General features: G+C 49.0%; 9 protein-coding genes, 1 non-coding gene and 2 pseudogenes across 47 annotated transcripts; 6 read left to right on the top strand and 6 right to left on the bottom strand.

Moving 5' to 3' along the window:
• Window positions 1-75,782: 75,782 nt before the first annotated feature.
• On the bottom strand, window positions 75,783-82,708 carry LOC110482793 (uncharacterized). The gene is made up of 3 exons (XM_021552307.4): window positions 80,681-82,708; window positions 78,999-79,080; window positions 75,783-78,812 (listed from the first exon to the last, which is right to left on the bottom strand). The coding sequence occupies exons 1-3, from the start codon at window positions 81,761-81,763 to the stop codon at window positions 77,401-77,403; spliced, it is 2,577 nt and encodes an 858-aa protein (XP_021407982.3). The 5' UTR covers window positions 81,764-82,708; the 3' UTR covers window positions 75,783-77,400.
• LOC144247295 (uncharacterized) lies at window positions 81,224-160,744 on the top strand. 10 transcript variants are annotated; one of them, XM_085563405.1, is made up of 10 exons: window positions 81,224-81,276; window positions 82,736-82,873; window positions 94,931-95,010; window positions 96,529-96,577; window positions 96,994-97,083; window positions 97,270-99,130; window positions 100,357-100,503; window positions 104,185-156,372; window positions 156,473-156,516; window positions 158,101-160,744. In XM_085563405.1, exons 1-6 carry the CDS (start codon window positions 81,261-81,263, stop codon window positions 98,430-98,432), a joined length of 1,536 nt encoding a protein of 511 aa, XP_085419531.1. In that variant the 5' UTR covers window positions 81,224-81,260; the 3' UTR covers window positions 98,433-99,130; window positions 100,357-100,503; window positions 104,185-156,372; window positions 156,473-156,516; window positions 158,101-160,744. The 10 variants fall into 10 exon arrangements, with proteins under 10 accessions (XP_085419531.1, XP_085419530.1, XP_085419533.1 ...); XM_085563404.1 differs by having other exon boundaries at window positions 96,928-97,083; XM_085563407.1 differs by lacking the exon at window positions 82,736-82,873.
• Window positions 118,734-137,254, bottom strand: LOC146764937 (sushi, nidogen and EGF-like domain-containing protein 1). Its single transcript, XM_085563408.1, has 8 exons — window positions 137,134-137,254; window positions 136,709-136,812; window positions 136,216-136,346; window positions 135,457-135,744; window positions 135,172-135,309; window positions 129,384-134,750; window positions 127,182-127,672; window positions 118,734-122,255 (listed from the first exon to the last, which is right to left on the bottom strand). The coding sequence occupies exons 1-6, from the start codon at window positions 137,142-137,144 to the stop codon at window positions 134,469-134,471; spliced, it is 954 nt and encodes a 317-aa protein (XP_085419534.1). The 5' UTR covers window positions 137,145-137,254; the 3' UTR covers window positions 118,734-122,255; window positions 127,182-127,672; window positions 129,384-134,468.
• Window positions 138,139-153,857, bottom strand: LOC110482791 (IgGFc-binding protein). The gene is made up of 15 exons (XR_014950451.1): window positions 153,728-153,857; window positions 153,238-153,299; window positions 150,273-150,620; window positions 149,868-150,048; window positions 149,457-149,826; window positions 149,041-149,370; window positions 148,606-148,834; window positions 147,304-147,879; window positions 145,224-145,915; window positions 144,717-144,735; window positions 143,629-144,498; window positions 141,234-141,345; window positions 140,879-141,128; window positions 139,126-140,256; window positions 138,139-138,280 (listed from the first exon to the last, which is right to left on the bottom strand). It is a non-coding gene; the product is annotated as an IgGFc-binding protein (transcript).
• Window positions 160,745-170,056: 9,312 nt separating the features above from the next.
• Window positions 170,057-186,796, top strand: LOC110483998 (histone H3-like centromeric protein A). 2 transcript variants are annotated; one of them, XM_085563412.1, is made up of 5 exons: window positions 170,057-170,126; window positions 170,365-170,503; window positions 171,391-171,482; window positions 171,895-177,172; window positions 182,089-185,514. In XM_085563412.1, the coding sequence occupies exons 2-4, from the start codon at window positions 170,428-170,430 to the stop codon at window positions 171,970-171,972; spliced, it is 246 nt and encodes an 81-aa protein (XP_085419538.1). In that variant the 5' UTR covers window positions 170,057-170,126; window positions 170,365-170,427; the 3' UTR covers window positions 171,973-177,172; window positions 182,089-185,514. The 2 variants fall into 2 exon arrangements, with proteins under 2 accessions (XP_085419538.1, XP_085419536.1); XM_085563410.1 differs by having other exon boundaries at window positions 170,365-177,172; window positions 182,089-186,796.
• A 5,253-nt stretch (window positions 186,797-192,049) lies between these two features.
• Window positions 192,050-195,968, bottom strand: CENPA (centromere protein A). Of its 2 annotated transcripts, none has more exons than XM_085563430.1 (5): window positions 195,896-195,968; window positions 195,478-195,616; window positions 194,499-194,590; window positions 193,231-193,308; window positions 192,050-192,616 (listed from the first exon to the last, which is right to left on the bottom strand). In XM_085563430.1, exons 2-5 carry the CDS (start codon window positions 195,551-195,553, stop codon window positions 192,341-192,343), a joined length of 522 nt encoding a protein of 173 aa, XP_085419556.1. In that variant the 5' UTR covers window positions 195,554-195,616; window positions 195,896-195,968; the 3' UTR covers window positions 192,050-192,340. The 2 variants fall into 2 exon arrangements, with proteins under 2 accessions (XP_085419556.1, XP_021409979.1); XM_021554304.4 differs by having other exon boundaries at window positions 192,050-192,609.
• A 4,986-nt stretch (window positions 195,969-200,954) lies between these two features.
• LOC144247296 (uncharacterized) lies at window positions 200,955-231,213 on the bottom strand. 27 transcript variants are annotated; one of them, XM_085563422.1, is made up of 10 exons: window positions 231,166-231,213; window positions 226,803-230,867; window positions 223,170-223,314; window positions 221,132-221,240; window positions 219,270-219,385; window positions 210,388-218,736; window positions 210,244-210,287; window positions 209,079-209,899; window positions 208,593-208,668; window positions 206,016-208,499 (listed from the first exon to the last, which is right to left on the bottom strand). In XM_085563422.1, the coding sequence occupies exons 6-10, from the start codon at window positions 210,409-210,411 to the stop codon at window positions 208,430-208,432; spliced, it is 1,035 nt and encodes a 344-aa protein (XP_085419548.1). In that variant the 5' UTR covers window positions 210,412-218,736; window positions 219,270-219,385; window positions 221,132-221,240; window positions 223,170-223,314; window positions 226,803-230,867; window positions 231,166-231,213; the 3' UTR covers window positions 206,016-208,429. The 27 variants fall into 27 exon arrangements, 14 of the variants coding, with proteins under 14 accessions (XP_085419548.1, XP_085419545.1, XP_085419544.1 ...); XM_085563419.1 differs by having other exon boundaries at window positions 221,132-223,314; XM_085563418.1 differs by having other exon boundaries at window positions 210,388-219,385; window positions 221,318-223,314.
• On the top strand, window positions 217,146-225,733 carry LOC144247297 (uncharacterized). The gene is made up of 4 exons (XM_085563429.1): window positions 217,146-217,281; window positions 217,905-218,132; window positions 218,859-219,433; window positions 219,725-225,733. Coding segments are annotated over exons 1-4 (831 nt in total). The 5' UTR covers window positions 217,146-217,254; the 3' UTR covers window positions 219,726-225,733.
• Window positions 231,214-231,621: 408 nt separating the features above from the next.
• Window positions 231,622-240,726, top strand: LOC146764936 (uncharacterized). The gene is made up of 3 exons (XM_085563409.1): window positions 231,622-231,760; window positions 232,152-232,233; window positions 232,422-240,726. The coding sequence occupies exons 2-3, from the start codon at window positions 232,179-232,181 to the stop codon at window positions 233,519-233,521; spliced, it is 1,155 nt and encodes a 384-aa protein (XP_085419535.1). The 5' UTR covers window positions 231,622-231,760; window positions 232,152-232,178; the 3' UTR covers window positions 233,522-240,726.
• Window positions 240,727-246,980: 6,254 nt separating this feature from the next.
• Window positions 246,981-252,558, top strand: LOC116183126 (uncharacterized). The gene is made up of 3 exons (XM_077787693.2): window positions 246,981-247,445; window positions 247,859-247,940; window positions 248,083-252,558. Exon 3 carries the CDS (start codon window positions 248,141-248,143, stop codon window positions 249,125-249,127), a length of 987 nt encoding a protein of 328 aa, XP_077643819.2. The 5' UTR covers window positions 246,981-247,445; window positions 247,859-247,940; window positions 248,083-248,140; the 3' UTR covers window positions 249,128-252,558.
• On the top strand, window positions 251,431-252,558 carry LOC144247281 (uncharacterized; annotated as a pseudogene).
• A 23,600-nt stretch (window positions 252,559-276,158) lies between these two features.
• On the bottom strand, window positions 276,159-277,521 carry LOC146764935 (uncharacterized; annotated as a pseudogene).
• Window positions 277,522-284,300: the final 6,779 nt, after the last annotated feature.

The following is a 284,300-nucleotide window of genomic DNA, read 5'->3' as shown; positions in this document are numbered from 1 at the left end:
AGGTGGGGAGGACTTGGGGGTGCTGGTGGATGAGAGGCTGGGCATGAGCTGGTAACGTGTGCTGGCAGCCCAGAAAGGGAACCGTGTCCTGGGCTGCATCTGGTGAAGCGTGGCCAGCACGTCAAGGGAAGGAATACGACACAGCAAGCACTGTTTTGAAGCCAGGAACTCGTGCTTAGTGGCTGATGGAGACTTGATGCATATTGGTGATAAATCCGGGAGCTTTGTCTCTTCCATCCCACACACGGAGACTGACCTTTCTTGACACGCTCCTTCAGTCTTTCAATGTAGGTCAAGTTTTTAATGCCTTTCTCCACTTCCCGTTCCTTGGACCATGCCTCTGTGATATTCGTCTGCAAACCTAATTGCACAAACATCACACACTTCAATTATTTAGAACACTGTAAACATGCCAGTTGTCGAGTGAAGACACTGCTAATGTTTTGAGAAGTTCAATCCAATGTGGATAGAGAAACTTCCCACAGCATTCAAACAAAACACCTCCTAAAACCATACCCCTGAATGACTTCTAAAGAAAATTACCTGAAGCCATAAGCAAGCATTAAGATGAAAATTAGGTAAGAGTTCTTCACCCAGAGGGTGATCAGGCATTGGGACAGGCTCCCCAGAGGACTGCTCATGGTACCAAGTCCACTAGAGCTCAGAAGACATTTGGACAAGTTCCACAGGCACCTGGTGGGATTCTTGGGGACAGAGCTGCACTTGCATATCCTTGTAGATCCCTTCCAAGTCTGATTCTGATTCTCTGATTCTGTGACAAAGCCCAGTCCCTAACTGGTACAGCATGGAGCATGTTGCAAAGGCACCCTGTACCCTAGCAGCAATCAGACCTGTCTCACCTGAGTTTCTCTGTGCCAGCCTAAAGCCAAAGCGGCACCAAGTTCCACAATTGTCTCACTTCTGCCAGTCCTCACACCCCAGTTACTGAATGCTAAATATTCCGTTAGGATCTGTGTAGACCACCACCAAGAATCACACAAATCATCATTCACATGAGAAACAGAATGTCCCCAGTGAGAAATGTGCAGTTTAGTTTTGTCTCTGCAAAATGCCACCATGGCACTAGTTTAAAATGCTCTGCAGTAGGCTAAGGCAGAGCAAGAGCTGCACTTGCAGTGGCAGGGAAGTCCCTGCAGGCAGGTGACTGCAGCCACAGCCAGGTGAGAGCCTGCTTTTCTCAGGGCAGCTGGCTGTACCTGGCTCAGCTCACTGCTGCAGGCAGCACCACTGAGTGCCTGTAAGGGGAATGTGCACCTCGAGTCTGCCTGGAGCCAGGCTCCTAGGGGAAACAGCATTGAGAACAGATTAATAACAAATGACATCACCTAAGCACCTTGTGCTTTGTGGGAAATGATGGAATCCGTGGGGAAGATGACATCAATATCTTTCTTTCAATTTCCTTGAAAAGAACCCAACACAGTGTTGCAGCAACACTCACTTATTTACGACCAAGAGAAAAAATTAAATCAAGCAAAGTTTCTCACGCTGACCTTATGAAATTCTCTATGCAACTGTCTCAAGGTTGCATCAGTTTTCCCAATTAAATTGAAAGGATAATGACAGTGCCTAGATACTCCAAAAGCAAAACCTTAGCTACCAAGGCAGTGAATTTAGGTGCATGGAGTAGTCCAAACCTTGACCTCAATGCTCCAAGTTGCATCCCATCAACCAGTATGCAAACAAGGAAGGACTAGCAGGTTTTCTCAGGGGAAAACAAACCAGTGGCTAAATGCAGTGACAAGAGACTGCAAGGTTGACCTGAGGGCATACCACCTCCAGTCGAGATCTCTGAACAGAAGAGATCCCCTGTCCCAAGAATATGCTGCAAAAATTAATTACCAAGTTGAAAATCTTGCAGACATTGAGCAAAATGTGAAAGGTAATCATACCTCCAGCTGGGTTATACAAGTTGACATTCTGCGCACTTCCATTTTACGATGCCTCGCTGGCATTTGGCTAAAAGGAAAAAGATATTTTCTGTGAAAACTTCAGCCTTCTCTTCATCACTGCTGATTAACTAGGCCCTTTGCTTTAAACAAGAGCTGTATTTGCAAAGGTTTGCTGTCACATCACTAGAAAGGGCTGCTTTGACACAGTTCTCCCTCTGCAAGCAGCCGGCTACAAAACTGCCCTGAGAGAGCAACCCTCACTTGGGCTCTGACGCAGCCAAGCATTCAAGTAGCAAGTCATCCTTTCCCAATTGCTGGAATTTATAGGCACAGGCTTCCCTTGAAATCAAGCGCCTGAGTACAACTGAACTGGCCAGTGTTCAGCTAACAATCCAGGTGAGAGTGGTTCACAAAAATAAAAGAATTTTGGGCACAACCTGATGCTGGGATTTATTTGGTACTAAGGAAGCACATCTTGGAGTCAGCTCCAAGAAGAATTTCATCTGCATAAGGTGAATTTTCACTCTCAACAGGCATGAAAACCCTTTCTCTTGTCCTCAGCTCTAGATGCAATTCTTTGCAGCTGTGAAATGGAAGCAGTTTATCCGAGGTTAATCAGATATAACAAAATTTGGATTGCTTGCCTGATCTCATAATTTAATACAGAATGTTTGACATTCTGCGGGAGGTTAAAAATCGCTTAAATGTTCATCAGCCTAAGTTCATTTTTTAACAAAAACAACTACTACCATGCAACTGCTTCATTCTGTAGGCAAAATTGTCTGAGATAAAATCTAAAAAGCTATGATAAATGGACTGAAAGATGTGAATTAATTACCATGAGAAGGGAGACATCAATACCAAAGAGAAGATAGAATATTACTTAATTGAAGAAACTATGTAATTTAGAACCAATGAAGATTAATTGTTTTTTTTGCTAAAAATGCTAAAATGTCTTTGTTTGGAAAAGCTTTGAAAATGGTGTACATGTGGCTGGAGTTCTCCACTATGCATCACAGCTGAGAATAAATACTAAATACTAATACGAAAAAATACTCTTAGAGAGTTTCCTTTATCCTGACATGTTTGGTGAGTGCAGTGCAAATATGGAACAATGAGAAATGCATGCATTTTGACCAAGAGCCATGCCCAGATCATGAATTTCCTGAGTGTCCCAGCACTGAGAACATCTGACTTTCACTGGCACCTCCTCAGTGCAATCCCTGAGCAACACATCCATCAGAGAACTTCCCCCTTCCACTGGCACCTCTTCCGTGTCATCCCTGCGAGTGGCTTCCCCCGGGCAGCTGCCTCAAAGGGGCCCTTGGAGCACCAGTGGGGCCCCAGCCCTGCCCAACAGGTCCCGCGGGGTCAGCAGCACTGACACCAACACCACGGCCAAGCCCCCACCCGCTGGCAGCCCGCAGAGCCCGACACCTGCCCCTCACCTCTTGGTCCTGGCACCTCTGGGTCACCCTGATGGGCACGGCAGTGCTGTCGGGGGCCCTGCGGGACGCAGTGCAGACCGGGGCCCTGTGGAACGCTCTGGATCATGCCCAGGCCCACAGCTCCGCCATCCTGCTCTGCCTCAACTGCTCTGGCTCCCACACAGCCACTGGTCCTGCTGAAGAATCTTCAAAATGCAAAATATTTGTTAGGAAAATGTGTTCTTTGATGTTTGTCCTCCGTGGCTTTCAAGGCCCATCAACAAGAAGGGAGATTATTCCCATGAAACAAGAGGTAGCCAACGAGGGATGGCCAGGCCTTTGAAAGGCAGGTTACTTCTTGGCTGAATTGCCTTGTTGAGGTGTAGGGCTTGACAGGCTTCAGCTGCCTCAGACACCGGGGAGGTGAGCAAGGCTTGGGAAGAAGGATGTACTACTGATGGTGGGAACAAAGAATGCAGAATTTAGGGGCACAAGGACATTTGGCAGAACCCCCAAGGAAAGGAACAAACTGATAAAGCCAATGCAGAAACTGCGCTGAATCACCTCCTGTGAGGTAAAAGGCCATTCCAGCAGGGGCTGACCTTGGCCTTGTGCTCAAGAAACCATTGACATAAAAGAAGGGAGAGACTGAGCATGCAGACTAATGAACATGAGAAGTGAGAGGATCATTACCCAACAGCAGACAGAATACTAATTATGAAGAGAACTAGGGAACTTGCAGTCAATGAACACTGATTCCTTTCTTTGCTAAAATGTAGAAATACTAAGACACTCTACTTCTTGTGGTGCTTCCAGCACATACACAGTCACTCAAATATCATCTCTTTGACAAAACCCCCCGACCTTTCCTCATCCCAGTCTCCTAAAAGGAAACAAGCCAGCAGCATGCCCAGACCCCATGTGCTCTGCAGGAGGAGCTGACATGGAAAGGCTCATGCTGGCCCTGAGCACAATTATAGGCTGATAATTGTGCTGACTGCAGCTGGCCACTGAAGTTACTGACACATGTAGATAAACATTTTATACTCAGTTTATGATGGTTTTATTATGGTTTTCCCCCTACCCAAGATTATTCCTGATTTAAGTCAGCTGGCACCAAACCTAAGTGTTGTCCAGTCATTACAGGGAGAGAGAATAAGAGCATGTAGTTGAGAATGTGTTGAATATTACCATCCAAAGCACATTTTCAATGACATCTTGTATTTGTTTTCAAGACCATGTCTATATCTACCCACGTCTGATCTCCTGGCTGCCCCACTCACAAGGACAGTGCAGCCTGGGGAAAGAAAGGGAGGAAGCAATTTGTCAAACACCAGAGCCCACATCTGTGTCCCTTTTTGGGAATGACTTGATGGTGTTGATGATGGATATCCAGTTATGAACTATTGGAAAAGCCTGGGTATGATCCATGAAAGGAATCCATGGAGGTGTTACACTGGACACCAGAATGTCCAGCAGCCTTTCTATATATTTTAAAGGTTATTGGTGACAACCCCTGCTCTGGAGCTACCAGATTTGACTGACCCCTTTGCATTGTTCATACATGAGTGCCTTTGCCTTGCACAGTAACTCCATCTTTAGCTCTAAGAATGGGAATGAAGGAAGTAACCCTGTGGTATTTTGAGCCTATTTCTCAAAAAACAGCCAAACAATGTACTACAGGGATGGACAATGCACCTCAGAGCAGGAGCCACCATAGTCCTGATTGATAGAATATACTTGAAAAGAAATGGGCAAAAAAGTGAAAGTTGATGTGCCACACATGGTTATGTCTTGTGTAGAACAAAAAAAATTCACTGGTTATCCCTGAGCAGAATCTGAAAGTAACAGGTGGTACTCCTGGAACAAAAGACCTTGAGACCCAGGCCCCTCAAAAACATTCTTTGTCCTTGCTGCACGTGTGCCTAGAGTGACATGTGTGTCACCTTCCTGCCAATTCAGAATGTGCAGAACTGGACCTAAGTGCTACTTCTGTTCAAAGTTTTCTAAAGGCAAAAAGGGAGCTGGGACATGGGCAGAAGGGGGGGTGTCCATAAGGAATAGGTTGTCCTGAAGTCCCTTTTGCCAGGCAGATCCCATGGGGGGCTCTCACCCAGAGGAAGAGCCAGGACCGCAGGGCAGATCCCGTGTCCTGGATCTGGCCAGGACAGGGGTAATTTTTGCAGCAGCCAGGAGGAGCACGGCCAGGACCTACCTTGGGGTAACTGGATATCACCTGCCACGTGGCAGGGGGAAATGGAAGGGGTTTGTTCTTCCTCTGCTGGTGTGCCGTAAATCGTGGGGTGTGCCCAGTTCTGTATGGTGAACAATCACGTGTGACTCGTTCACCTCTTGTACACTCTCCTTTTAGTGTTGTTATTACCATTTGTGGAGTTTTTTCACTGCTATTTCTAGCAAATTGTTCTTATCTCAACCTGTGATCTTTACCTACTTGTGCTCTTCTCTCCTCCTGCTACAGGAAAAGTGGTGGGGAAATCAGTGAGTGGCACATGGTCTGAGCTGTATCAGTGTGAGCTCAAAACTGGGGAATACCATTCCTACACTGCAACAATGTGGAAAAATCAATTTCCTAAGTTACTTTCCTTGTCTAGTCCTACAGGAAAATTAGCCTGCTGAAAAGCAACTGCTGTAATTGAACTGAAAGCCTGCTAGTTAGTTCTTGTTTTAAAGTAGAGACGTAATAAAATTACACAGAAAGCAAAAATTAAATATTGGTAAATAGTCTTTATAATAACATTTTAAAATTGATGATGGGAGAAACTCCTGTGATGTTTTTTCCAGTCCCACAGTGACAAAGAATTCTATAAAGCAAATTACAACTGAATATTTTCAGCCTCTAAAACAAGTTAAGCAAAATAGTAGAAAGAGTTACATCTGAGTTGCATTTCCAAAGCAATGGTTGACTTTAATGCTTAAGGCTAAAGAAGGGGAAATGAGAGAATCTGTATGTTGAAAAAAACCCACCCATAATGAAGCTGTGCAAATGCATTCTGTTCTTCCCTGAAATGGAAATTCTCATATTCAAAATATCATTGAAAGTTGAGGCCATAATTTCAAGTGATTTAATGGCAATCAGCTGTGTTAAATCATTAAAGAAAGCATTACTGATCTGGCTTCACAGGTGTCTGAATGAATGACGAACAGAAAATCAATACCTTCCTAATCATGTTTTCTTGTATAAGTCAGATTTCCCAGAGGATTCAGAAAACAGGTTTGGGTTTGGTTTTTTCTCCCTCTAAAAAATGGCCAAAAGAGTTCATGCTTTCTCTTAGTTCTGAAGGGTCACTCAGCTATGATCAAGGGCAAAGATAACAGATTCCAAAAATATGTCCTTGATTTTCACACTTTTCACACACAAAATACCATGAAAGAAAAAATTACAATCAGTTGAATTCAGACACCACTTTCCTCTCCATTAAACCACAAACCCACACTCTAACCTAACCCTAAGCCTACATCCACATCTACACTAACCCTAACCCTTCTCATTAATACAAACACAGGAACACTGACAGCCTTGGCTGGCAGAAAAAGGAAAACTGTTATTTCTCGACAACTCATTGAGAGCAGTCCATGTTAAAGCCCCTGCCCTGGGTTTCACTGCCACTCCCCACCTGTGCCCATCCCTGCAGGGCAGGACCAGTATCAGGAGGACCTGTGGCAAGAGGTGGTGACAGCAGCAGGTCCCTCTGCCCGGGGCAGAAGGCACAGCACCTCTGCTCCTGGCTAAAACAGGGGCCCCTTGCCCGGGGGGGACATGGTGTCCCAAAAAGAGGAGGGGCCCCAGCAAGAGGCCAATCCCCCAGCAGCTCTAGCAGGGCTCTTGCAATTCTTTATTCAAGGAAAAGGAAATAAATTGTCATTTCCCTCACATAGACCCTAGATGCTGGTTTCTCTCCCTTCTAATGCCCTTCACCGTCCCCCCATGCCCCGCTGTGGGTGACACCCCTGTGCTGGAGGGCACAGCCATGGGCCCCTGGAGTCCGAGGGCTATGTCAGCAGTGGCACCTCTTCTCACAGGAAATCCTGCTGCAGCTGCCATACCCGCAGTAGAGCAGATGCCAAAGGCAGAGCAGGCAGCAGGAGGAGCTGGTCTGTCAGAGCACCAAGCCCCTAACCTTCCTATCCAAATATCTGGATACGCAGTGACTCCACAACTCGATGTAATCGAACTGGGGGCACTCCCCTCTGATGTTTCAGCCCAGAAAGCAGAACTAATTTCAGTCACTTGAGCTTTGGAATCGATAGAGGAAAATGAGTTTACATTTGAACTTATTCAGAATATGCCTTTGGAGTGGTACATGCACATGGGACTTCTGGAAAGAAAGAGACCTTTTGACATATCAAAGCTCCAATCAAAAATGGAGAACAAATCTTGGGTTTACTTGAAAGTATCCAGTAACCAGAGGAAGTTGCCATCAGGCGTTGCAGAGCACACCAAGTGGATACAACCAAACTGGAATTGGGGAAACATTTAGCCAACGGGACTGCAGAAGAAGACATGTTAGAAAACATGTTAGAAAACAAAGTTTTCTTATGCTGTAAAATGAAATATAGGTATTCAGAAACTAGTTTCCATACAGAACTTTGTCTCAAGAAAAGGGGGGACTTGATAAGGACCATAGAACTGAATGTTAGCATTCAGGAACACACATAATCACAGGATGTGATTATATGCAGGTGCATTATTGAGAGCTCTGGGAATCAGGGGTACAGACCCAAATCTGACTCCCACATGGCTTTTGAGCTGAACATATTTTCTATTCTATCGCTACATGACTTACATAGTAATTATTAAACTTATATTGTTCTATTGTATACATTGACTTGATTCCAGCATAAGTTTCTCATGATCTTTCTAATGCCCCTGAACACAGTTTCTGATGATTATTCTTACAATTAAACAGTAATTATATTTAATTACTAAACAATCATCACATTTCTCATGTACTAGCTACACAGGTGCAGTTCTAGCAAGGTACAAGGCCTACATGTACCTAGGGTATTAATTTTTTTCAGGGCCTACTAAGCTTAATCTGCCTCTTAACCCTAAATCCCCATGATTTTAAAATGCTTTTACTATCACAACCATCATCAGCACTTGGGGGTGGCACAATTCCAGTGGCACAAACAGTGCCTTGAGGTCACTTCTCTCTGTTATAAATGGCTAATGCAATGGTTGGCTCTCTTCACTCTGTTATAAATGGCTAATGCAATGGTTGGCTCTCGCAATTAAGAGATTAATATTATATGTATGTTAAGGAAAGTTTATTGACTTATGGTTATCGTGATTTGTTGTTTAGATGTCCTCTGTTCTCCCCATAGTCCATCTTCCCTACCCTGTATAGTTGCCAAGAGAGGGCCTCAGTAGTCCAGGCATGAGGAAGGAGGGTGTGTGTGTACCTGTGCCTTTGCATAAAACATTTGAGAAAAGGGTGAGCTTGTGTCTAGGAAGTGCAGCATGACAACACCTCACCTCCCATCAAGTGGCAAGAAAGAAACCTCCAGGGATGAACGGCAAAGAAGAGTCGACTGACAGACCTTGGCAGGGGCCAGGGCTGCCTGAGGCAACCCCCAGGGGTACAAAAAGCAGAGCAGCCAATTCATAGATGAGCTCATGGCTGCTGGGGTTGCCAACTCCCAGTATTGCACTGTTTTTTTTCCTTATTCTGTCTTTTGTTGTATTTTGTTAAAGTTTTTAGTAAACCTTTAAAATCTTTAAAAGTGAACGTCGCTTCTCACATCTTGGAGAGTAACATCCTCTGGGAAACCACCTGAATTCTTTGCTGCAATGTGCTGAGGGCTGCATGGAGAGAAACATCCAGGGCAGGGAGGCTCCAGGGGAAATTCTCAGGGCAGCCACGGACTGCACAGAGGGACATTAGAGTGGTGGGCCTGCAGGGAGAAGTCACAGCTGCCTCCCTTCTGAACCACCCTGAGGACCTGGACAGGGCCGTGCTGTGCCCTGGGCACTGACCTGGAGCTGAGGGATGTGGCAGAGGCCTTTGGTGTCAGGGATGTTGAGAAGGCTGGGCAGTGTCACGGTGAGACCTCTCTCAAAGCCCCTGGAAAGGCCAGAGCCATCCCAGAGGGTCCTGGGCACTTGGGAAGGGCAGACATAGAACCAATCTGCAAACAGGGCAGGGAGGGGATGGGGACAGTCACAGCCTGGTCAGGCTCAGCAGGGAAGGGGATGTGGCAAATCCTCCTGCAGCCATTCCAGGCACCGGCAGCACAAGGCAGGGACTGCAGAACCCACGTGGCAGGGAAAAGAAGGGGATGTTGTTTGCCCAGACCTTAGCAGGGTCTGTGACATGGTCTGCTGGCTCTCCTCAGAGCCAGATTGGAGAGAGATGGGCTGAAGGAATGGAATATGGGGTGACTGGGAATTTGGCTGAACAATGAGGGTCAAATGTCGGCCATGGTACAGAGTCCTCTTGGCAGCCACGCCCTGGTGACATCCCGCAGTGACCAGCCCTTGACTACAATGGAATATTCCTATATTCCCTGTGCCATGGGACAAAATGCACTTCCAAGTCTTTTGTGGATGATGCCAAATTGCTGGAAATCCTTGTGCAGTTGCATCTGGTTAATGCTGCCTGCTAGAGTAAAGCTGAGCAAAACGACGCTGGCGGGTTAAATGTGTGTGGCCATCAGGGGCCAGCAAGCCTCTTTCTCCCTCTCCTTCTGTGATCTCCCAAACTTAAGGCAAAGGAAACACTCAGGTTTCCTAGATGCTCATGGCTAAAAGAAATTAAAAAGCTCAGAGAGTCCACAAAGGCCTATAAAGTTTTTTTAATTCATTACACATTTGGAATAGAAATTGGGATGTCTGTTCCTGAGCTCTAAAAGGGCATGTCAGTAGATTTTGTATAAAGGCACAAGAGGAAAGGTGAAAGGGAAGAGAGACAGAGACAGGAGAGACAGAGACAGACATGTGAATCAGAGGGGCAGAGAAAAAGAAAATGAGAGAGAGAGAGAAGAAGAGATCCCCAGCCCTGGTTCCAGCATTGATCCAGCCAATGGGATGTCCAGGGTGCTGGGGCACAAATGTGCCTGGGCTTGGTGGGAGGACCTTTTTACTGAGCACTTTTCCCTGCCCTGGCGATAAGTGTCTCACTTTCTGTGCAAATGACTTATCACGTGCAGTTAGTTCTGCTACACCTTTCTGGAAATGGCTCGGAGGCTTTGGGGGTCTTTGGTGGTGTTGATCCCCCCACAGTCCATGCCCACTTCTCATTCCTGCACTTGGGCCATGTCCTGCTCATGCCCAGGAGCCAGAGCAAGGATGTTTGTCCTGGAAAAGTTCTGCCTTTATCTGCATGGCCCCTTCTCCAGCCACAGCCTGTTCTTCCTCAGTGTGTTATTGCCAAGAAGTCTTGGCTGTTCTCACCAATCCTTGTCTGGTCCCACAGCCATCCATTTTTTGATGTTTGATGTGGGAACTCAAAATGTCTCTCAGACATTTTTAGAGGTTCCAGGCCATGGTCAGAGGCAGTCTGGACCCTGGCAGGCAGCTGGAAACAGCTGTGATTTCGAGTTTGAACCATGGAATGAATTACCAACTTTGAAGGTGCAACAAGCAGTCACAAAGGGTTAGATAGTATAGTAAATGTAGTCACAAAGTAGAGGGGAAATTTTTTTGGTAGTGTACAGGGGGGTTTTAGTGCATGTACAGGGGGGTTTTTACTTTGTACATGGGGGTCAGAAGTTCTAAGATGGAGGGAAGTGGGCTGAACCCATCCTTCTTCTTTCTTCTTCCTTACCTCCATGTTCTTGGTGATGTTGGCACTCACAGATTGGTTTAGAGTAGAAAAACACTTGGCAACGTAGGTAGTAGGTATTGGGGAATAATTGTAAATATGTTATATGTAATATATCATATAAAAGATAGAAGCAGCCCTGGGCGGGGGGAGACAAGAAGAAGACACCAGATAGTCAGGGTGTCAGGAGTGTGTGCCTCTCTGCCTGGGCCGCTGACCAAAGGGCCGCAGCCTGAGAACCTAATCTGTTAGATAACTAGCAATAAATCGCCTTGAGACCAAACAACAAGAGACTGCGGAGGTTTTCTTTGGGAGCACAGGTTGGAGGAGAAACTTTTCCACCACACGAGACCCCAAACCAAACCCGGGGTTCTCACACTTGTTCTTCCTCCTTCTTCTTCCTTGCCTTCATGTTCTTGGTGATGTTGGCACTCACAGATTGGTTTAGAGTAGAAAAACACTTTGTAATATAGGTAGTAGGTATTGGGGGAAAACTATAAACATGTAATATGTAATATATCATACAAAAGATAGCAGCAGCCCTGGGCGGAGAGAGAGAAGAAGAAGAGAGCAGATAGAGAGGATGTCAGGGTGTGTGTGTGCCTCTGCCCGGGCCGCTGACCAAGCAGCCGCAGCCCGAGAAGACAATCTTTTAGATAACTAACAATAAACTGCCTTAAGACCAAACAGCAAGAGCCTGCGCAGTTTTCCTTTGGAAGCACGGGTTGGAGAAGGAATTTCACCACCACATGGGACCCCAGAGTAAGGCTGGGGTTCCCACACTACAGAATCACTACTTCGACAGAACTACATCTATCCATTCAACATGACTGCAACAACCATTTAGACAGACCGCTACCCCCACCCTGACCAACAGGGTGTCAGGTTATATCCTGACTCTGTCAGTTTAAGCCAGAGTTTCAGTAACATTGCCTTGATCCTAATTTTCTTATTAAATTGTAATTCTGATCTCCCACTGGTTTGCTTTCAAACTAGCACAATACCCTAAAGAAATCTCACCTCATCTGTCCAATTGTTTCTTCTGGTGGCGATGAGCACCACTGGATCATCCTTGGAGGTCTTTTCCAACATAAATCATCTCCATCTTTATCCTGTCAAAACACCCAGATTAGGGGTAAAAATAAATAAATGAAACAAAAATATCTAAAGCCTCATCATTTTCCCAGGATTTGGGTGTGAATTTGGGGTTGGTTCAGAGAAATATGCAGGAGGATTTGGGTGTTGTGAGGCCACCCAGGTCAGGCAGACTGGGTCCATGATCTTCTAGTTGTGCCAGCAGAACGTGTCCACCTGAGCCTGTCTGCTCTTAAGGAATTGTGGTTGTCTGTCCCAGAGAGACAATTACCACTGAAGTGCCCGACCTGCTCCTGGCTGTTTGAGGGGGCCAACTTGGAGTAAATGACTTCATTACCTGAAGCTGTAATTGGAAAATTAAACCCCAATATGCAAATGGACCAAACTTATAAAAGTATGAAAACCCGTGACATGTTGTCCATTTTTGGGTGTATCCTCTGAGGGGACTTTGCCTGAAATGTACCTGAAGGCCCTTCAATAAATGCAACTGCTTTTTATCCCCTTAATTTTGTCTGGCCTCTGGTTTTTGGTAGTCCCAAAACGGCTTCAGCACAGAGCAGGGGAGGCCCTTGGTGCTGCCCAGAGCTCAGGGCAGCTGTCAGAGCTGGCAGGGAGCTGGGCTGGGCTGGGAGAGCCTGGCACAGAAACCATCAGTGTCCATCTCAGCCTGGCTGAGCGGGCAGGGGCAGGACTCAGCCCAGGCCTTGTGGGGCAGGGCCAGCGCCTGGGCAGGCATTGAAAACAGGCAAGAGCCCGAGAGAGGAGGCTGCTCTGTGCCCTTGGGGCATGGCCAGAGCAGGGAGGGGCCCAGGACATTTGTCAGCGCCAGCCTCTGTCTGTGCCAGCCCTGGGCAGCCCTGGCTGCTGAGCCCAGCTCTGCCCTGGGCTGAGTTTGGCTGTGGCCCAGCTCCATCCTCCTGTGGGGCTCAGGGCCTGTTCCCGGCCATGGCCAGCCCTGGCCGCCTCTCTGCTGGCCCAGAGGCCGGCAGAGCCCGGGCAGGGCTGTCTGTGCAGCCCCACAGGTGCCACGGGCTCTGCAGGAGCTGGCAGAGGCTGCCCAGCAGGGAGGCCATGGGGCACAGAGCCCCAGGGCTGCTGTGGGCACTATAGCAGAGCGGCCGTTCCCAGCTGCAATGATCCTGTGAAGAACACCAATCACTTGTTTTAAAATTTTAAAAGCTGAATAGTAATATAATAGCTATAGAAATAGTAACAAAAATTAGAGCAAAAGAATTTGGACCATCAGAGTTAGAACAATAAAGGACAATAGAAAGCAAAGAATTACAGACATCCAGGTGCCTGGCATTCTGCCACAGAAACACACCTCGCTATCAAAGAATTAACCCGTAAAAGCAATAGCCTGTTGCATATTCATATATCTCATACTTGATTCAAAAATTCTTTTCAAACAAAGGATAATCTTCCGCTTAGTTTCTGCCCCTCCCCTCATCTTGTAAATCAATTTCTTTGGCTCCTAGAAGTCTGGAAGAAGTCTGGATAGTCCCAATAAGGAGGCAATGATTCTTCTCTTGAGATTTTGTTGTCTTGTTGCTGCTATCTGTATGCAAAGAGTTTCTTGGTTATATTATCAATTCCTTGAGCTAGTTACCAAAAGTATCTTACATCATATAGTTTCCATTTTAATATTGTGCTATAGCCTAAAAATTATATTTACCACACTACTTAAAAGAGGTTAATACAGCATAACTTTCCAATGTAACACATATAGTATTCATTTTAATATTTGTGGAAAACCAATGATATAATATACATCTATAACATTCCTGTCCTGGGCTGGGCTGCACAGGGGCTGTGGCACCATGGCTGGGACAGCAAAGGGCCACAAAGGGGCCACGCAGCCACTGCCGGGGCTGGCAGCAAGGCTGGGCACAGACAAGGAATTGCTGAGCATGGCCTGCGCTGGCCAGGGCTGGCTGTGCCAAAGGCAGAGCTCAGCTGCCCTTGGGGGCTGAGCCCAAAGAGCCTCCATGGCTGGGCTGGATGGAGACCAAAGCTGGAGGAAGGAAATGCAGGGCAGATGGGGGATGGGGAGGGGATTTAATTTCAGCAGACACATCAGCTTGCAAGGTTCTCTGCTCTCCCTCAGCTCCTCTCTGAGAGATGCCAATCCCAGCTCAGTGCCTCAGGGCATCGGGGCCCTACAAGTGGCACTGCCTGTTCATGGGCACACAACTGATGCCTGTCTGGAAAGGGTCACAGGTTTTAATACTTGTACATTTCATAATATACAACCTTCATCAACCACGTCATTGGAGTACTTTTAAGAAATGGCAAAGTTTTCCCACCAGGAACAGAAATTTCCTGGATCTACTAGATTCTTCTACTGATGGCAGGAGAAGAAATACTGATCTTCCCCTCTACTTGAGTCATCAATATTCTGTCTATTGTTTAATCTCCTTTTTCCTTCAGGTGTTTCCAGCTCTCCCGTTTAAATGGACATGTCTATGGACATCCCTCCACTAGACCAGCTGGATCTATGTCCTTCCCATTACTCCCAGATTCCCTCCTCCAGATGCTCTCTGGTCATTCAAGGGCCTCTCAATTGACTGGTTTCATGTTTTGAGGTGTTGCTTAGTCTTTAAGACGTTTAAATAAATATCACATTAGTCAACATAAATATCACATTAGTTAACAATTTAATTGTGTTTATATCTATCCTAGAATTACCTTTTCTTATGTCTTTGTCTAAAACTGTTCCTGTATGATCTTGCAGAAGCAAGGGACCTTATAAACAATATGGAAAGCTGGACAGGAGAAACGCAGATCCAACCAATATGGTTATTCATGCGTTCTCCCTTTATTGTTTAGAAGATGGCAGTTTATATACAACTTCAATATAGTTTACAATTGTGAGAACACTCTCACTGGCAAGCAAACATTGTTTGTCTTTGTCTTAAGGTGGTTAAAGCTTCACACTGCAGACCTATATTAATTCACACTCAGAAAGCCCATTACTTTGTGGTCACACCTTAACATAATTTCTGACTGTGCCACAGACTAATTCCCAGCTGCGCCATAGGCTTCCAAGGCCTCACCGAGGCCTATATCTGAGGCCTAGGCTGGGGGTAGCTCAACCTTCACTCCAAATATAAATCGTGTCCTGTCTCTCTCAGAAATTCTGCTACACCTTGCAGTGACTCTCTGAGTCTGTGTGCACACAGGAGTGCCTGTGCTCGGGAAATGTGGCAGAAATGCTGCTCTCTGAGGGGTCTCAGTGCCTTGGACAGCTGAGTCAGTCAGGCCTGTAAGTGAGGTTAAATCACAAGGCCTAAGCAAAGTTAAATGTTTCTAATAGTTGTTCTTTTGCTAAATCGCTATGTTTAATATAAGCTGAGCTAAATATCATTAAATGTTTTTCCTCTGTTAAATTGTAAAGTCATAGGTTATAAATTAGCTTCAATACTATTAAGTGCTCTTCTTTGGCTAAATTGTAAAGTTTAAGGTAGAAGTTAAGATTAAGGTATAAGTTAAGTCCTGTTAAGTTTGAGCTCTGTTAAGCTTTTAGGCCGTATTCCTTTTATCCTTGCCCTCGCTGTCCTTTTGTCACACACACAGACACACACACACACACACACATACACATACACACACACACACACACACACACACACACAGAGGGACAGCTCTCTGATTATTTCTGCTTTGATTGTCTGGATTTTGTTTGGGTATTTTGTTGTTTTGTTTCCTTGTGTTTCCCTGAAGTGTCCAGTCAGGAGTAAAGTGATGCTTGCCAAGGAGGTTTGTCATGTTGTTGTCGGCAATGGAGAGAGACGGGGAAGACTGATTCGGTGATCAGAATCCATTCAATTGTGGGATACAAATGCTTATATACTATTTTAGGGAAACTAGTAATGTGTACTACAATGATTAGGTTAAAATCACATACACAAACTTATGCATATAATAACATACCCTGCTTTCAGAGTTTGATGAGATTTTCTTTTTCCAGTAAATCTCTCTGATTTAATCTTCTTGCAATCTAGGTCTAATTTTCAAAATTCCGTTTGCTTTTGCCAAGGCATCCTGTTATCAAATCTCTTATGTTAACCAGGTCCAAAGTACATCATCTATCTTGTGTACCCCAACATCCCAACATGTTGTCACTTCATATTAAATCTGGTTTTTGCTGCTCCCTTGCCGGGGATTTTTTCAGTGCTCCCAAGCCCTCGTTGGTAACAGGGTGAAGGAACCCTGGCCCAGGCTCTGGCCCTGGGGGATACGGGGACGCTGCCAGGGGGTCCCTGTCCCCTGTCCCACCCCCCATGGCCCCAGCCCCAGTCCCCGTGTCGGGCTCTGGGGTCGATCTTGTGGAACATCCTCTGGGGGAGGATGTGGCATGGGGATGGGGGACCCAGGGGGACAGGGGACCCTGCTGTGCATGAGCAATGTTGGACTTCTCTGGGGGAACTGGGAGGGGGGGCCGGGGCAGAGTGACCTCCCCAGTGACTTCAAACAGCCCCTGTGATGTCACACAGCTCCCCTGTCATGTCACAGTGCACACTATGATGTTACAGTTGATGCTGTGATTTCACACAACCTGCCCTGGATTGTCAGACAGCCATTCTGTGATGTCACAGCCTGCTCTAGGATGTCACAACACCATTCTGTGATGCCGCAGCCCCTCTGTGATGTCACACAGCCGCCCTATGATGGCAGAACACACTCTCTGATGCCACAGCCTTCTCTGTGACACCATACAGCTGCTCTATGATGTCACAGTCTGCTGTCTGATATCACAGAGCCACCCTCTATGATGGCAGAGTCTGCTCTGTGACCTCACCACCCACTCTGTGATGTCACAGCACACTGTGTGTCACAGCCTGCTCTATGATGTCACACAGTCCCCTCTATCATGCTGTAGCTGCTAGATGACCTCACACAACAAACTCATAGCCCAATCTGTGACCTCTCACAACCCCCTCTGTGCTGTCACACAGCCCCTTTCTGTCATCACAGCTGCTCTGTGCCTCTATGACACAGCCACAGAGGTGCTGCTGTGACACAGCCCCCTCTGGGACATCCCACAGCCCCTGCGGGTGCTGAGCCCCTGTGAGCTCTGTCTGTGCCCTGCTCGTGTCCCTGGGATGCCCTGGCAGTGCCCCAGCCCTGCTGGGCTGTGCCCAGGAGCTGCTCCTGGCCAGAGCTGTCTCTGCAGCGCTGCCCTTGCCAGGAGCTGCCTCTGGGCCAGGAGCCCAGCCCAGCTCAGCAGCACAGACACAGCACAAGGACTTTAATGACCCTCTCAGGGCTTTGGTGCTCTTTGCATCAGACTCAGTCCTTCAGAGTGTGCTCAAAACACTTCTCAAGGACTCAAAGTGAGGTTGAAGCATTGAAGTTTCTCATATTTCAAATAGATCCCTGTGAGGGACAGGACTGAGAAAGTGTCCCCAGCTTCCAGTCAGAGCAGAACACTGGAGGCACTGATGACAGCTGGGGGCAAGCAAGGGAAAGGTGTCTCCGGTGCTGAAAAAACCTGGATGTGTTTCAGGAATGCAAAGAGCCCAGGCCTGAGCCCCTGCTGGCAAGGCAGATCCTGTCCCTCCCTCATTGCTCAGGGCTCTTCCCGGGATGGGCACTAGGATGTGGGGATGTGCAGTGCCAAGGGCAGGACCATGGGGCAGCCCCTGCCAGGCTGCTGAGCAGGGACAAGGAGGCGATGAGGCCCCAGGGCTGCAAGGGTCACTTGTCCCTCGTGGCCTCAGGCCCAGGGCCAGCAGCCATGGCCAAAGGGCTGCACAGGTTGGCTCTGTCAGGGCCTTGCAACTGCTGCACATCCCTGTGTCCTCTGCAGCCCAGGCTGTCCTACAGTGTCCCCTCCCTGTGCCTCTGTAAAAATCCCCTGATCCCTCTGAACACGTGGGGGGAATCCTACATGGACAAAGATAAAAGACAGGAAGCACTCTTCTCTTCGGGACTCAAATCCTGTTTGTTATTAGGAGCCACCTCAGATCCAGGTGATGACTCAGGGGGTAACAGAGACTGAGGAGTCTGGTGGCGTCCAGAATCAAAAAGAGAGACTGAGGGTGTCGTCCAGGGGGGGTTTGAGCCCAGGGAAAAGGGGTAGGGCAGAACCGGGAAGCCACATCCAGTGGTACACAGGTGAGGAAGAGGGCGAGGGGGGAGCAGGTCAGGAGAGACCACCACACCTGAGGCTTAGCGAGGAGGGGAAAGGTGTGTGGAATAGGCCAATGTGACATAAACTCCATAGTGCACTATAAAAACTACTCAGTGCAAATTCCCAGTCACCCAGTACAAATCAACAACAAAATAAGCTATTTAGTGCATCACAACACGCCTCTGTCCCTGGAGGCTTTCATCATCCCCCGGCTGCCCCACCTCGCTGGCCCCTTCCTTTGCTGACAGCTCTGCATCCTGCCTGCCCCTGTCTGGCCACACAAAGCCTTGGGCTGCTCCAGGCTCCTTCTGGAGGACATGTAGCACCACAGCCCTGCCCTGGGAGGGAAATTCCTTTCTCCTTGTGTCCAGTCTGGACCTCCCCAGCTGCCCTTGATGTCATTATTTCTTTTTCAGGCTGTTTTCATCAATGAGGAAAAGATCCAGCATCTCCCTTCAATCCCTCTCAGGCTACTCCTGTGCTCTCCCCTGTCTCCACACCACTGAGCCCAGGGCCCTCAGCCTCTTCCTGATGGCGATTTGACAAGTCCTCCAAACCCAGTCTTGGGAGATTGTTGGGTCCTCTCCAGGGTCTGTGAAAAAAGAAACATAGTGGTCTAAGTCCAAGAAAAATGAAGCATTATTTTCCCCCAAATCTTGCAGTGACAAAACAAGGGTCAATATCTTTAAACTGAATGAGGGGGAATCAACAGGAGGAAGTATTTTACAATGAGAGTGGCCAAAACTGCAACTTTTTTTTGAGAGAAGTGAATGTCCCATCCCAGGAATTATCCAAGTTCAGGAGCTTTGTACAACCTGCTAGAGTGAAACTCCCTCCCCAAGGACAGAATTCCTGTTGTGTGGGTTCTGTGATGTGCTTGGTGCCCTCACAATGCTTCTGGCCAGAATGTCTGCTGAGGTCCAGCTAAGCTGCTGAAGGGGCAGTGACCTCACAGCCATCACCATTGCAGCCCTGTGCCCTGGGCCTGGCTCTCCCCTTTCTTCTGCCCCTGTCCTGTCTCTGCTGGGATGAACAGTTTTGTCATTAATATCTTGTCTCCAAGGTGCTGGGCCCAATTGCTTCCCAGTCAGGCTCCTGGAGCAGAAGTGGTTTTTCAGAGCCCAGCCAGAAATGAGCCCTGAGGCAGCAGCTCTGCAGTGGTGGCCACCAGGCTGGGTTGCCAAGGGAGGCTTCTGGCCATGCCCTGCAAGCAGCTGCTGCTGCCAAGGTGCCTGTGGTGCCTCGGGCTCTCCCAGGCACAGCTCCCACCTCCTCACTCTGCCTGTGGTGTTGTATTTTAGTTACCAAATGCACCGCAAAATCTGCCTTTGTGCCCGAGGCCTTCCCTGTTGGGGCTGGCCTGGGGCTTTTCCTGCAAGGAAAAGGGATCTGCCTTAGTCATGGCACAGGAAAGGCAGTTCTTGCTGGAGCAGGAAGCTCTGCCTGAAATGGGTTCAAACAACTCCAGCAAAGCCTTGTTTGCAAAGCCCGCAATGGGAAATGAAGGCTGGGGGTGTCACTGTGCTTTTAGGGTGAATAGTGCTGAAACCAGCTTGACTCCTTCACCTTAAAGTTCAACATCCTGAGAGGGAGCTGAAGCTGTGGCAAAGCTAGAAAAATCTCCAGAGAAAGGAACAACCAAGTGACACCACTGAGAGCTTCTGCAGAGCTGCTGAGCTGGCCCAGCCTAGGCACATCTAACTGACAGGGCAGCACTTCAGACAAGAAAAGTCTTGTCCCAGATTTTTTCCCAGGCAGCATCTCCTGACATTTCCCTTCTTGAGGGGGTGTGGACATTCCTCTGTGGAGTGGGGATGCCCCTCAAGGTCACTGCTCGAGGCTGAGCCAAAGGGATTTGCACATGGTCATTGGTCTAGGGGAATGACGTCAATCACTGCTTAATAACTGGTTTTGCTTCAATACAATTGCTTCAAAATTGCTTCCTAGACCACTACATATAATAGTTGCCACAGCTCCTGCACAGAGATGTAAATATTTCTAAATAAGGTCTTTTTGTCTAGGCATAATCATAATCAGTTGTATCTATATTTATATCGGTATATCTGGTGTTCCACCAGTAATCCTGTGGGACAGATTCCATAAAGCTTCAACTTTAGACACCTGTCTAATCCTTTGCATATAAACCCTTGACATAGTCTGGGGCTGGGATTGGATCCTGCCACTCCCAGACTCCTCTCACAGAAGTCTAGAAAGCCTGGGGGTCCTGGAGGGGTTTTGGGGTCTATGGGGGGGTGTTGTGGGTCCTTTCTGCACCTCATGACCCAAGAGGAGCTTCTGTAATAAACTTTGCCTGAAGCTCCCACTCTGTCCATGACAGGAAGCATGTGAGTGCCTGTGACACCCTGTCTCTTTGGAGGCCTGGGGACTCCTGGGATATCACCGTGGAGCCCCTGTGAGTGCCTGTGACAGATCAGTGCCTAAACAGCCCAAAGTTCCCTGGGATGTTACCATGGAATGGCTGTGACTGCCTCTGACCACATGGCTCTTTATCATCCCCAGAACCCTCGGGGAGGTCTCCATGTGTCAGAATCTGTGGTATTGATGATTCCGAGATTGTAGAAAGTCTCTGTCTTTCTGCCCTGTTGCCAAAGAAGAAGCCATAATTCGTCTGTGCTGGTTTTCAAGGTTGTTTATTCTGTTTATCTCTAACATGTTCTGCTCCCCTGCTGCAGGTCTGTCCTGCAGGGCAGCGTGTGGGGCTCTGCCCTCAGTGGGATGTTGCAAACATTAAATACCAGAAACGACATGTGCTATATTTACAATAATGTGCCAATATCTATGATATACGTTGAACAGTGTGTCCCCAACCTAAACCAACAGAAAAATGCCAACACTACTGTGGAGTTGCGTTATTTGTATGCTTTATTATCCCTGTATTATGTATTGGTTTATTCCTTTGTAGCCCCGTGTGCAACTTGGTTTATCCCCAGTTTTCCCGCCTTGTCCTCCCTTCCCGCCTTCCCAGTATCTATCCATCACCCTGAAAGAGGCATTTTATCCCCCCCGGGTGCCTTGTCTATCACTCGGTGCCCCTTCCCATCCATCCTGAAGCTTCTACTCAGGGCACCGGGTGATTGGGCGAGGACCTGGGGCTCCCCCCATATCCTTCCCCCATTGGACCACGTTGTATCCCCCCATCCCGGAGCCACCCCCTATCCCTATTCCCATTGGTCGTTGGATACCCCTCCCTTACAGTTTATAAGCCAGTGCAAGCACCTTGTGCTTGTTCCTGTTGGCTGGCACCGTTCTAGGACATTTGGCCCCATTGGGCTACAATAAACTCAGACTTAGCCCCCAGCAGGATCCGCTCTTCATTTACCACCGCGAGGCTTGCTAGCGCTGCCCGGAACCCACAAAGGCACTCTCCAAACACCAGCTGGGAGCGGCGGAGGGTGCCTCCATCGCCCGCCCTCGCCCCACAAGAGCTAGCCGGGGCTGAGAGAAAAGGGATTTGGGGCGGGAGCGCGGCACACTACTGTGAAACATGGAGGGCATGAAGAAGGAGAAAAAGAACAAGGCACACCCAATTTCCTCCATCTTGTCCCCTTTGAACCCCTAATCTAGAATCCTAAAATTTTACTTTTGCACCCCTGCCACACTTAATTATTACTTCTATCAAACACTCAGAGCTTGTAATTCATCCTGTAAGATTGAAAACTCTTTTCCATGGACAAAGATCAGAGACAGTGTCTCTTGGGGCTCTGTACAGGGGCGTTCCTGACTCCCCTCCAGGGTCCAAGACCTTCCAGGGCAGCCAGAGGGAAGCCCTGGATTCCCACATCCATGGACCCCCTGTCTCTGCCTGTGACATTCCAGCTCTTGAACAGCCTGGAGAGCCTTCCCCAAGGAAGCCCTCTGAGTGCTTGTGACAAATTGGCTCCTTAGCAGACAACCATCATCAGGCCCCATTGCTATGGTCAGTTTCCATGGCAACCATCACCAGGCCCCATTACTATGGTCAGTTTCCATGGCAACCATCACCAGGCCCCATTACTATGGTCAGTTTCCATGGCAACCATCACCAGGCCCCATTGCTATAGTCGGTTTCCATGGCAACCCTCACTGGGACCCGTTGCTATGGTCAGTTTCCATGGCAACCCTCACTGTGACCCGTTGCTATGGTCAATCCCTTGGCAACTCCATGGAGACTCGGTGCTGGGGTGGTTGCCATGGACACCAGCTCAGGCCTGGAGCCAGCCCATCGCCATGGCAACCATTTGCTGTCCATTCCGAGGGTCATGGTGAAGCGATACACGGAATAAATAAATAGACTCCACAACTTGGGGTAGTTATGGAGTGGGTATGTATTGTCAGCGCCCGGCACAAGTGAGATATTTCTCAAAGACTTGTGCACTGAGCTTTAGTCTGACCCAAACTTTTATTCCCAAAGTTGTTCCATATGCAGTACATTGCACAACTTTTCTACGCATATTGAACTTCTGGCCCCGCCTGCTCTCGTCTCTCATGCGAAATAGGTCCACGCCCTTCTGGGCACGAGTAGTTTGCTGTGGTGGTCCCACAGGGGTCCCTGCTGGTCTCTGGGGCTGAAGGCTGCAGGTCTTCCTCATGTCGGAACTTTTGAACCCTTCCTCCCTGCGCATGTACTTTCGGTCTCTTGGTGCTTATCTGTGTATCTCTGACAGCTGGGAGACATACCAGTGTCCTTATCTGGGTTTCTTGCATTCTTGGGTACTGTTTATTTATGTAAGAAGCTTCAGAAATTTACATTTCCTTTGGCCTTTGACCTATGGTAAAGATTTCTTAAGTAAAAGGTTAAAATTCAACACATAATTTTACAAGCTAAAATATAAGTGCTTAATTCATTTTGTTAACTTAAGTAAATTCTAAAAATCTCTGTTTCAATGGGATCCCAGAACCACAGAATTGGCTGAGTTGGGAGGGACCCATGAAGATCCTCAAACACAACTCCTGGCCCTGCCCAAAAATGCCAGCCAGGGCCTGACAGCGGTGTTCAAACACTGCTGGAGCTCAGACAGCCTTGGAGCTGTCACCCTTCCCTGGGGATCCTGGTCAGTGCCTGAGCAGCCTCTGGGCAAAAGCCTTTTCCTGAGATCCAAGCACAGCCTGACCCAACTCAGCTGCAGCCGCTCCCTCCACTCCTGTCCCTGGGCACCAGAGTGAAGAGGTTCCCTCAGCCCCAGCCAGGGATGCGCTCCCAAGGCTGCTGCCATGGCCACCAGGGCTGGCACCAGTTGGGATACTAAGGTTCCACTGACCGTGGTCTAGGAATGGGACTCCCCAATTTCCTGCTCCTGCTAAAACTGTGCTGCTGCTCGCTGCCCTCCTGACTCCCATGGTAAACACAAAAGGCAAAGACACTGGGCTGGGATAAGAATAATTTACTGGGAACAGAAACAGGATAAGGAACAAAGAGGAACAGCAACAATATTGATAACAGGAGGAATAAGACAAAGAAATTATTTACAGGGAAAACTGCAATGTGGAGAGTTTTGTGGATAAGTGGCTTTGGGAGAGAGTCCATGACTATGTGCAGTTAGTGAAGCAATAGCTGAAAATGGCATAGTGCAGCAATAGCGGATGTAGCAACAATATCATATGTCCTTGGGTAAGCTAGTTCCCAGCAGCAAAACGGTCAGCAAAAAGATAAGTATAAATGAACGTAGAAAGTCCCCAAGGGAAAACAAAGCAAGCATAGAAAGTTCCCAAAGGCAGGGTTGACCCCTTTAGATACACCAATAAAAAGCTTAAATTTTGCAATATGCATGAGCTTGATTATAACGGGTATAACTGTACATGTGTGCTTGGAATAAACTGAGACTTGTTAAACATTATAGAATGTGCTTGTCTCCTGTCATTTTCCACAAATGGTGACCCTAATGTGATTCCAGGTGGTGTGACGAAGGGGTTCGGGTCCTGATGCAGCAAGGTCGGCAAAAGTGCTGAAATGAAATAGAGTGCACCGTGCCCCAGGTGACTGCAGAGGCAAGCCTGGCTGATACGTGCTGACGACGACCTCAGAGGGCTGCAACAGTGCAGGCAATATAGGTATGGAGAGGCAAGCAGCACTGATTTATTTACTGCATTCTTGCAGAAAAGGCAGATTAAAGGCATTGATTTGCAGAAAGATCTGCCAGGGTTGTTAGCATACGGGTACGCTAAGGGGTTCTTTTTAAATCCTCATGCAGTACATGAGTTGTCTGAGTGGCGTAAGTTTGGGGATAAACTGTGGGAGGAAGTTTTAGATGATGATAAGACAGCCAAAAAGCTGGGAAAGTTGTGGAAGGTAGTCCAGAATGAGTTGTTGCAACATCAGGCAGAAAAGAAAGCTGCTGAGCAAGCGACTTCTGAGCTATAAAAGAATAGAGGTTATAGCAGGGATTGGTTACCTGGTGTTTCCATGCCACCTGCTGTATCTACATTGGAGTTGCCTCCATTGCCACCCGTGCCTGAGGACACAGAAACAGAGTCGCGTTGTGAGCCCACGGCTCCTTCAGCCCCCCCAGAACAGAGATTGCCGGTTTGTCAAGGTTTGTCTGTCAGTGAGCCGACCCCTAGGGCAGAGTCTGACCGAACAGAGGCTCTGGCCAGGGAGCGGAGGGAAGTTCGGGCGACTCTGGTGAGAGAGGAGCTGGACAAAGGAGATGGGCAGGCTTTGGAGCTAGCAGCGGAACCGGCTTGTCCTGTAATTTTTCAGCAGCAAGCAGGCGGAGGGTTAACAGCTCAGATTACACCATTAGATTGAAAGTTACTGTCGCAACTGGGAGCTACAGTGAGTCAATTTGGAGCAACTAGTGAACCGGCTAGGCAGATATTGGATTATATTTGAAGTACTAATATATTACTGCCAGGAGATTGCAGAAGTCTTGCTAAGCTTATTTTCTCACCACATCAGGGGCCTTTGTTTGGTGCACACTGGCAGGCAGAGGTTCATGAAGCTTTAGCTATACAAAGGCAGCCTGGAGATCCTCTTCACGGGGTAACTAGATGAATTGATGGGCTTAGGAGCATATTTTCGCACTGAGGCACAAGCTATGCTAGGACCTGATAAGTGTCGAGAGGCAATGTGACTAGCTCGAAGGGCTATAGAAAGACCCAGGAGGTTTGCCAGCGTACATGGGAATTAAACAAGGAAGGGATGAGACTTTTGGAGCTTTATTGATAAAGCAACTGCAGCTATAGAGAGAGCTGGAGTGCCTGAGTTTATGCGTGGGTCATTGTTGAAGCAGTGTGCTTTATAAAATTGAAATGCTGCTACAAGGAGTGCTCTAAATACATTATGAGCTAATTGGTCTATAGAAGAGGCACTAGAGAGGTTGGCTACTATACCAACGGGGCAACAGGCATTTTTAGTTGAGACTATTAAAGAGCTGGGAGAGGGGTTAAAAGAGCAGGCAAAAGCTTCACAGGTGTTAGTTGCTCTTGCACCCCTCCAAGCATTGGTAGCAACCCAGGGAGGTCCTTATGGTGGCCGTATGAGATGTTTCCGATGTGGAGGGACAGGACACGTTTGGCGAGAATGCTCTGCCGCTGGAGTATGGTGTCCTAAGTGCAAGTCAGATACTCATAACATTGCTGCCTGTAAGAGGAGACTGGGAAACGCCTGAAACAGCGCAAACAAGAGCAGCCGTGCTCCGACACAAATAGCTGCTCCAGCTTGTCCAACAGGACACCTTGCGTCCAGCCACAAGAGGGAGCCTCGGGATGGACTTGGCAGCTGCAGTAGAAGTGACTTTAATGACACCACAGCCGCAGAAGATCCCCACTGGAGTTAATAGACCTATTATAATAAGAGGGCAGGACAATGGGAGCTTTGTTATTGGGAAGATCATCAGCCTCTATGCTTGGATTGTTTGTGCTTCCTGGTGTCATTGATGCAGACTATATTGGAGAGATCATGATTATTGTTCATACCCCATTTCCTCCTATTTGGATTAATAAAGGACAAAGGATTGCTCAATTGGTTCCTCTGGAGCAAATTACTAAGGCTGTATCCTCAGGGAAGGCTGTGAGTCGTGGGGGAGATGGATTTGGATCTACAGGAGGTCTGACTCTATTGACTTTGGATCTGAATGACAGGCCAAGAAAGGAGGTTTTGTTGGAGCATAAGGGACAAAAATGCATGCTTACAGGTCTGTTGGATACGGGGGCAGATTCAAGTATTATTTCACCACAGTGTTGGCCATCACATTGGCCCTTACAACCAGCTGCTACAGCAGTAACAGGTGTTGGGGGCTTAACTCTTGTAAGCCGCTCACCACCTCTTATTGCATCGATAGATGGCAAAACCATAAAAGCAATATTCTCTATTGTTCAGTTGCCACCCACGGTGCAATGCCTAATTGGGCGAGACATTTTGGCACAGCTAGGGGTTATCCTGACAAATGAGCACCCTTTGGGATAATAGCCATTGCTTAGAATTTCTCAATTCCCATAACTTGGAAAAGTGATGAGCCTATATGGGTAGAGCAATGGCCTTTGAAAAGGGAAAGTCTGCAACATGCTCATGCCCTGGTCACTGAACAATATCAACAAGGGCATCTGGAATTGTCTATGAGTTTTTGGAATACCCCTATCTTTGTGATAAGAAAAAGTCAGGGAAATATCGCTTGCTACATGATTTACGAGAGGATAATAAACAGATGGAGCCAATGGATGCACTACAGCCAGGACTGCCTAACCCAGCAATGTTACCTGAAGGATGGCCTCTATTAATAGTAGACCTCAAAGACTGCTTTTTTACAATAGCTTTGCATGAAAGGGATACAAAGCGCTTTGCATTCACTTTGCCAGCCTTGAATAGAGAAAGTCCAGATCAACGATTTGAATGGACAGTTTTGCCTCAAGGGATGCGCAACAGCCCCACCTTATGTCAACTTTATGTAGATTCTGCATCCAGCCATTGAGGCAACAGTGGCCACAGGCAATTATTTACCATTATATGGATGATATTTTAATTGCTCACCCTAAGTCATTTATGAGCCAACAGGTTAAACATGTACAAAATTTGCTTGAATGTTTTCGGCTTGTTGTAGCCCCAGAGAAAATACTGTTAACTCCTCCTTGGAAATATCTGGGATGGACATTGTCTCAAAGCTTGGTAACACCTCAAAAATTAGAACTGAAAACACAGATTGTTACTTTAAATGGTGCTCAGAAATTGCTAGGTGAATGACAATGGCTTAAACCTATAGTGGGACTTCCGAATGAACTGTTGGATTCTCTTAGACCCTTATTAAAGGGCACAGACCCAACAACACTGGTAACCCTTAATCCTCAGCAGAAAAGAACTCTTCAGCAAATTACAGACTGTGTGGTTCAGAGTCGGGTACATCGACGAATACTGGGAACCCCACTTAATCTCACTATATGGTGTGGTGAAAAACATTTGCTGGGGGCCTTAACCCAGTTAGAAACAAAAACAGGGGAGATAAGGGTGTTGGAATGGCTATCCCCTCCACTTCAGCAAACAAAGACTTTAACTCAAAAAATTGAACTGTTAGCAGCCTTGGTGAAGAGGGGTCGTGAGAGGATTTTGCAGGTTGATGGGCGAGAGCCTGAACTAATACAGCTTCCTATGAAAAAGAACTCTTTACAATGGTATTTGGTCAATAGTAAAAAATTTAGGAAGCTCTGTTAGGAGTAGGAGGTGCTGTAATAACTGAAAGTATTAAAAATCCTCCATTACAGTGGATAGGAAAATTGAGCTGGATGGTACGGCCACAGTGAGAAAAAGAGACGATTCCTGGTGCAATAACGGCATACACAGGTGCAGGGAAGAGGTCAAGAACAGCAGCAATGATGTGGCAGGAGGAGGGAGTCTGGAATCATGAAATCCTTACTGCAAATGACTCAGATACCCTTCAGACCTTGGAGTTAGTAGCTGTGGTTTGGGCTCTGACAGTCCTGAAGGGGCCTTTGAATATCGTTGCAGACTCCTTGAATGTAGCTGGTGTGGTGGAAAGAATAGAGGATACTGCTATCAAGGAAATACAAAACCAGAGACAATTTGAACTGTTCATACAACTTCAAAAAGCAGTAAAAATCTGAGAACATCCTTATGCTATCATCCATATAAGAAGTCACAAATGGGAGATTGGCTTAGGAGAGGGTAATGCTTGGGCAGATAAGCTCGTCACAGTGACTCAAACTTCTCCTTTATCAGGGCAAACGCTCGCTAGGGAGGCACATTCTATGTTTCATCAGAATGCAAAAGGGTTACAATGGGAGTTTGGAATATCCCATGCAGATGCTACTGCTATAGTGAGAGCTTGTCCTATTTGTAGTCATCATAATGGGGGTCATGGCATGGGATGGGGAGTTAAACCTCGAGGTCTTTCATCTAACGAACTTTGGCAGATGGATGTTACTCATGTAAATAGCTTTGGTCGCCTAAAATATGTTCATGTTACTATAGTTACATATAGCAAATATCTCTGGGCAACGGCTCAAGCTGGGGAAAAGGCATTACATGTTATAAGGCATTTGTGTAGTTTTTTTGCAGTAATGGGAGTGCCAAAGCAGATCAAGACAGACAGTGGTCCTGCATACATTGGTGGCAGGGTGGATAGGTTTTTGCAGTCATGGGGGATCAAGCACATTACAGGAATAGCACATTCTCCCACTGGACAAGCAATAGTAGAAAGAGCAGATAGAACTTTGAAGAGATATTTGGAAAAACATAGGGAAGTTGGAGATGTGCAGGAAAGGCTAATTGAAAGTGCTCTTTGTTCGTAATCATTTGTGTATATTTGGGGATTCGGAGGTACCAACTGCAATGGTACATTATGGACAAAAAGAAATGAGTAAAAAGGGCAAGGAAGTATGGGTCAGGTATAGGGACCTAAACCAGGTATTTGGCAGAACCCAGCAAAGGTCCTATATTGGGGAAGGGGATATCTCTGTGTTTCCACCCCTACAGGTTCACTCTGGGTGCCAGCGAAGTGGACCAAACCGGCTCTGGATGATTCATCTCGCAGCCCCCCTGACGCATCAGGATCAGAGGAGAATTGAAGAGAGCTGATCCACATAGTGGGACCGCTTCTTCAAGAGATAAGAGGACTTTCCCCAGTGATCGATCAACTTTTGCCTTCAGAGTCAACTTTTCTGGCAATTGTTACGAGTATTGAAGCTTTACAGACTGCTCATATACCGGGACCAAAGAATCCCGAGTGCCTTGGTTGTGGGAGTTTTAATTGTAACAGTTGGGTTGCTTTTATTTGTGGGGGTTGTGGAAAAACGTACTGGGAAGACCAAGTATTTTTGAAACTACATTTGTGGTGTAGAAATTTTGCCTTTCAAGCACAGGGAGAGACTTGGAAGAAAGATTTAATACAAGATACAGGCTTAGGAGTTGCTTTAGCTTTGCAGTTATTTGAAGTGCCAGAACAAAATATATTAGCTTTTTCTAGGTGGGAAGCAGAACACGCTCGTGATAGGTTGATTAGACAGGCAAATTCAAAAATTTTATCAACAAGGTGCCAAAAGCAGGTGAAGGTATCTATAAGACCTTATTTAAGAAGACCAATAGTAGGAAATCAAGACATAGAGTTAGATAGGCTTATTGAAAATGTGCAGGCATTAAAATTAAAATCAAAGTGGAAGTAATCATGAGGGTGATAAGGTGGATAATCTATCTTGTTCCTTTGACTAATCTTTGTTGTGGAATAATGCAATTTAATCAGCCCAGAGAAAATATTTGGGTAACCTTGGCTAACATGACTAATCAAAGTTTGCTATGCCTTAGCTTGGGAGGGGTGACAAGTCCATTTTGCACCTGCTTAACAGGCGTTCCTGTCTCGAGACCAGAGGAATTTTGCAGGTTGATAAAGAATCAAATGCTTTGCAAGAACTTTGCAAAGGTGAAAGGGCCAGACAAGAGCATCGGTTACACAGAAGCTCAGAGAGATGGCTATAGGCAATGTTTGTTGGTACTTTCACTTAAAGAAACATTACAATCTCCACCAGAAGAATTAGATCTCTTTGGAAGTGCCAACGCTAGTTTAGGGAATGTTTTGACAGGAGGATGGTTTAGCTTTGTTCCATTGAACTTGCAGAATTTAAATAACCCAAGAGACAAATGGGCTTCTCTGGACTCTTCACTGGACTCAGGTAGGGTAGCATCACAGTTATATTCCAACTGTGATGGTTCCAAGATAACCAAACCCTTAAGGTTGTCAAAAGGTGTATTTTTGATCTGTGGAGATAGAGCTTGGAATGGAATACCGGTAAAACCACAAGGGGGACCCTGTTACCTAGGAAAACTAGCGCTGTTCCATCCTAATATGTCCTTGCTAATGCAATGGGACAGGCTAGGGAAGACAAGAGAAAAGCGTGGCGTGCACGACTTACAATGTGATCAGGTTGGACAACCTCAGTTTTGGAGTACCTTTAAACAGGTAATAGTGGTAACCCTGTTACCGGGAGGAGCTGCCAGAAAGGCTATGGTTTTAGCGGAACAATTGGGATGCTGGGCTAAAGATGAACTTAATAAAACATCAGAGATTTTAGCCATGCTTGCTATGGATGTAGAAAGTGTAAAACATGCAGTACTGCAGAACAGAGCAGCCATTGATTTTTTATTATTGGCCCATGGACATGGATGTGAGGAATTTGAAGGTATGTGTTGCATGAATCTCTGACCATTCTGTATCCATACATGCTAAGATTAAAGAACTACAACAGGGCCTTCATCAAATAAAAGAAGAAGGTGGTCTTGGGATAGAAGAATGGCTTAAAAGCTTAGGAATTGGTCCTTGTCTAAGAACCTTTATTATGTATGCAGTGGGAATCTTGATTGTTGTTTTACTGCTCTTGTTAATCTTGCCCTGCCTGTTTAGCTGTCTTCAGCAGCTAGTAGATTCAAAGATGTGGACAACTAATTTAATGGTTCAAAACAGAAACAGAGGAAGTGTGGAGAGTTTTGTGGATGAGTGGCTTCGGGACAGAGGCCGTGACTATGTGCAGTTAGTGAAGCAATAGCTGAAAATGGCATAGTGCAGCAATAGTGGATGTAGCAACAATATCATATGTCCTTGGGTAAGCTAGTTCCCAGCAGCAAAAAGGTCAGCAAAAAGATAACTGAACATTGAAAGTCCCCAAAGGAAAACAAAGCAAGCATAGAAAGTTCCCAAAGGCGGGGTTAACCCCTTTAGATACACCAGTAAGGAGCTTAAATTTTGCAATATGTATGAGCTTGATTATAACGGGTATAACTGTATATGCGTGCTTGGAATAAACTGAGACTTGTTGAACATTATAAAATGTGCTTGTCTCCTGTCATTTTCCACAAAACGCTGTGCAGAAAGAAGTAGTTACTTTGTACCAGGGGATGGGAATGAAGCACTTTCTAGAAATCAGCAAATTTAGCAGAACAAGCTAACTGCAAAAGGCTAATTAACCACTGCCTATTTGAGCAGACAGTCTTGCAAAGCATGTGCAGAAACAGAGGTAAAAAAGTTGAAGCCTGAGGAAGCCTTCTGAGCCTTCATCTAAAATGACCAGCAGGAGGCTGGCAACTGTCATCATTAAGCCCAGAGTTACACAAGCTCACCAAGAGACTGAATTGCAGAACACAAAATTTTAGTACAAAAGCTCTCTCTTTTATAGACAGGTTTGACACCTTCTACTTGATTGGCTAATTAACAAAAACATCTTTCTCACAAACAGTCCTTAAGAAGAACAGAAAATCAGAATAGAAAAACACCACCTGCTGGTTGTTTATACTAACAAGTTCTCATTGTTTCTGCAACTCCCTAAAAGGTCTCACAAGCTGCTGTGAAAAACGAATGTCGTTTCTCCCTCTCTGGCCAGGCTGTCATCCCCAGATGACCACCTCGTGCAGAAACTGCACATGTGCTACAAGGGCTCATATAATGATGTAATTGGAATACATGTTGCAATATGAAGGTTAGGAAAGTATAATGTGTACATTAAGTTAAAAAGTTTAAAAGCTTGTAGTGTGCAAGGAATGGACAAGTGTGTTTTTGGTGGAGCTGTTGCCCTCACTCTGCTGTCAAATAAACCAAATAGCCGCTCTCTAGGCCCTACACCATGGAGTACTGTTTTCTTGCCTTCTTTTTGGGTGTCATAATTACAGCATGTTTCTCATTTTCTTCTTAGAACCTTCTAAGCATAAAGTGAGTAAGACAGCAAGTTGTGTATTGACAAGGTGGAAACAGGGTAAGTCAGGACAGAAGAAACATTTCCAAGTCCCCTGCTTGGAAGGGAAAAGTTGGGAAACAGTTCTGGCGAAGAGTGTCCCTGCCACAGCTCTCAGCGCTGCCACCATGCACAGGATGGTGGCTGGGGCTGAGGCAGCCTCTGGACTCGGTGGAGGCCTTCCAACACAGAACATTGTGCTGCTCCGAGGCAGTTCCCCACTCCTGGTGTGGCGCCGGAGTTCTAAGAGCTAGACTGAGTTCTGGTACTGACTTCATTAATCTACAGAATGCCCCTTCCACAGTGCCTGCTCCAGTGCTCTGCCATCTCACACACAAGAGTGGGATTCACATCCTGCAGCCCAGAGTTAGGTTTTTGCAACACTGAAATGGGTGTGGACAGCAGGATTGCTGGGGATAAATCGCTGCAGAGCTAAACAAAATGTGTGCACCATCCCTGGTGGCTGGATTTAAATAGGCACAGGAATTTTGGAAAGATGAGGATACGATAGCAGAGAACAAAGTAAAAATTGGCTGAAAATAAAAGGCGGAAAGGCTAAAGGAGTGATTTGTGCACGTTTGGGGGTTTGTCTTGCGTGCAAAGCAAAATCGGAAGGTTCTAAGTCCCTGAAAGATTGGCAATGTGAATGTTCTCCACAGCATAGTGTTGGACCTCTGGATCCTTAAAACAATTTTATTGTGGTGAAACAGTGGCAGTTTGAGCTGGTGCCTCTGGGGGATCCTGAACAAAGAACCTCTGGGCTTTAATACCCTCCCAGCTGAAGTATGATAGTCTGGGGCCTTCCTGCTGTGTCCGAGTGGCTGTTCGCGGGCTGGCACCACAGGTCCCCAGGTCCTCTGCTGAGCCACCCCTCTCCTACAGTCAAGTTTAGTCTGTCACCTTTGGCCTTCCTCTCTCTGATCCACCACCAGGACCACAAGAGCACATTGTCCTGAGGATGTAAAAATGCCTGTCCTTGCTGGAACATTGCTGTTGTGTGACACCCCTGCAGGCAGAGCAGGCAGCTGCAGGGATGGTGACTCGCTTCCCTGGTGCCAGCCCTGCTGCATGCATCAGAGCTCCTGGGCCTTGGTGCTCGCTGGGATGCAGCCCGGCACCACAGGGAGTTACAAAGCATCTTCAAGGAATCCCCACACGTTGAACCACATGATTTAGTCTGGGATTTTGAGTTGTTTCTCAACTTGAAGAGACCCTAAACATGTCTGTAAAAGGCCTAAACAAGTCCCTTATGAATTGTCTCCCTGGCAAGTTCAGTTCCGCCCCTGAATGGCCCTCGGTGTTCTCAAGGCAGTGGCAGGAGCCGGGTGCTGACCCGGAGCCCTGTTGGGCAGGGAGAGCGCGGCACAGAGCGAGCCCTTGGCGCCCGGGATGGCCACAGGCCCGGGAGAGCCGGGCAGGCAGCGCCAGGGCCCCGCTCAGGGCCCCCCGGGCTCCTCTGGCATCGGTTCCGTCCCCTCGGGCGCTGAGCGGTGCCGGTGCCGCCGCTCTGCCTGCGGGGCTGTCTGTGCCCGGCCCCGATGGAGGCAGGGCCGCGGCTGTGGCCCCTGGGCTCGGGGTGCCGCCTGCCCGGCGCTCAGCACCGCCCGTGCCGTGCCCGTGCAGCGCGACCCGGCGGGGCAGCTCCGCCTCGGCCCCTCGCCACAGCCGTCCCGGCACGGCGGCTGCCCCTGGGCCGCGGCAGCCCCGAGCCAGACTGTTATGAACAAAACAGCCTGGCTGGGACACTTGGCTGGAACTAAGTACTGACATTGAAATGTTAATTACCTAATTGCTCCGGGGAATCACCTACACCCCCACCCACACTAGGACTAGGATGCAAAATAATCCAGTGGAATCATGGGAGGGAGTTTTGGGGATGAAAAACACCCCAAAATGAAAAAGAGGGGCACAGTGGAGGGGGCTGGATGGGTGTGCTGGTTGGGGAAAAGGGAACCCCATCCCTAGTCTGTGTTTGACCTGTCACCATGACCTGCTGAGCACCAGATTGGACTGGGCTGTGGGAAGCAGGCACAAAGAAAACATACATTCTTCCTGCTGTTACCAGGAGGGAAGGAGAGGGATAGCTGCTGCTGGACCTTGGCAGCAGGCTCTGCACATCCCCCCACACTTTGGCTACCAGTGTGCCAGGAGGAAAGGAGAGAGGATGGTCTGCTGATCGGGACTGCAGATACGGACTGGACGCCTCTTCACCTCTGGCTACCAGCGTGCCATGGAGACTCCAGGGACAGACTCTGCACGACTTCTCGCCCTTAAGCTACTGGAAGAAGCTACAACACCCCCCTGCCGAGCTGACTTTTTAATAAAGAGCTGAACACTAAGAAAGGCATAAAACCTGTTCATTTCAGTCCGGTGCTCAGCAGAGACCCCCAGCGCCCTGCACACCTTGGCAGAGATCCCAACCCCCATGCATGCCTCACATAGGATTCCAAATCTCATGCATGCCTTCAAGTGGACCCCAGTGCCCTCCATGCCTCAGAGGGAACCTAAAATGTCCCTGTGTGTCTCACAAGGGACCTGAGCCTTTCGTGCAACTTATGGGGTCTCCAAAGCCCCCATGTGCCTTATGGGGAAGCCCAGGCCAGCAACGCCAATTGTTTTGACCTGTAAATCAAGTGTGGTTGCAACTGTGTTTTTGTGCCTCTGGGGCTGTTCATCAGCCCTATCAGGCCCCAAGGCCACACAGACCTTCCTTTCCCTTTCCTTCTGGCCCTTGCCCAGAAGAGCAGACCCTGTGCAGCACCCTGGATTGGTGATGGCCCATCAATTAGGTCCTACCAAGTGTGTGTTAACTGGGGAGGAGCTTTGTTTTGCCTGCTGGCATTGCTGCTCAGGCTGTGTCCCTGGAGATGTTCTTGATGGCTTCCCTCTTTTCCTGGGCATGCCACTGGAGGATGTCCAGGCCCAGATGATCCCACTGAAGGAAATGTGCCTTCAGCCCAGGGACACTCAGTATGGGCTCCCCCAGCCCCTTGGGGCCCTGCTGCTGGTCACAGCAGCCCCTGCCTGGCTCCTGCCTGCCCTCACCGTGGGCATCCACGGCTGCAACTGGGCATGGAGCTCAGCCAGTGCTGGTGCCGGGTGCGCTTTGCTGCTGGTACCACCCAGACACTGGGGTGACAGCTCCATCTCTTTATTGCAATGCAAGAAGGGGTTATTGCCTCCCATGGCAGACGGGGGGAGGGGGTCACCTACAGTGTTGTTTAGAGGGCAGGGCCAGGGGGCTCAGGGGCAGAGGAATGTCCATGTTGGTCTCAGTTGGGGCTGGAGGGTTCTGGGCTGATCCTGGGATTTCAAGAACAACTCGGGAATGGGCTGGGATGGGACAGAGGGAGATCAAAAATGGATGAGGGCAGCTTGGGGATACCCATGGGGAGAGGAAGAAGCAGTGGGATCTAGAGGGTGATAAGAGGTTTCCTCATAGATGGTTGTTCTGGGGTCCTCTTCTCAGAACTTCTAGAAAGGGCTGACCACATCCTTACTACTGCCAAAGTTGCTGCGTCGCTGTCTGAGAGTGAAGTGTAGCCACTGTCTTTCATCTCCTGTCCAGAAGCGTGACTGTGCAAAGAAAGAAGTGGCTGAGGCCCCCAGCTGCCAGTGGCACACAGGGACCCTCGTGCACAGCAGGGCCCAGAGCTGGCAGGGCTCCCCAGCACAGCTGGAGCAGCTGGCACACCTTGGCCCAGCTGCACAGCTGCCCCTCGAGGCCCCGGCGAGCAGGGGACGGCTCTGGGCAGGCTCCCTGGCCAGGAGCGGGTCCCAGAGCACCTCTGCCTTTCAAGGCCATCTCATCCCCTCACTTTCTCCTCCCCACCTTGCTGTGCCTCTGCCCTGTGCCCCTGGGGCTGCTCTTGGCCAGGTAGCCTGAGGGGGAGCCAGCACTGGCTGCAGCCCCAGCAGACCCCCGGGACAAGACCCAGCAATTGGGAGGCCAAGGAAAGCACTGGGCAGCAGCAGAACCCTCAGCAGAGTGCTTTGGACAGCCATGGACTGGCCACAACTCCACTGCAGCCTCACTGGGAATCCTCCCTGACTATCAGCAGCCTTTTAAAGGAAGCTGTTTGAGATTGAGATCAGAAAAACACTCACCATTTGCTCTTCCAGCAATACCAGATTCTGGCAGAGCACATCATCAGGCCAAGTGCTGCTCCACCCACAATGGCCATCAACTTCACCAAACAAGATGTTCCCCAGCAGAAATCTCTTCTCATGCTGTTCCAGATTTTGTCAGCACGTGTTGAGGTGCCAGCTGCATCTTGGGAGCAATGGGGAGTGTGAGCCATTGCTATGCTGCACTGCTGAGCTGGCAGCATGGTGGATACAGCCAGGACGTTCTCACTCTCTGTTTCCCCCAGAGCTGGGGCCCGCAGGCATCTTGCAGTCCCTTGGCACAGGACTGCTCAGTGCCCAAAGCCCTGAGCCCGCATGCCATAATTCCTCTCTGCTGTTCAATACTTGTGAAAGAGGTGGATAAAGACAAGGAAAATGCCCAGAGTTCTGGAGCTGCTCCAAAACTCCATCCAGCAAAAACTGCCTCTCCACATCTCTCCAGAGAGTGGGAAATTGCAGTCATCTCAGGCCCATGGAGCAGTTTGGGCTCCCTGTCAGCTGGTGCCAAATGCCTTCCTGCAGAGGCTGGGGAGAAGCTGCAGCCAGCCCAGGCTGGGAAACAGCACTGCAGGCCATGAGAGCAGCAGCGGAGCAGCGAGGCTGCCATGGATCCCTTCCTGCTGTACCGGGCATGGCCTGTTCAGATGTGCAGGGCAAGGCCCCAGCTGCTGAGGCCCAGGGGAAGGCTGAGGGAAATGCACCCACCATGATGTCTCTCCAGATCATTCAGGATTTGTTCCAGATGCTTGGATTCCTTCCAGGATTTACTACTTCCTATATGTTTGTTCTTTCTTCTCAGGGGACCTTAGAGAAAAATTTACATTTCCCAGGCATGGATCCCACAAAACCAGTGCTCAGCCTGTGGGGTGAACAGGGACACACCACTCACCCCTGCGATGGGAGCTCAGCTTGTCGGCAGTAGCCATAAAAGGATCTGGAGAAGTCCTCCCTACAGCCACACCTGTAACTGAACAGCCACAGGAGCTTCTGTCATCTCTGCAGATCTGCACAGGCAGCACTGAGCCGCAGGAGCGGTGAGGGGATGGCCCAGGGCCAGGGCACACACGTGCGTGGTTGTGTCCTGGCACCTGCAGCGATGCCCCCCTGGCCGAGCTTTGGGCTCTGAGCTGGCAGCTCTCGCAGGGGGAAAGGCCTTGACCTACCCTCACCATCTCCCAGAGGCTCAGTGATGGGTATACGTTGGGAATCCCGATCCTCTTCATCCTCACGTTCAGCTGCAAAGAAAAGCAGGACAGAACAGCTATGGTGACACTGCTGAAGATTGTCCTCCAGGCCACAGTGGCAGTGAGTGGCCCTGGGGGATTGGTGCCCTCCAAGGCACTCCCTCAGCTCTGCCTTCCCCTCAGGAGCTGGGGCAGGGGCACCACGAGCCTGCGGTAGCCCCACACCGGGATGGAAGGAGCCCCTTGCGGGGCAGTCAGGGAAGAAAGGACTCCCTGGAGCTGCCAGCCGCCCTAAACCCAGTCCCAGCCGAGGCCAGGGGTTGGCAGAGGCAGCAAGAGCAGCTCAGACTTCCTAGGGCAGGCAAAGGAGCTGTGAAAGGCTCAGCCTTGGGCACAGCCCTGGGCCCGGCCCCTTCCCTCTCTGCTCTTCTCTGGGACTGCACAGAGCACACACAAGGGCACTCTGGCATTGCACATGGTGGAAGATGAATAGCTAAATGCTCCTTCCTCCCACTGACAGCAATCCTCCTGTGGGATTGCTGTTGGGCACAGGAGTAGGAATTTGGAAGACAGGATTTCCAGAATCCATCAAACTTCAAAGGATCTTAAAGGAAATCACACATAAATATTCCTCTGGACAATGATTTCTCTGTTAGGAAAGGGTTGCTGATAACTTACCTTCACCAGACTCCAAGATCCTTAAACCATGGTTTACCAGTCTTTCCAAATGATGCAAGTCATGGTCCCAATCTAGAAAGGAGCACAAATGGGAAATGTTCCATGGTGTGCTGGAATCCCCCCTTCTATGGGGAAGTGAGCACATCAAGGGGCTCAGATAATGCTGTGAGCCCGCACTGCGAAGCAGCAGAGAGGGCAGCTCAAGGCTCAGCAGAGTTCAGGCCCAGAGGCTCAGCAATTACCTTCAGTGACTGTGCCTGGCATCACCTCCCTTCCTGCAGCAGAGGCTGCCAATGAGCCACTGCTCCCTCTGGGAAACCCAGCCTTCAGCAGAGCCTGTCCTTTCATCTCTGGGGAAAGGAAAAGGGACAGCTGGATCATTTGGGCTGTTACCCATCAGGAAGGTGTCATCTTCAGGAGGAAAAGCTTGTCTAAGTCATGGATGAGATTCAAGATAAAGACCAGGTTATGGGGGCTGCTCCAGGGCCTGCCCTCCACCAAACATCTGCCCCTCCAGATGTGCTCAGAGACTGGGAAATTGCAGGGGATCTCAGCGTGTGCATGGGCCATGCTGCAGTTGGGGTTCCCTGTCAGCTGGTACCAAATGCCTTCCTGCACAGGCTGGGGTGAAGCTGCAGCCAGCCCAGGCTGGGAAACAGCCCTGCAGGCTGTGATAGCAGCAGCGGGGCAGCGAGGCTGCCATGGATCCCTTCCTTCTGTGCTGGGCATGGCCTGTCCAGATGTGCAGGGAAAGCCCCTGGCTGCTGAGTCCCAGGGGAAAGCTGAGGGAAATGCACCCACCTTGACCTGTCTGCAGTGTTTTCTTCAGCATTGGCTGCATGAGTTTGGATGGATCCAGGGATATCTTGTCTGCAGTATATTGGACCTTTCCTGTTGGGGGACCTTAGAGAAAAATATTTCCATTTCCCAAGAACGGATCCCACAAAACCTGTGCTCAGCCTGTGGGGTCAGCAGGGACACACTACTCACCCCTGCATTAGGAGCTGGGCTTATCAGCAGTAGCCAGAAAAGGTGCTGGAGAAGTCATCCCTACAGTCACACCTGTAACTGAACAGCCACAGGAGATTCTGTCATCACTGCAGATCTGCACGGGCAGCACTGAGCCGCAGGAGCGGTGAGGGGATGGCCCAGGGCCAGGGCACACACGTGCGTGGTTGTGTCCTGGCACCTGCAGCGATGCCCCCCTGGCCGAGCTTTGGGCTCTGAGCTGGCAGCTCTCGCAGGGGGAAAGGCCTTGACCTACCCTCACCATCTCCCAGAGGCTCAGTAATGGCTGTGGGCTGGGAAGCTGCACCACCTTCACCAACAGGTTCAGCTGCAAAGAAAGGCAGGACAGAACAGCTCCCGTGGTGCTGTAGGAGATCCTCAGGCTGCACCCAAGGCTCAGCCCCGGGGCACAGCCCTGGGCCCGGCCCCTTCCCTCTCTGCTCTTCACTGTGACTGCACAGAGCACACACAAGGACACTCCGGCATTGCACATGGGAGGAAGATGGACAGCTAAATGCTCCTTCCTCCCACTGACAGTGATCCTGTGGGATCACTCAGGGCTCCAGAAAGGGAGCGGGGCGAGGCTCCCAGATTCCTTCAACCCTGAGGTGATGTTGAGGGAAGTGGAAGATGGGGGAGCTCGTGTCACATTGATTATTCTCTCAGAAAAGGTAGACTGAAAACGTGCCTCCAAAATCCTCCACAAACTTAATCTCATTTTCCAGTAGGGCTTCCAAATAATCCATATTGTCATCCCAGTCTAGAAGGGAGCACAGATCAGAATCATTTCCATGGTGTGCTGTGGTCCCCTTCTGCCTTTAGGAACTGAGCACTGCAGGGGGGTTGGGTTAGACCGTGGGATCCCAATGTGAATGGACATGGCCAAAGGTGCACAGGGGCCTGGGCTTGCTCCTGGTCACAGTCCATCCATTTTGCAGGCCCTACCAAGATCTGTGGAGGGGAGTTGGAGCAGCCTGGGGCCTCTCTTCCTCCCACAGAGGAAACCCTCTCTAAAGCCCAGGAGAAAACTGCAGAAGGCAGTGCCACAGATATCCCTGCCTCCCTCTGTCCCTGCTGCCCTCCTACTGCTGGGACAAATCCCCCAGCCCAACGGCACATAGCCAGGCTCTCTCAGGACACACTGCAGCCTTGCTCTCCCCCTCTGCCCTATCCCCACCATGGGCACCCTGTGCAATCACTCCCAGGTTTTGGGATGTGCCTCCTAGGCAGGGACCCCAGCAGGACTGCTCAGTACCCAAGTGCCCTGAGCATAACAATTCCTCTGGGCTGTGCCCGCCTTGTCCGGGCTGTGCCCGCACTGCCAAGCAGCAGAGAGAGCAGCTCAAGTCTCAGCAGGGCTCAGGCCGAGAGGCTCAGCAATTACCTCCTGTGACTGTGCCTGGCATCGCCTCCTTTCCTGCAGCAGAGGCTGGCACAGAATCACAGCCTCCTCCGGAAAGTTCAGCCCTCAGCACAGCTTCTCCATCCACTTCTGCAGAAAGGAAGAGGCAAAGCTGGATCAGCTGGGGCTGCTTCCCATAATGGAAGGGGCATCTTCATGTGGCAATGCTTGTCAAAGACATTGATATGGATCAAGAAAAGGCTCAAGCTCTTGGGACTGGGCCAGAGCACGCCTTTGTGGGTAGCACTCCCTTGAAAACAGCTGTGCCTCCTGATCTGCTCAGAGACAGGGAAACTGCAGGGGACCTCAGCGTGTGCATGGCCCATGCTGCAGTTGGGCTCCCTGTCAGCTGGTGCCAAATGCCTTCCTGCAGAGGCTGGGGAGAAGCTGCAGCCAGCCCAGGCTGGGAAACAGCATTGCAGGCCGTGACAACAGCAGCAGGGCAGCGAGGCTGCCATGGATCCCTTCCTGCTGTGCTGGGCACAGCCTGTCCAGATGTGCAGGGAAAGGCCCCAGCTGCTGAATCCCAGGGGAAGGCTGAGGGAAATGCACCCACCTTGTACCCACTGCAGCATTTTCTTCAGCATTTGCCACATGACTTCAAATGTTTTCTGGTATATATTGTCTGCCATCTGGTTGGTGTTTCCTATTGGAGGATCTTAACAGAAAGTTGAGCCATTTTCTAGGAATAGATCCCACAACACCATTGCTCAGCCTGTGGGGTCAGCAAGGACATACTACTCACCCCTTTCATGGGAGCTGAGTCGGTGCGTATCATCCAGCCCAGGAGTTGGAGAAATCCTCTCTGCTGACAGGGCTGTAACTGAACAGCCACAGAAGCTTCTGTCATCTGGTTCCTTCCAGATGGTCAATGATTAGGAGACACTGAGAACATACCTGCAGGAATGCCAGAGGGCTTCAAAGCGTCATACTGCCGGGCTAATGGAGAAGCCTTCCCATCACCCGCATCTAGAAGCAAACCAAGATGAGAACATTTCCATTGTGTGCCAGGGCTGCCTCTGGCCCTGGGCTCTCAGCAGGGCTCCCGCTCAGGGCTGCTCCTGTGCCTTGGCCATCTGGGCACTCAGGGCCGGCTGCAGGAGCAGCTGCAGTGGGAGGGACGTTGGTGCACGAGTCCCAATTCCCCGGGGCTGTGAATGAGCTCCAGAGGCCTGGAAGCTGAGGCGCCTCCAGCTTTGGCTGCTGCCGGGCCGTGCAAGGGCAGGGCCTGGGGGAAGAGCTGCTGCCACGCAGCCCTGCTGAGGGCTGAGCCCGGCTGAGCTAGAATAGCAATTACCTCCTGTGCCCGTGTCTGTGCCTGGCATTGCCTTCCTTCCTGCAGCAGGGGCTGGCACCAATGAGCCACTGCTTCCTTTAGGAAATGCCACCTTCCACAGAAACTCTATGTCCATCTCTTGGGAAAGGAATGGAGACAGTTGGATCAGATGGAACTGTTCCCCATTTGGCTGGGGACATCTTCAGGAGGCAGTATGGGTCAAAGACATAGACCAGGAAAATGCCCAGTTTTTTGGAGATGGGCCGTGGAGCTCAGGCCCAGAGTCCCTCCTCCAACAGTCCCTCCTCCAAACAGCCACTCTTTCCTGATCAATCAGGGGACTGGGAAATTGAAGGGGATCTCAGGGTGTGCATAGCCCATACTGCAGTTGGGGCTCCCTGTCAGCTGGTGCCAAATGCCTTCCTGCAGAGGCTGGGCAGAAGCTGCCACCAGCCCAGGCTGGGAAACAGTCCTGCAGGCCGTGAGAGCAGCATTGGGACAGCGAGGCTGCCATGGATCCCTTCCTTCTGTGCTGGGCATGGCCTGTCCAGATGTGCAGGGAAAGGCCCTGGCTGCTGAGTCCCAGGGGAAGGCTGAGGGAAGTGCTCTCACCATGCCCTTTGTGCAGTTCCTCCACTATTTGCGTCAGGATGTTGTTTGACTCAAGCAATTCCTTCTCTCCTCTAGGTTTGTTCTTCCCTCTCGGAGGACCTTAACAGAAAATAGTTCCATTTCTTAGGACTGGATTCAAAAACCAGAGCTCAGACTGTGGGGTCAGCAGGGACACACTACTCACCCCTGCGATGGGAGCTGGGCTTGCGGGCAGCAATCACCAAAGGGGACGGAAGAATCCTCTCTGCAGACACACCTGTAACTCAACAGCCACAGAACTTTCTGCCACCTGGTTCCTGCCAGGTTGTCAGCAATTATTCCTTGGTGGGACAGTGAGAACATACCTGCAGGAGCCTCCAAGGGCTTCACAATTTTATGCAGCCATGCTAATGGAGAAGCCTTCCCAGCAAGCTCATCTGCAATGGAGCACAGATGAGAACATTTTCTATGGTGTGCTTGGATCCTGTTCTGCCTCAGGGAACTGGGCACTGCAAGGTGGTTGGGTAAGGCCGTGGGAGCCAGATTAGACGGGACATGGCCAAAGGTGCACAGGGGCCTGGGGAGCTCTGAGCTGGCTCCTGGTCACTCTCCACATTCTATCCCTGCCCTGTGCAACATCCCTGGAAGAGAGGATGGAGCAGCCCAGGGCCCAGTGGGAGTCTCTTACTCCCACACTGAGGAAAACCTCCCTAAAGCCCTGGGGAAGGATCCAGCAGACAGTGCCACAGCTCACCCTGCCTCCCTCTGCCCGTCCTGCCCTCCCACTGCTGGGATACCACCCTCAGCCCAAGGGCACATAGCCAGGCCTCCTCAGGACACCCTGGAGCCTTACTCTCCCCCTCTGCCCTTCCCCACCATAGGCAGACCATGCAGTCTCTCCCAGGTTTTGGGATGTGCCTCTCAGGGAGGGACCCCAGCAGGACTGCTCAGTACCCGAGTGCCCTGAGCATAACAATTCCACTGGGCTGTGCCGGCCCTGTCCAGGCTGTGCCCGCACTGCCAAGCAGCAGAGAGGGCAGCTCAAGTCTCAGCAGGGCTCAGGCCGAGAGGCTCAGCAATTACCTCCTGTGACTGTGCCTGGCATTGCCTCCCTTCCTGCAGCAGAGGCTGGCACAGAATCACTGCTTCCTCTGGGAAATGCCTCCTTCTGCACAGGCTCTTCTTTAATTTCTGGAGAATGGAAAAGAGATATCTGCATCAGATGGCAACATTCCCAACACGGAATGGGGAAGGTGACAACTTCAGGAGGCAATAATTGTGAAAGGTATGGAGAAGCATCAGAAAACACTCAGGATTTTGGGACGGTCCGATGCTGTTCCCTTCTCCAAACATCCCCTAAACCTAATCTACCCGATAACAGGGGAATTGCAGGGGATCTCAGGGTGTGTATGGCCCCTGGTGAAGTTTGGGCTCCCTGTCAGCTGGTGCCAAATGCCTTCCTGCAGAGGCTGGGGAGAAGCTGCAGCCAGGCCAGGCTGGGAAACATCCCTGCAAGCCATGAGAGCAGCAGCGAGGAAGCAATGCTGCCATGGATCCTTTCCTGCTCTGCTGGGCACAGTCTGTCCAGATGTGTAGGGAAAGGCTCCGGCTGCTGAGTCCCAGGGGAAGGCTGAGGGAAATGCACCCACCTTGACCTGTCTGCAGTGTTTTCTTCAGTGCTGGCTGCATGAGTTTGGATGGTTCCAGGAATATCTTGTCTGCAGTATATTGCATCTTTCCTGTCGGGGGACCTTAGAGAAACATATTTCCATTTCTAATCAATTGATCCCACAAAACCTGTGCTCAGCCTGTGAGGTCAGCAGGGACACACTACTCACCCTTGCGATGGGAGCTGGGCTTGTCGGCAGTAGCCATAAAAGGTGCTGGAGAAGTTCTCCCTGCAGCCACACCTGTACCTGAACAGCCACAGGAGCTTCTGTCATCTCTGCAGAGCTGCACGGGCAGCACTGAGCCGCAGGAGCGGTGAGGGGATGGCCCAGGGCCAGGGCACACACGTGCGTGGTTGTGTCCTGGCACCTGCAGCGATGCCCCCCTGGCCGAGCTTTGGGCTCTGAGCTGGCAGCTCTCGCAGGGGGAAAGGCCTTGACCTACCCTCACCATCTCCCAGAGGATCAGTAATGGCTGTGGGCCGGGAAGCTGCACCACCTTCACCAACAGGTTCAGCTGCAAAGAAAGGCAGGACAGAACAGCTCCCGTGGTGCTGTAGGAGATCCTCAGGCTGCACCCAAGGCTCAGCCCTGGGGCACAGCCCTGGGACCGGCCCCTTCCCTCTCTGCTCTTCTCTGGGGCTGCACAGAGCACACACAAGGACACTCTGGCATTGCACACGGGAGGAAGATGGACAGCTAAATCCCCCTTCCTCCCACTGACAGTGATCCTGTGGGATCACTCAGGGCTCCAGAAAGGGAGCAGGGCGAGGCTCCCAGATTCCTTCAACCCTGAGGTGATGTTGAGGGAAGTGGAAGATGGGAGAACTTGTGTCACATTGGCTCTGATTTTCTCTCAGGAAAGGCACACTGAAAACTTGCCTCCAACATCCTCCCAGAACGTCAAGCTATTTTCCAGTAGGGCTTCCAAATAATCCACATTGTCATCCCAGTCTAGAAGGGAGCACAGATCAGAATCATTTCCATGGTGTGCTGGGTTCACCGTCTGCCTTTAGGAACTGAGCACTTGTAAGGGGTTCAGATAAGGCCGTGGGATCCACGTGTGAATGGACAAGGCCAAAGGTGCACAGGGGCCTGGGGAGCTCTGAGCTGGCTCCTGGTCACTCCACAGACTCTTTGCAGGCCCTACCTCGATCCAGGAGGGGAGGCTGGAGCAGTCCTGGTTCCTGTGGTCTCTCTTCCTCCCACAGAGGAAACTCTCCCTAAAGCCCTGGGGAAGGCTCCAGCAGGCAGTGCCACAGGTATCCCTGCCTCCCTCTGTCCCTCCTGCCCTCCTACTGCTGCGACAAATCCTCCAGCCCAAGGGCACATAGCCAGGCACTCTCAGGGCACACTGCAGCCTTTCTCTCCCCCTCTGCCCTTCCCCACCATGGGCACCCTGTGCAGTCACTCCCAGGTTTTGGGATGTGCCTCCCAGGCAAGGGACCCCAGCAGGACTGCTCAGTACCCGAGTGCCCTGAGCATAACAATTCCTCTGGGCTGTGCCGGCCTTGTCCGAGCTGTGCCCGCACTGCCAAGCAGCAGAGAGGGCAGCTCAAGGCTCAGCAGGGCTCAGGCCCAGAGGCTCAGCAATTACCTCCTGAGACTGTGCCTGGCATCGCCTCCTTTCCTGCAGCAGAGGCTGCCAATGAGCCACTGCTTCCTTTTGGAAGTTCAGCCTTCAGCACAGCCTCTCCTTCCATGTCTGGGGAAAGGAAAAGATACAGCTGGATCATCTGGGCTGTTTCCCAGCAGGAAGATGGCATCTTCAGGAGGCAGTGCTTGTCAAGTTCATGGTTACAAATTAGGAAGTCTCTATAAACTATTTGGCTAAACCAGGGCTCTCCATTCTCCAAAGCGATGCCCTTTCTGATAGACACAGAGACTGGGAAATTGCAGGGGATCTCAGGGTGTGCATGGGCCAGGGTGCAATTGGAGCTCCCTGACAGCTGGTGCCAAATGTCTTTCTGCAGAGGCTGGGGAGAAGCTGCAGCCAGCCCAGGCTGGGAAACAGCCTTGCATGCCGTGAGAACATCAGCGGGGCAGCGAGGCTGCCATGGATCCCTTCCTTCTGTGCCGGGCACGGCCTGTCCAGATGTACAGGGAAACTTGCCTCCAACATCCTCCAAGAACTTCAAGCCATTTTCCAGTAGGGCTTCCAAAGAATCCATGTCAACATCCCAGTCTAGAAGGGAGCACAGATCAGAATCCTTTCCATGCTGTGCTGTGGTCCCCTTCTGCCTTTAGGAACTGAGCACTTGTAAGGGGCTCAGGTAAGGCCAAAGGGGCCTTGGGAGCTCTGAGCTGGCTCCGTGTCACTCTCCAGACTCTTTGCAGGCCCTGGAAACCCTTCTGGATGATAGGGTGGAGCTGCTCCATGTGCATTGGGACTCCCTTCCTCCCACAGAGGAATCCCTCCCTAAAGCCCAGGGGAATCCATCCCCAGAGCTTCCCGGGGTGCAGGGAGCGCTGTCCTGGGAAAGGGCAGCCAGGCTGCCGGCTCACCTGCTCCCCACACTTGTAGCGGAGCAGCCTGGGCAATCCTGACAGGCAGGACCATGGCCAGGAGGAGCAGGAGGAGGAGGCGCAGGGCAAGGGCCATGGTGCCTTGCCCTGTGCCAGTCCTGCTGCTCTTGCTGCCACCACTGTCCTGACACCGCTGTCCCAATGTCAGCACCACTGCTGCCACCGCCGCTGCTGCCGAAGCAGTTCTGCTCCAGGACTGCCTGCTCGGGCGTTGTGGTGCTCTGCAACCACGGGGCTCTGGGACCTCTGTGACCTCAGAGCCTGTTGTGACCTCAGCCTGCTGTGACCCCAGAGCCTGCTGTGACCTCAGAGACTTAGCTGTACCCGCAGAGTGTACCCCCTTCTGTACAAATGGCCTGCCCTGACTGTAAATGTTTTGTTTCATCCAAGGGCCATTGCTCAGTAAAACCTTTATTTTGCCTGCTGACATTGCTGGTCAGACTGTGTCCCTGGAGATGCTCTTGATGCTTGCAGTATGAATTTATTTTATTGTTTCCTTGTTAGGTGGTTTGTTCTGTAGTACCCCCATGTTCTCCCTGAGTTTGTTCACCCCTGGGTTTTACTCTCCCTCAAAGCTGACCCTCATGGCCTTCCCTGCCCCTTGTTCCAGCTCTTTCCCTGCCTATCCTAGCAACCCAGCCCCTTCATCCCCAAACCTTCCCTATCACTGTCACATCCGGCCAATCCCTGATTGCAACACCCCTTTGGAATGCCCCAATTCCTCAAGGCCCCACTGGCCCCTGTGACCCATCCTCTCTACCCTCCTACCCCAATGGGCTCCAGACACTGGATGTGATCCCCTCACTCCTCCCCTGAGGATTCCCTCTTGGTGAGCTGTTTGTATGCACCCCCTGACTTGTATCTTGCACAGGAGTGCTGGGGGCTCTTTGTTTCTGCTCTCTTCACCTGAAATAAACTCTTTTTTGTGGAACCTCAAGACAGAAAGCTGCCTCCTCTCTCCTCTGCCCTGTCCCTGTGGTGGCTTGTGTCTGGCATCTTAGAGCAAGTGGCTCTAAAGGTTCTACCTCTGGTAAATGCCCATAGCGAGGCAGTTCCCCACTCCTGGTGTGGTGCCGGAGTTCTAAGAGCTAGACTGAGTTCTGGTAATGACTTCACTAATCTACAGAATGCCCCTTCTTCAGTGCCTGCGCTGGTGCTCTGCCATCTCACACACCAGAGTGGGATTCACATCCTGCAGCCCAGAGTTAGGTTTTTGCACCATTGAAATGCGTGTGGTCAGCAGGATTGCTGGGGATAAATCTCTGCAGAGCTAAACAAAATGTGTGCATCATCCCAGGCTGGATTTAAACAGGCACAGCAATTTTGGAAAGATGAGGACACAATAGCAGAGAACAAAGTAAAAATTGGCTGAAAATAAAATGAGGAAATGCTAAAGGAGTGATTTGTGCACATTTGGGGATTTATTTGTCTTGAGTGCAAAGCAAAATCAGAAGGTCCTAAGTGCCCGAAAGATTGGCAGTGTGAATGTCCTCCATAGCAGAGTGTTGGACCTCTGGATCCTTAATACAATTTTATTGTGCTGGAACAGAGGCAGTTTGAGCTGGTGCCTCTGGGGGATCCTGAACAAAGAACTTCTGGGCTTTTATACCCTCCCAGCTGAAGTGTGATAGTCTGGGGCCTTCCTGCTGTGTCCAAGTGGCCGGTCACGGGCTGGCACCACAGGTCCCCAGGTTCTCTGCTGAGCCATCCCTCTCCTACAGTCAAGTTTAGTCTGTCACATTTGGCTTTTCTTTCTGATCCACCACTGCCATGGTGTCTGTCCTGGAAAATGCTTGCCCAGCTCAGCTGGACACCGAGGTCAGCACTGGCCACCTTCCCAATCCTCGGGAGGTAAGGACAGCGGCTTTGGGTTTGGAATTCCTGAGCCCCAGGGAGACCTTGGCTACAATGACAAAGGCAAGGAGTCGTCTCTTGCAGGGGTTTGTATTCCAACGTTATTTGTCAGCTCAGAAGAGCTTCTACCCGTCCATCACTCGACGTTCTGGGTAGAACCTTCTAGAAAGAAAGGAAGGGCTGCCGAGTGATGGATGGGTCCAGGGCCGGTCCTCAGAAGGGCTAAATTTCAAGGGGGGAGGGAAAGGAGGATTGACCTAGGGATGGGAGGAGGCAAGGGAGGGCAGGACCACTTACAAGGGGGTACAGGAATAAACCACTGAACAAATGGAACAAACTCAGTAACACAATACAACACACCACCAGGACCACAAGAGCACATGGTGCTGAGGATGTAAAAATACCTGTCCTTGCTGGAATGTTGCTGTTGCGTGACACCCCTGCAGGCAGAGCAGACAGCTGCAGGGATGTTGACTCGCTTCCCTGGTGCCAGCCCTGCTGCATGCATCAGAGCTCCTGGGCCTTGGTGCTCGCTGGGATGCGGCCCGGTACCACAGGCAGTTACAAAGCATCTTCAAGGTATCCCCACACGTTGAACCACATAAATTTGTCTGGGATTTTAAGTTGTTTCTCAACTTGAAGAGACCCTAGACAAGTCTGTAAAAGGCCTAAGCAAGTCCCTTATGAATTGTCTCCCTGGCAAGTTCAGTTCTGTCCCCGAATGGCCCTCGGCGTTCTCAAGGCAGTGGCAGGAGCCGGGTGCTGACCCGGAGCCCCGTTGGGCAGGGAGAGCGCGGCACAGTGCGAGCCCTTGGCGCCCGGGATGGCCACAGGCCCGGGAGAGCCGGGCGGGCAGCGCCAGGGCCCCACTCAGGGCCCCCCGGGCTCCTCTGGCATCGGTTCCGTCCCCTCAGGCGCTGAGCGGTGCCGGTGCCGCCGCTCTGCCTGTGGGGCTGTCTGTGCCCGGCCCCGATGGAGGCAGGGCCGTGGCTGTGGCCCCTGGGCTCGGGGTGCCGCCTGCCCGGCGCTCAGCACCGCCCGTGCCGTGCCCGTGCAGCGCGACCCGGCGGGGCAGCTCCGCCTCGGCCCCTCGCCACAGCCGTCCCGGCACGGCGGCTGCCCCTGGGCCGTGGCAGCCCCGAGCCGGACGGGCCCGGCAGGGAACCCGGGAGGGCTCCGTCCCCTGCGAGCCTCACAAGAGACTCCAGCCCCACTGCCTGCAGCAGGAGGGACGCAAAGCACCGGCACGCTTAGGAGAGTCCACAGACCTCTCCACACCTGAAATGAGGCCCCAAAACCCCGTCCTGTGCTCAGCAGAGACCCCCAGCACCCTGCACACCTTGGCAGAGATCCCAACCCCCCTTCATGACTCACATAAGATTCCAAATCTCATGCATGCCTTCAAGTGGACCCCAGTGCCCTCCATGCCTCAGAGGGAACCTAAAATATCCCTGTGTGTCTCACAAGGGACCCTAGCCCTTCATGCACCTTATGGGGTCTCCAAAGCCCCCATGTGCCTTATGGGGAAGCCCAGGCCAGCAACGCCAAGTGTTTTGACCTGGAAATCAAGTGTGGTTGCAGCTGGGTTGTTGGAGAGCAATTGTTGGAACTAGGCCATGATTCTATAGAATATCTGTTCCTAAAAACCTCTGTTTAAGACCCTAGAATCAGGCTATGTCTGTCCTGGGAACAGAGCTTGGAAACCCAGCTCTGTGTCTAGGCCTGGGGAGCTGCATTGTTGTACAAGGTCTGGGAATGAGACAATAAGGACAGGCATAGCCTTGAAGATATGCTCAACAAAGATGAACTGTCCTTGGAAGACATGACTTAGAGATGAGAACTTGGCTTGAAAATCTTAGCTACAGCTGTAACCTCAAGTAGGATAAATAAAACAAAGACCTGTGTAAATTAACCAATGAGGGCTTACTGCTGATTTTGCTTGTAAAATACCTATATAAGATAAGTGACTTTTTGATTAAAGGCTAGCTTGCTATCAATCATATTTATTGTGTGCTTGTTTCCCCACTGCCCACATCATACTGGCACCTGAACTCAGGGACTTGGTCTCTGCCCCAGGGACTTGGTCTCTGCCCAGTGGCTCTGTCACAAGGATGGTGAGACCAGTACAGCGCCGAAAAGCAGCGTTTGGCAGGCTAAAAGAAGACCAGTGCTGGCATAAGGAGTTGCTCTCATGCCTGAGTCTGCAAAACTCGCCGTCCAGGAGGAGCTACAGTGCTTAGAAGGTACAAAAAGCTGCACTAAAAAAGGATAGATTATAATGGAAAGCAAAGTAGGTTTTCAATTGTTAACTAGTTTCTTAAAGAAACGTGAATGAGCTCATATAGATCTTGATAAAGATCCACTGGCATTATACACCTATGGCCAAGATCAAGGCTTGTTTAAAGCCTCAGGGGATCTCTTTGATGAGAAAGAGAAGCTTGAATTAGGGAACATTCTTTGGTTTAAGGTGATTGATGATGATTAGGCTGCCCAGAAGTTAATGAAGGCTTGGTGTTCAGTCATAAATTGTTTGCAGAGCTATCAGGCAGAAAAGAAAGTTGCTGCTCTCACTACTGCAACCTTGGAAGGAGTTAATAAAGCAGGAATGCATTCCTTAGGGGTAGACTACAATCCCACTCCTCCAGTAGGGAATATTATTGAGATAAGGAGCAAACCAAATGAGAAACAACCTACTGCTCTTCCTGCTATTAATCCTGCCTCTAGTTCTGCTCAGTTGCCCACAGATCCCCTCCCCGGGAGTGAACAATTAGCAACAGGGAATGAGAGACTCCCAGACAGCGAGGCAGAGCAGCTGCAGAATGAAATTGCTCAGAACCACCATAAAGGAGCTCTAATGATACCTAGTGGTGCTCTTTCTAAACAAAAAACTTTTAAAGAATTACCAATAATACACAGAATGGATTGGTTAAGTATCCAAAAGAAAGCAATAAGTAATAAGGATTATGACGTGTTCTGCTATTACTGACACAGATTTTCAGGCTTTCTCTGTTGTGTGTACACCAAATCCAGCAGGAGGGATGACAGCAAATTATCATCCTGTAAATTGGAAATTGCTTTCACAATTAAGAGCAACAGTTAATGACTGTGGGTTACACGGGGAGCCTGCAAAGCAAATGCTTGGTTACATAGGGGCTCAGTTTTGCTTCTTCCAGAAGACATTAAGGGTATCATGAGAATGATTATGATGCAGTCTCAGCTGATGATGTGGCAAGCTCACTGGCTTCAATTGACTGATCGTTTTGCTGGAATTCTACAACAGCAAAATGTTCCTTTAGAAGGGGTGGCAGTTGAACAGTTGATGGGTACAGGACAGTTTGCCACAATTGAGATGCAGGCACAAGTAGGGGCTGAGAAATTAAAAGCTGCTGTGCAGTTAGCTAAAGAAGCATTCCTCACGGTTAGAACAACACCAGTGTCTCCATCCTATATGTCCATAAAGCAAGGCAGAGAGGAATCTTTTGCCTCCTTTGTTGATAGGGTAACTGAAGCTATTAACCAAGGCTGTGTACAAGACTTTATGAAAGGAAATCTATTACGACAGTGTATTTTAGAAAATTGTAATGCTTCTACCAGAAGTGTTCTTAATACAATGAGCATTTATGCATTAGTAGAGGAAATGCTAGAGAGAATGTCGAGAGTTCTTGCAGGTCCACAGGCAATGTTAGTTGAGGCACTTAGGGATGTAGGGAAAGATTTGGTGCAAGCCCAAATGCAAGCCTTTTCTTCTTGGATTCCATTGCAACCTATAAATAATTCTAAGCAACAACAACCTTGTCCAAAGTGCTCCAGGTGTGGGAAAACAGGACATTTTCGTTGTAACTGCAGAGAAGGGACAGTGTGGTGTAACAAATGTTCCATGAACTCCCACTCCACTGAAGCCTGCAGAGAATCGGGAAACGCGATGAGGAGCGTGAAGAGCCATGGCACGAAGACCCCAACAGTGGCTCCTGTATGGCAGGCCCCAAACAGCTACAGCCAGCCAGCTGCCTCCGGCCAGCAGCAAGTGGAAGCCTCGGCCTGGACCTGGCAACCACAATAGACATTACGTTAATTGATAGAAAGCCTGTAAATATCCCTACCAGGATCCAAGGACCAGTGATGCATAAAGAAAAACCTTGTGGTGCACTTCTTTTGGGTTGTTCTTCAGTGTTATAAATTGTGACACAGCAATTTGAAGTGTCTTAATTCAATAAAGCAATTTTATTTAAAATAGCAAGCGAGTAAGGCAGGCAAAGCACAGCGCTGGGCGGCCGGGGAGTCTCCTGCTCCACCAACGGCGCGCAAAAATGTTCTGTCCCAACCTTCCTTTTATCCCCCCCCTTCTCCTTGCAGGCGTGACTCTCCAGATGTAGTCTGAGTCTGGTCGTTGTGATAGCTTCTAAGTCTCTTCTTTTGAGATACAGCAAGCAGACCAGATACACACACCCAGGACTCTAATCTCAACCTCCTTATCACCTTGTAAGCAAATAAGCATTTCAAAGACACACCAGTACATTCTTATGCAAACCAAGGTAAGCGAGCATATCACAGTGAACAAATGATTTTCCACTTATCTCAATTTCCCCCTTTTTCTTGTTCATCTTTATTTTGTTCACTGAATCTTTGTAACTCTTCGTGACTTAGTATTAGGGTCTCATCTACATTGTGTATGGGTTCATATTTTGCCCTAATGAGCATTAAATGTGCTGCCTCTAATCGTCCCTTTACTATTTTTATTGCCTTATTGAAGATGCATGGCCCAAAGGTCAGTCCCAATATTATCAGTATCAGAGGTCCTGCAAGGGTGGATAACAAGGTAGTTAACCAAGGAGATTGATTGAACCATGATTCATACCAACTTTGCTGTGCCTCTCTTTCCTTCTTTCTCTGCTCTAATCTTAATTCTGCCATGGTGTCTGTAACAACTCCAGTATGATCAGCGTATGCACAGCATTCCTCCTTCAGGGCTACACACAATCCCCCTTGTTGTAATAATAGCAAGTCTAAACCCCTTCTGTTCTGCAACACCACCTCAGATAGGGACCTTAATGATTTTACCAATCCATCGATGGCCTGCTTAATTTTACTCAGATCTTCATCTACTGAAATTCTTAATGCTTTAAATTCCTTTTGTTGATTTACTAGGGATGCCACCCCAGTTCCAGCTCCTATTCCCCCGATGGTAAGGAGAGTTGCAATAGTTAAGGCAGTGAGGGGTTCCCTTTTCATTAGATGGTGTTCTGGCACAGTTTGTTGTTCATATATGTAGTCACTTGTATGGTAGGTAATTCTGGGCATAATCGTTACCTGGATGCAGTAGTCTTGGCTTGGATTAAAAAGTTTCAGTGAGATGCACGGTGTGACACCCAGAGTGTTACATACCCACTTAGTGTTAGCTGCTGGCAATAGCCAGTCAGCCGGTTTCTTTCCACCTGTTTCTATTACTCCACAAAGGTATTCTCTTTGTGTTGGGATTTTTCCTATGCATCTCCCTTTCCCTGTTACTTGAGCCAAGGTAAGCCCCGGTGTTGTCTCTTTACCCTTTTTCCACAAACACTGATTCGATTAGTTCCATTCAATCTTCTGGGCTTTGCAGTGACCCCTATGGCTTCATAAAATGGGGGTCTTAAATTATAGCACAGCCAACAGTCTTCCGTCAGTTTTGGGTTGGTTCTATTTAGGACACCATAACTTGCTTTCATAACCTTCCAGAGTATATTACCCTCCTGGTTTTTTTTTTTCTGTTCGTCTCCTGAAGTGTTTTTATTCTGAATTTTATTCTGGGTCTGATCCCTTTCTTTTGTTTGGTTGGCTAAAACAACCTCCTTTTCTAATAACACTAGGTTTGGCCCTACAGGTTCAGGATCAGGGGGCACAATTTCCTTCTTTATAAATATTAAGCTACCAAAATTGCCAAAATCAGCCGAATATAAACGAATGCCCTAAGTTTTTCCAATTAACCATATACTATCCTCTGGCCTTAATGCAGTAATTTGTATATTCCTGCAAATATTTTCTGGGGGTTTATGACCTGTCCAGTAGCCGGGAGGAATACAACCATCTGGCTTCCAGACCACCTTAATGTATTGATCAGGAGTGGGGGGGTCCCATGTACCAGCTATTGTTTCACAACCCCAATATGCACAGTAATATTGTCCAGGACTTATTGCAATAGCCTTTACCAGGATTCGAAGCAGGACACATATAAAACGATGAAACTCAATGGGAACCCCAACGAGTACCTAAGGATGCCACAGGTAACTGGAAAGTGGGAGCTCCAGCTGTAGTATTGCTCCTTATAACTCGTGAATCCTCCCATCTTCCTAAAGTCTACTTGAAAGGTTCATGAGTTGTTATTTCCGCAGTATTATAAGATATACAAAGGAAAATCACAAGCAGTAAGCAAATGGCATGTGGGGTCTGGTTTCTCACACTGCAACAATTATACCCTTGTGACTTCTTTCCCTCTATTAGCTGGTTATCACCAAAATACCCTTGAGCCCAAAAACTATTTCTGCCTTTGTTACTCCCAGTCCCGGGGTAGTTCCGCAAATCTTGCTTGCGTATTCCATCCTGAGGGCTCCTTCCTCCACAGCTGTTTACTCCTCTGCCTCGCCCGTCGACTCGGGTGCTTCGAGACACAGGGTGTACCATCTTCTCAGCAGCAAGAGTATTCTTCAGGAGGGGATTTATGCCCTCTAGTGCCTTGCCGCATGCAATAAGAACGCCAATTCTGATCTTTTACCTCTGGTGCAGTACAACTGACCCCTTTTAGGTCTTTCTTACAAAGGCCTTCTATGATCTCTGCCACAAATGGGCTCGGCTCGTTTGTATGGTAGCAGTAATAGTCTGGGTGAATGCCCTTTGAGAAAATTTCCCACCACTCTTTAGATTCCAATCGGATTTCCCCTCTAGTCACTTTACAGGTCAGTACCCAAGCTGTAATCTCTCTTTGTACGTTCCAACAGGAATTGCAAGTTCCTCGTGGAGGATACCCTCTGTTGCAATGTGACCACCACCGTTCCCCACACACCTTACAGATATAGCATACAAAAGGATAGCAATTATAATTTTGATTTTTACACTTTAACACTTGAATTACTAATTAGTCCACTATCTAAGTAATATAAGTCTGATGTGTATTCAATCTGATAAGAGTCCATTAGTTTCTCTGTAACTTCAATTTCAGGTTCCCAGGAGGACTGGTTATTTGCCACACAGTGTTGTTAACTGGTCCTTTTACTCGACTGGCATGTGTCCATCCTCTTTCTGCAGTCCGAATTGCAGTTTCTGTAGTGAGTAACACAAGATAAGGACCTTCCCATTGTGGGGTTAGTGTAGATTCTTTCCAGGATTTTATTAACACATAGTCTCCTGGGTGCATTTTATGTATTTTTAAATCTAAAGGGGGTCTTTGCGTAATGATTCCTTTTTCCCAAAGTTCATTGCGGTGTTTCATTAAGGCAATAATATATGAGGTTATTTTATAGTCCTTCAACTGGGGGTGGTCTCGGGGTTCCTCCAAATCATATGGCATGTGGGGTCCCCTATCAGAATCTATTGTTTCTACTATCCCATATCTAGGGATTATTTCTTCTAATAATATTCTGACCACTGTCTGAGCAGTAGTCCGAGTAGTGGGGTAAGCTTCTACAAAATGGGTGAGATGATCTACTATTACTAACAAATATTTATATCTACCCACTTTAGGCAATTCAGTGAAGTCTATTTGTATTTTGGCAAAAGGCCTGTGAGCTAATTCCCTTCCTCCCATGGGCCTTTCCCTAAGATGTTTTCTGTTTACTTTTTGACAGATCAGACAATCTCCCACTACTCTTTTAACCAAATCATAGATTCCAATAGTCATATATTTAGTGGCAAATTGATCTACTAATGCCTGAGTTCCCCAATGAGTCTGGTCATGCAATCTTTGCAAAATTTCTGAGGCCTTGCTTTTAGGTAAAACAGTTCTCCCATCTGGGAGCTTCCATTGCCCTTCAGACCCCTCCTCAATTCCCATCTTTTGTAATTTTTCCTTTTCTTGAGTGGTAAAACTATATATTTGCCATTTTTCTTTGGGGGAGTCCACAGATACAGTGTCGCTCTGCCCCATGTCCCCCCGAGTTCGTAGGGCTGCTTTCTTAGCTTCTTGGTCAGCTAAATTATTTCCCCTGTTTCTAAAGTCCAATCCTTTCTGGTGTCCCCTTAAGTGGACCACAGCAATTTGAGCCGGGCCCCTTAAGGCATTTAAAACTTGGACAATTAGCTCTTGATGAATTAGATCTTTTCCCTGTGAGTTTATAAGTCCCCTCTCTTCCCAAATTTTTCCAAATGTGTGCATTACCCCATATGCATATTTAGAGTCTGTGTATATTGTTCCAATTTTTCCTTTTAATAACCTTAAAGCCCTGAGTACTGCATATAATTCACAAGCTTGTGCAGACCAGGAGTTACTTAGTGGTCCGGATTCAATTACCTTTAAATCTTTTTATGGATTTGCAACTACTGGAAACCGGGCCAAAGTCCTCTTATTTATTTCTCTTAAATCGTGCACCAATCTGTAGGACCCATCTGACTTCTTTACAGGCAGGATGGGAGTATTGAAGGGAGACACACAGGGCTCTAAAAGCCCTTTTTCCAATAACCTATCTATTTCAGGTTTTAGTCCTAATTTTCCCTCCCTAGGGATAGGGTATTGTTTTATTCTTACGGGTTTGCCAGGATCACTTATTTCCACTGAGAAAGGCTTAATCTGCAATTTCCCCACCGTTTCTGGGGTATACCACACCTCAGGATTAATTTTCTTTTCATCCTCCACCCTTAAAGGGCAGAGCTTTATCTGTAATTCTTTATTTACAACTTCTAAATTAATACCCAATTCTATTATCAGATCTCTCCCTAATAAATTGTAATCTGCTTCAGGTATCAGTAGTAAAGAACCTATACCACATTTGGAATCAGTTTCTACCATCACATCCTTGATAACAGATACCTCAAAGGGCTCTCCTTTTGCCCCAATTACATGTACAGTGTCAGATGACTTTTTACATCCAAGCGGCAAGGCTTGCACCGTGGATCTTTCAGCCCCGGTATCCACTAAAAATTCCATCTCTTGTTGTTGGGGTCCCACTTTAAGCTTTACCAAGGGCTCCTTATGATGTTTCTTCCCCAACAAATAGAGCCCTTGACACCCCTAATCTTCCTTAAAGGCCTTCTCATCCGCTATCCGTTGTCTGCATCCCCTCTTCATATGTCCCTTCTTTCCACAGTAGAAGCAGACAATTTCACGACCTCTTCCTTTTCCTTCCCTAGAAATATAACTCTGCTCCCGATTCTCCCTTTGTTCTACATTCCTTGCATGGGAATTAGGGTTAGGCCCTTCCTGCACACTTCCATACAATAATGTATCATTTTAACTTTGTCTTTCCCTTTTCCAAATGGGAAAGCATCCCAATTAATTATCATCAAACCCAAGGGGCTATCCCTGGGAATCTGGGGAAGCTTAGCATAGGTCCCCTCTCCCATGGGACCAGAGGGCTTGCTTTTCCTCTGTCCCATCTTCCGGAGTGCACTCAGTTTCTCACACACGTGCTCCCCTGGTTCGTGGCCCAGCCCCTCGCGGGGAATGGAAAACGCACTAATACAGAGTCTGCACTCACTTGGTCTCCACGAGACCTCTCACACACAGCACTCCGGGAAAACCACCCCAAACCGAGCGGGAAACCGGCCTATACTCACGCGTCCTGCGTCTTCGCTGGTTCTTCGTGCACAAAGATTACAGGGGTAACCGGTTCTCCTTTGCCCATTACTCAATTTAGGTTCGTCGGTGGAGAGTGATCAGAAAGCCTGGGGCAGCCGGGCCGCCATAAGGGCGGGGCGCCTCCCGATCGTCCCGTAGCGACTGATCTACTTCTCCATCTGAGTCACGGCACCAAATTGTTATAAATTGTGACACGGCAATTTGAAGTGTCTTAATTCAATAAAGCAATTTTATTTAAAATAGCAAGCGAGTAAGGCAGGCAAAGCACAGCGCTGGGCGGCCGGGGAGTCTCCTGCTCCACCAACGGCGCGCAAAAATGTTCTGTCCCAACCTTCCTTTTATCCCCCCCCTTCTCCTTGCAGGCGTGACTCTCCAGATGTAGTCTGAGTCTGGTCGTTGTGATAGCTTCTAAGTCTCTTCTTTTGAGATACAGCAAGCAGACCAGATACACACACCCAGGACTCTAATCTCAACCTCCTTATCACCTTGTAAGCAAATAAGCATTTCAAAGACACACCAGTACATTCTTATGCAAACCAAGGTAAGCGAGTATATCACAGTGAACAAATGATTTTCCACTTATCTCATTCAGCAGGTTTGAAAGTACTTTTCGTACTACCTGGAGTAATTGATGCTGATTTTACAGGTGAAATCCTTATTGTTGCTGTGATATTTTATCTACCTCTGATTATTCCTGATGGCAGCAAAATTGCTCAGCTTGTACCTATGCTGCAGCTGACAGAAGCTGCCTCTTCCATTATGCAACAGCAGAGGGGACCAGAGGGTTGTGGATTTACAGGAGGTATTGCTTTATTATGTTTGCTTATGGAGGAACAGCTTTAAGCTCCTGTTCTTTTGGAAAATGGCCAACAGAGGCTACAGCTATCTACACTGCTGGATACAGGAGCTGACACCACCATTGCCAGCAAGGACTGTTGGCCTGCCAGCTGGCCTCTGCTCCCAATGCTCTCTGGTGTAGAGGGAGTAGGAGGTTCAGCTTCAGTTTGTAAGAGCAAGGACAAAATTCCTTTATCACTGGATGGTCCCACTTGTGTACAATTTGTTACTGTTATGTCATTACCACACAATGTTCAAGCATTAGTTGGCCATGATATTCTCATGCAATTAGGGGCTCGCCTTGTGACAAGAGATCGTTTTTAGTAGCAGTCACTACTTGGGCTTTCCTGATCTGCCTAACCTGGAAATCTGATGATCCAGTGTGGATCCAGCAGTGGCCGCTAAAGAGAGAAATCCTAGAACAAGCTCATTCCCTTGTTACTGAACAGTTAGAGCAAGGTCACATTAAACCTTCTACTAGCCCCTGGGATACTCCAATATTTGTTATTGAGAAAAAATCAGGAAAATTTCGTCTGCTGCATGATTTACGTGCAGTCAATGCCCAGATGGAAGCAATGGGGACCTTACAGCCAGGTCTCCCAAATCCAGCTATGCTGCCTGAGGGTTGGAATCTCCTTATAATTGATTGAAAAGTCTGTTTCTTTACAATTGGCCTTCATCTAAAGGATACCAAAAGATTTTCATTTACCTTACCCTCTTTAAATCATGAAGCACCAGCAAGCAGATATGAGTGGACGACCTTTCCTCAGGGAACGCGCAACAGTCCTGTGCTGTGTCAACCTTTTGTGGGTGCTGCTCTGTTACCTGTTGGAGCTGCTTTTCCTGACATGGTGATATATCACTACATGGATGATATTCTGTTAGCACAAGAAAGCTGGTTCACTGCTCAGCAGGAGGCTTTCATTCTTGGGCAGTTACTGAGTAACAACTTGTGTGTTGCTCCGGAGAGAGTACAGCACTCTGCTCCCTGGAAATATTTAGGCTGGGTGATTTCTGACATGCATATTTGGCCACAGAAAGTTGATTTACAGCTGGAGTTAAAAACCTTACATGTCATGCAAGGATTTATGGAGATATACAATGGCTTTGTCCATTGGGGTTCTAATGAGATTATTCAAGTTGAGCACAGACTTTCTGTTCAGCAGATGCACAGGCAGGGGCTTCTTGGGCCACTGCTTTGGCACCTATATTTTTAAGTAGGGGATTGCAGGAAAAAAGAAGAGAAGCTCATCAACTACTGAAGAGAAACAGCCACAGAGAGGAACCAATGGGTGAAGAAATGTCAGGAGGAAAAAGGCAGAAAATACTAGATCAAGACAAGTTGTCTTGATTAAGGTAAATTTGGAAGACAATTTTTGAAGAGCTTTTTTTAGAAAGCATATTTATTTAGTGGTAGTTTTTGTTAAAAGTTTTAGGCCAGATTTTGTCTCCCGGCTGTATAGTAGAGTAAGTTTTTCACATTTGGTCTTGTATTGACTAGGTTCAGGGTTATTGTCTGTTTAGCTGCTGACTTCGGTTCACTGTTTGGTTTAGCTATAACCTGAGTAGCTGGGCTGTTGACTGCAGCTTGAGTTACTGGGGTAGCTGCTGATGTATCTCCCTGCCCCCTGCTTCTGTCCACTCTTCTACAGTATTTAGCAGTCTGCGATAAGCAAAGGCTAGGGCCTAGCTTATTGCAATGATCTTTTTCTCATTAAAGTCATCATGGTAGCTCTCTCTAGATATTTCTATACCTCATCTGCCTTCTGAATTTGTTCATATGAAAATTTCTAGGCTGGGGGATCAGAAAATTCTTTCAGGGTTTGACTCATTCTCTCTTATTTTCTACACTACTCAGAATTCTCCCTGCTTGGGTCTACTTCTGGGTTGGGGGACTCATCAGCCCCTCTGGACATCTTAGCCCTCAGTCTAGAGAAGCTGTAGACTATATAGAGGAAGTTTACCAGATTAGGTATGAGGAAAGTGGTCTCTTTAACATTCAGGAGAAAATGAACATTTTCAAAAAGGGATGAAACAGATCCAAAGGATAAGAAGGAAAGGAAAGGCTGGAAAGCTTCATCCCTTGTTTTTCCTCTAATAAACTGGGTGTAATTTCTAATAAGCCCCCAAAACATACTACTGGAACTGGGACATGGGGTAGGATGGAGAAACTATAAACCAAATATATCTTAACCTTCAGTACTTTTGTAAACTCCCTATAAACTCCCTATAAATTATTATTACTGAGCCTAGCACGATAGCTACTCAAACTCATGCCCCTCTACTGTAAAAGCTATGTATTAGAACAATAGTGGAGCTGTTCTTAGATAAGAAAATAATCCTAGTGACTAGAAAGCTCTTACAACTTCAAAAAAGCCTTGGGACTAGAAGCGCGTGAAGGCCCCCACCCCGAGAGACATTACCACTTCAAGTTACATGGTTACTGTCGGCTTTGCGCCACTACAGAGTAAGCACAACCAAAATGCAATCATTACAGGTTTTTCGTCTTTCTTGGGCCTCACATTGGGTGCCAAAAATGGCTGGTTTAGGGTAAACTTGAGAGAGAACTTTTGCAGGGGTTTTTTAGAAAGCAGATTTAACTGGCCCATCCCGCAACCGGTATGGGAAAAAATACTTCTTTGGAGAGAAGTGACAATAAGAGAAGGAGTTAACAAGAATGCAACTTCTTTATTGATGAATTCAATACTAAATTCTGTCATCTTAGACTAACTAATCCTATGTTTTTAACAAATAATCATCTACTCAATCCTAACTTGAAGAATCCTAAGAACTTAATCTTCTTTTAAAATAAAACAGCCTGAGTTCACAGATGTTTCCTTGCTGAAGCAGACAACTGGTGCCAGGACTCCACTTGCTGCTTGCCAAATTCAGATACTCGTTGCTGAATGTGGGACAGCTTTTTGTGGAGGTGCTGGCATCTGCTCTTCATCTCAGAGTAGCTGGAGCTACCCTAGGATGGAGAAATCAAAAGAAAATTAGGGCATGTCAACATTTCTGCACAGTTTAGAATTTCATGACCTTTTCTTTCAAATAGCCTTGAGGCAGACTCAGAGGCTACCAAGCCAGGCCAGTCTGGTTTTATTCATGTAAAAAAATAAAATTACTCTCAGTTTGACTTTGGAGGTATTTTTTCTCTGTGAGCCACCATCCTTCTGGGAAATTTGCAAACTGAGGCTGTTGTATTACAGACCTAAGAACAAACTCTAGACAAGTCTGAAACCACAACAACAACAACAACCCAAAGCACAGCAGCTCCTAAAGAAGGCAAAACTCATTAACGCTTAAAGCCACTGAAGGGAGCCAAACCTTCTTCAATCCCTTCTCCCTCAAATCAACAGGTGTGAGGTTTATCAAGCTCATGATACAAACCCAAGATGAAGTGGCAATGAGAATAATCGATGCCACATCCCAACACTGTCACACCAAACTTCTGCTTCTCTGGGCCTGGAGATCTGGTTCTCTTTGCAATGACAAAAATTCATTCCACATGGGAATGAACACTTCAAACCATCCTGAGATAAATATTTACAAGGAATAAATCTTTAACAAGTTAAAATTCAGTGCAAGGACAGACAACAACATATACCAGGGATGCATCCCAGGCCAGATGCACCTGACTGGTGTGCAGAATAAATTTGAAAATAAAACTCCAGATGCCTTTCAGCATTTTGAGAGGTTCCTGAGAAGCAGCAGCTTCGACTATTGGCCTCTGCCCAGTGACATTTGCTAGCAAGAGCCCGAGCACAGGCCTCACTGCACTGCTGCCCTGCAGGGCCAGGCTTGCCCTCAGCCTTCCCCAGAGCATCCCTGGCTGTACCCAGCGGGGCCCAGGGCCCTGCCTGCTCCAAAGGCCACAGCTGCCCCAGAGCCCCAGAGCTGCAGGAGCCTGCCTGCCCTTGCCAACATCACTGCTCTGAGACAAGCTGGGAGCAATCCCCAGTGTTTTATACTACAAACACCCACACCCATTTCTCCCTTCCCTCCTGCACTGCAAATACGATGAGGGGATGCAGCAGCACTGCTGCAGCTGAGCCTGTGCAGCTGCACTGCAGGAAGGGAGGGCCCATCCGGGCCTGACCCACCTCGGTGTTCATCTCAGCACTTCTCCCCACCTGGCCCATCTCCTCCTTTAGCTTTCTACCTCCTTAGCTGACATTTACTATTAAAGAATGTCTGTATTATTGACTCTGGAATATGGTCTTTCTTGCACCTTAATTCATGCAGAGGCTTAATTATCAAATCTTTACTCCATCGTTATCCACACTGGAGTTAGGAAAAGCTGCACATTGATACCTTCATGGAGATCCAAGGGACACTACTGCTTCAGCCTCCTGAATTCTCTTCACATCTTTTTTGACATGGTAGTCTTCAACACATGAGTGCTGTCATGGTAGAACTCAGAAATTTGTGTCTTTCTTGAACCTTATGGGTGCAGGGGAAATGGAGCCGACATTTGCAGACAGGTAGGAAGTAGAATGGGATGTCGCAGCCAGCACCCAGGAAGAAGAGTGGCCACCAGGTGCTGGCTGGAGGTAACTGAGCTACTGCTCAATCCTCTGCTTCTTGCTCATCGCAGGACTGGTCAAGCCAGAAGCCCAAACCCGTTTCTACAACAATAACAAAACATTTCATTAATCTCTGACTCAGGTCAGGTTTTGCTCCCATTCTACAAAAGCAGGATTTGTGAACTGGCAAAGGCTGAAAACACATGTTCTTTAAATTAAAATAGCTGTCAAACATGGAGGACTTCCAGGTAAATATCTGCTCTTTCGCATTCCTAGTTTCTCATCTTAGGACTTAGCCAGTCCTTCTCCAAATCTACTGATAAAAGGCTTTGGGAAGCAGCCACTCCCTTCAGCAGTTCCAGGAAAACTTCCCCAAAGGGGAGATACAGTAAGTTTTATCTGGGTCTCAATTTCTGCTTGCACACACCAGGAAAAGACTCAGCTTTTGCTGTCAAACATCCACATGATTTACTGATGAGGCACCTGGCTGTTTTAGAGTTTTATGTGTTAAAAACAAGATTAGTGCTTGTCTTAGTTCGACAAGACAGGAGTCTGTGAAAGAGGGCAAAGCCTCCTGTGCAATGGAGAACGGCAAACCCCCCTCCCTCTGAATTACCAGGATCTTTAAATTAAAAGGCTCTCAGGCAAAGATATGGGAATGGGAGTAACAATTCTTTACTAGGAGAAAACTAGACAACAATTTAAAAAGGCAAATGCAATCGGTACAAACAAAACCAGTGAAAAAAGTCCAGAACCTGAGGAGTCGGGGTGCCCGTAGCAGTTCTGCTGGGACCATTGCTTCCCTTGCAATGGTTGATGAATTGCAGCTGCAGTGGTGATCTTTAGAAGGGTATAGTTTTCCTCTGAAGATCTGGTGGCAGTGGGGCCGGTCTTCCTCTGCGCCGGGGTTGCCTCTGAGCTCCGCTGCCATCGCCTCAGCGCGCTCCGGCTGCTTCGCTGCGAGTGCCGCCGAAGAGAGCTGCTTCTCTGGGAATCCCGCGAAGAGAGAGAGAGCGAGCTGCTTCTCTCCCCCAAAAGCTACCCCTTTATACAATAATAGAGTGCTTGGCTTCCCCCTCTGGGTGGGACCCCTCACGGTGTTACATTTACCAGCCCGGCAGTGAGTCAGTCAATAGTGTATAAACAAACCATTGCCTCTACGGGGCAAACCATTGTCTCTGAGAGAGATAACAAAAACCTGTCCAACCGGTTTGCCTTCAACAGATGGCAAATAGAATACAAGCTTATCTTACAACCCAGGACATTATCCACCCCTTATTCTATTTCCATCTGCACACCATGAAATCTTACACCCAGTTCTCTCTTAAGACCAAGTTTCCCTGTGGTACACAGCGGGTCTCCCCATCTTTCTGCATTACCCACCAAGTGTAACCAGGTCCTTGAGCAAAGACAATCCCACGAATGGGTTGGTCTTTGCCTGAGGTGGGATTAATCCAAACAGTTTTCCCTAAAATACCTTTCATATGTACTACAGGGACCTTATCTCCATCTACTGCGTGTAAGGGTTCTGACTGAGCAGGGCCAGCTCGATTGACAGACCCCCGGGTGTTGACCATCCAGGTTGCTTTTGCCAGGTTAATTTCCCAGTTTCTAAATGTTCCCCCACCAAGTGCCTTCAGGGTAGTCTTAAGGAGTCCGTTGCATCGTTCAACTTTGCCGGCAGCTGGAGCATGATAGGGAATATGATATATCCATTTGATACCATGTTCTCTGGCCCAGGTGTTGATAAGGCTGTTCTTGAAATGGGTACCGTTGTCAGACTCAATTCTCTCAGGGATGCCGTGTCTCCACAGGACTTGCTTTTCCAAGCCTAAGATGGTGTTCCGGGCAGTGGCATGAGGTACAGGGAAAGTCTCCAGCCATCCAGTGGTGGCTTCCACCATGGTCAGCACGTAGCGCTTGCCTTGGCGTGTCTGGGGCAGTGTGATGTAGTCAATCTGCCAGGCCTCCCCATACTTGTACTTGGACCACCGCCCACCATACCATAGGGGCTTCACTCTCTTGGCCTGTTTGATGGCAGCACACGTCTCACAGTCATGGATAACCTGGGAAACACTGTCCATGGTTAGATCCACCCCTCGGTCTCGTGCCCACTTGTAGGTGGCATCTCTGCCCTGATGACCTGAGGCATCATGAGCCCATCGAGCCAGGAACAACTTCCCCTTATGGTGCCAATCTAAGTCTATCTTTGACACCTCTATTTTTGCTGCCTGATCTACCTGCTCGTTGTTTCGGTGCTCCTCATTAGCCCGACTTTTGGGGACATGGGCATCTACATGACGGACTTTCACCGTCAGCTTTTCCACCCGAGAGGCAATGTCTTTCCATATATCAGCAGCCCAGATTGGCTTTCTTCTACGTTGCCAGTTGGCCTTCCTCCACCTTCCCAGCCAGCCCCACAGAGCATTGGCTACCATCCATGAATCAGTATAAAGGTAGAGCTTTGGCCACTTCTCCCTTTCAGCAATGTCCAGAGCCAGCTGAACGGCCTTGAGTTCGGCGAGTTGGCTCGATCCACCTTCTCCTTCGGTAGCTTGTGCAACTTGGCGTGTGGGGCTCCATACGGCTGCTTTCCACTTCCGGTTCATCCCTACGATGCGACAGGAACCGTCAGTGAAAAGAGTGTAGCAGGTCTCCTCTGCTGGTAGTTGGTTGTATGGTGGAGCCGCTTCAGCCCTTGTCACTTGTACCTGCTCCTCATCATCAGTGAGACCAAAGTTTTCACCTTCTGGCCAGTTCGTAATTATCTCCAAAATCCCAGGGCGATTCAGGTTTCCAATATGGGCGCGTTGAGTGATGAGGGCAATCCATTTGCTCCATGTGGCGTCAGTGGCATGGTGGGTAGTAGGAACCTTTCCTTTAAACATCCACCCCAGCACCGGTAGTCGGGGTGCCAGGAGGAGTTGTGTTTCTGTGCCAATTACCTCCGAGGCAGCTTGAACTCCTTCAAAGGCAGCCAAGATTTCCTTCTCTGTGGGAGTGTAGTTGGCTTCAGACCCTCTGTAACTTCGGCTCCAGAATCCCAGTGGTTGGCCTCGAGTCTCCCCAGGCACTTTCTGCCAAAGGCTCCAGGACAACCCATGGTTCCTGGCTGCAGAGTAGAGCACATTCTTGACCTCTGGTCCTGTTCTGACTGGGCCAAGGGCTACAGCATGCGCGATCTCCTGCTTGATCTGGGTGAAGGCTTGTTGCTGCTCAGGGCCCCAGTGGAAATCATTCTTCTTTCGGGTAACCAGATAAAGAGGGCTCACAATTTGGCTATACTCAGGAATGTGCATTCTCCAGAAACCTATGGCACCCAGGAAAGCTTGTGTTTCCTTTTTGCTGGTTGGTGGGGACATAGCTGTGATCTTGTTGATGACCTCAGTGGGAATCTGGCGCCGTCCATCTTGCCATTTCACTCCCAGGAACTGGATCTCTCGGGCAGGTCCCTTGACTTTGCTCTTCTTGATGGCAAAGCCAGCTTCTTCACCTTTCTCAAACACTTCTGCCGCTGTGCTCCCCCACACAATGATGTCATCAATGTATTGCAGGTGTTCTGGAGCCTCACCCTTTTCTAGTGCAGCCTGGATCAGTCCATGGCAGATGTTTCCACCCCTGGGGCAGTCGGTTCCAGGTGTACTGCACGCCCCTCCAGGTGAAAGCAAACTGAGGCCTGCATTCTGCTGCCAGAGGAATGGAGAAAAACGCTTTAGAAATATCAATGGTGGCATACCACTTTGCTGCCTTGGACTCCAGCTCGTACTGGAGTTCCAGCATGTCCGGCACAGCAGCGCTCAGCGGTGGAGTCACTTCATTTAAGCCACGACAGTCCACAGTCAATCTCCATTCTTTGTCAGATTTGCGCACAGGCCAGATGGGGCTGTTGAAGGGTGAGTGGGTTTTGCTGACCACCCCTTGGCTCTCCAGCTCCCGAATCATTTTGTGGATGGGGATCACGGCATCTCGATCCGTCCGATACTGCCGGCGGTGCACTGTTGAGGTCGCAATTGGCACGCGTTGTTCTTCCACCCTTAGGAGTCCTACTGCAGAGGGGTTTTCTGACAGTCCAGGCAAGGTGTTCAATTGCTTAATGTCTTCTGCCTCTACAGCGGCTATTCCAAAAGCCCACCTGAGTCCCTTTGGGTCTTTGTAATATCCGTTCCGGAGGAAGTCTATGCCTAGGATACACGGAGCATCTGGGCCAGTCACTATAGGATGTTTCTTCCACTCCTTCCCAGTCAGGCTCACCTCAGCTTCCACCAGAGTCAATTGTTGTGATCCCCCTGTCACACCAGCAATGGAAACAGGCTCTGCCCCCACATGTCCTGATGGTATCAGAGTACACTGTGCACCAGTATCAACTAAAGCATCATATTTTTGTGGCTCTGATGTGCCAGGCCATCGGATCCACACTGTCCAGAAGATCCGGTTTTCCCGTGCCTCTCCCTGGCTAGAGACAGGGCCCCTCTAACACTGGTTATCATTCCTTTCCTGGGCATACATACTAGAGGTCCCTTCAAGGGGGTCTGACAGATCGTACCCACAAGCTTGGTCACGGGAGGTTGAGGCTACCTTCACTTTGGTGGAACTCCCCCGGTTAGAGTTTCCCTCCTTGAGTTGACGGACCCGTGCTGCCAGGACAGAAGTGGGTTTCCCATCCCACCTCCCCATGTCTTCCCCATGGTCACGCAGGAAGAACCACAGATTAGCCCTTGGGATGTACCCTCTCTCTCTAGCTGGGGATTGTTGGGCGCTGATTCTGGGGCCTGTGACTCTCACAGGTGCTGTATTAACCTTCCTTATCTCCTCCCTCATCTCCTCTTTAAACTCCTTAATCACAGCTGAGATATGAGCCTGCATTGGGCCATTAATCATACTCTCATAATTCCTAAGTTTGTTGGCAACAGAACCTATTGTCTCCCGGTGGGCATCAGCATTGATTGTTGCAATGAAGGTGGTGTATTGAGATGGCCCAAGATTAGCCAGACTCCACAGCATTTGTCCCGTACACCTGACCTTGTCGGGGTCATTATTGTGTCGTCCATCCCTCCCAAAGAGTACCTCCAATACTGCCACTTCCCTCAGCTGTTGGATCCCTTCCTCGAGGGTCTTCCAGCGCATTCTATGATGGTGCTCTTGCATTCTCTCTCTGTGGACAAACCTCTCCCTGACACTCATTAAGAGCCGCTCCCAGAGAGAAAGGGACCCTGGTTCCCTTACAAAAACCTGATTTATACCCGAGTCCTGGGTCAAGGGTCCCAAGTTCCTTGCCTCACCACCGTCCAGCTGCATGCCTGTACCCATAAGATCCCAAACCCGGAGTAGCCAGGTAGCATAAGCCTCACACCCTCGTCGCACAATGTCTTTATGCAGATTACGAAGACTTTCGTACGTCAGGGACTCGGTGATGATAGCAATCTCTGGCTCCCCTGTGGGTTGTGAGGTTCCTCCATTCCTGTCCCTATCTGCAGGGTGCTCTGCTTTCACCTTAGACTTCCTTGTTTCTACCGGGGCCACTGCTGCTGACCATGACTGCCTTTGTGGTTCAGCTGGAACCTGGACAGTTGTAACATTAGTGGGTTCCACAGCTGTACTATTAGACTGTCCCTCCTCAAGGCAAAGGGCCGGTTTCTCACCAGCTGGGGAAATGCACTCCTTCAGCATCTCTCGTATCTCCTTAACCAGAACCCTCACCCAATCTGGGCGGTTCATTTCTGAGGTGGGCTGTGGGGCAGGGTCAGGCTCTGGAGCAGCAGCATCTCGAGTCTGTGGTGTAGGTGTGAGGGTAGTTATCCAGGTTAATCTTCCCTTATCTCTGAATGCTAAATATAACAGGACTATCAGCAACACCACCCATTGTATGGTATCATTAGCACTTAGAAAGGATCTTAACCCTTTGAGAACTGGTGGAGCAGACCCAAAAAGATGGTTAAAAGGTTGGGAGAAAGTTTGCCCAGGTGCTATTTCCTCGCAGTAGGTACCGTTATTAAAGTAACCCCAAAAACATACAGTTAACGTGTGATAGCTATGAATCCATGTACCTGCCTTCCAGAGGAAATTAAAGATCCATGAATTCCTCACCCAATTAACCCAGAAGCCAAACTTGATAACAGACACCGTAGCCTTAGTTATAGGACCCATTTTTAGATAAGGGTCTGCAAATGGGAAAAGTATAGCTACGATCACGTGCCACCCAAACCAAGGTAAACTAGACCACATGGTGATGCTGAAGATGTTTTTACACACAACAAAAAACCAAATTACTTAAGAACTGTTAATCCTTTTTCCCTCTCAATGCCCTCGGGCCTCACGTTGATGCGCCAAATTCTGTCTTAGTTTGACAAGACAGGAGTCTGTGGAAGAGGGCAAAGCCTCCTGTGCAATGGAGAACGGCAAACCCCCCTCCCTCTGAATTACCAGGATCTTTAAATTAAAAGGCTCTCAGGCAAAGATGTGGGAATGGGAGTAACAATTCTTTACTAGGAGAAAACTAGACAACAATTTAAAAAGGCAAATGCAATCGGTACAAACAAAACCAGTGAAAAAAGTCCACAACCTGAGGAGTCGGGGTGCCCGTAGCAGTTCTGCTGGGACAATTGCTCCCCTTGCAATGCTTGATGAGTTGCAGCTGCAGTGGTGATCTTTAGAAGGGTATAGTTTTCCTCTGAAGATCTGGTGGCAGTGGGGCCGGTCTTCCTCTGCGCCGGGGTTGCCTCTGAGCTCCGCTGCCGTCGCCTCAGCGCGCTCCGGCTGCTTCGCTGCGAGATCCCGCGAAGAGAGAGAGAGCTGCTTCTCTGGGAATCCCGCAAAGAGAGAGAGCGAGAGCTGCTTCTCTGGGAATCCCGCGAAGAGAGAGAGCGAGCTGCTTCTCTCGGAGTCCCGCCCAGAGAGCTTCCTCCTCTCCCCAAAAAGCTACCCCTTTAAACAATAATAGAGTGCTTGGCTTCCCCCTCTGGGTGGGACCCCTCACGGTGTTACATTTACCAGCCCGGCAGTGAGTCAGTCAATAGTGTATAAACAAACCATTGCCTCTACGGGGCAAACCATTGTCTCTGAGAGAGATAACAAAAACCTGTCCAACCGGTTTGCCTTCAACAGATGGCAAATGGAATACAAGCTTATCTTACAACCCAGGACAGTTCATTACTCGGAGCTATTCATGTTCCTTTTAAAACATGCCTAAATAGTTGCTATTCTCTGTTATTTATCAAATGCCTCTCTTTTCTTGAGACAGTCTCTTTTAAGAAAGGTCCCAATACTCCACTTCCCAACACAAAGTGTCCCAGCAACTCACCAAGTGCACACACTGCAATGATGACAGGCCCTGCCACGAATGCATTTCACAGCAACCTCTAATTTGGCAGCCATGAAGCTAATCCCACCAAGAAGAATTTTCTCCTTTCTGCCACTCTTCTACGGCTCTTTCTGTCAAGGTGATTCCTGACTGTTGGCCTTCAAACCCATCACTGCTAGCAGTGCAACACCCACGTCCCCTGATAGCCCAGGTTCCTCCTTGGCCAGCAAGCAGATAATCCAAGGCCATGCGGTTCTCTGGAGCTCCCATTTGTCTTTGTTGGAGCTCATAGGATGTGCTATTGGGCATTTTAACAGTATCATTTGCTACCTCTTCTAATAATCCATTCAGCTCATTCATGTAAACTCCATGGGACGGGGCAGCGCACATGAGGCACAGGGTGAACCAGAATCTTTTGCTTTCTTAAACCCAAGGCACTCTTTGGGTGGAAAATGTTCTCTGGGCCCTAAGTCTTCTGTGTGGTTGTTGCTGAAGGACCCTAAATGGTGGTCCTGCAGCTGGGAGTGGTGTGACACTGACACTGACCAGCTGCAGCACCCCAAGTTCTACTGACATTGGTAGTGATGGTAAAGCACAGAAATCTTCTGACACTGTAGCCTCTAAAACTATTACAGGGTTTGGTTTCTCCTGACGGGAAATCTGAGTGAATCCTGTGACACTGATCATTGTATTCCTGTGTTTCACAGCAGAGTTTTCTGTAACTGTCCCTTCATTGACTCCGTTACGAGGCAGAGCCCATTGACAGAGTTCTGGCCACCCCACAGGGTTCCCCTCCAAGGGAACCCCATCCCTCCCAACTTCAGCTGAGAACATACCCAGCAATTAGCGACACTGAGTGCTTTGGCTACCTTGGTCTTTAAATTTAAATTTAAATTTTAATTTTAATTATAATTTTAAATGTTTAAATTTAAATCTTTAAATTTTCAAAACAGTTTTGATGACTGATCCCTTGGTGTTTTGGCAAACAAAGATTCTGGCTGACTATCAAGGTACAACTTACAGACATCAGTAGTACTTTAGTGACACCATTCTTCATTCTTTTTGCTCAATTTCATTCAAGTTAGGAACAATAATTCTGTTGTCCATGGAGCTGGCACCTTTTTAATTACAGAATAATGCCCCCGAGGTCCTTTAGTGTTCAGCTTTACCATGTTGTCTGTGAGTAACAAGGCTTGGTGGGGCCCTTTGCCCTTTGGCTGGAAGAGGGCCAGGACCTCTATTTAAAGAAAAAAAAAAAGGAAAAAGAAAAAAAAGCCAATTAGATGAATTGTAAAAGATACAAATAAAATCCAAGCGTTAGTGAAACAACTTCTGTAACTTTGCATTAAGAGGTAAATGATCTTTTTAAAAAGAGAACTCAGTTATTTACATTGTAAATGTGCTGATGGCATGGATCCATCTTACTGACCTCAGCAGCCTTTTTAAAAGTTTTTGCAGTTTGTTTCCAACATTGTGATTTTAAATTGTCATCAAAGCAATATTAAATTGATAGCGGCCCTTCCAGCTCCAGGCAGGACTGGGAATCCAAACTCTGTCAAACCCCAAATCCTTTAGAAGATGACCTTCCTTCTCCCTATTGTGAATAAGCTGCACATTCCCTCTGAAATTGTCAGGGTTTTCTTATGGATGAAAAATCCCACTTATGGCTTTTTGCTCGGGTTTGGAGGTGGGAAGGGCAATTCTCCATCCATCAGCTCCAGACTGCACTGCCTCAGGAACACGGCTCACTTGCCAGCTTTGGCCCACTCGTGGCACTTCTAGAGGAGGAAGAAAGTGCAACTGCACAATTCCAGCCAAAAAGAAATGAAGAATGAATAGTGCGGATCCAGGCGTTCCTGTGGAGATTCAGGAGTTCAGCTGGGACTGTGGAGAGTTTGGGTCCTTGCCAATTGGATGTGCGTTCCCAGCTGCAATCTCCTGGCCTGCAGGGGAGTCTCACTCACCTGCCAGAGCAGAAAGCTCAGGCACTGTGCTCAAACGGGCTCGTCTGATGCAAAGCTGTCAGAGCAATGTGAGGGCAGAGCCAGCCCAGCTGTGCCCAGGGCAGAGCCCAGCAGAGCCCTGGCAGAGCCCAGAGCAGCCTCAGCACCCGCAGAGCCCGGCTGCAAGGAGAGAAACCAGAAACCACCCATCAGCTGAAGGCTCCTGTCCCCTTGTCCCAGCTGCCCACAAAGCCCAGGCCATCCTGGCCGTGCCCAGAGCTGTGCCCAGAGCTGCCCATCACTGCTGCCCTTGGGAGCAGAGCAGGAGGGCAGGACATTCCCAGCCTGCAGCCAGCCACAGCACATCCAGCCCTCAGCAGCTGCCCAGAGCAGGAGCCTCCTTGTGCTTGTTGCCATCATCTCCCAAAAGCTCTGATCCCACCATGCCAAGCAGACGTGACTCACCTCATGCCATCCTCACCTCCTCCTCCTTTGCCTCCCCAGTGATGCTGCTGCTCCCACTAAGGACTCGCTGGTGACAGCAGGGGGACACCGCAGGTCACCCCTCGAAGGAACTGCAGGGTCATGGTGGCTCCTGGAGTCCCCCCATGTGACAGCTGGAGGTCCCACGGTGCTGCGGTGACAAGTTGGTGGGTGGCTGCTCATTTTGGAGTCTCTATGGTGGGTCCCAAAGTCCCCTCCTGTAACCGCAGTCATTCTCCCAAGCCGTGCCTCAGTTTCTCCCTCATTCTGCAGGGACCACCTGCTGCCAATGTTCTGGAATTGGGTTTATTTTGGGAGGTTTTGGGGTTGGGGTTACTCGGATGGGCTGGTGGGCCAGTGGGTTGTGCTGGGGTGTGGCCAAGCTGGTGGTCATCTGGGCTGGGGGCTGGCCAGGTTGGGGCGCTGCAGGCCAGGGGCTGTCCAGACCAGAGTCCAGGTGGCATCCAGAGTTCTAGTCTCCATCTGGACCAGGGTGCATCCAGAGTGGGATCCATGGCTCCTGTGTCCATCTGGACAAGGGTCCAACCTCTCCTGCTCCCATCCATCCCAGGCTTCCTGGCCGTGGCCACTGCTTGCTGCAGAGTGGACAAGACCCACGGTCAGTCCCAAGATGGCCCCAGACCCTCTCCCACCAACCCCACCAGGCCACCCACCTCGAGCTCTGGTACCACTGGTGTCCCCTGGAAGCCGGGCCAGCTCTGGATCTCCTGGAAGAGGAGATCCAGAGTCTTGGGCTGGGGACTTGAGGGCATCCAGGATGGTGAGCACCGAGTCCATGTGGTGTGGGGGGACAGATAGGAACACAGCTGGGGACAGGCCTGGGGGGGACACGGGTTGGGGGTGAAGGGGTTAAGGGGTGGGGAGAGGGTTGGAGAATGGGATGCACCCAAAAATTTGCCAAAGTCAAAGGGGAGGGCACCCAAAACTGGGGGGAAGGATGGAAAAGAGGGAAAGGATTCAAAATAGGGAGAAAGGGCCCCAAATAGGGGAACAGTGACCCAAAACAGGGGAAGGAGTCAAAATACAGGGAAAGGATCCAGAACAGGGAGAAGGAACACAAACCAGGAGAGAAAGGACCCAAAATATGGGGAAAAGGATCCAAAATGGGGTTGGGGAGGACCCAAAATGAGAGGACAAAATGTGTAGCGGGATGTCATGGCATGTCGTGGGATGTCACAGGGTGTCCCTACCTGTGCTGGGGTGGGCACAAATGCTCCGCACCAGGAGCAGCCACAGGAACATCCTGAGGGACACGAGGACACCTTGTGGGACATGGGACCTCGGGGACTTTGGCCCCGCCGGGGGTGGGAGACAGGGACATGGGGGGAGGGACAGGGACACACAGAGGAATGACAGGGAGCGATGATGGGGGATGGGGACAAACAGAGGGGAGGGGACACAATGCCACCAGGACACACATCAGGGAACAACTTTGGCACACCTACGGGAACACTGCCACCAGGACATCTCCGGTGACACCCAGCATGGGGCCATGTGACCCCATGGGTGACTCTGACCCTTGCCCTGTCCCCAGCCTGTCCCCAGGGTCGGTCAGGGTCCCCTGAGTACTGAGGCCCTGGGACACCCTGGTGTCTGTCACTCTTCCAGGCTTCTTGCCACCAGCTGAACCAGGTCCCTGTCCCACCCTGCTGGGTGGTGACATTTGGCTGGGACACCGTGGTGGTGACAGTGGGGACGTGGTGGCAGGAACGCTATCTGGTAGTGCTTGGCTGTGGCTGAGATGAAGGTGCTGGTGGCAGTGTGGTAGCACAGGTGGTGGCACTGATACTGTCCCAGTTCATGTCCTCATTCATGTTCCATATGTCCCATGCATGCCCCCTCATGTCCCCACCCAGGGCTGTGACCCCATGTGCCCCCACATATATCCATCCATGTCTGTGTTCCCCATGTCCCCATCCATGGCCATGTCCCCCACGTCTCCATCCATGGCACTGACCCCATATCCGTGTCTCCCTACATGCCATTGTCCCCCACATGTCCCCATCCATGCCCTAGTTCAATGTCTTTATTTTTACCCCAATTTCAGGGCTTTCAAAGGTGATGCATGGACAGAATACTCTTAAACTAATTAAAATTAAAAAGTGGTATGTTTATTACAATGCCAGGCACAAGCAGAATAACTTCCAAAGGCATGTGCACGCCCCAAGAATCCAGACATCCCCTTTGTCCCCTAACTTGTTGCACATGCATCAAGTTTTGAAATAGGTTCATGCACATTCATTTACCAGTTTTGCATTACAATTAGTTCTCTGGTTGTCTATCCCTCTCCCGCAGCCTCAGTTCTGGTTTCATTCTTGTTTCAAGGTCCAAGGGGCCCCTCTTATCTTCCTCCAGCTTGGAAGTTCACATTCCTTTCATCTTGTTTTGAGGCAGTTTTGCAAGCTACAGCACAGCAAATTAACAGACTCTACAGACTAAACAATTCAAGGCAGCACACTTCACCAAAATCTGAAATGGATTTCTGACCCAAGTTAATTCCTAACCCCATGTCTCAAAAAGATCAACAGAAACCTTTTCATCTCAAGGCCAAAACAAAAGGATTTACCTGTCCCTGCTGGCAGAGCATCCATGTGCTTGGGTGGGTGGGAAGAACCTTTTATGGAGAGGTTTCCACATCACCATTGTCCTGGGTTGACTGTATGATGCTTTTATCCCCAGTTGTCTGTTCTTTTTATGCTGAATAATAAGTTTTGCACCTTTAAGACTTGTTCCAAGAGTGAAGGGGCAGAGAAGAAGCGCAGAGCTTGTTTTCAAGAACTGCACTCCCTCCTCCACATTCCTGCTCCTGGCCTGTGTTGTCTGTGGACAGACAGCAGGACAGAGCTCTCCTTTGCTTTTAGTTAGCTTTAGCTAGCTGAGGCAAAGAAGTTCCCTGGACTGTGGCTTTTTTTTCCCTTTCTTTGGACCTGCTCAAACCTGCTCTGGACTGAACACCCAGAAGAGCAGCAGCAGCTCACACCTGTGGCCAAGTGGGCCAGGCTTGGGCCACGGCATTTCCAGCGCCGAAGGGACTGATCAGAGACTGAGTGAGCCGAGCTGCAGCCTGGGGGACTTTTCCAAGTTCGTCTCTCTCTCTTGGAGTGGCAAGAAGTTTTATTGTTTAATATTGTTTAGGTTTGCTTGTTTAATAAACAGTTTTATTCCATTTTTCTCCAAGGAGGTATCTTTCCCAAACCGACTGGGGGGAGGGGCTGATTGAATCTGCTTCCTAGAGGAACCCTTTTGGGGGTTCTCTCCCAGTTTTGCCCTGAACCAGGCCAACTCTCCAAAATCAGGGGTTTGCCCCAGTCTGTCCCCATTTAGCTGCAGAAGATCCCCAAGGGCCAAAGAGAATTAAAACAATAGATTTATGTTGGAGAAAACCTTCAAAGCCATCCAGTGTTGCTTGATGCCATCAGAAGAAGCAAAAAGTGACATCTTTCTGGGGTCAGAAGTAAACAAATCAGCTCTCCACAAGGGATTTCTGATGTTGACCTGTGGCTGTGTGCAGGTGCCCACAGGGAGCCAGGAGGATGTGGGGCACCCAGGCAAGTGTTTTCCCAACAAGGATCACTGGCACCACGGATCACTGGGGCTCTGCCCACCGGGACGCACTGGGGATCATCCAGTGCAGATCTTCCCATGAGGGATGGAGTTGGAGCAGTGCACGAAGCTCTTCCTGTATTGGGGCACTCACAGAGCTTCCCTTACTGGTGACTCTGTTGGTGTCTGGTCAAGTTACCACTCTGTGAGAAGCTCTTCCCACACTCAAGACACTTGTAGGGCCTCTCCCCAGTGTGGATGCGCCGGTGCTTGAGGAGGGTGCAGCTGCGCTGGAAGCTCTTCCCACAATCAGGGCAGCGGAAGGGCCTCTCATCCGTGTGAATCCGTTGGTGCAAGAGGAGATTGGAGCTTGTCAGAAACCTCTTCCTGCATTTATCACACTCGTAGGGCCTTTCTCCAGTGTGGCTCCTCCGGTGCCTGGTGAGGGTGCAGCTGCGCTTGAAGCCCTTCCCGCAGTCGGGGCAGCGGAAGGGCCTCTCATCTGAGTGAATGCGCTGATGCCTGAGGAGAATGGTGCTCTTCATAAACCTCTTCCTGCATTTATCACACTCATAGGGCCTCTCCCCCATGTGGGTCCTCTGGTGTCTGATCAGGTCAGCATGCTTGCAGAAGCTCTTCCCACACTCAGGACACTCATAGGGCCCTTCCCCCATGTGGGTCCTCTGATGTCTGATCAGGTCAGCACGCTCACAGAAGCTCTTCCCACACTCGGGACATTTGTAGGGCTGTTTCCCTGTGCTGCTCCTCTGGTGTCTGGTCAGTTCGTAGCTCCTCCTGAAGCTCTTCCCACACTGCCCACACTCATAGGGCCTCTCCCCCGAGTGGATTACCATGTGGCAGATCAGGCTGGAGCTCGTACTGAAGCTCTTCCCACAATTCCCACACTTGTAGGGCCTCTCCCCAGTGTGGCTCCTCTGGTGTATGACCAGGTCAGCACGCTCGTAGAAGCTCTTCCCACACTCAGGACACTTGTAGGGCCGTTCTCCTGTGTGAATCTTCTTGTGTCTGGTCACTTCAGAGCTTGTCCTGAAGCTCTTCCCACACTCCCCACACTTGTAGGGCTTCTCCCCCGTGTGGCTCCTCTGGTGTATGACCAGTCTGGCACGCTCACAGAAGCTCTTCCCACACTCAGGACACTCATAGGGCCGTTCTCCTGTGTGGGTCCTCTTGTGTCTGGTCAGTTCAGACTTCACGATGAAGCTCTTCCCACACTCCCCACACTCATAGGGCCGTTCCCCTGTGTGGATTCTCCAGTGCATGATCAGTTCAGATCTCCACCTGAAGCTCTTCCCACATTCCGAGCACTTGGGCTTCTCCTTACCGTGAACCTTCTCATGGACCCCCAGCACTGAGCTCTGGCCACCTCCCTGGCCCAGGGTGGGTCTTTCCTCCTCAGATCCCCGTGATCTGTTTTTGCAGCCCCTCCTTGTGCGAGATCTCTGGGGCTTTTCCTCCTCGTTGGAGTCCTGTGCCATGGAGCCGCCCAAAACAGCCTCTTCCACGAGGTTCTGCTGTGGGGATTTGTCCTCCCTGGTCTCCATCCTCAGCTCCTTGTCTGGGGGAGGAAGGACAAGGATAGGATGAGATTTGCCTCTGTGCCACAGGGAAGGGCAAGGAGATTCCCCCAGTGCATCTCCGGCAGGATAGCATTGACTGCAGCATTGTCCTGCAGCTGGGAGCCAGGCTGGGCTGGGAGATGGAGCAGGAGAGAGGGGGAAAGGGGCAGGGACTTCCTCCTCACCTGCCTGGGGCTCCTGGGCCATCTTCCTCCTCCTCGCAGCCTCCTCCTTCTCAATTGGGCCAAGGTTTGGGAATTGGAAATCCTGGTTTAAAGGGTGAAAACAAGGCCTGAGTGCATTGGCTTTGATGGTCCCACTGCTCAAGCACAGCTGGAGAAGTCAGCACCCCTTCTAGCCTCAGGGGCCCTGGAGCCCACTCATCCCTGGCCGCCCCCACCGCTCCAGGCTGCCAGGGATGCTCCAGCTCTGTAATCGCCTTGTGGGAACCCTTAAAATCAGAAGGTTTTGAGGAAGTTGTAAAATAAAGGCCTCAGAGACTGCAGAACAGCAATTAGAGCTAAGCAGTAGACATAAGAGTTGTCAGCAGAAAAATTACACAAGAAGCAGAAGAGTAAGGAAAAATAGAACAATAGAACACTTGGCCAGAATGACGCCCTAAATTATAGAAAAGGATATATACTGTGAAAAATGTTTATTATATGGCTCTATGCAAATATTTACTATACGTATTACGTTATATTGATTAGCGGTGCTGTATTAACATTTTAATAGTATGGTAAATGTAGTTTGGTAGTTAAAATGGAGCTTTTGTAGTTAAAATAGAAACTTTGTACATGGGAAGAAAGGAATGAGGTACATGCATCGAGATAGCAGCCACAGGATATCTAAATCTTCCAGAGAAAAATAATTTAGACTCCCCTATCAGAAGAAATAAACCTCTTCCTGCCTCGCTCAGCCCTGAAGACACCACAGGATCAAGAGGAAGACGCTGACACTAATCAGACAGATCAGTTCTTTGCTTCAACAGAATTTATGCATCATGTATGAGATATATGAATACACAACAGACTATTTCTTTAAAGGGTTAATCCTTTGTACACAAGGCATGCTAGTCGTGGCTTAGTGCCTGAGAGCATCCGGACATCCATAATTCTTTGCTTTTATTGTCCTTTACTGTCCTAACTCTGAATTGTCCAAATTCTTATTCCTCTAATTTTTATTACTGTTTTTATAACTATTTTATTACTATTAAACTTTTAAAATTTTAAAACAAGTGATTGGCATTTTTCACATCAAGAAAGATAGTAGGAAGTTCTAAGCTTAATAATGGAGCTGAGTGCATTGTGTCTTAAGGCTTGCAAGCATGTATTGTATTCGAAATAAGCAAGCATTGTTTTAACCAAAGGTACTTGTGCTTATAGTGGCTGGATAGAACTACTGTCAATATGCTTTTGCTTTGTGTGATTGGTCAAAAAGCTTTTAAAATAAGTTGTAACATTAAGTTCTTTGTCTGCTACCTGGGATGTGAGCTGCTGGCATCTTCCCATTGTCATAACCATGTAATGAGACTGATGCTAGAAAATAAACAGCTCGAGACGCGTTCCTCAGCAGTCCGGTCTCGTTCGTGATTTGTACCCAGACCCCCGGCTCCGGGATCGCCCCTCTGCGCTCTCCCCGCTCCGGGGCTGCCGCGTTCCCCGGCTCTCCCGGGCATCTCCAAACCCGGTATCACCCCGGGTCCGCCGCTACCGGGCGATCGCCACGTGGGAAGCTCCAAGTTCCCTCCAGGGGCATTTCCAGGAGAGCTTTGGGTCCTGAGAGATCCAAACAACCCCTGCACCGCAAAAAACCCTCCCGGAGACCTTCCCGATGGATTTGGGGCGAGCTCCCCCTCCCCGCTCACCTGCGGGTCCCGAGGAGGGCGATGCAGCGGGAGCCGGGGCAGCTGCGGCCGGAGCGGGCGGGGGAACAGCGAGATTCTCCACGTGCTGCTGCTCTTCCTCCTCCAGCTCCTCCTCCTCCTCCTCTTCCGTCCCTCCTCTTCCTCCCGCTCCTCCTCCGCTCCCAGCCCGGCCCGGGCAGGTGCCGACACCCAAAAGCAGCCGCGCTCTGCCCGGGGCGGGTTCCAAAGCGGCGCCGGCCCGTGCAGCACTGGGAGGGAACCGGGAGCGCTTTCCCTCCCGGCACCGCTCTGACTGGGAGCACTGGGACGGAACCGGGAGCGCTTTCCCTCCCGGCACCGCTCTGACTGGGAGCACTGGGACGGAACCGGGAGCGCTTTCCCTCCCGGCACCGCTCTGACTGGGAGCACTGGGACGGAACCGGGAGCAAACAGCGTCCGGACGCGGCCGCAGCCGGCGGGGAAAGGGGCAAAGCGAAGGGCGTGGTTATGCAAATCCGGGAGCGATCGCGCGCTGGGATTGGTGGGCGGGGGCAGCGCGGGGTTTCTTCGGTCACGTGAGGGCGGTGGGGGGCCTGGAGCGATGGCGGCGGCGTCCGGTGAGAGGGGACAGGAAGCGGGAATGGGGACAGGGAACGGGAATGGGGACAGGGAACGGGAATGGGGACAGGGAACGGGAATGGGGACGGGAATGGGGACAGGGAACGGGAATGGGGACAGGGAGCGGGAATGGGGACAGGGAGCGGGAATGGGGACAGGGAATAGGGACAGGGAGCGGGAATGGGGACAGGGAACGGGAATGGGGACAGGGAGCGGGAATGGAGACAGGGAGCGGGAATGGGGACAGGGAGCGGGAATGGAGACAGGGAATAGGGACAGGGAGCGGGAATGGGGACGGGAATGGGGACAGGGAACGGGAATGGGGACAGGGAGCGGGAATGGGGACAGGGAGTGGGAGTGGGGACAAGGAATTGGAATATGGGTACGGGACCGGGAATACTGAAATGGAAATACAGGAATGGGACTGTGAATAAGAGAAGGCGAACAGGGAGTGGGAATATGGGACAGGGAATGCGACTGCGGCATGGGATTCAGACTGGGATGGGAGCAGAAGTGCAGCAGGAGCCGGGTGACACGGAAATGGGTGGGTGAGAGGGGAGTGACAGCGGGAAGAGTGGGATCTTGGAGAAGAGACACTGGCAACAAGAACACAGGGACATGGGGACGGTTCCTGGCAGGAGGTCCTTGATCGGCTGCACCAGAACCTCTGCCAGGGTCTTGCAGCGCAGCCAGAGGTGCTCAGCCTGAGGTGCCCAAACCCCAGAGCAATGCCCAAGTCCCTCACAGGAACCCTCAACTCTCTCAAACCCAGCATCCCACACATCCCCTGGATGATCCCTCCATGTCCCCATCCTTGTCTTAATTCAATGTCTTCCTTTTTACCCCAGTTTTGGGTATTTGGAAAGGACAAGGAGAAATGAAAAGAAAATCCAGGCCATGGGGAGCCACGAGGATGTGGAGCCCCCAGGCAGTTGTATTCCGAACACGGATCACCAGCACCATGAATCACCAGGGCTCTGCCCACCAGGAGTCAGTGGGGATCATCCAGTGAGGATCCTCCCATGGGGGATGGAGCTGGAGCAGGGCACAGAGCTCTTCCCGCACTTGGGGCACTCACGGGGCTACCATAGTGGTGCCTCCATAGGTGCTGGGTCAAGGCTGAGCTCTGGGAGAAGCTCTTCCCACTCTGGGGACACTCGTAGGACCTGTGACATCACAAGGAGCAGGGCTGGATGCCAGGCATCCACCAAAGGTGCTCTCTCTCTCTCTCCTCCAGAGATGGACAGGAGAGAGAAAACAGAATGAAGGCTTCATGGGTTGAGCTAAGGACTGGGACAGATCAGTCAGCAATTGCCATCATGGGCAAATCAGTTCAAAATTGGAGACATTGAATTTATTGCTATCAAAATCAGAGCAGGATAGTGAAAAGTAAAATAAAGCTTCACAAACACCTTCTGCCCACCCCTCCCTCCTTCTGAGCTCTGCCTCCTCCCACAGTGGGTGCAGGGAGACAGGGAATGGGGGCTCTGGTCAGTTCATCCCCTGTTGTTTCTCCTGCTGCTCGGGGAGAGGAGTCGTTCCCCTGCTGCACCATTGGGTCCCTCCTGGAGGCACTTCTCCGTGAACTTCTCCATGGTGAGTTCATCCCATGGACAGCAGTTCTCCACAAGCTGCTGCAGCGTGGCTCGCTCCTCCATGGGCTCACAAGTCCTGGCAGGACCCTGCTCCAGCGTGGGCTCCTCTCCAGGGGTTTGCAGGTCCCTGCTGGGTCCCTGCTCCAGCACAGGTTTCTCATGGGGTCGCAGCCTCTGCTCAGGCATCCCCCTGCTCTAGCACGGGCTCCTCCAGGTGCTGCAGGTGCATCTCTGCCCTCCGTGCCCTCCATGGGCTGCAGGGCCCAGCTGCCTCCCCAGGGACTGACCAGGGAATCTCAGGGCAATCAGCTCCAGCAGCTGGAGCAGCTCCTGCCCCTCCTGCCCTGCCCTGCCCTGCTCTGGGGGTGTGCAGAGTTGTTCTTCTCACATGTTCTCACCCTGCTCTTTCCTATTCACAGTTACAACTACACAATCACCAGATTTTGTTTTCTGAAATCTCTTATCCCAAAGGCATTACCACTATTTCTAACGGGCCCAGCCTTGGCCAGCAGCCAGTCCCTCCAGGAGCTGGCTGGCGTTGACTCTGCAGGACATGGAGGAGCAGCTGCTTCCAGCAGCCTCTCACAGAAGGTGCTCCTAGAGCCCCCTCCTTAGCAAAACCTGGCCATGCAAACCTAGTATAAGTATGGTAGGGTTCTATTACCATTATTCATTCTTATTGTTACTAATATTGCTCTTTATGCCATTTATATTACAGTTAGTATTTTTCCTGGTATTTTTAGTCTTTTTGACTCTATATTAATAGTGGCTATAGTAGAACTTGAAACAAAAGTTCTTAATTGCAAGTAGAATTTATCATTTTGGCAGCTGCTTGCCCTGCCCTGTTCTGTGTCATTGCTGTGTGTGAAGCTACTGCTGCCAAGACTCCCTGTTTCCTTGGTTTGGGAAATTCAATGACATTGCTCACGTGTCAGAAAGAGAGGGCTCATTCCAATCAAATGTATTGCCTGAGCTCTTCTACTCCCAGTGTTGGAAGCTTTTTCCTAAAATTGCTGACTTTCTCAGCTTCTGTTAATTGCAATTTTGTAACAAAATGTTCTCAGATGTGGTTTTGAAAGATTCTGTAATCAGCTTCCAGTTTTGCTTTTGAATTTCTTAATGGTGTGTCAAACTGAACACAGCATTTTGGGTGGGAAGGCTTCAGTCTGACATAGGATTGTCTCAGCAGCAGCTGTTTTTGCACATGTAAGCAGAGATAACAAAGGTTCCATTCGGAACCCACAGTGCCCTGCTCGAGGGAGCTGCTCTGGGTGAAGCATAAACTTTAAGGAAATTTAGAGATATTAGAGGAGCTAAGATTTTAGTTAGAGATAAGCCTTACTAGAGTTAATTAAAATAAATGAGCAGGCCTTGATGAAGTTGAGTTAGTAGTTAACTAATAATTGATTGCTTGTCAACACAATGTTTAGTTAGCTGGGTTTATAATGAAGAATATAGAAACTGACAAATAGCTTTTAGGAACTAAGACAATTGTGGGCCTCCTCTGTTCTGAAATCAATTGAAGACAAGGAATGGGAGTTCTACCAAGAGTTAATTTGTCATATTTGCATTGAAAAGGTAGAAAGGTCAGAACGAGGAAGACTTCATTTACTTCCTCATTTTGGGACTCATCTCCATGAAAGGGACCACCGACCCATTTCAAGGAACAAACTACACGTGCTTAATAGCTTTTTGAAATTACTAGCATATGAAGCGAGGAATGGGATGTACCAAAATTATGAATATGTATTTGTATTTTGGGTGTTCGAACTTGTATGGATAAAAGGGTTCTGTAATCACTTGAAAGGCGCGGTGTGGATTTGGGAACTATCCCGCACGCTGCCCGGCGTCGTAGTAAACATACACTTTCTAACTTTAAACTGTTAGAGAGTTTTTGTCCGTCACAGCTGGATATTGGTGCTAGATCAATATCCGTATTTCTTTAATAATTCATGGGCGCTGCGGGTTGTGCCGGGCCGGGCAGCGGCCGCAGCCCCGGCAGGGCCCAGCCGTGGACACGGAGCCTTTGCTGGGCAGGGCTCGGCCCTGCGGCGCCAGGCGGGCGGTGCCGCTCCCGCCGGGACCCTGCGGGAGCCGGGACAGCGAGAGAGCCCGGGCCGAGCATCAGCCCCAGGGCACGGCCCGGGAGGGGGCACAGCCCGGGGGTCCCGCAGAGCCTCCCTGCTCCAGAGCCGCGCCTGCCGCAGCGGGGCAGCTGCGGCACCTGCGAGGCATGGAGGAGCCGCAGGCGGCGTTCCGAGCACTCCTTCGGGGCAGGATTTTGTCCCGCTGCGGGGAATTCCCGCGGGCCGGCCGGGCAGAGCTCTCTGCTCGGGACCGAGGACCGTGTTGCGTTGTGTGTCTGACAGCCAGTGATCCCTGACGCTGCTGGCAGCGGAATGGCCGGAGACAGGCCGGCAACAACACCCCAAGGGATCTGTGGGGCCAAGAGGGAAACACTCTGGTCACAGGAGTTGGATGATTGTGTGGTTGCGTGGCACAGACAGCAAGGAAGGGATGGGTACAGCTGAAGTGCCAAAACTGGAGAATTTTATTGAATAAATAAAAGGACACAAATAAGTGTGCCTAACAAAATATAAAAGGCTGCTTCAGAGGACCCCAAAGTGGGGCCAACACATACATATATAGTCTCCCATAGAATGTTCTAGAAGCCTTCTGGCCAGTCATGGGCTGTTACACCATCCTGATCTGCACGGCCACTCCCAATTGGTCCCAGAGTTCCTTGCTCCTTGCCATAAGCTGCCTGGATGTCATCAGTTGTGGCTTCTTATCTCTTGAAGCTTGATGTTCCATGTCTGCTGGGTGGCTCTAGGGCCAGTTCCTGGCGCCTGTTTGCTCCAGGACAAGCTCCCAAGGCCAGACACCTGCTCAGCAGCTCCAAGGCAGCAGGATTTTGGGAGGTCCTGGTGTTGGCTGCTGGCAGAGCCTCAGCGCTGAGCCAGGGAAGGTGTGGGACCCTCCCATGGTGGTGGTTGGGCTGCTCAGGTCAAATGCTTCATTGTCAGCCCAGAGCCATGTGGTGATCACCTGGTACCAGCAGGGGTGAGGGTTCGGAGAGCAGAGAAGGGTGGTACCAGAGCTTGGGTGCCGCGCTCCCGCCCCAAATCCCTTTTCTCTCAGCCCCGGCTAGCTCTTGTGGGGCGAGGGCGGGCGATGGAGGCATCCTCTGCCGCTCCCAGCTGGGGTTTGGAGAGTGCCTTTGTGGGTTCCGGGCAGCGCTAGCAAGCCTCGCGGTGGTAAATGAAGAGCGGATCCTGCTGGATGCTAAGTCCAAGTTTATTGTAGCCCAACGGGGCCAAATATCCTAGAACGGTGCCAGCCAACAGGAACAAGCACAAGGTGCTTGCACTGGCTTATAAACTGTAAGGGAGGGGTATCCAACGACCAATGGGGATAGGAATAGGGGGTGGCTCCGGGATGGGGGGATATGGTGGAGTCCAATGGGGGAAAGATATGGGGGGAGCCCCAGGTCCTCGCCCAATCACCCGGTGCCCTGAGTAGAAGCTTCTGGATGGATGGGAAGGGGCACCGAGTGATAGACAAGGCACCCGGGGGGGGTGGGGGGTAAAATGCCTCTTTCAGGGTGATGGATAGATACTGGGAAGGCGGGAAGGGAGGACAAGGCGGGAAAACTGGGGATAAACCAAGTTGCACACGGGGGTACAAAGGAATAAACCAATACATAATACAGGGATAATAAAACATACAAATAACGCAACTCCACATCTCCTCCTTTTTTTGTTTAAAAAGAAAGGGGAAATGGGCAAAATGAGTCTTTAAACGGGGGCTGCACAGTCTCTGGGCTCATCTTGAAACTAGATGTTGTTTTCTTCAGGAAGTTCTTCTTCTTGGAACCCTTCCTTGTTCAAGGGTTCTAGTTCATCACTACGCTAAAGCCTGTAATAAACACAATGAGTCCCAGCAGCAGCAAAAGTCCTGTTTTTTTAGAAAACAACTGAAATTAATAGTCGAGGTAGGGGAGGTCTAACTCAAAGGGGAACAGAGAATCCCAGGAGCCAGAGAGGGAAGAGGGGGGACCAGGTGAGGGGGACCTTTTCTGCCGTCGGAGGGCGGCGTACCCAACTTGAGGACTGTCCGGTTTTCTCTTCTGGGTCTTAGGGACATATGGTCTGACGAATTTGGAAGGGACCCATCTCAGGCCTGAGGGCGTGGATACGCAAGCGTACCCCCGTCCCCAGGTGACCAAGTCATAGGGTCCTTCCTGCCGCCAGGTCTCAGGGTTTTTAATGAGAACTGGCGGCTTTTCCCTGACCTTGCTCTGCTCGTAGGAATTGAAGTGCCTCGCGATGGGGGGGTTGAGGCACTCGAAGGAACAGTTTAATAAATTGATGGTAAAAAGGGCCCGCGCCAACTGAACCTGGGGGGACTCATTTTTAGCTGACGACTGTTGTTGTTTAAGCATCCTTTTGATGCTTTGATGAGTCCTCTCCACCACGGCTTGACCTGTCGGGGAATAGGCGATGCCAGTTTTATGTTCTATTCCCCATTGCTGCAGGAAGCCTGCGAATTCCTTGGACGTGTACCCGGGGGCATTGTCTGTTTTTATCTGTTTTGGGACGCCCAGCATGGAGAAGGCTTGTATCAGGTGTTTCTCTACTTCCTTGGCCTTCTCCCCTGTGTGGGCAGAGGCGAAAACTGCTCCAGAGAAGGTGTCCACGGAGACATGGACGTACTTCATCCTCTCGAAGGAGGGGATATGAGTAACGTCCATCTGCCACACCTCACAGGACTTCAGACCCCTAGGGTTAGCCCCTGCGCTCACTGATGGTAGAGGGAGCGACTTACAGGATGGGCATGTGGCCACAATGGCCTTGGCCTGGTCCCGGGTTAGATGGAACTGCCAGACCAGACCAGGCGCATTTTGGTGGTAAAGCTGGTGGCTGATCTTTGCTTGCTGGAACTTGTCCGGGAGCGGCGCCAGCTGTGCGGGGGCGGCAGCGAGGGAATCGGCATGCCGATTGCCCTCCGCCAAGAACCCTGGCAGGTCAGTGTGCGACCTGATATGCATCACATAAAACGGTTGCTCTCGGTGGGAGACTAGCCTTATCAGCTTTGAGAGCAACTTGCTAAGGGCATCGTTGGAAACACCTTGCAGGATTGCATCCTGTGCTCTAGACACTACACCTGCTACATAGGCTGAATCGGTTACCAAATTAAAAGGTTCAGAGAACCGCTCAAAAGCTCGAACGACTGCGGCCAACTCAGCTACTTGAGGGGATCCTTCTACCTCAACAACATCCGCCTCCCACCGCTGAGTTTGAGGATCTTTCCAAGTCACTACTGACTTGTGGGACCCTCCGGACGCGTCCGTAAAAACTGTTAGAGCCTTTAAGGGTTTTTTGCTCTGAATTTGTTTTGTTGACAGAGTGAATTGGATTTCCAAATTGAAAATTTTGTGGGCCGGTCTCAAAACAGAAATTTTTCCGGTGTAGCTGTCCAGTGCAAACTGCAATGATTCATTCTCTTGCAGCAGGTGTTCCAACATTGCCTTTGTGAATTGGCCCGATTCCAATTTCAAAGGAATGTGAATGTGATCAAAGTCACACCCCGCCAGCTCCCGAATCCGCGTTCTAGCCTTGCGGATTAGCTCTGCCACCAGCTCTTGTGGCCGTGTCAACCTTTTGGATCGTGAATGACTCAGGAATACCCACTCTATGATGGAGAGTGGGTCCCTTTTGTCCTGATCCTTGCCCTTTCCTAGGGTGTCTGCCCATTGGAAGATGACACCGTGGAGGTGTGGCAGTCTGCCCAATATGATGAATCGGAAAGGCAGGCCCGGATCACACCTATGGGCCTGCCTGGCAGACATTGCCTCCTGGACCTTCTGCAAAGCAGCTTTGGCCTCTGGTGTGAGTTCCCTGGGAGAACTAGGCTCTTCCCCCCCTTTCAATAAATTGAAAAGAGGGGCTAGGTCTTCGTTGTTAATACTTAACCAGGGTCTCACCCAATTTAAAGACCCACACAGCTGCTGCACGTCGGCTAGAGTCCGAATTGAATTTTTTATGGCCAATTTCTGCGGAACAATGGTCCGCTTGTTTATCTCCAAACCCAGGTACTTCCAAGGTGGCATTTTTCGAATCTTATCCTCTCGCAGTTCGAACCCTACAGCAACCAACGCACTGGTTGTCAGTTCAAGCGTGTGTGTAAGTAGATCGCTGTTGGGGGCACAAATAAGGATATCATCCATATAGTGCTGGATGATCACACCCTCGGTGGCTGCACGCACAGGGGACAGCAATGAAGAGACGTACCACTGGCAAATGCTTGGGCTGACTTTCATGCCTTGGGGAAGAACTTTCCAGTGGTATCTCTCCATTGGGGCTTCTCGGTTGATGGAAGGAACCGAGAAGGCGAACCGTGGTGCGTCATCAAGGTGTAGGGGAATTTGGAAAAAACAATTTTTGATGTCAATGACAGCCAATTCCCAATTTTCTGGTAACATCGTGGGGGACGCCATCCCTGGCTGGAGAGGACCCATGTCTTCTATTACATTGTTGATGGCACGAAGGTCATGAAGGAGGCGCCACTCGTCTTTGCCAGGTTTTTTCAGGACAAAGACGGGGGAATTCCAGGGGGATGTTGTTTCCTGGATATTCCCTTTGGCGAGTTGCTCCTTCACGAGCTCTCGAAGCGCTTTTAATTTTTGTTTATTGAGCGGCCACTGCTCTACCCACACTGGTGTGTCTGTGAGCCAATTAAGTTTCCGGGTAGGACGCTCCTCAGTGACTGCTGCCCGAAAAACCTGGGGGGTCGGGATGTCAATTGTGACCCCCCACTGGGCCATCAGGTCTCTCCCCCATAAGGGTTCCGTGTAGTCTAAAACGAACGGGCGTAAATAAGCCGATTGCCCGTTCGGCCCCTCAAATTTTACGATGTTTTTTGATTGCTTTGCCAATTGAGAACCCCCTACACCTTGAATTTTCCCCGCCACGTTTTGCAATTCCCAGCGTGACGGCCAATCCTGTGCGGGAATGACTGTCATGTCTACCCCTGTGTCCAGGAGACCGCTTAGGTGTTTGTACTCCCCATCCTTCCGCATATAGCAGGAGAGCTTTGGTCTTTCCTTCCCTATGACCTGGGCCTGGCACACCTGGTAGCTCTTCTTTGCTGACTTCTTCCATAGATCCTCAGGGTGTGCCGGAGGCCCAGATGCTGGAATGGCCTGGGCGATGATTTGGCCCTTGGGAAGGAAGACCGGAGGATGGGGGCAGTGCAGCCACACCACTAATTGCTCAGTGTTCCTAGATGTCAGGGATGGTGCAATAGTGACTTCGAGAGGCGTGAATTTTGTGTCCCCAAGAACGATGTACTTACTGTGGAGGTTCCTCCAGGTTCCTGGGTCTTCTGTGTCGACGGCGATGGAGTGCCAGCCGCTGTCCCTTAGGTGCAGAGCCTCAGTCAGGGCCAAACTATATGGGGAGAAATCAGATACGATGTTAAGTATCGGCTTGGGCTGGTTCGGGCCTCGACCCAGCCAGGCAGTGGGAATGAAATCCACATCTTCCCTCATATAGGCTGGTTTGTCAGCCATAATCCGGTGTGTCAAGTCCAGTGAAATGTCCTCAGGTGGGCATTGCAGGTAGTCGTCCCTCCCCTCCTCTGATGTTATAGAGCCCACCATATTTATGTCCTCGCGCAGGGAGGGACTGCGCTGATGACTCAGTTTTTTTGTTTTCCCCCCGAGTTGGGGGCACTCTTTTCTTGTCGCTGCTGTTTAAACCTAAAAAACTCGTCCCTCAGCGGGCATTGGGAAGCCCAATGTCCCTTCTGCCTACATAGATTGCAGGCCTGATGGTGCTGTTGTCCCCTCGGGGGTGCTCCTGTAGGGTGGCGATCTGGAGAAGGGGTGGCTGGCGGTGTCACGGCTTCAACGAAGGCTACACTCCTAGTAGGTGGTTTAGGAGTCCTTGGAGTGTCCCCAGCAGGAACTGTCACCTTTCGCGCGCAGACCTGAAGCATACTTTGAAGGATAGGCTCAGGATCCAGGGGCAGGCTGAGGATGGCTTGCTGGCACGCGTCGTTAGCGTTCTGCCTCGCAACTGTGGCAAGCATCCCCTCTCGCAGCCTCTCGTCCGGGACCTGAGCCTCTATCGCATGATGCAAGCGATCCACGAACGCGACAAAAGGTTCTAGGGGTTCCTGCTTTAGGGACAAGAAGTTAATAACCGTACCGCTGGGTCTTAACTTAAAAAACGCCTTTTCTGCCGCCCTAGTGCTGACTTGCAGCGCCTCTCTGGGGATTTTTTCTGCCTGCTTGGTCCCCATTTTCCAATCCCCCTCCCCGCACAAATGGTCTAGCGATATTACAGCCCCATCCTCATCCCTAGAGCTATCTGCATTGGCCCAGAGGTCAGGTAACATCTCTCTGATCTCCCGCTTCCACTCGGACTCCCAGATGAGGAATTCTCCGTGGGTAATTAAACAGGAGAAGAGAGTTCGAATGTCCGCGGGGACATATTCTTTGGAGGAGAGGGTTGCTTTTAATAAGCCTTGGAAGTATTCGCTTTCCATCCCGAACCCCTTCTTGGCCTTGCAGAGCTCTTTGATGGTCTGCTGGGGGATGGGGGACCACTGTGCAAGGGGCCTACCCCCCCGCCGCGGGGTTACAGGTGACAGGTGCGGCCGAGAAGGCAGGTAGGGATTGGGGTGGATCGGGGTTCCCACGCTCCCCCCCCCCGGAACCAAAAGCGTGGGAACCGGATGTGGGGTCATGGGAACTAGGGGACGAGGCGTGGTCTGGAGCAGGAGGAGTGGTATGGTGGGGACTCCCCTCACCGGGGGTGGAGCTGAGGGGTGGGGTGTTGAATAATTCAAGGGAGGGGGAGTTGACGGGGGGTGGAGGAGGGAGGTGGGCGGAGAAATCCAGGGAGCAGAAGGGGTTGGTTTGCCGGAAGGGATTATGGGAGGGGGGAGGATAGGGATCATGGGAAGAAGGAGCACAAGTGGCGGGAAAAGCCACGCGGTCACCGCCATCTTGTGTCCTGGGGAAGGGGGAAGAAGGGAAGCCATTTCGTGGGGTTTGGGGATGGTGGATAGGGGATGAGGGATCTTCGGGGGTCTGGAACAATTTAAAACGAACAGAGTTTCCACGGGACAGGGCTGTACAGCGCGGGGAAGAAGGGGAACGGGTAGAAGCAGAGACAGTGCCTGCACCGCCCTGCGGGGTGTCTAGGGTATTCTCAGAGGGGCCAGAATCTGCCTGCGGGCAATGCCGGGATGCCTGTCTGATAATACCCGACTTCGGGAGAGAGGGAGAGTTTTGCCGCAGTTTTCCCGCAGCGCCCGCCGCAGCCGCAGCCTCGGGAGCAGCGACAGCAGCCGCCCCGCCGCAGCGGCAAGTGCCGCATCGTACTGCAGCGACCGGGCTGAGGGACATGGAAGCGGAGTAGCATTATTTGAACTACCCGCTGAACTGGGTATCGGTTTGTTTGCGGCTGGCTGTAGCAGACTTTCGTAGTGATATTTAATTATATCGCGAATTTGGAGAGCCAAATGGGTGAATTTGGAGAGAGAGAGATCCGACTGTCGCAGGATCTCCCCCGCTACCTGTTCCCAAAAAGGGGCTTGGTATAATTTAGCTGGCAAAATGTCAGGGAAAGTCTGCGACAACCACTGAACAAACTTCTTAACTTCAGATTTTTTAACCTTAATTCCCCCCACTAAAAGGATACCCACAACTTGGGAATAAATGCTCTTCTGCGGCACGGACAGCCTTGCACCCATGCTGTTAGATGTTAAATCGTGCCGCAGCGCCTACGATTGGGAAAACACGAACGAAAAACAAAAGACCACACTTCCAGCTTTGCCGCAGTCCTTAAGCTTCCCGCCCGGAAAGGGAAGCACCAAAAACAGGAATTTTTTCCCCGAACCCCGGGGAAAAAGAAACCCACCAAAAAGGGATCCTTTCCCTAAATCCTAGGGGAAAGGAACCAACCAAAAAAGGACCGGGAAAGCCCCAGGGGCCCCTATACTCACAAACCAAAGGGGGCCGAGAGGGAAGGGTGGAAAAGAAAAACCAATCGTAGAACTCCTCCGCGAGAGGATCGACTCAGGCGGTGCTTTCCGGAGCTGCTGATCCTGTCCCTGAGAGTGCCACCCACTAGAACATGGGTCTGCTCTCGCCGGGGAAGCTGACGGCCAGGGAGGACGATTCTTTGGGTCCGCACGACCCTAAAATCCTCAAAGGAGGGGTCCAACGCAGCAAAAACGGGGCCGCTCGTTGGGCGCCAGCTGCCGCGCTCCCGCCCCAAATCCCTTTTCTCTCAGCCCCGGCTAGCTCTTGTGGGGCGAGGGCGGGCGATGGAGGCACCCTCTGCCGCTCCCAGCTGGGGTTTGGAGAGTGCCTTTGTGGGTTCCGGGCAGCGCTAGCAAGCCTCGCGGTGGTAAATGAAGAGCGGATCCTGCTGGATGCTAAGTCCAAGTTTATTGTAGCCCAACGGGGCCAAATATCCTAGAACGGTGCCAGCCAACAGGAACAAGCACAAGGTGCTTGCACTGGCTTATAAACTGTAAGGGAGGGGTATCCAACGACCAATGGGGATAGGAATAGGGGGTGGCTCCGGGATGGGGGGATATGGTGGAGTCCAATGGGGGAAAGATATGGGGGGAGCCCCAGGTCCTCGCCCAATCACTCGGTGCCCTGAGTAGAAGCTTCTGGATGGATGGGAAGGGGCACCGAGTGATAGACAAGGCACCCGGGGGGGGTGGGGGGTAAAATGCCTCTTTCAGGGTGATGGATAGATATTGGGAAGGCGGGAAGGGAGGACAAGGCGGGAAAACTGGGGATAAACCAAGTTGCACACGGGGGTACAAAGAATAAACCAATACATAATACAGGGATAATAAAACATACAAATAACACAACTCCACACTTGGGGACCCTCTGCAGCCTGTGGGGCAGATATCCTGATAAGGGGGAACCCCGGGAGCCTGGAACAAGGACCCCACACAGGCAGTACCCCTGGAGCCCCTCTGACACCCACCTAGGGAGTCCAAAGAAGGGGAACTATGAGAACCCCGGCCTTGCTCTGGGGTCTCATATGGTGGTGAAATTCCTCCTCCAACCCGTGCTTCCAAAGAAAAACTCCGCAGGCTTTAGCTGTTCAGTCTCAAGGCAGTTTATTGCTAGTTATCTAACAGATTATGTTCTTGGACAGCGGCTATTTGATCAGCGGCCTGGGTAGAGGCACACACACACACTGACATCCTCTTTATCTGCTGTCTTCTTCATCTCTCCCCCTGCCCAGGGCTGCTGCTATCTTTTATAAGATATATTACGTATAACATGTTTACAATTATTCCCCAATACCTACTACCTACGTTGCCAAGTGTTTTTCTACTCTAAACCAATCTGTGAGTGCCAACATCACCAAGAACATGGAAGTAAGGAAAAAGAAGGAGGAAGAACAGGATCAGCCCACTTTCCTCCATCTTAGAACTTCTGACCCCCATGTACAAAGTAAAAACCCCCCTGTACATGTGTTAAAACCCCCCTGTACAATACAAAAAAATTTCCCTTCTACTTTGTAATTACTTTTACTATACTATCTAACCTGTTGTGGCTGCTTGTTCCACCTCTAAAGTTGGTAACTCATTCCATGGCTCAAACTCAAAATCACAGCTGTTTTTCAGCTGTCTGCCAGGGTCTAGAATGCCTCTGACCAAGGCCTGGAACCTCTAAAAATGTCTGAGAGAAGTTGTGAGTTCCCACAGGGAACCTCTGGGATTGCCAGGAGCCCCAGCAGCGTAGAGAGAGGGGATACCAATACACACTGGAGCTGCAGAAGCCCAGACAGGAGGGAGCCCCGACCCCAAAGTGAAGAGACCAGAGAGGGAGGGAGAACTCCTGGGTGGATGGTTGTTTGGTGAAACTTGGTGGTTTGGGTATTTTTGAGAGTGTCTGAATCTTGGTGGTCTGGAGGTTTTTAAGGACACCAGATGCCTGGTGACTTCAAGAGATGGAACTGGGCAGGAGAAACACCCAAGGCAACATGCCCACACCTTGTTTTTCCCCCAGAACAGGAATTCCATTTCCCAAACCTTGGCCCAATGGAGGAGGAGACTGCGAAGAAGGCGAAGATGGCCTGGCCCAGACAGGTTTGAAGGAAGTCACTGCCCATTTTCCCCTCTCTCCTGCTCCATCTCCCAGCCCAGAAGGGCTCCCAGCTGCATGGCTACCCCACTGCCAACGCGATCCTGTCCCCAATCCCTCTCCCTGTCTCCATTCCCTGTCCCCATTCCCGCTCCATGTCCCCATTCCCTGTCCACATTCCCGTCCCCATTCCCGTTCCCTATTCCCATTCCCTGTCCCCATTCCCGCTCCCTGTCCCCATTCCCATCCCGATTCCCGCTTCCTGTCCCCATTCCCATTCCTTGTCCCCATTCCCGTTCACTGTCCCCATTCCCGTCCCTATTCCCGCTCCCTGTCCCCATTCCCGTCCCTATTCCCGCTCCCTGTCCCTATTCCCGCTCCCTGTCCCCATTCCCTGTCCACATTCCCGTCCCCATTCCCCCTCCCTGTCCCCATTCCCGCTTCCTGTCCCCATTCCCATTCCCTGTCCCCATTCCCGTTCCCTGTCCCCATTCCCGTCCCCATTCCCGCTCCCTGTCCCCATTCCCGTTCCCTGTCCCCATTCCCGTCCCCATTCCCCCTCCCTGTCCCCATTCCCGCTTCCTGTCCCCATTCCCATTCCCTGTCCCCATTCCCGCTCCCTGTCCCCATTCCCTGTCCACATTCCCATCCCCATTCCCGCTCCCTGTCCCCATTCCCGCTCCCTGTCCCCATTCCCGCTCCCTGTCCCCATTCCCGTCCCCATTCCCGCTCCCTGTCCCTATTCCCTGTCTCCATTCCCGCTCCCTGTCCCCATTCCCGCTCCCTGTCCCCATTCCCGCTCCCTGTCCCCATTCCCGCTCCCTGTCCCCATTCCCGTCCCCATTCCCGTCCCCATTCCCGCTCCCTGTCCCCTCTCACCAGACGCCGCCGCCATCGCTCCAGGCCCCCCACCGCCCTCACGTGACCGAAGAAACCCCGCGCTGCCCCCGCCCACCAATCCCAGCGCGCGATCGCTCCCGGATTTGCATAACCACGCCCTTCGCTTTGCCCCTTTCCCCGCCGGCTGCGGCCGCGTCCGGACGCTGTTTGCTCCCGGTTCCGTCCCAGTGCTCCCAGTCAGAGCGGTGCCGGGAGGGAAAGCGCTCCCGGTTCCGTCCCAGTGCTCCCAGTCAGAGCGGTGCCGGGAGGGAAAGCGCTCCCGGTTCCGTCCCAGTGCTCCCAGTCAGGGCGGTGCCGGGAGGGAAAGCGCTCCCGTTCCCTCCCAGTGCTCCCAGTCAGAGCGGTGCCGGGAGGAAAAGCGCTCCCGGTTCCCTCCCAGTGCTCCCAGTCAGGGCGGTGCCGGGAGGGAAAGCATCCCAGCTCCTTCCCGGTGCTCTCAGGATCGCTCCCAGTGCTGCACGGGCCGGCGCCGCTTTGGAACCCGCCCCGGGCAGAGCGCGGCTGCTTTTGGGTGTCGGCACCTGCCCGGGCCGGGCTGGGAGCGGAGGCGGAGCGGGAGGAAGAGGAGGGACGGAAGAGGAGGAGCAGGAGCAGCACCAACACCACGCTGTTTCCCGTCTCAGGTTGCAGCTGCCCCGGGTCCACCAGTATCGCTCCCCCTCGAACCCACAGGTGAGCGGGGAGGGGCAGCTCTCCCCAGATCCATCGGGAAGGTCTCCGGGAGGGTTTTTTGCGGGGCAGGGGATGTTTGGATCTTGCAGGACCCCAAAGCTGCGCCAGAAATGCCCCTGGAGGGAACTTGGAGCTTCCCACGTGGCGATCGCCCGGTAGCGGCGGGCACAGGGCCGATATCGGGTTTGGGGATGCCCGGGAGAGCCGGGGAACGCGGCAGCCCCGGAGCGGGGAGCGCGCAGAGCGGCGATCCCGGAGCGGGGGACAAACCCGCTGCCTGGACGGGCGGGGGAGGTGGGGATGAGCGGGCTCGCGGCCACGGAGGCTGAAAGGGGCGTTGACTTCTCCAGCTGAGATGACTTCTGGGGCAACGGGACCACCAAACCCAACGGGCTCATCCCTCGCTTTCATCCCAGATCAGGATTTTCCATTATCAAACCTTGGCCCGATGCAGGAGGAGGAGGAGGCCATAAGGAAGAGGAAGATAGTCTGGGAGCCCCAGGCAGGTGAGGAGGAAGTCGCTGCCCCTTTCCTCTTCTCTCCTGCTCCATCTCCCAGCCCAGCACGGCCCCTGGCTGCAGGACAACTCTGGTGCCAACACCATCCTGCTGGGCACACACTGGGGGAATCTCCTTGCCCTTCCCTGTGGCACAGAGGCAAATCTCATCCTCTCCTTGTCCTACCTCCCCCAGACAAGGAGCCGAGGATGGAGACCAATGAGGACAAATCCCCATGGCAGAACCTCGTGGAAGAGGCCATTTTGAGCAGCTCCACAGCAGGGGAATCTAATGGGGAGGAAAAGCCCTGGAGATCCCACATGAGGAGGGGCTGCAAACACAGATCACGGGGATCCGAGGAGGAAAGACCCAACCTGGGCCAGGGAGGCAGCCAGAGCTCGGAGCTAGGGGTCCACGAGCAGCTTCATGATGGAGAGAAATCCCACAAGTGCTCAGAGTGTGGGAAGAGCTTCAGCCAGAAATGCAACCTGATGCGCCACTGGAGAATCCACACTGGAGAACGGCCCTACGAGTGTGATAAATGCAGGAAGACGTTTCAGATGAGTTCCTGTCTTGTCAGGCATCAGCAGAGTCACACAGAGGAGAAGCCTTTCCACTGCCCCAGCTGTGCGAAAACCTTCAGGAACAACTCCGGCCTGGTCACCCACCTGCGCATCCACACTGGGGAGAGGCCCTATGAGTGTCCCGAGTGTGGGAAGAGCTTCACCCAGAACTCCACTCTGACTGCCCACCTGAGGAGCCACACAGGGGAACGGCCCTACGAGTGTGCAGAGTGTGGGAAGGGCTTCAGGACGAGCTCTGAATTGACCATCCACCAGAGAAGCCACACTGGGGAACGGCCCTATGTGTGTTCTGAGTGTGGGCAGAGCTTCCAGAAGAGCTGCCACCTGACCCGCCACTTGGCAATCCATACAGGGCAGCAGCCCTTCAAGTGTGGGCAGTGTGGGAAGAGCTTGAGGTCGAGGTCTGAACTGATTGTCCACCAGAGGAGCCACACGGGGGAACGGCCCTACGAGTGTGGGCAGTGTGGGAAGAGCTTCATGTCAAAGTCCCACCTGATCTACCACCAGAGGAGCCACACTGGGGAGAGGCCCTACGAGTGTGATAAATGCAAGAAGACGTTTCAGACCAGCTCCAGTCTCATTCTGCACCAGCAGCTTCACACAGATGAGAGGCCCTTCCGCTGCCCCGACTGCGGGAAGGGCTTCACCCGCAACTGCAATCTCGTCACCCACCGGCGCATCCACACTGGGGAGAGGCCCTACAGGTGTCCTGAGTGTGGGAAGAGCTTCTCACAGAGTGGTTACTTGACCAGACACCAAGAGAGCCAGCACTAAAGGAAGTCCTATGAGTGCCCCAGTGCAGAAAGAGCTTTGTGTGCTGCTCCAGCTCCATCCCCCACAGGAGGATCCATGCTGGATGATCCCCAGTGAGCCCTGGTGGGCAGAGCCCCGGTGATCCGTGGTGTCGGTGATCTGTGGTGGGAAGACGCCTGCCTTGGAGCTTCACATCCTCCTGGCTCCCCATGGGCACCTGCGCACATCCACAGGCCAACATCGGAAATCCATTGTGGAGAGCTGATTTGTTTACTTCTGACCCCAGAAAAATATCTTTTTGCATCTTCTGGTGGCATAGCAAAACTGGATAGCCTTAGAGGTCTTCTTCCAACATAAATCCATTATTTTAATTTTCTCTGGCCCACGGGCATCTTCTATGGCCAAATGGGGATGGACTGTGGTAAAACTTCTGATTTTTGAGACGTGTGGAAACACCTCCAAAAAAAGATTCTTCCCACCCACTCAAGCACATGGATGCTCTGCTGGCAGGGACACAGAAATAATTTTGTTTTAGCCTTGAAATGGTTTTTGTTCATCCCTTTGAAAGCCCTGAAACCAGGGTAAAAATAAAGACATTGAACTAAGGCATGGATGGGGACATGAAGGGACATGGACATGGGTGGCAACATGGGAAACATGGATGGGGACATGAACTTGGACAGCAGCAGTGCCACCACCTGTGCCACCAGCAGCTTCCTGTAAGCCATGGCCAGGCACAGTCTGTTGCAGTTCCTGCCACCATGTCCCCACTGTCACCACTGCAGTGTCCCAGCCAAACGTCACCACCCACCAGGGCAGGACAGGGACCTTGTTCAGCTGGTGACAAGTGTCCTGAAAGCAAGTGACAGCCACCAGGGTGTCCCAGGGCCACTGCACTCAGGGGGCCCCAACTGCCACTGGGGACAGGGCAAGGGTCAGTGTCACCTGGGGGCCCACGTGGCCTCATGCTGGGTGTCACCAGAGGCGTCCTGATGGCAGTGTCCATACAGTTGTGGTGACATTGTCCCCTGATGTGTGTCCTGGTGGCATTGCGTTCCCTCCCCTCTCTTTTTCCCCCTTCCCCATTGTGGCTCCCTGTTACCCCTCTGCGTGTCCCTGTCCCCGCTGTGAGTTACTGTCCCCATCTCCCCTATGTGTCCCTGAACCCTTCCATGTGCCCCTCTCCCTCCCCCGATGTCCCTGTCCCCTGCCCCTGGCAGGGCCAAAGTCCCCAAAGCCCCAGGGCCATGTCCTGCAGGGTGTCCCTGTGTCCTGCAGGGTGTCCCTGTGACCCTCAGGATGTTCCCGTGGCTGCTTCTGGCGCTGAGCATCTGTGCCTGCCCTGCCGCAGGTAGGGACATGCCATGGCACCCTGCAACACTCCCCACAACACTCTTTGTCCTCTGATTTTGCGTCCTCCCCCGAACTTTGGGACCTTTCCCCCTCTTTCGGATCCCTTCTCCTTATTTTTTGAGTACTTTCATCCCTATTTTGGATTATTTCCCCATCATTCAAGTCCTTTCCCTGTTTTGGGTCACTTCCCCATATTTAGGGTCTGTTCCCGCCTATTTTGAATCCTTCCTGTCTTTCCCATCCTTTCCCCCAGTTTTGGGTGCCCTCCCCTTTGACTTTGGCAAATTTTTGGGTGCATCCCACCCTCTAACCCTCTCCCTGCCCCTTAACCCCTTCACCCCCACCCATGTCCCCCCAGGCCTGTCCCCAGCTGTGTTCCTATCTGTCCCCCCACACCACATGGACTCGGTGCTCACCATCCTGGATGCCCTCAAGTCCCCAGCCCAAGACTCTGGATCTCCTCTTCCAGGAGATCCAGAGCTGGCCCGGCTTCCAGGGGACACCAGTGGTACCAGAGCTCGAGGTGGGTGGCTTGGTGGGAGAGGGTCTGGGGCCATCTTGGGACTGACCATGGGTCTTGTCCACTCTGCAGGGAGGAGCAGTCCCAGCCGGGGAGTCTGGGATGGACGGGGGCAGGAGAGACTGGACACTGGTGCAGATGGACACAGACACAGGAGCCATGGATCCCACTCTGGATGGACACTGGTCCAGAAGGATCCCAGCTGGCCACTGGCATGCTGTGGGTAGCTGGTGTGGGCACCCACTGGGTGGGGACACCCTGGGTGGGTGGGACAACCCAAAAAATTGGGGTCCTTGGGTGGGCAGGGACACCTTGGGGATTTGGGACCCCACCAATTGGGACTTTTCAACGTTGGGATGCCAGGTTGGGGGTGCCTCCCCCACCACCCCAAAATCCAGTTCCTGAACCTCCCCAAATTATTCTGCCCATCCCATCACTCACAAATTCAGCCCTCAAAATGCCTCCTCTGTCCCACCAACCCAAAATCCAACAACAAAATGCCTCTCTGTGTCCCACCACCCCCAAATGCAGCCCTGGAGCCCCCCCAAATTTTTCTCCGTATCCCATCAGTCACAAATACAACCCCCAAAATTATTCTCCCAATCCCACCACCCCCAAATACAACCCCCAAAATGACTCCTGCCATCCCACCAGCCCCTAAATGCAGCCTCTGAACCCCCCAAACTACTCCCCCCCAGAACTGATGGAGGTGGAAGCCCCCCTGGCCACCCCTGAGCCCCCTGCCCTACTGAAGACCTACAAGTGGTGCACTGCAACTGCCACTTTCCCCAGAGGGGACCTCTAAATAAGTGGGGGGGTCCCCAGGAGGCGGCGCTGGGTGTGGCTGCAGGGCTGGAAATGCTCCTACAGAAGGTGACAGGGGAGGTGACAGGGATGTCCCCAAGGCCAGCACGCGCCGGTCACTCTTTCAGAGGGTGTTACCGACCCTCCAAGGGGCCCAAAGAGCTGCAGGGACCCAAGAGGACACGAGAGGATGAGGCCACCCCTGCAGCTGTACCTGTGCTCTGTGGGCAGGAGGAGGGGACACAGCCACAGCAGGGCCAGGGCAGAGCTGGGGGTGCAGAATGGGGCAGGTGAGGGGGTATGGATTGGGGGGTGAGGGGTTATGGGGTGGGGTGTGGATTTTGGGGTGATTATGGGTGAGGACTGATGGATTTTGGGGTGATTAAAGATGGGGGGCTATGATTTTTAGGGTGATGATGGTGGGTGTGGGGTTCTAGGGATGGTTTGGAGGGTGGTGGGTTATGGGGTGATAGGTGGGGGTGATGAATTTTGGGGTGATTGATGGCTGAGGTGTGATGACTAGGGGTGATTATGAGGGTGGGGGTGATCATGGATGATCATGGGGGTGATGGGTTATGGGGTGATAGGTTATGGGGTGGTGAATTTTGGGGTGATGATGACGGGTGAAAGGTGATGGAGAGGTTTGGGGATTGATGGGTTATAGGGTGAATGTGGGCTGGTTTGGGGAGGGCAGATGGACAATCTGGGGGGCTTTTTGGGGTGTTGCCATGTCCCCCCTGGGACTCCTGAGGAGATACTTTAATATTCTGTGGTTTGAGGGGATGGTGCTTGGACCTGGAGCTTGCTCCCCACACTTGCAAGTCTGGTCCCAGTTACAGGAGTGACTGTAGCAAAGGAGCACCCCACCATGGCACATTCCTGGCTCAACTCTAGACACAAAGAGTGCTGAACTGAAGGCCCACACACTGCCATGCAGGCAGTGCCACCTTTCAGCACATAGAAACCCAAAACGCTTTCATGGAGATTTCTAACTGCAAAGCAGGCAGCTGGTGTCTGCTTCCTAGCCAGGAGCCAGGAATTAACCTTGGTGCTTTAGCACTTGGCACTTCCTCCAGGGATTTTCAATGGATAACAGAATATCCTAAATTGGAAGGGATGCACAAGGGTCATCAAGTCCAACTGCTGGCCCTGCACAGGACATCCCAGCAATCCCAGCCTGTTCCTGGAAGCATTGTCCAAATGCTCCTGGAGCTCTGGCAGCCTTGGGGCTGTGATCATCTCTCCAATGCATCCCCAGCAGGACAGCATTGGCAGCAGGGTTATCCTGCAGCCAGGGGCCATGCAGGGGTGAGAGATGGAGCAGGAGAGAGGGGGGAAAGGGGCAGTGACTTCTTCCACACCTACCTGGGGCTCTTGGGGCCTCTTCCTCGCGGCCTCCTGCTCATCCATCCAGCCAAGGTTTAGGAATGAGAAATCCTGGTTTGGGGGAAAACAAGCTGTGAGAGTGTTTGGTTGGGGATTTTCTCTGCCCAAGTGACTCTAGAAGTCACCGGACATTTTGTATCCATAAAAACCTTCAGATCAGCAAGATTTAGCTGAAAAAATACTCAGAAATACAAAGATTGAGACCCTCAAGACTTGAATGGTTCATGATCATTCCAAAAAAATCTTCTCAGGAGTTCCCCCTCTATGGTCTCTCCACTTTGGACTTCTGGGGAACCTGCGTATATTGAGGGTTTCCCTCTCTGGGTTACCCAACCTCTCCAGGCTGTCAGGGGTCCCAGGAATCCCTAGGGTTCCCCCTCTCTGCTCTTCTGACCTTGGGCTTCTGGGGCTCCCCCTTCTCTCTGCTGCTGGGGGTTCCCTGCAGCTCCAGGGGCTTCCCTGGATCCCCCTCTCTGGGCTCCCACCCAGCGATGCCGGGGCTCTCGGGGTCCCAGCGCTCCCCTTTCCCCTGACTCTGCTCCAGGCTGTGGGGAGCTCCAGGATTTCCCCCTCGCCAGGGTGTTCCCCTCTCTGGGCTCAGTCCTGCGGGTCTCCACTCTCTGGGCTGCACATTTCGGTGTCCCAGTGTTCTCCGCTCTGCCACCCTCCCCCACAAAAAAGCAACCTCCAGGGGCATCCCCCAGAATCTCCCCAATGGGCATTTGGAGTCCTTCAAGCTCCAAAAATACCCCCTCTCTCTCCCCCATAAAACCCCCTAAAAATACCCTCCCACGGAGCCCCCAGGATATCTGGGCGAGCTCCCCCTCCACGGTCACCTGCGACATGGTGGGGGGACAATGCCCCCGGGGGCGGGAGGGCTGCGGATACAGCGAGGGCTGGACCGCGCTGTCCCCCTGCTCCCCCTTCGTCCTCCTCCTCTATCCCAGCTCTTCCTCCCGTCCTCCTCCGCTTCCTGCTCCTCCTCCACCCCTCGTCCTCCCCCTCGAATCCCTCCAGCCCTTGTCCCGCTGCTCTTCCATCGCCGCTCCGCCACCCCCTTCCTCCTGCCCCGCTCCTGAAGCCCTCGCAGCCCGCGGGAGGAGCAGGGATGGAGCCGGGACAGGTCGGGATGGGCAGCGCGGGGCTCTCGGCTGCTCCCAGCCGCTGCGGGCGGGGGGAGCCCCACACAAGGAAAAGGAGAGGGAAACTGGGAAAACTGGGGGCTGCACATCCAAACTGGGGCTCGGTGGGGACCCTGGGTGGGAAATTCCATCCCTTTGGGCTGATGCCCGAAAGACAGGCTGGAAATAAATCCCCGCAGACCAGTGTCTATGGAGCAGGTATTTGTTTATTGCAGCACTGGTGGTGAGGGGATTTCTGCACCTAACTCACCCACCTTTGTCCCGTGCTGTGCTATATTTTTACAGTAAGTGTTGCTCAGTGTCACTGGAACATTATAATATATGATTACAATGTTCCAGTGACATATATAAATATATGATTTAGAATAGATTCGTGCTCAGGACTAAAACATACAGTATCTTTTTAAATGGAACCAAGTGACGGGAAAGAGCAATATACACAGGATGGATTCCCGTCTCAAAATATGGTTATTCTGAAGGATTGTTCTGTCTGGAAAATATATATTGAACTATAAGATGAATATTAGTTGGCAGAACAAGATATTTGAGGGGATTACTGTCTTAACAGGGTTTCTGCAATCAGAGTATTCCGGGAAAACCTCTGTTTAGAAGCACCACAAGAAAAGACCATGCATTAATATGTGAAAAGAGGCAAGATCAACGAGAGGAAACAGGAAGACGCCCCTGGAATCCCACTAAGTTTGAAGAGAGTATAAAAAAGACCCTGTGAAATCAGTACCTTGTGAACTGCAAGGGGTACGGAGCTGCATAGTCGGAACCCAGTTCACCCAGCACCGATCACCTGGCTCAGTGCTGATTTGCTTGTGGCTTTTCCAATTTTACTTTGATTTGTTTTAATACATTCCTTTAATTATTAAATTGGCGGATTCATTTGTAGCAAACACCATCACAAATGCGATGGAACTCATTCACATTGTATGAGCTTATGGTCATTAGATAGTTCTGCACTGCACTTTGTGCCTCCCTAATTCAGGTTCTGACAGGAGTCTGTGATTGTCCTGGTTTTGCAAGGGAGGCATTTAGGGAAGGCTTCCAAGGTCTTCTTGGCATCTGAACTTTTCAACTTTGTCTTCAGAGCATGTGCATTACTGTGTTCCTTGTTCTGTCTGGTCCTAACCAGCCTAAATTCTTTGTTTTGTGGCTAATTGCCATTGCACTTGCCAATTTCTCATTAGTACTATGCCCTCTAAAACTATCCACCTGGCGAGTTTTTTTCTTCTTTTTTTTTGGTCTATTCAGCATTAACCAACTAGTTAACCATATACTAGTCATTACATTATATAAAGTTATTTATATCAGGTTATATAGGTATAAAAGTTCTGATTCAGATTATATAGGTATAAATAGGTATGATTCAGATTAGGTATTAGGTTATATAGAAATATAAAAATTCATGATTTTGGTTCTGTTGATATCAGCTTATATAGATATATCAGGTTATATTGATATCTTATAACTCAAGGTATATCAGCACCTTGTAACTTTGATCTAAATTCTGTCTGCAGCAGGGCTCTTCCCAGAGGCCTGGAGGTGTTGGAGTGGGACTGCAGAGACAGGTGAGGGATCCCAAGAGTGGATTTTGGCGATAGGGTCCGTGGGGATGGGAATGTGCCGCTCCCTTGCCAGGGCAGGGTCACACCTGAGCCAGGTGTGCAGCGCAGGACCTTGCCCTGACCCCAGCCACGGTCCCAGCTGCAGGATCTGCTTCCTACCAGTCTCTTCCTCCTGTGGCCCCGAGCCCAGCTTGGTGCTGAACAAAGGGGCTGGGGCGGGGTTATCTCCCGGCAGGGGCTGCAAACCCCCTCTGCCCCCTCCCCAAATTCCCTCTGGGGGAGCAGGAGCTGGGGCAGGAGCCCTGTGGGGAGGGAAAAGGGGGTGACATTGGCATGGGGGGATCACACACAGTCCTGGGGATCCCCTCTCACTGCCACGGTGCCAGGAAGACAAAACCCTACAGGGAGCCCCTGTCCCCCGGCAGCACCTTGTGGGCAGGGCCTGGTGGCAGCTCTGGGGGTCTGGGGGGTCACGACTGCCCTAAAACTCCCTCCCAGCCCCACAGCTGCTCCAGCCCCCTCAAACCACCCCACAGATCCCTGCTGCCCCTCCCCAAACCACTCTGTGCAATATAAATGGCCCCAAGATCCATCAAAACTCTTTCCTGCCTCTGAAATGACCCATCCAAATTCTCACCAAGTTGCACAGCCCTACCAGAACTCCAAAAATTCCCTCACAGGTGCCTCCACAGCCACCTAAACCCCCTCCCAGCCACACATGCCCCTAAGAGCCACCAAAACCCTCTTCCAATCCCCTCAGGATCCCCTAAACCCCTTCCCAGCCCACTATGGCTCTTACCGGGAGAGGTTTGTGGACAGGTGTATGCACAGCTGGGAGCAGTCCCAGCACTTCAGCAGCATTTTGGGCACTTCCATCCCTTTGGGCTCTTCCCAGAGACCTGGAGATGCTGGAGGGGGGGACTGCAGAGGGGGATGGGGGATGCCAAGAGTGGCATTCTGGGGACAGGATGAGAGGCTGTGTGAGCCACTTGCTGGGGTGGAGGTCTGGAGGCCCTCCTGGTGGTCCTGGGCCCCAGGCTGCAGAGCTGTCACCACCTCCTGCTTTGGGTGGTGGCTCTGGTGGGATTTCTGTTCCTTGGGGCTCTCCCTGCAGCCGGAGAACTTGTAGGGACCCTCCTCTGGGGGAGGTCCTCCAGGTGTTCCATGAGCTTTGGGCTTCTACTGGAAGTGACTGGGCTCTCCTGGCATCATATGGAGATCATACTGGGAGTGACTGGGAATGACTGCAAGCATGCTGAGGGTAACTGGGATATATTGGAAGTGTCTGTAACCCTATTGAGGCTGATGGGGACAACACTGGGAGCAGCCAGCACTATGCTGGGGACAACTGGGACCATGATGGAGGCAACTGGGAGCAAGTGGGCGTGGCTGGGTCTACAGTGAGCGGTACTGGTCGTGACTGAGATCCTGGTGAAAGAGACTGGGATCATACAGGCAGTGGCTGGGACTATACCAGAGGCCACTGGTACCACACTGGGACCAACAGGGAGCAATTGGAACCATGCTGAAGGGAACTGGGACCATACTGGGAGTGACTGGGCTCTGGGAAGCCCAGGATGGTGAGGAGCAGGAGGACAAGTCCCATCCCAGCCCCACAAATACCCCTATTCCCAGGGATCCCCCCAGCACCTGGCTCACCCAGCTCACCCCTGCTCTGACTGTACTGAACTTGCAGCATCTCAAGGTCGGTGGGGGATATGCTGGATGCACTCGCCTGCCTGGCTCTGGGAATCCCAATATTCCAGCTCAAATGTGGCCCTGCTCAGAGGGGGGTCCCATCCACGTGCACCTGAAGGTGCGTGAGGAGACTGGAGCACTTCCTGCATTCCAAGCACTTGTAGGCCTTCTCCCTGCCATGAAGCAGCTCAGGAGCCACCAGCTCCGAGCTGCATCTGGATCTCCGGCCGCTTTCCTGGCCAAGGATGGGTCTTTCCTTCTCGGGGCTCCCTGGGCTGGTTTTGGAGCCCCTCCTCACGTGGGATCTCTGGGGCTTTTTGTACTCACTGAATTCCCTCACTGTCGAGCCTCTCAAAATGGCCTCTTCCACAGGGATCTGCCATGGGGATTTGTTCTCCCTGTTCTCCATCATCAGCTCCTTGTCTGGAGAAGGAAAGACAAGGAGAGGAAGGAACAAGAAAAAGGAGGAAAAAAGGAGAGAAATAAGGAAGGAAGAAAGAAAGGAGGGAAGGAGATTTATTTTCATGCCACAGGGAAGGAGAAAGAGATTTTTCCAATCCATTCCTGTCAGGATGGAGTTGGCGGCGTGGTTGCCCTGCAGCCGGGAGCCAGGCTGGGCTGGCAGATGGAGCAGGGGAGAGGGGAAAATGGGCAGTGGCTTCCTCTGCATCTTCCTGGGGCTCCCAAGAAACACGGAGGAAAAAACAAAACCCCACAATTCCTAGAAAGATTTGAAGGGATGTTACGTTTATTACAATGTGTGGGGATGGTTCCCCTTCAAAGGACATGTGTACCCCTGACAACTTCCGATCCCTTTTTTCACCCTCTTTACTAGTTTACATATGCGTAGTGTTTCACAATAGGTTCATGCATATTCATTCTGCTGATTTCCCATTACACTTACAGCTAGTTGCACTTGCAGCCAATTTTTTATCAGAAAGTACAGAAAGAACTCTTGGGTCACTGGACATATGATCCAGACTGCCCTGTCTGTTTCAAGGTTCAAGGAGCCTCTCTTATCTCTTCAGCTTAGAAATTTGCATTCTTTCTCAGCTGGGGCAGTTTTACTAGTGCTGCAGAGCTACTAGGATAAACAGCATATTTTATTTATGTTAGGAAGCTCAATGCGGCACATTTCACCTAAATCCAAATGGATTTCTTCTACCCTGTCAAATTTTCACTCTGTTTCATCGGTTAACGAATCATCATGACACCACCTCTAAGTGGATCATGACAGTTGTGGGGCAAGGCCAGGTTCTGGGGCAGCAGCTCCCATCCTCAGGGCAGTGTCAGGTTCTGTGGCAGCATCCCTACTTCCTGAGGTAGGTGTCAGGGTGGTTATCCAAGTCAACCTTCCCTTATCTCTGAATGCCAAACAGAACAGGCATATCAGCAACACCAACAACTGTATGATATCATTAGTGTGAAAAATGCCAATCACTAGGTTTTTAAAATTTTAAAAGTTTAATAATAATAAAATGGTTATAAAAATAATAATGCAATTAGAGTAACAAAGTCTGGAGTTAGGACAATTACAAGACAATAAAAAGCAAAGAATTACGGACATCTGGATGCTCTTGGACACTAAGTCACGAAAAGCATGACTTGTGAACAAAGGAATCACCCTTAAACCAATACACTTGTTGCATATTGATACATCCTTCATGGTTATGCATACATTCTATTCTAAACAAGAAACTGTCTGCTGTATGTCAACTGTTTCCTTTAATCCCCTGGCGTCTTTGAGTCTGAGCAAGGCCTGAAGAAATTAGCTTCTTCTGATAAGAAGCCATAAATTCCTCTCCTTTGGAAGATTTAGGTGTTCCTCAAAGTGAGTATCTCATTCCTAAAAAGAAAACTCCCCCCACATACATAGTCTGTATTTTAACATTATGTTGTAACCTAAAACTACACTTAACACAATACGTAAGAGAATTAATACAGCATAACTTTCTAACATTACACATATAATATTCATTGTAATATTTGCGAAAAGCCAAACATAAATATGCATTTTTCACAATCCCTCCTCTTATTCTTTATAAATCATTTGGCTTGAGCAATATTTCTTATTCTCTTGCATTCTTTGGACTCTGTTGGTAATCAAATAAAACATGGGATTAAACAAAGAAGAAATATCAAAACACTTGTAACACATAAAAGGAAGAATCCTAATTTCTTCCACCATCCCATTCTCAATACATTACCCCACCTGTTAGTTTTTAACATTATTTTCCCATTTGTGGACTGATACCTGGGTCATAATTTTTTTCTGATATCCTTTGTTTTTTGCAGGATGACATCCTCATTGCCAGCTATTTTCAACAATCTGTACACCCCATTCTTTAGCCAATAAATAGCATAAAGGCAACCTATTTTAATACACTGCAGTTATTCTTTGGCTTTTCTGACTCAATATTAATTCCAATGCCTGATCAGCTTTGTTTTTTATCTTCTCTATAACTGCTTGGAGTCCTTTAATATGATTCAGTGCATAATTTGGGATTTGGGGTTAATACAGAGCTAGACTGGTGTGCTTGTTTTACCTTTTGTGACACGATCTTGCTTGTATCTCAGAAGGGAAAAGACAACAAATGAGAGACAGACACAGGAATGACAGAGGTCTGGCTTGGCTTATACCCCCACCTCCCCTGCCTGTGGGGTTGCTGCCCACAGCAGGTACGTGTGATCTTCTCGCTGGTGAGTACAGTGCTCAATCCAGGCTTGCCCTCTGTTTCCCTTGTCACTCCTTTTTTACTCATTTCCAGGCAAATTGGTTTTGACACCTTTTAACTGTGGCTTCCCACCATTCCTCAGGTATCTCTCAGTCCACAGGCACTGATAATTCCCATCTACAAAACCAATTTATTACTTCAGTTTTTGAGTTTTCTTTATAGAGGATTGATTCAATACTCAATACTTCTTGCAATGAGAACATAGATTTTGTGAACTACAATGCCAGTTATTCTCATAATTTAAACATTCATTTATAACCCAGCTGCCATGTCCAATATGGGGATGAATCAAATAAAGTATACAGCATAGTATTAATGGCAATTTCCCTTCTTGCCTGTACAAGCCACAGGCTAAGGCCAGACTATAAGAACTCTTTGACTCAAACACTCCCGATCCTCCTGTTTGAAGTGGCAGTGTTCCTCTGCCAAGGAGGTGTCAGAGGCGTCTCAGGGCTTATTCAGGCAGGGCTTAGAACCAGTGATGCAAGCTTTGCCTTATTTCTCAGTTAGGTGTTATTCTTTGTACCTGCCTTGGATCATTTGGGTTTTCCCAAACTGTTACCACCCAGTCCCAGTTGAAAGTCAATTTAGTATCACCCAGTTTAGATGTGATAGTCCATTCCTCACATTTCTTCACAGATTTTTTTTTTATTTTGCTGTCATGAATTCACCCTCTTTTCCATGATTCAGATTGCTGCTTTAGTAGTACCTGGAAAGGACTTCTTAATAGCACAGTGTTAAAAGAAAAACAATACTGCATTAACTTTTACCATTAGTTTTCTTCAAAACTTTCTGGGTTTAACTAAAACTTTTTCTACAGCTGCTTCTTCTTCTTATATCCAGCTATGTTAATAGCTGCAGAGGCCAATTCTTCTTCCTGTGAGCTATAATTAGTTAAATAAAAAAAAGACCAGGCCAAATTTAACAGGAGATGTATCACATCTCTTGCTTTTTGCTTTTTAGGCAACATCTAACTGTTTTAGTATTACAGACCCATTCTTCAGAACAAAAGCCTCCTCTCCTTATCAACAAAAATCAGAAGGGGGAAAAAAAAGAAGTCTTGTTTAAAAAAAAAGAAACCACTTTGTGAGAGTCAGCTACCTCTGCTTTGATCTTATCTCTATTGGTGGTCCCGCTCTCCATCTTTTTCACAGCTTTGCATTTGACTCTGTCCTTGTCACTCCCCTCCCCTTGTTGTCACTCTGTCTAGCAGGAATGGGGGAGAACTTACAAATAACTGACAAATAGCTGCGGTATGGGGACTTTGGGGTGTATTTCACTCTCCCTCTCTCTCTTTCTTTCTCTCTCTCTTTTTCTCTCTTCTCATTTCAACATCCACATTCCAATATCAGTCCACTTTCTAACATTAGTCCTACCTCCTGGAGAGGTGAGTTTGCCAATCACCTCTCCCCCGCTTTTTCAACTTCCTTACAAATTCAATTACTTTTGTTATGTGTGTTCTGCGGGCGTGTAATTCACGGCACCCTCCTCCAAGGGCTACCAGCTACTCACAGCTGACAGTGCCAAAACTAAAGACTTATTTTGCTATCACAGTTTTCCATTCACAAGTTTGAAAGGGTTGTAGGAACAAGGTAAACCACAACTTAGTTCCAAAGTGATCCTGCCTGCACCAAAAAAATTTGAGGCAGTGCTTGTTAGTGCAATATAATTTGCAAAGAAGCTAAGGTTTGAATTGGGAAGGGCATCTGAGGACACAGAGCATGAGTTTTACAAATATATAATTTGAAGAGGGAATAGACAAAATGTAGATACAGTGGGGAAGACAGCAAGTAAGGAATTTGTTGCTGCAATACTTTCTCTTTGACTGCCAGGAAACACTCTCTAAAGAGGTTCCTACGGTACAAACAATAACTGGATGGGAAGAGGCGCTCCTGAATTTAAACTTTGATGTCAACATAGGAAACTGCCCTGAGCACTGCAGTGCTGGAGCACCCTGCCTGCAAACTCACCAGAGGCAAGCCACTGCTGCCACGCTGCAGGGCTGCCTGCAGCACAGAGGGAATCATGGCCAAGCCCTCCCTGCAGGCCTGGGTAATCCACACAAGGAATCACAATTGCTTCATAGCTCTTTTAACTCATTCAAGAAATAGGAAACTATAGTAAACAGAGATCTCCCTCACCATCTTTTTCATATGTGTGTATCACACACCCACTGTGACACTGAAAGTAACAAATTAACAACTTACATTAGAAGATGTTATAAATTGTGACACGGCAATTTGAAGTGTCTTAATTCAATAAAGCAATTTTATTTAAAATTAGCAAGCGAGTAAGGCAGGCAAAAATTCAGCGCTGGGCGGCCGGGGAGTCTCCTGCTCCACCAACGGCGCGCAAAAATGTTCTGTCCCAACCTTCCTTTTATCCCCCCTTTTCTCCTTGCAGACGTGACTCTCCAAATGTAGTCTGAGTCTGGTCGTTGTGATAGCTTCTAAGTCTTTTCTTTTGAGATACAGCAAGTAGACCAGATACACACACGCCCAGGACTTTAATCTCAACCTCCTTATCACCTTGTAAGCAAATAAGCATTTCAAAGACACACCAGTACATTCTTAGCCACTATCTTATGCAAAACAAATTAGGTTAACATACCACAGTACATTCTTATGCAAACTAAGACAAGCAAGCATATTACAGTGAACAAATTATCTTCTACTTATCTCAATTTCCCCCTTTTCTTGTTCATCTTTATTTTGTTCACTGAATCTTTGTAACTCCTGGTGACTTAGTATTAGGGTCTCATCTACATTGTGTATGGGTTCATATTTTGCCCTAATGAGCATTAAATGTGCTGCCTCTAATCGTCCCTTTACTATTTTTATTGCCTTATTGAAGATGCATGGCCCAAAGGTCAGTCCTAATATTATCAGTATCAGAGGTCCTGCAAGGGTGGATAGCAAGGTAGTTAACCAAGGAGATTGATTGAACCATGATTCATACCAACTTTGCTGTGCCTCTCTTTCCCTCTTTCTCTGCTCTAATCTTCTCCTTAATTCTGCCATGGTGTCTGTAACAATTCCAGTATGATCAGCGTATGCACAGCATTCCTCCTTTAGGGCTACACATAATCCCCCTTGTTGTAATAATAGCAAGTCTAAACCCCTTCTGTTCTGCAACACTACCTCAGATAGGGACCTTAATAATTTTACCAATCCATCAATGGCCTGCTCAATTTTACTCAGATCTTCATCTACTGAAATTCTTAATGCTTTAAATTCCTTTTGTTGATTTACTAGGGATGCCACCCCAGTTCCAGCTCCTATTCCCCCGATGGTAAGGAGAGTTGCAATAGTTAGGGCAGTGAGGGGTTCCCTTTTTATTAGATGGTGTTCTGGCACAGTTTGTTGTTCATATATGTAGTCACTTGTATGGTAGGTAATTCTGGGCATAATCGTTACCTGGATGCAGTAGTCTTGGCTTGGATTAAACAGTTTCAGTGAGATGCACGGTGTGACACCCAGAGTGTTACATACCCACTTAGTGTTAGCTGCTGGCAATAGCCAGTCAGCCGGTTTCTTTCCACCTGTTTCTATTACTCCACAAAGGTATTCTCTTTGTGTTGGGATTTTTCCTATGCATCTCCCTTTCCCTGTTACCTGAGCCAAGGTAAGCCCCGGTGTTGTCTCTTTACCCTTTTTCCAAAAACACTGATTCGGATTAGTTCCATTCACTCTCCTGGGCTTTGCAGTGACCCCTATGGCTTCATAAAATGGGGGTCTTAAATTATAGCACAGCCAACAGTCTTCCGTCAGTTTTGGGTTGGTTCTATTTAGGACACCATAACTTGCTTTCATAACCTTCCAGAGTATATTACCTTCCTGGGTTTTTTCCTGTTCGTCTCCTGGAGTGTTTTCATTCTGAATTTTATTCTGGGTCTGATCCCTTTTTTTTGTTTGGTTGGCTAAAACAACCTTCTTTTCTAATAACACTGGGTTTGGCCCTACAGGTTCAGGATCAGGGGGCACAAGTTCCTTCTTTATAAATATTAAGCTACCAAAATTGCCAAAATCAGCCGAATATAAGCGAACGCCCCAAGTTTTTCCAATTAACCATATACTATCCTCTGGCCTTAATGCAGTAATTTGTATATTCTTGCAAATATTTTCTGGGGGTTTATGACCTGTCCAGTAGCCGGGAGGAATACAACCATCTGGCTTCCAGACCACCTTAATGTATGGATCAGGAGTGGGGGGCTCCCATGTACCAGCTATTGTTTCACAACCCCAATATGCACAGTAATATTGTCCAGGACTATTGCAATACCCTTTACCAGGATTTGAAGCAGGACACATATAAAATGATGAAACCCAATGGGAACCCCAACTAGTACCTAAGGATGCCACAGGTAACTGGAAAGTGGGAGCTCTAGCTGTAGTATTGCTCCTTATAATTCGTGAATCTTCCCATCTTCCTAAAGTCCACTTAAAAGGTTCATGAGTAGTTACTTCCGCAGTATTACAATATATACAAAGGAAAATCACAAGCAGTAAGCAAATGGCATGTGGGGTCTGGTTTCTCACACTGCAACAATTATACCTTTGAGCCCAAAAACTATTTCTGCCTTTGTTACTCCCAGTCCCGGGGTAGTTCCGCAAATATTGCTTGCGTATTCCATCCTGAGGGCTCCTTCTTCCACAGCTGTTTACTCCTCTGCCTCGCCCGTCGACTCGGGTGCTTCGAGCCACAGGGTGTACCATCTTCTTGGCAGCAAGAGTATTCTTCAGGAGGGGATTTATGCCCTCTGGTGCCTTGCCGCATGCAATAAGAACGCCAATTCTGATCTTTTACCTCTGATGCGGTACAACTGACCCCTTTTAGGTCTTTCTTACAAAGGCCTTTTATGATCTCTGCCACAAATGGGCTCGGCTCGTTTGTATGGTAGCAGTAATTTGAGAAAATTTCCCACCACTCTTTAGATTCTAATCGGATTTCCCCTCTAGTCACTTTACAAGTCAGTACCCAAGCTGTAATCTCTCTTTGTACGTTCCAACAGGAATTGCAAGTTCCTCGTGGAGGATACCCTCTGTTGCAATGTGACCACCACCGTTCCCCACACACCTTACAGATATAGCATACAAAAGGATAGCAATTACAATTTTGATTTTTACACTTTAACACTTGAATTACTAATTAGCCCACTATCTAAGTAATATAAGTCTGATGTGTATTCAATCTGATAAGAGTCCATTAGTTTCTCTGTAACTTCAATTTCAGGTTCCCGGGAGGGCTGGTTACTTGCCACACAGTGTTGTTAACTGGTCCTTTTACTCGACTGGCATGTGTCCATCCTCTTTCTGCAGTCCGAATTGCAGTTTCTGTAGTGAGTAACACAAGATAAGGACCTTCCCATTGTGGGGTTAGTGTAGATTCTTTCCAGGATTTTATTAACACATAGTCTCCTGGGTGTATTTTATGTATTTTTAAATCTAAAGGGGGTCTTTGCGTAATGATTCTTTTTTCCCAAAGTTCATTGCGGCGTTTCATTAAGGCAATAATATATGAGGTTATTTTATAGTCTTTTAACCGGGGGTGGTCTCGGGGTTCCTCTAAATCATATGGCATCCCGTATAGCATTTCAAAAGAGGAAATCCCAACATCTGCTCTGGGTCTTGTTCTTATGTACAATAGGGCTAAAGGGAGACACTTGACCCATGTCAATTTTGTTTCTATTATTAATTTGGTTAATTGCTTTTTTAGTTCCCCATTCATTCTTTCCACTCTTCCCGAACTCTGGGGATGCCATGGGGTATGGTATTCCCACTTAATTCCCAGAGCTTGTGAGATATCCTCAGTTATTTTGGACACAAAGTGAGGTCCCCTATCAGAATCTATTGTTTCTACTATCCCATATCTAGGGATTATTTCTTCTAATAATATTCTGACCACTGTCTGAGCAGTAGTCCGAGTAGTGGGGTAAGCTTCTACAAAACGGGTGAGATGATCTACTATTACTAACAAATATTTATATCTACCCACTTTAGGCAATTCAGTGAAGTCTATTTGTATTTTGGCAAAAGGCCTGTGAGCTAATTCCCTTCCTCCCATGGGTCTTTCCCTAAGATGTTTTCTGTTTATTTTTTGACAGATCAGACAATCTCCCACTACTCTTTTAGCCAAATCATAGATTCCAATACTCATATATTTAGTGGCAAATTGATCTACTAATGCCTGAGTTCCCCAATGAGTCTGGTCCTGTAATCTTTGCAAAATTTCTGAGGCCTTGCTTTTAGGTAAAACAGTTCTCCCATCTGGGAGCTTCCATTGTCCATCAGACCCCTCCTCAATTCCCATCTTTTGTAATTTTTCCTTTTCTTGAGTGGTAAAACTATATATTTGCCATTTTTCTTTGGGGGAGTCCACAGATACAGTGTCGCTCTGCCCCATGTTCCCCTGAGTTCGTAGGGCTGCTTTTTTGGCTTCTTGGTCAGCTAAATTATTTCCTCTGTTTCTAAAGTCCAATCCTCTCTGGTGTCCCCTTAAGTGGACCACAGCAATTTGAGCCGGGCCCCTTAAGGCATTTAAAACTTGGACAATTAGCTCTTGATGAATTAGATCTTTTCCCTGTGAGTTTATAAGTCTCCTTTCTTCCCAAATTTTTCCAAATGTGTGCACTACCCCATATGCATATTTAGAGTCTGTGTATATTGTTCCAGTTTTTCCTTTTAATAACCTGAAAGCCCTGAGTACTGCATATAATTCACAAGCTTGTGCAGACCAGGAGTTACTTAGTGGTCCGGATTCAATTACCTTTAAATCTTTTTCCCCAATTATAGCATATCCTGACTTTCTTTTTCCTTCTACAACCCGAGAAGAACCATCTACAAACAATTGCTCCCCTTCGTCTAATTCTTCCTTTTCCAGATCGGGTCTAATTTTTGTTTGACTTTCAATAGTTTGAAAACAGTCATGTGCTAACTTTTCATCACAGGGTTTCCCATACAAAAATTGGGCAGGATTTTGCGAGGTAACCACTTCAAGTGACAAATTGGGGGAATCAATTAAAATACCTTCATACTTCAGAAGTCTAGAATCTGTAATCCATTTATCAGCTTTCTGTTGTAAGATTCCTCTGATATTATGTGGGGATAACACTTTCAATTTTCCATTAAAACTTATTTTATGAGCCTCTTCTACCAAAAGGGCAGTGGCTACTATAGCCTGCAAGCATGTAGGCCATCCTCTGCTCACTGGATCCAGTAATTTAGATAAATATGCTACAGGCTTCTTTTTATCCGCCCATTCTTGGGTTAAAACCCGGTATGCTGTTCCTCCCTCCGTATTAACAAACAAATAGAAGGGTCTTTTTAAATCAGGTAGGCTGAGGACTGGCGCGTTTACCAAATCATTCTGGAGCTCCTGGAGTCGCTGATTATCCGTGGGGCTCCATTTCATTAGGCTATCTTGGCTTAATTTATCATAGAGGAATCTGACCTTCTGACTGTAATTTTCAATCTATTGTCTGCAATATCCAATTAACCCTAGTAGCTGACGAACTTGCTTTTTATTTCTGGGGGCTGGAATCGAGAGGATTCCTTTTACTCTTTTAGGATCAATCTTCTTTACCTCTCCACTTAAATAATGCCCTAAATACTTTACCTCTTCTTCTACAAACTGTAATTTAGATTTGGATACTTTTAGTCCTTTTAGGCTTAGGAAGTTTAGTAATTTAATACTTTCTTGCCTCACTGTTTCTTCTCCTGTCCCAGCAATAAGCAAATCATCTACATACTGAATCAGGGTCGTCCCTTTATCTACTTTATATTCCTGAAGAATTTGTTCTAAAGCTTGGCCAAATAAGTTAGGTGAATCCGTGAATCCCTGCGGCAAAACCGTCTACCTTAATTGCTGCCGCCGGTGTGTTGCCGGATCCTCCCATTCAAATGCAAAATAATCTCTACTTTTCTCATCCAGGGGGCATGCCCAAAAGGCATCCTTTAGATCAATAACACTATACTATCGATTTTCAGGTCCCAGACGGCTCAACAAAGTATATGGATTTGCAACTACTGGAAACCGGGCCAAAGTCCTCTTATTTATTTCTCTTAAATCGTGTACCAATCTGTAGGACCCATCTGACTTCTTTACAGGCAGGATGGGAGTATTGAAGGGAGACATACAGGGCTCTAAAAGCCCTTTTTCCAATAACCTATCTATTTCAGGTTTTAGTCCTAATTTTTCCTCCCTAGGGATAGGGTATTGTTTTATTCTTACGGGTTTGCCAGGATCACTTATTTCCACTGAAAAAGGCTTAATCTGCAATTTTCCTACCGTTTCTGGGGTATACCACACCTCAGGATTAATTTTCTTTTCATCCTCTACCCTTAAAGGGCAGAGCTTTATCTGTAATTCTTTATTTACAACTTCTAAATTAATACCCAATTCTATTATCAGATCTCTCCCTAATAAATTGTAATCTGCTTCAGGTACCAGTAGTAAAGAACCTATACTAAATTTGGAATCAGTTTCTACCATCACATCCTTGATAACAGATACCTCAAAGGGCTCTCCTTTTGCCCCAATTACATGTACAGTGTCAGATGACTTTTTACATCTAAGCGGCAAGGCTTGCACCGTGGATCTTTCAGCCCCGGTATCCACTAAAAATTCCATCTCTTGTTGTTGGGGTCCTACTTTAAGCTTTACCAAGGGCTCCTTATGATGTTTCTTCCCCAACAAATAGAGCCCTTGACACCCCTAATCTTCTTTAAAGGCCTTCTCATCCGCTATCCGTTGTTTGCATCCCCTCTTCATATGTCCCTTTTTTCCACAGTAGAAGCAGACAATTTCACGACCTCTTTCTTTTCCTTCCCTAGAAATATAACTCTGCTCCCGATTCTCCCTTTGTTCTACATTCCTTGCACGGAAATTAGGGTTAGGCCCTTCCCGCACAACTGCAGCCATAATCCTCGCCTGTCTCTTGAAATTCTCATCCTCCCTTCTCACAAAAACTTTCTGCACTTCCCTCAAGAGCTCCTCTAATCCTCTAGTCTGCCATCCATCCAACTTTTCCAGTTTCTTCCTAATATCTACCCATGCATTTGCTACAAACTGCATTTTTAACACTGTTATAAACGAGCACAATAGCTGTCAAATCCAATTAAAAGGATTTATTAATAGCAGAAAGCGAAAGCAAACCAGCGCGCGCTGGGCGGCAGTCGGTTCAACTACCGCGCCTAGCTCCCCGTTTCCCCCCCACTTATTGGGTTGTCTCTTCCGGGTGTGTGACGCTCTGGTGACGCTCCAGTGTCTCTTCTGCGCAGGCGCACCCTGTTGTTAGGTGGTCGTTCTCTGCCTCTTGATGGCGCCAGTGGTCTTCTTTAAGGTTGTCTCTGCGACCTGGAAATTCCCTCAAAAACAAGAAATGTTATCTCGAGGCACGTTTACATGTTTTGCCAAGTCTGTAACGGAACTATCCTTGAAACATATCTATTTGCTTAGGTGTTTGGGTGTCTAGTAGCAGCCTTTTCAAAACAGTTCTAACTCCCTAAAAACTTCGTAATGAAGTCAACCTTGAAAGATAGTCACTGGAATGCATGAGATAGACACTGGAATGCATGAGATAGACACTGGAATGCCTGACAAGATGAGAACATGTTCAGACAAGTACAAGCTCTAATTAAAATTCTATTCTGTGAATATGAGAGACTCTATATGAACAAAAAGGCCTTATTTTCCTAACAATATCCCCCCTTTTTATTTTAACCTCCTTTTTGTTCATTAAAGCGTTCTAACTCTTTCTTGCTTAACTCTAAATACTCTTCAGTCTCTACTTCGCTAAGTGGCTCATACTTTGGCTTTACTATCATTAAATGTGCAGCTTCTAACCTATTTTTCACTAGGGTAATAAGTTTGCTAAGGATACATGGTCCAAAAGTAAGTATTAGAATTAGTAAAATTACTGGTCCCGCAAGGGTGGATAATAGAGTGGTCAGCCAGGGAGAATATGTAAACCAGGATTCATACCAACTTTGCTGGGATTCTCTTTCTCTTTTTCGTTGTTCTATTTGTTTGCGTAACTCAGCCATCGTGTCTTTTACAATACCTGTGTGGTCTACATAAGCGCAACATTCTTCTTGTAAAGCAACACATAGTCCCCCTTGCTGTAAGAACAACAAATCTAATCCTCTTCGGTTTTGGAGGACTACCTCAGAAAGGGATTTTACTGATTTAACTAGTTCACTTATGGCTTTATCTATTCTACTTAGATCTTCATCTACAGATGTGCGCAGAGCTTTCATACCTTGGGTTTGACTTACTAGGGAAGCGACCCCTGTTCCGACTCCCGCTCCCCCTATGCTGAGCAAGATTGCTACCGTTAGTGCTGTAAGTGGTTCTCTCTTAACCAAGTAGTGTTCAGGGGTTTGTTGATGTTCTAACACGTATTCTTTTGGGTGGTATACGATTCTGGGGATTATTAGAACTTGAATGCAGAAGTCTGAATTATTAAAGGCTTTTACCGATAGGCAGGGTGTAATTCCAAGTTGTTGACATACCCATTTAGTATTGACTGCTGGCATAAGCCAATCAAAAGGTTTGTCTGTTCTGTTAATGCTTATTGTTGTGTTGCAGAGGTGTCACATATCTGCAGGAATTTTTCCTACGCATCTTCCTTGCCCACTAACTTGGGACAAGGTAATGCCTGGAACATTATCTCCTTCTTTTTTCCAGAGACACTCCTTTGGATTTGTACCATTTATTTCCCTTGCTTCGGATGTAATCCCAATAGCTTCATAAAAGGGTGGATTTATCATATAGCAAAGCCAACATCCTTTAGTTAGGTTAGGATGGGTATGATTTAGAACCCCAAAAGTAGCTTGCATGATTTTCCATAAAGTTGTATACCTCTGCACTAATAACTGAGGTTCTTGATTACCTTTGTCTATAACATTATCTCTGGCTTTATTACTTTCTTTTAAGTCATTGCTTATTATTGGATTTGGGCCTATAGGGCTAGGGTCGTGCGGTGCTACTTCTTTTTTTATTTGAATCAGATTTCCCGGATCATGTCCTTCTATCCAATGCCTAACCCCCCATGTTTTGCCTATTAACCACCCAGAATCGCTTGGTTGAGTGATATTTAGGTAAAGAAAGGTGCAGTTCCCAAGTAAGTTTTTCCCAGTCCAAGGCCACTCTCGTGGTCGTTTACATCCTACTGGTCCATGTCCTACCTTTAAATATTTATCTAATCCCCCACCCGGAGCCCACGCTGATGCTATTGTTTCACAGCCCCAATAGGCACAGTAATAATGTTTGGGGTAATTACAGTATTGCTTCCCTGGGTTTGAAGCGGGGCACATATAGAAGCTTGTTAAGTTTAACAGTCGCCCGCATTTTAAATTCCGAGTTAAATCACAGATTCCAACTTTGAAGCTCGGTGCTCCAGGTCCCGTTATTGTTTGTAAAATATGACGGGTATCGTGATCTTCCCATCTGCTTAAGGTCCATTTAAAGGGTTCATGTGAGTTAGCTGTAGCACTCTGAAGGGGAAACCATACAAACATAAAAACCCATAGGATTGAGTGATACGCACTGCAGGGGAGGATGCTACTTATCATGCTCAGTTTTACATTCCCATTTTCTCTCATTCCGTTGTCACCATTCTCATACTCATGATGATTTACGTTCTCTTTCAAGGTTTGGGAGGGCCCCTCATCCCCACTATCTACCTCTCTGTCTCGCCTGTCAACTTGGTTGCTACAAGTTACAGGGCAAGCCATCTTCCCGACAGCAGAGATATTCTTCAGGGGTGGGATCGTTCCCTCTCTCCCACTTTGATCTCCGGGAGATCCAATTTTTTGTATTCAACTGTGGAGTGTCGCACCTGAGTTTTTTAACTAATTTGCGACACTTAACCTGGACTATATCCGTGAGAAACGGACCCAGGGGCTCGTTGGAATGGTAACAGTGGAATTCAGGGTTGATTCCCTTTACGAAAACCTCCCACCACTCAGGGGATCCTTTAGTCAATTCCCGAGTGGCAACCTTGTAATTTAGTACTTCAGATGTCAATTTGCGCTGCTCCAGCCAGCAGCGTTGACATACACTTTTTGGAGCTCTCCCCTTTCTGCAGTGAGCCCACCACAATCCTTTACAGATTTTGCAGGAAAAACAGGCAAAAGGGTAACAACGACAATCTAACCAACTACACCTTACTCTAATACTTTGATGTTCAGCGTGGCCCTCCCCTTCCCAAGGTCTCTGTTCTTTTTCAAGTCGGATGAACCGATAGAAGGGCTGCTGGGCTGAATCCTCTAGACGTTTACAGTATCCTGGAGGTTTTGTTTCTCCAACTAGTTGTACTTGCAGTTCCCAGTTATCTCCAACCCAAATGTCTTTAGAGCTGATAGAGCTCATGAAAATTATTTGTAAGTTCTCTTTACTGTTAGCTTTAAATCCCCCGGCTTCCCGTCAATTTTCCAGCTCGCTTCTTTGGAAGCTGTATGAAATCGAGTTGGATCCACTGGCCCCTTTATTCTGCTAGCATGAGTCCATCCCTTCTCTGCTGTGCGGACTGCGGAGTCAGTGGTGATTAAAACCAGGTATGGTCCGTCCCACTTTGGGGTGATCGAATCTTCCTTCCAGCTCCGGATGAGGACCCAGTCGCCGGGTTGTACCTGGTGTAACACAAGATCTAGGGGTGGTCTTTGGGCCCACATCCCTTTTTCCCATAACTGTTTTTTATATTTCATTAAAATGGTTAAGTATTTATTAATACTTTGATCAGTAATATTAGGATTGGTTTGAACTTTTTCTAGGGAATAGGGCATCCCATATAGCATTTCAAATGGGGATAGTCCTACATCAGCTCGTGGCTGAGTTCGAACATTTAATAATGCCAACGGCAAACATTTTATCCAGGATAATTTAGTTTCTAGTGTTAATTTGGTGAGTTGTTTCTTAATTTCCCCATTCATTCTTTCTACCCTTCCTGAACTCTGTGGATGCCAGGGAGTATGTTGTTCCCATTTTGTGCCCAGAGCTTCTGCTAGCATCTGTGTTATTTTTGAAGTGAAATGGGGGCCTTTATCAGAGTCTATCGTTTCTGGGACCCCATATCTAGGTATTATTTCTTCCAGCAAGGCTTTTGTTACCGTCCGAGCTGTTTCTCTGGCAGTGGGGATTGCTTCTACATAATGTGTTAAATGGTCCACTATAACCAGAAGATATTTTAGTCTCCCTATCTTGGGGAGCTCAGTAAAGTCTACTTGTAAATTTGAAAAGGGCCTCTTTGCCACTGGCCTCCCACCCAGGGGTAGCTTCCTTAGGTTTCTTCTGTTTACTCGTAGACAGGTTGGACAGCTTCTAGTAATCCCTTTCGCTAAGTCATGTAGGCCCACTGTCATATAATGGGTGGCAAAGTGATCCACCAGTCCTTGAGCGCCCCAGTGTGTTCTCTGGTGTAATTTACTGAGCATCCGCTGGGCTATGGCTCTAGGTAAAACCTCCCTCCCATCCTTTAACAGCCATTTCCCTGATTCCTCTTTTATTCCCAATTTTGTAAGCTTCTCTTGTTCTTCCCTTGTAAATATAAGCTTATCCTGGGTAGTAGACCCAGGGTTCTTTGGGGTATCTACAAGGTCCTTCCTAATTCCCTCACTTAAGGTTAATGTCTTGATAATTGCAGCTTTCTTTGCCTCATAGTCTGCCGCATTGTTACCCCTACTCCGGTAATCCATTCCCCGTTGATGCCCTTTTAAATGGACCACTGCTATCCTAGTAGGGCCTCTCAAGGCCCTCAGGAGGGCTATTATTAGTTTCTGATGGATTAAGTCCTTTCCCTGTGAATTTACGAGGCCTCTCTCTTCCCATAATTTTCCAAAAGTGTGCACCACCCCGTATCCATATTTAGAATCTGTATAGATGGTCCCCTCTTTTCCTTTTAATAGTTCCAAGGCTCTTAGGATAGCGTATATCTCGCAGGCTTGGGCTGACCATGTTTTGTCTAGGGGTCCAGATTCGATTACTTTTAAATCAGCCCCCCCCACTATGGCATATCCTGATCTCCTTTGCCCCTCAACTACTCTGGATGACCCATCAACAAACAATTTTTCTCCAGTCTCTAATTCTTCTTCCTCCAGGTCAGGTCTAATTTTGGTTTGTTCTTCTATAGTAATTACACAGTCATGTATCAGTGATTCAGTTTCGGGCTCTCCGAAGAGGAAGGAGGCTGGATTTTGTAATGAGGTGGTTTCTAAAGTGAAATTAGGGGTTTCTAATAGAATCCCCTCATATTTTAGGAGCCTAGCGTCGGAGATCCATTTGTCTGCTTTTTGTTGCATTACACTCCGTATGTTATGTGGAGTTAATACCTTCAGAGTGGCATTAAAGGTGATCTTCCTTGCTTCTTCTACTAACTCCGCACAGCCTGCAATTATTTGTAAACAGCCCGGCCATCCCCTGCTTACAGGGTCTAAGATTTTAGACAGATATGCAATAGGTTTCTTTTTCCCCGCCCAGTCCTGGGTAAGTACTCCATAAGTTACTCCATCTGCGATATTAACAAATAAAAAGAAGGGCCTCTTTAAATCTGGGAGGCTTAGGACTGGAGCATGGACCAGAGTTTCTTTTAATTCTTGGAATTTAGATTTTTCCTCCTCTGTCCACTTGAGGTGCCCGTCTTGGGTAAGTTTTTGATACAAAAATCTTGCCTTCCCACTATAGTTCTCAATCCACTGCCTACAATATCCTGTAAGTCCTAATACCTGACGAATTTGCCGTTTACTTTGCGGTAGGGGCAGAGATAGGATTGCTTGTACTCTATCTGGATCAATTCTCTTTTCTCCCTTTTTCAAATAATGTCCCAGGTACCTAACTTCTTCTTCTACAAATTGTAGTTTTGCTTTAGAGACTTTTAATCCTTTTAGTCCCAGGAAATTCAATAGTTTAATACTTTCCTTCCGGACTTTGTCTTCTTCTTTACCTGCTATTAACAAATCATCCACATACTGAACTAGCTTTACCTCTGGGTCTGTTTTATAGTCTTGCAAAATTTGTTCCAGGGCTTGCCCGAATAAATTAGGTGATTCCGTAAAGCCTTGTGGAAGTACCGCCCACCTGAGTTGCTGTCGCCTCCCCGTGTCAGGGTCCTCCCATTCAAAGGCAAAATAATCTCGGCTGGATTCGTCCAGAGGGCAAGCCCAAAAGGCATCCTTCAGGTCTATTACACTATACCACTCATTTTCAGGTCCCAGTTTGCTTAAAAGAGTATAGGGATTCGCCACTACTGGGAATCGGGCCACGGTTCGCTTATTAATTTCCCTAAGGTCGTGCACCAGCCGATAGGATCCGTCTGCCTTTTTTACCGGGAGTATAGGGGTGTTAAAAGGCGACATGCAAGGCTCTAGCAGTCCTTGGTTTAACAGCCTTTCAACCTCAGGTTTTAACCCTCTCCTCCCTTCTAGTGAAATTGGATACTGTTTTATTCTTACCGGGATTTCAGGATTTCTGATTTTCACTGTAAATGGGGTTATATTTAATTTGCCCACAGTCCCTGGATTATACCACACTTCGGGGTTTATTTTCTCTTCATCTTCTAAACGGAGGGAACAAAGTCTGATCTTTAATTCCTTCTCTACCACCTCAATTTGAACTCCCAATTCAACAATCAGGTCTCTCCCTAACAAATTGTAATCCGCTTCAGGAACTAATAGGAAGTCACCCAACCCCACTTTAGTTCCCGATTCCACCACCACCCCTTTGATAATTTGTACTTCAAAAGGTTCCCCCTTAGCTCCTATTACCGTGGCTGTCTGTTTTGACAAATTACAGCCCTGAGGCAGAAATTGAATAGTAGATCTTTCTGCCCCTGTATCGACCAGGAAATCTATTTCCTGGCCTTGGGGACCCACCTTCAATTTTATCAAGGGCTCTTTCTGATGTTTCTTGGTCCCCATAAAATAGAGCCCCTGACTCCCCTATTCGATTTTGAACTCCTCCTCGTCCCTTAGCCTCCTCCTGCACTCCCTCTTGAAATGTCCCTTCTTACCGCAATAATAGCATACCCTTTCTCCTACCTTTCCCTTGTCACCCCCCCCTTTCCGAGTAACTCTCTTTTGTTCTTCCTCTACCCGCCTGCTTTCCCTCACTGCAGCAACCATCATTTTCACCTGTCTTTTCTGACTTTCATCCTCTCTGCGGACATAAACCTTCTGCGCCTCTCGCAATAATTCTGCTAAATCCCTGTCCTGCCAATCATCCATTTTCTGTATCTTTCTCCTGATATCATCCCAAGATTTCGAGACAAACTGGACTTTGAGAATTGCCTGTCCCATTGGGTTATTCGGGTCTAATCCCGAGTACAGCTGGAAACTTTTCCTTAACCTCTCTAACCATTCAGTGGGGGTTTCATCCTTCTTTTGTCGGTCGTTAAATGCTTTATTTATATTCTGGCCCCTAGGAACGGACTCTCTTATGCCATCAATTAATATGGTCCGAAAGTCCCGCATGTTAGCTCTATGAGCCTCATCCTGGTTATCCCAATTAGGATTCTGCAGAGGCCATTTGGTATCGGCCCGCTGCTGGGCATGTGCGGGTTGGGCATCCCAGGCTCGCATTCCAGCAACTCTTATCATGTTCCTTTCCTCGGCCGTGAATAAAATGTTAAGTATAGCTTGTAATTCCTCCCAGGTGTATATATTAGGACCTAGAAATTGATCCACCCGCTCTGCCACGCCCAAGGGGTCTTCTAGCAAATTTCCCATCTCCTTCTTAAAGTCTCTAACATCCCCCGAACTTAAGGGCACCGAAATAAATCCAATCCCCGGCTCTGGTCCCCCCATCGGCATTTCCCTTAAGGGAAATAGTTTGCCTTGCGTCTTACTTCGGGTAAGAGGACCACGCGAGCCTGAGGGTTGATCAGAGTCTGAGTCTGATTCTTCCTCATCCGATTGTGGAGGAGGAGGGGGTGCATTTGGTGCAGGGGGAATGTAGGGCGGGGGTGCAATGATTACTTCTTCCGCTCGCCCCTTCTTTTTCTTTCTCCTTGAAGCCTCCGAGAGTTTAAACACGAGCACCTCCGGCTTTTCTATCCAGACTTGGGCATAGGCACTCTCCTCAAGGTTAGAAGGTTGCTTAGCGTGTACCCAACCATTCAACAGTTGCTTTACCCAGTCCTCTGAGGATCCAAAGACGGGCCAAAACACTCCTTTAGAAATCTCTTGTCCTCCCCATACTTCTATGCAATAGTGTATCATCTTTGCCTTATCCTTTCCAGGTGCCCCTGGAAAGTGCTCCCAATTTGTTAGCATAAACCCTAAGGGACTCTCCTTAGGAATTGGGGGAAGTTTTACCCCCACCGGGGAGGGGGATTTATCCTTGCTTCCCCCCTGCCCCATGTCCTCCGGAGTACCTTCAGTCACTCACGACAGCACAATCGCTTCCCCTGGTTCGTGGCCCAGGCCCTCGCGGGCTCTGGAAAACGCACTACTGAGGGTCCACACTCGCTTGGAGAATCCGGCTGCCAGTCCTCCTCTCACACACACACACACTCGCCGTACTCCGGGATCCCGAACCCCGCCCGAACGGATCCCCTTTATACTCACGCGTCCTGCGTCTTCTCTTCGTCCGGACTTTTGTGCACAAAAATTACGGGGTACCCTGGGCCCGCTTCCCTTTCTTTGCTTTCGCTCTCTAGGCTTTTAGGTTCGTCGGTCGGGATGAGGGTAAAAACCCCGGTCTGAGTCCGCTCAAGGGAGCGGAATCGTGGCGCCCCTCTCAGAGAGAGGTTCCCCAGATCCCGATCCGAGTCACGGCACCAAATTGTTATAAACGAGCACAATAGCTGTCAAATCCAATTAAAAGGATTTATTAATAGCAGAAAGCGAAAGCAAACCAGCGCGCGCTGGGCGGCAGTCGGTTCAACTACCGCGCCTAGCTCCCCGTTTCCCCCCCACTTATTGGGTTGTCTCTTCCGGGTGTGTGACGCTCTGGTGACGCTCCAGTGTCTCTTCTGCGCAGGCGCACCCTGTTGTTAGGTGGTCGTTCTCTGCCTCTTGATGGCGCCAGTGGTCTTCTTTAAGGTTGTCTCTGCGACCTGGAAATTCCCTCAAAAACAAGAAATGTTATCTCGAGGCACGTTTACATGTTTTGCCAAGTCTGTAACGGAACTATCCTTGAAACATATCTATTTGCTTAGGTGTTTGGGTGTCTAGTAGCAGCCTTTTCAAAACAGTTCTAACTCCCTAAAAACTTCGTAACGAAGTCAACCTTGAAAGATAGTCACTGGAATGCATGAGATAGACACTGGAATGCATGAGATAGACACTGGAATGCCTGACAAGATGAGAACATGTTCAGACAAGTACAAGCTCTAATTAAAATTCTATTCTGTGAATATGAGAGACTCTATATGAACAAAAAGGCCTTATTTTCCTAACAACACTGCCTCTCCCTCCTGGGTATCAGGGTCTATCCCAGAATACAAGCGGAAGGCTTTCCTTAAGCATTCTAACCATTCCGTGGGATCCTCATCTTTTTTTTGTTGTAATCCAAAAGCCTTCTTCACATTCTGCCCCTGCGGAACTGATTGTTTTATTCCCTGAATGATGATGTTTCGCAAATCACCCATGTGAGTGCGATGCAAGGGATCCTGGTTATTCCACTGGGGATTTTGTAGGGGCCACTTTATATCTGCTAAGGGTCCTTGGTGGTGTTCGTCATCCCATATTCTCATACCCGTTTCCCTTATCATCCTCCTTTCCTCTGCCGTGAACAAAATTCTTAGTATTGACTGTAACTCCTCCCATGTGTACACATTGGGCCCCAAAAATTGGTCCAACCGTTCTGCCACTCCTAGAGGATCGTCCAACAAATGTCCCATTTCCTTCTTAAAGTCCCTGACTTGCCCAGAGTCTAAAGGCACAGTTACATAGGCAACCCCTGCTATTTGGGGTGGCTGACCTTCCTGTCCCGCTTGGGGATTCGGGATCATACCAATGCTTTGTTCTCTTAGGGGAAACATCCCCAATTCCTGTTCCTTTTTTTTAGTCTGACTTCTAGTTACTCTACTATTGTTTTCCCTTGTTCCTCCACTCTCTGCCTCATCATCAGAGTCTGAAGGAGCCGTGGGGACCCCGGGGCCAACCGGCTCCGCAGGCAGCTGGGGATATATATTTTGACTAGCAGGGGGTGGGAGTGGAGGAATATATGGAGGAGGAACGTAGGGGGGCATATTATCTTCCTCCTTGTTTTTCTTGTTCTTTTCCCTGGCTGATAAGGCAAATAGTTTTGTCCTTGTCTCCCCAACTGTCCACAGGGAAGCATATTCGCTCTCTTTTGAATCAAAGGCTTCCTTTGAGTTAACATATATATTTAGAGCCTGACAAATCCAATCCTCAAAGGACTTGAATACCGGCCAATACAAATGGTCTCCCCTAATTTGTTTCCCCCACACACACTTCCATATAATAATGTATCATTTTAACTTTGTCTTTCCCTTTTCTAGATGGGAAAGCATCCCAATTAATTATCATCAAACCCAAGGGGCTATCCCTGGGAATCTGGGGAAGCTTAGCATGGGTCCCCTCTCCCATGGGAGCAGAGGGCTTGCTTTTCCTCTGTCCCATCTTCCGGAGTGCACTCAATTTCTCACACACGTGCTCCCCTGGTTCGTGGCCCAGCCCCTCGCGGGGAATGGAAAACGCACTAATACAGAGTCCGCACTCACTTGGTCTCTACGAGACCTCTCACACACAGCACTCCGGGAAAACCACCCCAAACCGAGCGGAAAACCGGCCTATACTCACGCGTCCTATGCCTTCGCTGGTTCTTCGTGCACAAAGATTACAGGGGTAACCGGTTCTCCTTTGCCCGTTACTCAATTTAGGTTCGTCGGTGGAGAGTGATCAGAAAGCCTGGGGCAGCCGGGCCGCCATAAGGGCGGGGCGCCTCCCGATCGTCCCGTAGCGACTGATCTACTTCTCCATCCGAGTCACGGCACCAAATTGTTATAAATTGTGACACGGCAATTTGAAGTGTCTTAATTCAATAAAGCAATTTTATTTAAAATTAGCAAGCGAGTAAGGCAGGCAAAAATTCAGCACTGGGCGGCCGGGGAGTCTCCTGCTCCACCAACGGCGCGCAAAAATGTTCTGTCCCAACCTTCCTTTTATCCCCCCTTTTCTCCTTGCAGACGTGACTCTCCAAATGTAGTCTGAGTCTGGTCTTGTGATAGCTTCTAAGTCTTTTCTTTTGAGATACAGCAAGTAGACCAGATACACACACGCCCAGGACTTTAATCTCAACCTCCTTATCACCTTGTAAGCAAATAAGCATTTCAAAGACACACCAGTACATTCTTAGCCACTATCTTATGCAAAACAAATTAGGTTAACATACCACAGTACATTCTTATGCAAACTAAGACAAGCAAGCATATTACAGTGAACAAATTATCTTCTACTTATCTCAGAAGATACTGAAACTTTTTCTTCATCTAGCTTTGTAGGTTCTCTTTTCTATATGTAGCCACCTCCCATCCTGGGAAAAAATGAGCTCTATTTTTTTACAAGTGTTTTGTATGCACAACTTTAATTGCTGTTCTAGATACACTGCAAGTAGTTAGCACTTCCAGAAAAACTAACAAACAAACAAAACAAAAAAAACTAAGAAAGCAAAACACATTTGGGTACATGAATGAGGACTGGTTGGAAGGAAAAATGTTTCTCAAATGTTTCTCATTGACCTACCAAGTAGATGGTGTTACCTTTAGTTTAACTTAACACACTGAGAACACTTGATTGAACAGCCTGCATTGACTCAAATTAATAGCAGGTTTTGCTATGTCACAGCTGTAAATTAATTTTTCAGTCTTTGAGTATATTAAGTTATGTATTTCAAGATAAAAATCACAATGCAAATTGGAAGAAATTTAGTACTGCATGAGGTGTGCACACAATTAATTTACCTCCAAAAGTCAGTTTACAATTTTCCTTTACTAGGATTGCAGTAGCTGCTATAGGTTGAATACACACTGGCCAGCCTTGATTTACTGGATCTAACATTTTTGATAAATAAGCCATGGGTCTCTTTACTCCTCCCCACTCCTGAAACAAAACCCTATGAGCTACCCCCTTTTCTTCATTTACATACAGATGAAAGGGTTTTGCTAGTGAAGGTAAGCTTAAAGTTGATATTGGGGTTAGTTTTAACTTCAGTTTTCTTAGTTTTTCATCATCCTTTTTGGTCCATTTTATATAATCTCCCTCTGTCAATTTTTTATTCAAAAATTTTACTGCCTGTGTATATCCTTCAATCCACAATCTATAATATCCCAATAATCTGAGTAGCTTTCTGATTTCCCCCTTTGAAGAGGGAGGGGGAAGGAATAGAATCCCTGTGTTTCAGTCTAGGTTGAGCTTCGAACTACCCCTCCTAATCAAGTGTCTAAGATATTTTACCTCTGATTCTACAAATTGCAGCTTCCCTTTTGATACCCTTAATCCTTTTTCCCCAAGAAAATTCAAAAGCTTTATAGTAGCCTCTCTAACTTCAAGTTTAGCTTCCCCAGAAATTAAAGATCATCCATATATTGGATAACTTGTATTCCAGGGGGAAGTGGGGAAAGTTTGTAGTATTGTTTCTAAAGCTTGTCCAAATAAGTCTGGGGATTCTGTAAACCCCTGTGGTAGTTTTGTCCATCTTAATTGCTGTTTTCTCCCAGTTAGTGGGTCCTTCCATTCAAAATCAAAGATAACTTGCTCTCCTGGGCTAATGGGCAATCCCAAAATGCATCTTTAAGGTCCACTACACTAAACCACTGATGCTGGGGAGGAACTTTACTTAAAAGAGTATAAGGATTTGGTACCACTGGATAGCGGGTCTGAGTTCCTTTGTTAACCTCCCTTAAGGCTTGTACCAGTCTATAGCTCCCATCAGGCTTCTTTACTGGGAGTATTGGGGTATTATGGGGAGACATACAAGGTTCTAATGTCCCATCCTTTATTAGTCCTTCTATTACTGGCTTTAAACATTCCCATCCTTCTAAAGATGTAGGATACTACCATACACGTATGGGACAATTTTTTTTTTCTCAATTGTAATCTTTATGAGGTCAATATTTAATCTTCCCCTATTTTCCTCCCCAGCCCAAACTTCCTTGTTAATTCTTCTTTCATCCTCCTGGCCTAGTTTTAAAAGTCTAGCTGTCATCTTCCCATCTTCTGGAACAACCCCTATTCCTAATTTCACTTGTAAATCTCGTCCCAATAAATTGCTACCTACCCCTGGGACCAATAAAACATCCCCCATCCAAAATCTAGTTTCTCCCTCTATTACCACATTTTTAATAACAGGTACTGTGAAACTCTCTCCTTTCGCTCCTGTTACTTTTACAGTATCTTTGCTTACACTATAACCTTTTGGAATATTTAACAGAAAGGTTCTTTCTGCCCCTGTGTCTACCACAAACTCCAAGTCTTCTTCTTGGGGACCCACTTTTAAAGTTATCACAGGCTTTAGATGGTATCTGTCCCCCCGCAAAAAATAGAGCCTCTAACATCCTTATTCTTCTTCAGTGTGCCCATCTCTTTACAAATTCTCAGACCTGTTACCCTCTTAGGACAATCTCTCTTATAATGACCTTTGCCCTTACAGTAAAAGCAGATATTCTTACAATGTTTCTGAAACTTTGATTGCATTGGGATTTTATTATTTCCTGTTCCTCTGTCTCTACCACTATCATATCTAGGAGTAGTGCCTGTGGGGTTTTTATTGCTTTCTTGCAATTGTTTTCTCACATGGTGACTGCCACAATCTTTGCTTTTAGTTTGGCTTTGGCCACAGACTTTCTGAGCCTCCTTTAATGAATCATCTAATAATTTGTCATGCCAATCTTCAATTTTTTCCATTATCTGGCCAAGCACAAAGATAATCCTTAACAAAGCTTTTCTCACATCAGTCTCAGATGCACTCTGGAACACTGCCTCCTATTCCTCCCAAGTCTGTCCAACCACTCAGCCGGAGCCTCCCCCCTCCCCTGCTGTGCCCCAAAAGTCCCCTCAGCACTTTGCCCTCGAGATGCTGCCCCCCTATTCCCCCGACAATCAAATTACAATGCTCATTCATATGTTTTCTCCCCTCCTCATCATTTTGACCCCATTCAGGAGATGCAGTTGGCATTTTGTCCTCCCCGGGGGGGGCCCTGTGGATTTTCTTTACTCCAGGCTTTCATGCCTGCAATTCTGATCATTTCCCTTTCTTCTGAAGAAAATAGTATCTTTAATATTGACTGCATTTCTTCCCAAGTATAAATGTTTGAACCTAAAAATTGGTCTAATTGTTCAGCAGTGCTTATGGGATCCTCCAAAATCCCTTTAATTTCCTTTTTAAAATTCCTGACCCCAGAATAAGTCAAAGGAGCATTCACAAACCTGGCTCCACCCCCTCCTATCGGGACCTCTCTTAGTGGAAATAGACCAATTTCTTTAGCCCAGTCTCTTTCTACAGCCTTTCTCCCGTGCTGTGAGGAAGAGTCCGGAGAATGTTGCCTCCTAACTGAACTTCCTGTGTTCCTGTAAGGGGCGTCCTCCAGACAGAAAGAGTTTCTCGGAGCTGGGGCTGCGGTTCCCGGGGAGCGGAGCTCCGGGCAGGAAGGGGCTGAGGGCAGGGCCGAGCGCCCAGCCCTGGTCCTCCGAAGGCGGAGCCCGGGCAGGGTGTGCTGCCGGAGCCGCCGCAGGAGGGGCAGTGCCGGGGGCACCAGCCGGGAGCGGGATCGGCCCGCCCGCGGTTAGGGGCGGCTGGGCCGGTGCTCCCGGCAGAGGCAAAGCAGCAGCGGCGGTGCCCAGCGCAGCCGGGACGGGCAGAGTCGCCGGGGCTGGGGCAGAGAAATCAGCCGCGGGAGGAGCCCCGGGATGGGCTGGGCGGGAGCGCCGAGAGCCCGGCGGGCGGAGCGGCCGGGCGGGCCGGGGCCGGGGCCGGGGCCGGGGCCGGGGCCGGGCACAGAGGCTGCGGGCGGCGGGGCGGGACCGGGATAGGTGGGGCCGAAGCGGACAGGGAGCCGGGGCCCGGGACAAGCGGGTAAAAAAAAAAAGAGAAAAATCAGGCCACTCCAATATTGAATTAAAGCTTACAGCTATTTAATAAAAGCATCCCAAACCTCTGACCTGAACAATTAACCCCTAATCTAACTCTAACCTACCCAAATTGTAAGTCCTAGCCCTACCCCTAACGAAACCACAGCCGTAACTGTACACTAACCCCTAACTGTAACCTCTAACCCTAACTGTAACACAAACTCTTTCCTTTACTCTGCCCTTGGTTTCAGTGTTGGGGCCCTCAGCTGGGCTGGTGGTGTCCTGGTCATAGTACACCTCTGTGTAACCCAGGCATTGTCCAGGTAGAGTGCTGTATGGCAGCAGGTGTAATCCAGGTGGATCCACACCTGTGTGGAACTCACACCTGTGTGGAACTCAGGTGTTGTCCAGGTGTAACACCATGTAGGAGTGTGTGAGCTGAGTGCTGTCCAGGTGTAGTGCATTTTGCATCAGATATTATCCAGATGTATCTATGCCACACCTCTTTGTGACTCAGGTGTGTGTCTGTCACACCCATGTACAATCCAGATGTTGTCACCTCTCACTGACAATTTCCCTCCTCAGCGGATTCCGTCACCTTCATGGGAACAGGTGGGGATCCATATACATTTCACACATGACATCTGTGTTGCTGCCCACATGCATCTGTGTACACACACCTGACACAGGTGTTGCTCAGTGGGTGTTTATTGCTGTTTCCATCACAATGCAACCTCCATGGGAGCACATCCTTCTGTGGGGGTGGGGTGATGGCTGTTAGGCAAACCCCCTACCCCAAGTGTCTCAGGTGTCACCTGCTCATGACCCACAGACATACACCTGCTCCTCTGTGATCCTTGGGGGCTTGGGGGATACTGAGAGGGTCTTGTGGGGTGGCAACAGATTCCAGGGGGCCTCAGGTGTCTTTGACAGGGTGCCAGGAGTCTCGGGGGGACCCTCAGTGGTCTCGAAGTGGTCAACACGGAAGGCCCAGCGCCCCGGGACCCCCAGGTTGCTGCGGTGGCTGAGGCTCTGCACTGCAGGCGTGCGTGACCCTGGCACATTGTAGTAGTGGACATCGTCTCCGCTGTTGAACCCAGCCTGCAGGAGAGAAAATGGGGGAACGGGGGGGACGTGAAGGGAGGGGAACAGGGACATGGGAGAAGGTAGGGGGTAAATTTTGCCCAAATTCCCATTGAATTTTACTGAACATGAGCTTCATTTCACCCCAAATCCACTTCATTCCACCTAAAAAACCTCTGATTTCAGACCAAATCTCCCTGTTTTCACTACAAATTCCCTTAATTCTACCCCAAAATCCCTTAAATCCTATTAAAATCCCCCTAATTTCACTCCAAATCCCTTTAATTACACCCAAATCCCCTTAATTACACCCCAAAATGTTATACCCCTCTTAAGCTCAGAATCCCTCCTAGCCAAGTGTCCCACATCCCTTGGACTGTCCTCATCTGCCCAGGGATGCCCCATGCCCAGTGTCTTCTGTCCCTCTCTGTATCTCCACCTGTGCAGGGGTGCCCCCTAGGCCAGTGTGGGGATCCCCCTGGTTAGCAATGCCAGTTGTCCACTGCAAGTCTCTGTAGTTGAGCAGGACAAAGCAGGTGACGCCATCTGAGGCCAGCACTGCCTGGAAGGTGTTCACCTGCAGGGGGACATTGTCACCAAGTCACTATGACCCCCAGCTATGTCTCCATCCCTGTGTCCCCAAACAATTGGTGCCACCATGGTTAGGGACATCATGGTTGAAGATCAAGATATTTCAGCACCCCCACCTTGTCCCATATCCCACCTTGTCTGAGGCAGCCCCAAAATAGGCCACACGGTCCCAGGTGGCCACAAATGCCCAGGTAGGCTGTGGAGGCAGGTCCCCAGGTGGCACAGCAGGTGCCAGGTCCTGGGCCAGGCGTGCCAGCAGCTGGGCATCGCGGCTCTGCCGGTAGAAGACATTCCCTCCCAGACGGGTGTCCACATCAGCCCAGTATGGCGCCACAAACGGGTGGTGGCCTGGCAGCGGGAAGGGCTGGGGCGTGAACTCCGGGACCATTGTCCCGAAGGACACCACACCGTTGTTGTTCACCTGGAGGCAAAGGTCACCCATGGGAAACACCTGGATGGCACCAACCACAGTGACCCCTCTATAGCGGTCCCAGGTACAGTGTCTCCAGTCATGAGTCTCCATATCAACTATGGTGATCCCTGTCATGGTGGCCTCAACTGTGATGACCCCCAACCTCCAGTCAGTCACCGCAGAACCTCCCAGTATGGGCCTGGGAGCCCCAGTGTCACCCCAGAATCCACCAGTAGGGGCCTGGAACCCCAAAAACCACCTGAGGGTCCCACAGGTGTCCCCAGTGTCTTCAGGGACCTCCACGGGTATCCCTGATGTCCCCAGGGGTCCCCACTCACCAACATAGTCAAGGAGGAGGAGGAGGAAGAGGTGACATCTGGTGGCTGCATCCAACTTGTCACCCTCCCCTTGGTGTCACCTTCCACTTGTGTTACCCACCAAATGCCATCTCCCCCATGTCCCCCTGGTCATATGACCTACATAGAGTGAGCGGTAGGCATGCCCAAAGAAGGAGAAGTTTTCCTGCAGGAAGATCTCAGGGCTCGTCCCGTCGTCTTCATGGTGTGTGGCTTCATCCCCCACCCCTGGTCCAAAGGGGTACAGGACCCTACCTGGGGACACAGACCTATCACACACCTGGGACACAGGTGGCACACAGGATGCAACCTGGTGAACACACCCTGTAGCACCTGGGACCTCCCAGTGTGGAGCTGGGACCTTCCAATATGGGCCTGGGACTCCCCATATAGGTCATGGACCCCCAGTGTCACCCCAGAACCTCCCAGTTCGTAGGGCCTGCTGGTAGGGGACTGGGATGTCCCAGTATGGAGCTGGGACCTTCCAGTATGGGCCTGAGACCTCCTGGTGTGGGACTGGGACCTCCCAATATGGGCCTAGAACCCCCAGAATCACTCCAGAACCTCCCAGTATGGGACTGGCACCTATCCAGTATAAGCCTGGGACCCAAACTCACCGAGGGGTCCCACAGGGGTCCCCAGTGTCCTCAGGGGTCCCCACTCCTCTGCGTGGCTGAGGAGGAGAAGGACGACAATGGGGGAGACTTTCATGTGTCCAGGCCTAGGGGAGTGTGAGGGGATCGCCCATCAACCATGTCCCCACGTACCCTGTAACCTCTCCATCTTCCCCATATCCCCAGTGCCCCAATATCCCCCCATGCCCCTCCATGTCTCCCTCAATGTCCTCAGTGTCCCCAGTGACCTCCCCCATGTCCCCTTGTCCTTCTTATGTCCCTCATGTCCCCCCTCCATATCCCCATGTCCCTCATGTGCCCCATGTCTCACGTGTCCTCACTGATCTCCTATTCCCCTGTGTCCAGCATGTCCCACATATGCCCCCATGTCCCATATGTCCCCCATGCCCACCAGTGTCCCCACTCACGGCATTCCCATGGTCCCAGTCTGTCCCAGTGCTCTGACTGGAGCCACTTTATGCCCAGGGAGGAGACAGGTTGCAGGGTGGGGGATGACATGGGACACCCCCAGGTGGCACCTCCCAGGGCCCCAGGCAGTTCCGTCTCTGCCCAGACTGCAACTGGGGGGGACTGGAATGGACTGGAGGGGACACTGGGGTGGTGGCTGGGATGTGCTGGGGGACACTGAGAAGGCTGGAGGGGACACTGGCGGAGGGCACTGAGTGTGACTAGGATGCATTGGGAGGCACTCGGGGTTACTGGAACATACTAGAAGACACTGAGAATGGTGAAGGGGCACTGGGGAGGGAAACTGGGAGTTACTGAGATGCATTGGGAGGCATTAGGGGATACTGGGATGTACTGGGGGACACTGCAAGGCTTAAATGGGCACTGGGGGGACACTGAGTGACACTGGGATGCAGGAGGAAGAACTGGGGAGGGACTGAGACAAACTGGGAAGGATTTGGGAACACCATAGGGAATAGTGGGGGAAGACTGGAATGCACTGGGAAGGACTAGGGACAATGGGGGTATACTGGGGCCAGCTGAGGGAGTGTGGCAGAGACTGAGGGGTAGGGGGGGTGTTGTACTGGGAGAGATTGGGGATACCGGGAGGCACACTGGGAGGGACTAGGGGGTGGGTACTGGCGTGTACTGGGAGGAACTGGGGATACTGGTGAGGGGTCCCCTCCAAGTGTGCCATAGCACACACCTCCCTAGGTGGACTCAGATGTCCGGGAACCCCCTCCCGCTCCCCGGCACCAAACATCCGGGTGCCCCCCCGCCCTTCCCCCCACGTGGGACTCAGGCGTTGGGAAATATTGACCAACGGGGGAAGGGGGGACACGGAACTGCCCGCGGCAGGACAGGGTGGGAACACCCTCCCCACCCCCACTGCCCCCCAGCATATTCCCACACTCCCGTTTTCCCAGAATTTCCATTATTTTATCCCAGATCAACAGCAAACGGCGTTTTCTCTCAGGTTTTATTTTGGGGGCGAAAGCACAATTTTGGGACTTATAAAAATCCGGGTTTTCCGGATCTGAGGCTGTTTGAGGATGACGTCAGTGATAGGGCGCGGCCACTCAGGTGAAATGTCAATTTTCCACATCACTGGGTGGGAAGAAAGGCAAATCGAGAGGGACTTTGTGGCAGTTTCTTCCACTTTAGGGTCTTTCCCCTCTTTTCTGGACGTGTTATGCCCATTTTTGAACTCTTTTTCCTATGTTGTTTGTGTCTTTCCTCAATTTGAGATCCTCTTTCCCCCTTTTATATTCACTTTTCCCTTGTTTTGGACTATTTTTCCCCCTTTTCTTGTGCTTCTCTCCCACTCCCCCCCTTTGTGGGAGTTTCCCCCCCCCCCGTTTCTGGTGTATCTTTTTCCCCCTAGTTTTTGCGCTCTTCCTCACTTTTTAATATTCCTTTTCCCTATTTTTGGGTCCTTCACTCATTTTTGGTGTCTTTTCTGATCTTTGAGTTTTTATTCTCATTTGGGGGGTTCTTTTGACCTTTTTTTCCCTCCCTCTTTTCTCCTTTTCTGCTCTCTTTGCAGTTGTTTCAGTTCATTTCCTCAGCTGCCTCATTTCCTCATTTATAAGTCTCTTTTCCCATCTTTTGGGGTTATTCTCTCCCTCCCTTCCCACCCCATGCTCTTGCTCCTTTTTTTGGTCTCTTTTCCTGAATTTTGGGCTCCTTTCCCCAGTTTTGGCTCTTCCCCCTCTTTTTGGTCTCTTCTCCCATCTTTTCAGGGCTCTTTTCTCCCTTTTGGAGAACTCGTTTCCCCCTTTTTGGTCTCTTTTCCATCTTTTGGGCCTTCTTTCCTCATTTGGGGCTATTCTTTTCCTCTTTTTTAGGCTATTTTTCTCCTCTTTTTTGACACTGCTCCCCCTAGTACCACCCCCAAGATACCCAAATCCCCCCAGTCCTCCCTCCCCCAGTGTCCCCATGGTGTCACCCACCTGGGTGATGTCGGGCGCTGCCAGGCCTCAGCCAGGACCCATGCATCACTCGTTACCATCCTGCGTCCCGTTGGGCTCTGCTGGTGGCACCATTGTAGTCGCTGCAGATGCCGCAGAGCCTGCACTTCTCTAGGCACCTCCACTGTCACCCCCGCAGTGCACAGTTCCACCAGAATTCCCGGGATTCAGCTGACCTGGAGGGTCGTGTGTGTCGCCATGATGGTCAACGTTCCTGGGAACTCCGCATGCAGGGGGGTGGGCTGCTGAGCTGAAGAACACCAAATTAAGGGAAAAAAGGGGATTTGGGGTGATACAGGGGTGAAGGGTAGTTGGAGGAAAAGAGGGTGGAAAAGAGGGAGTTTTTGGAAAAATGATGGGATGAATCGAGACATGGTGGGGGTAGGACAAGGGACAACCCATGTAGGTGCTTCTCTGACATGAAACTGGGAGAAGAAAGAGCAATTTCAGTCAAAATTATGGTGTGCATCAATTAATGGATGTCTCTTAGCCTCTCACACAGGTGCTTCACTGGCAGGAAACTGTGAGCAGAATAGCACAATTTGGGGCAAAATTAAGGTAAGAACATCCTGTGGTGCTGGTGGGATGAGACAATCCATGTGGACTCTTACCAGGTCTGAAATTAGGAAAAAAAAGTCAATTTTTTAAAAATTAAAATTAAGGTCAGAAGGATGTTTAGGATGACAACATGCAGTGGTGACAACATTTTTGGGTACCAGCCAGGGTGTTGACAACTTACCCAGACCTTCCTGTTTTTCTGCACGGTGATGAAGCCATGAGGCAGTGAAGAGGTGAAGTGCTACCACTGCTGGCTGGTCCCCAGTGTCCCTGACATCCCCAGCAGCTGGAACCACAGAGAGTCCTGGAGGTCACATATACTGGCCACCACACAGATGCCGGTGGCCAAGGTAGACCCAGTGATGCCATCAAAGGTGACAAAGTGGGTGGCAGGGGACAGGGCAGAATGCCCCAGGTGTACGATGCAGGTGTGGGTGCTGTCACGGAGGCTGCAGGTGTTGCCAAAGATACAAGCAAAGGGGCAGCACTGGAGGCCGCTGGGCCCCTGCAGGTGCAGGACTGGGAGCAGTCAGAGGTCAGGATGGTCTCAGTGATCTGTTTTCCATGGATAAAATGTGGAAAGTGGGTAAAACTGGACTAAAATGGCCAAAAAATGGAGATAATGAAGCTGTGAGGTCTTTTGGGAGGGAGGAAGGGGCCCATGGTTCCCATATCCCCTATGTGTCTCCATATTCCCAAAGGGTGCCCATGGGGACCACCAGCATCTCCCCAGCATGTCCCATGTCCCCACACATCCCCATGTCCCACATGGGGGGCACACTGGGGAGACTGGGACCTTCTGGGGGACACAGGGAACATTGGTGAAGATACAGGAAGATACTGGGACATGCTGGGAGACACTGGGAAGGACACTAAGTTCCCCCACTAAGAAACTGGGATAAATTGTGAGGCACTGTGGGGGGAACAGAAACAAATTGGGAGGGAATGGGAACACTGTGTGGGAAATTGGGGGAGGACTTGAGTACTCTGGGAGGGACACTGGACAATACAGGGAATACCAGGGGAGACTGGAGGGGAGGAGAGACCCTGGGGTAGAGGGGAATCCACTGGGGGATGTGTTTGGGGGAAGTGGGACACATGGGGAGAAATTATGAACATGGAGGATGCTGGGGTGTACTGAGGACACTGGGAGGCACACCAAAGGGATCCGGGATCAATGGGGAGCTTGGAAGGAGTTAGGCTGGAACTGGGCGGCACTGGAACCACACCCACCTGGAGTATGGTGGAGGCAGCCACAGCTCCGTGGGAGGATGCAGCAGGCCTGGTCAAACAGCAGCCCCTCGGTGCACTGACACCCCTCAAAGCACCGCTCGCTGCAGGGTGGGGTGGGGGGCGACACCTGCGCAGGTGTGCTCACAGGTGCAGGCATACAGCTGGTAATGGCTCTTGGGGGGGGCAGGTGAGAGCTGGGAAAGGGAGGGAAGAAACAAAGGGTGTCAATGGGGGGCAGTGGGGCTACTGGGGGATCATCTGGGGTCAATAGGTGTCTCTTGGGATCAGTGCCATCCCACCTTTGGAGTGGGTGGTCCCACTGGTTGCACAGGGTTCCACCAGGGGGACAGGCTTCTCATTTTGGGAGAGGTCCCCTTTGAGGGTGTGATTTCAGCATTTCCCAGATGGGGGCTGTTATGGACAAATTCAATTGGGGAGGCTAATTATAGATAAATTAATCAACAAGAATTTATTAAGCAAGTAGTATTAAGCAAAAGACAGTGCTGGGCAGCCAGGGAGTCTCCGCTCTACCACAGCGCACCTTCCCCCTTTGACCTTTTTGTTTTTATAGTCTTTTTTTTTTTTTTTCCCAGTTGATGTATTTTCTCTCGATGCACTCTGCACCGGTGTAATTGGCTGCAAGGAGGTATTTTTTTCTGCCCTTGGTGGTCATAGGAATGAAGGCTCCTCATTTTTCTTGCAGATTGTCCTTGGCCTAAAAGTTAACTTGTATATAATTAGTTAACACAGTCTTCTATGTTAGTTGCATTCCCTACGCAGTTCAAATTCTTATCTCCTTCAACGCTCGTTTTGATGACCAAAGACCTTTTTATTTATTACAGGGGCTTAGCAATGCAGACATGCTCCATTCCACTCCCCCAGACCTCCAAATTCCCACCCCCACCAAAATTTCCACTCCCTGCAAAATTCCCGTCCCCACAAAAATCCTGACCCGTGAATTCCCATCCTCCCAAGACTTCACTACCCCAAATTCCCAACTCCAAACTTCCTGTCACCTCAAATACCCGAATCCCCCCAAAATTCCCAATTCCTCCATGTAGTCACGGCAACCCGTGGTCTCCCGACATTCCCGTAGCACGCCTGCGGCTGACTGGCACGAGGCTGCGTAGCCCTGAAAGCCTGGGCAGGGGTCTCCACCCTCACGCACACCTGGCACCCGAAGGTCACCAGGAACGTGCGGGGTGGCACCGCCCCGTGACACCCTGCAAAGGGTCCCTCGGGGTCCCCGAGCACTGCGCAGCGCCTCGCCTGGGCCGGGGAGCAGCGTCGGGTGGGTGCCAGGTGGGTGCGGTTTGGGGAGAGCTGCCCAGAGCCTCCCATCGGGGTCCCTGTTGACGTTGCCGCAGAGGCCCCGGGGGCAGCGGGATGGGGCACATTGCCATCCTAGAGGATTGTGGGGCTCCTCTGGACCTGGAGCAGCTGGTGGGGCCCCACCTGTGCCACCCCCACGCAGCCACAGCAGCAGCAAGTGGCGGTCACCATCCACCTGGGGGAGACAGGGGTGAGGATTCTGTAAGGGAAGTTGTACCTTTTGCCTCAAAGGTGGGGCAAAATAGGGTTTGCATCCCCAAGAACAGAATTTGCACTTGCAAAACTAGGGTTTGGATTTCCTTCTGCGCACCTCAAACCCACGGTTTACATCCCAAAAAGGGATGGTGATTAGACTCCAAAAAGAGTTTTCAATACCAAAATCATAGTTTCCAGCTCTATCCCACAGTTAGCACACCAGAAAGGGTCTGTACACCCTAGAGTGCACACTTAAAGTGGTATGTGTACCCCAAACAGGGTTTGTACTTGAAAAACCACACTTTCACCCCCAAAATCATTGTCCCCAAAACATGGCTTGCACCCACAAAACAGGGCATGCACCTCAAAGTCAGAGCTTTCACCCTAAACAAGGCCTTTCCTCACTGTTGCACCTCCCAAAATCCTATTTCCATCCCCCTTTTTGGCTCCCAAGTATCTTTTTTCCCCCAAAACTAGGGCTTGCACCCCCAAGTTCCCAGGGCCTCTACTCACTGTCACCTCCCACTGCTGTCCCCTGTCCACCACCACAGTCACCCCACGCACCAATGCCATCAGCGTCACCCGCTGCACCTCCATGTCCTTCTGCTCCAAGGCCACAATGATAGGCTCCAGCTCTTCTTCAGGCTCACACCTCTCCAACTCTTGCAGCAGGAGGGTGCAGGACTCCCCCAGAATTCCCCAGGTGCCCATCAAAAGTGCTGTAAGTCCCTGCCCCAAAAAACCTGGCACTGTCTGCAGGGGCGGCACTCCAGTACCCCATCCTACACTGTGCATTCCTTGTCACTGGAGCAGTCTGGAATGGGATGACACTCCAGCCTCAGAGCAGATACGCTGCTCAGTGCAGGGGCACCCAGGGTAAAAAAAACTGCATCCCCCCGGCCCTCCAAAACACAGCCACACTGGGGGAGGGGCACACAGCAATCCGTGCTCTGGAAAAATCTGGGATCACAGAAACAACCTTCAAAGCATGTGGAGGCATCAGAGCAGTCCTGAGGTCCAGCTTTGTGTTTGCAGATGGCGGGGGCGGGGGGGGGGGGGGTGCAGAGCTCATAGTGCTGGTTTGGGGGGCACACAGGGCCTGTCAGGAAGGGAGAAGGGTTAGGAAAACCAAAACCCCCACAAAAACTCCCTGCAAAGCCTCAAAACCCTAATGGACACCCCAGATTCCCATGGATATCCCAAAATTCCTCATCCAGGCCTCCCCTTGTGCAGACCCCAAATCCCCCATGGACACCCCAAAACTCCTTTTGTAGACTCCAAAACCCCACTGACACCCTAAAGCTCCACATGGAGACCAAAACCCCCTGGAAACACCTCAAGCCCCCCAAGTCCCCCCATACTGCAGAAGACAGCCATTTTTCACAGCTGTGGTCACCAGTGGCCATACACCACTGCATGCCCTTCACCACCGCGCACACCTCACCCAGCTTACACCTGGAGTCCTCGCACACTACCATTACCAGCTCCATGTCACACCTGCACCTGAAGTGACAGGTGTCACTGCTCCAAAACTCCTCACCAGGGTGGTAGTAGCAGCAACCATCACGGGTGCAGCCACAGCTGACCACCGGCACACACTGTCCGCCCCTGAGTACGTGGCTGGTGTTACAGGCACAGGGCTGGTCACAGATGGCAGGACTGTCCCAGTCAGAGCAGGTGGCTGCACAGGTGTTGCAACAGGGCTCATAGCAGATGTTTTCAGAGAAAGGTAAGGCTGCAGGGGAGGAAACTGGGACGAGAGAGGGATTAGGGGAGTGGACAGCATTCAACAGAGTAGGTGGAGACTGGGAAAGAGTCTTGAATGTGGGGAAGGGTCTGGAAAACAAGAAGGGTCTGGATTGCAAGGAGGAAGGTCTGGGAAATGGGGGAAGAGACTGGGACAAGTGGGATGAGGTCTGAGCCATGTGGCAAAGGTCTAGGCCATGCAGGATGGGGTCTGGAATGCACAAGATGAGGTCTAGGACACAATGATAAATTTCACAGAATTTCAGAGAATGCCTAGGCTGGAAGGGACCTTAAAGATCATCAAGTCCAACCCATGCTCTAACTCCACCCCTCCCTGGGCAGACCATTCCAGAACTTTATCACCAAGAGACAATGGGATTCATGAGGAACCAGGAAATTCCAAGCCAAATCCTGGAAGTTTCTGGGAATTCAAGTGCAAACTTCACCAAATACAGAGTATTTTAGCACAATTTCATCAAATACAGAGTATTTTAGCCTAATTTCATAACAAATCCTCAATTTTCATCCCTGTGGACATGATGAGGAACATTGTCAATGATTATCTGATGATGATCCAATGATCATCCGTAAAGAATATTCCAGCCCATTACAATAGGATTTTTTGCCACTAAACAACCCAATTTCTTACCATTTTCATGGAGAAAAATATAACACTCCCTCAAAGAATGGGGTCACTCCACATTGGGTCCTCAACTGACCTCCAGGCTGGATCCCTTTAACCCAATTCTATTTTTGGTGCATTTTTTTGGTGGTTCTCTCTCTAAATTATCCACTTTGTAGCCAACACCAAGACAATGGAGACTTTGGGGTGGTAAATTATTCCAGATGAGACAACTTCTTCCTTAGGAAGGCTTTATTTTGTGTGCATTATGAGATCAACCAAGACTTTGGGTGGGATTCCCACGCACCTCTGGGTTGTTCAAATTTGGATTTGGAACTGGCTTGAGGATCCTTTGCATACTGAAGGAAAAACCCTCCAAATTATCCCAATTTACAGCAGAAATTATCTGTCCTTCACATCTTGATGGACACACCAGCAGCCTGGCATGTGGTGGTGTAGAGGGCAATGATTGGACACATCCCTTCTTCCTGACCAGAGAACAGGCAGGAGTCATGGATGCAGCTCTGGAAGTACTGGTGGCCATCAACATGACCATAACATGCTCTAAAGGGTCCATCCACTTCCAAAATAATTTCACACCCCAACCCAGAGACTTCCTGCTGCAGCCAGGAGGGTGTGACAGTGCTGGAACATTCCACTGTTGACCTCTCACCACATCCTGGGACATCTGTGACCTTCCAGCTGCTCCCAAAGGCATCTGGGTCTGATGTCACATGGTTGCTCCTCATCACCATGTTGTTGCTGGCAGCACCAAGGTAGTTCCCACAAGGCCCACACAGGGGGTTGGCAAAGACATTTGGCAGTGATGTGGCTGTGCCAATTGTAGGTGACAATAAGGCCAAAATTGGTCTCTACAACCTGCCCACTGTGATAGACAACAATCTTCCTTTCACTGTGGTGATATGGGAGGTTGACCAACTGTTGCATCCCAGGACAATGAAGGGGATGTTGAGACTGGGATGCTCTGGGAAGACGCTCATCTTTAAGACAGGGCAACCCAGTGGGATGCTCTCCCACAGTCCCTTGCCTTGTTATGGTAATGATCCCAGTTACATCACCCCTGTTCTACTCCCTGTGGGAATACTTAAAATTAGAGTTTTGGGCAAGGTGCAAAAGGCAGGCCTCAGAGACAGCAGAACTGCAATTAGAACTAGGCAGTAGACATAAGATTTGTCAGCAGAAAGATTATACAAGAAGTAAAAAGTAAGGACAAATAGAACAATGGTCTGTATATTAGCACTTGGCTAGAATAACTCCCTAACTTACAGAAAAGTATATCTAGTCGAGATATTAGGAAGTTCTAAGCTTAATAATGGAGCTCTGTGCATTGTATCTTAAGGCTTACAAGCAGGTATTTTATTCTAAATAAGTGAGCATTGTTCTAACCAAAGGTACTTGTGCTTATAGTGGCTGGATAGAACTACTGTCAATATGCTTTTGCTTTGTGTGATTGGTCAAAAAGCTTTTAAAATAAGTTGTAACATTAAGTTCTTTGTCTGCTGCCTGGGATGTGAGCTGCTGGCATCTTCCCATTGTCATAACCATGTAATGAGACTGATGCTGGAAAATAAACAGCTCGAGACACGTTCCTCGGCAGTCCCGTCTCGTTCGTGATTTGTACACAGTCCCCCAGCTGGCAATACTCCCCAGTTCCAGAATGTTCCTCATTCCCATTTATCCCTTTAGTGCCCATTCCTTACTGTTCCTCCCCTGAATCCACTGTTGGTTTTTCCCCTGTAACACCACCTTTGCATCACCTCTGGTCCCTCTACCCATTGGCCCTCAGACCTGATGCTCTACCTCCCTTGTCCCATATAAAACCCTGGATCCTCCTTTGTACTTTATCCCTGGACTCTTCAGTGTGTAGGTGCGATAAACTATCACTGGAACGCTATACAAAAAACCCCTGCTGCCTGCTTTTTCCACTGACCTGCAACATACCATCTGGTGACGTGAACTGGGTGGTGCTCACATCTGGTTCTCACTGGGATATGCCTTCCTAGATTAGACACTCTTGGGAAGGCGGTGGCCTCAGCAGCTTCTGCCAAACCGCCGCAAACAACTCTCATTAGTCTGGGGAGAAAACCATAAAGAGTGATCACATTTGTAGTCTGATGGTAAATTCCAACTATTTTCAACAGCCAGAGCAACCAAACTGCTTAAATTTAATTAAATTTTGGATTGAATTATATTTGGGATGCAAGAGTATGATAAGGTCCAAGTCCCATGAGGAAGCTGACCAACCACTTATTGGTCTGGGAAGAAAACCATAAAAATTGGTAACATTTGGGTCTGACAGAGAATTCTGTTTTCAACAGCCAGCGCACACCAATTATATTGGTTTAATTACATTTCAGATTCAACCATTACTTAATGCAATGAGGTTTGGGATGAGGTGTGGGATGAGGTGATGAATGCAGTGAAAAGATAAAAGGACCACTTCCTAAACTCACCATGATTTTTCCACGATGTTCCTGCTGATGCTGATGGTTTTGTTGTAGACTTTTAACTGTCACCACGGCAATGGACAATGTGAGGTTGTCACTTTGGTGGCCATTCTGCACCAACACCTGGAATCCCACCAAATTTTGGGTGTCCTCACACAACCCAACCAGCAGGTAAGACACACATCCCCTGGAAGATACACCTCCTTTGATTAAAGGTCTCATAGTGAGTGGCTCCAACAGTGGTGCAGACCGCAGAAATTTTGGGATAACAATCCTAGATCCCCTACTCCACCTCGCATTCCTCCTTAGTGGTACAACCAGAATCCCGGCACACTGCCTGCCGCCGCTCCGCATCACACGCAGAGTGCTGGGTGCAAGTGAGGTCACTCCAAAATTCCTCGCCAAGGCCATAGAAGAGACCTTGAAGGACACAGCCACATTCAGAGGGGGCAGCGCAGGTGTTGGCATCAAGGACACACAGGTGTCCACGCAGGTGTTGACAGTGGAACAGCGGGATGACACAGTGGGGATGTTGCAGGTAGGGAGGCAGGCTGTGGGTGCTGTTGGGCAGGCAAGTGAGAGCTGGACAGGGAGGGAGAGAGCAGTCAGGGTGAGGCGGCACATAGTGGGACAGACATCTTTGACTATCTGTATTACCCTGGAGTCTCCATGGATTTTAAGGAGTCTCCATTGATTTTTTGAAGTCTCTATGGACTTCCTGGACACTCTGCCTGGACTTTCTGGAGTCTCTGCAGACTTCCTGGGTTTCCTGCTCAGACTTTCTAGAGACTCCATGGACTTTGTGGACTTTCTACATGGACTTTCTAGAATCTCCCTGGATTTCCAAGGATTTCCTGCTTGGATCTGCTGCCGTAACCTTTCCCAAGCCATGAGTCCCTGGATCTTTAGTCCCACATTAATTAGGCTCTGCCCACCCCAAGGAGTATTTTCACCCAACCATCCTCTATTCATGACATCCCACTGTTGTCCTCCAATTGGAAACATTGATCCCTCCTCCTGGCAGTTATCAGCATAGATCTCGAAGGTATGGCACAGCACAGTGCGATGCCCCTCATTGGCACACAGGTCGTAGATGCAGTTCTTCACATAGATATTGGGACTGATAGCATCATGACATGACCAGAATGGCCTAGAATGTTGGAACAGCTTCCCACACCAGGTCTCTACCTTGTATGTCACCACCTGGTCCCATCCACACAGCTTACAGTCCCCACTACAGGCGTCCAGGCAGTGGCCACTCTTACTGGTCACCTTCCAGCTCCGCGCAAACTCCACAATATCACACACCTGTTTACCATCAAGACAGAGCGCATGATCCCAGAGGTCCCTGTTGTTCCTGCACATTCCGCAGACTTTTCCAGAAAGAGCAGCTGGAAGTTTGATTACTACATGATCATCCCACTTGTAGAGGACTTTCAGCTTGAAATTTGACTGGATCAGCATGGATTTACCCTTCTGGTGCATGTGGAGCTTCCCATGGGAGGAGATGGGGAGGTGTGAGCGGTGGCTGTTCACCTGCAGAACAACAACCATCAAAACAACCAAAATCCATCAAAATTGGGTACAGAGTTCAAGAAAACTAGAAGTGTTTTCATGCAAGGGTTACCTGCACACCAGGAAATCTAGGAATTATTTAGGAAAAGACCCTCAAGATCATTGCTAAATATGTAATTTCAGCAAAAAAATTTTAAAATTGGGAAATGATGATGGTTTTTGCTTTCCCTCACCATCCCATTCTCTGATGGGACAGCAGTGACAGTGACGTTGTCGACATGGATGGTGATGGAGCCAATGGAGGAAATTTTGGAGCCCCATTTGCCCTTTTTTTGACCTCAACAGAGAAGGCAGGAAGGGTGGGATCGGGATCGCAGATGGTGGTCACGGTGTAGGCACATGTTCCCATGAAATCAAAGGTCTTTCCATCAAAACTGCAGTAGTGTGGCCAGCCAGCAAGCCAATAGGTGGAGAAAGTCTCCTGGATGCACTCTGGCTGTCCATCCATCTCACACCTCTCATCACATACCAAATCCTCACAGGAGAGCAGTGTGGGGACTGAAAAAAAGGGGAAAACCTATCCATGGTCAACTGCACAACACCCAACCACTGGGGTGACACAACAATGGGCTGACTGTACTCACTGGCAGCACAGAGTCCCAGGAAGCCATATCCAGCGTGACTCTGGAACCCAAACACCAAAAGCCCAATGGGCATCTGTGAGTTCTCAGCGCTCTGCATTGTTGCACTCAGGGTGATGCTGGCCCAGGAGAAATCTGTGCTAGGAATGGCCCGCCATGCCACGGTGTTCTCTGGAGGATGATTGAGGGTGGTGGTGGCAGTGGCAGTGGTGGGTGCAATGAGGATGGCATGGTTATACTGGCTGGGCACACTGCTGAAGTGGAACGCAGTGCAACGGGCGCTGACAGGTGGGACAACGAGGAAGGGATCTCGCCAAGATGATCCGCTGAAAACACCACCTGCACTGCCACCACCACACTGATGTACAGGTGGGAATTATGGTTCAGAACGAAAGTCTACACCTCCCCTGTCACCATGGCCACAGTGGCATTCCGGCTCATGGTGTTGTCTTTATCCATCACCATATAAACAAAGTCAAACTCTGTCTGCAGTGGGTTGGGTAGCACCATGTAGCTCCTCCCCCACTCTGTCATTGGGAGGAGCTGCTCCACCACAAAGTCAAAGCCAGCAAACACCTTGACACAGGTGTGGCCACTGCGGACGGCCACAGGGGTGTCAGCCACTACAACTGTGCCAGTGAAATCCTAGCTGCTCTGGAGCTGCAGGCTGTGGTAGGCTGCAGGAATAGGCAGAGCACCGCAACAGGGACGTAGGTGGCCCTAGCATAGTGGAAAGTGGGAGTGGTGGTGGCACTGCTGGCCACCATGAACTCAGTCAGGCTACAGGTGTAATTCCCAACAGGTGTCACCACACAGTACCTGTTGCCCAGGCTCTCCACAGGTAGGAGGGCAGTGGCACCCACAGTGTAGCCCATGGTGCTGACAGACATCATTGAGATATCAGCGCTCGTCTGGACCACCAAGGTTTTATGGGAAGTGCAGCTTCCAGTGAGTTCCAGGTTAGCAGAGAGGGGCAAGGGCACAGTGACATTTGGCCTCAGGGTGATGTTCTGGGTGACAGAGCCATCGTAGAGCATCACTGACACCTGAGTGTCAGCAGGGCCACAGGAGGTGAGCAGCAGCTGCAGCTACGCACTGGAGGAGCCGTCATGGTTCTGTGGGAACACAGCCGGAACTCGCAGCCCCAGTAGCTGGCACTGGAGAGGGCTGGGAAAATGGAGGAAAAAGGAGGCCTCAGTTAATTTTTATATTAACCAAGGAGGTTATATAAATGGGGCTTTTATGTTTTTATATTGATATTTTTATATCAATTCTGTATGTATTTACATATGAATTTTCCTATTTTGCAGTAGAAATTGTACCAAAATTACATTAAAGATATGACTGGAGGATCCAATTTATAAAGTCTACTTTTATATATAATCATAATAGAAATTCTATTTACAGTTTGTTATGTTAATAAACAACATTTGCATTCTATTAACAAGTGATTAAAATATATACCAATGTGTTAATTGTTAGAAATAATGGTGTATTATTAACTAATATTAATTATATAAAATACTATTCCTTAATACAACAATATAACTAGATACTTATATTATTGTACCCTGTGTTGATGATATATTAATAGTATTATGTAATATACTTTAGTATATTACTACTTATTAGCACACTGATAAAATATCAATAATATAAGACTCATATCAGTAAAAAAAATCTCAATTACATTTTAACCTGTTATGGTATTATTATACTTGTTATGCATAATATAGCTGAGTTATATAGTTTTCTATGTTATTATTATACAGATCTCTAATTGTGATACTGTGATACACAATACTTATATTTAAATATATAGTAGTATTTTTTCTATTGTTTTGTACTTAATTTTGATAGAAGTATCAGCAAATATTTAATCCAAATCCATAAATCTTAAAAATACTTAAAGTAATATAATAATGAATGCTGTGGCTATTTAATTTATTTCAGTATTAATCATAGTAGAAAATAAATTTACATGTTAGTTTTATAATTACTTACAACAGCAGATGATTCATATTTTCTCTATAAAATTATACAGATAATGATTTTAAATAATTTTATTTCTTGTTTCATAGAAACAGTTTGGGGAAAAAAACAGTAAAAATCAAGCTAAAATAAGCAGTAAGGAGCAAAATTAGAAAGGTAAAGAATATATTATAGATCAGAAAAGAATTAATATACCATTGTATTATACTATATTGCAATAGAATCTATCATTATACATAATCAACATAGCAATTATAATAATTGATATTATATTGTAACACAAAATATAAAAATATATAAATGTTATTAAATATAATATCCATAAATTACAAAAAGTTATACTACCTTATAATACAAAAACATAACGTAATTCATATAATATTATGCAACTCTTTGTCATATCATATTGTAAAATAATCTTTAATTGTATTATATAATTATATTTATAGTAATTTATATGTAATCTATCATTTATAATTCCCTTAATAACTAGAAATAGTCACATATAATAGCAATATATAGTGTACTTTATTAATAAATGCACTAATAAATTATATGAATAGAAAATATATTACGTATTTTTGTAGTCCAAATTTTTTGTACATCCATATAAACTTTTAAATAATTTTATACTGAATTTTCACGGAAATTTTTACTAAAAAATGCAAATAAGAATAATGATAATAACAACATAATTGCAGAAGAATAGATCATATGTTGTATTTTTACATAATTACAGTAGAGATAATGTTACACATTCATACAGAAGTATAATAGCGTATGTATATTCTTAATATAACCCCAACACATAAAATTATAGATAAGTATTAATAAGCAATTATTGTCTTATTAATCAATATTATACTATTCAATTACACTATTTAATAGTATTAATAGCCAATTAAAATTTTATGTATTTTGAATAAGATAAAATGTATATATTAAAAAATATATAAAATATATAAATATATTAAAGTAAAACTAATACTTTAAAAGGATCAAGACTTTAAAAGGATAAAAAATATTTTCAAAGCTTTTTTAAATCCTACAAAACAACAAAATAGCCCTTTTTTGCCCCAGAACAGGTTAAAAGGTTAAAAAGACTGGATATCTTCTCCTAGTTAAAAGAACAAAATAAAAATTCTTGAGATTGTCAGGGAAAAAAAAGAGGAAAAAGGGATAAAAAACTATTAAAACTTGGTGTATATATAAAAGCGCATCATATGGATTTTTTTTTAATTAAAAAAAAATAGGAAATTGGGGATATTGGATAAAAAATAATTCTGGTGATTGTTTCAGGACAAAAAAATAGAATTTGAGTGTTTCGGGGGAAAAATAGGGAATAATAAGGTTTGACTGTGAATAAAAAATAGGATTAAAGGGGGCTTTCCAAAATAATACATGAAAATGAGTTGTTTTTCTAAAAAAGGGGATTTTGAAGAAAAATGAACAGGGAAATAAGCAATTGGGATTTTAATAATTAGAAAAAAGTGAAAGAGCTTTTTTTCTTCAAAAATACCTGAAACCTAAAACAGAATTCAAGAGGGTATTTTTCCTTAATGAATAAATTTTTAAAATAAAATTAAACCAGAAAAAAGAATAAACAATAAAAAGAGAATAAAAAGGGTCTTTTTCTTTAAAACACTATCTAAAAAATGGGTTGATAAAAGGTTTTAGTGAAAATTAGAAAAAAGCCAGAAAAATAAGGAATAAAAGGGTCTTTTTTCCCTTAGGAACCAACTGCTTTTACAAAAAAAGAGAAAATATAGTTACTTTTTTCATTAAAAAATACCTTTTAAAATATATATCTTTTCCCTGAAAAAAAAAATACAATTCCAGCATATGGGTTTTGTCCTGGAAAAACATAAAAACTGATCATTAGAATTTTAGATAAAACAAAACAGAAAAACCCACAAAAGCCACCCAAAAAGTAAACGGAAATAACCAGGACAAAGTGCACTTTTTTTTTTTTTTTCCCCCATAGAAAGTGAAGAAAAAGAAGATTTTTTCCCATGAAGATTAATGAGGCATTCATGAAAAAAAGTAGAAGATTCTGAAAGCTTTTGGATTAAAACAATATTTCCAAATGGGTTTCTTGGTTAAAAATAACAAATCTACAGCTGAGAGGTTTGTTGGAGAAAATGTAAAATGAAGGAAGAGGAGAATTTTCTGACAAAAACAAGCCCAGGGATTGACGATTTCATTTTCTGTGCTAAAAAGCATGGAAATATGTACAAAGTCCAGGAAATTCAGGGATTTTGCATGGAAAATAGGGGTTTTACTTATCACAGAAGGGAAGGAGGAGCCACCAGATCCCATCTTGTGCCATCCCTGCGAAAAACACCAAAAATCACAAAAAAACTGTAATTTTATGAGAAAAATCCATGTGAACCCTGCGGTGTCTCCAGAAGCCTCAAATAACTCCCAAATTACCCCAAAATGTCTTTTAATACCCCAAAATGCCTTTTTTTCACCCCACAAAAATCTCTTGGGCCTTATTTTGGCCCCCACTGCCTCTAAATCCACCTGAAACATTCCAAACTCAACATTTTGTCCAAAATTCCCCAGGTTTGGATCAAAATGGTTTTTCTTCCCAAATGCTCCCATTTTGGGTCAAAATACTATTACCCCCAATGCCCTCCCTTTTGGTCAAAATGGAATTAAAGAGATAAAACATCTCTCCCCCTCATCCTCCTCCCACCTTGAGGCCACATCAGAGTCTCCATCTAAATCAGAGTCACTCCAAATATAGATGAATTTTAACTAAAATCACCTAGATTCATGTCAAAATGGGGTTAAAATGCTGACACAGCCCTCCCACCAAACCCTGCCCTTGATGCCATCTCAATACCCCATTTCCACCAAATCCACACTAAAACTTCATGGAAAGGCTGAATTTTCCAGCTCCTCCAGTTTTGATCAAAATGGGTATTTTATTGCCCAGCATCCCCCAAATTTGGATCAAAATGGAGCTCAACATCCAAGGAACCCTTCACTCACCTTGTCCCACACAAACCCTCCCAAATGTGCAATCTGGCCACAAAAAGGGGAAGAAAAAAACACACCAAATTTTGGGCATGATGAGGGGAAAAAAAAATCTGAAATTTGGGAGAAAAGTGAACAAGAAGGGAAAAATCCAGAGATTTAGGGGGAAATGGGCAAAAAATTTTAAAACTTGGGAAGCAAAGAGTTTAAAACCCTAAATTTTGGAAGAAAAAGGATTAAAATTATGAAACTTCTGGGGAAAAGGAGGCAAAGTCATAAAACTGGGGAAGGGAAAGGGTAAAAAAAATCTGAAATTTCGGCAGAAAAAATCCTCAATTTCTGCTCATCACCAAACAATAAGGAAAGCCAGATATAAACAGGGAAAGAAGTCTCTCCACTCTTCCCCACTCTCCCCCACTCACCGGCCCCTTGGCTCTTGAATTCCTGGACCCCTGCAGACAGAGTGTTTGTCCCAAAGTCACTCCTTCTAGACCCAAATAAAAAACACCCAAGCACTCCCAGAATCTCTGGCCCCATGGCACCCTCTGGCCCCATGGCACCCGGGGAAGGACAGACCAAGTCCAAATGTCTTTTACCCAAAATTAATGACCCAAGTGCCAGCAGGGAATTCCAAGGAATGGAAAATTCTGGCCCAAATGACTAAAAAGCTGAAGAAAACCAGCTGGAGCCAGGACAGACTAAGGCAAACAGGAAATTAAAGGGCTTTTGTCTTAAAATGAAGACAGAAACATGGCGAAACCCTGAACCCCACAGACATCCTCAAAACGGTCCAGAGACAGGAGACCTCACCCCCAGAGCCATCCAGGGACCCCCAAAACCCCATGAGGATCCCCCAAAACTACCCAGGGATCCCCTCAGCCCTCTGAACCTCCCAAACCACAAGGCCCCTAAGGGGAGATGGGGGTCCCTGGGAGGGTTTTGGGGCTCCTGATAAATGACACAGAGAAGAGACATTTTCAATTGCCCTGAAGCCGCTGGATGGAGCCTAAAGACTACCTGGCAAAAAATCTGAAAGGATGTAAAGGTGTGCTTAGAGGATCACAAGCATAGCTGGAGCCACTGGACAAATAGGTAATGAGGAATATAGTGGAGTTTTTGTCAAGTTATGTAACAAGTAACAGTGCATGCTCAAGGAAAAAAGGTTCAAGGAAAGGTCACCTGTAATATGGAAACATTCTGGGAATATGACCACCAGAGACCTGTTCAAGGTCCCTCCAGGACTATACCCTGTGGTAAAGTTTCACTGCATGCATCAGATTAAAGGAGAAATCCTTCAGCGTGTCCTGGGCAGATAAAGAACACCTGCTTTCTAACGCTTGACACTGTGTTAGAACGTGTACGTGCCATCCAATTTTGGTATCATACCCTTGGACAGGCTTATGGATCTAAGGGGAGCTGAGAGTCCTGTTGGGATTTGGGGGTCCCTGGGAGGGTTTGGAGTTTCTAGGGGAGATTGGGGGGGGGGGGTCTCTGTCAGTGGGATCCCAGCTCTCTGCCACTTTAACCATCCCGAGGGCTTCCCAAACCACATGGGGACCCACCCGACCTCCTGGACGCCCAGAACCATACCAACCTCTCTCCACCCCAAACCTCTCTGGGACCCTCAAAATCACCTCAGTGACCCGCAGAACCCCCCGGCATCTCTCAGCCGCCCCAGACCCGCAAACCCCTTCAGGGATCTCCACTGATAGCCCAGGGCCTCCCCCAGTGCCTCCAGAGTCCCCAAACCGCTCCGGGAACCCCCAGAGCCCTCCCACGGAACCCCTCCCTCCCGCGCCGCGCTCGGCGCCGCCGCTTCCCGCCTTCCCCTGCTCCTGCCTCCCATTGGCCACAGCGCCCGCCCGTCCCCGCCCTTGACCAATCAGCGCCCGAGCTCGGACCGCTGCGGCGAAACCAAATGAGAGCGCGGGCGATGGAGCAGGTGAGGCCTGAGGGGTCCAGAGGGGACCGAGGGGGGAATTCGGAGGATCCCGGAGGGGAATTTGGAGGGCCCCGCGTCACTTCCCTCATACCTCCCGCAGAGGCTCAGCCTGGAGCAGCGAACGGAGCGTCTGGTGCAAAGGAGGTGGGAGAGCAGCCCGGCCTCAAGTGCCCTTCGGGATCCCCAAGTGCCCCCGGGAGGCCCCAATCTGCTCCCCCGTTCCCTCAGTGTTGTCCCAGACACCAAGTGCTCCCTAGGCCCCTAAGTGCCTGCCAATTCCCTCCCTTGCCCCAGTGTTCTCCAAGAGCGCCTCAGAGACCCCCAACTACCCCAGCCGATGCCAGGTGATGCCCCGGACCCCCCATTCTGCCCACAAGTGCGTCCCGCAGTCCCTCAAATTCCTCCTGAGACCATCATCGCTGCAGGGTCAGTGCCGGGTCAGCGTTCCGGGGGTCCTGGCCCCTCCCCAACGCTCTCCTCCCCCACAGCCAGGCCCAGCTCAGGCCCCGCCGCCCCGGCGCAGAGAGGACGAAGCCTCTGCTCGACTCCGCCCCCTGCAGCTCCACCCCCCATGACCCCCTCGTCCAATGGCGCTCGAGGCGGTGCCGGGGGGAGGAGCCCGCACTGGACACACCCCTGGCGGGCGGGGCCCAGCTGGGCTCCCTGCAGGGAGTGGCGCGGTGCAGGTCACGTGACCCTCCCGGGGCCGTGCAGGGGGCTGCGCCCTGCCGGCCACGTGACCCACCTGAGGCCCCCTGGCCAATCAGGAGACACTTCTGCAAGCACCAGGGGCTGCCTTCTCCCCGGGCTGTCTCCCAGGCGCCCTTCTGGCAGGATCCCTCCTGGCGGCCAGGGGACTCCCACCAGGCCCTCGGGCCAACGAGGAGCAGCTCTCTGGATACCCTGCGGGTGGCACGATGCGCACAGCCACGTGACTCCCACCACGCCCCGGGGCAAATCAGCAGCAGCTGCTGCGCACCTCTGCACCAGGGGGCGCCACCCTGTGGGAAGCGAGAGTCCCATCAGCCTTTGCTGCAGGAGCCACTTTGGGGGTCACATGACTGCCTCGGGGCTCTGTGGTGTGTGCCACATTGGAAGTCACGTGACTCCCAGGATGCCCTGCAGCCTCCAAGGGAGGAGCCCCTGTGCCGGGGAGGGCGGGGCCTGAGGTCATGTGGTCCCCGTGAGGCCCCGCCCTCAGTCAGGAGCAGCGCACGTGGTGCCCCGCAGGGGGCGCCGTGGCAGCAGCCACGGGGTGAGGCGCCAGAGGAGCCCTGGAGAGTCATGGGGGTCGCTCGAGGGTCGTCAGGTCGCTTGTGGGTCATGGGGGGTCACTTGTAGGTCATGGGATCACTTCTGGGTCATGGGAGTAATTTCTGGGTCTTGGGGTTCACTTGTCAGTCATGGGGATCACTCCAAGGCTGGGGGATGATTGAGTGTCATGAGGCACCTTTGTGGGGCTGGGGGGCATTTGTGGGTCAGAGGGGTCACTGGTGGGCCTGGATGCACCCTTTTGGGTCAGGGGCTAGCGGTGCCCCTGTGGGCTAAGGTGGCCATTTGCGGGCCAGGGTTGATCTCTTGTGGGGCGAGGGGGGCAGCTGTGGGTCAGGGGTAACTTGAGGGGCTGAAGGGGCACTTTTGGGTTGGGGAGATACTTCTGGCAGTCCCTTGTGAGGCTGGGGGAACACTTGTGGGACTGCCACCCCCTGTGACATGCAGCTCCCCCAGGGCCTCTTGAGGACCCCATCCTCTGGATGCTGCAATGCCACCGCCGGACCATAAGGGGACGCCTTCGGTAGGATATCCCCACCCCCAAATTTCAGGGGTCTGCCCCTGCGCCTACCCTAGGTTCCCTTAACTCCCCATTTGCTCTCCCTTCCTCCCCCAGGGCCATTGAGACCCTCCTGGAATGCCCACCTGGGCACCCCCAACCCGTGGTGGGGCCACTAAAGCAATAACACCCCAAAATTGCACCGGGGAGGTGGGGAGACCCCCAAAACCCCCTCCCTTACCTCCCCCGCCTCTGAGATTGCCCACAGTTCCCTCTCCCCCTAATCGTCCCCAGGAGTATTTGGGAGGTTCTGGGGGCTCAAAATAGGTTGTTGGTGGGGTACTGGGTGTCTCTAGGGGGTCTGTGAGGGTTTGTGGGGTGTTTGGAGGGGCTCTGAAGCTGCAGAAGGGATTTGGGGGGGTGTTCGGGGAGCGCTGGAAGTCGGGAGTGGTTGGGAGGGCACTGCCTGTCTATAGGGCGTCTAGAAGAGGTCTGTGGGATTTTTGGGGGAGCCTCTACGAGTGCTGGGGAAAATCTAAAAGATATTGGGGTCCAGGAAGGGGTTTGGCGGGACCCTTGGGCTTTGGGGGGTCTTTAACGGTCCGGGGTCCGTGGGATGTTTTGGGGGGCCCAGGACAGCGCTGGGGGGTCTGTGGGGACCAGGAAGCGTATAGGGGCGCCTGGGGGTTTATTGGGCGTAACGGGGCGGGGACCCCCCAAGCCCGTGGGAACGGGGCTCCCCTGTCTTCGCCTTCCCGCGGCCGACGTGGCGCGTCAGCGGCTGCCCCTGAGCTCCCGCAAGGCCTCGTGCGGCCCCGCCTCCCGTTGGCCGCTGGGCCCGCGCCGCTTTGCTCGCCTCCTGGACTACAACTCCCGAAAGGCCGCGAGGCCCCGTAGGGCGCTGTTGAGCCGGGACTGCGGTTCCCGTCGTGCCCCGCGGCCCCTGAGAGTCCCGTCAGAGCCGGGCCTGGCCCCGCAGCGCCGACCCGGCTGCTCCCCAAGTGCTTCCCTCGGCCGTAAGTCCGTAAGTGCTCCTCCGGGGCCCCCTAAGTACCCCCGGTTTCCCTCTTCTGACCCTCAAGTTCCCCTCAGGGTCCCTAAGTCCGCTCGACCCCCGTCCCCTGCTTGCCCCCAAAATGCCCCCTTCGTGTACCCTCGGACCCCCAAGTGCTTTCCAACTGCCTCCCCGACCCCTAAGTGCCCCTCCAGACCCTCTAATGATCCCGCAAGCACTCCCAACTGGATTCCAAGCGCCCTTCGAGTGTCTCCCAGGAACTGGCGTGATGACGACGATGTAGAGAAAGACCCTGCCCCTATCGCAGTATCAGCAATAGTTCAGCCTTTAATTAAATTCGAATCAAAACTGCAATTGCCGATGCGGAGGATGGACAAGCCCCCCCACCTTTTCGTGCCACTCCCGTGGTCCCTCTTGGAGCCAGGGAAATTGCAGGAAAAGCATTCCTGCATGTTGTGCACAACAAAACTTTCTTGGGAATTGGGAACAGAATCTGGGTGGTGAGCTTCCCTGACAGGTGGACATAAATCCTGTCAGATGAAGAAGAGGTTGAGAAGACTTTGGGGACCTGGAGTATACTGTTCTGTAGCCCCCCGCACCCTCCCCAAAACCCCAGAGACCCCCTTCATCCCCTACAGACTCCCCAGTAGATCCCAAATACCCTTAGAATGCCCTCAAAATGCTCCACAGCTTCCCCCCGCCAGACACCCTATAAACCCTCAGGGACCCTCCCAAACCTCCCTCTAAAACCTCCTGAGGCTCTCTAAAACAACCCATAGATCTGCCCAAACCCCTGGCACTCCCCTGCACCCCCCAAAAGGGGCTACCCCAGGTGGCCACAATTAGTCATGGACTGCCTGAGCCACTTTTTCGGCTGATATGGATGTAGGTACAAATCTAATAGAAATATAAAATACAATATAGAAAGGGGCCTCCAGGAGAGCTGGGGAGGGTCTTTGTCTGGGGAATGGGATGGAGGCTGAGGGTTTTCACCTGCCAGAGGGCAGGGTTAGATGGGATACTGGGAAGAAATTCCTCCCTGTGAGGGTGGTGAGACCCTGGCACAGGCTGTCCAGAGAAGCTGCAGCTGCTCCATCTCTGGAAGTGTCCAAGGCCAGGTTGGACAGGGCTTGGAGCAACCTGCGATAGTGGAATATGCCCCTGCCCATGGCAGGGGGTGGATCGAGACGACCTTTGAAGTCCCTTCCAACCCAAGCCAACCTGGGATTCTAAAAGTGGGGGAGGTTTGGGGTGGGTGACCTTGGCTGACCCCAGGTGCTCCATCACTCCAGCTTCAGGAAAAGACAGCAAGAGAAAACCTGATGAAAAAGCTCCTGGAGGAGATGGGGTTGGGGGGATGTGAGTCCCTCAGGAACTGCTCCAGGTCCCTTTCCATGGGCTGAGTCCCTCAGGCTGAGGCATTTCGGACACAGAGGCAACACCTACCTCACTGTATTCTTCTCCAGCGCTGCAGGGGAGCCTCTGCTCCGCAGCACCTCCTCACCTGGTGTGCTGCTCAAGGAGGAAGGACAACAACAGCAAAAGGGACTTTTTTGCACCAAAATAAAATTAAACTGTGAATGTTACTTTTCTCAAGGATTTTAAGATTTGTAAATCCCATGTTCTGAAATGATATGAGGTGTAGCAGGCAAGACCTAGAGAGTTTAGAGATAAAAGCAGCATTTTTTCATATGTTTTTTATGAAAAATAAAGTATTTTCACTCAGACATGGCAGGTTCTACCTGCTGCTGCAGGGTTTGGGTAGGGAATTTGGGGACATCCAGCAGATCCCAACACCTCATTTTTCCTGAAGTGAGGATTCTGAAATGGCAAAGGAAAAGGGTCAGGAAAGTTTAGAAGCTGAGGAAAACTACCCAAAATGTGGTTGCTGAGGCTCTTGCCTGTGTTTTGGGCAGTGAAAGGGTAGTTGGGGTTGGAAGGGCCTCTGGACATCAACCAAGAAAATGTCCTGGTCTGGTGCAATCTCCTCACCTCAGAATGTTTGGGGTTTGGGAGGTTGTTGTAAGTTGACTGAATAGTAACACTTAGTGTAACCACTGAAGATAGAGACAAGACTCCGAGAACAAAGGGCATTAAAAGCAGGGAACTCCCAGGGGAATGCTCTCTCCCCACAGGCTGGGTAGGGGAGGGGAAGTCATTCAGCCTAGGCTGAGGTAGGCCAGGAGCCCCAGACAGAGAAGGCAGGTGAAAAGAATAAAACCGGGCCAGCCCCTGCAAAACAGATGGGTGGAGAAACACTGAGATATCCCGGGCAGCCCCCGCAGAGAGAGAGAAAAAAAAAGAGAGAAAGCCTCTATCACCTTAAAATTTAGTATCATGTGCCAGCAGTACAATGGCAGAGGAAAAAGAGAAGGTGGAAGGCGGGGGCAAGGTGCCCAGCGGTGGGAGTCCTGGGCAGCCTACTGCAAGATTTCAGCCAGCCTGGGGGGCAGCAGAGCCCGAGACTTTAACCCTTTCTTAGACAAAGGAAACTTTATGAAACATTAATCCTCCTTAATCTGAAGGAGAAGAGAGACAACCTAAAGTGTAAGATGCCAGAAAAAGATGAGAAAGAAATCCTAAGTGAAAAGAGATGATAAAGTAGCCTTTAGCTGAACTCTTTCTTGTACAGCCATAGACTAAACCAATTTTCCTGTAACACAAAGATTACATTTAGACAGATGCAATAGTTTAAGCCAAGAGAGTGACCTGCTGAAGTAACACCGTATGCAAGACTGAAGCAAACAGAGAAAGATGAAGAAAATATAGTAGTGCCCCCGGTCTTCAGGGAAGAAGATCGCTGTTCTCAAAACCCTTGGCTCCAGGGGAGCAGAAAATAGGGAGGACTGTTGTCCTAAATTAAGAAAATGTTGGTTTTTAGGACTTAGCAAAGCATCCTTTAAAAGGATCCTATAAACAGTGTTATTCCATAAACAGTAGTGAGAGCACTGTACATAGAAAGAAGATGTCACAACAGCAATCTTCTTTGGGCGGTGCCATGTGTGACATAGAAACATAAAAGGTTTCAATCGTATTTCCTGTAGAAAACTATAGTACAAGAGAGACTCCTCTCGCCCTTAATGAACTGAGAATTAATTATCTGAAGTAGTAGTAAATTAATTGAGAATCCAAAGTTTTGTCTCACTGTACTTTAGTAGAAATTAGGTGGGAGGAGGAGGAATGTTTTAGAAAGTTTTCATTCTGAATTTTGTGTGTTCCCTTTTGTTACAGTATAAGTTAATAAAGGTTTTTTCTTTATTTCTAAACTTAAACCAGCTCTACTCTATTTCTAATTGCATCTCACAACAGCCATTTAAGAAAAATGTATTTCCATAGGTGCACTAACACTACGCCAGCATCAACCCATGACAGAGGTGAAACCCAATTTGTGTCCCTGATGGAGTTTTCTCCAGGTTTGAGTTTGAAGGAAACAGAACTGGGAGTGTTGCATTGCTCTCAGCTGGTTTTTGTGTCTCTCAGCCCTGCGGGATGTGGCAGGACAGGTGAAGTTCCTCCCTGCCCATCTCTCCCACCTTCTGAGTCCTTCTGAAGGGCTACCAAGGGAGCCCAGACCCACTTCACTCCCCTTATCCATCCAAGAACTGTGCTGTCATGGAAGGCAATTAGATCCGTTCTGTGGTGTAATTTTATGGAGTCCAGTGGGGAACCTTCTTCCTGCCTTCCTCCTGGTCTATCTCATGCGCCTCTTCCTGCTTTATTCTCTGTTGCTCTGTCCTACTCCCTGTGCTGTGAGTGTCAGGAGGGGGCGGGGAGGAAGATGGCAGGAGACAAAGTCCACTCATCCCAATGATCATGTGGCAACAAAGAGCTTTTATTTCCCATGCCCTTGCTTAAAGCCAGGGACCTCAGATAACGGGAAAGCTGGACAGGACAGAACGCACATCCAACCAATATGATTAATGCAACGTTCTCCGTCTCGTAGAGAGAAGATGGCAGTTTATATACACTTCTATATAGTTTACAGTTTACAAAGGCACTCTGATTGGCAAGCTAACATGGTTTACCTTTGCCTTAAGGTGGTCAGGCTTTTCACACTGCAGCTCTACTCTGATTCATACTCAGATAGCTCATTACTTTGTAGTTACCTGAACATAATTTCTAACGGCGCCACAGCTAATTTCTTACTGCGTCAAAGGCTTCTAGGCCCCATCAAGGCCGCTTATCAGGGACCTAGTCTGAGGGGGTAGCTCAATTCTCACTCCAGACATAAATCATGCCCTATCTCTCTCAGAAATTCTGTAACACTTGCTTATATAGGGCATTTGAGAATCCCGGTCTGGATACTTCCATATGTCGGAACTCTACACCCCTTCAGGTCCTGGCCAGGGAAATGCCTGTAGCCCTGGGAGAGATGTGACTGGGTGAGGCCCCTGCCAGTCAAACCAGGGGCTGGCTGGTTTGCCTATCACAAACCCGCTAATATACGGTAACACTGTGCCGTCATTCATCCCTGTGCCATCCCTGCTCTCTGTATCCCTCTGTCCTGCCCCCTATGCTATCATTCCTCCCTGTAACTGGCAGGACTTTTTTTGCCCCAGTTGTCTGTATGCCATCATCACTTGTGAGTTGCTCCTGCTTTCATCGAATCACAAAATCAGCTTGGTTGGAAGGGACCAGTGGGTCATCTGGTCCAGCCTTCCTGCTCAGGCAGGCTCATCCTGGGGTACATAGCACAGGATTGTGTCCAGACCTACAGTCCCCTGTAGATCCAGATGAGGTTCAGTGTACAAAAACCATGTTGTGGAAGTTCCTACTGAGGAGCCATCACCATATACAAACTAACTGGCAGTGATGTCATGGGAAGGAGAACAAAGACTGGATAATATGGTTACCAGACTCTGGCAATGTGAAGAAAGTGTCTTTTTCACCCTATGGGGCTGCATCTTATCTGTGGAAAAGATCTCCAGTAGCTGAAAGAAGAGCTCCAGCTGATGTTGCTGCTGACCCTCTGGAAGAGATCTCCAGGTCATATGTATACAAGAAGTGAGCAACAAGTACCGTGATCAGAGTTAGAGGGGCCCTGGCTCCAGTCAGGTGTGGGAAAAGGACAGTGGGATCTGTTGGACTGTGTGGACCCATGGCCTGACACAGCAGAGCCACGGGAGCACAAGGCTTTAGTTGACATGAGTGGACAATGTACCCTGATGCCATCATGCAGGGGCAGAATCCATCTCTGTTTCTGGGATGACAGGAGGATCCCAACAGGGACTATACTGGAGGCTGAAGTGCTCCTGACTGGGCATGAGTGGCAGAAAAACGCCATTGTCACTGGCCTAGAGGCTCCGTGTATCCTTGGCATAGATCACCTCAGGAAAGGTATTTCAAAGACCCGAAAAGACACCGCTGGGGTTTGGGAGAGCTGCTGTGGAGAAAGAAGAAATTAAGACAGCTAAATCCCCTGCTTGGTCTTTCAGAGGACCCTTCTGCTGTGGGACTGTTGAGGGTTGAAGAACAGCAGGTACTGATGGCCAGCACAACAGTGTCCCATTGACAACATGGCACCAAGTGGAACTTTAGGATGCTGTCCATGAGCTGATTCATGAACTGGAGAGCTGAGCGTGCTCAGCAAGACTCAATCACCCGTCAATAGCCCCACTGGCCCCTGCCTGAGTCCTGTGGAGAGTGGACACTGACAGTGGACTGTCATGGCCTGAATGAAGTCCCACCATCACTGAGTGCTGCCATGCTGGACGTGTTGGAACTTCAGTATGAGCTGGAGTCCAAGGCAGCAAAGTGGTGCTGCCAATAGACATTGCCAGTGCATTCTTCTCCATTCCACTGTCAGCAGATTCCCAGAGCTGGTGTCTCTCTTTGGGCCCTCAGCCCTGAAGCTGTCCCAAATAGTGCCTTGGCCTCCCTGTGGCCCTCAGCCCACAAAGGTTGTCTTGGTGACCATCTTGCTTAGTGCCGCCAGATGCTCCAGAGCGGCCCTCTGGGTCCCTGCTGAGGGGGGAGCAGGAGCTGATGACGGAGCTCTGTGCTCAGTCACATGGGGGGGATGTCCCACTTACAGGGGAGTCTCAGTCTTATGGGGAGGGGGTTTTCCAGTCCAATGATGGGTGCCCCAGTCTCATGGGAGGAGGGGTGTGTATCCCAACCCCATGGGGAAAGTCTCAGTTCCAGGATGGTGAATCAGTTACATGTGAGGGTCTCAAGGCCATTGACTGGGGGGTGGGGGCAGATCTCAATCCCATACAGAGGGGTCTGGATCCCTGGGTGGGGACTCATTCCATGAAGGGTTATAATGTCCTCTGTCCCACTGGCAGGTTCCCAGAAATTAAGTAGAGGAAGGATGCTCTTGCCCTGTCCTGTTTGCCACAGTGTTGGGGTCCCCCCTGTATTCAGGGTCTTTCCCCTCTCTATTTGTTGTCTCCCAGAGGAACACAATGCCACTAAAGTGATGCCCCAGCTGGCCAGGAAGAGTCCAGGCACCTCCTGCCACAGGGCACGGACATAGGGATATGGGCGATAGGGTGGGAACATGGGGGACACACGGGGAAAACTGGGGACACATGGGAGTCATGAGGACATTGTGGGATATGTGGGGGGACAGGGGGGACATGAGGGACACATGAGGGATCCTGGAGACATGTGTGTACATGAGGGGAGCACATGGGGACACAGCATGGCAATGAGGGCACTGTGTCCATGGGGAAGGGCAGTGTTAGAAATGATGCAACTCCTAAAATTTTAACTAACTTTAGTCAGGGGTCTTTGCCCAGGGGGAAGGGAATGGAAGTTTCTTTTCAAGAGACTCTGTTCCCCGGGCAAGGCCTGACGAGCTTGACATCTCAATGGACTGGGACCTGCCAGAGGATGCTCAAGAAAGGAGTGACATTCTGCATCCAAACATCCTTAATGGTGTGTCAGAGACATTTGGTCTGAGAAAAGATCAATAAGAGAATGAAGAATGACAACCTAATGAGCGCTGAAGGCAAAGGGATCAATAACCAATAGGAAACCAGATACAAAGAACTGTGTAACTTGTGGCCAATGAACGTTGAACCAGTTAATTTTTCTGGGTTTTGACTGTGTAAGTATGTGAAAAATCTAGTAAAGAACCATGTGTGATGGAATAGTTTTCTCTGCACAACACAGGCAATGTGTGGATGAAATTATCTCTGTTGCACATTCTGGCCAGAGCAACATCCTGGCCAGAATAAAGTAATGCCTTAATTCTCTTAAACTAGAAATGTTGTTGGACAGTTTTTGTTTTTCCTGCAGTTTTGGTCACAGCAGGACAGTGCCTTCATGTCCTTCCATATCCCCTGTCATGGTTTGACACTGGCACATTGTCAGCGCCCCCATGAAAATACAACCCCCAAATGATTTGCTGTGAGATACGATCAGGAACAGAGCAGACCAGGCCCAAGCTTAATAACAAAGGAGAAACTTCATTAAACTATTACTACTATAAAAGGAAAAAGAAAGAAAAAAACTAAATTTAAAAAAAAAATGAAAACCTTCCAAAAACATTCCTCCTCCCTCCCCCAATTCCAACCAACCACAGTGAGACACAACTTGGACCCCCAGTCAGGTTCCCACCCTTCCGATAATCAATACTCAGTCCACCGAGGGACAGAGGAGTCTCTCCTGTGCCATAGACGCCCCCCAAGAAACACAACTGCTACTTCTTGTGTTTCCATGTCACACATGGCACCGCCCGGTGAAAAAAATTGCCACGGTGACAACTCCGTTCCATGCACAGCACCCTCACCACCGTACATGGATGGACAGACTGCTCATAGGGTAGGGTTTTCTTTTCAAGGATGCTTTGCCAAGTACCAAAGAAAAACAACAGTTCAGTTTCTCATTGTTGGGACCACAGTCCCCCCCATTTTCTTTCTCCCCTGGGGCCGAGGGTCTCAAGAACAGAGATCATCTTCTTTCTGAAGACAGAGGGCATCACCACACCCTCCTCAACTCTTCTCTGTTCACTCCACTCCAGTGTTGGTAGTCACTGAAACAAGTCTCTTGGTTCACCAGACATCCCCCTAAAATACAGTCTCTCTTGGAGAAGACAATTGGTTCAGTCTATGGTTAACAAGAAAAAGTCCAGCCAAAAGCCACTCCATCATCTCCTCCCACCTAGAATTTCTCCTAACATCTTGGGTCCCAGACTGTCTCTCTTCTTCTCTTTCAAATCAAGGAGGAGTAATATTTCACAAAGCTTCATTTCTCAAGGAAGGGTTAAAAGTCTCAGATTCCCCGGACACCTGGCTCTCTGCCCAGATCTCCAGCTCCCATGGCTGGGCACCTTCCTTCGACCCCCAGCTCTTCTCCTTCCCCGCGGTATACTGCTGACTGACGCCGTCTCTGTCTCTTTCTCTCTCTCTCCAGAGAGACTCTGGGGGGAACGCAGACATCCCAGATTTTCCTCCACCCTTCCATCTGAAGGGGGCCCGCCCATTTCCAGTCCCTCCATCCTTCGGCCTTACCTAAGTCAGGCTACAGGACTTCCTCTCCCCCACCCAGACACCTGGCTGGGCAGGGGAGAGTCCTGCACTGCACTCTGACCGGAACAAAAAAAAGCAAGTTCTCTTGGGAATTCTTCTTTTAACTATTTTGTGTCCTCATAGGCATGTCCAGCCTTCAATTGGCAGTCCAAATGCCAATATCCAACCCCAATCACTGACTGGCTTGACCCTCTTCCTTTCGTAAAAATTCCATTCTGTGTCAAACCACAACATCCCCCCGCATCACTTGAGTGTCCTTTTTTCCCCAGATGGATTTTATGGACAGCTGCAACCCTCAACTGACACCCACTGGCCACAGGGAGGCACTAGGAGCGACTGGGACCATGCTGGGAGCAGCGGGGATCATAACTGGGCTAACTAGGAACATACAGGGAACAAATGCTGGAGAGTGACAGTGAGAAAGGGGATTCATTCTGGAGGTAAATAGGAGCAATTGGGACCACACTGGGATCATACTATTATCATAGTGGGAGTGACAAGGATCATACAGGGAATGACCGGTACCATACTGAAGGTGACTGGGAGCCACTGAGACCAGGGCCAGAAGGATCCAGCAAACTTCAGGCCTTGTTGTTGGAACATCCCTGGAACAGATTCCCTGAGGGAACAAATGGCACAGACATGAAACAGGCATTGGGAACAGCCAGGGCTTGGGAAAGGCAGGTATTGCCTAACTCACCTGATCTCCTGCTATGCCCAGGTGGCCCCAGTGGGTGTTGGACATGTGTGGGTGTGTCTGCCTGAAGCTCAGCAAAGCCTTTGGCACTGCCTCCATCTCCCTGCGTCCCCTGGAACACCTGAAGGTCACAGCTGAGACAGGTGCCTCTCGCTGGGAACACCTGGCTGGTGGCCAAGGAGGGGTGGGAATGGGGCCCAGCCAGCTGGGGCTGGGCACTGCTGGGGTTCCTTAGGGCTCAGTGCTGGGGCTGGTCCTGTTCAACACTGGCCCAGGTGGACAACTAGGGGCAACTGGGAGGCTTGATGGGGTCAAATGAGGAGTGTGGTGGCTCACTGGGAAAACTCTGCGTAAACTGGGAGGTCTTGCAATACCCTCAAGAGACCCCAAAGCCCACCTGGGCCACCATGGGTTCACTAATGCCCCAATCTGCTTCTCCCAATGGGTTTCATGAACAGTTGTAATCCTTGACTGACCCCCACTGGGTACTGGGAGGCACAGGAAGCTACTGGGACCATGTTGGGAGCCAACTGAAAATACACTGGGAGCAAATGGAAGATGCCGGAATCATGCTGGGGGTACTGGGACCAGAACTGGGGCAACTAGGATCATACAGGAGGGGACGGCTTGGGACCATGCTGGGTTCATACTGGGAGTGACTGGAACCCCACTGGAGGCAACCAGGATCATACTGGGAGTAACTGGGATCATAGTGGGATCATTCTAGTATGGACATGAATTGACTGGGACCATTGGGGGTGTGACAGGGATCATACTGGGAGTAGTTGTTGTGATTTTATGATTGGCTTTTTGCAAATGTTCCAATGAATATTATATGTGTAATGTTAGAAAGTTATGCTGTATTAGTTCTCTTAAGTAGTGCGTTAAAGGTAGTTTTAGGTTACAACATAATGTTAAAATAGAAACTCTGAGGTGTAGGATTTTTTTACTAGCTCAAGCAGGAGATGAGATAATCAAGAAACTCTTCGCACAGAGATGACAGTGACTTGGGGCCCATAAAGAGTTACTGTCTCCTTGTCAGAAAAGACATTCTTCCTCCTTCTCTCCATCTTTATGGAACCAGCAGGATTAAGGGGAAGAAGCTGACAAAACCCAGAAAAGTTCTTAATTTGCAAGGAATTTATGCATCATGTATGAGATATATGAATATGCAACAGGTTATGCTTTTACAGTTATTCCTTTGTTCACAAGGCATGCTTTTTGTGACTTAGTGTCCAAGAACATCCGGACACGTCCATAATTCTTTGCTTTTTATTGTCTTGTAATTGTCCTAACTCTAAATTTTATTACACTAATTGTATTACTATATTTGTAATAATTTTATTATTATTAAACTTTTAAAATTTTAAAAACCAAGTGATTGGCGTTTTTCACAGTTGTGATCATACTGGACTCACACTGGGAGTGACTGGAAAGCACTAGAATCATATTGCAGGGGACTGCAATCGTACTGGGATTCTTCTGGGAGTAACTGGAGCTACGCAGATGACCGGGAGCCACACTAGGAGTGACGGAGATCACACTGGGACGGTAACAGAGATTACCCTGGGAGCACCGAGGCGTGGGGTGCCCTGGCCGGGGTCATGCAAATTTATGCTAATGACCCCAGCAGCTGCGGCACCATCGAGTCGCGGAGGCCGGCGGCGCAGAGCGGTCGCGCGCCCGATTGACGCGCGGAGGGAAGTGACGTCACGAGCAGCGCCGCGGCGGCGCGAGATTTGAACAGGGCGGCTGCCGCGGGAGGCTCGAGCGGGGCGGCGGCGGCGGCGGGAGGTTGGAACTGGGCGGCGGGAGGCTGGAACTGGGCGGCGGGAGGTTGGAACTGGGCGGCGGGAGGCTGGAACTGGGCGGCGGGAGGTTGGAACTGGGCGGCGGGAGGTTGGAACTGGGCGGCTGCGGCGGATCCCGGGCGCAATGTCATTGGCAGGGAGAGGGAGGGGGGCCTTGGGGGGACCCGGGAGTGGCCCCAGACACCTCAGTCCGCCCTGACTCCCCCTTCCCCGGCCGTCAGGTTTCCGCCAGCCCCGCCGGACGCCTGGACTCGCCCTGACCCTGCGGCTGACTCGGCCACGCCATGCCCCGCCCCAAACCCACCCCCCGGCGGCGTGGCGCTCCCCGAGCCCCCCCATCGCCCCGGCCGCGGGCACGCAGTGAGTGAGGGGCAGGGGACGCCCCTTACTGACACCCCCTGTGGACCTCCCACATCGAGCCCCTTTTAGACCCCCCTCCAGAGCACTCCTACGGACTCCCCCATTGTTGTCCTCCGTCCCTAGCCTGTGCAGTAGATACCCCTATATGCTTCCATCACTATAGTCACTCCACACTCCCTCTCCCCTATAGCTCTCTATTGCCTGTCAACCAAGACTCCTAAACAACTGACCAGTATGACCAAGCAAAAGCCATATATTCTTTACATTGCACACACTTTTATAGATTCTACAAACAACTAAGATCACACTTATTGATTGGTGCCTTTGTCTTGTTCCCTCATTCTCTGCCTCCACTTCTCAGCTTCCGTTATTTGTTACCATGCAGGTGTTCTACAGTTCTCTGTTATCTAGTTCTTGTGATCCTGTGGTTTCTCAGCTTCTTCATTCTTATTTTAGCACAGTTTATGCCTTAGTAACCTTATGAATTCCTGAGAAAATTCTGGTAAGAACAGTTACAAGTGGTATGGCTGGTGCACACTGAGGCCCAAGTTGTTCAGATACATTGCTACAACCCCCTACACCCTGTTCCTCAAAACCCCTCATACTCCCTGTCCCCTATAATTCCCCTATATTGGCCATCACTGTAGCTCTCTACAGATCCCTCATACCTGCAATGTCCCCCCAGACCTTACAGATCCCTTATAACCTCCACAGCTTTCCCCTGTTCCCTAGGCCCCTATAGGCCCCCGCATAGAGACCCCTGTGTTCTGCCAGGCCCTATGGATCTCTTATACCCCCCCATGTTCCTTCAGAGCCCTCCATCTGTGCTCCCCAGGCCAAACAGATCTGCTAAAGCCCTCACAGACCCCTATCCAATGCCCCTGCAGGACTCCGCCCAGGTCAGCGGGCATTGCAGGAGATCCGCAGGTACCAGAGCAGCACCCGCCTGCTGCTGCGCCCCGGCCCCTTCGCCCGCCTGGTAAGGACCCCCCACATCCCAAAATGAACACTCCTGCCGTAAAATCCCCAGACAATGCAATTTCCCCCACGGAACCTTCCCAGTGCCCCCCATGGACTCCCAAACTCCCCTGGGACTGCACAGATCATCCCAGATACCCATAGAATCTACTTTTTGCTGGCATGTCTCTCTGCTAGGCAGATGATCATCTGTAGCACTAGCATTAGGACTGGGAGCTTCACATTTCTAGGAAAGGTACTGTCATTCACTTTGAGGGCCCAGGGTCTGACATTTGGATTCAAGATCCAATATTGAATGTCTAAGGATTGCTCCCACAGAAATAATGTGAGAACAGAAATTTGTTGCTGTCTTTTATCTTCACTTTGCAGTCATGTGAACACCACCAGCAGGATTATGTATTTCCCTTCCCAAGGAAAGGTACCGTCATTCAAGTTCAGGAGCACAGTTGCAGCATTTGGAGCCACACTCCAGTATTGAATACTTCCAGTGATTACCTAACAGAAAATGATCCAGGGCAGAAACGCCTCTGTGGCCTTTGCCTCCCCAGGGAAGCATATCTTCACAAGAAACAGTGGGTTATATCCCATCTTTCGCATGGAAAATCACTTTATTCCTCTTCAGGGGTTCACTATCTTACTTTGGATACACCTTTCCAGTATTAAATATATCCAAGGATTGCTCCCACACAATATGTGTCAGGTCAGAAAATAGTTGCTGGATTCTATCTCCCCAGGGCAGCATGTAATCTGCACTTTGAACCCTGGGTCTAAGTATTTTCCTTCCCCTGTAAAAGTGTTTCAACCATTTTTAAGGAGCTCATCCACTGAAATTTGGATACCACCTTCAGTACTGAAAACATCCAAGGATTGCTCCCACAGAAAATGTGGACAGACAGGTAGGTCTTGCTGGTCTTTACCTCCAATGGACAGAGTTCCTGAAATAAAATGAGAGTGCTTTACCATGGAAAGGAAAGCATGTAGCCCCAGTGGTTTAGGTGCAGATTACAGGCTGCTCTAGGCATGTAGAGATCAGTGAAAGCTTTCTGATCTGGCAGCTTTTGTATAGAGTTATCTTTGGGCATATATAATATTGGAGGTGGTATCCACATTTGAATAATGGGCTTCTGGATGAGAATGAGAGTTTTTTTCCATAGGAAGGAAAGCACACAGCCTCCAGTGTTTGTGGTGCTGATGAGAGGCTGCACAGGGGAGCCAGGGAATGCCAGCCAAGACCTCTCTATCATGGCACCTTTTTGGTAGGAGCAGTCCTTGGACATAATACTGGAAGTGTTACCTAATTTGGGTAATGGGTAAAATCCCTGGTCATATTCAATTAATTGCACTTAACAGCTGAAAAGCATGTGTGATGTAGAATGCATGTACTGAGTTACCATACTTGTTAGCTTAAATAAAAGAAGCAACTCTACCCTGTGGGTTGAACTTGTTAATGTGTGAACCAAATTTGCTTTCTGCTGGCAGTGATTGCTCCTGCAATAAAGATAAGCTGTCCTTCAATGGTTAACTTGATCTGCAGTGAGGGTGTGCTGGAATTGTTACTGATAAAATTCCTGTATTCCTAAAAACAGTATGAGTCTCAGCAGCATTAGCCTGGACAGGTTACCCCTTAGTGGCTCAAGTTGTTTAATCACTCAGAATAATGACAAAATTCCTTTTCCCCACTCCGAATCTCTCTGTTCTGTCTCTTTAAAGGTGGTTGAGTTGAATAGTGAATATTTCTTTGGTCTTTCATGGTGTTAGGCCTTGGAATTCTTCAGGAGGAATCTCAACTTCTGCTGTATGAAGTGCTTGCCCACTGCTGCTACTGCTTTCCATGTTTTCAGGGGGGTCTCCTGCAATTCCAGTTGTCCTCCATGGGTAGGGTGCTCTAATTTGAGCTATCAGTTCTGCAAAGTTTAGTACAGCAGCCATTGTAAATGTGGTACTTGTTCTGAACAAAACAGCCTGGCTGGGACACTTGGCTCGAACTAAGTACTGACATTGAAATGTTAATTAGCTAATCGCTCCTGGGAATCACCTACACCCCCACCCAAACTAGGACTAGGATGCAAAATAAGCCAGTGGAATCATGGGAAGGGGTTTTGGGGATGAAAAACACCCCAAAATGAAGAAGAGGGGCACAGTGGAGGGAGCTGAATGGGTGTGCTGGTTGGGAAAAGGGAACCCCATCCCTAGTCTGTGTTTAACCTGTCACTATAACCTGCAGAGGACCAGATTGGACTGGGCTGTGGGAAGCAGGCACAAGGAAGCAGACACTTTACCTGGTGTTATGTGTAATAAATATAATTCACACCATTCCTTGTATGAAATATGTAATATTGGATACTTGTTAAACCATGCCCATCGTATTAGTTCCCCCCCGCCCCGCCTTGCAGGCGAGACTGGATGTATATTGGAAACTGATTTACAAGTAAAAAGATGTGCTCGGCCAGGAGATGGGATGGGCCATGTCTGGGCTCCAGGTGTTGATCATCGGTGCTGATCGTCCAAGATGGATATCATGGAAATCCTCAGACAGATCCATGTGAATGCAGCCTTCCTGTAAACTCTCATCAAGAATTCAACTACTCCGGGACATTGAATTATTTCTCCTCATCACCAAAAAAGAAATTTTTATTAACATATGGACTCCAAACAGAAGAAAGGACTGACTGCTAAAATCTTGGCCTCAGGCGGAATTTTCCCTATAAAAACCGCTTGTGCCAGGATGGAGGTGTGTGGGCATAGGAGAAAACCTCTGCTGAGGCTGACTCCTTGTTGCACACCCAGGGTCGACCCCGGGCTCGGCTCTGTCCTTTCCGTGTGGCTGGCTAGATAGAATTTGACCGCAAATAAAATTATTTTTATTTTTAATCTGGCTGAATAAATTCTCATTTATAACACCTGGTGTTACCAGGAGGGCAGGAGAGGGATAGCTGCTGCCGGATCTCGGCAGCAGGCTCTGCACATCCCCCCACCCGGCAGCTACCAGTGTGCCAGGAGGAAAGGAGAGAGAACAGTGTGCTGGGACTTCAGATACAGACTGGACACCTCTTCACCTCCGGCTACCAGTGTGCCACGGAGACTCCAGGGACAGACTCTGTGCCGCCTTCTCACCCTTCGGCTACCAGAAGAAGCTACACCACCCCCCTGCCGAGCTGACTTTTTAATAAAGAGCTGAACACTAATAAAGGCATAGACCCTGTTCATTTCAATTCTGGCATTCAACTGCCTGTAATAAACCATAAGCCACAACTGTCTGTTCTTTCATGAGCCAGACCCTAAGACTGGCTCAGTTGGTCAGAACATAGTGCTCATAACACCACAGTTGTTGGTTCAATCTGTGTATGGTCCATTCACTTAACAGCTGGACTTGATGATCTTTGTAGGTTCCTTTCAACTCAGAATATTCTGTGATCTGTGACATAATGGCAATGCCAACAGCAAACATTGTCTAACGCTGCCACGTTTGATGAGACTGAAGTGTGTTAAAATGATCACTGGCCACTATCTCAGACAGGAGAGATAGGAGTGTGGCTGAGTTCCTTTCTTTTCTTAATCTGTCACCACCCCATCAATGCCCAAGCACACAGGTGCTTATATTGTGGCTGTTAGGTTTGCGGTATTGGGTACTTGTGGGTCTCAGATTCAATCAGAGAGAAATGGAGAGTTTCTATCCAGGCACAAGCCTGGGAAAGAGTTGGAAAAGAATGTAAATAATTCTTTATCTCTCTTGTTATTCACATTGTTTGTAGTTAAGTTCTATCACTGTGTGTCAAGAGCTTTGCACCAATGGTGTGGATCGTTTTCACTTCAGGACCAATGGAATTGGTCCTCATGAAGCTCTGTATAAAAGAGCAGTGTATTTTGAATAAATCTGAGATTTACTCTCACAACCTTCTGAGTCAGTCTTCTCATGACCGTCCTGCCTCGACAGCGACATCTGGGGACCGCAGACATGGTATTGCACCTTACCCTGGGGAACGGGGTCTGGTGGCCCCGGCGTGGCTCTGCACCCTGCCCTGGAGGGACAGGGTCTGGTGACCTGAAGTGGAATTGCAGCCTTGGTTGAAGACCCGAACCTGGTGTCTTGCGGGGGGTCTCCTCTGGCGCGGTTCCACGCCAACAGCCTGGAGGCTGTGCTCGGACACCTTTGCCTTCTTAGAGAAAGGTAACACTGAGGCCGCCTGCCTTCTGGAGAAGGCTTGGTCCCGTTTGGACTGTGGGCCGGATCTTAGAGGCCAGAACTGTGCAGGACAGGTTTTCCCTGAAATAGCGGACTGTCGGACTCTTGAAGTTGACATCTGCTAGGGAAAGGTTTCCTAACAATGGGAAACCAGCCATCTGCAGTCGAGCGAGCAGTCTTGACTGCCTGGCGAGTCTGCATCCCTCTTGTGGGAGCTTGGCTCTCTGAGGAAGACCTGGTCAGACTCTTGAGTTGGGCTAGGGACCGGGGATTTTCTGCAAATCCTAGGTCCCCCTTTGATCGTAAGGTCTGGCTCTACTTGGGACACTGTCTCATGGCGTAAATGCACAAAGGGGACGCTACAGCGTCCAAATTGGCTCCAATCTGGGCGGGCATCGACATAGCCTTGGACACAGGCAGCGATTCTGACCGGAACATTTGGGGATCCCGGACGCAGACCGCGCCACAGCCCGCGCGACGGCTGGCTGCGCGGGCGCACCCTGCTCAGAGAGCAGTGTCGGTGACATCACCCGCCCTTCAAGAGGCAGCCGGGGGGCCTTTGCCACAGCTATGAGCTTCAGCACACCCGGCATTGCATGGATTGCATGGGGCGGCCCCGAACTGGCAGGAGTCACCACCACCCGCGGCCCCGCAGCCCCCCGCTTTCCAATCTGCATTTGTGGGAGGGCCGGCGCTGCCCGCGGCACGTCACGGAGTGGGGGTTGCCTTCTGACTCCTTCGCTGATGGAGCCTGCACAGACGCCACTGTAGCCTTTGGTCCCTCCCCTGGTGTAAGAGAAGGGTGACCTTTTTGTTCGATGCAGCTGCAGATAGTAATTTGTTTCAAAGAAGTTTGTTTTTACAGCGGTAATAGGCAACAGGCTGTGAATTGCTGATAATACGCATTCCTAACCTTTTACAGCGGTAGTAGGCAATAGGCTTTGCAGTGCTTAGCTGATAACATGCATTTCTAAGATAACACGTATACTTGAGACTGTGAGAATCCCCAGATCAAAGGACACCTGTGAGGAAGACAACCAGCCTTCATCCCACGACCACCAGGAGGCAGAAAACGACCACTTAGCAACAGAATGCGATTGCGCAGAAGAAACGCGTGAACTAAGGAAGGGGATAAAAACAGTGAGCTAGGGGGATCACGGCGCGGCAGTTTGGCGGAGCGGTTGCTCCTCTCTGTCGCCGCAGCGCTGCTTTTTGCTTTGCTCTCATATACTCTCTTAAATGAATTAAATAAATTCTGTTAATCGGATCAGATGGCCTCTTGTGCTCGATTATAACAATTTGGTGCCATGACTCGGATCGCGGATTTGGAGGACCCCTCTCTGGGAGAGGCGCCACAACTCCACTCTTTTGAGCGGACTCAGACTGGGGTCTTGTCCTCATCCCGACCGATGAACCCAAAAGCCTTGAGAGGAAAGCAAAGAAAGGGAAGCGGGCCCAAGATACCCCTTAAATTTTGTGCACAAAGTCCGAACGACGACGCAGGAAGCGTAAGTATAAGAGTTCCGTTCGGGCGGGGTCGGGATCCCGGAGTGTGGCGAGTGTGTGAGTTGCATGAGAGGGGAGCCGGCAGCCGGACGCCCCAAGTGAACGCAGACCCTCAGTAGTGCGGTTCCCAAAGCCCGCAAGGGCCTGGGCCACGAACCAGGGGAAGTGACTGTGATTATTTGATTATTTGTGTGTGTTAGAAGGCACTCCGGAGGAATGGGGCAGGGGAAGAGTAAATCCCCCTCCCCAGTGGGGGTAAAACTCCCTTCGATTCCTAAGGACAGTCCCCTGGGATTCATGTTGACCAATTGGGAACACTTCCCGGGAACGAGGGGAAAGGATAAAGCAAAAATGATACATTACTGTATAGAAGTGTGGGGAGGGAAGGAAGTTTCCAAAAATGCATTCTGGCCCATATTCGGGTCCTCAGAGGAATGGGTTAGACAAGCTCTAAACATCTGGGTGAGCAATAAACAACCTCCTAACCCAGAGGAGAGTGACTATGCTAAGATCTGGGTGAGTCGACCAGAGGTGCTTGTATTCAAACTTTCCGAAAAACCTAAGGGGAAAAGAAAGGGACGACCAGAGGAACTGATAGTAGCCCCACCTCCTTATGTTCCTCCTGTACCACGAGCACCCCCCCTCCCCTCATCAGATGATGAGTCTGACTCAGATTCTGAACAGACTGGCCCAGTCACCCGGAGCAGGGCAAAAGGCAAACTGTTTCCCTTGAGGGAAATGCCCATGGGAGGGCCACAACCAGGAATAGGATTCATTTCTGTTCCCTTGAGCTCGGGAGATGTGAGAGATTTCAAGAAGGAGATGGGAAGCCTATTAGATGATCCTTTAGGTGTGGCAGAAAGAGTGGATCAATTTTTGGGCCCCAATATATACACTTGGGAAGAACTGCAGTCCATACTGAATATCCTATTTACGGTTGAAGAAAAGAACATGATTAGGGCAGCTGGGATGCGGGTCTGGGATGCCCAGCCGGCACATGCTCAACACCCAGCTGACATTAAATGGCCTCTTCAAAATCCTAATTGGAATAACCAAGACCAGGATCATAGAGCCAATATGCGGGACTTCCGAACCATATTAATTGATGGTATTCGGGAATCGGTCCCCAGGGGTCAAAATATCAATAAGGCATTCAATGACAGACAGAGAAAAGATGAAACACCCACTGAGTGGCTGGAGAGGCTGCGAAAGAACTTCCAATTATATTCAGGATTAAGACCGAATGATCCAATGGGGCAGGCAATATTAAAAGTGCATTTTGTATCCAAGTCTTGGGACGATATTAGAAAGAAGATACAAAAGATGGAGGATTAGCAGGATAGGGATTTGGCAGAGCTGCTGCGGGAGGCACAGAAAGTGTACATCCGGAGAGAGGAAGAGAGTCAGAAGAGGCAAGTTAAAATGATGGTTGCTGCGGTAAGGGAAAGTAGGAGCATAGAGACAGGACAGAAGAAGTTTACTCGAGACAAAGCGGGTAATAAAGAAAGGGGGAGGGGAACGGAAGAAAAGACTTGTTATTATTGTGGCAAAAAGGGACATTTCAAGAGAGAGTGCAGAGTGCGGCTTAGAGATGAGAAAGAATTCAAGGCCGACTAGGGGGGTCAGGGGCTCTACTTTATGGGGACCCAGAGACATCAAAAAGAGCCCTTGATAAAATTAAAGGTGGGTCCCCAAAGCCAGGAAATAGAATTCTTGGTCGATACAGGGGCGGAAAGATCTACCATTCAATTCCTGCCCCAAGGCTGTACCCTGTCAAAACAGACAGCTATGGTAGTAGGGGCAAAAGGGGAACCATTTGAAGTACAAATTATTAAAGAGGTAATGGTAGAATCAGAAACTAAAATGGGGGTGGGTGACTTCTTATTAGTCCCTGAAACAGATTACAACCTATTGGGGAGAGATTTAATTGTTGAACTGGGAATTCAAATCAAAGTGGTAGAAAAGGAATTGAAAATCAGGCTTTGCCCTCTTCGATTGGAAGATGAAGAGAAAATAAATCCTGAAGTATGGTACAATCCGGGAACCGTGGGCAAATTGAATATGACTCCATTCACGGTAAAGATCAGAAACCCTGAGGTCCCGGTGAGAATAAAACAGTACCCTATTTCACTAGAGGGAAGGAAAGGATTGAAACCCGAAATTGAAAGATTACTAAATAAAGGATTATTGGAACCATGTATGTCGCCTTTTAACACCCCCATACTCCCAGTTAAAAAGGCAGACGGATCCTATCAGCTGGTGCATGACCTTAGGGAAATTAATAAGCGAACCGTGGCTCGGTTCCCAGTAGTGGCAAACCCCTATACCCTTTTGAGTAAATTAGGACCTGAAAACGAATGGTATAGTGTCATAGACCTGAAAGATGCCTTTTGGGCCTGCCCTCTGGACGAATCCAGTTGAGATTATTTTGCCTTTGAATGGGAAGACCCTGACACGGGGAGGCGACAGCAACTCAGGTGGGCGGTATTACCTCAAGGTTTTACGGAATCTCCCAATTTATTCGGGCAAGCCCTAGAACAAATTTTGCAAGATTATAAAACAGACCCAGAGGTAAAGCTAGTTCAGTATGTGGATGATTTGTTAATAGCAGGTAAAGAAGAAGACAAAGTCCGGAAAGAAAGTATCAAACTATTAAATTTCCTGGGACTGAAAGGATTAAAAGTTTCTAAAGCAAAACTACAATTTGTAGAAGAGGAAGTTAGATACCTGGGACATTATTTGAAAAAGGGAGAAAAGAAAATTGATCCAGATAGAGTAGAAGCAATCCTATCCCTGCCTTTACCGCAAAATAAACGACAAATTCGTCAGATATTAGGACTTACAGGGTATTGTAGGCAGTGGATCGAAAACTATAGCGGGAAGGCAAGATTTCTGTATCAAAAACTTACCCAAGATGGGCACCTTAAGTGGACAGAAGAGGAAAAATCTAAATTCCAAGAATTAAAAGAAACTCTGGTCCATGCTCCAGTCCTAAGCCTCCCAGATTTAAAGAGGCCCTTCTTTTTATTTGTCAATATTACAGATGGGGTAACTTATGGAGTACTTACCCAGGACTGGGCGGGGAAAAAGAAACCTATTGCATATCTATCTAAAATTCTAGATCCTGTAAGTAGGGCATGGCCGGGCTGTTTACAAATAATTGCAGGCTGTGCAGAGTTAGTAGAAGAAACAAGGAAAATCACCTTTAATGCCACTCTGAAGGTGTTAACTCCACATAACATACGGAGTGTGATGCAGCAAAAAGCAGACAAATGGATATCTGATGCCAGGCTCCTAAAGTATGAGGGGATTCTATTAGAAACCCCTAATTTCACTTTAGAAACCACCTCATTACAAAATCCAGCCTCCTTCCTCTTCGGAGAGCCAGAGACTGACCCACTGACTCACGACTGTGTGATCACTATAGAGGAGCAAACTAAAATTAGACCTGACTTGGAAGAAGAGGAGTTAGAGACTGGAGAAAAGCTGTTTGTAGATGGATCATCCAGAATAGTAGAGGGCCAAAGAAAATCAGGGTATGCCATAGTAGGGGGACCTGACCTAGAAGTAATTGAGTCCGGAGCCCTAGACAAAACATGGTCAGCTCAAGCCTGTGAAATATACGCCATCCTAAGAGCCTTGGAATTATTAAAGGGAAAAGAGGGAACCATTTATACAGACTCTAAATATTGGGTATGGGGTAGTACATACATTTGGAAAATTATGGGAGGAAAGGGGCCTTGTGAATTCACAAGGAAAGAACCTGGTGCATCAGAGATTAATAGTAGCCCTCCTGAAGGCCTTGAGAGGCCCTGCAAAGATAGCTGTAGTTCATTTAAAAGGGCATCAGCGGGGAATGGATTACCGGAGTAGGGGTAACAACGCGGCAGACCATGAAGCGAAGTAGGCTGCAATTATCGAGGCACTGACCTTGAGCGAGAGAGCCAGGAGGGATCCTACAGATACCTCAGAGAATCCTGAGTTAACCACCCAGGATAAATTTGTATTTACTGTAGAAGAGCGGGAGAAACTTGCAAAATTGGGGATAAAAGAAGAATCGGGGAAGTGGCTGTTAACAGATGGGAGGGAGGTTCTGCCTAGGGCCGTAGCCCAGCAAATGCTTAATAAATTACACGAGAAAACACACTGGGGCGCTCAAGGGCTGGTAGACCACTTTGCCACCCATTATATGACTGTGGGTCTCCATGATCTAACAAAAAGTATTACTAAGGGTTGCCCAACCTGTTTACGTGTAAATAGGAAAAATTTAAGGAAGCCACCCTTGGGAGGGAGACCCGTGGCAAAGAGGCCTTTTACAAATTTACAGGTAGACTTTACAGAGCTTCCCAAAGTGGGGAGGATAAAATATCTTTTAGTTATAATAGATCATCTAACACATTATGTGGAAGCAATCCCCACCGCTAGGGAGACAGCCCGAACGGTGACAAAGGCCCTGCTAGAAGAAATAATACCCAGGTATGGAGTCCCAGAAACAATAGACTCTGATAAAGGCCCCCACTTCACTTCAAAAATAACACAGCTGCTGGCAGAAGCCCTGGGCATAAAATGGGAACAACATACTCCCTGGCACACCCAGAGTTCCGGGAGGGTGGAAAGAATGAATGGAGAAATTAAGAAACAACTCACTAAATTGGTACTAGAAACTAAGTTATCTTGGATAAAATGTCTGCCACTAGCATTATTAAATATTCGGACTCAACCACGATCAGACATAGGGCTTTCCCCATTTGAAATGTTATATGGGATGCCCTATTCCCTAGAGAAAGTTCAATCTAATCCTAATATCACTGACCAAAGTATTAACAAATATTTAACTGTTTTAATTAAATACAAGAAACAGTTATGGGAAAAGGGGATGTGGGCCCAAAGACCACCACTAGATCTTGTATTACACCAGGTACAACCCGGCGACTGGGTTCTCATCCGAAGCTGGAAAGAAGATTCAATCACCCCAAGGTGGGACGGACCGTATTTGGTTTTAATCACCACTGATTCCGCAGTTCATACGGCAGAAAAGGGATGGACCCATGCTAGCAGAATAAAGGGGCCAGTGGACCCGACTCGATTTCATACAACTTCCAGAGAGACGAGCTGGAAGATTGATGGGAAGCCGGGAGATTTGAAGCTAACAGTAAAGAGAACCCTCAAGTAATCTTAATGGACACTGACAGTTCCGGGGACATTTGGGTCGGGAATGACTGGGGATTGCAAACACAACTGATAGGAGAAACAAAACCCCCAGGATACTGTAAGCATTTAGAAGACTTAGCTCAGCAGCCCTATTATCGGCCCATCCGATTCGAAAGGGAGCAGAGACCTTGGGAAGGGGAGGGTCATGCTGAGCATGAAGATATTAGAGTAAAATGTAGCTGGTTAGATTGTGATTGTTTCCCTTTTGCTTGCTTTTCTTGTAAAATTTGTAAAGGGCTGTGGTGGGCTCACTGTAGAAAGGGGAGGGCTCCAAAAAGTGTGTGTCAGCGATGCTGGCTAGAACAACGCAAGTTGACCTCTGAAATATTGAATTATAAGGTCGCCACTCGGGAATTGACTAAAGAATCTCCCGAGTGGTGGGAAATTTTTGTGAAGGGAATAAATCCTGAATTCCATTGCTACCACTCCAACGAGCTTTCAAGTCCATTTCTTACGGACATAGTCCAGGTCAAGTGTCGCAGGCTGGTCAAGGGACTGAGGTGCGACACCCCACAATTAAATGAGAAAAATTGGAACTCCCGAAGGTCGAAGTGGGAGAGAGGAAATAATCCCGCCCCTGAAGAATATCTCTGCTGTCAAGAAGATGGCCTACCCTGTAGCTTGTAGCAACCAAGTTGACAGGAGAGACAGAGAGATAGCTAGTGGGGATGAGGGATCCTCCCAAATCGTAAGAAAAAACACTGACCACCATAGGCACGGGAATGGTGACAATGGAATGAGAAAAAGTAGGAATGTGAAATTGGGCATGATAAGCAGCATCCCCTGCAGTGTGTACTACTCAGCCCTAAAGATTCTTACATTTGTGATGATATGCTTTCCTCTCCAAAGTGTTGCTACTGAAACCCATGAACCCTTTAAATGGACATTAAGTAGGTGGGAAAATCATGATACTCATTATAACCTGCAGACTGTGATAACCCCCGGGGCACCAAGCTTTAAAGCTGGAGTATGTAACATGACCAAAAATCCAAGCTGTGGGTGGCTGTTAAATTTGACAAGTTTCTATATGTGCCCTGCTTCAAATTTAGGGAGGTCATATTGTAACCTCCCCAGGCATTACTACTGTGGTTATTGGGGTTGTGAGACAATAGCATCGGCATGGGCCCCGGGAGGAGGGTCGGATAAATACCTAAGGGTGGGATATGGACCAGCTGGATGTGTAAAGCCACAAGAATGGCCATGGACAGGGAAAGATTTACTGGGGAACTGTACTTTCATATACCTCAATGTTATTCATCCAAATGACCCGGGATGGCTGTTGGGAAAGACATGGGGAATTAGACATTGGATAGAGGGACACGATTTGGGAAACCTAATAATTATTAAGAAAGAACCTATTCCCTATGACCCTGCACCAATTGGACCCAACAAAGTAATAAGTGACATTAAAACTAAGACAATTAACTACACAGAGACAGAGGTTATTACCAGCCGTATTAACATAGATGGGCCAGGTGTTCCTAAATCCGAGCATGCCACCTTGTGGAAAATAATGCAAGCCACATTTGGCGTTTTAAACTATACATACCCGAATCTGACAGAAGGTTGCTGGCTCTGTTACATGATGAATCCACCCTTTTATGAGGCGATAGGATCCTCTGCCAAAACCAGAAGAATTAATGGGACAAACCCAAGAGAATGTCTGTGGAAACAGGGAAAAGATAGCACCCCAGGAATAACCCTAGCACAAGTAAGAGGGAAATGGAAATGTGTGGGAAAGGTACCCGCAATAATGCAACACTTATGTGAGACGACAATTAGCATCAAGAGAAAAGATAAACTAGCAGAATGGCTCCTGCCAGCGCCCAACACCAAATGGGTATGTAATAAACTCGGAACCACCCCTTGCTTATCCATAAGGCTTTTCAATGAAAGTTCAGATTATTGTGTACAGGTGTTAATTGTCCCTCGCATATCATATCACCCAAAGGAGTATGTACTAGAGCATCAAACAACTCCCGAACACCATCTAGTCAAAAGAGAACCACTCACAGCATTAACAGTAGCAATCTTGCTTAGTGTAAGTGGAGTTGGAGTGGGAACGGGGGTAGCCTCCCTAGTAAATCAACAACAAGGTATGAAAAATTTACGAGTATCCGTAGATGAAGACTTAAGCAGAATCGAAAAGGCCATAGATGGGTTAGTAAAATCAGTCAGATCCCTCTCTGAGGTTGTGTTACAAAATAGACGGGGACTTGATTTATTATTTTTACAACAAGGGGGGCTCTGTGTTGCCTTACGAGAAGAATGTTGCACTTATGCAGATCACACAGGAATTGTGGTTGATACTATGGCAGAATTACGCAAACAAATAGAGCAAAGAAAAAAAGAGCAAGAAGCTCAGCAAAACTGGTATGAATCATGGTTTACTCATTCCCCTTGGTTAACAACTCTTTTGTCTACCATTGCAGGACCAGCAATTCTGCTCATCTTAGTGCTAACTTTCGGACCCTGCATCTTTAATAAGCTTATTGCTATAGTAAAGAGTAGGTTAGAGGCCGCTCATTTAATGATAGTAAGATCAAAATATGAATCACTCACTGAGGTAGAGGCCGAAAACTATCTAGAGCTTAGTAGAAAAGAATTAATACGGTTCAACGAACAAAAAGAAGGATAAAAAAAAAAAAGGAGAAATTGTAAGAGAAGGGTGACCTTTTTGTTCGATGCAGCTGCAGATAGTAATTTGTTTCAAAGAAGTTTGTTTTTACAGCGGTAATAGGCAACAGGCTGTGAATTGCTGATAATACGCATTCCTAACCTTTTACAGCGGTAGTAGGCAATAGGCTTTGCAGTGCTTAGCTGATAACATGCATTTCTAAGATAACACGTATACTTGAGACTGTGAGAATCCCCAGATCAAAGGACACCTGTGAGGAAGACAACCAGCCTTCATCCCACGACCACCAGGAGGCAGAAAACGACCACTTAGCAACAGAATGCGATTGCGCAGAAGAAACGCGTGAACTAAGGAAGGGGATAAAAACAGTGAGCTAGGGGGATCACGGCGCGGCAGTTTGGCGGAGCGGTTGCTCCTCTCTGTCGCCGCAGCGCTGCTTTTTGCTTTGCTCTCATATACTCTCTTAAATGAATTAAATAAATTCTGTTAATCGGATCAGATGGCCTCTTGTGCTCGATTATAACACTGGCATGCCCACCGCCACCCGCGGGGGTTTCGACTGTGCTGGTGGGACAGACTTTGACTCCCGGTCCGCCCCTCTGCGCGCCATGCGGACCGGCTGCTTTGACTTCATTTACTGTGCTGGTATCAGTTGTCCAACAGCACGTCTTGGGCGGGACACCCATGTTGTTCTCTTCGCTGCCCACTGTGGGACGGACTCCCACATCAGGGGTGGTGTCTGCCTTGCACGCCATGCCTGCCATGGCACCACCCCTGCCGACAGCAGGCTTCACCGTCCCGCCCACCGCTGCTCCAGCAGCCGCCTCACCTACGCCCACTCCGGGACCGGCAGTGTCACGCCCAGGAGAAGCCGCCGCAGCTGTGGCGCTGCCCGCTGCGGCTCCGGTGCCCGTGCTGCCTGCTGCGTTCCAGCTGCAAGAGCCAAGAGCGCCGCTGCCGCCGCCGACCTCAGAATCGGCCGAAGTGCTGTGGCCTCTGCCGCCACGTCCCCTGAAGCTGGCTCATCAGCAGCGACTCCTGCGGCCGAGAGCCCCGTGTTGGACATTGAGTCCAGCCTGTTTGTTTCACAGACTGAATCCAGCCCTTCGCTGCTTCCAGACTGTACCGGGCTCTGCCTCTCCGAGGGAGAGCCGGCGGGGGGGACACCGACTTGGCCAGCGGCAGCGCCACTGCTGCTGGTCCCGGAGCTGGGAATGAGTGGGGCGGGGCCGCGGATCAGGGAGCTGTGCTGCGATGGGTTGTATTCCGCGGCAGCGCAGACACACTGCGGGAGAGGAGCAGCCTCTTGTACTGGGTGGGCTTGGGTGGAATTTTATATTCCCAGGCAAACACCCCCTTCTCGCACCCTGCGCATCCTGCTCTTGTGGTTCGCAGAGCGGGATGCCGAGAAGCTGTTGAAAAACCCATGGCTAAGCGGGGTGGGGGGAGGGCGGAAACTCGGGGGAATTGCCGGTTTTCTCGCAGCCTGTTGTGATCGCGCACTGAACTATAAGGTTGGGGGAGGTCGCTCATTTATCGGTGGTCATGGGGTGTCCCAGGGACCCCAGATTCAGGGACTCCAGGAAATACCAAATAGAAGCTGAGGGCTGAACCAGGTGAATCTTGGTTCAGCATTGAGCCTGGGCTCCCCGCCCCTCCCGGCCGGGTTTTCGACACTTGGCCCTGCCCACGGGGCCGGGTCTCCCGCCTTGCCAAGCATCGCTGGGTCCCAGAGCCCGCCGCTGGCTATTAAAAAAAAAAAAAAAAAAAAAAAAAAGGCAGAAAGAGCTGTGTTTTCACTAACAGCTCAAAGTACTGGAAAGCCACGAATCAACCTCAATCCAATTGATTGGATTAAGGGCTGTGGCCATGGCATTTCAGAGATTTCTTGGCATTTCAGAGGTTTCTCAAGTGTTGTGAATTTGGTCCTTTCTGAATTGGGTCAATTTCACTCAATTGTTCTGAAAGCCTTGAGGATGTAATTTGGATCTCAATTCAATTTCATCACTCAAGCTGTCCATTGAGGACATGATTACATAGGCAAAGCCTTGCATGATTTTTCTATCAAGTGCACACACCTTGCAAAAGCAATTCTGATGAATGCCAACCAAGGCTTGACCTGCTGCACCTTACTGGCTGGGACAAATCCCAGAGGCCTAAAGGCTTTTCAGCTGTGGCAAACAGATATTATTCATCTTGCCAAATTCAAATTTGGCTGATTTGGGTATGTGCACCTGTTGTAAATACCTTATTTTCTGTCATGTCATGCTCACATTGGGAAATGGGTTTTGATAAGTTGGACTGCCAGTCCTTTGGCAGTCTGACGAGTTTCTACTATCTTAGAGTTGGTAACTGATTCCTTGAAAATTATAAGTTTGGAATCTCTTTGACCATTCTGAGCCAACATCCAATGAGGTTTGGAATTATCAACTAGTGAACCTCGGGGTCATGTTTGTCCTCTCTTCTGCAAGACGCCTCACAGAAAGGAGACAAACACCACCTCCTTCTTTAAACAAAAAGGGGGAAATGTGGGTCTCAGATTCAGTCAAAGAAAGAAATGGAGAGTTTCTATCCAGGCACAAGCCTGGGAAAGAGTTGGAAAAGAATGTAAATAATTCTTTATCTCTCTTGTTATTCACATTGTTTATAGTTATGTTCTACCACTGTGCGTCAAGCACTTTGCACCAATGGTTGAGTTGTTTTCACTTCAGGACCAATGGAATTGGTCCTCACGAAGCTCTGTATAAAAGAGCAGTGTATTTAAATAAACTGGAGTTTTACTCTCAGAGGCCTTCTGAGCCAGTCTTCTCATTCCCGTCCTGCCTCGACAGTGACAGGTACTTCAAATGTTAGTGGGGCCTAATTGGCCAGAACTTCAGAAATTCCACTTCTCCCTGCAGCAAAAATCCAGCACGGGTGTGGGAGATGCCCATGGGGAAGACAGGGCTGGGATGTCATGGGAAAGCACCATCATTTAACATAGAGACTGGTGCAACTTCCTATGATACCTTGCTTTTTCAGGCAAATGTATAGTTGTCAGTCACCAGACATTCACTCCCTGGTTCTAGAAAATACTGTATCTCCTGTTCCCCCATTAATCCTCACTGGAAAACCACTCCGTCCTTCCTTCCCCATGGGTACAGGTCAAGTCACCCCACTCCAACTCCTCTCCTGACTCCTCTCTCCATTGAATGATTTGTATCCTGACCCTTTCCACTTCCCCTCAGTGATATACCCTAACCCCTCCCCTGGTCCTGGCTCTTTGCCACAGATTCCCTTCAGCAGAAGTTGTGTTCCTGATTCTACCCTGCCTCCTTGGATTCTGCCCACTCCTACCCTGCCTGGACCCTCAGATTTCTCCCTAATAAACCCTGCTGAATTGTACCAAGAGCCCTCTCATCATTCTGGTGAGGCTTTTATTACACCATCTGGACTTGGGAGTCTGGTGGGCTGGGGGAGTTGCCGACACAGGCCAAAGCGGAGATGCCCTAGGTGCCACGGGCACCCTGGGGAAGCTGTCTAAGGCCATCCGCACATGGGGACACACTAGCAGTCCTTGGATCAGTGAGTACAGGCGCCACATGGAGTCAGCACAGTCTCTGGACTCCTTTTAGAGTTTGGGCTAATGTTCAAACATTGACTCATTGCCACCAGGCAAACAAGAGATTTGGTTTTGCAGAACATCAAAACCCTAAATACTGTTGTCTTGGTTTGGAAAGACAGGTATCTGCTAAGGAAGGCAGAAGCCTCTCTTGAAATGGAAAAAAAAAAACAAAAACATGTAGACCCCCTTCCTCCGAATTGTTATAAATTTGAAATTAAGGGGCATTCTTAGGCAAAAATATGGGAGCAGGAATAACAGTTCTCTATTAAGAAAATAAAAGAAGAAACAATGCAGTAAACTAAAACAGCACTGACAGAGTCAGAATAAAACGTGACATCCTGTTAGTCAGGTTGTTGGCAGCAGTCCAATGCGAATTATGGCTGCAGTCTTCCTGGAGTGTCAGGTGTGGTTTTGTTGGAGCAGTGATCCTGTCGAAAAGGTTCTTCCTCTGAACATGCAGTGGAAGAGGCAGCTGTTCCTCTGGGAAATCCAGTGCAGAAAAAGCCATGCTGGTGTTCCAGAAACTCTAGATTATATCCAGGTAGGAATGCTTGGCTCCTCCCTCTGGGCAGAGCATCTCACAATGGGATGCTGCAACTTTATCAGTCATGCAGTGACATTCAGTAGCCCATTATCAGCTGATGTCTCCCCAGCAGAGAGGATTGGTATGTGGATGAGATAAAGAAAAATGGTCCAATTAAAAGAAGATAACTGCCACACCTCTAACACATGACAATTGACTACATCTTGCCTTGCAGTCTAGGACCATTGTCATTGTGATCCTTGATTGCAAAGCAAGTTGCCAATATCCACTTCTCATCCAGGACCCATAAATTAATCTTAGGAATTTGGTAGATAACATTTGCGCCATTTACTAAAGTGATTTTAACTCTTGGCATCTGGGTCATACATCCAGCTTCTTGGCATCCTGCTTTGTTAGTGCTGAATGTTGTCCTCCTGTATCTATTAGAAATGTAATTAATCATTGACAAGAATCAGCCTGAATCGGGATGTATGAGTCATTACAAATGTATTCATAGGGTTCCACTTGTTGCATTTCAGCCTCACTTGGCTTGTGCCTGGAATGCTTTGCAAATGAATGGAATGCACAACACAGGGTGAATTGGTAGCTTGTTTAAGCATCACCTTTGCCTTTTTTTTCAGTTTTCATATTTTCTCCTTTTCTTCCTGGAACTGTTTATGCAACTGTTCAATTCTCAGCCAACAGTGATAAATCAGGTTTCCTCTCTCAGGTCTTGTTTCTCTCTTCTATACTTTTCCCTATTCAAATTCTCAAATAATTGTCTTTCCTTACACTCTGCTGCAGCAAGTAGGGTCCTAAGATGATCTTTCTTAGTCATAAGTTTATCCACTTGAATTCTCAGTTTTTCTCCTGTCCCCATCTCAGAAGCCAATAGTGACTTTGATACCTCATATTCTGTCTAAGTCTTATTTTTGGTAAGCCTCCTTAAATGTTTGCAGCTGCCAGCCCACAACTCACTGAGGATATTAAAAGTTGTTTCTAAGACTCCAATTAACAACATTAGCCTGTGGGGCCATAGTAATTATAGGTCTCTCAGGAGTTCCAACTCCTACACCAACATCTTTATCCTTCTTGTGGCAAGGGAGTGCAACTTTCCTTTTCCCCAGGCACTACATTCCAGGCACTACATTCTCTAGAATAACAGTGGATAATTTATCACTTCCCGAGAAATTCCTTTATGCAAACCTTTTGCTCACACTGCATTCTATCATGAACTGGGACCCTGCTGCTCCCTTTTGGGCAGTCCACTTCCTTGCTGCAATTCCAATTTCTGATTGTTGTTCTGTTTACTTATTGTTCAGTGAAACCCATCCTTCTGTCATAGCTAATTAGCCCTGAAGATCCCTATCCCCATGTTAAGGTTCTTTTCCCTTGTCTTCCTTTCTGTGGTGTAAACACTTGCGTCAGGTGATCCTGAAATTCTGCCGCAGTGTTTTGTTCAGCAAAACTCCAACCATGGGAGCCACATACTTAGATAACCAGTGAGGTAGGTGAGGGCTGTCCTGGAACATCTGTCATTCCTCAGTTGTAAAAATGCTACCTTTGGTACATTCTCTGTCCATGATCTATGGTTGGGATCTCAATCCTAAGCAAATCACTCCTCTTTAATGGATCCAACCTCCTGCTCAATAGGCGGCACTCTGAGTTAAAGACCACAGTTTCCTCTGGTCACCACCATTAAAAATACTTCTGGCCTCCAGAAGCCCTGGGCCTCTGCTTCAAATGATTCAATCAACCCCTGCCAGAGGCCCTCTCCAAACATATCCAGTTTCCAATTACCATGTAAGTCTTCTATACTTTTCCTGGAACCTTGCTATCTTGGCTGCTATGTACCACACTGTTTTAGTAAAAGTGTGCTGACCCTGACTTATCATAGAAGGTTTCATCTTTAATTTGGGGTTGTAATGTAATTTCCTCATCATCAGATGTACTGCTGCATATAGGGTCATTAGAGAGTGGACTTTAGTAAAAGCAATTTTCTGTTCTGTCCACAATTTGAATTGTTAACTTTCCTTGAAAGTTCATTAAAAAAAATATTCCCCACCAAGCTCAGCACCAGCCTGTCTGGGGAAAAAAGAGGGTTGAGGGGACCTCAAAACCGGAGGTATTCCAAACCGGGTGGGAGGGGTCTGGGCTGGGTTTTAGGGAGGATTTTTGGTGTCCCTGAGGTTTGGGGGGCTCAGAGAGTACCCCAAGGATGGCAGGGATGGGCAGGTTTGAGGGGATTTGGGGTTCCAGGGTAGGTTTTGGGTTCTGAGGTTGGGGGGGGGGGGGGGTCTCCAAGGCATGAGGATGGGAGGAGTTGGGGTCCCAGGGCAGGATTGGGGTTGAGTGGGTCCATTCTGGGGTCCCTCCTGCACCCCCAGGTGCAGGCACAACCTGCCGGGGCAGTGCCTCCCCGCTCAGCAGCGCCCCAAGTGGCAGTAGTGGTAACTGCAGCCTGGGAGGGCCCAGAACCCCCGCAGTGCCGCCCCCCGGGTGTGGCCCCCAAGCCCTGCCCCATAGAGGGGATCCCATTGAAGCCTGACCCCCAGAGCTCCGCCCATGGATGGGGGAACCTCCAGAGTCCCACCCCCACAGAGGAACTAAGTCCCACCTCCACAGGCAGCCCTACCCACTTTCAAACTACCTCTAAGCACCACCCCTAAAGCCCTGACGCCCCGCTCAAAAAGCAAATCCCCTAAGTGCCGCCCCCTAGGCGACCCCCCGCACCACTATACATGGAACCCCTTAGGCCCCAAGACCTTCCTGGCCCCCATCCCAGGTGCCCATACACAAAATACTCTCAGAATCCCCCTCCCTGTGGCTTCTCCTCCCCTCCAGAGCTCCCCCCTGAGATGCCTCATCCTCAAATCCCCTTCATCCTCCCCAGCAACAGCACCTAGGAGTCACAAACATTTATTAACTTATTGGAGTGCACCTGGTGAGCAGGGTTCCAGGGGAATCATGGGTAGCACTCCTCAATAATGTCATGGGTGCTGGACTAAGGAAAGGGACCTCCACTCTGGGATGGATCCCTGAAGGGATTGTTGGGGATCCTGAGGTGGGGATCCAATAGGGGGGAGTCTATGGGGTGGGTCCATATGGGGAGTCTTGGGGAAGTGGATCCTAAATCAGATTGGGCATGTCAGGATAGGGCCCCAGCTTTGGGGGACTCCATGGTGGGGGGTGTCTCAGCATGATGATACCATAGGAGGTCCCAATAAAATTAGGGGTGTGAGATTGTCAGGAGTGAGCCTCAGGGTGGGGGTCCTGGTACAGGGGTCTGGGGGGTTGAGTCTGTGCAGGGGCTCAGGGGGGTCGCCATTCAGATGCCCCCCGCCTCGGCTCCTCGCAGGCGCCGGACCAGCTGCAGATCCTTGGGGAACAGGGTGACTCGGCGGGCGTGCAGCGAGCATAGGTACGCATCTTCCAGCATCCGCACGATGAAGGCCTCTGCCGCCTGTGTCCTAAAAGGTGAGGGGGTGTCCCCAAAGCCCCCCAGCAAGCTCCAACCCCCACAGCTCTTCCCCCAGGCAGAGAATGCCCCCCCCAAAACACACACCCAGGGGGCAGGGTTCCTCCAAACCCACCCACAGGTAACTGGGGGGACTGAAACACCCAGTGCCTGTAAATGTGTGCGGGGACACCATCACCCAGTGACCCATCCCCAGTCCCCAACAGACCTCAGGAATAAGAGAACACCCCCACCACCCAGAGGTCTCTCAGAGGCCCTCTCAACATCCATGGAACCCTGTCCAAGAACCCATAGACCCCCCCCCAGCCAATGGAGATTCTCCTAGACTCCCCCTCAGCTCCCACCACACATACCCAACAAACCTCTCAGCCTCATCCAAGCACCAAAAGAGACCTTCCTGGACCTCCCAGCCCCCCAGAGACACCCCCAGCACCCACACACCCCCCTGCAGCAGCCACAGAATCCCCCATCCCCCATGTCCCTTCTCAGCACCCATGAGATCCCCCTCAGCCCCCTCCCCAACCCCTTGTTCCCTGGATACCCCAGGAGGACCCATAGGACACCTCCAGCCCCTCTGTGAACCCCCTCCACCACTCCAACCCCTACCTCCTGCAGCGCCAGCAGGGCCATGCGCTGCCAGCGGTAATCCACCCCGCGGGTGAAGAGTAGGCAGATCTCCCGCACCTGCGGCAGAGAGGGCACGGGGAGGGGGCCACATGGTGGCATCAGGGTCACAGGGAGAGAGGGGACATTGGGACAACATGGATGGAATATGGGGGCATTGGGGACATCCCAGGCTGGGGCCACCACCATGGCGACACCCTGGAGACATGGAGACGCTGCCCTGGAGACATCCCAGGGACCTGGGGACACCCTTGTTATCACCCTGGAGACACTTTGGGGACACTCCAGGTACAGGAACACAGGGGACAGGAACCCCTGAGGATACACTGGGGAGTGGGGATGTGGGAACACCATGATAGGGACACCCTGCAGAGATCCCAGGTGGGAGGCAGGGGGGAAGCACCACTCTAGGAACATCTTGGGAACACCCTCAGCCATGGGAACATGTGGACACTCCCCTGGAGACACCCTGATCGGACAGAAGGGACAGTGCCAGCACGGTGGGAGGGGCACAGGGAGCACTCAATCCATGAAGGTGGCAGGTCACAAAAATGTCAGGAACCACAGAAGGATATTGGGGGATATGCAAGGATGTTGGGGGAGGACAGGCCCACTATGTCATGAGGACGGGGAGGACAAGGACATGGGGAGGGCTGGAACAGGGTTGAGTGGGGGCCCTGGGGAAAGAGGGTGGTCCTAAGGAGTCCTGGGGGTGATCTGGGGTTCTGGGGGGGGTAACTTGGTTGGTCTGTACGGGGTTGCAGGGTCCCAATGGGTTTTAGGGAGGGGGTCAAGGGGAGGTTGGAGGGTTCCAGGCTGGATTTCAGGGGGCCTAGGGTGGATTTGGGGTTGGATTTTAAGGGGTCCAGTGGATTGTTTGAAGAGTCCCAGTGGGTATTTGGGAGAATCCTGTGGAGAGCTGAAGGGTCCCAGAGTGGATTTAAAGGCTCTGGGGGAGGTTGCAGGGTCTGAAAGTGTTGATCTGGGATGGATTTCGGCATCCCAGAAGAGGGGATCCAGAGTGGTTTGGAAGATACCAGACAATGTTGGCGGTTCTAGGTGAAATTGGGGGTGGCCTGGAGGGGTTTGGGGGTCCTAAAGTAGATTCTATGGGTATCTGGGATGATCTGTGCAGTCCCAGGGGAGTTTGGGAGTCCATGGGGGGCACTGGGAAGGTTCCGTGGGGGAAATTGCATTGTCTGGGGATTTTACGGCAGGAGTGTTCATTTTGGGATGTGGGGGGTCCTTACCAGGCGGGCGAAGGGGCCGGGGCGCAGCAGCAGGCGGGTGCTGCTCTGGTACCTGCGGATCTCCTGCAATGCCCGCTGACCTGGGCGGAGTCCTGCAGGGGCATTGGATAGGGGTCTGTGAGGGCTTTAGCAGATCTGTTTGGCCTGGGGAGCACAGATGGAGGGCTCTGAAGGAACATGGGGGGGTATAAGAGATCCATAGGGCCTGGCAGAACACAGGGGTCTCTATGCGGGGGCCTATAGGGGCCTAGGGAACAGGGGAAAGCTGTGGAGGTTATAAGGGATCTGTAAGGTCTGGGGGGACATTGCAGGTATGAGGGATCTGTAGAGAGCTACAGTGATGGCCAATATAGGGGAATTATAGGGGACAGGGAGTATGAGGGGTTTTGAGGAACAGGGTGTAGGGGGTTGTAGCAATGTATCTGAACAACTTGGGCCTCAGTGTGCACCAGCCATACCACTTGTAACTGTTCTTACCAGAATTTTCTCAGGAATTCATAAGGTTACTAAGGCATAAACTGTGCTAAAATAAGAATGAAGAAGCTGAGAAACCACAGGATCACAAGAACTAGATAACAGAGAACTGTAGAACACCTGCATGGTAACAAATAACGGAAGCTGAGAAGTGGAGGCAGAGAATGAGGGAACAAGACAAAGGCACCAATCAATAAGTGTGATCTTAGTTGTTTGTAGAATCTATAAAAGTGTGTGCAATGTAAAGAATATATGGCTTTTGCTTGGTCATACTGGTCAGTTGTTTAGGAGTCTTGGTTGACAGGCAATAGAGAGCTATAGGGGAGAGGGAGTGTGGAGTGACTATAGTGATGGAAGCATATAGGGGTATCTACTGCACAGGCTAGGGACGGAGGACAACAATGGGGGAGTCCGTAGGAGTGCTCTGGAGGGGGGTCTAAAAGGGGCTCGATGTGGGAGGTCCACAGGGGGTGTCAGTAAGGGGCGTCCCCTGCCCCTCACTCACTGCGTGCCCGCGGCCGGGGCGATGGGGGGGCTCGGGGAGCGCCACGCCGCCGGGGGGTGGGTTTGGGGCGGGGCATGGCGTGGCCGAGTCAGCCGCAGGGTCAGGGCGAGTCCAGGCGTCCGGCGGGGCTGGCGGAAACCTGACGGCCGGGGAAAGGGGAGTCAGGGCGGACTGAGGTGTCTGGGGCCACTCCCAGGTCCCCCCAAGGCCCCCCTCCCTCTCCCTGCCAATGACATTGCGCCCGGGATCCGCCGCAGCCGCCCAGTTCCAACCTCCCGCCGCCCAGTTCCAGCCTCCCGCCGCCCAGTTCCAACCTCCCGCCGCCCAGTTCCAGCCTCCCGCCGCCCAGTTCCAACCTCCCGCCGCCCAGTTCCAGCCTCCCGCCGCCCAGTTCCAACCTCCCGCCGCCCATTCCAACCTCCCGCCGCCGCCGCCGCCCCGCTCGAGCCTCCCGCGGCAGCCGCCCTGTTCAAATCTCGCGCCGCCGCGGCGCTGCTCGTGACGTCACTTCCCTCCGCGCGTCAATCGGGCGCGCGACCGCTCTGCGCCGCCGGCCTCCGCGACTCGATGGTGCCGCAGCTGCTGGGGTCATTAGCATAAATTTGCATGACCCCGGCCCGGGCACCCCACGCCTCGGTGCTCCCAGGGTAATCTCTGTTACCGTCCCAGTGTGATCTCCGTCACTCCTAGTGTGGCTCCCGGTCATCTGCGTAGCTCCAGTTACTCCCAGAAGAATCCCAGTACGATTGCAGTCCCCTGCAATATGATTCTAGTGCTTTCCAGTCACTCCCAGTGTGAGTCCAGTATGATCACAACTGTGAAAAACGCCAATCACTTGGTTTTTAAAATTTTAAAAGTTTAATAATAATAAAATTATTACAAATATAGTAATACAATTAGTGTAATAAAATTTAGAGTTAGGACAATTACAAGACAATAAAAAGCAAAGAATTATGGACGTGTCCGGATGTTCTTGGACACTAAGTCACAAAAAGCATGCCTTGTGAACAAAGGAATAACTGTAAAAGCATAACCTGTTGCATATTCATATATCTCATACATGATGCATAAATTCCTTGCAAATTAAGAACTTTTCTGGGTTTTGTCAGCTTCTTCCCCTTAATCCTGCTGGTTCCATAAAGATGGAGAGAAGGAGGAAGAATGTCTTTTCTGACAAGGAGACAGTAACTCTTTATGGGCCCCAAGTCACTGTCATCTCTGTGCGAAGAGTTTCTTGATTATCTCATCTCCTGCTTGAGCTAGTAAAAAAATCCTACACCTCAGAGTTTCTATTTTAACATTATGTTGTAACCTAAAACTACCTTTAACGCACTACTTAAGAGAACTAATACAGCATAACTTTCTAACATTACACATATAATATTCATTGGAACATTTGCAAAAAGCCAATCATAAAATCACAACAACTACTCCCAGTATGATCCCTGTCACACCCCCAATGGTCCCAGTCAATTCATGTCCATACTAGAATGATCCCACTATGATCCCAGTTACTCCCAGTATGATCCTGGTTGCCTCCAGTGGGGTTCCAGTCACTCCCAGTATGAACCCAGCATGGTCCCAAGCCGTCCCCTCCTGTATGATCCTAGTTGCCCCAGTTCTGGTCCCAGTACCCCCAGCATGATTCCGGCATCTTCCATTTGCTCCCAGTGTATTTTCAGTTGGCTCCCAACATGGTCCCAGTAGCTTCCTGTGCCTCCCAGTACCCAGTGGGGGTCAGTCAAGGATTACAACTGTTCATGAAACCCATTGGGAGAAGCAGATTGGGGCATTAGTGAACCCATGGTGGCCCAGGTGGGCTTTGGGGTCTCTTGAGGGTATTGCAAGACCTCCCAGTTTACGCAGAGTTTTCCCAGTGAGCCACCACACTCCTCATTTGACCCCATCAAGCCTCCCAGTTGCCCCTAGTTGTCCACCCGGGCCAGTGTTGAACAGGACCAGCCCCAGCACTGAGCCCTAAGGAACCCCAGCAGTGCCCAGCCCCAGCTGGCTGGGCCCCATTCCCACCCCTCCTTGGCCACCAGCCAGGTGTTCCCAGCGAGAGGCACCTGTCTCAGCTGTGACCTTCAGGTGTTCCAGGGGACGCAGGGAGATGGAGGCAGTGCCAAAGGCTTTGCTGAGCTTCAGGCAGACACACCCACACATGTCCAACACCCACTGGGGCCACCTGGGCATAGCAGGAGATCAGGTGAGTTAGGCAATACCTGCCTTTCCCAAGCCCTGGCTGTTCCCAATGCCTGTTTCATGTCTGTGCCATTTGTTCCCTCAGGGAATCTGTTCCAGGGATGTTCCAACAACAAGGCCTGAAGTTTGCTGGATCCTTCTGGCCCTGGTCTCAGTGGCTCCCAGTCACCTTCAGTATGGTACCGGTCATTCCCTGTATGATCCTTGTCACTCCCACTATGATAATAGTATGATCCCAGTGTGGTCCCAATTGCTCCTATTTACCTCCAGAATGAATCCCCTTTCTCACTGTCACTCTCCAGCATTTGTTCCCTGTATGTTCCTAGTTAGCCCAGTTATGATCCCCGCTGCTCCCAGCATGGTCCCAGTCGCTCCTAGTGCCTCCCTGTGGCCAGTGGGTGTCAGTTGAGGGTTGCAGCTGTCCATAAAATCCATCTGGGGAAAAAAGGACACTCAAGTGATGCGGGGGGATGTTGTGGTTTGACACAGAATGGAATTTTTACGAAAGGAAGAGGGTCAAGCCAGTCAGTGATTGGGGTTGGATATTGGCATTTGGACTGCCAATTGAAGGCTGGACATGCCTATGAGGACACAAAATAGTTAAAAGAAGAATTCCCAAGAGAACTTGCTTTTTTTTGTTCCGGTCAGAGTGCAGTGCAGGACTCTCCCCTGCCCAGCCAGGTGTCTGGGTGGGGGAGAGGAAGTCCTGTAGCCTGACTTAGGTAAGGCCGAAGGATGGAGGGACTGGAAATGGGCGGGCCCCCTTCAGATGGAAGGGTGGAGGAAAATCTGGGATGTCTGCGTTCCCCCCAGAGTCTCTCTGGAGAGAGAGAGAAAGAGACAGAGACGGCGTCAGTCAGCAGTATACCGCGGGGAAGGAGAAGAGCTGGGGGTCGAAGGAAGGTGCCCAGCCATGGGAGCTGGAGATCTGGGCAGAGAGCCAGGTGTCCGGGGAATCTGAGACTTTTAACCCTTCCTTGAGAAATGAAGCTTTGTGAAATATTACTCCTCCTTGATTTGAAAGAGAAGAAGCGAGACAGTCTGGGACCCAAGATGTTAGGAGAAATTCTAGGTGGGAGGAGATGATGGAGTGGCTTTTGGCTGGACTTTTTCTTGTTAACCATAGACTGAACCAATTGTCTTCTCCAAGAGAGACTGTATTTTAGGGGGATGTCTGGTGAACCAAGAGACTTGTTTCAGTGACTACCAACACTGGAGTGGAGTGAACAGAGAAGAGTTGAGGAGGGTGTGGTGATGCCCTCTGTCTTCAGAAAGAAGATGATCTCTGTTCTTGAGACCCTCGGCCCCAGGGGAGAAAGAAAATGGGGGGGACTGTGGTCCCAACAATGAGAAACTGAACTGTTGTTTTTCTTTGGTACTTGGCAAAGCATCCTTGAAAAGAAAACCCTACCCTATGAGCAGTCTGTCCATCCATGTACGGTGGTGAGGGTGCTGTGCATGGAACGGAGTTGTCACCGTGGCAATTTTTTTCACCGGGCGGTGCCATGTGTGACATGGAAACACAAGAAGTAGCAGTTGTGTTTCTTGGGGGGCGTCTATGGCACAGGAGAGACTCCTCTGTCCCTCGGTGGACTGAGTATTGATTATCGGAAGGGTGGGAACCTGACTGGGGGTCCAAGTTGTGTCTCACTGTGGTTGGTTGGAATTGGGGGAGGGAGGAGGAATGTTTTTGGAAGGTTTTCATTTTTTTTTAAATTTAGTTTTTTTCTTTCTTTTTCCTTTTATAGTAGTAATAGTTTAATGAAGTTTCTCCTTTGTTATTAAGCTTGGGCCTGGTCTGCTCTGTTCCTGATCGTATCTCACAGCAAATCATTTGGGGGTTGTATTTTCATGGGGGCGCTGGCAATGTGCCAGTGTCAAACCATGACAGGGGATATGGAAAGACATGAAGGCACTGTCCTGCTGTGACCAAAACTGCAGGAAAAACAAAAACTGTCCAACAACATTTCTAGTTTAAGAGAATTAAGGCATTACTTTATTCTGGCCAGGATGTTGCTCTGGCCAGAATGTGCAACAGAGATAATTTCATCCACACATTGCCTGTGTTGTGCAGAGAAAACTATTCCATCACACATGGTTCTTTACTAGATTTTTCACATACTTACACAGTCAAAACCCAGAAAAATTAACTGGTTCAACGTTCATTGGCCACAAGTTACACAGTTCTTTGTATCTGGTTTCCTATTGGTTATTGATCCCTTTGCCTTCAGCGCTCATTAGGTTGTCATTCTTCATTCTCTTATTGATCTTTTCTCAGACCAAATGTCTCTGACACACCATTAAGGATGTTTGGATGCAGAAGGTCACTCCTTTCTTGAGCATCCTCTGGCAGGTCCCAGTCCATTGAGATGTCAAGCTCGTCAGGCCTTGCCCGGGGAACAGAGTCTCTTGAAAAGAAACTTCCATTCCCTTCCCCCTGGGCAAAGACCCCTGACTAAAGTTAGTTAAAATTTTAGGAGTTGCATCATTTCTAACACTGCCCTTCCCCATGGACACAGTGCCCTCATTGCCATGCTGTGTCCCCATGTGCTCCCCTCATGTACACACATGTCTCCAGGGTCCCTCATGTGTCCCTCATGTCCCCCCTGTCCCCCCACATATCCCACAATGTCCTCATGACTCCCATGTGTCCCCAGTTTTCCCCGTGTGTCCCCCATGTTCCCACCCTATCGCCCATACCCCTATGTCCGTGCCCTGTGGCAGGAGGTGCCTGGACTCTTCCTGGCCAGCTGGGGCATCACTTTAGTGGCATTGTGTTCCTCTGGGAGACAACAAATAGAGAGGGGAAAGACCCTGAATACAGGGGGGACCCCAACACTGTGGCAAACAGGACGGGGCAAGAGCATCCTTCCTCTACTTAATTTCTGGGAACCTGCCAGTGGGACAGAGGACATTATAACCCTTCATGGAATGAGTCCCCACCCAGGGATCCGGACCCCTCTGTATGGGATTGAGATCTGCCCCCACCCCCCAGTCAATGGCCTTGAGACCCTCACATGTAACTGATTCACCATCCTGGAACTGAGACTTTCCCCATGGGGTTGGGATACACACCCCTCCTCCCATGAGACTGGGGCACCCATCATTGGACTGGAAAACCCCCTCCCCATAAGACTGAGACTCCCCTTGTCTTGGTTAGACAAGACAGGAGTCTGTGAAAGAGGGCAAAGCCTCCTGTGCAATGGAGAACGGCAAACCCCCCTCCCTCTGAATTACCAGGATCTTTAAATTAAAAGGCTCTCAGGCAAAGATATGGGAGTGGGAGTAACAATTCTTTACTAGGAGAAAACTAGACAACAATTTAAAAAGGCAAATGCAATCGGTACAAACAAAACCAGTGAAAGAAAAAGTCTAGAACCTGAGGAATGCCAGTATCAGTTTTGCTGGGACAATTGCTTTCCCTTGCAATAGTTGATGAGTTGCAGCTGAAGTGGTGATCTTTAGAAGGGTATAATTTTCCTCTGAAGATCTGGCGGCAGTGGGGCCGGTCTTCCTCTGCGCCGGGGTTGCCTCTGAGCTCCGCTGCCGTCGCCTCCGCGCGCCGGCTGCTTCGCTGCGAGTGCCGCCGAAGAGAGAGCGAGAGAGAGCTGCTTTCCCTGGGAATCCCGCGCAGAGAGAGAGAGAGCTGCTTCTCTCCCAGTCCCGCGAAGAAGAGGGAGAGCTGCTTCCCCCCTCTGGGTGGGACCCCTCACGGTGTTACATTTTTTCAGCCCTTCATTGAATCAGTCAATGGTGTATAAACAAACCATTGCCTCTACAGGACAAACCATTGTCTCTGAGAGAGATAACAAAAACCTGTCCAACCGGTTCGCCTTCGACAGATGGCAAATGGAATACAAGCTTATCTTACAACCCAGGACACCCCTGTAAGTGGGACATCCCCCCCATGTGACTGAGCACAGAGCTCCGTCATCAGCTCCTGCTCCCCCCTCAGCAGGGACCCAGAGGGCCGCTCTGGAGCATCTGGCGGCACTAAGCAAGATGGTCACCAAGACAACCTTTGTGGGCTGGGGGCCACAGGGAGGCCAAGGCACTATTTGGGACAGCTTCAGGGCTGAGGGCCCAAAGAGAGACACCAGCTCTGGGAATCTGCTGACAGTGGAATGGAGAAGAATGCACTGGCAATGTCTATTGGCAGCACCACTTTGCTGCCTTGGACTCCAGCTCATACTGAAGTTACAACACGTCCAGCATGGCAGCACTCAGTGATGGTGGGACTTCATTCAGGCCATGACAGTCCACTGTCAGTGTCCACTCTCCACAGGACTCAGGCAGGGGCCAGTGGGGCTATTGATGGGTGATTGAGTCTTGCTGAGCACGCTCAGCTCTCCAGTTCATGAATCAGCTCATGGACAGCATCCTAAAGTTCCACTTGGTGCCATGTTGTCAATGGGACACTGTTGTGCTGGCCATCAGTACCTGCTGTTCTTCAACCCTCAACAGTCCCACAGCAGAAGGGTCCTCTGAAAGACCAAGCAGGGGATTTAGCTGTCTTAATTTCTTCTTTCTCCACAGCAGCTCTCCCAAACCCCAGCGGTGTCTTTTCGGGTCTTTGAAATACCTCTCCTGAGGTGATCTATGCCAAGGATACACGGAGCCTCTAGGCCAGTGACAATGGCGTTTTTCTGCCACTCATGCCCAGTCAGGAGCACTTCAGCCTCCAGTATAGTCCCTGTTGGGATCCTCCTGTCATCCCAGAAACAGAGATGGATTCTGCCCCTGCATGATGGCATCAGGGTACATTGTCCACTCATGTCAACTAAAGCCTTGTGCTCCCGTGGCTCTGCTGTGTCAGGCCATGGGTCCACACAGTCCAACAGATCCCACTGTCCTTTTCCCACACCTGACTGGAGCCAGGGCCCCTCTAACTCTGATCACGGTACTTGTTGCTCACTTCTTGTATACATATGACCTGGAGATCTCTTCCAGAGGGTCAGCAGCAACATCAGCTGGAGCTCTTCTTTCAGCTACTGGAGATCTTTTCCACAGATAAGATGCAGCCCCATAGGGTGAAAAAGACACTTTCTTCACATTGCCAGAGTCTGGTAACCATATTATCCAGTCTTTGTTCTCCTTCCCATGACATCACTGCCAGTTAGTTTGTATATGGTGATGGCTCCTCAGTAGGAACTTCCACAACATGGTTTTTGTACACTGAACCTCATCTGGATCTACAGGGGACTGTAGGTCTGGACACAATCCTGTGCTATGTACCCCAGGATGAGCCTGCCTGAGCAGGAAGGCTGGACCAGATGACCCACTGGTCCCTTCCAACCAAGCTGATTTTGTGATTCGATGAAAGCAGGAGCAACTCACAAGTGATGATGGCATACAGACAACTGGGGCAAAAAAAGTCCTGCCAGTTACAGGGAGGAATGATAGCACAGGGGGCAGGACAGAGGGATACAGAGAGCAGGGATGGCACAGGGATGAATGACGGCACAGTGTTACCGTATATTAGCGGGTTTGTGATAGGCAAACCAGCCAGCCCCTGGTTTGACTGGCAGGGGCCTCACCCAGTCACATCTCTCCCAGGGCTACAGGCATTTCCCTGGCCAGGACCTGAAGGGGTGTAGAGTTCCGACATATGGAAGTATCCAGACCGGGATTCTCAAATGCCCTATATAAGCAAGTGTTACAGAATTTCTGAGAGAGATAGGGCATGATTTATGTCTGGAGTGAGAATTGAGCTACCCCCTCAGACTAGGTCCCTGATAAGCGGCCTTGATGGGGCCTAGAAGCCTTTGACGCAGTAAGAAATTAGCTGTGGCGCCGTTAGAAATTATGTTCAGGTAACTACAAAGTAATGAGCTATCTGAGTATGAATCAGAGTAGAGCTGCAGTGTGAAAAGCCTGACCACCTTAAGGCAAAGGTAAACCATGTTAGCTTGCCAATCAGAGTGCCTTTGTAAACTGTAAACTATATAGAAGTGTATATAAACTGCCATCTTCTCTCTACGAGACGGAGAACGTTGCATTAATCATATTGGTTGGATGTGCGTTCTGTCCTGTCCAGCTTTCCCGTTATCTGAGGTCCCTGGCTTTAAGCAAGGGCATGGGAAATAAAAGCTCTTTGTTGCCACATGATCATTGGGATGAGTGGACTTTGTCTCCTGCCATCTTCCTCCCCGCCCCCTCCTGACACTCACAGCACAGGGAGTAGGACAGAGCAACAGAGAATAAAGCAGGAAGAGGCGCATGAGATAGACCAGGAGGAAGGCAGGAAGAAGGTTCCCCACTGGACTCCATAAAATTACACCACAGAACGGATCTAATTGCCTTCCATGACAGCACAGTTCTTGGATGGATAAGGGGAGTGAAGTGGGTCTGGGCTCCCTTGGTAGCCCTTCAGAAGGACTCAGAAGGTGGGAGAGATGGGCAGGGAGGAACTTCACCTGTCCTGCCACATCCCGCAGGGCTGAGAGACACAAAAACCAGCTGAGAGCAATGCAACACTCCCAGTTCTGTTTCCTTCAAACTCAAACCTGGAGAAAACTCCATCAGGGACACAAATTGGGTTTCACCTCTGTCATGGGTTGATGCTGGCGTAGTGTTAGTGCACCTATGGAAATACATTTTTCTTAAATGGCTGTTGTGAGATGCAATTAGAAATAGAGTAGAGCTGGTTTAAGTTTAGAAATAAAGAAAAAACCTTTATTAACTTATACTGTAACAAAAGGGAACACACAAAATTCAGAATGAAAACTTTCTAAAACATTCCTCCTCCTCCCACCTAATTTCTACTAAAGTACAGTGAGACAAAACTTTGGATTCTCAATTAATTTACTACTACTTCAGATAATTAATTCTCAGTTCATTAAGGGCGAGAGGAGTCTCTCTTGTACTATAGTTTTCTACAGGAAATACGATTGAAACCTTTTATGTTTCTATGTCACACATGGCACCGCCCAAAGAAGATTGCTGTTGTGACATCTTCTTTCTATGTACAGTGCTCTCACTACTGTTTATGGAATAACACTGTTTATAGGATCCTTTTAAAGGATGCTTTGCTAAGTCCTAAAAACCAACATTTTCTTAATTTAGGACAACAGTCCTCCCTATTTTCTGCTCCCCTGGAGCCAAGGGTTTTGAGAACAGCGATCTTCTTCCCTGAAGACCGGGGGCACTACTATATTTTCTTCATCTTTCTCTGTTTGCTTCAGTCTTGCATACGGTGTTACTTCAGCAGGTCACTCTCTTGGCTTAAACTATTGCATCTGTCTAAATGTAATCTTTGTGTTACAGGAAAATTGGTTTAGTCTATGGCTGTACAAGAAAGAGTTCAGCTAAAGGCTACTTTATCATCTCTTTTCACTTAGGATTTCTTTCTCATCTTTTTCTGGCATCTTACACTTTAGGTTGTCTCTCTTCTCCTTCAGATTAAGGAGGATTAATGTTTCATAAAGTTTCCTTTGTCTAAGAAAGGGTTAAAGTCTCGGGCTCTGCTGCCCCCCAGGCTGGCTGAAATCTTGCAGTAGGCTGCCCAGGACTCCCACCGCTGGGCACCTTGCCCCCGCCTTCCACCTTCTCTTTTTCCTCTGCCATTGTACTGCTGGCACATGATACTAAATTTTAAGGTGATAGAGGCTTTCTCTCTTTTTTTTTCTCTCTCTCTGCGGGGGCTGCCCGGGATATCTCAGTGTTTCTCCACCCATCTGTTTTGCAGGGGCTGGCCCGGTTTTATTCTTTTCACCTGCCTTCTCTGTCTGGGGCTCCTGGCCTACCTCAGCCTAGGCTGAATGACTTCCCCTCCCCTACCCAGCCTGTGGGGAGAGAGCATTCCCCTGGGAGTTCCCTGCTTTTAATGCCCTTTGTTCTCGGAGTCTTGTCTCTATCTTCAGTGGTTACACTAAGTGTTACTATTCAGTCAACTTACAACAACCTCCCAAACCCCAAACATTCTGAGGTGAGGAGATTGCACCAGACCAGGACATTTTCTTGGTTGATGTCCAGAGGCCCTTCCAACCCCAACTACCCTTTCACTGCCCAAAACACAGGCAAGAGCCTCAGCAACCACATTTTGGGTAGTTTTCCTCAGCTTCTAAACTTTCCTGACCCTTTTCCTTTGCCATTTCAGAATCCTCACTTCAGGAAAAATGAGGTGTTGGGATCTGCTGGATGTCCCCAAATTCCCTACCCAAACCCTGCAGCAGCAGGTAGAACCTGCCATGTCTGAGTGAAAATACTTTATTTTTCATAAAAAACATATGAAAAAATGCTGCTTTTATCTCTAAACTCTCTAGGTCTTGCCTGCTACACCTCATATCATTTCAGAACATGGGATTTACAAATCTTAAAATCCTTGAGAAAAGTAACATTCACAGTTTAATTTTATTTTGGTGCAAAAAAGTCCCTTTTGCTGTTGTTGTCCTTCCTCCTTGAGCAGCACACCAGGTGAGGAGGTGCTGCGGAGCAGAGGCTCCCCTGCAGCGCTGGAGAAGAATACAGTGAGGTAGGTGTTGCCTCTGTGTCCGAAATGCCTCAGCCTGAGGGACTCAGCCCATGGAAAGGGACCTGGAGCAGTTCCTGAGGGACTCACATCCCCCCAACCCCATCTCCTCCAGGAGCTTTTTCATCAGGTTTTCTCTTGCTGTCTTTTCCTGAAGCTGGAGTGATGGAGCACCTGGGGTCAGCCAAGGTCACCCACCCCAAACCTCCCCCACTTTTAGAATCCCAGGTTGGCTTGGGTTGGAAGGGACTTCAAAGGTCGTCTCGATCCACCCCCTGCCATGGGCAGGGGCATATTCCACTATCGCAGGTTGCTCCAAGCCCTGTCCAACCTGGCCTTGGACACTTCCAGAGATGGAGCAGCTGCAGCTTCTCTGGACAGCCTGTGCCAGGGTCTCACCACCCTCACAGGGAGGAATTTCTTCCCAGTATCCCATCTAACCCTGCCCTCTGGCAGGTGAAAACCCTCAGCCTCCATCCCATTCCCCAGACAAAGACCTTCCCCAGCTCTCCTGGAGGCCCCTTTCTATATTGTATTTTATATTTCTATTAGATTTGTACCTACATCCATATCAGCCGAAAAAGTGGCTCAGGCAGTCCATGACTAATTGTGGCCACCTGGGGTAGCCCCTTTTGGGGGGTGCAGGGGAGTGCCAGGGGTTTGGGCAGATCTATGGGTTGTTTTAGAGAGCCTCAGGAGGTTTTAGAGGGAGGTTTGGGAGGGTCCCTGAGGGTTTATAGGGTGTCTGGCGGGGGGAAGCTGTGGAGCATTTTGAGGGCATTCTAAGGGTATTTGGGATCTACTGGGGAGTCTGTAGGGGATGAAGGGGGTCTCTGGGGTTTTGGGGAGGGTGCGGGGGGCTACAGAACAGTATACTCCAGGTCCCCAAAGTCTTCTCAACCTCTTCTTCATCTGACAGGATTTATGTCCACCTGTCAGGGAAGCTCACCACCCAGATTCTGTTCCCAATTCCCAAGAAAGTTTTGTTGTGCACAACATGCAGGAATGCTTTTCCTGCAATTTCCCTGGCTCCAAGAGGGACCACGGGAGTGGCACGAAAAGGTGGGGGGGCTTGTCCATCCTCCGCATCGGCAATTGCAGTTTTGATTCGAATTTAATTAAAGGCTGAACTATTGCTGATACTGCGATAGGGGCAGGGTCTTTCTCTACATCGTCGTCATCACGCCAGTTCCTGGGAGACACTCGAAGGGCGCTTGGAATCCAGTTGGGAGTGCTTGCGGGATCATTAGAGGGTCTGGAGGGGCACTTAGGGGTCGGGGAGGCAGTTGGAAAGCACTTGGGGGTCCGAGGGTACACGAAGGGGGCATTTTGGGGGCAAGCAGGGGACGGGGGTCGAGCGGACTTAGGGACCCTGAGGGGAACTTGAGGGTCAGAAGAGGGAAACCGGGGGTACTTAGGGGGCCCCGGAGGAGCACTTACGGACTTACGGCCGAGGGAAGCACTTGGGGAGCAGCCGGGTCGGCGCTGCGGGGCCAGGCCCGGCTCTGACGGGACTCTCAGGGGCCGCGGGGCACGACGGGAACCGCAGTCCCGGCTCAACAGCGCCCTACGGGGCCTCGCGGCCTTTCGGGAGTTGTAGTCCAGGAGGCGAGCAAAGCGGCGCGGGCCCAGCGGCCAACGGGAGGCGGGGCCGCACGAGGCCTTGCGGGAGCTCAGGGGCAGCCGCTGACGCGCCACGTCGGCCGCGGGAAGGCGAAGACAGGGGAGCCCCGTTCCCACGGGCTTGGGGGGTCCCCGCCCCGTTACGCCCAATAAACCCCCAGGCGCCCCTATACGCTTCCTGGTCCCCACAGACCCCCCAGCGCTGTCCTGGGCCCCCCAAAACATCCCACGGACCCCGGACCGTTAAAGACCCCCCAAAGCCCAAGGGTCCCGCCAAACCCCTTCCTGGACCCCAATATCTTTTAGATTTTCCCCAGCACTCGTAGAGGCTCCCCCAAAAATCCCACAGACCTCTTCTAGACGCCCTATAGACAGGCAGTGCCCTCCCAACCACTCCCGACTTCCAGCGCTCCCCGAACACCCCCCCAAATCCCTTCTGCAGCTTCAGAGCCCCTCCAAACACCCCACAAACCCTCACAGACCCCCTAGAGACACCCAGTACCCCACCAACAACCTATTTTGAGCCCCCAGAACCTCCCAAATACTCCTGGGGACGATTAGGGGGAGAGGGAACTGTGGGCAATCTCAGAGGCGGGGGAGGTAAGGGAGGGGGTTTTGGGGGTCTCCCCACCTCCCCGGTGCAATTTTGGGGTGTTATTGCTTTAGTGGCCCCACCACGGGTTGGGGGTGCCCAGGTGGGCATTCCAGGAGGGTCTCAATGGCCCTGGGGGAGGAAGGGAGAGCAAATGGGGAGTTAAGGGAACCTAGGGTAGGCGCAGGGGCAGACCCCTGAAATTTGGGGGTGGGGATATCCTACCGAAGGCGTCCCCTTATGGTCCGGCGGTGGCATTGCAGCATCCAGAGGATGGGGTCCTCAAGAGGCCCTGGGGGAGCTGCATGTCACAGGGGGTGGCAGTCCCACAAGTGTTCCCCCAGCCTCACAAGGGACTGCCAGAAGTATCTCCCCAACCCAAAAGTGCCCCTTCAGCCCCTCAAGTTACCCCTGACCCACAGCTGCCCCCCTCGCCCCACAAGAGATCAACCCTGGCCCGCAAATGGCCACCTTAGCCCACAGGGGCACCGCTAGCCCCTGACCCAAAAGGGTGCATCCAGGCCCACCAGTGACCCCTCTGACCCACAAATGCCCCCCAGCCCCACAAAGGTGCCTCATGACACTCAATCATCCCCCAGCCTTGGAGTGATCCCCATGACTGACAAGTGAACCCCAAGACCCAGAAATTACTCCCATGACCCAGAAGTGATCCCATGACCTACAAGTGACCCCCCATGACCCACAAGCGACCTGACGACCCTCGAGCGACCCCCATGACTCTCCAGGGCTCCTCTGGCGCCTCACCCCGTGGCTGCTGCCACGGCGCCCCCTGCGGGGCACCACGTGCGCTGCTCCTGACTGAGGGCGGGGCCTCACGGGGACCACATGACCTCAGGCCCCGCCCTCCCCGGCACAGGGGCTCCTCCCTTGGAGGCTGCAGGGCATCCTGGGAGTCACGTGACTTCCAATGTGGCACACACCACAGAGCCCCGAGGCAGTCATGTGACCCCCAAAGTGGCTCCTGCAGCAAAGGCTGATGGGACTCTCGCTTCCCACAGGGTGGCGCCCCCTGGTGCAGAGGTGCGCAGCAGCTGCTGCTGATTTGCCCCGGGGCGTGGTGGGAGTCACGTGGCTGTGCGCATCGTGCCACCCGCAGGGTATCCAGAGAGCTGCTCCTCGTTGGCCCGAGGGCCTGGTGGGAGTCCCCTGGCCGCCAGGAGGGATCCTGCCAGAAGGGCGCCTGGGAGACAGCCCGGGGAGAAGGCAGCCCCTGGTGCTTGCAGAAGTGTCTCCTGATTGGCCAGGGGGCCTCAGGTGGGTCACGTGGCCGGCAGGGCGCAGCCCCCTGCACGGCCCCGGGAGGGTCACGTGACCTGCACCGCGCCACTCCCTGCAGGGAGCCCAGCTGGGCCCCGCCCGCCAGGGGCGTGTCCAGTGCGGGCTCCTCCCCCCGGCACCGCCTCGAGCGCCATTGGACGAGGGGGTCATGGGGGGTGGAGCTGCAGGGGGCGGAGTCGAGCAGAGGCTTCGTCCTCTCTGCGCCGGGGCGGCGGGGCCTGAGCTGGGCCTGGCTGTGGGGGAGGAGAGCGTTGGGGAGGGGCCAGGACCCCCGGAACGCTGACCCGGCACTGACCCTGCAGCGATGATGGTCTCAGGAGGAATTTGAGGGACTGCGGGACGCACTTGTGGGCAGAATGGGGGGTCCGGGGCATCACCTGGCATCGGCTGGGGTAGTTGGGGGTCTCTGAGGCGCTCTTGGAGAACACTGGGGCAAGGGAGGGAATTGGCAGGCACTTAGGGGCCTAGGGAGCACTTGGTGTCTGGGACAACACTGAGGGAACGGGGGAGCAGATTGGGGCCTCCCGGGGGCACTTGGGGATCCCGAAGGGCACTTGAGGCCGGGCTGCTCTCCCACCTCCTTTGCACCAGACGCTCCGTTCGCTGCTCCAGGCTGAGCCTCTGCGGGAGGTATGAGGGAAGTGACGCGGGGCCCTCCAAATTCCCCTCCGGGATCCTCCGAATTCCCCCCTCGGTCCCCTCTGGACCCCTCAGGCCTCACCTGCTCCATCGCCCGCGCTCTCATTTGGTTTCGCCGCAGCGGTCCGAGCTCGGGCGCTGATTGGTCAAGGGCGGGGACGGGCGGGCGCTGTGGCCAATGGGAGGCAGGAGCAGGGGAAGGCGGGAAGCGGCGGCGCCGAGCGCGGCGCGGGAGGGAGGGGTTCCGTGGGAGGGCTCTGGGGGTTCCCGGAGCGGTTTGGGGACTCTGGAGGCACTGGGGGAGGCCCTGGGCTATCAGTGGAGATCCCTGAAGGGGTTTGCGGGTCTGGGGCGGCTGAGAGATGCCGGGGGGTTCTGCGGGTCACTGAGGTGATTTTGAGGGTCCCAGAGAGGTTTGGGGTGGAGAGAGGTTGGTATGGTTCTGGGCGTCCAGGAGGTCGGGTGGGTCCCCATGTGGTTTGGGAAGCCCTCGGGATGGTTAAAGTGGCAGAGAGCTGGGATCCCACTGACAGAGACCCCCCGCCCCAATCTCCCCTAGAAACTCCAAACCCTCCCAGGGACCCCCAAATCCCAACAGGACTCTCAGCTCCCCTTAGATCCATAAGCCTGTCCAAGGGTATGATACCAAAATTGGATGGCACGTACACGTTCTAACACAGTGTCAAGCGTTAGAAAGCAGGTGTTCTTTATCTGCCCAGGACACGCTGAAGGATTTCTCCTTTAATCTGATGCATGCAGTGAAACTTTACCACAGGGTATAGTCCTGGAGGGACCTTGAACAGGTCTCTGGTGGTCATATTCCCAGAATGTTTCCATATTACAGGTGACCTTTCCTTGAACCTTTTTTCCTTGAGCATGCACTGTTACTTGTTACATAACTTGACAAAAACTCCACTATATTCCTCATTACCTATTTGTCCAGTGGCTCCAGCTATGCTTGTGATCCTCTAAGCACACCTTTACATCCTTTCAGATTTTTTGCCAGGTAGTCTTTAGGCTCCATCCAGTGGCTTCAGGGCAATTGAAAATGTCTCTTCTCTGTGTCATTTATCAGGAGCCCCAAAACCCTCCCAGGGACCCCCATCTCCCCTTAGGGGCCTTGTGGTTTGGGAGGTTCAGAGGGCTGAGGGGATCCCTGGGTAGTTTTGGGGGTCCCTGGATGGCTCTGGGGGTGAGGTCTCCTGTCTCTGGACCGTTTTGAGGATGTCTGTGGGGTTCAGGGTTTCGCCATGTTTCTGTCTTCATTTTAAGACAAAAGCCCTTTAATTTCCTGTTTGCCTTAGTCTGTCCTGGCTCCAGCTGGTTTTCTTCAGCTTTTTAGTCATTTGGGCCAGAATTTTCCATTCCTTGGAATTCCCTGCTGGCACTTGGGTCATTAATTTTGGGTAAAAGACATTTGGACTTGGTCTGTCCTTCCCCGGGTGCCATGGGGCCAGAGGGTGCCATGGGGCCAGAGATTCTGGGAGTGCTTGGGTGTTTTTTATTTGGGTCTAGAAGGAGTGACTTTGGGACAAACACTCTGTGTCTGCAGGGGTCCAGGAATTCAAGAGCCAAGGGGCCGGTGAGTGGGGGAGAGTGGGGAAGAGTGGAGAGACTTCTTTCCCTGTTTATATCTGGCTTTCCTTATTGTTTGGTGATGAGCAGAAATTGAGGATTTTTTCTGCCGAAATTTCAGATTTTTTTTACCCTTTCCCTTCCCCAGTTTTATGACTTTGCCTCCTTTTCCCCAGAAGTTTCATAATTTTAATCCTTTTTCTTCCAAAATTTAGGGTTTTAAACTCTTTGCTTCCCAAGTTTTAAATTTTTTTGCCCATTTCCCCCTAAATCTCTGGATTTTTCCCTTCTTGTTCACTTTTCTCCCAAATTTCAGATTTTTTTTTCCCCTCATCATGCCCAAAATTTGGTGTGTTTTTTTCTTCCCCTTTTTGTGGCCAGATTGCACATTTGGGAGGATTTGTGTGGGACAAGGTGAGTGAAGGGTTCCTTGGATGTTGAGCTCCATTTTGATCCAAATTTGGGGGATGCTGGGCAATAAAATACCCATTTTGATCAAAACTGGAGGAGCTGGGGGAAAATTCAGCCTTTCCATGAAGTTTTAGTGTGGATTTGGTGGAAATGGGGTATTGAGATGGCATCAAGGGCAGGGTTTGGTGGGAGGGCTGTGTCAGCATTTTAACCCCATTTTGACATGAATCTAGGTGATTTTAGTTAAAATTCATCTATATTTGGAGTGACTCTGATTTAGATGGAGACTCTGATGTGGCCTCAAGGTGGGAGGAGGATGAGGGGGAGAGATGTTTTATCTCTTTAATTCCATTTTGACCAAAAGGGAGGGCATTGGGGGTAATAGTATTTTGACCCAAAATGGGAGCATTTGGGAAGAAAAACCATTTTGATCCAAACCTGGGGAATTTTGGACAAAATGTTGAGTTTGGAATGTTTCAGGTGGATTTAGAGGCAGTGGGGGCCAAAATAAGGCCCAAGAGATTTTTGTGGGGTGAAAAAAAGGCATTTTGGGGTATTAAAAGACATTTTGGGGTAATTTGGGAGTTATTTGAGGCTTCTGGAGACACCGCAGGGTTCACATGGATTTTTCTCATAAAATTACAGTTTTTTTGTGATTTTTGGTGTTTTTCGCAGGGATGGCACAAGATGGGATCTGGTGGCTCCTCCTTCCCTTCTGTGATAAGTAAAACCCCTATTTTCCATGCAAAATCCCTGAATTTCCTGGACTTTGTACATATTTCCATGCTTTTTAGCACAGAAAATGAAATCGTCAATCCCTGGGCTTGTTTTTGTCAGAAAATTCCCCTCTTCCTTCATTTTACATTTTCTCCAACAAACCTCTCAGCTGTAGATTTGTTATTTTTAACCAAGAAACCCATTTGGAAATATTGTTTTAATCCAAAAGCTTTCAGAATCTTCTACTTTTTTTCATGAATGCCTCATTAATCTTCATGGGAAAAAATCTTCTTTTTCTTCACTTTCTACGGGGGGAAAAAAAAAAAAAGTGCACTTTGTCCTGGTTATTTCCGTTTACTTTTTGGGTGGCTTTTGTGGGTTTTTCTGTTTTGTTTTATCTAAAATTCTAATGATCAGTTTTTATGTTTTTCCAGGACAAAACCCATATGCTGGAATTGTATTTTTTTTTTCAGGGAAAAGATATATATTTTAAAAGGTATTTTTTAATGAAAAAAGTAACTATATTTTCTCTTTTTTTGTAAAAGCAGTTGGTTCCTAAGGGAAAAAAGACCCTTTTATTCCTTATTTTTCTGGCTTTTTTCTAATTTTCACTAAAACCTTTTATCAACCCATTTTTTAGATAGTGTTTTAAAGAAAAAGACCCTTTTTATTCTCTTTTTATTGTTTATTCTTTTTTCTGGTTTAATTTTATTTTAAAAATTTATTCATTAAGGAAAAATACCCTCTTGAATTCTGTTTTAGGTTTCAGGTATTTTTGAAGAAAAAAAGCTCTTTCACTTTTTTCTAATTATTAAAATCCCAATTGCTTATTTCCCTGTTCATTTTTCTTCAAAATCCCCTTTTTTAGAAAAACAACTCATTTTCATGTATTATTTTGGAAAGCCCCCTTTAATCCTATTTTTTATTCACAGTCAAACCTTATTATTCCCTATTTTTCCCCCCAAACACTCAAATTCTATTTTTTTGTCCTGAAAAAATCACCAGAATTATTTTTTATCCAATATCCCCAATTTCCTATTTTTTTTTTAATTAAAAAAAAAATCCATATGATGTGCTTTTATATATACACCAAGTTTTAATAGTTTTTTATCCCTTTTTCCTCTTTTTTTTCCCTGACAATCTCAAGAATTTTTATTTTGTTCTTTTAACTAGGAGAAGATATCCAGTCTTTTTAACCTTTTAACCTGTTCTGGGGCAAAAAAGGGCTATTTTGTTGTTTTGTAGGATTTAAAAAAGCTTTGAAAATATTTTTTATCCTTTTAAAGTCTTGATCCTTTTAAAGTATTAGTTTTACTTTAATATATTTATATATTTTATATATTTTTTAATATATACATTTTATCTTATTCAAAATACATAAAATTTTAATTGGCTATTAATACTATTAAATAGTGTAATTGAATAGTATAATATTGATTAATAAGACAATAATTGCTTATTAATACTTATCTATAATTTTATGTGTTGGGGTTATATTAAGAATATACATACGCTATTATACTTCTGTATGAATGTGTAACATTATCTCTACTGTAATTATATAAAAATACAACATATGATCTATTCTTCTGCAATTATGTTGTTATTATCGTTATTCTTATTTGCATTTTTTAGTAAAAATTTCCGTGAAAATTCAGTATAAAATTATTTAAAAGTTTATATGGATGTACAAAAAATTTGGACTACAAAAATACGTAATATATTTTCTATTCATATAATTTATTAGTGCATTTATTAATAAAGTACACTATATATTGCTATTATATGTGACTATTTCTAGTTATTAAGGGAATTATAAATGATAGATTACATATAAATTACTATAAATATAATTATATAATACAATTAAAGATTATTTTACAATATGATATGACAAAGAGTTGCATAATATTATATGAATTACGTTATGTTTTTGTATTATAAGGTAGTATAACTTTTTGTAATTTATGGATATTATATTTAATAACATTTATATATTTTTATATTTTGTGTTACAATATAATATCAATTATTATAATTGCTATGTTGATTATGTATAATGATAGATTCTATTGCAATATAGTATAATACAATGGTATATTAATTCTTTTCTGATCTATAATATATTCTTTACCTTTCTAATTTTGCTCCTTACTGCTTATTTTAGCTTGATTTTTACTGTTTTTTTCCCCAAACTGTTTCTATGAAACAAGAAATAAAATTATTTAAAATCATTATCTGTATAATTTTATAGAGAAAATATGAATCATCTGCTGTTGTAAGTAATTATAAAACTAACATGTAAATTTATTTTCTACTATGATTAATACTGAAATAAATTAAATAGCCACAGCATTCATTATTATATTACTTTAAGTATTTTTAAGATTTATGGATTTGGATTAAATATTTGCTGATACTTCTATCAAAATTAAGTACAAAACAATAGAAAAAATACTACTATATATTTAAATATAAGTATTGTGTATCACAGTATCACAATTAGAGATCTGTATAATAATAACATAGAAAACTATATAACTCAGCTATATTATGCATAACAAGTATAATAATACCATAACAGGTTAAAATGTAATTGAGATTTTTTTTACTGATATGAGTCTTATATTATTGATATTTTATCAGTGTGCTAATAAGTAGTAATATACTAAAGTATATTACATAATACTATTAATATATCATCAACACAGGGTACAATAATATAAGTATCTAGTTATATTGTTGTATTAAGGAATAGTATTTTATATAATTAATATTAGTTAATAGTACACCATTATTTCTTACAATTAACACATTGGTATATATTTTAATCACTTGTTAATAGAATGCAAATGTTGTTTATTAACATAACAAACTGTAAATAGAATTTCTATTATGATTATATATAAAAGTAGACTTTATAAATTGGATCCTCCAGTCATATCTTTAATGTAATTTTGGTACAATTTCTACTGCAAAATAGGAAAATTCATATGTAAATACATACAGAATTGATATAAAAATATCAATATAAAAACATAAAAGCCCCATTTATATAACCTCCTTGGTTAATATAAAAATTAACTGAGGCCTCCTTTTTCCTCCATTTTCCCAGCCCTCTCCAGTGCCAGCTACTGGGGCTGCGAGTTCCGGCTGTGTTCCCACAGAACCATGACGGCTCCTCCAGTGCGTAGCTGCAGCTGCTGCTCACCTCCTGTGGCCCTGCTGACACTCAGGTGTCAGTGATGCTCTACGATGGCTCTGTCACCCAGAACATCACCCTGAGGCCAAATGTCACTGTGCCCTTGCCCCTCTCTGCTAACCTGGAACTCACTGGAAGCTGCACTTCCCATAAAACCTTGGTGGTCCAGACGAGCGCTGATATCTCAATGATGTCTGTCAGCACCATGGGCTACACTGTGGGTGCCACTGCCCTCCTACCTGTGGAGAGCCTGGGCAACAGGTACTGTGTGGTGACACCTGTTGGGAATTACACCTGTAGCCTGACTGAGTTCATGGTGGCCAGCAGTGCCACCACCACTCCCACTTTCCACTATGCTAGGGCCACCTACGTCCCTGTTGCGGTGCTCTGCCTATTCCTGCAGCCTACCACAGCCTGCAGCTCCAGAGCAGCTAGGATTTCACTGGCACAGTTGTAGTGGCCGACACCCCTGTGGCCGTCCGCAGTGGCCACACCTGTGTCAAGGTGTTTGCTGGCTTTGACTTTGTGGTGGAGCAGCTCCTCCCAATGACAGCGTGGGGGAGGAGCTACATGGTGCTACCCAACCCACTGCAGACAGAGTTTGACTTTGTTTATATGGTGATGGATAAAGACAACACCATGAGCCGGAATGCCACTGTGGCCATGGTGACAGGGGAGGTGTAGACTTTCGTTCTGAACCATAATTCCCACCTGTACATCAGTGTGGTGGTGGCAGTGCAGGTGGTGTTTTCAGCGGATCATCTTGGCGAGATCCCTTCCTCGTTGTCCCACCTGTCAGCGCCCGTTGCACTGCGTTCCACTTCAGCACTGTGCCCAGCCAGTATAACCATGCCATCCTCATTGCACCCGCCACTGCCACCACCACCCTCAATCATCCTCCAGAGAACACCGTGGCATGGCGGGCCATTCCTAGCACAGATTTCTCCTGGGCCAGCATCACCCTGAGTGCAACAATGCAGAGCGCTGAGAACTCACAGATGCCCATTGGGCTTTTGGTGTTTGGGTTCCAGAGTCACGCTGGATATGGCTTCCTGGGACTCTGTGCTGCCAGTGAGTACAGTCAGTCCATTGTTGTGTCACCCCAGTGGTTGGGTGTTGTGCAGTTGACCATGGATAGGTTTTCCCCTTTTTTTCAGTCCCCACACTGCTCTCCTGTGAGGATTTGGTATGCGATGAGAGGTGTGAGATGGATGGACAGCCAGAGTGCATCCAGGAGACTTTCTCCACCTATTGGCTTGCTGGCGGGCCACACTACTGCAGTTTTGATGGAAAGACCTTTGATTTCATGGGAACATGTGCCTACACCGTGACCACCATCTGCGATCCCGATCCCACCCTTCCTGCCTTCTCTGTTGAGGTCAAAAAAAGGGCAAATGGGGCTCCAAAATTTCCTCCATTGGCTCCATCACCATCCATGTCGACAACGTCACTGTCACTGCTGTCCCATCAGAGAATGGGATGGTGAGGGAAAGCAAAAACCATCATCATTTCCCAATTTTAAAAATTTTTTGCTGAAATTACATATTTAGCAATGATCTTGAGGGTCTTTTCCTAAATAATTCCTAGATTTCCTGGTGTGCAGGTAACCCTTGCATGAAAACACTTCTAGTTTTCTTGAACTCTGTACCCAATTTTGATGGATTTTGGTTGTTTTGATGGTTGTTGTTCTGCAGGTGAACAGCCACCGCTCACACCTCCCCATCTCCTCCCATGGGAAGCTCCACATGCACCAGAAGGGTAAATCCATGCTGATCCAGTCAAATTTCAAGCTGAAAGTCCTCTACAAGTGGGATGATCATGTAGTAATCAAACTTCCAGCTGCTCTTTCTGGAAAAGTCTGTGGAATGTGCAGGAACAACAGGGACCTCTGGGATCATGCACTCTGTCTTGATGGTAAACAGGTGTGTGATATTGTGGAGTTTGCGCGGAGCTGGAAGGTGACCAGTAAGAGTGGCCACTGCCTGGACGCCTGTAGTGGGGACTGTAAGCTGTGTGGATGGGACCAGGTGGTGACATACAAGGTAGAGACCTGGTGTGGGAAGTTGTTCCAACATTCTGGGCCATTCTGGTCATGTCATGATGCTATCAGTCCCAATATCTATGTGAAGAACTGCATCTACGACCTGTGTGCCAATGAGGGGCATCACACTGTGCTGTGCCATACCTTCGAGATCTATGCTGATAACTGCCAGGAGGAGGGATCAATGTTTCCAATTGGAGGACAACAGTGGGATGTCATGAATAGAGGATGGTTGGGTGAAAATACTCCTTGGGGTGGGCAGAGCCTAATTAATGTGGGACTAAAGATCCAGGGACTCATGGCTTGGGAAAGGTTACGGCAGCAGATCCAAGCAGGAAATCCTTGGAAATCCAGGGAGATTCTAGAAAGTCCATGTAGAAAGTCCACAAAGTCCATGGAGTCTCTAGAAAGTCTGAGCAGGAAACCCAGGAAGTCTGCAGAGACTCCAGAAAGTCCAGGCAGAGTGTCCAGGAAGTCCATAGAGACTTCAAAAAATCAATGGAGACTCCTTAAAATCCATGGAGACTCCAGGGTAATACAGATAGTCAAAGATGTCTGTCCCACTATGTGCCGCCTCACCCTGACTGCTCTCTCCCTCCCTGTCCAGCTCTCACTTGCCTGCCCAACAGCACCCACAGCCTGCCTCCCTACCTGCAACATCCCCACTGTGTCATCCCGCTGTTCCACTGTCAACACCTGCGTGGACACCTGTGTGGCCTTGATGCCAACACCTGCGCTGCCCCCTCTGAATGTGGCTGTGTCCTTCAAGGTCTCTTCTATGGCCTTGGCGAGGAATTTTGGAGTGACCTCACTTGCACCCAGCACTCTGCGTGTGATGCGGAGCGGCGGCAGGCAGTGTGCCAGGATTCTGGTTGTACCACTAAGGAGGAATGCGAGGTGGAGTAGGGGATCTAGGATTGTTATCCCAAAATTTCTGCGGTCTGCACCACTGTTGGAGCCACTCACTATGAGACCTTTAATCAAAGGAGGTGTATCTTCCAGGGGATGTGTGTCTTACCTGCTGGTTGGGTTGTGTGAGGACACCCAAAATTTGGTGGGATTCCAGGTGTTGGTGCAGAATGGCCACCAAAGTGACAACCTCACATTGTCCATTGCCGTGGTGACAGTTAAAGTCTACAACAAAACCATCAGCATCAGCAGGAACATCGTGGAAAAATTATGGTGAGTTTAGGAAGTGGTCCTTTATCTTTTCACTGCATTGTCCACCTCATCCTAAACCTCATCCCATTAACAATTGATTAAATCTGAAATGTAATTAAATAAATGTCTTTTAGGTGTTCCAGATCAATTACCAACCTCCTCATGGGACTTGGTTCTTCTCATTCTTTTAAATCCAAAATTTAATTAAATTCAAAGTTTATTTAAATCAACATTTTTTTATTTGCTCTGGCTGTTGAAAATTGTTTACCATCTGTCTGCAAATTTGATAAATTGTTATGATTTTCTCCCCAGATTGATGAGCAGTTGGTCAATCTCCCATATCACTACAGTGAAAGAAAGATTGTTGTCTATGGTCACAGCCAGGACACGGTGGTAAAAACCGATTTTGGCCTCATTGTCACCTATGACTGGTATAGCCACGTCACCACCATGATGCCTAGAGGCTTCACCAATGCCCTATGTGGTCTGTGTGGGAACTACAATGGTGTTGCTAGCAACGACATGATGATGAGGAACAACCATGTGACATCAGACCCAGATGCCTTCAGGAGCAGCTGGAAGGTCACAGATGTCCCAGCATGTGGTGAGAGGTCAAGAGTGGAAAGTTCCAGCACTCTTGCACCTTCCTGGCTGCAACAGGAAGTCTCTGGGATGGGGTGTGAAGTTATTTTGGAAGAGGGTGGACCCTTTAAATCATGTCATGGTCATGTTGATGGCCACCATTACTTCCAGAGCTGCATCCATGACTCCTAACTGTTTTCCCTGATCAGGAAGAAGGAATGTGTGCAATCGTTGTTCTCTTCACCACCACATGCCAGGCTGCTGGTGTGTCCATCGAGAGGTGGAGGACAGATAATTTCTGCCGTAATTTGGGACAGTGGGAGGTTTTTACTTCAGCAGTATCCAAAGGATCCTTAAATCTGCTCTGAATCCATGTATGAACAACCCAGAGGTGCATGGGAATCCACTGGGAATTCCACCCAAAGTCTTGGTTGATCCCATAATACACCCAAATAAGCCCTTCCTAAGGAAGAAGTTGTCTCATCTAGAATAATTTACCCCCTCAAAATCTCCAATTTCCTGGTGTTGGCATCTCATTCCATCTCAGCATTTATTGTTTGAAAGAGAATGGAAAAGATCAGCAGTTGAAGCAAATAAACATCTGGTAGTAGGAGACCCTCTGTATGGACTACAAGCAGATATGCTAACTGGGTAAAGACCCTATTCTAACACACAAGTTCAGCTACAATATCCTATTCAAATGCACCAAATTGCCCAGACTTTAGCCCACCGAGCTCTTTTGTCTGTACCTGATAAGAAAAACCCTGTACCTTATACCACTGTTTGCCAGGGAAGCACAGAGCCCTATGGACAATTCCTAGACCATCTGTTAGCAGCAATAAAAGATAATGCAGATTTGCCACCTGAACTCCAGGAACTTATGTTTCACACTCTCGCTTTTGAAGGAGCAAATCCTAGAACGAGAGCAATCCTAGCAACATTACCACAAGGGAGTCCAGTTGAAATGCTTATGAGAGCTACTCGAGCAGAACAGAATAATCAGACAGCCACCTTCACAGCAACAATGAAAGAAACATTAAAGGAACAAGGTCATGTAATTGCAGCTGCCCTGTCTGGAAATGGAGGCAGGGAAACGAAGATAAAAGGTCAAAGTAACAGAAAGATTAAAACTGGTACCTGCTTCTGATGTGGTGAATTTGGTCATATGCAGCAAACCTGTTCCAAAACTGTTTGGTGTCACATGTGTAACTCTGATACTCATGCCACTGCTGCCTGTACTCGCAGACTGTCGGAAAACATGCAGAGCAATGTGATGGGTCTCCGTGCAAAGACACAAGTACAGACCCCTTCTACCCAACATACCCCTTTGACACAGATGAAAAGTATGGTTTCCTATACCAGCGTGTCCCAGCCACCCGAGGGAGTCTTGGAGTGGATATGGCAACCACAGTAGAGGTAACCCTGAGCAACAAAGAGGTAACATTGATTCCAAGTGAAGTAAAATGCCCTATGCTCAGTGCTGAGTCTTGAGTGGGAGGACTTTTACATGGCAGGTTGTCAACAAGTAAACAAGGAGTAATTGTATTACCTGGTGTAATAGATGTAGATTTCCTAGGGCAAGTACAAATCATGACCTATGCTTTACAACTACCTGTAACAATCCCCAAAAGGAGCAAAATTGCTCAAATACTTCCCTATGAAAACTTTCTTACACATTGAAAGTATTATGAAAAACTCAAAAAAAAAAGACCAAGTAGATAAAATAAGAGGAAATAAAGGTTTTGGATCCTCTGGACATGATGTGTTTTTCACATTGGACCTTAACCAAAGACAATACCAGAAAACTAAATTGAAAAAGGGCAGTCAACAAATTAGTTTAGAACCATTACTGGACTCTAGAGCAGACGTAACCATCATCAATCGACATATGTGGCCTCAGGCATGGGAATTACAGTCTCCAATCACACAAGTAGTGGGGGTGGGAGGTGAAAAAGCATCAAACAAAGTAAAGACTTAATTACTTTCCAGTTTGAAGATGGCCAAACAATTGTAACTCGACCTTATATAATGCAACTTCCACATACTTTGCCAGGATTGATTGGATTAGATGTTTTGTCACAACTGGGACTGGTCCTGACAACAGATCAGCATTCTGTGCCATGGCCACTGGGCAGCAGCCGCCCATTCTAAAAATTACATGGTTAACTGAAAAACCAGTGTGGGTAGACCAGTGGCCGATGACCTCAGAAAGGCTGTGCATTGCAGAAGAGTTAGTTCAGGAACAGCTAAAAGCAGGTCACATTCAACCTTCCACAAGCCCATGGAACACTCTTATATTTGTCATCCTGAAAAAATCTGGAAAATGGTGACTTTTATGTACTTATGAAAATTTAATGATCAAATGTTAGCTATGGGTGCACTGCAACCTGGCCTTCCTGCTCCTACAATGATCCCACAAAATTGGCAAATTGTAATAATAGACTTAAAGGACTGTTTTTTCACAATTCCTTTACACCGTGATGATACACAGAGGTTTGCATTTACTCTGCTATCTGTCAACCATGCAGCCCCTGCCAAACACTATGAATGGGTAGTTTTACCCCAGGGGTCCAGAAACAGTCCTACTATGTGTCAAATCTTTGTGGACTGGGCACTTCAGCCTGTGTGGAAGTGATGGTCTCACATGCTAATTTATCACTACATGGATGACATTTTGTTTGCTGCCAAGTCTGCTTTAACAGATAGTGAATTAGAGTGGCTCATCAACCATTTGCACTCCTGTGGACTGAGTCTCACCCCTGAAAAGGTCCAGCATTATTCTGCACCATGGAAATACCTGGGTTGGCTCATCTCAAAACCTCAGATATGGCCACAAAAGGCAGAGGACCTTTGTGGGTCCCTAGCAGATTTGTCTGCCCCGCATGTCAAGTCCAGAAGAATGAAGGGAATATCAATATCAACTCTATTTCCAACTAGTCTTCAATAGACTCTACAATAAACTTGGAACAACCCCACTGTCCTAGTTTAGGGCAAATTTGGGAGAAAATCCTCTGGAAGGAGGCCCCAGAAAACAAACCCCCACGGCCCCTCCCCACCCACCTGGTTCGGGAAGAATTTTCTTAGAGAGAAGTGGAAAAGAACCTGTTCATTTAACAAACAAAACACTCCCCAGCACCAAAAAAAATTAACAACACCAGATGACAACAAAACTCACCACTCTGAAGAGATGACAAATCCAGAAAGTCTCTCCTGGGAGTGGTCGCCCGGGTCTGGGTGCTGGGGATTGCTCTGGGCACTGGGGATGGCTGCTGCAGATCACAGAGCGCAGGCTCTGGGTGCTCCTCGGTGTCTGGAGCAGGCTGGAGTGATATTCAGGAAAGGGAAAGGAAAAAAAAAACAGGCCAGGGAAAGAATTGGACTGCTTAGCTAAACTAACTAAAAAGCAAAGGCAAAAGCAGAAGCAAGCAAGCAAAAGCCAGCAAGCAAAAGCAAAAACAAGCCAGCCAGCACTAGCCTCTTCTAGAGAACAGACCATAGAGGGAGGTGGCCCAGCAAAAGACAAAACAAACCTTCACTTTCAGAGTCAGTTCTGAAAGCACAGAACATTAATATCAAACATAAACAGAACACATGACTCAGGATACCAGCATCATAATGTCACCCCATGACACCCACCTTCCATAGAAGACGTCTTGTCAACAGTAGTAACAGAAAAATCATTTGGACTGCTAGTCCAAATGCTGTATTAAGAAATTGCTGTAAAAATGCTGTTTGTGGGAATTGTGGAAAGCAAGCTGACATAGTGTTACGCTGTGGTAGTTGTAGAGAGAATTTTCTTATACATTGTAACCACTTGCTTTATGCTTAGACTGCTGAGATGTTGTTGTTAGTATTACCTTTGAAGAAAATTGTAGAGAATTTCTGAACATTGAGCCAAATCAGCCTTTTCCAGAAGTGGATACCAGAAAGCATTGACAGCCAATACAAAGCTTTTTTTTGGCATGCTTTGACCAAGGCTTATGCTGTTGTCTTGTCCACAAAAAGAATGCAAGCTCATGGCTTGTGGTGTTCTTTTTGACAGTTAGAAACAAGAATAACAAAATTATGAAATGGTTTCATTTGATTATAGGGCTGTTAGGACTGACAAAACTGTCCTTAGTGAAGACAGCATGGATTAACATCCAACCATGAACAAATATATGGATTACCTGGGCCAATCAGACAGGGAAAAAGTCATTCTGTTTATCACTAGCTACCCCTTCTGATCCCTTTTGTACTTGCTTAATTGGAGTTCCTTTGAGCAATCTGACAGAATTCAGACCTTGGACAAAAGGTAAAGTACATCCCAAGCTTGAACAAATAGCAAATTAATTTTGTACTACCACCTATGGAACAAAAGATGTTCCAATTAACTGGTGCAAACAGCTCAATGTTTCAACAAACCCCTTATGGTCCCAAGCATTCTTAATTGCAAAAAGACTGAATGTTACAGGTATAGAAACTCAGGAGCTTGACATTTTAGGATCTGCTCCAGGAAATTACGGTCTAATTTTTTGATTTCAGAGAAAAGACATTAGCTCAGAACACCTTTGGCCATTCAAACCAAGAAGTAATAGTACTTGGATTGCCCCTGGATCCCCTTGGTACAATAACATTACTGCTTATTGTAACAATTGGATTTGGTCTGTTCCATGGTCTAGACCCATGGCACAGATGTTACCTCCAGGAGTATTCCTCATTTGTGGGGATTGTGCCCAACCTGCCATACTTGCTAAAGCAGCAGGAGGACCATGTTACTTTGGCAAATTAACATTATTTGCTCCCAGCATCAAACAGGTACTCAACATAAGTCACAATTCTCAACGTGTTAAGCGTAGTGTACACCAATTAGACTTAGGACCTTAATGTAGAGATGATGTTCAATTATGGGGACGACCATCTTCGTTTTAGCATCAATTTTTGCACCAGGAGTTGCTTCCGCCCGGGCTTTTGAACTAATGAGACTATTAGCTTGTTCGACAGGGAAATAAATTAATGTCACCTCCAAAATATTAAGTGAGATCACCACTGATGTTGACATGCTGTATTACAGAATCCTGCTGCAATTGACTTCTTGCTATTGGCTCAAGGAATGTGTTGCATGAGTCTTTCTGATCACTCTGTTTCCATTCACAAGACGCTTTCCCTACTTTCAAGAAAATATGAAAAAGCTTACTATTGTTGAAAATCCTTCTGATGAATGAGTTAAAGGATTGGGAGTTACTTGGATGGCTGAAAACCTTCTTGATTGAAGGAGTTACATTCCTTCTTGTCACTTTTGCTGTGCTTATTATCTTTGGCTGTATTTTTTAATGTATGAAAAAAAGTTTAGAGTCCATTGTAAATAAGGCCTGGGTTGTCCAGAAAGAAAAAGTGGGATGTGTAGAGGAATTTCTCATGGAACAAGGGCATTATATCCTTGATGGTATTTCTTTGCAGGAACTGGACAACCGTGGCCTGGAGATTACAGAGATACTTTAGTTACTTTAGAAGTATTTAGGACATCCTTGAAAAGACAATAAGCTTTGTACAAATACAATGGTCAATGCTGGATGCTGAAAGCTGTCATGTAGTATAACCAGATCAGACGCTTGTAGTATAACAGCCAATCAATAAGTGATTTGTATATGTAATCATATTATGTAAGCCAATGAGCGTTAATTAGCTATTGTATTATGTAAGGCAATAAGGCATAAAACATTAATAAATTAGACAGTAAAGGAAGATGACATCAATCCATATTGCTTTGAGTGTCCTTACTCCAGCCAGTTCTCTGTGGGACTCTCTTTAGTGGAGGTACCATGGAGATGGGAGAGGGACATGGGGACAGTCCCCCATGTCCCTTCAGGGGATGCCGTCACCAAGGCAGTGCATGGGGTGCGGGGTTGCACAGCATCCTTGGGGGGATTCAGGGAGGTGAAATGGCAGGGGTTGACCCTAAAAATGTTGTCATCCCCCCTCCTGTAGGATGTGTGCCTCCCCCCCCACTTTGGGGTGCTGGTGAGAAATTGGTGGATGGTGGTGACAAAAAGCGCAGGTGCCACCTCATGGATGGCATAGAGTGGGGTTCCTGCGGTTCCACCAAGCTGCCTCCCCTGCTGAGGGGCACCCCAGGGTGTCGGGGGGGGTGGTCAGGGTTGTCCCCAAGTTGCGGGGGGAGCAGGGAAGGGAGGGGAAGCATGGTCAGGGCACGACAGAATTGCCTCTGGTCCTGCCTGTGCCTGGGGCATGGGGGTGGTGGGACATCTGTCCCCCTGTTCCCCTGTCACTGTGTCCCTCTGGCACCCATTGTCACCCAGTGTCACTTTTGCTGGGCAGCAAAGGGTGGTGGCACTCCCAGATGGATGCGTGGGTGTCCAGGCGGATCTGCACTCACCCTCTGTGGGTGCGGGTGTCCAACATGATCTGGAGACACTGGGTAGCATTGGCATTGGCATGGTGACTGTTACTGTTGCTATCACTGCCACCATCATTGTCACTAGCACCATCACTGGCACTGGCACTGTTACCGTCACAGCCTGGAAGCTGGCAGCCCCACAGGGCCTGCAGAGGGACCAGGAGACAGCCAAGGGACAGAGGGACACAGGGACGGGTGAGAAACAGGGACACTCAAGAGGGTCACAAGGGGGACATGAGTGGGACACCGGGAGGGACATAAGGGACACAAATGGGACATGAGAGGATACAGAAGGACACTCAGTGGACACTGGGGACACTCAAGGGATACTCAGAGGACACTTTGGGATATTTGGGGACACTCAGGGGACACTGGAGTCACTTTAAGATATTTGCAGACACTTGGGGATACCTGGGGACGCTCACAGTGATGCTCACGGTGACAATGAAGGTGAAGAAGTCAGGGATTTTTTGTTTCAGCAGCATTTGGATGTTCATGGCCATGAGCTGGAACTCCACGGTGACACTGATCAGCCTGAGAGGATAAAAAACACCCCAGGAAGCCCCAGTATCCCAAAAAATTCCATGTGTCCCTAAAATCGCCCCAAAAAAGGAGAAATTCTGCATCAAAGTCTCAAAATAAACCAATGAAAAAGGAAAATTCCTCCCCAAAATCCCCAAAGAAACAACAGGAAAGGGAATAAATTGGCCCCAAAATCCCAAGAAAAATCCTGTGAGTTCTCAAAGTTCCCAAAAAACACCAGGAAAAGGAAAAATTCCATACTAAAATCCCCCAGAAATGAAAATTTCATACCAAAATCCCCAGAAAAACCAAAAGGAATGAGATAATCCAACTGAAATCCCAAAGAAACCCCCAGGAGTTCCAAAACTCCCAAAATAAAACCTAGAAAAGCAAAAATTCTGCACCAAAATTCTCAAAAAAATAATGGGAAAGGAAAAATTTGCCACAAAATTGCAAAAAAAAAAAAAAAAAAATCTGGGGAAAGGGAAAATTTCACCCCAATATCCCAAAAAAGAATTTGGGAAAAGTGAATGCAAATCCCACACTGGTATTTTAGGGATGGGAAACTCCCATAAGTTGGATTTTCAGGAACTTTCAGGTTTTTTAGGATTTATCTGTTGAATTGGAGGGTGAAGTTGCTGTCCAGCACTGGCAGCCGGGGGTCCCTGGGATGCACCCCCAGGACCACTGTGGGGTCAGAATTGAGGTCATGGAATGTCAGGTGCCCAAAGCCCCTGGGACTTCCCAAATCCTGAATTCCAAATGCCCTGGGCCCATTCTGAATGCTCCAAGACTATCCCAAATCCCAAATCCTGAATCCCAACTCCCAAATGCCCTGGCACCATCCCAAATCCCCTGAGACATCCCAAACCCTGAATCTCAAATCCCAAACACCCTGCGACCATCCTAAACTCCAAACGTTTTGGGACCATCCTGCATTCCAAACCTCAAACCCAACTCCCAAACTCTAAACCATAAAGCCCAAACCCAAATCCCAAACCCCTTGGGATGTCCTAGGGTGATGGTATGATGCTTGTATCCCCAGTCATCTATTTTGTTTATGCTGCCTTCAAGCCTGGCTCTGAAAAACAAGTTTTGTTTTGTTATCAGCCTGCTCACTCCCCCACAGTCTGCTGGACACAGATGGCGGTTGCTTTTTCCTGTTTGCTTTTTGCTTTTGCTTTTGCTTTTGCTTTTGCCTTTGCTTATGCCTTTGCTTTTGCTTTTGGCTTGTTAGTTAGTTTAGCTGAACAGTCTGAATTTTCCCCTGGACTGTTTTTCTTTCCCTTTTCTTGGAACCATTTGAACCTGCTCCGGACTGGGACCTGGAAAACACTAAGAGTTTGCACTTTGTGGCCTGCAGCACCCATTCCCAGCTCCGGAGGGATTACAGAGCGATCACTCCCAGGACAGACTCTCTGGATTTGTCATCACTTCAGAGTGGTGAAAGAGTTTTGTCATCTAGTGTTGTTCATTTTTTTTAGCTGGGGAGTGCTTTGCCTTTTAAATAAACAGGTTTCTTTCCACTTCTCTCCGAGGAAATTCTTCCTGAACCAGGAAGGGGAAGGGGCTGAGGGGGTTTGCTTTCTCGGTGCTCCTTCTGGAGGTTTTCTCCCAAAATTTGCCCTAAACCAGGACATGGGACCAACCCAAATCCAAACCACAAACCCAAACTGCAAGCCACAACTCCCAAACTTGAAACCCAAACCATAAGCTTCAAACCCCAAACCCAGTGCCCCACACCACAAATCCCAAACCTGCACTCCAAACCTCAAACTCCAAGTGTCCCCACCAGTGATGATGCTGGGGTTGATGTCAAAGGTGTTGTTGCTGGGGTTGATGTCCACCCTGCAGAAGAAGTGCTGGCACAGCTGGAGCCTGGTGCCACCCTCAGTGCCACCATAGGCATAGTGGCCCAGGGTGTCATTGGGTACTACAGGGACACCAAGGCTGGAGATGGCCCTGGGGTACCTTGGTGGCCCCAAACCACCCCATGGCCCCAAAACATTGCCATGACCCCAAAACATCTCAGTGTTCCAGAAACATCTCCATGTCCCCAGGCATAGATGTGGCAGCCAAAGGTCTCATGGAGGACAGACAGGTACTGTGGGGACAGGGGCAGGAGCACTGTGAGTGGCACCTTGATGGCTCCAAATAACCCCCATGTTCCCAAACTTTTCCTGATGTCTCCAACCTTCCTGATGTCCCTCAAACCCTCCCCTGATGTCTACAGTCCCTTCCAGTGTCCCTGTGCCACCTTCTTGAGGACATAGACTAGGTTCTCCAGGAGGTCCCGATGTCCCCAGTTCCTCCTGGTGTCCCCAGCCCCTCCAGTGTCCCTATGCCACCTTCTTGAGGACAAAGGCCAGGTGCTCCAGGAAACTCCCGTGGGTGTAGATGGCCTGGGTGTCATTCGTGCCATCTTTGTAGCCCTTGGGGAACAGGTGCTTGAAGGCCACCATGTTGTCCTCCTTGAAAGCCACCACCAGCTGGTTGCTGAGCCTGAACAGGATCAGCTGGGTGGGGACAAAGGCCACCACCTCTGTCACCACCCATCCCTTCAGGGTGACACTGGTGTGTTTTGCCCCAAAATGGTGTCACAGCTTGGGGACAAAGGACACCACCCCTGTCAGTCTCTGTACCACCCCGGTGATGCTGCCATGTTTCACCCCAAAACAGTGTCACTCCATGCTTGGGGACAAAGGCCTGTGCTCCTTACCCACCACAGTGACACTGCCATGCTTTGTCTCAGGACACTTGATCATTCTTTTCAAAATGCCCCCATGTCCCTGTGGCTCCTGCCTGCTGTCCCTGGCACCTCTTCTCCAATGTCCCCATGTTCCCTCCCCAGTGTCCCAGCCCCCTATGCCCACTGTCCCTGGTATCCCCATGTCCCTGTGCTCCCTCCTTGGTATCCCAGCCCCTCATGCTGCTGTCCCCACCTGCCATCCCTACTGTCCCTGCTGTCCCAGCCCACTGTCCCTGTTGCCCCTATGTCCCTCTGCACCCTCACCGATGTCTCAGGCCCCCATGCTGCTGTCCCTGCTGTGCCAGCCCGCTGTCCCTGGCAGTGTCACCTACACAGTGACAAGGACGATCTTGGTGTGCTTCAACATGAACTTTGCGGGCCACCTTCTGCAGGTGTTGCAGTGCGCAGCGTGTGGGGCAGCTGCGGCAGGGACACGACCCTGTGAGCTCTGCAATTCCCAGTTATGGGCAGCTCTGGTGCAGGAACAGACAGCAAAGACATGGGTCTTAGAGTAGAACAAGATGGATTTATTCCTGAGCTCCCAGACAAAATTGGGGGAGGGGTGAACAGAAGTTTTTATACAGCAACTCAGGAGGAGGGGTGTAGGAAAGTGAACCAATGAGGATATGGCAAGAGAGGAGTATAAGGTGAGGCAAATAGCTTATGAGTGTATCAGAGAAAATGGGGGGGATGGGGGGGGGAGGGAATAATACGAAGTAACAAATGGGGTGTCCAGGGCAACAAGACAGACACAGAACTCTCTGGAGAAAGGGATAGGGAGGATTAACAACTTGGAAGGGAGGAGGTTAGGGAAGGGCTTGGGAAAATTGGCAACTGGGAAAGGGAGGGAATTATGGAGAACAGTGGGCAAACATGGATTCAAAGCACGACAACATGCGGGCCCGCTACAGGGGCTCATGAGGAATTACTTGAGGCGGCGCCGCAGCTCCTCCTCTGCTACTGGCGCCGGAGCCGCCTCGGCCGTGCTGTACTCGGTGCCGTGGTTCGGGACCCACTCGGTCTCTGGGGACAGCCGCCGGTGTCACCTCGCTCCGGTGTCCCCCCAAGTCCGTTTCCCTGCTGCTCGGTGTCACCCCCGTGTCCCAGTGTCACCCTGTTCAGTGTCGGCCCGCAGTCGGCGTCCCACTCGGTCCAGTGTTACTGCTCTGTTCCGGTGTCCCCGCTGCCCAGTCCAGTGTCCCCGTCTACGTTAAACCCCCGGTCAGGACCCCCTATCCCCGGTGTCCCCCCCAACCCCGTTCTGCTGTCCCCCCTGCCCACAGTGCAGGTGCACAGCGCCCCCTGCAGCCGTTAACATCCCCGGCCCGGTCCCTGGGGTCCCCTCGCACCAGTGTCGCGCCTATCCCCAGCCCCCCTCGCCCCGATGTCACCCCCAACCTCCCGGTTCCCGGTACTCCCGTTCCCCGTTTCCCTATTGTCCGGTTCCCATCCGTGTCCCGTTCCCATTCCTTGTTCCCATTCCCGCTCCCTGTCCCCTCTCACCAGACGCCGCCGCCATCGCTCCGGCCACCCCCCGGTCCTCACGTGATCGAAGAAACCCCGCGCTGCCCCCGCCCACCAATCCCAGCGCGCGATCGCTCCCTGATTTGCATAACCACGCCCTTCGCTTTGCCCCTTTCCCCGCCGGCTGCGGCCGCGTCCGGACGCTGTTTGCTCCCGGTTCCGTCCCAGTGCTCCCAGTCAGAGCGGTGCCGGGAGGGAAAGCGCTCCCGTTCCCTCCCAGTGCTCCCAGTCAGAGCGGTGCCGGGAGGGAAAGCGCTCCAGGTTCCCTCCCAGTGCTCTCAGGATCGCTCCCAGTGCTGCACGGGCCGGCGCCGCTGTGGAATCCCCGTAGGGCAGAGCGCGGCTGCTTTTGGGTGTCAGCACCTGCCCGGGCCGGGCTGGGAGCGGAGGAGGAGCGGGAGGAAGAGGCGGGACAGAGAAAGAGGAAAAGGAAGTAGAGAAGCTGCAACAGAAGAAAGAGAAGGACGAGGAAGAGCAACAGCAGGCCAACACCACGCGGTTTTTCCGCACGCCCGTTCAGGCCGCTGCTCCCCCGGCTCCGGCAGCATCGTCCCCCCACCTCCTGAAAACGCAGGTGAGCGGGGAGAGGGACCTCGCCCCAAATCCATCGGGGTGGTCTCCGGGAAGCTTTTTTGTGGGCCAGGGGATGTTTGGATCTTGCAGGACCCCAAAACTGAGCCACAAATACCCCTTACCGGGGTCGCACGTGCCCTGTACCTGCGGGCAGAGGAGCGATATCGGGTTTGGGAATTCCCAGGGAGTGCCAAGGGGAAAGAGGGGAGAATGCAGAGGGGCGATCACGGAGCTGGGGAACCCCGGCAGCTTGGAGGGGTGAAGGAGGCTGGAGATGAGCGGGTTCCAGACAGCCCCAAGCTGAACGGTTCACTGACTTCTAGAGCTAGACTTGGCTAGCCGGACCATCAAACCCAACACAATCAACCCTTGTTATCCCCCCCCCAAACCAGGATTTCCCGTTCCTAAACATTGGCCCAATGGAAGAAGAGGAGGCTGGGAGAAAGAGGAAGATGCCCCAGGACACCCAAGCAGGTGAGGAGGAAGTCAGTACCCCTTTCCCCCTCTCTCCTGCTCCATCTCCCGGCCCAGCACGGCTCCCAGCTGCAGGACAACCCCACAGTCAATGCTGTCCTGCCTGGGACACACATTGGGGGGATCTCCTTCCCCTTCCCTGTGGTATGGAGGCAAATCCCATCCTCTCCTTGTCCTTCCTCCTCCAGACAAGGAGCTAAGGATGGAGACCAGAGAGGATGAATCGCCACAGCAGAACCTCATGGAAGAGGCCATTTTGAGTGACTCCACTGCACAGGACTCCAACGGGGACAAAAATCTCTGGAGATCCCTGATGAGGGGCTGCAAACCCAGCCCAGGGAGGTCAGAGGAGGAAAAACCCACCCTGGGCCAGGATGGCAGCCAGAGATGTAGCCAGAGCTCCAAGCTGGGGGTCACCGAGCAACTTCATAATGGAGAGAAGCCCTACAGGTGTGGGGAATGTGGGAAGAGCTTTCAGAGAAGCTCCACTCTTCTGAAGCATCAGCAGACACACACGGATGACAGGCCCTATGAGTGTCCCGAATGTGGGAAGAGGTTTCAGACAAGCCGCCATCTCCTCAGGCACGAGCGGATTCACACCGAGGAGAGGCCCTTCTGCTGCCCTGACTGCATGAAGGGCTTCAGACATAACTCTGACCTCATCAAGCACCGGCGCATCCACACTGGGGAGAGGCCCTACGAGTGTTCTGACTGTGGGAAGAGATTCACCCAGAAGTCGAACCTGATTGTCCACAAGAGGATCCACACCGGCGAGAAGCCCTATGATTGTGGGCATTGTGGGAAGAGATTCAGCCAGATCTCTGAACTAATGCCCCACCAGAGGATCCACTCTGGGGAGCGGCCCTACGAGTGTGGCAAATGTGGGAAGAGCTTCAGTAAGAACTACCACCTGATGATCCACCAGAGGAGCCACACCGGGGAGCGGCCCTACGAGTGTGGGGAGTGCCAGAAGAGGTTTCAAAGCAGCTCAGATCTCCTTGTACACCAGCGGATTCACACAGATGAGAGGCCTTACCGCTGCCCCGACTGCGGGAAGGGCTTCAAGCTCAACTCCACCCTCATCACACACCGGCGCATCCATACTGGGGAGAGGCCCTATGAATGTCCCAACTGTGGCAAGAGCTTCAGACAGCGGTCAGCCTTGAACCAACACAAACGGAGCTACCACTATAGCAGCCCTGCAAGTGCCCCAAGTGTGGGAAGAGTTTCGTGCACTACTACAGCTCCATCCCCCATGGGGAGATCTGCACTGGATGGTTCTCAGTGATCCGTGATGCAGGTGATCTGTGTTGGGAAGACACCTGGCTGGGGGGGCTCCACCTCTTGATGGCTCCACGTGGTCTGGGTTATCTTTTCATTTCTCTATGTCCTTTCAAAACACCCAAAAGCAGGGTAAAAATAAAAACAGTGAACTAAGACAAGGATGGGGACATGGGGGGATTTTCCAGGGGATGTGAAGGATGCTGAGTTCAAGTGAGTTGAGGGTTCCTGGGCAGGACTTTGGGGTTGCTCAGGGCTTTACTCAGCTTTTGCCAGGCTGAGAGGTTCTGGCTGTGCTGGGAGACCCTGGCAGTTTCTTGGGCGGCTGATCAAGGACCCCCTGCGCTGGAAGTGTCCCCATGTCTCCCTATCCTGGTTCCTGCTGTCCCCCCTGTCCAGGATCCCCTTCTCCCTGCTGTCACTCCCCTTGCTCCCATATTCCCAGTTGGGCTGCTGGTTGCGCTTCCATTTCCCTATTTGCATTTCTACGTTCCCTGTCCCATTCCGTTAGGCCAGTTTGCGATCCTGGTCCCATCTTCCTAACCCCAATCCCATATTCTCTCTCCGGTTCCTTATTTCCTGTCCCGTTCCCATATTCCCGCTCCCTGTCCCCTGTTCCCGCTCCCTGTCCCCATTCCCGCTCCCTGTCCCCATTCCCGTCCCCATTCCCGTTCCCTGTCCCCATTCCCGCTCCCTGTCCCCATTCCCGTCCCCATTCCCGTCCCCATTCCCGCTCCCTGTCCCCTCTCACCAGACGCCGCCGCCATCGCTCCAGGCCCCCCACCGCCCTCACGTGACCGAAGAAACCCCGCGCTGCCCCCGCCCACCAATCCCAGCGCGCGATCGCTCCCTGATTTGCATAACCACGCCCTTCGCTTTGCCCCTTTCCCCGCCGGCTGCGGCCGCGTCCGGACGCTGTTTGCTCCCGGTTCCGTTCCAGTGCTCCCAGTCAGAGCGGTGCCGGGAGGGAAAGCGCTCCCGGTTCCGTCCCAGTGCTCCCAGTTAGAGCGGTGCCGGGAGGGAAAGCGCTCCCGTTCCCTCCCAGTGCTTCCAGTCAGAGCGGTGCCGGGAGGGAAAGCGCTCCCGGTTCCCTCCCAGTGCTCCCAGTCAGAGCGGTGCCGGGAGGGAAAGCGCTCCCGGTTCCCTCCCAGTGCTGCACGGGCCGACGCCGCTTTGGAACCCGCCCCGGGCAGAGCGCGGCTGCTTTTGGGTGTCGGCACCTGCCCGGGCCGGACTGGGAGCGGAGGCGGAGCGGGAGGAAGAGGAGGGACAGAGGAGGAGGAGGAGGAAGAAGAGAGGAACAGGAGGAATAGGAGCAGCAGCAGGACCACGCGGTTACCCCGGCTGCCCGCTCAGGCTGCGGCAGCCCGGCTGTAACAGCATTGCCCCTCCCCAGAACCCATAGGTGAGCGGGGAGTGGGAGTTCGCCCCAAATCCATCACGGATGTCTCCAGGAGGGTTTATTTTTGCGGGATAGGAGATCTTTGGATCTTCTAGGACCCCAGAGCTGAGCCGGAAATACACATTTGGGGGATCTTGGGAGGATCCGATTTGTCGATTGCTCCAGTACCGCTGGGCAGAGGAGCGATATCGGGTTTGGGAATTCCCAGGAGAGCCGGAGATAAATGCGAGAGCCCTGGAGGTGGAAGAGTGCAGAGGGGCGATCCTGGAGCAGGGGGATCCCCGGCTGCCTGGAGGGGTGAGGGAGGCTAGAGATGAGCGAGGTCCAGGCCCCCCGAGGCCAACAGGGGCACTGACTTCTCGAGCTGGACTTAGGTAGCGGGACCATCAAACCCTACGCGCTTGGCCCTTGTTTTCCCCCTGAAATTAGGATTTCCCATTCCTAAACTTTGGCCAGATGGAGGTGGAGGCTCTCAGGAAGAGAAAGATGCCCTGAGAGCGCCAGGCAGGTGAGGAGGAAGTCACTGCCCCTTTCCCCCTCTCTCCTGCTCCATCTCCCAGCCCAGCACAGCCCCCGGCTGCAAGACAACCTCCCTGCCAACAGTGTCCTACTGGGGATGCATTGGGAGGATCTCCTTGCCCTTCCCTGTGGTATGGAGGCAAATCCTATCCTCTCCTTGTCCTTCCTCCCCCAGACAAGGAGCTGAGGATGGAGGCTATGGAGGAGAAATCCCCATGGTAGAACCTCAGACAAGGCCGTTCTGATCAGTTTTACAACACAGGAATCTAACAGGGAGAAAAAGCCCCAGAGATCCCACAGGAGGAAGGGCTGTAAACACCAATCAAGAGGTTCTGAGGAGGAAAGACCCACCCTGGGCTGGGGAGGCAGCCAGAGCTCAGAACTTGGGGTCCATGAGCAGCTTCACGATGGGGAGAAGCCCCACAAGTGCTCGGAATGTGGGAAGAACTTCAGCAAGAGATCCTCCTTGATGTGCCACTGGAGAATCCACACGGGGGAGAGGTCCTATGAGTGTGGGGAGTGTGGGAAGAGCTTCTGCGTAGGCACCAAGGTGATCATCCACCAGAGGATCCACACATGGGAGGCCCTACGAATGTGATAAATGCTGGAAGAGATTTCAGATCCACTCTTGTCAAGCATCAGCGGATTCACACAGATAAGAGGCTCTTTCGCTGCCCTTACTGTGGGAAGGGATTCAACCGTAATTGCAGTCTCATTAAGCACAAGTGCATCTACACCAGGGAGAGGCCCTATCATTGTCCCAAGTGTGGGAAGAGCTTCTCACAGAACTCCACCTTGACCCAACACCAGTGGAACCAGCACTAAGGGAAGCCCTGCAATTGCCATGAGTGCAGGAAGAGCTTTTGCACTGTTCCAGCTCCATCTCCCATGGGAGGATCCGCACTGCATGATCCCCAGTGACCTCCAGCAGGCTGAGCCCTGGTGGTCCTCTGGTGATCCATGTTGGGAAGACACCTGGCTGGGGGCTCCACATCCTTCTGGCTCCCTGTGGGCACCCAGACACATCCACAGACCAACATCAGAAATCAATTGTGGAGAGCACATTTGCTGACATCTGACCCCAGAAAAATCTCACTTTTTGCGTCTTCTGGTGGCATTAAGCAATACTGGATGGCCTTGCAGGTCTTCTCCAACATAAATCCATTATTTTAGTTCTCCCTGGCTCATGGCTGTCTTTCACAACCAAATGGGGATGAACTGGGACAAAACCCTGATTTTGGAGACAGTGTAATGGAAACACCTCCAAATAGGTTCTTCCCACCCACCTAAGCACATGGATGCTCAGCTGGCAGGGACATGTAACTAATTTTGTTTTGGCCTTGATTTTGTTTTCCTTTCTGTTCATCCCTTTGAAAACCCTGAAACTGAGGTAAAAATAGAGACATTGAACTAAGGCATGGATGAGGGCATGGGAGGACAATGACATTGGTGGGGACAAGGGGGGACATGGAAATAGATAGGGACATGAGCAACACAGACATAGGTTGGGACATGGAGGCACACAGACATGGAGAGTGACGTGGGAGTGATGCCCTAAGTTTTAGCTTTTGTATTTTTCAGATTCTGTACTGCCTTGGTGTGTAACTCTGAACTTTGTTTTAATTGTTAGTAATTTCTCTTCAGAGGGTAGTTAGACAAAAAAATCCTGTTCCAGCTTGAGAAACTGAGGACAACCATTACAGCCTCTGGCCCAAAAAGCATACACAACAGTGAATTGAAGGGAGGAAAAAAGGAGGATGGGACTTCATAACCTGAAGCTGTAACTGGACAATTAACCCCAATATATAAATGGATATTTACCAAATCATTACTTATGAAAGTGTGAAAAACTTATAAAAATGTGAAAACTTGTGACCGTTGGTCCATCTTGGGTAGAGCCCTAGCCAGGCTCTTGTACTGCCCAAGGTACATCCTTTTAAGACCTTTTCATAAATACCTACTTTATTCCTTTAACTCTGTCTAGCCTCTGTTCCAGGTAAGCCTCTCATAGGCGTCAGTTCTGGCACCCCATGAAAGGACAGAAGGCATCTGGAAAACCCCCTGGACCAGAGGAGACCTAGCTGGCCCCCCAACTGCTGCCAGCACTCCCAGGGTGCCCCAGCTGCAGTACTGAAGGTATCAGAGCCCAAGAATCCTTGGGCCTGGCACAGAGGCACATGAATAACTGAATAAAGGGGGTATTCTGTTTTAGCACCTGAGTTACATGTTAGGAGAGCTCTTGTAGTTTTGTTTAGTGTGGAAGGACCATAGGGGTCCAGGTGGAGTTGATTTACATTGACTCTCTGTCTCATCCACTGGAGTAAGAGAGGACACTGAAAAATGTGCCTTTAGTAGTACAATGGTAAACAGTGGCCTGAGGCCAGGGGTGGTGCTGTAGGTTAGCTCCTGTGCTATGGATCCAAAGCTTGTGAGTTCTAATCCTGCATCTTATTTCTTGTTTGCTCTTTTGCTCTGTCTCTCACTGTTTCTTTTGATCACTACAGACTTTCCTACTTGTAAGTGTTAAGATGGAGTATGTATTCTCCTGTGATTGTAATAGTAATATCTCAAGAAAGTCCTCTGGGGTTAGTACTGAAAAACTGGTGTGAACTAACAGGTGGTAGGTCATAGCTTTTTAAACCCAGACTTATCAGGCTCTCAGAAAAGATGTAGCCAACGTATGAACTAGACAACGGTGAGACGTGGCCTGAACTCGGTAGTTTCAGTAAGAAATTAATATCAAGTTTAATATCCTGCATATGTGAGGACAAATATTTCAATATGTTAGAATATGCTAGGCATTTTATGGTATTAGCATGTCAGCAAAGCCCATCAACAAACAGAAAGGAACAGCATATATTGGTTTTAAAGGAAAAAAAGGGGAAAAGTAGAAAACAACAGTCAATATTGAACAGTGGATGTAAAGATAAGAAGGAGGCAGAGTTAGACCTCATTGCCGCTGATTTAAGGAAAGGGCCCACCCCGGCCATACTCATGGCAGGGCCAGGCGGGGCCCCTCCAGCCCCGGTGGTGCCACCAGTGCCACCCCCGGCAGTGCCACTGCCGTCCCAGCATCTGAGGGTGGGATGGGGGAGTCATGTCCCTACCGTGCTCCCAGCCAGTGAAGGAGGAGGGGGGAGGGCTGCGGCAGCCACCACCCCCACTGCCATGGCCGTCCACTCCAGCTCAGTCCCCCCTTCCATCCCCATCGCTCCTGGGGGGGCAGAGTCTTATGCCGAGAGGACGGAGAGGGGACCCCCCATGGGAGGAGTGGTGCTTTTTCCTCTCACGGGTCCATGAGTTACCGTACCAGCCCCGAGCACTGTGGAGCTGGCTCAGGAGATGACATCTGCACAGCGAGCAGGCACACAGCCCGGCTCCCACCACGGTGTAAGTCATGCTTAGCGTTTTCTAGAAATGGGATTGGTCAAAGCAGATGTACTACTCCAGCAGAGTCAACAGAGCCAGACAACTTTTGCTCAAGTAACTCCAAGGAGGAGGAAAATAAGGTTATAGCTGCCCCGAGCAAGCTAAGGAGGGGAAAGGTAGCTTAAAAGGCCATTAAAGAACGCACCGTCACAGTGAAACATACTAGAAAAAGAAAAAAGGAGAAGAACCGGTTTTGCAAGCCCTGTTGTGGCAGGCAGTCAGCAGCCAGGGGCCAATATGTGTAAAGGTTCCATACTCCCTTATCAAGTTGGAACAGTGGAAAATTACTGTGGGCAAATACAAAGATAATCCAGATAAGGTGGCAAAATTAGTAGAAAGAGCAATTAACTCACAAAACCCTGACTGGGCTGATGTGAACTCTATGTCAGACGCATTACTTGATCCCATTGAGAGATGAATGGTCAATAAAGTGATTACATCAGTAGAGGCTAGCATAGCAAATGAGTTGCTTCAAGGCACTATTACACAGATGTTTCCCCTAGAAAATCCAGGTTGGGATCTAAATATACCAGAACATATGGCAAAGTTAAAACCATATCGAAGTCTTGTGGTATATGGGTTAAAACATGGTATCCCTAAAATTATAAATTGGTCAAAGACTTGCAAAGTAAGGCAAAATTATGATGAATCACCCACTGATTTTTTAAGCAGATTAAGAGAAACTGCCATCAGATATACAGATCTAGACCCTGAATCAGCTGATGGTAAAGTATATCTAGTTCTCTTATTTATGGCTGAAGCTACAAATGATATCAGAAGAAAGCTGCAAAAGATAGGGGGAGTTCAAAACATAAATTGGTAGAGGTGGCCTGGAGCATATTTTGAGACAGGGGCCCAACTGAAAGAGTTAAATCCCAACCTAGTAAGAAGGCAAGTCAGGAAAAGTCATCCAAGAAAATGGAGAAAGATCAGTTTATTGTAAAAAATGGGGACATTGGAAGAATGACTTTCCAGCATTGAAAGAAAAGTCCCCAGTTCCCCAGCTCCCAGTAGTACAAAGTTCTAGCAGGTCAAGTTCGAAGTGATGTGGACCGAAGGTTAGACCCTCAGTGGAGCCTTCAGTTATAGCTAAGCTGGATAAAGATGACATTGAATTTTTAGTAGATACTGAAGAGGCATGTTCTGTGTTAAATACCTTAGAAGGGAAGCCAAGTCACAATACTGCACATGTTGTTGGGGCAACCGGGGTAAAAGAAACATGGCCTTTTTACAACCTTTAAAATTTAAACTGGGAAAGCACTGGGTTACCCGTCAATTCACCTATATGCCTAACTCCCCTAATGCATTGCTGGGGAGGGATTTATTAGAAAAATTGGAAGCAGAAATCTTGGAATCCTGGATGCTGAGAATTTTAGACTTTCTGTGCTGAAAGGGATAAACCCACAAGAGAACACTGCATTTGACCTGAGGCTGTGGAGAAGACTAAAAATTGATTGATAGTACTGGGATTACTGGGTATGTAGTTGGTTAGAAGTGTGTAATATCACAGGGTGGAAAACTTAAGAGTTTGGGGTTTTAGAATATAGAAATAAATATGAAGCAAGATGGAGATTTTAGGGTGGAGACAGGTCTTTCTTCTTTACCTTCTTCCTTCTTCTTCATAGGTTTGGGTGATATTTTGTGATTGGACAGAAAGGTCCACATTGCGGGCTTTGGGGGATCAGTTATTGGGTTAAAAGGGAAAATGACAAGTTTTTTAATTGGATAGTTTAGTTTTAAAACACCTTGTAACAAGAGTTTGTTAGCCATTTTGTACCTTGCTAATGAAAAGCTGCCAAACTCATGGTTGTGAGACTGTTTCACTGATGAGAAATAATAAACTCCTGAGTCGGAATGTGGAATGCTGTCTCAAGTGCCTTCAATCCTGACCTCGAGAAACCGATACAGAAATTAAATTTTAAAATGAAAAGGGTGTAAGAGTTGTAATTCCTGAATCTAAATTTATCCAAGTGCTGCACTTTTTATGCAGGAAAAATGTGGTGAAATTCCCACTTTGAGAAGTTGAGAATGCAGTAAGTCCAATAGGGTGGGCCACTGATATCCCAGGAAGATCCAAACAAGCAGAACCCGTGAATACTGCACTCAGACCAGGAGCCACATCAATAAGGCAAAACCAATACCCTTTGAAATTAGAAAACCATAAGGATTTCTGTACTTGAAAAACTTCAACATGGGTTACTAGTGCAATGTGAATTCAAATACAACACTGCCATCTTAGCTGTTGAAAAAGCAGATGGCAAAAGTTATCAATTAGTAAAAGATTTGGGAGCAATTAACAAAATTACAGAGGACATAGGGTCACCTGGGGGGGGGGGGTCACATGGCCGCACGCTAGGTGTCACCAGAAGCATCCTGGTGGCAGTGTCCCCACAGGTGTGGCAACATTGTCTTCTGATGTGTGTCCTGGTGGCATTGTGGGCAGGGCCCAAGTCCCAGAGGTCATGAGGCCATGTCCTGCAGGGTGTTGCTGTGTCCCTCAGGATGTTCCCGTGGCTGCTTCTGGTGTTGAGTGTCTGTGTCCACCCCACCATAGGTAAAGACATGACATGACACTCTGTGATACCTCATGACATCCCACCACACCCTTTGTCCTCTGATTTTGGGTCCATTCCCCCTCTTTGGGGTTCCACATCAAACCACCCCAAAATTCTTCACCCACAATGTCCACCTCCTGGACCCCCCACAGGCACTCGGCCACAGAGCTGTCACTGGTGCATCACAAAATCTCTGAGAACCACCCCAAAAAGTCATCAAGATCCCCTAAAATGTTTACCCATGACATCCATGCACACCCCCTGGGCCCCCACCCCAGGCACTTGGCCACAGAGCTGTCACTGGTGACATCAAGCTGCAGGATCCATAGGGTGTCCCCAAGGGTGGCTGTGGCTGCCACCTCCAGTGGCCCCTGCTGCAATAGGTGGCCATGACTGCAATACCAAAAATCAGTCAGAGACCCAAAAAATTAATCAGGGATCCCAAAAACCTATCAGGGATTCCAAAATCCCGCACTGGAGTGTCTAACCCTCTCCCAGTATTTCCTGTGCCCCCTCCTGCCTTGGGGACACCCCCCTCACCCTCTAGGAGTATCCTCCCTTTCCCTCCCACGCTGGGGACAATTCCAATCCCCCCTCCCCTTTTGTGGTGTCCAACCTTTTGCTCATGTGTTCGGGACATTTGAGGACAACTCCCCTTACCCTCCCATGCTCTGCACATCCCAGAGTGTCCCTTAATGAGCTGGGGACAATCCCAGGATGTTCCTCCTCACCCTCCTTGACCTGGAGACATTTGGGAACAACCTCCTCACCCATGTATCATTTCTAGGGGTCCCTGGTCAGCCGTACAGCCACAGCCACAGCCACAGCAGCTGGTGACAAGGACAGTGCGAGCCAGGGGGGTGGCCATGGTGCCACCTCCTCACTCTGGATCAGTGCTCACGTGGCACCAGGACAGGGTTCAGGACATGAGGGAACAAAGAGAGGTGACACCCTGAGACCCCCCCAAACACAAGGGGCACAAAGGGGGAATCCCCCTTTAGCTGCCTCCAGGGGTGGCAGAGATTTGGGGACATTCCTGTGGACAACACAAAGTGTGGGGTTGCCCCCCCACCCTTCACCTGGGGACCCTAAATCTGCTCCTCCTTCCCATCTCAGTGGACTTTGGGGACCCCAAAATTTCACCCTCCCTCACCTGAAGATTCCAAATTTTCCCCTTCCCTACCTCATGGGACTCCCCAGATCTTTCCCTCCCCATGTAGCCAAAGCGGGCTCTGAGTTCCAGGACTGGACACCAGGATTATGCAGACTGGGCCCTAAGCTCCAGTACTGAGCACCAAGGACCCCTGGTTCCCCCTGGGACTCCCTCCATGGCCCCAGAATGTCCCATCTGGGCTCCACACCTGGTCCTGGCAAGTACTGAGCCCCACCAGGGGATCCCTACGCCCACCCCTACCCCAAAAATCATCCCCACAGAGGGAAACCTGGGGTATCCAAGAGACCCCAGAGGGTGGGGAGAAGGTTTGGGATCCCCATAGACTCCTGACAAGGGTGAACTGGGGGGTCCTGGGTGGATTTTGAAGGTCCTGAGGGTTTTTGGGGGTGGGATGCCAAAACTTCAGGGGTGTGCCTGAGCCCCAGGTAGGCCCTTGAGCCCCGGAACGATTCCCTGAGGCTCTGGGGGAGGAGATAACTGAAACTGGGGCAGGTCCTCAGGCCTCCAACCCATCCATAGGAGCGCTCACGCGGCTTCCCACCGAAGTACCACACAAGAAAGGCTGCGTTATTTGCATAACCCCGCCCACCTCCTAAAAAACCCAAAACAAACCCACCAGAGGACAGAATTTCGTTTGCATAGTCCTGCTCGCAGGATTCCAAAGCTCAGATGAAACGAAACATTTCAGTAACAAAGGCCCCAATTACATGCAACTGCTAGGGGTCCTGCACACCGCCAGCCAATCACCGTGCGCCACATTCCTTATGTCTGCATGGCCACGCCCTTTGTCTTGGCCACGCCCAGCGCCAGCTGTAACTGCGTTTGAGTGCCGCTCCCTCCCAGTGCTCCCAGTAAAAGCGCTCCCAGTTCCTTCATAGTGCTTTCAGGATCGCCCTCGGTACACTCACTATTGCTCCAAGTGCCGCACGGGGTCTGGTTGCTTTGGAACCTCTCTCAGGGCAGAGCATGGCTGCTTTTGCTTGTCAGCACAAGCCTGGGCCGGGCTGGGAGAGGAGAAGGAGCAGGAGGGGAAAAGGAGCAGGGAGAAAGGAAAAAGGAGGAAGAGAGAAAGAGGAAAGGGAAATGGAAAAAAGGACTGTGAGGAACAGGAGAACAGGAGGAAGAGGTGGAGTGGGAGGAAGAGCAGCAGCAGAACCATGTGGTTCACCCACCTGCCTGCTCAGGCTACAGCTCCCACAGATATGGCAGCATGGCCCCACCACTGTACACCAGAACCCGCAGGTGAATGAGTAAAGGGACCTCACCCAAATCCACTGCAGGGGTCTTGGGGAGGGGTTTTTTGCAGGGCAGGGGATGTTTGGATCTTCCAGAAGTCCAAAGCTGAGATGGAAATGCCCCTAAAGGGATCTTGGGGCGGTCCCATGTGGTGGATCACTGAGTACCGGCAGGCAGAGGAGCAATATCGGGTTTGGGAATTCCCAGGAGAGCCAGGGTGGAACATGGGAGCCCTGAAGTAGGGACAGGACAGAGGGGTGATCCCGGAGCTGGGGGACCTCCAGCACCCTGGAGATGTAGGGGAGGCTGGAGATGAGCAGGGTCTGGGCCCCACAAAGCTGAAAGGGGCGCTGACTTCAAGAGCTGCACTTGGGCTACAGGACCATGACCACTGGGGCTCAGCCCTTGTTTTTCCTCAAACCAGGATTTCCCATTCCCAAATGTGGGCCCGATGCAGGCAGAGGAGGACACAAGGAAGAGGAAGATGCCCCTGGAGGCCCAGGCAGGTGAGGAGGAAGTCACTGGCCCTTTCCCCCTCTCTCCTGCTCCATTTCCCAGCCCAACATGGCCCCCGGCTGCAGAACAATCCCCCTGACAAAGTCCAACCAGGGATGCACTGGGGGGATCTCCTTGCCCTTCCCTGTGGCACAGAGGCAAATCCCATCCTCTCCTTGTCCTTCCTCCTCCAGACCAGGAGCTGAGGATGGAGACCAGTGAGGACAAGTCCCCACAGCAGAACCTTGTGGAAGAGGCTGTTTTGAGTGGCTCCACAGTGCAGGAATCTAACGTGAAGGAAAAGTCCTGGAGATCCCACAGGAGGAGGGGCTGCAAACGCAGATCACAGGGATCCAAGGAGAAGTTTCCCCCTGGGCTGGGGAGGCAGCTGGATCTTAGAGCTGGGAGTCCATGAGCAGCTTCACAATGGGGAGTATCTCCACAAGTGCTTGGACTGTGGGAAGTACTTCAGCTGGACATGCTACCTGATCTACCACCAGAGAAGACACACTGGGGAGAGGCACTATGAGTGTCATGAGTGTACGAAGAACTTCTCAAAAAGCTCTAATCTGACCCAGAACCAAGGGAGCCACCATTAAGAAAAGCCTTTGTAAGAGATGGTCCAAAATTCCCCTCATTTTTGCCTCACAATCATCACAATCACAGAGACTAAGATCCTTAAGACCCCAGTTGAAGTTCTGGCCTGGTTGAGGTGGATGCTCACCAGGTGATTATTTGCAGGTGTCTTTGCTGTGTTGTCATGCTGCACTGATTCAAACAGGGCCTGGCAAGGAGCGGCTTGCTCTGTACGCTTACACCTGCTTCACGATACCCGCTCATCACAATAACCCATGATTTTTCCCACCTCTTGGCCAAATGAACTTTCTGGGGGTAACTGGTGATCTCCCACGGAAGATCCCTCATCTGCCTCACGACCACTGTGACGGACGGAGATTGAAGCTCCCTCCCAAGGACTGACACTGAGACAGAGGCGCTGGCCTGACTGAAGCAGGATATTCGCTAAGTGTTGCCTGCAGGTGTGTTTGCAGGACCCAGAAAACAATGGGTCTTGGTCACTGCTGAAATCGACTTGCCCTGCTTCGGAACATGGACTGTCTATACCCATTTGCAATAGACTAATTTCTCCATTACCTGTTCCCCCTACTCGGCAGAGGACTATAAAAGACCCCTGAGTTAGCCAAGATTTTGGTGAACCCCCATGGACGATAGTGATTTTAAGTGGCTGGACCACAGAGGATTTAATCTCTCCATTTGGTAGCTATATCCTGCTTCCTCTTTCTCTCTCTCTCTATTTCCTTTCTAAATCCTTTTATCCCTTTTGCTGTTGGCACTCAATAAAGGTGCATTTGTTGTGATTAAACTGATGGTCCCCTGCTATTTGCCTTTTTGCACTTTTGGGATTGGTAAATGAACCATCACGACACCCTGCTTGTCTTAGTGGATCATGACAGCCCTGTGAGTGCACAAAGTGCAGGAAGAGCTTTGTGTGCTGCTCCAACTCCATCCCCCATGGGAGGATCTGTGCTGGATGATCCCCAGTGAGCCCCAGTGGGCAGAGCCCTGCTGGTCCATGATGCCAGTGATCTGTTTTGGGAAGATACCTGGCTGGGGGGCTCCAAGTCTTCCTGACTCCCTGTGCCCTTGATTTTATTTCCATTTCTCTGTCCTTTTAAAAGCAAAACTGAGGTTAAAATAAAGATGAACTGAATAATGGATGAAGACATGGTGCTGGCATAGCCATGCACACTGATATGTAGGGATCTTTCAGGGGATGTGGGGAATGCTGGGCTTGAGGGACTTGAGGGTTATTTAGGGCTTCAGGCATCCCAGGCTAAACAGCTCCTGCTGCATTGTGAGACCCTGGCAGAGGTTGTGGAGCAGCTGGTCAAGGACCCCCTGCCCTAGAACTTTCCCCATATCCCCCCATCCCATTTCCCAGTGTTCCCTATCCAGATTCTCCCTCTCCCCACTGTCACCCCCTTCATGCCTTGCCAGTTCCCTTGTCACCCCACTCCTGATCCCATCCTGCTCCTATCCCAATCCAGATCCCATTCCAGGTGTCATTCCCTGTCCGTGTCTCATATTCTGTATGGATGGCGTTCCCATATTCCCAGTTCCATATTCCCTGTCCGGTTCCTGTATTCCCAGTCTAGCTCCCGTTCTCATACTTCCACTTCTATATTCCCTCTCCTGTTCCCATATATCCCATCCCCTGTCTCATTTCCAGTTCCATTCCCAGTCCCCATCCCATTCGCCTATTTCCAGTCCCATTCTCAGTCCCTGTCCCCATTCCCTGTCCTCATTCCCGGTGTCATTCCCGCTCCCTGTCCCCATTCCCGGTCCCATTCCCATTCCCGGTCCACATTCCCTGTCTCCATTCCCGCTCCCTGTCGCCATTCCCGTTCCCTGTCCCCATTCCCGCTCCCTGTCCCCATTCCCGTTCCCTGTCCCCATTCCCGCTCCCTGTCCCCATTCCCGTCCCCATTCCCGTCCCCATTCCCGCTCCCTGTCCCCTCTCACCAGACGCCGCCGCCATCGCTCCAGGCCCCCCACCGCCCTCACGTGACCGAAGAAACCCCGCGCTGCCCCCGCCCACCAATCCCAGCGCGCGATCGCTCCCGGATTTGCATAACCACGCCCGTCGCTTTGCCCCTTTCCCCGCCGGCTGCGGCCGCGTCCGGACGCTGTTTGCTCCCGGTTCCGTCCCAGTGCTCCCAGTTAGAGCGGTGCCGGGAGGGAAAGCGCTCCCGTTCCCTCCCAGTGCTCCCAGTCAGAGCGGTGCCGGGAGGGAAAGCGCTCCTGGTTCCCTCCCAGTGCTCCCAGTCAGAGCGGTGCCGGGAGGGAAAGCGCTCCCGGTTCCCTCCCAGTGCTCCCAGTGCTGCACGGGCCGACGCCGCTTTGGAACCCGCCCCGGGCAGAGCGCGGCTGCTTTTGGGTGTCGGCACCTGCCCGGGCCGGGCTGGGAGCGGAGGCGGAGCGGCAGGAAGAGGAGGGACAGAACCGCGTTGTTTCCCGTGCCGGGTCTCAGGCCCGCCCGCTCAGGCCGCCGCTCCACCGGCGTCAGTAGCACCGAGCCCCACACACCCGACGGAATCCACAGGTGAGCGGGGAGACGGAGCTCACCCGGATTCCATTCGGGGGGCTATTCGGGAGGGTTTTCTTTGCGGGGCAGGAGATGTTTGCATCTTGCAGGACTCCAAATCTGAGCAGGAAATGTTCCTCGAGGGATGTTGAGGGATCCCGCGTCGAGGGGGCAATATCGGGTTTAGGGATCCCCGGGAGAACCGGGGACAACGCAGGGGCCCCAAAGGGGAGAGACTGCAGAGGGGCAATCCCGAAGCCAGGATACCCCTAGCACCCTGAAGGGGTGGAGGAGCCTCGGTGAGCAGACTCCTGGATGAGTGGGCTCCAGGGCCTCCGAAGCTGAAAGAGGCACTGACTTCTCCAGCTGCACTTTGGCAGCAGGACCAATCAAACGCAAATCACTCAGCCTTGCTTTCCTCCAAAAACCAGGATTTCCCATTCCCAAACCTTGGCTCGATGGAGGAAGAGGAGGCTGCGAGGAAGAGAAAGATGCCCTGAGAGCACCAGGCAGGTGAGAAGGAAGTCAGTGCCCCTTTCCCCCTCTCTCCTGCTCCAACTCCCAGCCCAGCATGGCCCCTGGCTGCAGGACAACCCTGCGGCCAATGCCGTCCTGCTGGGAGTGGATTGAAGAAATTTATTTCTCCTTGCCTCAGGCAAGGAGGCAATTCCCAGCCTCTCCTTGTCCTTCCTCCCCCAGACAAGGAGCTGAGGATGGAAACCAGCAAGGACAAATCCCCAGACTTGAGGCAGAACCTCATGGAAGAGGCCGTTCTGAGCAGCTCCACAGCACAGGAATCCAATGGGGAGGAAAAACACTGTAAATGCTGCAATGGGAGGGGCTGCAAATGCAGATCACAGGGATCCGAGGAGGAAATACCCACACTGGGCTGGGGATGCAGCCAGAGCTCAGAGCTGGGGGTCCATGAGCAGCTTCATGATGGGGAGAAGCCCCACAAGTGCTCGGAATGTGGGAAGAGCTTCGGCAAGAGATCCTCCCTGATCTATCACTGGAGAATCCACATGGGGGAACGGCCCTATGAGTGTGGGCAATGTGGGAAGAGCTTCACACAGAGCTCCTACCTTATTGTCCACCTGAGGACCCACACAGGGGAACGGCCCTATGAGTGTGGGGAGTGTGGGAAGAGCTTCAGGACGAGATCTAAACTTACCCGCCACCAGATGATCCACACTGGGGAGAGGCCCTACGAGTGTGATAAATGCAGGAAGAGGTTTCAGACCAGCTCCAATCTCCTCACACATCAGCGCATTCACACAGATGAGAGGCCCTTCCGCTGCCCCGACTGCGGGAAGGGCTTCAGGTACAACTTCCGCCTTGTCACCCACCAGCTCATCCACACTGGTGAGAGGCCATTTGAGTGTCCTGAGTGTAGGAAGAGCTTCAGGACAAGCTCTGAACTGATTGTTCACCAGAGAATCCACACGGGGGAACAGCCCTATGAGTGTGATGAATGCAGGAAGAGGTTTCAGAGCAACTCCCATCTCCTCTTGCACAAGCGGATTCACACAGATGAGAAGCCCTTCCTCTGCCCCGACTGCGGGAAGGGCTTCAGGTACAACTCCAACCTCATCAGCCACCGGCGCATCCACACTGGGGAGAGGCCCTATGAGTGTCCCAGCTGTGGCAGGAGCTTCTCACAGAGCTCTCACTTGACCAGACACCTACGGAGCTACCACTAAGGGAAAACCTGCAAGTGCTCCAAGTGTGGGAAAAGCTTTGTGCGCTGCTCTAGCTCCATCCCCCATGGGAAGATCCACACTGGATGATTCCCAGTGACCCTGCAGTGGGCAGAGCCCCAGTGATCCCGTGTTGGGAAGACACCTGCCTGTGAGCTCCACATCGTCCTGGCTCCCTGTAGCCTGAATTTCTCATTGTCCCTTCAAATCACTCAAAATTGGGGTAAAAATAAAGATGTTGAACTGAAACATGGATAAGGACAAGGTGTGGGTATGGCCATGAATGGTATAATGAGGGATCTTCCAGGGGATGTGGGGGATTATAGGTTCAAGGGAGTTCAGGGTTTCTGGGGTGGACTTGGGGGTTGCTCAGGGCTTTGGGCACTCCAGACCAAGTGGCTCAGGTTGTATTGGGAGACCCTGGTAGAGGTTCTGGTGGACCTGATCAAGTCCTGCCCTGGACTTTTCCCCATGTCCCCCCATTCCAACTCATAGTGTCCCCTGTAGCAGCTGCTCTACTCCCTGCTGTCACCTCATTTCTCTTTACAGAGAAAACCAAGGCACAATTTTTTCCCAAGGATTTACTGGGAAAGGCAGTGAGAAGCCTCAGAGAGAACAAGAGAAAACAATTCTTATCTGCTCCTGTGTTTGTCCCACATATAATGTGATATTGTAAGAGGTTGTCTGAAGACCCTCACTCATTTGTCTGCCGATTGCCACGAGAAGGAAGAACACCCCCACTGCAGTTCCAGCTTGGAGAAGGCAACAGTGCAGGTGCAGCCACTGCACTGTCACGCCAGCTGTTCCAAATGAGGCCTGGCAAGAACTTGGCAAGGAGTTGGCAAGGACTTGGCAAAGACCCAGCGTGGAGCCAGCACAGGGTGGCCTGCTGCAATGACTACTTCACTCTCCACCTTTAAGCCCAATGAACTGTTGGGGTGACCCTGGTGGTCTCTCACTGAAGACTTCTCATCTGCCTTGTTACCACCATGAGAGACAGAAATCAAGAACCCTCTCCCCAAGGACTGAGACCCCTACCACAGGGAGTGGGAGGGGAATGGTGGTGGAACCAAAATTGACATGACCTGTTCTTCTTCAGTAACTCCAATAGACTTATTCTTCATTGTGTTCATCCTGCTTTGGTGACTCACTTGTTCCCCCCACAGCAATTTCAATGGACGCTTATTGTTCTATATGTTCCCCCCTTTTTCCTCTGTGGACTATAACTGGACCCCTGGGTTGGGTAGGACTTTGGAGACTCTCCCCAACACAACAAGATGGATCACCATCGTCCGGACTAGTGAGGATCTTGCCTGTGTTGGTAGCTATTCCCATTCCCCTTTTCTCTCTCTATCCTTTTTATTTCTTTTCTGACCCCACTATTGCGTTTATTGTTTTGGCCCCTAATAAATGTGCTTTTGTTGTGATTAAACGGATAGTCCCCTGCCGTTTGTCTTTTGCACTTTGGGATCAGCTAACGAACCATCATGACACCCCGCTATAAGCAGATCGTGACACTAAATTGGTGTCACAGACAGGATTTCTGTCTAGGCACAAGGGTGCAGGTTCTGTGTAGTCTGTAACCGGGGAAGGACGTTTCTTTCCAGCTGCACCTAGCCTGCCAGTCCAAAATGCTGAGCAGTGTCCGGATAGCAAGGGGAGAGATTTGAATTTCCGGCAGACTGCACATTGCCTAGGTGAAAGAAGCACCCACACTGTCTCCAGAAATTTGCAAAAGATCTCTTAGTGCAAAAGGCAGTGTGTGCAAAAAACACTGTGTTGTTTTATTGTTGTTATGTATATTTGGACTGTCTGGGAAGGAAGGGACAACTTGAAGAAACTAAGCAGAGCCTCCCAGGCAGATTTTGTCTCTTCACCCACCCAGGGAAGCAAAGGGCGACACAGCGAAGGCTGTGTGATTTGTGTGACTTAAGTTTGTACCTCCCTGCCGTGGTTTTGGTCCCTTCACAAAATGAGTAATAACCTTAATGATAAGGCTAAAGTTGAATTTTATGCTCTACTAGCTAAATACAATGCCAAACCTTCTCCGGGAGAATGGGCACAAAGTAATTGGTTTAATTTGGATAATGTGGTTGATAGAATAGGTTCTTTACAACATGATCCAAAATTTAAACTGGGCAAAAATAAAACCATCTTATGCTCAGTTTTGGGAGCTTGTCTTACAGCAGCTGTAGAAACTTGCTTTCAGGAAAGAAGTGAGCAAGAAACAATAATAGACTCCCTTCAAAACTTGGTTGAAATTTTGCAAAAAACAATTACATGAAGAAAGGAATGAAAAACTTTAATTAAGAAATGAGAACTATGCATTGAGAGCTGCCTTAACAGAGGAACATGTTAACAAATCACATAATGCTGATTCCTCTACAGATCCTGAGGAAAAGGAAACTCCTCACATTAACCAAATTTATCCTCACATAGAACTTGAGGCAGCAAATCATTGTGGGGAACATTGCTGCCCTCACTTAAGACCCTTAATTAAATCAGAATATAACTGTTTTAGTGATGATGATCTTGAACCCCACATCACACCTAAACACATACCATACACTGCCACTGAATTAGCTAAGCTTAAAAGAGAATACGGACACCTCCCATACGAATCAGAAACAGAGTATGTTTTCCGGGTGTCACTCACTGGTGGTGATCAAATTAAATTAACTGAACAAGAAGCCAGTGGGTACTGGGGACATGGTGGCTTCCTAACAACAGGAGATAAACGTGACTCATGGTCCCTGACACAGTGCACGGCTTTTTGGGCCGGGGGAACGAACCCCTTGGAAAGGGGAGATCCTATAGCTATAATTAGCACCCCTGACCAACTCCTAGAAAGTGTACACAAAGCCGCTTGTCTGCAAATTATTCATGAAAATAAGTAAATTCCTGGCTTTGAATCCCCGATGCAATTACCTGTGAAGCCTGAAGTAATGACTGCTTTAATCTGTGGGCTTCCAGAAACACTCAAACCTACTACCATAGCCTTACAGAAAAATATCATGGCATTAAGCCCTGTAGAAAGACTAGATAGATTTCTTGGTAACCCCACTGATCGCACTGGATCTACTTGTTGCAGGATTTCTGAGAGAGAGAGGGCATGATTTATGTCTGGAATGAGATTTGAGCTACTCCAGCCTAGGCCTCAGATCTGCGCCTTGTGAGGCCTTCCAAGCCTGTGACGTAGTTAGAAATTAAGAGCTGGTGGTGCAGTTAGAAATTATATCAAGGTGTGATGTGAAGCACTGGGCTTTCTGGGTGTGAATTAGTACAGGTTTATAGTGTAGAGTTTAGTCCACCTTAAGACAAAGACAAATAATGTTAGCTTGCCAATGAGAGTGCCTTTGTAAACTCTAAACTATATTGAAGTGTATATAAACTGCCATTTTCTAACTAATAAAGGGAGAACGTTTGATTGACCACATTGGCCTGATCTGCATTTGTCCAGTCCAGCTTTTCTGTCTAGCAAGGTCCCTGGCTTTGTCTAGTGATCCTGGTTTTACTCCATCCCATTCCCCTTTCCAAGCTACAAATTCACAAACCAGTTCACCTGGCAGTAACCATAAAGTTTGGACATGGGATGAAGTTGCAGAAGATTTGATCAATTATTGTAGAAAATATGGACCTGTAAAAACCCTGGAAGTGAAACTAGAAAAATCAGAGAAAATAAAAGGGATTCAGTCTATTGGGACTCCTAACAGTAAAAATCCAGAGAAGGGAAAACAGAACCCTAACCACCAGCATTGGTGATCACTAGGAGTCCAAAAGCGGGTCCCCAGAGAAGTGATGGATGGTCTTCCCCTTGATAAATTACAGAAAATAATAAGTAACTGGCAATATCGAATATCAAATCCATCAGTTCAACCCAGTACACACCCCAGTGCACCCACTCTTCCTCAGAACATGGGCAGCAAGCCAACTCTCCCTCAGCCTCTCCTTCTCAGAACACAGGTAAGGAACCAATTTTCTCACAGTCCCTCCTGCAAAACAGGAGCAGTGGACAAAAACTAACCATATCACAGCTTTCCTCTAAGAACTCAGGCTGCGACCTAAAATTAACCTCTCAGTTTCTCTCTCAAAATCCAGGCAGTGAGTCATCTCTTTCTCAGCCTTTTCCTCAAAATCTGAGCAGCGAACTGACACAGTATCAGGGAAACTAATTTCTCCATCCCTTACAGGTGAGCAAAGAGACGGAGCATGGGTATATTTAAGAAGGCTCACTAAAAATAAATCAGGAGATACCTTGATCACAGCTATCGTGGGTCCCAAATGTGTTCTTGTAACCTTTTTGATTGACACTGGGGCTCAAATCTCTTCACTAACAGAAAAAGATGCCCAGAGGTGTGGGGTTGTTCCAACTAAGAGACAATACTGTGTCCTTTAATGCTCTAGGAATGTCAGAATCTATGAATATGGCCTTAGTTAAACTCACTCTTCCTGGAGATGAGAATCAGTTGGTTGTTAAAATGGTAATCAGGGACATCCCAAACAATTTACTAGGGATGGACATTGTTGTTGGGAAACAGTGAGAGGACTCAGAAGGATCTCTATGGTGTTTTGGCGCTATACCTTTAAATATTAGGTTGCTTCAAACTGCACCTGCTCTGCCATATAGCAAAACCACCAACGTGAAACAATACCCTCTACCTTCTGGTGCCAGAGAAGGTATCAAACCAGTTATACAGGATTTGCAAGACCAGAGAGTAATAATTAACACACATTCAGCTTTCAACTCACCTGTCTGGCCAGTCTGAAAACCTAACGGGAAAAGGAGACTGACAGTAGATTTTTGCAGGCTTAATGCCAACACAGATTCTCTCACAGTAGTGGTCCCGAATTTAGCAGAGTTAGTAATATCTATTCAAGAAAGAGCTCATCCTATTATGGTAACTGTAGATGTCAAAGACATGTTTTTTTATGACACCCATGCAACCAGAAGACATGGATTGTTTTGTGTTTATGTGGGAAGGACAATACACTTTCACTAGACTCCCACAAGGATACAAGCATTCACCCACCTTAGCCTACCATGCTTTAGCTAAAGAACTAAAAAAGATATCCAAACCTGATGATGTAGCAGTATACCAATACACTGATGATATTTTGGTGGGAGGGGATGAAATTGAAGCAGTAGGAGAGACTCAACAGAAAATAATCTTCCATTTAGAGAGTCTCGATTTACAGATCCCGCCAGAGAAAGTTCAAAAACCCTCTCAGGAAGTAAAGTTTCTGGGGATTTGGTGGAAAGGAGGCATGACATGTATACCACCTGATACCTTAACCTCTTTAGATCAGGTTAAAATGTCTCATTCCAGAAAAGATCTACAACAAGCTCTAGGATTATTAGTGTTTTGGAGAAAACACTTCCACATTTCTCAATAATTGCTAGGCCCCTTTATGACTTGCTGAGGAAAGGGGTAAAATGGGATCAGATTCTTTCTCAGGAAGAAGGATTGCAATTACAGATTTTTGAAGGAACAGCTCATCAAGAACTGGGTCCTATTCATCTTACAGAGCCCTTTCAGGTAGAATGGGGATTTGCTGTCTCAGGGCTGTCAGTACGCATTTGGCAGCGGGGACCCGAGGGTCCAACAAGACCTGTTAGTTTTTATTCACGTTGTTTCAGAGATGTTGAGAAAAGGTCCATTCCTGGACCTGTTCCTGGTCCCTGTCCCCATTCACATTTCCAATCCTGGTCCATGTCCCAATTCCCAGAATGTCTCCATTCCCAGTCCCAGTCCCAGTCCAATCCCATTCTCTGTCCCCATTCCCTGTTCCTCTCCCTATTCCCCTTCCCATTCTTGGTTCCTGTCTCCATTTCCAATCCTTGTCCCTTTTCCCAGTCCCATTCTTGGTGCCTGTACCCTATTCCCAGACTCTGTCCCCATTATTGGTGCCTGTCCCATATTTCCAGTGCCATTCCAGGTCATGGATTCTCAGTCCCTATAGTGTATTACCAGTCTCATTCCCACTCCCAATCCCTCATACTCATTCTCCCAGTTTCCAGCCCCTGTCCCTATTCCAAATCCCATTCCCAGTCCCTGTCCCCATTCCTGGTCCCTGTCTCCTTCCCAGTCCTATTCCTGGTCCCTGTGCCCTTTCACCAGACACCACCACCATTGCTCCAGCCCCTTGGATAACCCTGTCTGTGGTGGATGCAATTTCCAATTGAATTCCCAATTAAATTTCTAATTAACCCCTGCAGGGCCTCTTCCCAGTGCTGCCCAGGGCCAGAGGGAGCTCACCTCACTTCCCAAAATTCCTCTCCTGGTGCCAGGACCAGGATGTGTGCCCGTTCCAAATCTCCAATGGGATCTGTGCCCATTCCCAGTCTCCAGCAGGACCCTTGCCTGTTCCTGGGATTATCCCAAATCTTCAAGGTTATCCCAAATCCCCAATCCCCTCTGGATCATCACAGCTTCTCCATCCCTGCCTTCCTTTCCTCTTTTCCACCCTCTTTTCCCCTTTTCCATCATTTTCTCTCCTTTTCCATCTTTTTTCCCCTCTTTTCTGCCTCTTCCTCTTGGAAAAACAGGCATAAAAGAAACCAGGAAAATATCAGAACTACCCTGGGAGCAAGATATTTAAAAAATATTTAAACAATTAATTAAAAACAGAGAACAAAGGAGGGGGGGAAATGTCATCAAATCCCACCAAAGGCCAGAAATACTTTTTTAATTTGCTGTTAAACTAAATATGGATTTTGGTCCTGAAATTCCCCCCAAAAATAGGGAAAAAACCAAGGCAGAGCAGCTCCATCCACCATGAATCTCACAGAATTCCTGAAGAACCAAGGAGAAGGAGGAAGAGGAGGGGAAAAATATTGCAGAATTGGGAGAAAATGTGGGAAAAAAGAAAATTAATGAACTGGGGGAAAAAAGGGGAAAAAGGGGGACAAAGGGGGGAGAAAGGGAGGAAAGAGGGAGAAATGGGAAAAATTGAAAAATAGGGGTAAAGAGGAATAAAAGGGGGAAAAATGAAAAAAAGAGGGGGAAATTTAAAAAGAGGAAAAAAGCAGGGAAAAAGGAAACAAGGGGAAAATACAAGGGGAAAAGGGAAAAAGAGGGAGATAAATGAGAAAAAGGGGAGAAGGGAGGAAAAAAAAAGGGGGAAAAAGAGGGAAAAAAGGGGACAATGAACAAAAAATGCAACATGGGCCAGAAATAGTAGGAATTAAGTAGAATTTCAGACATGCTGAGAATTGGGAATTTCCACCTCATTGCTTCCCCTGGTAATTCTGTGGACGGAAAGGGTAAGTAGGAAGCAAATTTTAAAAGGCCATGAGTTCTCTCTTCCCTTGGGAATATCAGTGGAAGATGTGGAAGAGTGTGAAATTGTAGATGACCTGGGGGCCATTATTCCAGGTGTAGAGCACCCTCTCCTGTGGGTTGCAGTCCAGCATGAAAATGTGGGAATACCGATTATGGAAGAGGATATCCATGTACTCTTTGCTGGAAGTGTTTGAGTGATAGGTGAAACAAATCTTGATGCTGGCCAGGTGGGAATTGGTGATGTAGAGAATCTCACAAATCATGAAGGATTTGCCCACACTCAGTTTGGGGTATCCTGTATCCCAATTCCACAGCACTTCCACAGTTCCCGCTATCCACGCTGTCCCTGGCCCGTGTCATCTGCATGGTGACAAGGACGATCTTGGCGAGATGCTGCACAAGGTTGACAAGCCACCTGCCATTGGTCTGGTACTTGTCACCGGGGCTCATGAAGAAATACTTGAAGTAGCGCCACAGCTTCTCCTCCTGCTCCTCTCCTCTGGCACTGGCACTGGTGTCGGGCTGGGCTCAGGGCCACCTCAGCCATTCCATACCACAGGCCTTGGTCTGGAGACACCCAGCAGTGTCACCTTGATCCTCTGTACCCCCTGCTCAGCATCACACCCTGGTCCGTGTGCTCCTCAGCCCAAGTGTCACCCCCTGTCCCAGTGTCCCCCTTGTCCTGGCATCACCCCTGTGCTGGTGTCCCCCTTGCTCAGTCTCACCCCCTGGTCTGTGTCCATCCTTGTCTTAGGTTGAAATGCAAGATGTAAGCAGAAGTATGTATTCTATCAACATCTGTTGGAGCAGGTGTTCTTTATCTCTTCCATCAGCCATCCCTCATAACTTCAGGGGGAGATATCCTCTGTTAATGGACCAGCTGTTAAAACCAGGTTGGGCAGTTTTCTTTATTTCTTCCAAAACCTATCCCCTGTGCAGGGAAATATCTTCAGTTAATGGGCTATTGAGTGTCACTGCATGACTGCTAAAATTACATGGTCCCATTGTGAGATGCTCTGCCCGGAGGGAGGAGCCAAGCATTCCTACCTAAATATAATCTGACATTTGGAACACCAGAGCAGCCTTCTCCTGTGAGAACCCTGGCCTTGCTCTGGGATCTTATGTGGTGGTGAAATTCCTCCTCCAACCCGTGCTTCCAAAGAAAAACTCCGCAGGCTTTAGCTGTTCGGTCTCAAGGCAGTTTATTGCTAGTTATCTAACAGATTATGTTCTTGGACTGCGGCTATTTGATCAGCAGCCTGGGTAGAGGCACACACACACCCTGACATCCTCTCTATCTGCTGTCTTCTTCGTCTCTCTCCCCGCCCAGGGCTGCTGCTATCTTTTATATGATATATTACGTATAACATGTTTACAATTATTCCCCAATACCTACTACCTACGTTGCCAAATGTTTTTCTACTCTAAACCAATCTGTGAGTGCCAACATCACCAAGAACATGGAGGTAAGGAAAAAGAAGGAGGAAGAACAGGATCAGCCCACTTTCCTCCATCTTAGAACTTCTGACCCCCATGTACAAAGTGAAAACCTCCCTGTACATGTGTTAAAACCCCCCTGTACAATACTAAAAAAATTTCCCCTCTACTTTGTAACTACTTTTACTATACTATCTAACCTTTTGTGACTGCTTGTTCCACCTCCAAAGTTGGTAATTCATTCCATGGCTCAAACTCAAAATCACAGCTGTTTTTCAGTTGTCTGCCAGGGTCTAGAATGCTTCTGACTAAGGCCTGGAACCTCTAAAAATGTCTGAGAGACATTTTGAGTTCCCACATCTCCCCTCTGTTTGAACCAGAAACACCTGCTTTGCCATGTTGTTCAAGGCTCTTTGAATGCACATGAAAATGCATGGCAGAAAAAGTAGAACTACAAACCCTATAAGAATATATAACACTATTTTAAAAAGTTTTTTCCACAATGGTGAAAGATTAAAAAAGCCAATGAAATCATTTCACCAGAATCCTGTAAGTTTCTTTTTTCTCAATTTGCTGATACTACTTTGCATTTGTTTCATATTTTTATGAATAGATTTTGAATGATCAAACAAGTTCATGCAGCATGTCCCCTCAAATTTTTCACGTCTGTGCCCATGTGACAGCAGCAAATAATCAACTGCTGCCTTGTTCTGAAGCACCACTTGTCTTGCACTGCTGATATCTGTTAACATGTCACTCAGTGCAGACGAAATGGCACAATTGTGTTTGCTCTATCCAGTATGCTATGTGGTCCAATTGTGTCAAGGCCACCCCCAACCCTGTTTTTAGGGTGAGAAAATTGCAACTGCAATTCTCCGAGCCTTGTCCCAAGTACAAACATCATTATCACAATTTGGCTATATTGTTCACAGGATCTTTTCTCTTTCCTGTGTGTCTGTTCCTTTAAAGTTCTCAAATCAGGCGTTATCAATGCAAGTTCCTCAATGCTGCATGGACTGCTCTTGACTTTTGCAGGGATAGCAGGCCAAATTCTGTCCCCGCAAATCAAAAAACACTCCCTTCAGTAAAGTGGCTGGGTGTTGAAGGGATAGTTTGCTCGTCACTTTGGTGTGATTGCACCAGGCATTTCTATAAAAGAACTGATTTGGAATGATATCTACTATCTGATCATCTATCTTTGCCACTTTCAGTGGATTGAATTTGATACCAAATTCCATTTTTGTTGATCCAAAAAATTTCCAACTTTGGAGGTTCAAAGTGCCACAGGAAGGAACTGTGTCCAGACATGCCATCCCTCCACAGGATCCGAAAAGGACTTTGGAACCTTTTGGAAGGGTGTCCCCTGGAATTGGTCATTCCTTCACTGGCACACCTACCAAGCATGTCAAAAATTGTTTCCCCCATTCTGAATGGGTCAGGCAAATGCTGTCCAGACCCGCTGCCTTTGCCAAAGTCTCCCACACCTTTCCCCTTGATTGTCTCATGGGAAAGCCTGTCCCATTGCCCAAGGCAACAAGCAAGGGAATGAAGCACATGAACACTATCTGTCTGAACCCCATGTTCATGTCCCCAACCTCTGTGAGAAACCCAGCAATGCAGCAACACCCAAACAACACTTGATTCCCCAGAAAAACCCCAATTCTCTGAGTTCCCAATCATTGTCCGACGAGACATCTGCAGCGTTGCTGTCCATCTTTGTCTGCGTGCTAGCTTCTCTGCTTCTCTGGTCCATGTTCACTGGCATCTGCACCCAATAAGGTTTCACGTGCCTTGCCGACACCCTCTTCGGTGCTCGTTCTATAGAAACACAAACTAAACCCTTGCTCCAAGTTATTAATGTAAATGAACTTTCAATTTGTCCTGACTCTGGGTTTTTAATCAAAACTAAAGAATTTTCCCTTAGCTCTGCTCGTGCACTGTTTGTAAAATGTCTGACAATTCACATACAAAACTCTGTTCAACTGCATGTGAGATATTGCTCCTGCCTCCTCCTTTTCTGTTTATCCAAATGGATTTTAAGGTATGATATATTCTGTGGTTTCTCCTGTATGTCATGATCCAAAAATTGCTCCTGAAAATGTGTGAACTGAAACATAAATGTGAAAACATATCAACTGAAACACAAATGTTTTCAAGCCTCTCAAAAGATGCATGTTTTGTGACATCAGTTTGCCACAGCTGAAGACTTTTTCAAACCTCTCAAATTGGTCACTCCTGTAAATACAGGACGCTGTACAAACTGACACTCTGACAAGCACTGATGATCTCCTTTGCCTGACCTTTAGAAAGCGAAAGGATTCCATCAATGTTTGTATACTTTTGTGAAAAAATGCATGGCTCAATTTTTCTTGCTCAAAAATGTCTGGCAGTGTTTGTGAGATGGACACTGTAAATCTATCTATATAAACATACACTTTTACTAAAAACCTCAGAAGTGAAGAAAGCATTCTGATGTGCATAACAAAATATTTATGTTCTCTGTCTTTTAGGATTATTTTCATACATAATAGATATGAATATAAAACTTCATTGTCCATATGTTTTAAAAGTGATTCCTCTAATTGTTTGGCCACATTTGCAATATACACTGAATCTGTGATCAGATTGATGGCTTTTGAAATAACTGAAAAACTCTGACTATTGCTACTAATTTTACAATTTGTGGTGAGTCTTTTACCATTTTTTACATCTGATTCCCATTTCTCTATTTTTGGAATTTTCCATGTGATTAGTGAGTTTTCCTTGAACTATCAGTAAACACTATCATCTTTTCTATAGATTCCTAACTTATTTTTGATTTCTCTCTAAAACTTATTTTTGTATTTAATGTTTTGTGAGCTAAAAAATGAACTGTGCAAACTTCTGGGTATTCTAACAACGTGATTGAAAAATCTTGTGACTTTGGATTGTCCACTCAAAATATTTTTTCTTTCTTTAAATGTAAATGAATGATTAAGAAATCTCTGCCTGACATTGTCAGCAATCTGGTGTTTGCCTTAACAATGATCTGAGCCATTATCTCTAAATCTATAAGAACACTTTTTGAGGGCCTGTAAGATAAAAACAAAGATCTATTTTAAACTTTATGAAAACATTACCACGATCCTTGTTCAAAGTTATTAACTTGACTGATTTTTTCAATTTGTTCCGTCCAGTGTCTGGCACTCTCTTCATATTTTCCTTGACAATCAGTGAAATCAAGTCTACAAAAGAACAATCTCAAAAGATTAAAATATACAAAATTTTCATTGCTTATTCCAGCCTTATTTCAGGCACTTCTTCACTTCTCTTCTTTTCTCTCTTTACACCTTTTTTCTTTTTTCTCTCTTTCTCTTTTGAAACAAGAACGTTAAAATATAAAACATAATATAGAACAAGACAAAATATCTTAATAATAAAATGCAGAAAATTTATCAAAATCAATAACAATTCAGAAGTGTTCAAAAGAAAGATTCTAAATAACATATATAAAATTGAACAAAGCATAATTATCAGAAACATTGTGCCAATGGTTCAGAGTCTCCAAACAGCTGAAACATTTGTTTCCAGTGAAAATTGACATCCCTTCCCGGGCAGGGTTGACAAGTCTCACCCCAAAGCTGTGTCAGCTGTCAAATTTGTAGGATCGAACTGATGGATCAAAATGATCTATATAACATTAATTTTTGTGCAAAAACCTCTGAATTTTGCTGGCAAACTCATCCGTCCAAGTTAAAATCAGGGCCTGGCCAAAACCCAAACTTTAAATTGGAGTGATGCTCTTTAACATACTATCTTAAACAAAGCTTATACTAACATTACATATATGATACCTAAAACATAACAACTTATTATAACAGTTTCATATAAAATAAACACTCAAAGTTCAAACTAATAAATTGATCAAATGACATGAGGATTCATTCTTCTTGAAACTCCTTTGAAGGAAACAGATGTGTTTTCAATTGAAAGAAACCATAAAATTAACATTAACAAAAGACTGTCAGAATGCTTCAGACATCTGTCTCTGAGATTTTCTGAAAAACATTCAAGAATGTTAAAAAATAGAAATGCCATGATTCCACTCACAAGAAATGTAAAAACAAACCAGAGAGTTCACCTAGAAAAATGTACGACATAGTTAAAATCCAAAATGAAATTTCAGAATGACATGTAAACTGGATGAGATTACAAAAACAACAATAAAACAGACGAAAATTCGCTATGAAAGAACAAAGCACAGAGCTTCACCTGATAACATGATAAAATTTCTTAACAATAACATTTATAAAACACTTAAATAGTAAAACGTAAAAGAAAGAATTTGGAAACAAACACCCTTTGTATCATTACACAAAGAAATAACAAAATAAACAAGTGATCATTAAACAATGAAATCAATCTCAGAAAAACTCAGAATAAATTTCTTCAAGACTCTTATACACTTATAAACTTACAATAAAACAGAAAAGACTAAAATAAAACCAAGAATCCGATACTGTGTCTTCCCTTTAACTTAATATTCATTATCATCTCATAAACTCTTTCAATCAAAACCTTATCCTTAAAGAAAAACAACTAAACTTTGTTAATTAAACAAACTTAACCTTTGAAAAACTTAAAATAATTTTTTGAATTAAACACTACTTAAACTTAACATATAAAATATTGGTAAAAAATCTCTAAATTATATTAACTTTATGAAATCTATATATATATCAAATTAACAATATATAAATCCATTATCAATTAAACACTTATAAACTTAACTTTTTCAGGGCCCAAACTAAGATAAACTTAAAGTTATATACTCTAATTAAACAATACTTAACTTAAATTTAAATTAAACTATATATAAAATTCAATTTATTATTAATAGAATGCTAAAATACAACTTAACTTAAACCTTAACATAATAAATTACTAAAGTTTCATACTATTCAATTCTCTATCTCAATTCTCATTATGATATCTCTTTTTCACATTATGTTCTATAAACAATATCACACCGGATGGGTGCATCTGCTGATCAATTCTATCACCTAACTAAAAAAAATCTGGGGTTAGTGTTTAGAAACATTGGAGAAGTTTGAAGGAGACCCTTATGATTTCAAGTGGCGACTTAGCTGTATCTTATTTTTTGGGTGAATGTTGGAATTCCATCTCATCATTGCTGTGGGACAACACTTGGTACAATAGATGTGATTTGCAAAAGGTTGTTTACTTTGGCTGCTGTGGTTTCTGGGCTGTGCCGTGTATTTGTTGTTAATGTTTGGATGTGCACTGCAGTGGAAAAAATCTCGGCATCTGTCACACCGCAGCTCCGCTGTGGAGAGGCAGCGACCAAAGAAATCCCTGCCTTGGCTCTGCCCAGTCCCCGCTTGCACGAGCCTGAGCGGTTTGGAGTGGAGCAGTTTTGGCACAGTCACACCCCGCTTCTGCCCGCATTGGGGTGACTGTGTCTCTCTCCTGCTCTCAGCCCCCGCTCACACCCAGTGTCGGCTGCGCTGGACCCGTGCCTGCAATCTGTCCCTCAGATACTTCTGCGTTCGCTTTAACTTCTGCAAACGCAGTGTGCATCCTGGATTCACCTGTTTCTGTCTGTGTCGCCATGGGAATGAGAGAAGGAACACCAGCCCCGACTGTGCCCCGCCGTGCCGACCCTGGCCCCAGCTGTGGGCTCGGGACTGCCCCCTCTCATGCCCGACTGAACCTGGCACCGCTCCTGTCCCGCTCTGGCCCCGGTGTCTGTCTCCCCTGCTCAGCGTGGTTCGGCGCTCTGCTGACGTCATCAGCGCGCGACTGCCGCTCCCTGCCACCGCCGCGCCCCGTGCCGCGTCCCGCACTCGGGTTTCCTCCCCCCGCGCGGTTGCCGCGCAGTCTGTGGACACTTGGCTGGCTGGCGGCCGCCGCCGCCGCTGACGGTCTCAGTGCCTGTGCCGCGCTCGAGATGCGAAAGACCCCGCGCCACGGTTCCATGCATTCTGCTCTCCAATATGTACTTGCAACAATTGATTTACATTCGCAAACCCCCTACTAATTCCTGATAAACTTTCAGTCTAACATTTCTTCTGACAACCGATCTATGTGTAACTGATTCTTGATGCAATAACTATTCTGTTCTGGCCATATCTGAAACTGACAGGGGTGGCTGTGGGTTTATGCTGGCTGTTGCCATGGGAACTACGAGGGACCCGTGCCCTGAGTCATCCTGGCCACGCTCCGTCCCTGCCTGTGTCACCCCGGGGGTGAGGACGCTCCTGCTCTGGTCCCGGCCGTGCTTTCGCCTCGCTCCAGCTCGCAGCGCCTGGTTCAGAGCCACCGCCGTCCCCCCTGGGCTGACACAATCACCCTCCTGTTCCCATTTCGGCTCCGATGTCTCCCATTTCGCTTTGCCCCTCTCCTGACTGTCCCAGCACCCACAGCCCGCGCGCGCTGGCCCCGCCCCGCCTGCGCCCGTCCCGCGCGTTCCAGATGCGAAAATTCCCCTGCACCCGTGGCTGTCAGGTTTTGCTCGACCTTCACGCGCGTGCCCACTGCCTGAGTTGCAGCGAAGGACGCCTCTTGCTGTCCCTCTGCTATTTCCTCAGCGGGTCTGGCTGCCGCGGTCCGGGAGCTGCCCCCCGCCTCTTGGGTGGCCGCTTCTGCGGCTTCATGGATTCTCGACACCGAACGCGTCACGGGACGCTCGGGACGCCTGACAACTACACCCGCGCCCCTGCCTCCCCGTGTCTGCGCTGTTCCCGCTGCCCCAACTCTCGCCTGCACCGCGGGCTGTTTTGAACTCCCCGCCTGCGCAGCTACGAAAGATTTCTCCTCTCCCCTCCTCTTCCCTCTCTGCTCTGCACTCCCTCTGCACCCTCCCCCGCGGAGACGCCGCCGCTGCTGCCCCTCTCGCCGCGGGTTTGGACTCGAGCAGCGCTTGGTCCCTTCCCCCACCGGGGGCTGCGGCTGTGCTTGGCTTATCTCTCTGTCTGGGGGATTTGCATTGGAGGAGCTCAGGGACTGAGGTTCGAGGGAAACTGAGGAACAGTGGGAACCCGGAGACACAGGGCATGATGACAGACCATCCCCTGATTCTCCATGGGAGGCAGTCCTGCTACCCCTGGATCTGTGGTGAGGAAAACTGCCCCAAGCTGCTGGCTGGGCGATCTTCCCCCTTTGTGTTCTCATAGGAACCCCAGCTGTCCGGCCGGACGTGCCACGCTGTAGAGCTGGCTATAATATTGTCCTTGTTAAAAGCAAAAGTTTTGCAGCAGTCTTATCTTTTTGTCCTTTTGTGGCTCAGTAATAAAGTTACTTATTGATCCTTTGCCAAAAATTCAATCCCAAGAAAAAATATACATCTGTGTGCGAGTGACTACACTGCACCTATGATAACAACACTTTCATTTCATTTGGGCTGTCTCTACCTGATGGGTAGAAGTTTCGCCCTATAGGGCTAGAAAAAAGTCTTTGGTGTGTCCTTGGGAAAAATCTTTCCCTCCCCATGTTCTTAATTTCGACCATTCTCACCAAAAGCTGAGTCAGCATGAAGTCAGTCCAGAGATGGCACTGTCCATCGTCCAGCAGGCCACAGGCGAGGAATCCCAGGCGCGCTTCTGGTTTCTCTCCTCCTGGCTGTCCTCCAGACGAAATGCCTTGGTGAAGGTCAGGTTCTTATCTTGAGCTTTCCGCTCCCTCTCTTCTTGAAAATGCGGAGAGTGTGTGTACTGCTCTTCCTTTTTTTTTTTTTTCTTCTTTCTTTTTCTGCCGATGAAGGTTGGAGGTTGTTTGTTGTTTCTTTTTCTTCTTTTTGTTGATGCTCGCCAAGGGACGCCAAATGTGAGAACCCCGGCCTTGCTCTGGGATCTCATGTGGTGGTGAAATTCCTCCTCCAACCCGTGCTTCCAAAGAAAAACTCTGCAGGCTTTAGCTGTTCGGTCTCAAGGCAGTTTATTGCTAGTTATCTAACAGATTATGTTCTTGGACTGCAGCTATTTGATCAGCAGCCTGGGTAGAGGCACACACACACCCTGACATCCTCTCTATCTGCTGTCTTCTTCGTCTCTCTCCCCGCCCAGGGCTGCTGCTATCTTTTATATGATATATTACATATAACATGTTTACAATTATTCCCCAATACCTACTACCTACGTTGCCAAGTGTTTTTCTACTCTAAACCAATCTGTGAGTGCCAACATCACCAAGAACATGGAGGTAAGGAAAAAGAAGGAGGAAGAACAGGATCAGCCCACTTTCCTCCATCTTAGAACTTCTGACCCCCATGTACAAAGTGAAAACCTCCCTGTACATGTGTTAAAACCCCCCTGTACAATACTAAAAAAATTTCCCCTCTACTTTGTAACTACTTTTACTATACTATCTAACCTTTTGTGATTGCTTGTTCCACCTCCAAAATTGGTAATTCATTCCATGGCTCAAACTCAAAATCACAGCTGTTTTTCAGTTGTCTGCCAGGGTCTAGAATGCTTCTGACCAAGGCCTGGAACCTCTAAAAATGTCTGAGAGACATTTTGAGTTTCCACATTCTCCCACTGGATTCCCAGAGGAGCAGCCTTTTCTCTCACTGGATTCCTAGAGGAAGACCAGGCCCATCTACACCACTACTAGACCTTCAGAGGTAAACTACACCCTTCTGCAGGATCATTGCTTCAACAGAACCACATGTGTCACTCCACGAGGGCTGCAGCCACCATTTAATCAGACTGCTACTAACACCCTGACTCACAGTTATCAGGTTGGATTCTGACTCTGTGATTCTTTTGCCCTACTGCACTTTTATTTTAATTTTCCTAGTAAAGAACTGTTATTCCTATTCCCATTTCTTTGCTTGAGAGCACCTTAATTTCAAAATTGTAATTATTTGGAGGGAGTTTACATTTTCCATTTCAAGGAAGGCTCCTACCTTCCTTAGCAGATTCCGGTCTTTTCAAATCAAGACAGGCAGCAGGACCATGAAACCAAACACCCTCATAATTTGTTTTTTCCCAAACCAGGATTTCTCATTCCCAAGCTCTGGCCCTATGATAGAGGAGGAGGCCACGAGGAAGAGGAAGATGGCCCGGGAGCCCCATGCAGGTGAGGAAGAAGAAGTCACTGCCCCTCCTCTATCCTGCTCCATCTCCCAGCCCAGCACAGGGATAATGCTGCGGCCAATGCCGTCCTCCTGGGGATGCACTGGGGGAATCTCCTTGCCTTTTGCTGTGGCACAGAGGCAAATCCCATCCTCTCCTTGTTCTTCCTCCCCAGACAAAGAGCTGAGGATGGAGATCAGGGAGGACCAGTCCCCACAGCAGAACCTCGTGGAAGAGGCCGTTTTTAGCAGCTCCATGGCACAGGAATCCAATGGGGAGGAAAAGCCCAGGAGGAGGGGCTGCAAACGTAGATCATGGGGATCTGAGGAGGAAAGACCCACCCTGGCTGGGGAAGCAGACAGAGCCCAGAGCTGGGGGTCCATGAGCAGTTTCAGGATGGGGAGAAGCTCCAAAAGTGCTCAGAATGTGGGAAGAGCTTCAGGTGGAAATCCTACCTCCTTGCCCACCTTTGGGTGCACACAGATGAGCGGCCCTATGAGTGTGGGAAATGTGGGAAGAGGTACCAGCAGGGCCACAGGGACCAGGACTGCAGCGCAGCAGGGTGCTGGGGTGTTCACCTTTAGCGCAACTGCTGACGCAGCTGGTGGGAGACCAGTGACTCCCCGTGGCTGCGGATCCTCCCCGTCAACTTTGTGGACCCTCCCCACCTGACAGGTGACCATGTGTCCAAAGGACCATGGGTGGTTTGGCAGGAGGTCCTAGATAAGGCTGAGGAGATGTGTGACCTTGGCCCCTCACGGAGCCTGCTGGATCACAGGGAAGGCTCCTCTGGCTCTGCTGATGCTGCAGGGGGTGTGGTGTCCAGTGATGTTGCACCGCCTCGCTGCCCAGGGGCTGTGGCTGTCCCAGAGTCCACGAGACACAACATGGTGGATGATGCAGTCTTACCAGGGGGCCCTCAGGCTTTCCCTGTGCTTAAGGGTGTTACTCATAACACTCATCAGCCTTTTTCATTTCAGGTGTTGAAGGAAATCCAAGACACCGTTGCACCGTATGGTGTTGGGTCTGATGAAGTTATGCAGACGATTAGGTTACTTGTTATTGACCTGCTGATGCCTTCTGATATTTGTTCTGTGGCACAGGCTCTTTTTAACCCTGTGCAATTTGATGTGTTTGAGGACAAGTGGGCTGTTTTAGTGGCCAACGCAGTACGGAAGAATGCTACGCAGGGGCAACAGGATCCCAGGCGTGTGGTTACCGCTGACATGTTGATGGGCACAGGCAATTATGTTGATCCTCAGGGGCAGGCTGGATATGATCCTCTTGTGCTTGAGCAGTGCAGGACGTTAGGCTTAGCAGCTGTGATCCAGGCCCTAGAAGTGGCTGCTCCGATGGAACCCTTTCTGACTGTTGTTCAAAGGGTCGATGAGCCTTTCATGGACTTTGCATCGAGGTTGACGGCCTCTGTAGAGCGGCAGGTGGTAGAACCTGAGCTAAGGCGAATGGTCCTTGCAAGATTTGCTAGGATCCACTGCAACGCGGAATGCAAGAGTCATACAGGCTCTTCCTGAAGGGGCTACAATTTCACAGATGGCAGCAGCCTGTGCAGACATAGGCCCTTTGGTTCGGAAGGTAGATGCTTGGGCTACTGCTGCGCAGCCGGTCTGGGCAGCGTGGCAGGGCTGGCAGCAGTCGCGAGGTACTGCTCAGACGAGCACCAAACAGGGGAAGAAAGCACAGAAGGGAAAAATTCCCTTGTATGTGTGTGGCCAGTGCGGAAGGCCAGGCCATCTAGCAGATGTTTGCAAGGTGACTGTTCATGTTAGTGGCCAAGCACTCCTGGGCCCAGGAAACGGGAAGCAGAGCGTGAAGGGGGGGCGCGCTCAGACACAAGTTCCTCTCCAGACCTCAGAGCCCACGGAGGTCTGCTCGGCCAGCTTGTCGCCAGCACCTGCGGGTCAGCAGATGTGGATGTCTGCACAGCAGCAACAGTTGTTTTAGACTCTTGCAAGGTGCACAAGGTTCCCCTGGATGCCTTTGGTCCCTTGGGTGAAGGCATGAGCACCTTCCTTATGGGGAGGTCTAGTGCCACCCTTCAGGGCATCATTGTGTACCTGGGTCTCATTGATGCAGACTTCACAGGGCATATTTGTGCAATGGTCTCCACGCCCACCCCCCCTGTTACGATCCCGAAAGGGACATGGCTTGCTCAACTTGTGCCTTTTAATTTCCTTTTAAGTCTTTTAAGTCTTCTGTTTGCAGGACAGCTGACCGGTTGCGAGGTGATGGTGGTTTTGGATCCACTGGACCACCTCAAGTTCACTGGACTGCTATCCTGACCAAAGACTGTCCCGAGATGCTGTGTACCCTGCCCATCCCTGGTGCGACGCTGTCAGAGATCCACCTGCGCGGGCTCCTTGACAGCGCCGCTGATGTCACGGTTCTCTCCCTTGCCGCCTGGCCTCCAGACTGGCCCCTGGATCCAGCAGAGACGTCTGTCGTGGGCCTGGGGGGAACAGTGCGATGTTACGTGAGCCAGCAGCCCGTGCTGGTCACAAACCCAGAGGGACAGACGGCTTGGATTAGGCCTCATGTTACTTCTTCTCTTGCTAACCTCTGGGCGAGGGATGTTTTGTCTGCGTCGGGGGTGCACATCAGGATGGGTTTTTGATGGGGGCCACTGCAGCAAAGGGTGAAGAGTGTTCTACGCCTCCTATACAGTGGCTGGTGGATACACCTGTTTGGGAAAACCAGTGGCCCCTCCCTCAAGATAAACTGATCGCCTTTTGGAAATTGGTGCAGGAGCAGCTGGACCAGGGTCGTCTGGAGCCTTCTAACAGTCCCTGGAACACCCCTGTTTTCTGCATCAAAAAGAAGTCTGGGAAATTGAGGTTGTTACAGAACCTCAAGAAGGTCAATGCCGTCATGGAAGGCATGGGAACATTGCAGGTGGGCATGCCATCTCCTACCATGCTTCCTGCAGGCTGGCCAATCTTCATCATGGATTTGAAGGATTGTTTCTTTACAATTCCTTTGCATCCTGATGACAGACTGAAATTTGCCTTCATGGTGCCAGCAATTGACAATGATGAGCCCACACAGCAATATCAATGGAAAGCTCTACCACAGAGGATGCGCAATTCCCCGGTCATATGCCAATGGTATATGGCTCGTGCCTTGTCTGGAGTTTGCAAGCAGTTTTCTGATGCACGTCTGTATCATTATATGGATGACATCTTGATGGCTGCATCCACTCAGGATGAGCTGCTGAGGATTCAGCCTCGGTTGCTCAATGCTTTGCATGCTCATGGGCTGCAGGTGGCTCCAGAAAAGGTTCAACAGCAACCTCCTTGGAAGTATTTGGGGGTCAAAATTCTGGAACTGACAATCCAACACCAGGAGGTGCAATTTGCACACTCAGTGAAGACACTGAATGATGTTCAAAAACTGGTGGGTGTCATCACCTGATTACGTCCATACTTGGGACTAACCAATGCACAACTGTCTCCTGTGTATGATCTTTTGAAAGGAGACTCTGATTTAAAATCACCCCGCACATTGACACCTGAGACACCTCAGGTGCTGGAGGAGGTTCAGCAGGCTGTTTCTGCCCGTCAAGTTTATCACATTGATCTTTCCGTTGATGTCACTGTGTTCATTACCACTCCAGATTCGCATCCCACAGGTATCATTGGTCAATGGAGTGACAAATGGTCTGATCCCTTGCACATTTTGGAATGGGTTTTCCTGCCCCATCAGCCGCAGAAGATGGCAACAACATTGGCTGAGTTGATTGCTCGGTTGATAATCAAATGCTGGCAACGGTGTTTGCAATTGATGGGTGCGGATCCTGCAAAAATCATACTCCCGGTATCCTGGGAGGACTTTGACTGAAGTTTTGCACACTGTGTGTCCCTGCAAAGTGCTCTGGAAAATTTTTCAGGGCAAATCACTTATCATTTGCCCAGCCACAAGCTACTGCAGGTGGCAAAATCTACGCAGATCTCTTTGCGGCCCAAAAATAGTCAGGAACTCATGCAAGGACCCACTGTCTTTACTGACGGTTTGGGGAAGACAGGAAAGGCCACTGTTACTTGGAAGGACAGATCTGAGTGTCAGGTTCTAAAAGGTCATCAGGATGGGTCGGCCCAATTGGTTGAGCTGAGGGCTGCTGTTATGGCATTTGAGTGTTTTTCCAACGAACCTTTCAATTTGGTCATGGATTCTGCCTATGTGGCTGACATCGCACAGAGGTTGGGTCACTCGGTTTTGAAGGAGGTCAGTAACCCTGCCTTGTTTCATTTACTGAAGACCTTGTGGTGTGCTATTCAGGCCTGGGTTCATCCGTTTTACGTTCTGCATGTGAGAAGTCACACCAATTTACCAGGGTTTGTGGCGGGAGGTAACGCGAGGGCTGACAAGTTGGCTAATCCGGCGTGGGTAGCACCTCAGCCTGATACACTTGTGCAGGCCAAGGCATCGCATGGGTTTTTCCATCAGAATGCACATACTCCGCAGAAGCAGTTGCAGCTGACGTCAACAGAGGCTCGTGGCATTGTTGAGTCCTGTGACGACTGCCATGCACTTGCTCTGCCTCTACCAGCAGGGGTAAACCCTAGAGGCCTTAGGGCCCTGGAGCTTTGGCAGGCCGATGTCACCCAGATTGCCGAGTTTGGCTGGCTCAAGTATGTGCATGTCACGGTGGACACGTTCTCCTCTGCAATGTGGGCTTCTGCTCACACTGGAGAAAAGGCTCGCGATGTCATTGCCCACTGGAGGCAGGCCTTTGCTGTTCTGGGCATACCTTCTGCTGTGAAAACCGACAATGGTCCTGCTTATGCATTGCAGCAGGTGCGGCAGTTCCTGCAGTTGTGGGGTGTGTCACACAAGTTTCATATCGCCCATTCTCCAACTGGCCAAGCTATTGTAGAACGCGCTCATGGTACTCTGAAGCAGGTTCTTCAAAAACAAAAACGGGGAATGCAGGGTGAGACCCCACACAGTTGGCTGGAGAAAGCATTGTACACCATCAATCATCTTACGGTGCAGCAGAATTCAAATAACCCTGTCATTTTAAATCATCATCTCTTGTTGCAGGCTGCAATCAGCCTCGAGCAAAAGTTCGAGTGCGGAATTTAGTCACCAAACAATGGGATGGTCCCTATGACCTTATCGCTTCGGGGTACAGGTATGCTTGTGTGTCCACAGATACTGGGGTATGCTGGGTACCTTCGAAGTGTGTTCGTCCTGATCTGCAACTGCAGAGACAGAATCTGACCAATGGGCAACATAGAAACAGTGACCAAACTGAAAGGCATCAAATGGATGGATCATTGAGTGATGACTCACTCAGATCAGGGTGATCACTCTGATGATTCCTCCATGAACAGACACTGAACCTTATTCATTTTTTCCTTTTCTTTTAAACTAAGAAGGTTGAGATGTCGCCCTGATTCTTAAGATTTTCTAAAGCCTTCTGAGTTTACATTCTGTTAGAAAACTTTCCCACACAATTTCTATAAACAACATATTGTTTTACATTCCTTCATGGGGGTGGAGAAACTTGATGTACTAGTGGTTTGTCCAATGTCTTTGGAGAGGTGGCCCATTCACTCTCCAATCCACTGTCACCTTTGGAAAAGTATAAAATTTGGGGTCAGAAAATAAACCATTTTCTTTGCCTTGCAAATAGCAGGTGGCTCTCGTTGTGCTTTCACGTGTCCTATAGCGACACTCTTGCACGAGAAGATCCACACAGGGGAACACAAACACCTCTACAACTGTGGGGAATGTGGGAAGAGCTTCAGCGTTCAGTCCAATCTGACCTCCCACCAGAAGATCCACACTGGGGAACGGCCCTACGAATGTTCTGAGTGTGGGAAAAAGGCTCGGAGCAGTTCGGATCTCCTCAAGCACCAGTGCACACACACAGGGGAGAGGCCCTTCCACTGCCCTGACTGCAGGAAGGGCTTCACCTGCAACTTCAGCCTCCTCACCCACCGGCACATCCACAGCAGGGAGAGTCCCTTCGAGTGTCCCGAGTGTGGGAAGAGCTTCTCCAAGAGCTCTGACTTGACCAAACACCAACAGAGCCACCAGAAAGGGAAGCCCTGTGAGGGCCCCAACTGCAGGAAGAGCATTGTCTGCTGCTCCAACTCCGTCCCCCATCAGAGGACACCCAAACAGTAGAGCCCTGGTGACCCACATTCCCAGTGATCCATGTTAGGAATACAGCTGGCTGGTGCTCTCTGTGTCCTCCTGGTTCCCCATGGGTACCTGGATGAATGCAGGGGCAGGAACAGGAACATCCATCAGGACAGAGACTAACATCAGGAATTCATTGGCAAGAGGAGATTTGTTGACTTTAAACTCCACAAAGTCTCACCTGCTCTGTCCAGTCATTTCTTCTGATAGCATCAAGCAGCATTGGATGATCTTGGAGTCTCCCATGGCACAGCACGGCTGCTTTTGGGCTGTCAGCACCTGCCCAGAGCTATGGATGGGGCCTGTGGGGGCAGCTGGGGGCATACTGGTGGTGCTGGGAGACTCCCAGATGGGAGCCAAGGGAACTTGGTGAGCGAGGACCACAAGAAGGGGAAGGCAATCGGAAATGTGGGTAAGAAGGAGGAAAGCAGGGTGGGAGCCCCAAAAGGAGTGGGAGGGGAGTGGGATCCCCCAAACCAGGATCAGGGGTGGGAGCTGGGGCTTCAGGGCATGATAGGAAAGGTGGGGGAGAAGAGGGAAAAAGAAGGCTTTGGACTGAAGCCTTTTTGGGACTACCTAAAATGGGAGGCCAGACAAAATTAAGGCAATAAAAAGCAGTTGTATTTACTGAAGGGCCTTCAGGTACATTTCAGGTAGATGAAGCCCCACCAGGGGCTGCACCCAAGAATGGATGACAGGTCACAGGTTTTCAAGGTGTCTGAAGTGCACAGTGGGGGTTAATCTTCCAATTACAGCTTAGGGTAAGGAAGTAATTTACCCCAAGTTTGCTACCCCCCAAATCGCTTTTTTTTACATTTGTGGGGGCCTGAAACACTGAGGCACCCTTGATTCCCAGGCCTGGAGAGGATTTGTTTTGTCTGACCAGAATGGGAAAGCAGCAGTGAACACTCTATATGGAGTTTAGAGTTATACACTAAAGAATTGCAGGATTACAAATATATTAAAAAATATAAAAGTTAAAATGGTAAGGCATCAATGGCAGTTCAAAAGCATAAAAAAATTCATGACTCCTTGCTAAAACATTTAGATAGAGAGCAAGATAAGAGACAAATTTCTTCAAAATTTGTTTAAGTCCTTCCAAAAACATTCAGATGGAGAGCAAAATCAGAGAGCAAAATTGGAATCTCTGCTGAACATGAAAAGGAACCTTAGCAGACAAATGCACCTTGGGCTACTTAAGGCTGAAGAGTGGGAGAATGCATTGAGAGAGATGCTGGGTACACGGACAGGGATGAGGAACCAGCAGGGTGAGCACAAAGACATGGAGCGGGCCAGATGAGGAAGAGTTAGGAAAGTGCAGGAAGAATTAGCATGTGAAAGAGAGGTGAGTTCAGGCTTGGAAACTTTTAGAAGCAAAGAGAGTGAATTAGCCAGTGTCCTAGTTTAGGGCAAATTTGGGGAAAACCCTCTGGAAGGAGCCCCCAGAAAACAAACCCCCACAGCCCCTCCCCACTCACCTGGTTCAGGAAAAACTTTTCTCTGAGAGAAGTGGAAAAGAACCTGTTTATTTAACAAACAAAGCAATCCTCAGCACCAAAAAAAAAAAAAAAAACAAAAAAACAAACAAAAAACAAACCCAAAAAAAACCCAAAACAAAACAAAAAAACAACACCAGATGACAACAAAACTCTTTCACCACTCTGAAGAGATGAACAAATCCAGAAAGTCTCTCCTGGGAGTGGTCGCCCGGGTCTGGGCGCTGGGGATTGCTCTGGGCACTGGGGATGACTGCTGCAGATCACAGAGCGCAGGCTCTGGGTGTTCCTCGGTGTTTCCCAGGTCCCAGTCCGGAGCAGGTTGGATGGTATTAAGGCAAGGCAAGGCAAGGCAAGGCAAGGCAAGGCAAGGCAAGGCAAGGCAAGGCAAGGCAAGGCAAGGCAAGGAAAGGAAAGGAGGGAAGGAAAGAGTCCAGGGAAAGAATTGGACTGCTTAGCTAAACTAACTAGGAAGCAAATGCAAAAGCAGAAGCAAGCAAAACAAGCAAGCAAAGCAAGCAAGCCAAGCAAGCAAGCAAAGCAAGCAAGCACTAGTCTCTTCTAGACAGCAGACCATGGCAGGAGGTGAGCTGGCTGATAACAAGGCAAAACAAACCTTCACTTTCAGAGTCAGTTCTGAAAGCACAGAACATAATATCAAACATAAACAGAACACACAATTGGAGATACAAACACCATAACGTCACCCTAGGACATTCCACCCCTTATCTCCATATCTTCCATATCATGTAAAAACTCCATCAAGTTAAAACTTCTATCTTTCACTTACTCATACCTTCAACACTTTCACATTTCCTTCTATTTTACTTGCTCAAACCTTTGACACTTCCACATTTCCTTCAGTCTCATGTCTGTGTGTTTTCACGTACACACACTGGCAGTAACATCCAGGAAACAGTGATATTTGCCCATTAGTTTCATGTTGCTTCTCTTTGGACCGCCACTTTGCTCTCGGGGGTTACTCGCTGCTGTCCCCCGTCCCTCCCTGGCCCCCTGGGACCCTCCAGCTAGCTGTCCCCTCTGGGGGCCGGGGTTTTGCCGCGGTCCCGCTGCCCTGGGCTTACCAGGCAGCGTCTGGGTTAGCACGGTCCGAGCAGCGGCGCTGCCTCAGTCGCCGCTAGGATCCGAGATAAAAAGACCAAGAGAGACCAATGGTATGCTTGTCCAGAAAAATTGTATTGCCTGAAGCGTTGCAGGGACCAAAGGCCCCGGGCTATTGCCCAGATACAGTTTTATACAGCAAAATTAAGAGATAAGGACTAAACAATAGAGACAGTGTCCAGCTAAGGCACATCAGAACCACCCCAGGGGCCAGGTCCAATGGGAACTGCTCAGGGGTGGGGAGAAGAGGGTTTACAGAGGAATGCTGAAGCGGGACTTTCCCGAAACAGTGGAGCATACATAAATGTATTTTTTACCTCAGTTTACCATTCCCAAGGCCTTTCTAAAACCTTCCTCCACGCTACCATGCCAGCATGATACAATGATACTACAATTCCCTCTTCTTTACTTATTAAGAAGAACAGTGCCTTGGGAGAAGGTAAAACTGTGGCTCTTAAACTGCAGTGTCTTTCTGCTTGTCATCTTCCCACCAGTCGCTTTCCGTGGCGGCAGCAGCGATGAAAACCGGTGCGGAAGCCTTTGACTTCGAGGTGATGACCTTGGAGATAATTCGCTTCAGAATCCCAAATGCTAACAGAATTAAAAACAATGCAACTAGAAAGTAAAAGATGTCTTTTAAAAGAGACACTGCCCACCCAGAAAGATCCCAGTCTTTGAACAGATTTTTAAACCAATCCTCATTTTCTTGCTTCACACTCCCAATGAGGCTTCTCATTTCCTGAATGGACGAGTGGACACTCTGACCTTTAGATGACAGATCAAAACAACACAACCCATCAAATTGTTTACATCCATGACCATGTGCCAACAGCAGGAAATCAATAGCTGCCCTATTTTGGAGGGTAGCCTTTCTGGTTATTTCCTCGTCTTCTAGGAGGTCACTCAGGGCTGCTGATGTTAAATTTGCCTGCTTTGTCACCCAGCATTCTAGATTGCCTAATTCACTCAATGCTTTGGCTGCCGCAACCCATGGTAAAAACACCGAGACGGCAACTCTTTTGGATTTTGCCCAATGGTAAATTTCTGCATCACAATGTTCATCAAATTGACTTGCACTCCGCTTAGTAATTTTTTTCCCACCTTTTGCTTGCCCAATTGGAATTTGGGTCATGTTGGGGGAAGCAAGGATCAGATGCCCAAAAGTGCATGGACCTCCAATAAGACGAGAGGGGACTCCTGGGTATGCTCTGTCCCCACAGATAAGAAACATTCCCTTGTCCAGCTTGCGTGGACGGAAATCAGTGGTGGATGTAAATTTCAGCTTATAGACAGCTGTGCACCATTGACCTGCTCTGAATTCTACCTTGTACTGTTTGACATGCTCATATAATTTTACTTCTTTGGTTGGGGAAAAATCAAATTGAATGCAAAATTCAGCTTTTGCAGAGCCTAGGAGTTCTAATTCCTGGGGCTCCTCCTCAGCAGAGGGCAAATGTGAAACCCACCCTTGCCACAAAATGAGGGGGTTTCGCACTGGTGTTTAACTTGTCCTGCACCTTTAAGTATTTTATTTTCGTTCACCTGCTTTTGCAAACGGACCAGATCAAGTGGAAACTCATCCTCCTACTTGGAACCCCTATTAAACATGTGGACATCGGATTTTCTGCTGAGGCAGTGGACAAACACATATGATCTTGTTGCAAGGCTTGGGCTAGCGTGACCCACACATTTTTCTTGGGCTGTGGAACAAACCATGCATCCACCGTGGAAGGGTAGATGGCCATTCCCTGGAACCAAACGATGAGCAGGAATGTGGAAATTGACATTCTGCCAGTCTGAAAGAAACATAAAATCATACAACAAAGTGAACTAACTCTGAAAAAGATACAATTTGCTCTGCCAGTATAAAGGAAAATTATTCTCCCCCCTCCCACTTTCCCCTCTTGTTAAGGAGGAGGCCCTGCAAACCCTGGAGTCCTCGGGGTTGCTGCTGCTGAAGCAGCCACCCTTTCCCGTGGTTTTATCACTGAGTCCTCTGTCACCAGCACAGCTTTCCTGGTGCACTCCTCGATGAGCTGATCGAGTGTGGGGGGAGGCGATGATGGAAGGGCTAGGATGACTCACTGACAGACTTCATTTGCATTTGTGGTGACCAGTTCTAATGTAAGTTGGTCTTGGAGCTCTGGATTTTGCACCCTTTTTTCCACAGAGGCTCGCACTCGATCCACAAAATCCATGAATGGCTCTGAAACAGACTGCTTTAAAGCGGTATATGAGACAATAGGGTCTTTAGAAGGCATGTTAAAAAATGCACGTTCTGCTGCATCCCTGGACAGGTCCAACACTGCCCTGGGAATGCCTGCTGCTTGCTTTTCAGCTTGACTCCAATCACCCTCACCCACTAGATGTTCTAAAGTGATTTCCTCATCCTCTATATCTGTGGGATGGCTTGGACTTTGCAGAATCTCTGGGAGGAGATCTGCTGCAAGTCTTTTCCACGTTCTTTCCCACAATCTAAACTCAGACTGAGGGAGCAAGCAACTGAAAAGACGCCTCAAATCAGCGGGGACAAATGTCTTGGAGCATAGAGTAGCTTTTAAAATGCTCTTAAAAAATTCACTTCTTTCCCCAAACTCACGCTTCGTTTTGCAAAGTTCCCTAATACTATCATACGAAAGGGGCTCCCATTTGGCGTTCTGTCCCCTGGTATTATAGATCACAGGGGCCAGGAACGCAGGGTCGGTGTCTCTGACCAGTTTCCGGTTCCCTGTGCTGACAGTCTTGGCGCCGCCGTTGCCTGGGAAACTGGGAGAGGGAGGAGGGCCGGCTTGTGAGGGCGTGGCCGCAGCCGGCGGGGCCGTGCGGAGCGGGGCGGGGACAGGAGCAGGGGGTGGTGATGCAACTGCGAGAGGAGGAGCTGAGGGCTGGACCGGGGGCTGGAATGCCGCAAGGAAGGAGGGGTTGGGATCGGGGACGGGCAGAGGGAGGGGTGCAAGTTCTGGGGGTGTGTTCTGGGCTGGTACAGGGAGCAGGGAAAGCTGGGATAGAGAAGGGAAAACTGCGTGGCTGCCTCCATCTTGTGGGGGCTGCACGAGGGGGGTGGGGAGTGCAAAGCATGGATTTTCAGCTGCGGGAGCGAAAGCTGAGATTGGGAAGGGCACAATTGACTGGTAGAGCCTCGGGTGTTAACTAACTAGGTGGCTTTTGCCAGATTCTGCTCCCAGTTCTTGAAAGATCCCCCACCCAATGCTTTTAAGGTGGTTTTTAACAGTCCATTGTACCTCTCCACTTTGCCTGCAGCTGATGCATGGTAGGGAATATGGTACACCCACTCAATACCATGTTCCCTAGCCCAGGTGTTGATAAGACTACTCTTGAAATGAGTCCCATGGTCTGACTCAGTCCTCTCAGGGGAAACATGCCTCCAAAGGATCTGCTTCTCAAGGCCCAGAATGGTGTTACGGGCCATAGCATGAGACACAGGGTAGGTTTCCAACCATCCTGTGGTGGCTTCTACCATGATGAGCACATAACGCTTGCCGTGGCATGTCTGGGGCAGTGTGATGTAGTCAATCTGCCAGGACTCCCCATACTTGTACTTGGACCACCGCCCACCATACCATAGTGAATCAAAGACGGAAGCAATCCGGGCAGCAGATATTCTTTATTGCAGCGCTGGGCACATGGGGGATCTCTCCTCCTAACATGTGCACCGTGCAGCTGAGAAAGCTGTGCTTTATCTTACTAAAACATGCATATTCATTACAATTCCTGAAAATCATTTACATATTCATGATTATTCCGAGATAAGGATGCGCAAGCGTAGTTGCATCTTTGGGTGGTCTTCGGTGGTCGTCAGGGGTCCTCCGGTGGTCGTCCATAGTCTTCATCACTCTGTCCACTAGTTGAACTTTTATTTCGAGCATGCGTGGTAGTTTTTCTGTGCTCTGGGCCCCATCTTTTCCTCCTTTTATGATATATGGCCTATTCAACTGACCACAGTCCATCTGCTGAGTATGCATTCTTTACATATAATCAGGAAGCTTATCAGAGTAAAGGAAGCTTATCAGAGTAAAGTACATAGCCAAGGACAAAGTTTCTACATCTGTTTGCTAATGTCTAGAATAACAGGATACTGGTGCATATACATAGCACATAATGTTTTCTTCACTTAATTCTTTTCTAGTCATTTAACCCTTAAGTAGTTCTGAACAGGTCAGGTCCCTGTATCAAGTCCCCCCTTTTCTATAACCATTGCAAATTCTTTTGCAATCATATTACGCCTCCATGTCTATATCTTCCAACATTAGTTGCTTCTTTGTTACAAAGTAAGACACACTTAATTAAAACCCAGACTATGATAATTAACAATATTACAAGTATTACGGAAATAAAAAGTTGTTTTAACCAATTCAAATTAGGTAACCAGGATGTTAAGACTTTCCACAATTCTTCAAATCCCCACGAGGTGTCATCCTTGGTTACCTCATGGAGTATCTTAGTCTGTTTCTAGATTTCACTTAAATCTGTAGCAATTCGATTATTCTGATCTACGTATACACAACAACTTGTATTTACAATGGTACAAACCCCCCCTCGTGAAGCCAATAATAAATCTAAAGCCATTCTATTTTGCTGTACTACTTGTGCAAGGCTATTTATCTCAATCTGCTGTGCTTGAATTGCATCTATTGTTTTATTTTCAATGTCTTCTACTACTGCTGAAATATTTATTATAGCTTTTTCTAATTCGCTTACCCCTAGCCAAGGGAGAAACCATCTAGCAAAGGAATGAAATGCATTCTGTCTTTTTATTAGGGGATTTTCTACTTCCCGTCTAATTCTTCGAATATGTGTTTGAAGCCAACCTTCGGATAAACGATTATGTATAGTTATGTTTGGGACTACGGCTCCCAGGGTGCATGTTCCCACCCAATTTTCAGGTAATACTTTCCATGCAGTGTCATTGCACAGCCAATACCATCCTTTTCCTTCTGGAACTGGCCAAAGGGTACTATTAATAGAGGTGGGGGACCCGATATATTTTATTTTATTACAACCCGTTTGATTTCCTACATATAGGGCGTTATTACAACTCCCAACTTTATCTAATCCTTTAGGTGGGTTACACCTCTGCACACATTTATAGTAAGATTTTTTAATTGGAGGGTTATGAATTTTTAATGGCTGAGCTCTATGTGTATAATTTACCCAGGTGGTATTCTCCCAATATCTCGTCCACGGATTATTACCAGGTATGGGGATGCCTATTAACAAGATCTGTTTTCCACTGTATTCAGGCATATGTGTACATATCCAACAATTAGTTCTATTCAGAGTTCGAGATATACCTTCCGTCAGCGAAAGATGAAGATTCAAATCCCACCGTGCCCAGGCTCCCCCATAGGTCAAGATAATCTGGAAAATCGCAATCTGGTAGGTCCTACGGGAGTAGCAGTCCATGGTTTCGTAGGGGCCTTCTTTATTTTCGAGTAGTGAATCCAAGCTGGGTGTTCTTTAATCTTCACCGCAGTGAATGTTGTCAACAGCACTTGATATGGACCTTTCCACTTTTCCTCCAAGGGTTGTCCTGAAAAATTCTTAACATATACATAATCACCAGGTTCAAAGGCATGGAGGGGGTGATCTAATCCCCTTACTCTAGTACCCAAAACATTTTTATGTATTTCTGATAATTGTCTCTGCAATGCTTTCATGTATTCTAATAAATATCCTTCCCCAATTTGTGCCAATTCTTCACCCTTAAATTGAAGTTGATAGGGTCGCCCATATAATATCTCAAAAGGGCTTAAATTTTCTTTTGTCCGAGGTTTAACTCTTATTCTCAATAATGCCAATGGTAAAGCTTGGGGCCAAGTTAAATTTGCCTCCTGACTAATCTTTGCTATCTGTTGTTTAAGCATATGATTCATCTTTTCAACTTGGCCACTTGCTTGAGGTCTGTACGGGGTATGTAACTGCCAGTCTATTCCTAATGCTTTTCCTACTTGTTGAACAATTTTAGCATTAAAATGTGGTCCTCGATCGGAGGATATTGTCGATGGAACTCCGAAACGAGGAATTATTTCATTCAATAGCGCTTTAGTCACTTCTCGCGCTTTGTTAGTCCTGCAGGGATATGCTTCTGGCCATCCTGTGAAAGTGTCTGTCAGGACTAAAAGATATCTATACCCCCCTTTTCTGGGGAGCTCAGAAAAATCAATTTGCCATTGTTGCCCAGGGCAGTTTCCTTTACCTATCATCCCCAATTTTATTTTGCTAGTTGTGTCTGGATTATTTCGTTGACATATTTCACATTGCTGCGTTACTTGTTTTACTGTGGTATACAAATTTCGCCCTACTATTCTTTTGGTCACTTCTTTGTATAATGCATCTGCTCCCCAATGGGTTTTTCTATGTTCTGCTTGTATTAGGGGCCACAAAATATTAGAAGGAACTAATATGTGACCTTCTTTCAACTGTATCCAGCCCTTTGTTCCGGGCTCACCTCCTAGATCATTAGCCAATTTCAAATCTTCCTTTGAGTATCTAGGTGACTGTTCTAGATCAATTGGTTTACCGTCTGGTATCAAAGCACATACCTTAACTTCCTCTGCCACTCGCTTGGCCTCACTATCAGCCAATCGATTTCCTATTTCTTGGTCAGAGTTACCTTTTTGGTGTCCTCGGCAATGCATTATAGCTACTTTTTCCAGTAGTTGAATCACTTCCAATAATTTCAATATTTCTTCTGCATGTTTGATCTGTTTCTTCTGGGTGTTCAACAGTCCTCGTTCTTTCCAAATTGCTCCATGCGCATGCACCACCCCGAAAGCATATTTTGAATCAGTCCAAATATTTATCTTCTTTTCTTTTGCAAGTTCTAGTGCCCTTATAAGGGCCACTATTTCTGCTTTCTGGGCCGAGGTTCCTGCAGGAAGAGGGTTGGCTTCGATTACCTTTTGAGTAGTGGTTATCGCATATCCCGCTCTCCGCTGTCCCAGTTTCACAAAGCTGCTTCCATCTGTGTACCAGGAGTCTTCAGCGTCTTCCAGAGGGGTGTCCTGGAGATCTGGACGGCTCGAATAGGTGGCTTCGATGGTCTCTATGCAGTCGTGGGACAGTGGTTCTCTTTGGGCACCGCTGAGAAAAGAAGCTGGATTTATAATGTTAGTAACAATTATTTCTATATCATCTTGTTCTACTATGATGGCTTGGTATTTAAGAAATCTCTGTGGGGAGAGCCAATGGTTCCCTTTTTGTTCTAACACAGCTGAGACAGTATGGGAAACCATTACCGTTATCTTCTGCCCTAATGTGAATTTGCGTGCTTCTTGAATGTTTATTACAACCGCCGCCACTGCACGTAGGCATCCTGGCCATCCTTTGCTTACCTCGTCCAGCTGCTTGGAGAAGTACGCCACTGCCCGCTTGTAAGGGCCGAGTTCTTGGGCCAATACTCCAAGTGCCATCCCCTGTCTTTCATGTGAGAATAATAAAAAGGGTTTAGAGACATCTGGTAAGCCAAGGGCCGGAGCCTTCATCAGTTCCTTTTTAAGTTTCTTGAAGGCGGCTCGAGCCTCCGCCGTCCATTCTATTTTAAGTCGGGTTTTCTTTAGTAGTTCATATAGAGGTTTAACTATTACACCATAGTTGTATATCCATAAGCGGCACCAACCTGCCATTCCCAAGAACGTCCGCAATTCCTTGGCCGTTTGAGGCTCCGGGGTGCGACAAATTGCCTCTTTTCGCTCAGTTCCCAATTCTCTTTGTCCTCTGGAAATTTCTAATCCTAAATAAGTTACTCGCTGTTGCACTATTTGAGCCTTTTGTTGGGATACTCTGTATCCATTCATTCCTAGGAAATTGAGAAGTTCTATAGTCCATGAGAGACACTCTTCCCTGTTCTCAGTGGCTACTAAAAGATCATCAACATATTGCACGAGGACTCCTTTACCATCTGGGGGAGTCCAATTTTCCAAATCTTTAGCTAACTGTTTTCCAAAAATCGTGGGGCTGTTCTTAAATCCTTGTGGTAATACTGTCCAAGTTAATTGTGTTTTTCTTCCTGAATCCGGATTTTCCCATTCAAAAGCAAATAGCTTCTGACTTTCTGAGGCCAGCGGCAAACAGAAGAAGGCATCTTTGAGATCCAGTACAGTAAACCAATGTAAGGTATCTCTCAATTTAGTTAATAGTGTATATGGGTTGGCTACAACCGGGTGGATGTCTTCAACTATTTTATTAATTGCCCTTAGGTCTTGTACTAATCTATAACTTTTTCCATCTGCCTTTTTAACGGGTAAAATCGGAGTGTTGTATTCTGATTCGCATTCCGTTAGCAAATTGTATTGCAGAAATCGATTAATAATATTTTTGATTCCTTCCCTGTCTTCTAGCCTTAAGGGATATTGTTTAATTCTTACCGGCTTTACTCCTGGTTTCAACTTGATTACGACAGGGCTTGCATTTTTGGCTTTCCCCGGAACTTCACTAGCCCAAACCCCTGGATATACCGGGTCCAGAACCTCTCTAGGTATTTCAGAATGGCTTTGAGTTTGTATTAAGGCTAGACTCAAAACTTCCACTAATTGTTCTTCTTGAATTTGAAATTCAATTTTCCCTTTCTGAAAAA

This window comes from Lonchura striata, chromosome 30 (assembly GCF_050655825.1).
Source record: "Lonchura striata isolate lonStrDom1 chromosome 30, ASM5065582v1, whole genome shotgun sequence".
Classification (NCBI taxonomy): domain Eukaryota; kingdom Metazoa; phylum Chordata; class Aves; order Passeriformes; family Estrildidae; genus Lonchura; species Lonchura striata.
Note: the sequence above shows the minus strand (reverse complement) of the source record. Positions and strands in the feature narration are given on the sequence as shown.

Excerpts from the sequence above, each read along its gene's own strand:
- LOC110482793 (XM_021552307.4), bottom strand. The coding sequence starts at position 81,763 with ATGCCGCAGTCGCATTCCCTGTCCCATATTCCCACTCCCTGTTCGCCT. Across the intron at positions 79,081-80,680 it reads GCCCTCCTCGGGACCCGCAG|GATTTCCAATTCCCAAACCT; the intron begins GTGAGCGGGGAG and ends CCTTTAAACCAG. Across the intron at positions 78,813-78,998 it reads GGCCCAGGAGCCCCAGGCAG|ACAAGGAGCTGAGGATGGAG; the intron begins GTGAGGAGGAAG and ends TTCCTCCCCCAG.
- LOC144247295 (XM_085563403.1), top strand. The coding sequence starts at position 95,161 with ATGTCCCCATTCCCTGTCCACATTCCCGTCCCCATTCCCGTTCCCTAT. Across the intron at positions 96,578-100,356 it reads GCTCCCCCTCGAACCCACAG|GGAGGAGCAGTCCCAGCCGG; the intron begins GTGAGCGGGGAG and ends TCCACTCTGCAG. Across the intron at positions 100,504-104,184 it reads CAGCTGGCCACTGGCATGCT|GGTTTCTGCAATCAGAGTAT; the intron begins GTGGGTAGCTGG and ends CTGTCTTAACAG.
- LOC146764937 (XM_085563408.1), bottom strand. Across the intron at positions 135,310-135,456 it reads TTGGGGCTGCCTCAGACAAG|GTGAACACCTTCCAGGCAGT; the intron begins GTGGGATATGGG and ends GTCCCCCTGCAG. Across the intron at positions 134,751-135,171 it reads TAGGGGGCACCCCTGCACAG|GCTGGGTTCAACAGCGGAGA; the intron begins GTGGAGATACAG and ends TCTCTCCTGCAG.
- LOC110483998 (XM_085563410.1), top strand. The coding sequence starts at position 185,550 with ATGCCCACCGCCACCCGCGGGGGTTTCGACTGTGCTGGTGGGACAGAC.
- CENPA (XM_085563430.1), bottom strand. The coding sequence starts at position 195,553 with ATGCCCCGCCCCAAACCCACCCCCCGGCGGCGTGGCGCTCCCCGAGCC. Across the intron at positions 194,591-195,477 it reads GCCCCGGCCGCGGGCACGCA|GACTCCGCCCAGGTCAGCGG; the intron begins GTGAGTGAGGGG and ends ATGCCCCTGCAG. Across the intron at positions 193,309-194,498 it reads CCGGCCCCTTCGCCCGCCTG|GTGCGGGAGATCTGCCTACT; the intron begins GTAAGGACCCCC and ends TCTCTGCCGCAG.
- LOC144247296 (XM_085563413.1), bottom strand. The coding sequence starts at position 210,411 with ATGAGAGCGCGGGCGATGGAGCAG. Across the intron at positions 209,900-210,243 it reads GAGCGTCTGGTGCAAAGGAG|CCAGGCCCAGCTCAGGCCCC; the intron begins GTGGGAGAGCAG and ends CCTCCCCCACAG. Across the intron at positions 208,669-209,078 it reads GGTCGCTCGAGGGTCGTCAG|CTCCCCCAGGGCCTCTTGAG; the intron begins GTCGCTTGTGGG and ends TGTGACATGCAG.
- LOC144247297 (XM_085563429.1), top strand. The coding sequence starts at position 217,255 with ATGGCTTCCTGGGACTCTGTGCTGCCA. Across the intron at positions 217,282-217,904 it reads CCTGGGACTCTGTGCTGCCA|GTGAACAGCCACCGCTCACA; the intron begins GTGAGTACAGTC and ends GTTGTTCTGCAG. Across the intron at positions 218,133-218,858 it reads TCTGTCTTGATGGTAAACAG|CTCTCACTTGCCTGCCCAAC; the intron begins GTGTGTGATATT and ends CTCCCTGTCCAG.
- LOC146764936 (XM_085563409.1), top strand. The coding sequence starts at position 232,179 with ATGGAAGAAGAGGAGGCTGGGAGAAAGAGGAAGATGCCCCAGGACACC. Across the intron at positions 232,234-232,421 it reads GCCCCAGGACACCCAAGCAG|ACAAGGAGCTAAGGATGGAG; the intron begins GTGAGGAGGAAG and ends TTCCTCCTCCAG.
- LOC116183126 (XM_077787693.2), top strand. The coding sequence starts at position 248,141 with ATGGAAACCAGCAAGGACAAATCCCCAGACTTGAGGCAGAACCTCATG.